Source organism: Parasteatoda tepidariorum, chromosome 1 (assembly GCF_982258835.1).
Source record: "Parasteatoda tepidariorum strain Cologne lab strain chromosome 1, Ptep-v5.0, whole genome shotgun sequence".
In the NCBI taxonomy this organism is placed as follows: domain Eukaryota; kingdom Metazoa; phylum Arthropoda; class Arachnida; order Araneae; family Theridiidae; genus Parasteatoda; species Parasteatoda tepidariorum.
This window is the reverse complement of record NC_141755.1, coordinates 88,907,041-89,147,673: the sequence shown is the minus strand read 5'-3', so window position 1 is coordinate 89,147,673 and position 240,633 is coordinate 88,907,041. Positions and strand designations below refer to the sequence as shown.

The window sequence follows — 240,633 nt, the reverse complement described above, 5'->3', positions numbered from 1 at the left end:
AAATATTTGTTGCTTTTTTCGGTGATTTCACGAACAATCAAGTCTTATAAACTGACATTGATCACCAATACGTAATTATTTACAAAGCTGAAACGCAGATGCCACCACGATTAAAAACGTGAAAAGTTAATTAGTAATTCCCAATATACATTTTTTACAAATATTTGTTGCTTTTTTCGGTGATTTCACGTTATTAGATTAAATAAAACGTATTTTTAGAAGTCCGAGTCATCAAAATAAAGATTAACTATTTTCAAAATTATTCGGCACCGAAAATGATACTATTGCTTGTCCTGGACCAACTCAAATTTGCAAAAATTTGCCGTAGTCACGCAAGTTCCTCCATGATTTTGAATTTATAACTTAATTCTATATTTAAAAATACTGTTAATTTAACTAAGAGCCTTATTAAATTTGTCTTCAAATTTTAGAAATAGACTTTTTTTTTTTTTTTTTTACTTTTATATCATCTATTAATTTGAACCCTCTGAACCCTCAAAGGTGAAAATTTGTATGTTTAAATCATCTAAAAAAATTTATCTTTTCAATATTTTATTTTTCTAATTTTATGTTTTCATTTCAAAGAAGAAGAAAAAAAATTTGTGCTGGACCTCTAGAAACATGATAATTACTTTTCGGTTGATTCTATACATTATTTTCAAGGTCAATGTTTATCGCTTTCACTCCATCTTTGAAAACGTATATAAAATTTAAAATGAGCTCATCTTCTTCCAATGATGCTGCCATCTAGTGACAACAAGGAGAAAAAGTTTTCCAATATTCCATTAAAAAAATAGAATGTTCAAAACTTACTTTTTATGTTATTCACGAGTTATTAAAATTATTTTTCTCTTTTTTTTCATGGAGGAAGAGAGGAAAAGGAGCCCATTTTATAAACACGAAAATTTTATTGTATAGTAAATCGATATCTTTGATAATAAATGAGTTAAAATCTTTATGAAACTATTAACTGAAGTAATTGGTTACCCCATCTGGTGATGCTTATAAAAAGTAAATGTCATTTGCTTTTACGTAGGTACCTACCACTACAACTATTCAATTTCCATTCACTTGTATATAAGACATGATGTAGATGTTAACTTGATTTTAACACTTTCGAAATATGACAGTTGACGTTTCGGTAGCATACAGCCTCAAAATATTCACAGAAATACTTAATGAAAAAGAAAAATATATTAGAAATATTTAATGAAAGCAATATAGTACTTAAATAATGAACTGTGTTAATACGTCATGCGCTAATCTACTATCGATCGATGATTAAATATTATTAACCGTAAAATCATTGTTTTTAAAAAAGTTTCTTTATTATCATATAAAAGTCATTAAATCTTTAGACTTTCGTGTTTTTATTTCTGAAAATTCTTCCGAAATTATAGGATGAGATCTAAGCTTTTCCCATGAATTAATTTTACTTCAAAAAAACATTTATTAAAATATTTTATTTCCAATACTTAAAAAATTTTCAATCTTCATAATACATTCATTTTTTACTCTACTTTTTTAACTTCATTTTATACTATGTTTTTATACTTTTTCATTCAATTAATAGCAAAACATATTACAAAATAGTGACTATTTAGTTACACTAAACATTTGCAACAGAGGTTTTGATAGTGTGCATTATATTTGTTTATTCTGTTAATAGATGGCTGCACCAGTTATTTAAAATTAGGAATAATAGTTGCTTTCTACTCGGTGGAGATGTATATTGTCAGCAAATGGCACTGAGATGTAATGTAATTGAATTTTTTGCGTGGACCATCTGTAAAAAAAATAATCAAATATATAAGGGGTGATGTTATTATTTTCAATAATAAAAGCCCTTACATATATCTTTTGATCAGACTATCTGAGCCTGATCTAGAAATGCGGGGGCCCTAGGCCAGGCACAAAATTGTTAGAAACTTTCATGAAGTGTTCTAAAATTATTTATAATGCATGTAAATTACGATATATTAGTAAATTTGAACTTAAGTATATATATTTATTTAAGTTTTGTTAACTCATAACTCTAATAGACAATTCTTAAGAAAAAACACAAAAAGAAATTTGTAACATTTAGGGGCCCCCTAGGCCAGCGGTCTAAGCGTACACGGGGTCCTTAGATTAAATTTTTTTTCTCGTATATTTTTTATTTATTCAAGTATAAAAGTATTTATACTTCTTTTCATTTAAGAAAGCATATTTAAAATTAAAATAAGTAATAAAGAATTAAATTTTACTTTATTTTATTAAATTAGAACTAAAAAATAATCATAACATTTTGAAAAATCATTGTTTTCTTAATTTATTTTCAAAAAATCCATTTTAAGGGGGCCCCTAATCTTTGGGGGCCACAGGCCATGGCCTAGTCTGGTCTAATGGGGAATCCGGCCTTGGCCTGCTCCTCTCAGGCCTATCGATAAATCAAGCACTGCTTTTCGTTATTAAATTTACAGATAATCTAAAAGATCATTAACTGAAAAATAAACTTTAATTACTCTTTATGTTTCTTTAACTATTATAAATAACATGCATAAGTGTTAATCCATCCGCAGCAAATGTTTGTTTCCCATTAGTATATCCCAAATACTCACCATAGAGAAAAAGTCTTTGTGGAAAACATTTGATATTGTGCGTACTATTTACATCAATTTATTTCTATTTTTTATTATTTTTTTACATACTTTCTGGCCGAAATTCAATGAGTCATAGAAAAATTCCTTGAAATAATTAGAAGTGATGAATAATATTTGTTACGAACATTTCATTTTTGCTTTTTACTATTATAATAATAATGCAATTTAAAAAAAAAAGAAATCAGATTCTGGAACTTTGAATACATTTTTTGAAACTGTTGTACTCTTTGTAACTTTGACAGAAAAATGTTCTTCAAGTTGTAACAAATAAAACTGATCTTATAAAGTTTAATTTATTTATTTATTTTTTTGTTGTTGATAAAATAAATTGCAAACACATATTTAAATTTACTTTCATATTGCTTGAAATATGAATTGTTGAGGAAGACTTGCTGTTTTCCTAATTTCCTAATTAATTCATTATACTTGTGTTGAAAATAAACCAGTTCTTAAAACACAATCTCAGTATACTGGGCGTGGTACACTAGTACCAATATATGCTGGCTCTAGTATGATACCAGCTATTGAAATAAGAGTTTAGGTACTATACCAGAGCCCGTATCCAGCTAGCTTGTGAAACAATTCGGGTTTTGCTTGGTCCGGCATCATACTGGAATCAATTTGATGCCGGCTTATGAATCACCGGTACCGGTATGATACCGGACCCAGTATTATACCGAAATGAGTTTGATACCGGCTTATGAAACACCGATTCCGGTAATTATTTTCAATTGGGAATCCTTCCTCGAGAGAGAGAAATCATAAACCCTTTGTTTCAGAAGAACACCGGTGTCTCTTTTAAATACAGAACACTCCCGATATCTCACACTTCTATATCGCGAAAACCTCGTTTCTGCCAGTCTAATTACAAGTCAAAACATATTTTTGCATTTTTTTAAATATAAAAAAAAAACTCTCTCTCTCTTTCTCTCTCTCTCAACGACGGTTATAAAATAAAATAAAAATATAAAAAACGGTATAGTAATTACTAAAAAAAAATCTGTTAAATTATCGAAATTATATTTGCAGAAAAATAAAAAATTTGAAAAAAAAGTTATTTGATTCACAATTTTTTTTAAATTCATATTCAAAATTTTATCAATGATTAAGCTTGTAAATTTAAGATTAATTAAATTATTGTTTGGAAGTGAGCCATCAATCCATACTTACTAAGGGACGCATGAGTCCCTATCTGGAACCCATCTATTCCTATTTCATATCTATAAATTATTAAAATTCTAAATACAGTACAGAACCCGTTATCCGGAAATCAGAAAACCGAAAAACCGGAACGAAATTCGATAAATTTTCTCGCCATTTTTAAAAATGTTTTTTTTTTTTTCCTCTTAAGATTTTAGGATTTTTCTTTCTTTTTGGAAAGATGTTTACCTAACTATAATTTTGGATACTTCGTTTTTTCTTCTTTTTAAGATTATTTCCAAATATTATTTTTTTTAGTTGGATTTAACAATAAAAAAACGGCTTTTTGTAGCGATTCAGAAAACCGGAAAAATCAGTTATCCGGAATAGCGATAGTCCCGATCGTTCCGGATAATCGGTTCCCTACTGTATAATATTTTTCACTTATTTTGACTTACATTAATACAAAATAATAAAGGGAAGAAAAAAAATACGAAAAATGTGTTTAATATTAAAATTCTTCAAAAGGTAAAACCTCGTCCAAACTTAATATTTTACCATAAAGACATTGGATTTTTTACATCGATCTAGTTCAAATTTTTATAAATTAACCAGTTTAATCTAGTTATATTAATAATAGCCAAATTACTTAAGTTTTTTTTTTTGACCTGATAGTCCCCTGCGGTGGAGAATATAACCCAAGGAATCATTAGCTCCTATGAATTTCTGAATTTCGCTTCTTATCTATTTTGCATTGCCTACGCAAGGAAATAATATTTTTTAAAAGTTCATCAAATTGTTTCATTATCATTCTTATAATAACTTGTTTGTTTACATGTAATTTAAAATTCCTGTAATAAAAATTATATCTCTAATTTGATTATTCGCGATCGCAACGCTCGAGTACGCCGTCTAGCGGGAGCCTGTAAATATCGGACATTAATTTATCACGTTTTCATTTAGTTCCATCAAAGTCATTGACTGAATCAGACGCCATTTTTTAGCAGCAAATAAGAAACAAAATTTCCCTAAGGAAAAGGCCGAAGAACTTGAAAAAAATCTCCAGAATATTAGTAAATCTTTCAGGAACAGAACACGCCAAACATTTGAAGAAAAATTCCTCAATAATTTTTAATTTCTATTATCAACAAACTTGCAACTGATGACTTCCGATTTCGGACACTGTTACAGATGTGTGTATTAAGGTAAAATGCATTTCTTCTGTCTTCAATTCATCACGAATTAAAGTGAAGTCAACATTGCTTTCGTCATTCCAGTGAATAAATATGAATTCAGAACATACAGAATTGTAATAGTTATAGCATATTCTTCTTCGTTATAGAATAGTATATATTTCTGTATCCATATAATTCGGAAAACAACAATAAAAAATTATCCAAGTTACTTGAAATAGTGCCATTTGTGCTGATTCTTAATTAATTTAAATCGTTTTCTTGGTAAGTTTTTTTTAATTTTGAAAGAATAAGTTCAACTAGAATTCAGCTATTCTGTTTTTAGCTACATATTCAAATTCATATCAATTATAAAATTTTGCTGTGTAGTATGTTATCTAAAAGTAATGAAGGTATAAACTATGTATCTATTATTTGAGAATAAAGTTTTCAAACAAGGAACTTATCATTTTGGAATTCTCCGGAAATCATAAATCAGGTAAGTGCAATGATTTTTACAATAAAAAATTCGCTTGTAAATATTTTTTTTTCATTTGATGATGGTTCTCTACAGAATGGTTTTTTACGTCTGATTAAGAACTATAAGAATAATAAAAAAAGAAACAATATGAAAGTTTTTATTTCAATGTTAATAATTCTTAAAATCGTTTTTTTTATCCTAAGAATTCCTTATTTTCCGTTTTTTAGTTTATAATTTTTTGATAAAAATTGTTCTCAAAATACTTTTGAAAAATTAAATGGTATAACATTATGTGTTTATGTATACTTCTTGTATATTCCAATGTTTGAAATAATATGATTCAGAAAAGTATGGAATAAAAATTCGGTACTTACGTATTAACGCCACCGCCGCTACAGATTTGGCGGTTTTTAAGTGCCGCCAATCTACACTTAAAATTTTTGCGACAATTCATAAAATAAAACACTTTATTTAAAATCAAAATAGTTAATAGGATTTCGGTGGAAAATGAGCCGATATAGAGTTTAGCATAGATTCAAAACAATCATATCGCCATATGAACTCTGATAAAATAAGATTCCAAATGAAATAACATTTCCAAAACGTACGTTTACCAAGATAAAGTTTTATGTTGTGGGAATTGGTACATTTTCGTTTTTTCGGTAAAATATTTCCCTCCTGAAAAAATAAAATTGCATCTTGTTTTGTTTTTGGCAAATCCCAAAGACGAATATTCGTAGCACTAAAAATGGCGACAAAAAAGAATTGCTTTTTTTGTTTTTGTTTTTGTTTCGTCAGCATTCTTTATTTTACGTTTCTTAGTTTCTAAATAATGATTTTTATTGAAATTTGAAATTTTTTGATAAAAATTGTTGTCAAAAAACGTTGTTTACAAAATTAAATTTCATAAAATTATGAGGCTTATGTATACTTTTTGTTCATTTTAATTTTTGAACTAATATGATTCTTAAAACTATAGAATGTAAAGTTTAAATGGGCCTTTCATGTTATATCATTAAATTTAGTAATACTATTTCTCGGGCATTAGGTTTTAACTCTTATAAGAATATGCATATTTTTTTCTGTTAATGTACAAATATTTTTCCGATGTGTTTTGGATGTTCCTTCTCTAATAAAAAGAGATACCATTTTGTTTTCGGTTGTACAAGAAAGAAGATCAAGCATTTTTCTTTTTTAAATTTAATAAGCCACATTAAAGAAGGAACGTTGCAATGCTACACGCTATATTAACGACGTCTCCAGAGTAACTGAATGACGGTTCATATAGAAATCGCAGGTATGCGTCTCATACAACAACGCCCCCTATAGTTCATTGCGATCGCGAATAGAACATCAATGTTTATATAATCGAAAAACATTTATTGAAATTGTTTTTAAAAAAAAACTATTTTACTTTAGCTCTTACAATATAGGTGAATAAATACAATATATTACATGAGTTTTATTTAAATTGCTTTGTTTTATGAACGATGTTATTTTTTTTTTATATATATATATATAAATTTTTTTGTTGTAGAAGGAGTTGAGCATCATAAACGCTTCTCGATATTTTAACAGTTAATATTTTGATTCTCAAATTGAAGGAAGAAAAAAAGACATTTAAGTAAGGCGTTTATTTATTTCAGAGTGGTAGTTTATTAAAAAAACAATTTTTTCCCCATCAAAATATGTTACGATTTTATTTCAGCTGTGCAGACGATAGCGTTGCGACTCGCAGGGTATCCAAGCCGGATCGAACGAAGGTGAGGCACCAGACCAAGACGATCCTAGAGAAGTGCGACCACAGTGCTGACGTAAAATATGCTCAGGGATTGATGGATCATGTGTTTCCCCTTGCCGTTGAGCTAACCGTGGAAGGTTTCTTGGTTTTCCTCTCCATGTAACGGAAATGTGGGTTAGTTCCATCAAAAAACTTCTCCTCGAAGGGAAATTTCTCCCAATAATTGATCCTGGAATTCCCTTGTTTTCTAGATTGGGCTCAAAATTAAAAAGCTACGAAGTTGAGCATTTATAGTCGTAAACCTAAAATTGGGTCGACTGTTCAACGACGGTTATATATCTATATATATAACCGCTTCTTATGGATATGACTATGAATTATGGATATGGTGATCATCCTACCGCGTCCGGGATGGCGGCCTTGATGATATTAATGCATTGGCGAAGTCAAGAATAAGGCAGTGAAATTTAAACATCAAACTTGTGATTTAGACAAGCAGGACTCTGGCGAAGGCCAGACTCAGAACACGCAACCTGAGAGGGATTAAAATTATTGTTGTTGTTTCTAATGCAACATGCCACACAAGCAAGCCTACTTGGTGAAACCAAGCAAATTTAAGGCAGAGTGTGCGTTTCTTGTTCTTCAGAGGCGCCATCTATGGCGAAGAATTCGACTTATGCCACATCATACGTCGCACACCATAGTCTGCCATTTATAGGGCGGACCCATTCATACATTCATTCATTCATCCACAGATCGTAATTTTGACCCGAATCAGAGAACGATCAATCTCCAATCCAGTACCCCCAGAGTTATTGATTTGTTATGGGAACATGGAGGACTTTTGCGACTCGGCAGATTTAACATGTATCAGTCACTTTACTACACGGGGAGTCTTCGGCCGGTGGGGTTCGAACCCACGCACTCTCGGACATGGGCCCAGCACCCTACCGGCCAGGCTCTCCCGGCCGATTAAAGATGGTTCTACAAAATACCTGTATTGCCCAAACTGTGGCCCTTACTCAGAACTATCACCTGAACCTGAACATATTTTCTCCTGTCCGGCCATTTTGGCCATCTTATAACAGATTAGTGACTGTCCATAAGATATTTAATCTGACATTTGCCTTGATATAGCTGAAGCAGCGTATAGGACTTTCGGTCCTATATATAGTATCTTATTGATTTATTATCCATGTCCATAGCACGACAACCAACCAAGCAACCATTTTATTTTTTAACTACTTTTATTGTAGAAAATGCTGAAATGATTCTTAACATCATGAATTTTTTTCTCGCTATGTCATCAGTTATGATTCAGATTCGCCGATTACGGTAAAGGTAGGGGAATTAGATGCATTATTTTTATTTATTTTTCAATTTTAGAGGGTTATTTAATATATTTTCATGAAACATTTATTTTAATATTCCTTGCAATTAATAATTTTAATAATAATAACAAATTTTATAAGGATTACTATTTTTAGTTTATGCATTTTTAAGTAATCGTTTTAAATATTCTTTTTTTAAAAAAAATGAATTTTTTTTAAATTTCTTAGCCAAACGCTGTTTAGCGTTTTCAAACACAATATTGAATAATGCGTAAAAGAATTGTAGACTAATTTTTAAATAATATATTAATCTGTTTTCACTGTTTATAATTTTTACCGACAGCGCAGTCACAAGAGGTTCATATATGAAATAGAAAGAAAAAAAATATTTGTATAACCGAATTTTTGGTAACGTTCCCCATTGGTAACATTCCCTCTCTACCAATAGCCTAAAGAAAATAATTTTTGCCATTTCTGAGTACAACGACGCTTTAAAGGCATTAAATTATATGCAAATGACATAAATTTTAAGTGCCACAAAAAGTAACAAAAAATTAAATATCCACCGATGCGGAGAAGAAAATAATAGTTCTTTGAGAAGAAGATGACGTACAATTAATTCCACTTTCTTCGTTCCAAGTGCCGCAGGTTCATGCTCTATCAGCATCTTGCTATCTTACCGTAATTAGTTGAGGGGGGGTTGTATTTCCGGACCCTCCCCCTGCCTTCTGTCGCGTGCCGTCACGTGCACGTATTTGGCTCATGTGTTTTAAAAGGGGGTAAAATGGGAGATTTCCCGATGAAGAAAAAATGACTTCACGGAACATTGAAAGAACAGTTTTGCACTAAAGTGCCAGCGAGATTTTAACTTCAGAAAAGAAATATTTCTACCTTTGCCCCATGATGATTTCCTTAGCACTGAAAAGTAACTGTTTCAAGCTTGATTATGAAGTAAAAAGTAAATTGATCAGCTTGCATCAGTGATGAGCATGATTCACGGAAATTTTATTCATGACTAAATTTAGTCAGAATAGATGTATTCTCAATGATTATTCAAATGCAAATTTAGTCATTATTCATCATTCATTATGCAAACTTTTGAATAATGATTGATGAATAAATTCATTTGCCATGACTAATTTTTCTGATTAAAATTTTGAATAACCAGCAAAAAAGGCAAGTATTATGTTATTTTCATTGCAAGTGGCGCGTCGATTACAGTAAGCAATTATAAATGTTATTAATTATAGATAATGATTGATTAATAATTAACTACTTCAAATGATCATGATTGCAAATAATTACAGTAACAAATAATTATTATTTCTCATTACAAGCGGTTATGATTATTTATAATCACAACAAAAGTGATTACAGATAATCAGAATTCGTATCGACCAGTCATCGCTGGGATTCGAACCCGGTTCACCTCATTGGAGGGCGGACGCTCTATCCCCCTGAGCCATCACTGCTCATACTATTAGATTTGATTTCATAACCGTCATTGAACAGCCGACCCGATTTTTCGGGTTTACGACTACTAATGTTTAACTCTAGCCTTGTAATTTTCAAATCCAATCAAAAGGAATAAGGGAACTCCTGGATCAAGTATTTTGGAGAAATTTGCCTTCGTGGAGGACTTTTTGATTAAATTAACATGTATTTGCGTTACATGAAGGGGAATACCACCAAAACCTCCTACGGTTAGTCAGAAGGCAAGGGGATTCTAACCCATGATCCGTCTACCCATGAAGGTATTATATGTCAGCACTGTGGTCAGTGTGAGCTGGGTGCGGAATTCGTATCGACCAGTCATCGCTGGGATTCGAACCCGGGTCACCTCATTGGAGGGCGGACGCTCTATCCCCCTGAGCTCAGTACTTTTAATCGTTCAAAATGAACCGTTAATTTATCCGTATAAAAATAGCCGATAAAAACATCCGTTGGCCAGTAGCAAAATTTTCGAATTCTGCCTTATAGTTTAAAGTGTAAATAATATATGTTAAAGTAATTATTCCAGAAGGCGAACTCTGGTTCCTTTATCTGTGTCAGACAAATGCCTGTTCAGTTTCTAAATTTCGGTGTTTTAGGTGTTCCACCTGTCCGGGTCGGTCGGTAGCAAAAACAGTCCATAACAGTTTGTTAGCAGAGACCATTCAGGGGATCTTTAGTAGTAACTGTTTTGTGGTGACATGGAACAGCTGCCGAATAAATGCAGCACGCGAACCACACGCTTTCTCTCTCAAACAGGGGAAGGGGGGTTTCTGTCCCACGCACGGCACCCTGCACCCCCCTTTTTTAAGTATATTCCTTTGCCATCGGCGATTTGTTTGAATTTCTTTTCTCACAAACACCCATTTGATCGACTTCTGAATGCGATATTTTTGCTGTTTTGTTATAGGGTTGCTTGTTTTGAAAGTTGAGAAGTGTGGAACATTTGGTTCAATGATCTGAGTGTAATTGATCTTCATAAACATTTCTTTTGAAAAGGATCATTTCTTTTTAAATGTGAGTTAGTTTCAATAAAGTCGTTTATTTTATTTTATGACCGGCATTGAAAAACCGAACCGTTTTTGATTCACGACTATAAATTTTCAACTTTGTAATTTATAACTCAATTCAGAAGACAAGGGAGATCTTGGATCAAGCAATGGAACAAACTAGGACTTTTTTGATGAAACTAACCCGTACATCCAGAAAGAAACGACGAAAAACACCCACGGTTAGACCGACCGCAGAGGGTAATGAAATTAATACCCATAATTCGTCTACCACTGATGATATATGTCTGCACTGCTGTTGGTAAGAGGCGGGAGTAGAGTTCGCTTCGATCAGCCATCGCTGTGATTCGAACCTGGGTTGCATCATTCGGAGGCAAGCGCTCTATTCCCTGAGCCACCACATCCCGTTTAAATTATTGTTATTAATCTATAATTTGATATTTTTAAATTAAGCGCATAAACATATCTGTCTAAGTAATTTTTTACTTCTAAACTGTTAAGAGCATTTCTTGAGTATGTGCACGATGAATTTATTTCCTAATGAGTTCGTAAAAGTTAGTTTTTCTGTCAAAATTTTGTATATCATTCGAAAATATGTCTTTTTCCCCCACTTATTTTCATTGCTCTCATAAATGAAGCTAGCGTTAATCAGTCTCGTTTAAATATATGATTGGTAAACCCTTTCTTTAAAATAAATCTTCCAATAGGAACAGAAAAGTCAGTTTCAGAGAAAAAAAAATCCATTTTGAAAGATCATTTAATAATTTATTTAAATTTATTTAAATAATTAATGATATAAATTAAATAATTCAGGTTCAGCTCTTTTAAAATGCGTTGGTGATAATACGAAGTAAAATCGTCTGGCCTAAAAGCATCAAAAGATGGAAGTAAAAAGCTATAAAATGTCATTATCCTGTCTGCCATTTTCCTAGCACGTTATGCCAATAAATAATTGATATCTGAATAATGTTTGCAAATTTCAGTACTCTAGATAAGGTATTAATGAGGATTACTAAATGATTTTTTTTTAAAAATAAATTATTCTGACGGTTTTAAACTTGAACATTTTTTTCAAAGTCTCATTTTTACTGAGGATTACGGATTAAAGTATGGTCAAAATCAGTGGTCCCCGATATTTGCAATGGAGCACTACATGATTAACCTTCGTTAAGCTCTACCCCAACTTTAAAAATAAAGTAAAAGACAATTGCGAGCGTAATTATCAATAAAAGATATTATTTTAAAAACGCTTAATAAGAGGAATGAAAAATAAACTTAAATTAGTTTTAATGTCTGACAATTAAATTCGAAGTCATGGAGCTGTATCTAGTCTAGTTATAAATTAGTTTTTTGTAGTAACGTATGCTTGCAGCTGAAAATGAATTAAATAAACAGAATTGTGCTTTTTCTTTCAATGAAAACTAATAATAAATGCTATAAACGTTGAAAATCGCAATTAAGAAAATATATTTCTTTATTAACAGATTTAATTGTTTTTACATGAAAAGCTTCTAGGGAAAAAATAATGAATTTTTTTAGAAATGAATGATCTTTTAATAATTTATTTAATATAATATTATTAAAAGAAAAAAAAACATTTTAATTATGACAAAAATATATCTATTTCTTTCCCACCAGTCTTTTACTTTAAATTAGTTCGAAAGGGCAACTGAAATATGAAATAAATAATAGATTACTGATTGTATCTAACTGTAATTAAAGGTAAAAACAAATGTCCTAACTTTCAGAACCCCTTTAACTCATCCACAAAACCATAAGGTTCCGTGGTACACCATTTGGGAACCAGTGGTCTAAATTACGGATAAGTATTCTGAGTTTTTGAAGGATATCTAATATGATTTCGACGAGGTTTTGTTGAAAAAAAGATAGATAAATCAAAACCTCAAATTTTGCCGTTTGATCGGCAGTTTCATTTTCTGAGGTATCAACATGCCTAGGTATACAGCAGAACGAAATTCTAGAGATATAACCATCAAGATATTTTTTAAAAACTTTTATGTAAATAATTCAGATTTTTATTATCTTAATATGTTTATTAGAATAGTATATTTTTATATTATTAGAGTATTTAGTAAAATTATTAGAATATTTCCTTAGGTAAAAGTTTTTTTTTTCTTTTTTGTTAACCTAAATGGATTTTTGAGCAAAAATTAATGTTGCCACCATTTTAAAGAGTTTCTGGAACAAAATACTAACTTAGAATTTTGGAAAATGGGATGAAGAAAATAGTTTTGGAGAATGGAAAACAAATTCTGAAAATATTTGAAAAGCAACCCTAATATTGTGTTACTTTTAATCAAAAGCGAATAGTTTCTGAGAATATTTCGGGGATTATTTTGCCCATAGTTAAAAAAAAACGCAATAAAAATTTGGAGAATGGTAATTAAATGAAGTGCGCCTGGATAGCCTGCTTGATAGGGAACTGGGCCCATGTCCAAGAGGTCGTGGGTTCGATTCCCGCCGGCCGAAGGCTCTATGTGTAGTAAATGGTGACTAATGCACGTTGAATATGTCGAGTCACAAAGTCCTCCATGTTCCCATAACAAATCGTACCTCTGGAGGTTCAGATCCAAGAATTTCCTTGTCATCTGGATTGGTTCAAAATTACAAGGCCACGGTGTTGAACGTTAGTTGTCGTAAGTTCAAAATTGGGTCAGCTGTTCAACGACGGTTATAAAATGAAATAAAAATCAAGTGAAGTGCATAGTTTCTGAGAAAGGATAATAATTTCGGTGAATATCAAGAACATAGTTCACAAATGTACTGAAAATTTAAGTAAATGGAATTCGAGTGAGAGGAATTACTAAGAGAATTACGAAGAATTACGATAGAGAAGAAGTATTAAGAATAGAAGATAATTTCTTAATTATTTAGTATTCATTAATTATTCATAAATTACATAGTATTCTTTTCTTTTTTTGTTTGTTTTCTTTGCCACAAAAATCGCTAATGAAAATATTCTAAATCTAGTCTGCAAACGATAGCTAGGCAATGTTCCAACAATTCTACAAGAAAATGACATAGGATCTTCACTATTTTCAGTAAAATGCATTTAGCAATTCGGTGCACTTTATAAAAAGTATTCCAAAATTTATGCAAGCTTTGATTTTTATGCAATTTATGCAATAAGAGGTTGCCAATGAAGAGAATAGGCCATCGAGACGACCGACAGTTCAGAGTTATTAAAAATGGAGCACATCGTATATGAATAATAAAAATAAAAAAAAATTCTTTTTTTATTTTTATGGTTGAGCATTATTCAGTCACTACACTCAGATCATGCACTTTCACGCGGTAAGACTTTTTTTCTTCTGTAATTCTAAATTTTTTAAATAAAGCAGAACAACGTAAATTAAGTACAAATAATGATGTTTTAGTCATGTTGTTTTGTTTTATTTAATTATATGTATGTCTAATAAATCAATAAGAATCTTACACTTTTAAGTTAAAGACCATCGATTCATACAAAAATAATTTCCTGTGTGAATTTTTTGAAAACATTTAAAACAATAACATACCTCATTATTTTTATGCTTTCATTTTTTACAAATATCCCTTTTAACTCTTTTCTTTCTTTTAACGAAAAATTAAACGTCTTTCAATCTTAATATCATTTAAAAATATTACAGCACAAGCAATGAAGTAATTATCTCGTAGATGATTTTTTAATTGTCTCATTCCGAGAAATCTTAGAACCCTAACTCCTGACTCGGAGTATTGTTTTTTTCTCAGCAATACTCAACAACCAGTGAAAGTTATCTGGCAATAAGAGATGGAGATTAAAGTGTAAATATAGTTGCCCATCTCATATTGGCGACAATTGTAGTTACGCCAGCTGTAACATGGAAGCCTACATTTTGCATCCAATACACTGCCCCATCTGCTGATCTCTTTCGCCATTTGCCCTTGAACCGCTAGTTGACCGCGAGCAGGTGGCCCGAGACAGCTGCCCTCCTCCCCTCTCTCTCACTAGCCTCCCACCATTCACTATTTACCTGTGCGGATACCTGGCTCAGGTCTTTAATCGCCAAATTACCACGTAATGAAGTCGCCAATGATTATTAGAAGCTCTCTCGCAACCTCATGAAAGTTATGAGCTTCATTCTGTCGGAGGGGGAGGGGGAACCGAATCATTGCTGCTTTCGCTTTATGCGCGGTAAATTCGTTAGTTAAGACTATTACCTTGATTATGCGTGCACCTTTCCCTGTTATCTTTGATATGTGGCGGGAATTTTTTTTCTTTCTTTCTTTCTTTTTCATTTTGTTATTTGAACCGGAACTTTTCTTACTTCCTCTTGACGTGCATGAATATTAAGTGTTATTACTTAATGGGAAAATTGCGGGAGTCCCCATTTTTCTTCACTTATGTTTATTTCAGTGGTAATTTGACGCTCAGTAATATTTCATTCTCGGAGATATATGCTAAACTATTTATTTGTTTGTAAAAGGTGTTCCGCAGTGATTGCCTTTGATATATATTTTTAAAATCATTATGAAAAAAAGAATTAAAAAATAAAAGCATACAGATTAGAAATATCGAATTAATATTTCAGCTAGGAAAAAACAAAAGCTTTATCAAGATCTTACGAATCACTATTCAGGAGGGCGTGATGGGGAAAAAAACCATCAAATACAGTTTGATTGCCAGATGAAACTAATAATAGTCTTTCAACTTTTCTCTGTTTCTTTACGGGAATCGAACTGGTACACCCGCTCTCCTCAATAGTGAATTGGCTAATTTCGATATAGTTTTTGTTTTATCCTCACTTAACTTTTTGCAAATCCTAACATGAAAACTTTTTTTTTCTTCAAGAATGCAGAAAATTTATACCAAGAATTTCAGAACATAGTGGCATATAATTTTTTTCCTAACTTAAAAACATTTTGTGATCATTTTTAGAGCTTCATTTCATTCAACCAAATCTCTTTGAACAAGGCGTTTTTTTTTTCTTTTTTTTTTCTCAATCATTTAAACAGATAACGCGAAACCAGTGTTCTATTGCAGCTTTCCGTGGTGTTCCTTACCCGTAATTGCTGGCTACTTCCATGGAAAATTTCTTCACGGTAGCTAGTTGGTCCCAAAGGTTCATCCTGGAGTTCTTTTGTCTTCTGGGTTAATTTCAAAATTACAAGACTACGGAGTTAAGCGTATAGCTGTAGCTAGTCGATACAAATTCCGAACCCAGCTCGCACCGACCACAGTGCTGACGTAAAATATTTTCAGTAGGCAAATCCTGGGTTGAGTCCCTTTGGAACCAGGCTAAATGTGGGAGGCTCTATTACAAGGCTACGGAGTAGAACATTAATAGTCGTAAACACGAAATTGGGTTTGCTGTTCAACGACGGTTATAAAATAAATTAAAAAAATTTCTTCATAATTTTGTAATGAATCATATTTGGTAACTATTGAAAAAAGTCATATATGAATATCTTAAAAAAGTAAAAAGTTTCGAGCAATTTTCTATGTAGCTTTTGAACTTTTTAAAATAGAGCACAAAATGTTTAGGGATTTTCCACAATAATTTTATTTTGCGATATTGCAAATGACACTACCTTATAACCGGACAGCAGGAACAAATGATAATTTGGGAAAGACACCTGATCACTTAGAGCTCTATTTTAAGAAGTACAAAAACTGAATAATTTATGCAATGAGCACGGAAAAGTTTTTGAAATTATATTTATTCTCAACATTGTAAAATTGTAATATATTTTAATTTTATGTTGAATTATCCTAGTTTACGATGCTTTTAATTTCTTTAATATCTTTTAATCATAGCACCAAAACTTTATACTGCACATATTTCAAAAGAATAATGTTTAACGAATGTGTAAATCGAAAGTTACTGTCGACGTTTTTTATTATTCTAATTTTGAAAAGAAAAAAAAAAAGGTTTGATAAAATTCCTAACACAAATATTACCAGAGTTCCAAGAAAAAATTTTAAAATTAGACTTTTAAATTTATAGAATCTTTAGAATTTATAAGAATTTTAAAATGTTAGAAATCAACTCGAAGTCACAGCAAGTGAATTTTGAATCCCACATTTGGATAATAATTTTTCCCTTTGATTTGCTCCAATTTCGCAGTGAATTTTTATTGCTTTTTTAAAAACTGTTTCGTCGATCTACTATGGATTTCGACTTAGTTTTAAAATCCCAATATTTTTAATTCTACTCAATTATGACAAATGAATCTCAAATCGCGCATATGAGCTATCACCTTGCATTGTATTGATTTCCTCGTAAATCCGTATGGTAGTTTTACAGTAATTACTGTTACAGATTTCTGTTTAGTTTTTTGAAATTCCGATAAATTTAATCAGATAATAAAAAACAGGTAATTTTTTGACGGACGCTTTCAATTTGCGCCGATTTCGTCATGAATCCATGTTTTTTCTTCTTTTCTTGATAACTTTTACAGCGGTTTAGCTCATGAATTTCTAAATGTGATTTCCCAATATTTTTAAATCGAAACTAGCACGACGCAAGAATATCGAATCTCGTATAATAGTAATCACTAGAGTTAGTGGAAAAAAATAAAGTACGTTTATTTTAAAATTTTTTTAGAAAACTTAGTAAAATTTGTGAAAAAGCTTGATTTTTTTCAAATTCTCATTAATTACAAGTACAGAAAATATTAACCATTAAAAAAAAATTATGCTGTTTTTATTTTTATTACAATAAGCAATTTTTCAGCACTGAAGCGAAGTACAAAAATTCGAAATTTTATTTTTTCAATATTTTTTTAGTTTCAGTTAATTAATTAGATTTTGTACCGATTTATCGCTAATCCATCTGATTTCCTATTGGATATCGCAGTAATTCTTGGGTAATTCTACATATTTAAGTTACTTTGTATAGATATATATCTATATATTTACAATATTATTGCAAAATCGGAATCAGAAAGTTTGAGGAATACGTGACAGAGCGAACCACCATTCAGTCACCATTCAAAATTAATTGGTCGCCGATGGCGACTGGTGACCAAATTTCCCGAGCTCAGAAATAGCAGAAAGCTAACTGTACTGGATAATTTAATTATAGTATGAAGAGTAATAATAGTATGTAAAGTAATTCTACAAATATTTTTAAAAAAATCAGTTGTTGTTAGGACCTAATATTTTTCTAATAGTTTTAACTAATTTAATTTTTATTAGCAAATGTAACTGAAGTGAAATATATTTAAAAATAATATCGCTAAATTCCAATTTTCTCACCTTTATTCTAAGAAAATGAACCCTAAGAAAGAAAGTAAATTATTATCCCACACAATTAGACAAAAAGTAGTAAGTTTTTCTGAATTAATTCCTGAATTAATGTTTCTATTCTGTTTGTTTTTTGAAGCGTTTGACAGTATAAATTTCCTCAATAGATGGCGTTAAAACACTGCAAATTCGGCAATCATCTTTACTGCTTGTTTCAGATTGCGATTTTATTTGCAGATATTAAGTAAAATCAAAGCTGACTACTATAAAACTTTATTGCATAATATGTAAATAAAGTAAATTGGACATGAAGTGGTCAGAAATACGAAGTTTTTGTTCTCTTTTTATACTGAAAAAAAAAATCATATCTAGCAAATCATTGCGAACGAAAAGATATTAAGATAATTGCGACGAAATAATTCATTTCGTGTTTATAGTTCCTATAAAATAAAATATGATTTGTTTTTTTAAATTGTTTGAATTTGTTTGTGCTTGACGGAAAAGGCCCAATTAGTTGCTTTTCAATTAATCGATTAAGGAAAGATGGATATCGCCAGCAAGTAAACATCTAAACTTTAGAAGCGAATCTGTCAATTAAAATATCGTCAGCGTTCAACTAGAGCTCATAACTATCTATTTTTTTATTATAAAATAATAGCAATTCATGTAAATTTTCTTCTTCACTACACTTAAAAATGTAGTTAATTTCAAAAGTGAGTTTCAGCTTCAGTCTAGATTAAAAAATGTTTTAATCATTGATTAGTAACCATTTTTTTCTAATGTTTACATGTTTGTTGACATTCCACCTGCTATGCATTCCAAAACTATCGGCATTTAATGGAATGTTGACAAATTACACTGCGGATTTAAGTTTTACCCTGAAATAAGTAGTATTTCTGGAAATTAATTTAGTTATTCGTTAGAATTGTAAGTAATTGAAGGCAAAAAATCGTTAGAAAAATATTTAAAAAATAATAAAATGTTCTCATACTATAAATAACCATAAACTTTTTTACATCGTGAATTTTTTATTTACTGTCATTGTGTTTCCTAAGAATTCTTGCTTTTATATGTGAATAATTAGAAAATTAGTGGAATACCTTTTTAATATTTTATAATTATTCTTCCAAGTTTTAAATAATCCACATTGGTTTAGATGAAACACATAAGATATATTTACATATTGCATTTAGATATATAATTTTTAGATATTTTATAAAATCTATATTCAACTGTTTATACATACATGCTTTAGAATTTGTTTAATTTACTAAGTATATTCTGCATGTTGAACGTCTGCAAATATTTGACTTTTTTATGTTTGTGATAGCACTGTTACATTTATAATTTTTGTACTGTGCAATAAGGCTTCAGTTATTTAATTAAGTTAACGTAATTCCAAATGCGCCGTTAATATATTTTAGTTTTTATTATTACAGATTCTTAATCATGCTAAATTAAATGTTATTTATTTAAAAAATTCTGCAATTGTAATTCACTTAAAAAAATTTGTCTCATATTTGTTTTGAGTAAGTATGCTCAACCAATTTTGCATAGTTGTAAATAGGAAGGAGAAAATAAAATTTTGAAAGCTGACATTAACATAAAGCTGTAATCATACAAATGTATTTAAATTTTATTAAACAAGGTGGTTGAATGGTAACTGATTTTGCATAGTCATACATAAGAATGAGGAAATAAAATTTTAGAAGCTAGCATTAACAAAAAGCTATAATCATACAATTGTATTAAAACTTTATTAAGCCAGGTTGTTGAATGGTAGCTGATTTTGCATAGTCTTACAAAAGAATGAGAAAATAAAATGTTATAAGCTAACATTAACATAAAGATGTAATAATAAAAATGTTCTCCAAATTTTATAAAATCAGATAGCTGAATGGTAGCATTTTGCACTCCCATGTCAGAGTTCTATCCTCGGATTTGGTATGGTAGACTCAACCTCTTTAATATTTCGATAATATAAGTGCAAAGCATGCTCGGAGACTAAACACTGGAGGTTCTACGTTCCGCTGACCACCTATCCAGAATATCTGCACTGCGAAAACGAGATGAGCAGAGTAGGCTTTAGCCTTCGAAAGGTTGTAGTGACGCTGAATTTAGTTTATTTAAATTTCAATTGTAAATATTTTAAATTTTTTATACCTGACAGATATGCAAAATGAAGTCTTTCCCATCTGTGTATATATAAGAGTTTATTATGACAAATTTGTTGGTATAACAAATTTGCTTCAAAGATTAACATGCAGGCCATTGGCTATATATTCCTGACTTAACACATTAAGTTTTATTTACTCTATCTCATTGACTATTTGAAAATTATGTTTAGAAGATTTTTTAATCATGCAATTAGGATCTTTAAACTATTAACAAATTATTCCTTCTGTAGCCTAAGCACAAAGTGCTTAAAACTGCTACTCATCATATTGCTTAACAGTTTATATTTGGTGCAGAATTATTTGTGCCTACCTCTCTCCTACAAAAAAAATCAAGGCTAAATTTTGAAAATTTTATATGCTGTCAATAGCTTTTGAATTGTAATTATGTAGGCAATTTTACATGATTTGTTGTTTTTTATTACAACTTTGATTTGGTAAATGAAATAATTGTTCATTAAAAAAATGGTAATGATTTTTCTAAAAGGAGTTGTTTATTTTGATACCTGTAAAACATTTGTTATTTTCACTCGTCTTGTTGCAAAATATTAGCTCTTGGACTCATGTACATTGCAAAAATAAATTTATTTTTTCAAGAAGTTGACCTTCGTGTAAATGTTGGTTTGATAACCTAGAAGAATCCTAGTGGTCCTTCCTGCTTTTGTCTGTTTTCTTTTATTTTAGTATTTGTTTATAAGACCTTTTTGAGCAGGAAGCATGTTCTATTGTTTAAGTTTAGCTTTCTGCTGTATAATATCAGGGGTCTGTCCAGGCCACCGTTCAGCGGTACCTTCACAAATCCAACTTCAGGAGAAACGGTAGTTTCACAAAAAACTTTTTCTTAAAATTTTATTTTTTTATCCCATAAGAAACGATAAATCCATATTTTTGTGTTGATTTCTTATTATAATTTTTAATTTTTCACAAATTATGTCTAAATTTTCACAAAATAGGTACCTCTCAGAAAAAATTAGACAGACCCCTGAATACTTAACATACAATATCATTTAATAAAGAGTGTTAAAATTTTTTAATGATTTTCAGCAGAATTTTATATTGTCTGAATACTTATCTTATTTTGATTGTCTATCTGCTTAACCTTAAATATTTGAGCTACTAGTACATGTTAATAATACAATTTGTAAAACTTTTTCTTTACCAAAAATTTAGAAGCAGAAGTATATTTATTCTTATAAAAGTTAATGTGAAGTTCTCTTCTGTTTTAATTTTTAAAAGTATTCTTTTTTGTTAAATTTTAAATATTTTTATTTTAATCACTAATTAAGTATCATGAAAAATTTAATTGTGTATTTTTCTTTTAAAGGGGAAAGTTCATTCTCTTGTTATGGTGCTCAATTGGTTTCATCCATGTCGTTAAGGTTATCTTTGTAAGTATATTTTAATTTATATATTTATATCAAACTATAATAAATTTATTTACTGAATTTTATTTCTTATATCTTTTTGTTTAATAGACCCTGCAATTCTTTTATATGCTTAAAATTTCATTGCATGCATTTATTTATTATTATTTTATTTTATTATTATTTTATTTTATTATTATTTTATTTTATTATTATTATTTTTTAATAAGGCAATTAAACATCAACTTTCAGTAATAGTTAAATTCTTTCTTTTTTTTTTCCTTAAAAATTTATTAATATATAACAAAAACAAGGGTTTAATACTTTTCAAACATGTTGTGATAACATTTTTCTGCTATATGACAATTTAAATATTTGGCAGGAGCCTACTGCTGCCTTGATTAAGGCTCAGATTTGGTGCAATATTCATTTAGAATAATTTTGTTTCTTTTTATACAAACCTTATTTTATATTTGCATGGGTAATAATGACTAGGGCAAGAAATAATCCTCTCTCATTATTTTCTCAAAATTATTTTGAGTAAATAAAGATAAGATAGAAAAAAGAATTTATTTATTTTAAATAGATTGATCTGAATATTTATTTTTGATAATAATGAAAAAATCTTTATTTTTAAAATGATTAATTATGCTTTTATTTTACAGACTTTATTGATTATCATCAACTACATTGTTTTGATGTAAGTATATTATATTGTATGATGTTTTACTTCTAAAATTAAAAAATTATTATTTTACTTTGGCTTTGTTGTTGATTACATTACTAATGAGCAAAATAAAAAGTGCTAAAACACCTAATCATGATATTGCAATTTTATTTTTGATAACATCAAATAATTGTTGTGAATTATTGTACAAGCATTGGCGTAGTATTGCACAGGGCAATATGGGACATCTGTTTCCAGGTGCAACATTAGAGGAGTTCCAAATTTATGCTAGAAATTAATATATAAAGCGTTTTTTCCCTTTAAATATTCCCAGTTTCATTTGCTAGTTATGGGCTCCATAACATCTTTAAAAAAATTTCAGATTTACCTAAAAATTTTATTGGTTGTCTAATATTAATGTAATTTGCTTTGCACATCGATTTTGTGAATTTTTTTTAACAAATTGGTGGTGTTTTCAATAAAAAATGCCCTACCCAAATAATTTGTTTATAAATGCACATAATTAAATCAATCAAAGACCATAAGCAAACTCAATCAAATCTAAGTACAATCAAAACAAGAATTAACATACAATAAATTTTAAACCAAATGGAATTTTTATGTAGGAAGTTATTGAGTTACATTGTTTTAGAGACATTAAAAATTTCAAAATTTTATTCAATGAAAAATTTAACAATCCAAAACTAAGTGTGGTGAATTTCAGTTTTTACATAACCTAAAACTTAAAATGGTACCAAAAAGCCCCATTAAATCTCCTTTCATCATATTGGAAGGAAGTGCAACATCACAGTTTGTCCCTGATTGTTGTAAACTCTAACTATGCCTTTGCATGTAAAAATATACTTTTATTTTTAAAATTTATGTGTTATTGCCATGTTTAAAAAGTGTTTGATTTGTAAATTACATTTAAAAACATTTTGGGGGGGGGAAAGTTTATTTTGTTAAAACAGATTTTTTTAAATTATAGTTTAATTTTAATAAAAATGATACTATTTGTCAAAAGTTGAGACCCAGATGGTTGTGTGATTAGTTACTGTAAAATGTTGAGAAAGCAAACAAACTTTGGTCTTCTATATATGTTTATAGACTTTAAAATTAAATAAAAATTCTTCAACTGTATTTCTCATAAATTGCTTTTAAAAAATCAGAAGAAAATTTATTTAGCTGTTATTGTGAAAGTATACATTTCCTAAAAATTTTTTTTTGCTAATTTAAAATGATAAATTATTCTTATATTATGCTCAAAAGCATAAAATTTTAGCGTAATATTTTTTTATAAAGAAAATCAGTTTGATTACTATTCAAATGAAAGGCTAAAAATAGTTTGACTTTTTAGTTTTGCAAATCATCTAAGACATTTAGAAGAAAATATTTAATAATTTTCTTTTTTTTCTCGTAAGGATTATACTTGACGTATTGTATGATTAAAAAGTTACTAGCAATTTTACTTTACGCAGTCATGTTGCAGCGTTTAAAAAAATTTCAAATTTCTCAGAAAAAGGGATTTTAAGTTTTGTGCAGTGCTCAAAATAAAAAACGCACCCCCCTTAATAACTTTTGATCTAATGATTGAATCTTCATTTTCTAGGACTTAATCGTAATGGTTCGAGGGGTGACCTCAAATATGCTAATTAATTAGTGCAGGTGATATTTTAAGTTATGAAATCAGACACATAAACATACTTTCTCCGAATAAACATACTTTTTTTTTTGTGGATGAGTTCAGATTTCTGGCCCTCAAATTTATAGGGGGTAGCCGCAATTTGGGAAAAATAGTTCTGTCAGGAGAGTGATCCAAAGTCTGGAGCCTTTCATGTTAATTTTACCTTTTACATATTTTGTCATATGTTGAAAACTTTTTAAGCAAATTAAAAAATTTTTTTACACAATTATAAAATTTGCTCATCTGGAGGGTAATTAATTAGTGCAAATAATTCCAATGCGGAATGCAACTCTTAGTATACATAAATTTTTTTTTATTTAATAATAGTGGAAAAATTTTGAATTATAATGCATATAATTTTTCATATCATTTTAAAGAATTTAATTTTAAATGATAAAATGCAAAATATAAATGAAACTGGACTTATAGTTTCTAAAAAATCGAATTTTGAAAAAGTCTTATTTTTAAGATTTAATTTCTCAGGCAGTATTTGACCGATTTTGCTCAAATTTATGTTTTTCCATGTAAAAATACATTCTTTCAAATAATGTAAATAATTGTATACCTTAAAAATTTTTTTGACTATTAGAATGAAAACTTGTAAAAAATAGTAAATACTCACTAAAAGTTGTTTTTCCATGGAATTATCTTTGGCTAAATGAATTTTAAAATTGCACTCAAATTTTTTTACTTTGCTTAAAAAAACTTTGTGATATGGCGAAGTACGGAAAAAGTTAAATTAACATTAAGGGGTTCAAACTATTGACCACTCTTATCATCAAACTATTTTGACCATATTTCATAGGTTGTGGCTACCCCTTATATTTTGGGTGTAAGAAATCTGAATCCGTCGAAAAAGAGGTATGTTTATTCAGGGAAAGTGAGTTTTTGTGTCTGATTTCGTAACTTGAAATATCGTCTGCACTAGCTAACATATTTGAGGTCACACTTTGAACCTTCAAGATTGAATGCTAGAATAGAAGGATCCTATCATTAGTTCAAAAGTTATTCAGAGTGGTTCGTTTTTTTTTCTTCGCTCTGTACATATTAATATCAGGTTTGTTTTCTTGTTGGAAAGGCAGCAAAACTTGAATTATATATTCAAAACTAAATTTTATTATGAACTATTTCTTCATGTACTTATGAAATAAATGTGTTTTAAGTAAATTTCATTTACACTCAAAATATAAAATTTTTTTTTAATATGTTTGAAAAATTTTAATTTATATGACCATGTTTTAAAATTTTTTTAGAAAATATCATGTTTTTGTGCCTTTTTTTTTACAAAATATTTTTTTCCCTAACTGATTAAAACAAAATATGAAACTACTAGTCTTTGTGTATGTTTATCGTGGCGTGTTGATGAAATATGTATGTGCAGTCAATTGGCATGGTTATATTTAGTTTTCCATTGTTTAACTTTTTTGAAATCGAGAATTTTAAATTAATAATTTTATTCTATAAGTTATTTATTTACTTATATCACCAATTACATACTTAGTAAAAAATAGCTTCTTGAGTTAATGTTTTGTCATTTTAAAAGCACCTAGCTAAAATTATATATTGATAAATATGATTAATTCAAGTAGCCTTATTTTATTGAGGTATTAAGGTAGCTAAGAATATTGAATATTATATTTAACAAAAAAATATTAACTGTGAATTAGTAATAAGTTTATTCTAGCAGAAAATTTTAATATTATTTTACACTTTTTAACACTGTGTTCTAAAATTGAAAACAAATTATTGAGTAATTCAGAAACTTGTTAATTTTCACAGCATTTGTTTTGTAAACTCGAACACAAAAGGACATTTTTGATTACTTTGTATAAATTTATCGACCATGGCAAAAAAAGAGTTATTTATTCCATTTTATTGTGTTTAATTAAAACTTTTTGAGCCCATAAATTGTGGTGATATTTGGGGATCTACTTATATAGCGGTAACATTTTGAACTCCAAGATTATTTTCTTTTCAAAATATATTATGTAATGCTTAACTTAAACTGAATAATGAAACAATAATAAACACTTAAAATAAAAAAAATTGGAGGTTCCTTGTTCTGCTGACCATCAAACCGGAGCATCTGCTCCTGCACCCCTGAGTCCAAGGTCAAGAAAACTGAGATAGGCACAGTAGGCCTTGACCCTCTATGGACTGTCGCGCAACTGAGTTTTAACTTAAATTTACCTGATCTGTTGGGTAAATTTATACTTATCTAAAAGATCAGGTAATTAATTATGAATCTTTTTAGAACCAACCATTCACATTTAATGTTGGTACTATTTATTTGAAAGAATTAGTGTCCCAACTTCATAGGTTTCAGACACTAAGCTTTATATGCAGGAAAATATGGTAATTGGTATGTTTTTCCGTGAGCCCAATTTTTAAAGATCAAGGCAGTTCTTCAATTGTTAAAAAAGTTTTAAATTGCACATATAATTTATAACCTTTTGCTTTAAAGTCTAACAAAAATACCTTACTATTTTTAAGTGTATTTTGGATTTTTTTTTCTGGTAAGGCTTTGTTTAGTTTCTATAATGTTTATAAGTTCTTGTTAATTTAATATTTTAAGTTTAAATACAATATGTTAACTTGTTTTATATGTATTGTTTAAATTTAGCAAGTTGTAATGATATTTTTATGTATTTTGAAAAGGATTTTCTTAAATCTGAATAAAATTCCTTAGTTCTTGCACAGAGCCGGATTATACCTTTCCTAGGCCCTAGGCATAGCCGTTTTTGGGCCCTCCCCTCCATCCCCCACTCCCCCCTCCCTCTTTTCAAAATATATGCTGAAATTTTCTTGCATATTTTTTTTTGCATTTTTATTAATATGGATTTTAATTTACAAATTTGTTTATCGAACTTGCAAAATAATTTATTACCGAAAAATATTATATTTTTATTTGTATCTTCATAATTTTGTGCAAAATACACTTGTTGTTTTTAAAGCTAAATTATTTTGGTCAGCAAATTTTTTTCTCCCAAGTTTTTCGTAGGCCCCTGAATTTCGTAGGCCCTAGGCACATGCCTAGTGTGCCTATAGGTTAATCCGGCCCTGTTCTTGCATAATGAATGCAATATAGGTCTTACTCTCTTATTATAGGTCTCTGGTCTTGAGTATTTTACTATTTTTGATTTCTTTTGATTACTAAGGATTAATAAAGTAGTACTTCTCAGGTTTTCTTTCCTTTGATAAGGAAACACAAGACCTCACTTCTCTAAGGTGTCACAGTGCCCGGCATTTGTATAATCACTGGCTTGTGGAATCAGTCATTTGTCATCAAATTTCCAAGGACAGAATCATTTAAACATATGAACATTAAAATTTCTTCGATAATCAATTAATTTCACGACCAACGTATATCGGAATTTGAGCTTCTTGGTCTCCTATATAGAGCTTTTGAATTCTAGAGCCAGACTGTTTTCTAAGAAATAGTATTTTTTTCCCTCATATTCACTTTAATGACCAATTATTTTTCATCACTCTTTTAGTGAGAGGGGGATTTGTTAGAATGGGGAAGGGTCAGTTACAGATGTGCTAAGGATATTTTCTTGCTACGAAAATATAAATTTAATTATTTCTCTGCAAACAGCAAAAGTTTTTACATTTACTAGCGTTGAGGAATCTGAAGTAAATGGACTTTAATTTGTCAACCTTATATAAGCTTTTAAATCAAATTAAAATAGATAAATCTAATATTTTTAATTTGCAGTTAAATTTTATCAGGTTTCTTAAATTTTGTTTACTCGCAAGGCTAAGAAAATACAATCTCATTTCTAATAGAAAGTAGATATTCGGTTGGTGAGATCAAGAGCTTCAGCTACCAGCAGGAACTGAATATTGATTTTTTTCTTCTTCTCTGTCATTTTGAATCTTTTTGTCTGATTTGGTAATTTACCTATCATTTTGAAGAATCAGGGTTCAAACTTTGGAGGCGATTTGAAGTTCATGAAATTTTGATGTGTAGTTTGATTTGGCGGTTTGAAGTTCATGAAGTTGGTCACGAAATTGTTGAACCTTAACCTTCCACGACCCATACGGAGCACCAATCGAGCTGTTGCGGGTAGGTTTCACTTGTTGGTGCTCATTTATACCTCCCTTACTGTTCTGTTTGGCTCAGTTAGTATATCCAGCTCTTGCTATTGTGCTATTAAACTCTATATTCAAAATAATATGTGGCCATTATGCTTTTCAATTTTTTATTTTGTTTACTTCTTTATTTCCAAACTAAACAAATGTTATCAGTCCCACATGACCACTTTCCCTTTTTAACTTCGTTTTCACTTTCTCTCTCTCTCTCTCTCTTCTTTTTTTGCTTGCGTTGGACCTAGTTACAATTTGCGTCTGTTATTTGCAAATAATGTCTGTTGAGTATGACGTAATTTAGTTGCAACCGGCTTGTGCGCAATTTTACTTTCAACTAATTATCAGTTTTGCGAAATTATCGTTTGCATTAGAAGACAGAAATTCATGTTTGATTTTTTCGTCTTTCCACCTGTGTTTTGAATAGTTACCTTGTCTTCTGAGTTCTGTTAAAATGAAAAGGTTATGGATTATCATATCAGATATGGAAATATTTAAGGCTTAAATAAAACTCAAATATTAATATTAAAATTTAGACTTTATTTGCAGCTATTTATATGAAATTTTTTCTATGAATTAAAATAGCTGATATAATTGAACATACGCACTTATGATGTATAAAGGACTTTGCTTATGGTATCATCTATTAAGAAATTTATTATTTTTTTTATCTTCTTTTTCAGAGTTGAATAATAATGAATACTTTAATGAGCGGAGAATATCCGAAAGTTTTTTCACTCTCAGGATGAGTTGTTTTTTCCTTAGGCCCGTAAAAATCGTCACTGTGAGACAAGGGATTCGTTTCAGATATTGTGCAACTTGCACCGATGAAAGAAGTTTTATCTGAGCAACACTCTCTAGCTATGTCTTTGTTATTTCGTCGGTGGTGTATCGGATTTCGCTGGCCTTAATCCCGGCTTTTGTTGTCAAGACCTTGCTCTCCGACGTCTCGTTTTTGGATTTCGAACTTTCTTGCATAGTTTTTCTTTCTTTCTTGTGACAGACTAGAACTAAATCTGCATACCCACATCTATGCATTTCAATCAAGGTTGGCATTTCTTCTAATAGGACTCTATTTCCTAATGGACGCTTGATAAAAACCGGATAACCGGAACGATAACTAAAAACCGGAGAAGAAAAAAATGGAAAGTCTGGCTGAAAAATCTGACGAAATGGAAGGAAATAAAAAAGATCAATCAACTGTTTTGAAGTATTATAAGAATAGCCTAAATTTATACTACAAAATATATTATTATATATAATATATATAATATAAAATATATATAATATATTTATACTATATTACAAAAAGAAAAAAAAATGAAGAAAGTTAAGAAAAACACTATTGTATTGGTATATTTTGCTTTGGCTAGTTGATACAATATTAGAAAGCACTTCTTTTTACGGATATAATCGTGTGAGCTGATGTAAAGACTATATCCTTTGTTTTCCGTATTTTTATTAATTTTTTTCTTCCTTTTTTCGGATTTTTTCTCTCCGGATTTTTATTATTTTTATTATACTTTTTCCCTTTTTTTATTGTTCTGTAATTTTTTCCATCTTTATATATATATATATCGTCAAGGGATCAGAGTAGCTCTTGCCTCCTCAAAAATTTTTGAAAGCTTCAGATTTTTTAGTTACCTTCAGATTTTTAAGTTAATACCTAAAAAAAAAAAAAAAATTAAGCTAATTTTAATTTAATAGAAAATGTATAACTTAATGTAGATTTTTAAAAACTTAACGAAATGAATCTATATTTATCACTTTTATGTAAGTGGTATCTTAAAAACCATTTAATGAATTTTTTAAAAGTATTTCGATCATTACCAATGATTTTTATGGTGAAATCGATATTAGTAATTATATAGTTTATAATTGTGGTTGTTAGTTATTTAGTTTAATTTATTCACAATTTATTATTATTAACTGCAATAATTTTCTATTAACATCGTGCAATAATTTTTAAAGACACAGTTAGCCATTTTGTAACTCTTGAAAGATTTTAGTATCGTTTTAAGTTATTTTTGTTATAGAGCATTAAAAAGCTTTCAGCTTTTCAGGAACTTCACATTTTTAAGATTTGTCCCAAATATTAATTTTTAGGTAAAACGTGATAAAATACTTATGTTTATTATTCTTATATATTTTAAACCGATAAGTTTCATTTCATACGAAGTATAGTTTTTTCACTTCAATTAATTTTAAATGTAACGCTCCAAATTTTCGGTATGTTTCAATAGAATGTGCTCTAAAATATTTAATTTGATTATAGCATAACTTAAAAAACCATCGCTAAACAAAATGCTTATACGAGCAGCGCAAATTTATTATGTATTCATTTTAAAATGTCTCCATATGATTTATGTAAAAAAATTATTTCAAGATACTTGGAATCATCCGATTTATTAATTTCTATATTATAGTGAATGATCCATTCAAGTTTGAATTCGAATTTTACTTCCTAATTGAGCATTTTTTCACTAATTAATTTTCATAATTTGTGACAATTTCTGAAAAGGGAAAAATTGTTTACAAGTTTTTTCCCCCCTTTTTTTTTCTTAAACTATTTGAAAATTGTGTTTAAATAGTAATGTCTAAATTTTTTTCTTTCTTTTTTGGATGCAGAAATTTTTTTTAAAGATTATTTTTATTACTATTATTTATCTATTCAACTTTCAGTTGATCAAATTTTCCAAAAAATTAGTTTTTCCAAGTCCGATTTCATTCGTCTAAAATATATATATATAAAAAAAAAAGATTTGAAATTAAAAATTTTTTATTAATAGAGGATAATAACTGCCGCCCTAACTTTGCATAAGAGGTGCTAACTAATGCGATTGATTTTTTTTTTAAATTATTTTTTAAACTTTTTTTTTCATGTCACGACTTAAAGATGACATGTAAGTATCAAATTCTCATCATCTGTGTGGTCTTCAAATCAAATGTCTTATTACCGCATCTAATCATAAAAAGACTAAACAAATTAGTGGTCCATTCCATATCGGATTGTCAGTTAGTTAGATTGAATAAGGAGCTTTGTTTTGTCAATCACTGTAATCGCATCATTTGATGGCTGTAACTCGTGAATAAAAAAGAGGTGGTGAACATATTTTGCTATTTGTCTATATCAGAATAACGCACAGTTTGCTAACACGTAAATGAAATTATACTATACTTCGTTAAATTTGGCCATTAATCCACTAAAAGAATTGAGTGCAAAATTATAACTTTTTTCTTCGTTATATGGTGGTAATATGGTTGAGATGCATGGGAGAAAAACGCTATAGATCCGAATGCGCGATATAACGAAGGTCATCGCAAAAGTGAAAAGAAAGAAGAAAAAAATAATTGGAAATAATATTTTCTCTCTCTTATGTCTGTTAAAAATTGTATCCGCCCATTCAGTATTTTTTTTGTACATCATTAGATTCATTTATTAATATTTTCACTTTTTTTAAGTGAGAGCATGTTAAATGTGCTTTTGAAAACATCTCAATATCCAGTTTTAAAGAACATGGTATAATTAATCTTCCTATTGCATCAATTTATATTCTGCCAAATGTTAAGTAAGACTGTGCTCAATAGAAGATGCTTTTGTAACAACCGACACCTTCTAAAAACTGATTTTTATTAAAATTACTAAAACATCTTTGGCTTGCCCTTCCACCACAGCTGCTAGAAGCTTATTTGCTTTCTTCAGGTAAATATGGAACTCACGATCAATTTGAGGTACCGCTGTGATATTTCCTATTTTTTTTCCCGTCACACTTAGTTTATAGGAATGTTTGATGGGCTGTTTTTCGAATGTCGTCACATGAAATAATGTTTTTATACGAATAATATGCTATTTTCATAACTGCTGCGAGGTTTCAACTGTTATGTTTTGCTTATCTTATCCTCTCTGTTAAATTACGCAAAACGTTAATATGAAGGAAAGCTACAGTTTTTAGAAAATGGAAAGAGTTTGTTATTTAATTTTTTGACATTTAAAAAGTTACTGTAGCTCTACGTTATGAGGGTTGATAAAAATTTGCAAAAATTGATAATTATAAATTGATTTTTTTTCCATCTAGGCAGAGAAACCTCTCTAAATTGCCGATTTTTAATAAAATTTTATATTTATTTAAGTTATTTGTTCATTCTAGAGCCCAGACTATTCTTTATGGCAAGGTAATATGGACCATTCTCCTGTAATGTGTGATTTTTCAATTTTCAACTTGTCACCAGAGGTGCAGTTTTTACTTTTTTTTAGAAAAGCGAGATATGTATATTTGTAGAACTATAAATGTTAACAATTTATCTACATTTATTTTGGAGATAATAACGCTTAGTTTTATGAATTTGGCAAAAATTGTCATTATCATCCGTTGCAGTAAATCATGTATAAATTTGACCAATACAGTTTTTGTGAGTTGTTTTAATGTTTATAATGAGGTGACAGTAACTACCTAACAGAAAAATCAAATAAATTGCTTTAAGTTTCTTTTTTTAAATTTTTTTTATATAAATTAAAAAAAAGTTGGAATTTATTCCAATTGAATGTGCAAAAAAGTTTTTAAAATTGTTTTAAAAATTACCAACGTAGTGAGATTTTTCCTATATGAAAATTATCAAAATCAATTTTCGTAACGTAGAAAACAATTTTAAGTAATCAAAAACAAAAGTAAAAGCATATAAAATGCAAAAGTATTAAAAACATTAAAAAATATTTTTAAACATTTTGAATGAATTTTCATTAAATTTTTAGTAAAGTAATTAAATGCAAAAATTATTAAAAAACGAACTGTCAAAATTTGAGCATCGAAAGTATTCTATACACTTCTAAGATAGGTAGGTACTTTATTTACGTTGCAGTAGAGCTGCACAATAGGCTATTGGCGACGGTCTGGGAAACAACCCTGAGGATGATCCGAAGACATGTCATCACAATTTTGACCCTCTTCAGAGGGTATGGCTCTCCTGCTTTGGTAAACCGAGTACCTGCGCACGAAGTCTAGCACTTAACGGTAGAACAATTTAACGAGGACCCATACCGAGCACCCTCGGTCCCTACGCAGGCAGATCGAAGTGATCACCCAACCGCTTACTGACAGCCGCCAGTGATACTTGACTTCAGTGTTCTACTGGGAAACGTGTCTTTACTATCAGTCCGCTGCGGGACATACAATTCTATGCATTAATTGTAGACTTCTATTGTAACGAAATTAATTTAAAGTTGCAGAAAATTGTTCCTTTTCTGAGGATATTCTTCTCCTTTGACTCAATGTGAAGCTCAGTGACCCTAAACTATTGTTTTTTCTTGCAACCCATGTTGCCTTTGTATATTCATAAGCTGACTAACTAAGATAAAGTATCAACATTATCGTGAGTCAGTTTGACATGTGTCTGCAGCTGAACCCTTAATCCATATTAAAGGTAGACAAATGATTTTTTCGGGTTGGGTGTTAACCCTCTTAGTTGGCGCCGCCGTGTTTCTTTTACCACAGTTGATTCCCGTTAAGTTTCCCTTTTTATTACAGTACACATCCGGGGTCAAACGGTTGGGGTTAAACCACCCACCCACAGGCAACCCCTGACTGATTTCTTCTTCAGACTTTATCCACAATTCTCATAATATCTCTTCTAGCTGTTTTATAAATCCAAGTCTCCCGCCGCCCTTAATATGTATAATAGATGTGATAGTGTTCCGTAAATATAGCTTTTTTTGATATCGTCGCAGTGTATGTTGTTTGTAAAAATGCACTATCATATCATAAACAATTTAAATGTTTAATGACTTTAGATTTTTTTTCGCTATTCGAGAGTTATTATTATTTTTTTTAGCTATTCTTATGAAATTTTGACCAGTAAAATCGGAAATAGTCAAATATTAGTGACAGGTTTTTCAGAAAGTGTTTTAAATGTGAAGTCAAAGAGCGTTTTTATGTGGGCTTTTTTTTTGATTTAATCTTTTTTTCCCATTGAGATTCATCATAATTTACACATTGGGCAAAGTACTTGTCAAAATCTTTCCTGGCTATGAACGCGCGAAAAATTAATAAACACGAACTCAACTTATATAAAATTTAATTTTATCGAAAAAAAAATTTTTTTTTTTTGCTTAACAGTTACATTAAATTTAATGTAATACGGTCATACAATTGAAAAAAAAAATTAAGCAAAATTTTTTTTTTCAAGATTAAAAGTTTATTTCATTTTGTTTTATTTATTTTTTTTAATATTTTAATGCATTCATAAATCACGCACATCTAACATATACATATAGTATATAGCATTGCATATATATACATATCTATAGCATATACATATATGTATATAGCATACATATATAGCATCTATAGATACATATAGCATTGCTGGACCAAAATGCTATTAGATTTGCGCAATTTTGTGCGAATAAAATTTCTTTAAAACTAAATAGACCAAAGACTTTAAGTTACATTTTATTATGTATTTACTATTTTTTCACTTTTTTTTTTTTTTTTTTTTTTTTTTTAAGTGAATTCCATTTTAATTTTACTTTTCTAGTAGGCTGGGAAAAGGCTAAAAATTTTTTAAAGTTCATAATTTTGGAAACAAAATTTATTTTTTATATTTCCTCTACAATGTTTTTAAATAATAAACTGGACTATGCACTAGAAATGAAATTATTTTTTAAATAGTTTATGGGCAATGTCACATTGCATTTTGCAAAAATTTATAAAAAAATGCAACTAGTTGATTTTATTTTTTTAAATTGGCTAAAGAATTTAAAAAAAATGTTTGATCAGTTAGTGTGTAGTCTATTTTCTTGGTATATATGTAGAGTGCAAAATTTCAAGTACATAAGATAAACAATTTTTAAGATATACATTTGAAATTAAAGGAAACATGTTTTGTGATATAAGACAAAGCAGGTGACTTTCGAGATGGCTGTCCGTACAGGAGTTGGGCAAAATAAAAGAAATTTACCGGCCAGTCGAAGCATTTTTAGTAGTGGCCACTTCAAAATTAAAAGTTCTAAGCAATTAAAAAAAATATTGGTGTTTATGTAAAAGATTTTTTTTGAAGTATTTTTCGAAATATGGTAAACACAACCGGTTTCATTTCAAAAATGGACGAAAACATTTTCCTCAACTCGCCAAATAGTTATATCTAAAATCTCAGTACTGTACACGTTACCGTTAAAGTGTGAAATCCGTTATTTCATAAAATAACTCGATATTTCACGAAATGACTAGACAAGTTAGTTAAAGTAAATAAAATTAACTAGGTATTCTATAGAATAACGATTACTTGATCGTTAAAGCAAAGAATATACATAGGGGAAGAAGTCTAGCTTTCATTGACATAATGTAAACTAGTCTCTCGAAGGTCAGATGCGATCCCTGTGTATAAAGAAAAAAACAGCAGCGGTTCTTGAAACAGGTTTGAAGAAGAAAATTTTTTTATTTTTTATTATATGGTTTGTTTAGTTTTTTCTGTATCTTGATAAGCAGTACTGTACTGTTTATTACGATATTTCTTTGAGACTACATCCCGCAGTGGACTGATCGTAAAGACATGGTTCATCGAAGTCAAGCATCACTGGCTGCTGTCAGTAAGCGGGGTGGGTGACCACTTTGACCAGCCTGCCCTTCACCAATAGCCCATTGTGCACCTCTAGTGCGACGTAAATAAAGTACCTACCTTCTTTGAGAATATATTTATATCACCTAACATATTTTGGCATAGAAAGAAAGAATAAAATGGCGATTGCCGAGATGCAGCTTATAGTTTGTCTAGATAAAAATTCCCCTGACCAGGAACTCTGAGGCCGTCTGCTGCTATGGAAACAAGAAATAGTGCATGTCAAAGAGGGGAGCTTCTTTCTTCGCTGGTCCCGCAGTGGACTGATCGTTAATACACGGTTCCCAGAAGATCACCGAAGTCAAGCATCACTGACTGCGGTCAGTGTGCCGGTGGGTCACCTCTTGGATCAGTCTGCGTAGGGGCCGAGGGTGTGCGGTATTGGTCCTCGTTATCTGTACCTTAAAGTGCTCGACTTCGCGATCAGGTCGTCGGGCTACCCGAAGCGGGGGTGCCATCCCCTCTGCAGAGGATCAAAATTGTGATGGCATGTCTTCGGACCATCCTCAGGGATGTTTCCCAGACCGTTGCCAATAGCCCATTGTGCAGCTCTAGTGCGACGTAAATGAACTACAGCAACAATCTTTCTTCACTGATTCCCTTTTTCTCTCCGATTCGAGCCAGAACTTGTCTTAAATGATGACCCAACTTGAAGTAGTTAGACCTCGTCACCATAGTCAGCGACACTGCTCCAGACGAATGACTGGGGGAGTTATTTACATAGAAAAACTATACCCATGCATATAGAGTTGTCGACCAACCGGTTCACAGATGATGTACCTCCTGACAATCACTCTGCTTGTTATGCGCATGCGCTGGATCTTAGTTCAAATGGCGCTCTGTTAAATTTGAGTATGTTTCTCACACTGTATTTGGTTTTTCTGGTATAGCGTACCGAATCGAGCAGTTCCGTATTCGAAGAGCTGGACTTTCCTTTTCTATATTCTTTGGTTAAAGTATGAAATACGGAGCTCGAAAGTTCTTGCGCCGGTTCTAGCTACTTTTCGTCAGTTTTGAATAGTTATAACTGCTTTGCAATGACGTATGTATGTGCACGCTCTATTCCTGTCTGTTAAACTAATGTTAGTAACAATAAATTATATCATCTGCTTTTTCCGTATTTTTTTCAATTAATAATTTTTTTTTAATTCTATCATTTTCTACTCTGAAATTTAGAGAATTTTTTAAAGAGCCCGATATCATCAAAAGCATTAAAATTAAGAGGATTAACTGGACTGCTCATATTGCCATAATGGTGCAAAAGATACAGTAAAAAAAATTTTCGTGCCTAAACCTTTCACTAGTCGCAAAAGAGAAAGACCAAAACGACGATTGCACAATTCTGTGAAATCAGATTATAAAGTGATTGGGATATACTCCCAATGTTTCCTTGATATCCAAAGCTCGCTTAGGTGTCAACTTATGGGTTTTCGGAAATGAAAATACTTTCCGTATACTGTGAAACTTTAGCGTCCATTTAACATCATATTTAAAGAGAGATTATTCCATTGTTTTTATAGTGTATTATGAAAAATACTAATAAAATATATATTATGAGAAAAAAAAACTGAAGAGCTTGGAGGTTTTTTAAAATTACCATTAGTTGGGTTTAAAGCGAATTTGGGTCAAGTTATTTGTCCCCCCTCTCCCCGAAAAAAAATTCTATAGTTCGCTACAGTCAGACTTCAATGAAATGAAAAACTTTTTGCAATCACAAAATCTAAATTAAAAATCTTCCTGCATGCATTGAGATTAAAAATTGTCGTTGTGAGATTTTATTTATTTGTTGAAATTGTGTGAATCTCAATGTGCGATTTTTAAATCTCGCGAATACGAATATCGACATTTAATTTTTAAAAAAAACGCGTGAATACGAATCTCGATGTTTAATTTTAAAATCGAATTAATATGAATCTCGATGTTTCATTTTAAAAATGCGTGAATACAAATTCCGATGTATAATTAAGTCACTTGAACACGAATCATAATAGTGTCTTTTAAATCGCGTGAACACGAAATCGTGAAAATACGAAGCGCGATCTTGAATCGCGTAAGCAGAAATTACTATGTGTGATTTTAAATCATGTAAATGTAATTTTAAATCACGTTTGCATTGGTTGGAAAAGGTGTAAAAAGGATTTTTTTTTATTCTCTCGGGAATGCGAAAAAGATAAAACTTTCCTTGAAGAGGCGGATTTTTTTCTTTCTGTTTAGTAAAAGTAAAAAAAAATGTTTCGCTATGGTGACATATTTTTCGCGAACAGCGTTCGCGCTTTCGTGTATATTAAACAGATCTGGCTACAACCGTGTATACCCGTTGATGAGTCTGTTTTTATAGAAGAAAAAATTATCTTCTTATATTTTCATTTCTTTCACACTGAATAATGAGTTTTTCTCACTCGCAAATGAGTTCTGAGCTGAAACTTTTGTGAAGGGCTCAAAAAAAAAAAAAAAAGAGAGAATCTCCATTATTAATGTGTCTGTTCATTTAATGAGGTAAACCTTCTTCAAATGCTTACCACTTGATTTCCTAAACAATCATTAGAACTTAACAAAAATAACGCTCCACAGATTTAGAATAGTTGCTCACATGCACATTCTTTTCGAGCAGGGGGAGCAAGATAAAAAGTTCTATTTTCCTTTCTATTGCTTCTAATAAATGTAAAATTTTAGAGCTACGTCAAAACCAGTTATTTTTCTCTATATTTGTGGGAGCCACTGCTATATATAAACCTTAGTCGGCGGCTAGGGGATTTCAAGAGATTACGCAGACACTTAACTTGCTTTAAAAAAATTTTGGTGCCCCAGTTTTTCTTTTATCTTTTGGATAGGTTTGTTTTTTTTAGGGTATTTACTAAAAACCAAATAGAATAGCTCCCGGTTTCATTGAAGGTTTTGAAAATAGTGAATTTAATAACTAAAAATCGAACGTAATTTTAACCCTATTAGAAAAGTTTTTCTTTGACTCACAGGGTGTCGGTCAGCTGCTGTGTTTCTCTATTTAGGGTATTGGTTGCACTTATTTTTCTTTGCTCATATATTGGTCTCATATCGGATGATATTGTAGTCAGGTTTGATTTGATTTGCTGTGTTAGTTATTTTTTTATTGCGAAACCAAATTTGTCCCTTTAATTGTTTTATTACTGAAATATTTAATTTAAAATGTTGCTTTGATTGTCGAATTAAAATTTCAAATGATACATTGGATTCTGTTTTATGCTAACAATTGCAACTTTTACATATATTTTCATTAAAAATTTTTTTTAAAATTATGAACTCGTCGGTTTAGTATGAATTTTCAATAAATTAAATTAATTAATAATTAATATTTAATTAATATTTAATTAATATTAAATCAATTATAAATTAATTATTAATCATAAATGAATTATTATTCATAAATTAATTATAAATTAATTTTTAATTATAAATTAAGTATAAATTATTTATTAAATTATAAATTATAGTTAAATATTTTTTTCGCAGCGTGTCGAAAAAGTTTTGCCTTTAAAAACGGGAAGCAAACAAGCTTGGAATAACAAACTGGATTTTTATGTTCAAAAGAACGCTATTATGCATGATAATTTATTCAATGCAATTATTAATATTATTATTTGCACTGTAATACCGTAGCATACTTGTTAACTTTTACACTCTTCAAAAAATAGTTTTCCTAATGGTAGGGAAATGCTAATTACATTGGAAATTGTCTTCGAAGTCACATTTAGCCAACACTTCAACACAGTAAGATAACTAACTGGTCTACTGTAAGTATGTTTTGACCAGTGGTCGGAAAAACTACATTTTCTGTGTAGTTACCTACAACTACTTTTTTTTAAATGTAACGACTACAATCTACTTTCGAAATGTAGTACTACATATGAATGTAAATGTAATTCACTACTTTTGGAAGAGAAACTTAACTGGAGAACTTCACCAATATTCAAATTGATGTAGAATAAAAATTGCCTTGGTTAAATATGATAATATTAAGAAGTTTTAATTCATATTTACATGAAATAGTTTTTTTATTCTAAAGCACTTTTTACGAATTTGTCCTTGAACGAAGTGTATGAAGGTTAACTTCAAACTTAATGCTTTTCTCGACAGTGATATAAGAAATTATCAAATATTTGTGATTTAAGTAACCAATACTTTTTTTATTTCCTCCAAGAAATAAAGTATAGTGTGAAAAACAAAAAACGGACCACCCTGAATAACTTTTGATCTAATGATCGAATCTTCACGTTCTAGGACGCAATCTTAATGGCTTGACGGGGTGACCTCAAAAATGCTATTTAAATAATGCAGACGATATTTTAAGTTGCTAAATCAGACACTAAAGCGCACTCAATAGTTACTGTGAAATCGAATTTAAAAAAAGTCAGATATTTAAAATTCGATTTCTCATGAACAATTCGACCGATTACGCAACCGATTTTTCTGAGCATCAGACGCATATCTTGTTAACGTTCTGCCTTAGAGGCATTCTCAATGCATGCGTTGACGGACGCAGAAAGGATTTGAGCCAATCAGATTCGAAAAATATTTTGCGTTTAAAGTAGTTGAATCTCTACAAACTACTGTTTTTTTGTATCGCACTACCCACTACACTACTTCTTTTAAAAAGCAGCACACTACACTACTTCTTTTAAAAGGCAGCACACTACACTACTTCTTTTAAAAAACAGCACACTGCACTACTTCTTTTAAAAAGTAGCCCACTACACTACTTCTTTTAAGAAGCAGCACACTACACTACTTCTTTTAAAAAGCAGTACACTACACTACTTCTTTTAAAAAGCAGCACACTGCACTACTTCTTTTAAAAAGCAGTACACTACACTACTTCTTTTAAAAAGCAGTACACTGCACTACTTCTTTTAAAAAGCAGCACACTGCACTACTTCTTTTAAAAAGTAGCCCACTACACTACTTCTTTTAAGAAGCAGCACACTACACTACTTCTTTTAAAAAGCAGCACACTACACTACTTCTTTTAAAAAGCAGTACACTACACTACTTCTTTTAAAAAGCAGTACACTACACTACTTCTTTTAAAAAGCAGCACACTGCACTACTTCTTTTAAAAAGCAGCACACTACACTACTTCTTTTAAAAAGCAGCGCACTGCACTACTTCTTTTAAAAAGCAGCACACTACACTACTTCTTTTAAAAAGCAGCACACTACACTACTTCTTTTAAAAAATAGCGCACTACACTATAAACTAAGGGAAAAAAGTAGCGACTACAGTAGTTTCTCTACATGTAGCGCGCTTCTTCCGTCCATTGGTTTTAACTATTCAAATTTAATGGTAGTTTAAATAAGGAATCAAGTATAAATGTAGAAATTTCGTTACCGCTTTAAAAATTAAAATATCTTCAGATAAATTCGGCAGAGTTGGCGGATATGTTGTATATATGTTTGATACTTCATCATGATTATATTTTATCTGATTGAGATGATAATAAAATGAATTCATTCTACATAAATGTTGTTTAAATGTGTAAAAAAATATCAACAGGTTCGAAATTATCCTACTCAATTGCATCCACTAAAATTAACTGTTATCTCTCGTATACTAATGAACGTCTTTGGCTGTTTTATTTAGCCTGAGGAAATTTATGGAATTCATTGATGTGACCTTCTGGCTGGCGCAAACAGTTGAAGACTACTTCAACATATATTGAAATAAATCTGGTCTAACGCTACGTAAATAAGTCATTTTGACGTAATTGAACTATTCGAAATGTCATTGTCTAAACTTAAGAATAAATAATGAGCTTTATTTACGCGTTTTCCAGTACAAACAGCGACTAGCCAAAAAGAAGCCGACGTCTCCAATGATGAGAGCTTTTTTGGTTTAAGATGAGTGATTCTTCTTGGCGGAAGCTCGTCTTCTGTTCATTTAAAGGAAGAAAAAAAAAATTGTGATTATTTTTGAAAATTCCCTTCGATCACTGACATTCCCTTTCCATTGTTTATAAGTAATTAAAAAAAAAATATTCAAAAATTTCGAATAAAAACCGGGTTACTTGTCTGGGGAGACAGACGAAAGAAGTTTTTTTTTACGTCCACCCCCTTTCTCTTTCTTCCTTTTGCTTACATAATTTCTGTTGCTATATTTAACACTCTTTATTGTCTACCGTGGCTTCTCCTATTGAGAGGGAAAAAATGCGATTTGCATCAAAAATTCCTCATAGTTTTCTACTTCTATTACGTTTTAAACTCAAAAATAAATTCAAATAAGGATTGCGTATACTTTGTGCTACGTGTAAACGAGTAATGTAACAAAAGAATTTTTTTTAAATTTATTGTAATTATTTAATATAAATTTTTATATTAAATAATTAAAAAACAATTTCTTATATAAAACTAAAATTAACTAATTAAATTTAATTCATGAATTTATACTTGAAAAAACTGTACTAACATCAAGTGTCATTAAAAAATGTATTTGAACTAAAATGGATGAATAAGAAATATTTTACTAACGATTGAAAATTTGAACAAGATATAAATAATATAGGTAGAGTGTGAACTTGAATTGAAAAAAATAAAAGCGCGTGGTATCAGACAACTACAAAAGTATAAATTTGGTGACGTGGACCATACGTGCTACCACATAATGTTCTTTATTGAATTTATCTGACACAGCGAATGTAAAATAATTAAATATTTAAATGTGCGCAATAAACAATTTTTTTGTTCAAATAGAGCTATAAGTTAGAAATTATCACTGATGTTTTCTTTGAAATATGTGAAAAACTGAATCGCTTATAATAAAACTTAAAACAATGAACGCTTAACCAATTAGAAAGTTCCATTTCGTTTTTCGCTCATCCCTACTTAATTAATATTTGAAAAAACTGTATTAACATCAAGTGTCATCCACTACAAATTTCAAAAAATGTATTTGAATTCTCGTGCATGAATAAAACGTATTTAATTAACGATTGAAAATTTGAACAAGATATAGGGAGAGTGAGAACTAATAGTAGGAATTAGAGAAGAAAAAAATACGCAATTTTCTTTGCTAAAACTTTTGTTTTAAATTTTGCGTTATCATTCTCATAAAATTCTTTTGTTTTATTTTATAACCGTCGTTGAACAGCCAAACGAACTTGTCCATTTCTGTACCGTTATTTGTGCTTGTCCATTTTCTGTAAATATATTTGTGTATGTCCATTTCTGTACCTTTATTTGTGTTTGTCCATTTATGTACCGTGTTCAACATAATAAAAAAAACGGACCTCCCAAAATTACTTTTGATCTAATGATCCGATTTTCACGTTCTAGAACTCAGTCTTAAATGCTCGTGGGGATGACTTCAAACATGCTAATTAATAAGTGCAGTCGATATTTTAAGTTACGAAAAAAGAGACAAAAACGAATTTTTTTTGGAATAAAACATACCTTTTTTTAGATGGACTTGGATTTCTGACCCCCAATATATAGGGGACAGCCGCAATCTGGAAATATGGCCATCATAGTTTTGTCAGGAGAGCACTCCAAAGTTTAGACCCCTGAAAGTAAATTTTACTTTTTGCGCATTTCGCTATATGTCGAGGACTTTTTAAGAATTCGTTTATCCAAGGATATGCAAATAATAACTTTTAGGAAATATTTACTATTTTATTAAGAATGGTCAAAAAATATTGCTTAAAACTTAACATTTTTTAATAGCATCTAACAACAATAATTGTTAGATACTTGCTTAGTTAGATGTAAAAGATTAAACAAATATTTAGTAAAGGATATAAAAATATTTAATCTACTGATTTTAAATATTATTTTAACCAAAATGTGGATTGTGACACTTTATTATTACCCCTTCCTTTCCCCTTGTCACAAACTGTGCCAATTTCACGAACACCCACCCTACCCTAGCGTCTACCCTTTACTGCGCTCTACTGAAGAACTCGGAGAAATTTTTTTTATCGAGTTTCAAAATTAGTAAAAATTCCGTGAACAAAAAAAGAAAAAAAAATCACAAAAGAACGTTTTCAAAGTAACCACTAACACATATATATATATTGTATATCTATACAAAATCTCATTTTATTTATAATTCGAAAATGGTCGTATCAGTATGTCAAATTTAAAAACAGTAATTGCATTTTAGCGGACAGTAGATTGGCCCACATGTTTCACTACAATTGTAACTGTTGATAATACTCGAACAAATAATTGAATCTTAATTTTTTTTTTCGATTCAAAGATTAATCGAATTAAATTTTTCTTCACATCTTCGTAATTTCAAGTTTCTAAGTATTCTAGTTAATGCATTGCAAAATAAAATGTAATGTAAGGAAAAAAATTTGCAAAATCAAGTCACTGAAAATTATGATTCTTTCAGCAAGGGAAACTTCAACTCTGTAATTGCATTTCTGTGGCCTATAGAGATACATCCTGTATGGTGTTTTTTCCTACAACTTAAGCAGTTAATATTCTCGAACTAATTTTTGAATGTTAAATTATACTATTTCATCGTTCTCCCAGTACATTTTTTTGCACACCTAAGTAATTTTTAGCTTTTAAATCTAATAGTTTTTGAGCAGAAAAAAAAATTAACGTTATGAACGCCTAGAGATTATTTCCTCTGTTAGGGTACACTAGTATCCGGTAATATAATACATGATCCAGTTTGAATATTATGAGTCAATATTAAGGGAAGATATAGGGCCATGTTGTAATACAGAATATTGACTTCGAATTTCCCCATTTTAACGCTATTCAACATTCTATTATATATATGGGTCATTCTCACGAAAACTGTCATTTTTCAGTTCATAAAATCCTAAAAAAGTAAAGTGAATAAAAAGCTCTGAAACTTTTTATATTAATAGAAATATATAATGGCATTATAAAGAAAGTATACATCCTATAAATTATACTTAATATTTAAATTAATTAATTTTTTAAATAATTAATTTATAGTTAATTAATTTATAATAATGAATAATTAATTAATTAATTTAATAAATAAATAAATTAATTTAATAAATTACTTTATTAATTTTTTAATTTATTTTTCAAATTAATTAATAAGTAAATTAATTATTTTCACTATTTAAAAAGTGAGGGAATGACACTAATAGTGAGGGAATGATATTTTATTTTAATACATGTTGTTATCTAAGTTACATCTACCTAAAGTTTGAAAATGATAACATACTAAAGTATATCTAATATTTATTATAATTTAGTCTTATATATTTAATAGTTTTTACAGGTTTGAGAAATAAAATTGGCTGGCAGGATTGAACAAAAAAAAATTAATATACTCATCTTGAATCATTCCCTCACATCAGCGTCATTCCCTCACTTTATACACTAGTGAGGGAATGACGAATTCAATAAAATTTAAAAATAACAGTTAGGCCTAATTAATTTCTGAAGTCAATCACATACAATTATATTCATACAAGAAAGCAACATATAATTATCCACTTTCTCGATGAAATTGTATTTTATTTTACTCTAAAAAATGACATGAGGGAATGACAAATGTAAAAAATTTTACCTAGTTTGATTCATTCAAATTTATTCTACAAAGCTTCTTTAAGTTGAAGATGAAAACATGTTGCAATTTTGTTCTATGATGCCAGTTGTTAACTTCTAAAGTTTTTATTAAAATATTTTTATTCTAAGAAGATTGCAGGTGATAAGAACGTTGTTGTGAGGGAATGACGCGAAACACTGGGGATTAAGTTTAAAATAGTTCTGTGTTAATATTTTTATCAGAAATTAAATTAAAAATTGATTTTCTGAATTCTATATTTCAGTATTCTGAAATAAAAAACACGAATTAGTAAAAAAAAAAAAAAAATTATTTCTGAAACAATTTTTTTCTTTTTTTAAATCAGCAGTGGGGACAAGTGAGGGAATGACATATTGGTATATTTTAATTACCTAAAATAAATAAAAAATAAATATTGATAATTTTATTTTTATTCTTTTGTTAGCTTGCATTCTGAAGGACACTTTCCCTGAATTTTTTTTTTCGTAAGCTGTAAAACAAACATAAAATATACTGGGGACATGAAAATGACTTTTTTGTGAGAATGACCCATATACATACATGATAACCTATTGGGCGGCATTGTGGGCCCCTTATTAGGCCTATAATTATTTCCTCTGGTAGGGTACACTAATACCCTGTAATGTGATACTTGATCCCAGTGATATAATGAATGAAAGATCTTATCTTTTTAATTTAATTTCTTGTTTAATATATCTAAGATAAATGTAAAATATGATTTTTACGCTGGGTTAGATTTTTCACCAAGTCGATTAACATCATGACCATTTGGTAGCACGGTCCTCCGAAACTGAAGTTGTCTTCAGAAAGTTTTATCAACTAAAATACAGATTAGAATTGTAATACAGTCAAACCTCGATTTAACGTACTTTGATTTAATGAATTTTCTGATTTAACGAGTATTTTCTCTTTCCCTATAAAAAGGGTACTAAAATATTTATTTACCGAATTTTCAGCTTGGATTTAACGAACAACAATTGACTGAAAAATTCGCACATAAAACTAAATTTTTGAATTTTTCGCACTTTAAATTTTGAATATTTTGCACCCAGATCAAAGTGTGCATTATGTATTAAGTTTTAAAATCAAGTAGTGTTAAAGAATTGAGATCATTTTAAAGTTGATTTCGTAACGGATAACTTGTAATTTTTAACTCGTAGTAAACAATAATCACTTTTTTTTCATATCTGTATATCTAAGGGTACTAAGCATTGATAGTTTTATACCATACTAAATTGATATTCGATTTAAATTAAAAACAAAAATTGGTATTCCATTTAACGAATTGCTTCGTTATAACGAACGGATTTGTCAGTCCCGATCAATTTGTTAAATCAAGATTCAACTGCATTATGTATTTATAAATTTATTTGATATTTAAGATATAGTGACACCTGCGACTTTCGCTCTTTGTACCTGACCTTGTTTTTTATAAGAACTTATTTACCCAAGTCAGCAACATAGTTGCGTTTTTTTCCCCATCCACCTATTTTCTTGTAACCCTACCATTAAGATAAGAAAAGATAAATATTTGATGTGTCGGTTTTTATCGCAGGCGTTAATGTTTGTGTACAGATAATTTTGGAATTTGTGAGAGGTGAAAACGTTTCCCCATTATTACCTTACTTTTATCTTTTCTATGAGTCGAGCATTTGAATAAGCAGACCGCAGAAATGAACTAAGCAAGATACTAAAAAATAAATATATTTATTGCATGAAAAAAGAAGATAAAACCTAATGAGCTAATTTCTTAATTTTAACGAAAGAATTAAGCTGTAATGTAAATAAATGTCCCAAAAAAGAATAAATGTCTGTATAGTTTTTTTAATTTTTTATTTTATTTCTCTGTGTAGCATATATTGATTTTTAATACATTCTATGTTTATATGCTATTAAATTTAGTAGTTAAAAAAAATTTTTGCTCCCTCTCTAAACTTGTTTTTCTGTTGTTTTTTTTTAAAATACGATACTAGTACGTACGTAATGTTTTTTTTTTTCATTTAGCCCTGTATGTTGTTGTGTTTCTAATGCCACTTGCCAATACCAGCAAGCCTGCTGGGTGAAACCAAGCGAATTTAAGGCAGATGGTGTGTGTCTTGCTTTTCAGTGGCGCTATCTATGGCCAAGAATACGATTTTAGCCACACACACGTCACTACCCGTTTTCATAGAGTGGACCCATTCATACATTAATATTCATTCATCTACAGATTGTAATTTTGACCTGAACCGGAGAACGAAACAATCAATCTCCAATTCAGTGCCCCCAGTGGTATGCTTTGTTATGGGAACATGGAAGACTTAGTCACCCGACAGATTTAACGTATACCCGTCACCATTTACTACTACACGGGGAGTCTTCGGCCGACGGGGATGGAACTAAGATCTTTTGGCGCCGTATAGCTCTTTCTGTAGAATTCAAAACAACTTACTGCCTATTTAACTATTGAGAAGCTAAAATATGCAGGGTTTGGCTAAGTTGTTTTTGGAGAAGTAAAGGTTAATACTACTCATCCAGGCGAGCAATATTTATCACAGAACACAGCATCAATTTCTACTTGGAGAGGCAGTAAAGTAGCATGGCCTCCTCGCTCGGCGTAGCTCAACTCACTGAACTTCTTACTCTAGGACAGTATTTCCCAAACTTATGTCTTCTGTGTACCCTTTCTAAATGTTTCGTAACGCTGTGTACCACTAATAAAAAAATGAATGTAATTTTTACTGTAAAAAAAAATTGCTCAAAAGTTAAAAATCACAACTGGCTGTTGACACCCCTAATGATTAACTGTTAACTCTGCAAAAAATAGCCGGTAGAAAAATATGTAATCCAAGTTTTCATGGCTAATTTTGTTTTTAAATAAAATTTTGTGAAATTTTCGTATGTTGTAAGATATTTCGTATGAGAACGCGTACCCCCGCTGAACTGTTCCCGTACCCCTGGGGTACGCGTACCACACTTTGGGAAACACTGCTCTAGGAGCAATTGTAATCCTTAGTTTATTGAGTACTCGACTGAAAATTTCATTAAAAGAATCGTTATTGCTGCAGGCAACTAAAGCCATGAAACTTTGATAAAGTTCGCCAGTCACTCGGTGTGAACTTAGCAGTGACACGCGTGGCTGTCAATTGGAGCACTTTTATTCTCTGAGCAGAAATTAAGATAGTACAACTTAAAAAACTTTCTCAACTCAATACGAACCGAACATAAGTTCATATTTAAATTACAATTTTATTCTTTTCTGCCTCTTAGAGTGGTAATTTTCTCTGACCAGAAATTAAGATTGTGCAATTTAAATAACTTTCTCAACTCAACACGAACATAAGTTCATATTTAAATAATAATAATTTTGCTCTTTACTGCCTCTTGGAGTGGTAATTATTGATGTCCTGGATGTTTTATGGTAATTATTACTCGAATAGGTGAATATTATATCTTGTGATTCACCTATTTAAGTATTATTATTCTTGTGTTTCACCTAATTTAGACTCACTTGCAGACCAAAGTCTTATAAGTTTAGTTTTTAAGACATAGATTTATTAAGGCTATGATTTGTTTTTTAGACTGGCTACATTTCCAAAATCATTTGGTAAACTCTTTTAGGATTTGTTTCGTAAATCATTTTTTATAGACCACGACGTCTTCTGTTTGATTTTTATGTCTTTCTCAAGAAACTTGAGTCCAAAAGAGATTTTATGGTAAAGTCCGTGCAATCAACCCTTTTCCAGTGTTTAATTTAGGGCGTTGGCGGGGTTTGATCGTGCACGCCGTCCGTTCTTCCCCTATTGTTGAGAGGTGAGCTTAGCCACAACTCGGTGATCACCGTCTCCACAGTTGGCCACCGGTCGGTGACGGTCTCTGACACTTTGTGGACCATTGAGTCAAAAGGAAAAGTCAATTAACTAGCTATCTTTTTTTGGTGGTCACGCAGAAGTCGTGTGCCTTCATTTCCTCTCTGCTTAATCTTTTTCTTAAGAAGGTGATTGCGAATTAAATCACTTAAACCTTGCTCTCAACTGTTCTTCTTCAGGGACTAATGGGACGGCATTTTCGCTGAGTGTTTGTATTAGAATGTTTACTTCTAAGAGAACTCCATACCGCGGGAGACATTTTTCATTTGAAATTCTGTTTCACATCCATTTTAAGTTTAAGGACAAGTAAGTTCAGCTAAATCTAAAGTAAATCATGAAGTTTAAATTGCTGACAAATTATTCCAAGATTTCTCCCCGCTGCATTATAAGCAATCCTGTTATATTTTGTTGCATTTCAACATTAAAAAAAGAAAAAGAAAAAAAAAACGCATTTGAAATTTTGTATTTTTTTCTGAATTTTCTTTTTTTTCTATACTTTAAATCATAAAATACTAATGTAATTGAAAGAAAATTTGCCATGAAGGGCTTATCCCTCGGTGTAGCGTCCTCTTAAGGGTTTGCTGAATCATACAAACGCTTTCAGAAATATCGGTACAACGTTGAATTTCCATATAAGTGTCATAAACTGTAATAAGGTGCGAAAGTGTTGCAGCCTTAATAAGGTGTTCAATTTTTATTTTATAACCGTCGTTGAACTGCCGACCCAATTTCTTGGGTTTACGACTACTAATGTTCAACTCCGTATCCTTGTAATTTTGAACCCAATCTAGAAGACTAGGGAACTCCTGAATCAAGTAGTGGGAGAAAATTGCCTTAGTCGAGGACTTTTTGATGTAACTACCCCGCATTTGCACTACTTGGAGGGGAAGACCACGAGAACCTCCCACGGTTAACTTACCAGCAAGGGGACTCTAACCCATGATCCATCTACCACTGAGGATATTTCACGTCAGCACTGTGGTCGGCGCAAGTCGGATGCGGAATTCGTATCGACCAGCCATCGCTGGGATTCGAACCCAGTTCACCCCATTGGAAGGCGAACGCTCTATCTACTGAGCCATCGCGGCTCAAAAGGTGTTATATTGAACCATTTTCCGTTACATTGTATTGCGGTCATCAAATTCAAGTACAATAATATGGATCAACTTCGAACTATATTGAAGTTACGGCAAATTTGAGGGATAGCTTTCAGCTTGCTCAAAAATTTTCAACCGTAATATTGGTAATCCTAATAAGAAAGGTTGTATATAAGTGAACTTAAAACATATTCTTGCTTCTTCATTGTTTAAGGGGAATTTCATGCAAGCACGAGTTTAGTCGAGTAAACTTTTAATCCTTTTAGGTCTAGTAAATCCATTTCACCTCGTTTTTAAAAATCGCCACCTAGTCCATTAAGAATTTATTATCCATTAGCTGAATGCCCATTCTCCGTGCCGGGTGAGAAAAAAAAGTAAACAATCAGTAAATCAGTGCTTTTTAATCAGTTGTGCACAAAACTGAAAGACATATATCAACACAATTAATAAAGCTAAAATGATCCAAGTCTAATTAACTCTTAAATGAACAAAGTTTTCATAATTTTTTTGTCCCTGCGATGGTTACATTATTGAACATTATTGAACAAAACACGTTTTTAGTAGTTCATCCCATCAAAATAAAGATTTCCTGCATTCAATATCATTTGGCCGGATGTTATTGCTCGAGGCTAACTGTATCTATATTTAAAACTGCTCAGTTATGATGCAGTACCAAATATACTAATTGTACCAAAAATATTTTATAGGTATGTATTTTATCTAAATTTATAGGTATTAAATATACTAATTGTACCTATATTAGTATATTTGCAATCTCTTAAAACTGCACCAATTACCATAATACAAAATATTATCCAAATTAATCAAGCAACATTGGCATCAATAATAGTATGGCGATTATTTTACGTTTCTTCTAAATAATTAGTACCATTACTCCATTAATTTGGTTTTTTTGTGCATAGCTTATTTTTGTTCTATTGCAATTAGTACCTATTAGGGCCATGGTGGCTCAAGGGATAGATCGCTCGTCTTCCAATGAGGTGAACCGGGTTCGAATCCCAGCTATGGCTGGTCGATACGAATTCAGCACCCGGTTCGCATTGACCAGACTACTTTTGTAAAATATCTTCAGTGGTGGAAGGATCATAGGTTAGAGTCCCCTTGCCATTGTCAGATCATTTCGTTCATGTACACGTTTTCTATTCTTTTTTCTTTTTATTTCTCTTTTTCAATTATTTTATGTACGTGACAAATTTTTTTTCATTTATTGTTCTTTTTACTTATATTTACAAGCAAATGTGATGCACACCTTTGTCATATGCAAGACTTTTCATTGTTGTATCCTAAATTTTATTGTAAAAATTATCGAAAGCAAGCTACTATGTATTATGTAATTTTATTTTAATACCCGCTGATCAGGCTTGATTCCGGGGTTGTGGCGAGATGGACTAGTAGCCAGACGTGGACTATGTGGGTAAGGGTTTTTCAAATATAGGTACGTGTCCACGCCTGGAGGAAAGAGAAAAAAAGTCCCCCTGCCGTCAGGCTAACAGTGTTGGGTTTACCTCTCCATGTAACGCAAATGCGGGTAAGTTCCCTCAAAAAGTCCTTTACAAAGACAATTTTCTCCCAATACGTGATCCATGCGTACGATTTACGTTTAGAGTTTTATAGAAGAATCGGATCTTCCCTTTGAAGCAAATGAGACTCCGGTGTCACTTACATATATATATATATTTTCTGACGCTCTAATTTCAAGTAAAAATATATTTCGTTTTTTATTCAATTATAAAAAAAGTCTAATAGTTACTAAAAAATCTTCTAGATTATCGGAATTATGTTTGTACTAAAATATTAAATGAAAAAGTAGTTGGAAAAATCTTTTTTTTTTTTTCATTAATATTCACAAATTTATCAGTGATTGATTTTGTAAATGTAAGAAATTTCAATGATGAATGACTATTTCTCTCAGATCAAATAACTGCAAATAAAAGAAAATTTGAAAAATTATTGTTTGAAAGTGAGCCTTGTTTGAAGTTTTTCACCTTTAACGCTGAAAAAGTCACCGGTGTTTCATGCTGTATTTCATAACCATAAATTACTGAAATGTTAAATATAATATTTTTCACTTATTTTGACTTAAATTAATACAAAAAGAATGAAAAAAGTTTAAAAAAATATGTTTAATAAAATTTCTGCGTCAAAGGGTTAAACAAGAATTTAACCCAACGAAATAAAGCTGCTACTTTTTATTATCCATATTATATAAACAAATGTTTAACAATAATTGAAATATGTAATAAAAAATATATTTTAAGAAAAGGTTTTCTTTTTTATTATCCCTTTGTGAATTATTGAATAGATTCCATTAATCTCCACTTTCTAAATAGAAAAAAGAAACGGATGAATTCTAGGTTAGCAGAATATTGTCTACGGAGAAAATAAACAATTGTTATAACTTCAAATCGAAATAAATTATTAAACAAGTAATGTAAACAAGGAAATTTTTTATTTTAGTTACTTTTTATTAAATAATTAAAATTTTTCTCTCATATAAAACTAAAATTAATTAATTAAATTTAATTAATGAATTACTATTTGAAAAACTGTTTTAACATCTAGTGTCATCCACTACAAGTTTAAAAAAATGCATTCGAAATTGAGTGGATGAATAAAAAGTATTTTATTAGCGATTAAGAATTTGAACAAAATATTTAAATATGTGTAGGAAGAGTGTGAACTAATAGTAGAAATTAAAAATAAAAAATTTAAAAAAAAGGCGCATAGTATCAGACAACTATAAAAGTATAAATTTGGTGACGTTGACCACACGTGCTACCACGTAATGAATTTATCTGACACAGCTAAAGGCCTGGTTTCTTAGGAAATCAGCGCTAACCTTTGATTGGTCCATTTGTGAGTTTGATAGTATACGTCATCGAACGCTCATCTTGAACTACAATTGCCGTCCAACTCAACTGCAGTTGGATTACAACGTGACGTTAACCACAGAAGCAATGGCGGACAACATCCAACAGTACATTGAAATCAGCCAAGACATTGATTTTGACATTAAACATAGCTTCTTCATTAAACATAGCACTCTTCATTTAGCTCAGTTATAATGTGTTTTTTCTTGGACAAAGTCATTATTTGCTCTCTAAAACACTGGTCGACAATAACAAAATCAATATAAATTCAAAATAAATATTTGTTTACGTTATTAACGCATGCGCAATGAGAGATAATGTCTGCGTTGGACCGACTGCTCACGCTGAGCTAACAAAAAAACATTTTTTTGGCGTCAGCTCTACGTCAACTTTCCGCTGACGCCCAGATAAGGCGCTAGTTCTAAGAAACCAGGCCTTGAGCTAACAAACCAGTATTTTGTTGGCGTCAGCGGGACGTTGACGTCACGCTGACGCCCAGATAAGGCGCTTGTCCTAAGAAACCAGACCTTAAGGCTCCTATACTATCAGAGCTGACCTATCAAGCAATATTGGAGTAAACTAGAGCCCCTGAATTAGACCCTGATAGTATAGGAGCCTTAGAGTAAACAAGTTCGCAAGTTAACGTTATGTTAGTATTAGTTATGTTATGTGCTTATGTTAGCTCTTTGCTCCAAAAATAAATGATAAGTCGGCCTGTCTAATTCAGGGGCTCTAGACACAGCGAATATAAAATATTTAAATGTGCGCAGTAAACTATTTTTTTGTTCAATTAAAGCTATAAGTTAGAAATTATTACTGATGTAATTTCTAAAATTTTTAATGCCTGATTTATACTATTTGCATTAAGAGAAGAACATTTTCTCATTTTTAATGCCTGATTTATACTATTTGCATTAAGAGAAGAACATTTTCTCATTTTTAATGCCTGATTTATACTATTTGCATTAAGAGAAGAACATTTTCTCATTTTTAATGCCTGATTTATACTATTTGCATTAAGAGAAGAACATTTTCTCATTTTTAATGCCTGATTTATACCATTTGCATTAAGAGAAGAACATTTCCTCATTTTTAATGCCTGATTTATACCATTTGCATTAAGAGAAGAACATTTCCTCATTTTTAATGCCTGATTTATACTATTTGCGGGACTAATAAATCTATCAACAGACTAATAGAAATTTAACGGCCGCCTAAGTGCCTCTTTATTTACCTTGTTCTTTCTCAAAAAATCCAAAATTTCGAAAGGGGGGGGGGCCTTCTAGTGAAGACGTGATTTTTTTTATATATTTACGATAAAAAGGGGAGAAAAAGTGGAGAAAAGAGAAGAAGACGGGTGGAGATGGAGCTAACGGTACTGCTGGAAAGGGGCAACCGGGGACGGAAATGACTGATCGTGTGACATCTGCCGGATGCTAGAATGTTCGTCACCCGTTTCTTTCCGATATGACACGCGTTGACCACCCCTTATCCCTCCCCCCTTTTTTTTCAAAGCCATTCTTCTCTGGAGTTTCAAGATGGAAAAAAAATTATATATTTTACTGAGCGACACACTGCGTACAATTTGTTAAAGAAGAAATTGCGGTTCCTATTTTTAGCTTTTTGCAAAAAGTACATTCATTGATAGACATTACGAGTTTAGAGGACTCAAAGGATTTTCAGGAGAGGCCCCCGGTAAAAGGCCCTCGGATTCGAGACTGCCTAAAAATAAAATTTCATAATGGAATGTTTTTTTTGTGATGATGTGATTTTATGTTTTAGTAGTATTTGAAGCAGTGTTGGATAAATTTTTGCCAGGGCAATGGCAAGAGCTAGGCAAAAAGTGGTTAAAAAAAATAAATAAAAAAAATTAGGTTATTTTAAATTATATAAACTTAAACTTCTTATAACTATAAATTGGACCTGAAAGTAACCAGTTGCCACTCGCCATGTGATGCGTTAAAAAAAAAAAGACTTAAATTAAATAAACAACCGGTCACTTTCCCCCATAATTTTTATAAAATAGTTCTATGATAAAAATATATTAATGCTTAATCTGGAAGACAGAATTTTCATTAAAATGTCCGATATTTTTATTTAAAATTTTGATCCTTTAGAATCCATCAATTTAAAAAGGAAAGATTCATGTAGAAGAGTTTGTTAGCAATTCATATAATTCGAAGTAGTAATGTATACATTGCAAACATTTCGTCTCCCCCAAATAATATTCTTTGAAGTCAGTACTTTTAACTAAATTTTGTCACATATTTATATTTTTATTGTTAAATTAAATTTTTATAGCAGTAGATTATTTTCTAATATGAATGTTTTTTTAAAAAATAAATTAATTCAAACAAAAAAAAAAGTTTGCAAAAGGTGGCTATTAAATGAAAACGACCCATCGATATCAATCACCGACTCATTTGTTTTGAGGGAAAAGTGACTACTAAGTTATTCGAGTCTATTGGCCACTGGCTACAAACTGATAATTTAAATTTCCATGTCTACTATAAAGTAACGATGATGAAATCTTTAAGAAATTTCAAACTAATTATGGACTTATATATAAATAATAATTAACTTCTCTCTATATAAAAGTAAAAATATGTCTAAGATGTATGTTTGCTCGAGAACGAATGCATCGAAGATCGTTTTTTTCCCCCCAAATGTTTGCAAATTTTCAAATGGTTTGTAAATATTCACCTCTTTCTGCGTTATGTGGTTCGGGCACAATATCGGAAATGCGAAATTTCATTGATGAAAACCATAGTTACAAACTAAAACGTGCTCTGTCAAGAAAACAACATTTTTACAAAATATCTAAAGAAATAGAAGTAGGCGAAATCATTAGAAAAATTTAAATATCATTAAAGCTTGCTAAACTCATAGACTAGGTGTAGAAGTAAAGCGTTATAGAAGCCAATATGTAGGCTAACATGAGTTATCGACAATTTAAGAAATGTTAACTTTCAACTTTCATAGTCACTGGTAATGCTAAACATAAATATACAAATTCTTATACGTTCAAACGGCATTTCTATTTCAAAGCCTTCAAATTTATTAAATTCTAATGCTAAAACATATTTACACCAACTATTAATAATTATAATTAATAATTTCCATATTTTTTTATCTCGAATTTTTAAATTCTCAAACTTTACGACAATTATCATTTAAAAGATAATATAAACTTTATATAAAAAAAATCAGTACTTATCAGTTATTGAGTTACAAATGAAATTCATTGACTCACATCATTAATCCTTTGCTTACGGTGTACCATGTTCTACCATAACACGTGGTGCACATGTTGTACCAGCCGTTAGGAAAAGGTTAATAATAGCAAATAAGTGCGCCGTTTGATTTTGACAAAGTTGTTAATTTTATTTATTGTCCATCGGAGGCGCCATTGGGATAATTAGCTTTTTTTAATTAATTTAGCATATGTTGTACTAGACATTTTAACAACAAATTTACGATACCACATGAACATGTAAGACACAAAAATTGAATCCACTCTTACTTGAGCTATTTGAGTTTATTATACTTACATGTTGTCTTGATTCTTTACTGTACAACATTAAATCTCAAAATACTAGAAATTCTACTTATTTGAAAAAGTGGTCTAACTGATCACCGTAGGCGTTTAGTACTGAATAAATCACAAAAAAATGCAGTTTGCATCTTTTCAAATTTTACTTAATTCATTCAGCATTATAAATGTTTGTGTTGTTAACATAGTTTCAACACGGCGCAGCAAAATAAGCGCTTTGAAGAAGTTTCCAGAGAAAGTATCAGAATGAATCGAAGAAAAATTAGCACGACACTAACAGCATTTAAGATCTGTCCATCATAAAATTTTTAAGCATCCTATTTCTGATTTAATGACATCATGGTGTATCATAACATATTTTACATTCTAATATAAATTAATATCATAATTATTTACAATAACCTATTGTTTTTGTGGATCCAAAAGATTTTTTTTAATCTACTTATATTTTATTTTATAACTGTTGTTGAACAGCCGACCCTATTTTTGGGTTTACGTCTACTAATGTTGTAATTTTGTAATTTTGAATCCGATCCAGAAGACAAGGAAACTCCTGGATCAAGTATTGGGAAAAATTTGCCTTCTTGATGGAACTAAACAGCATTTGCGTTACATGGAGAGGAAGACCATGAGAACCTTCCATGGTTAGTTTGACGGCAAGGGGATCCATGATCCGTCTATCATTGAGGATATTTCACGTCAGTACTGTAGTCGTTGCAAGCCGGATGCGTGATTTGTATCGACTAGCCATCGCTAGGATTCGAACCCGGTTGACTTAATCTACTTATAAAGCTCTTTCAATAATACAATGGAAAATAGTGACCGTTAGATCTTTTTGAGTATTTTAAAAGCTATATCTATTTTATCAATTTTTGCCAGTGGCAAGATTAGTGACAAAAACTATTTTTGTCAAGCTGATTTTTGCCATGTTTTTTTTTTTTTTTTTGCCCGCCACAGAAATGTGCCAACCCTGGTTTGAGGTATAGGAAACATAATTGAATAACTATATTGATATAATTTGTTTCTTGTGAATCTTCAGATGCATGTTGTGCTCTTACTGAATTCAATTATTTTTAAGATGGAGAAAAGATTTCTTTTTCATAAAAAATCTGCAGTTAAAAAGTGTCTACAAACTCATCAGCATCCATAAAATGTACTGAGACATTTTTTCTCATCCTATTTCAGTGCTGAGTTTTGTTAATTAACTGTAAAAGAGCTTAAATTAATCTTTTACCACTACTAAATTTCATGAAATGAACGTTAATCCTATACTTGTTAAATGCTTATCACAATTAAAGTGTAGTTTCTGTTTGAATTTTACGACCTTTAGTATCCGCAGCCTAAAATATACATTAGCGAAATAGTCATATCCCAAGTCAAAATTCTTGATGGTACCATCAAAACATTTTAATGGTTTACGTCGGTTTCACGATTCATGATGGTCCAGCATCATTTGATGATCACCATCATCAAGGATTTTTCCATTATGCTTTTAATGGTTTTTTTTATGCTTTTCATTGTTCAACATTTTTATACCAGCAAACTTCTATCATTCCATGATGGAAAATGTTTCTTTAATACTATGATGGTTAACGATCAAGAAAAGTTTGATTATGATGGACCAACAATCTATAATAATCGTGATGGTTTAATGGTAATTCTTGCTGGTTCTCAGGAATATACCATCAAAACAAAAACAATCTGTTTTTTTACGTTGGATTATCATAAATCAGTCCGAATTCCTACATTGCGATGGTTGTTCATGATCGTTATAACATTTGATTTCTTAGATATTATGATGGAAATTCGTGATGGTTCATAATGGTACAACAACTCATTTTCATGATGGTTTAATAATAATTGTTGGTTCAGCTGGAATATGCCATCAAAATACGTATATATATATTTTTTTTATGTTTGCCCATCAAAAATCAGTCCGAATTCTTACATTGGGGTGATGGTGGTTCATGATCGTTCCAACATTTGGTTTGTGAGAAACTATGATGGAAATTTCTGATGGTTAGCTACTTATACTGGTTAGGTTACCATAAAAAATATAATGGTTCATGATGGAATTATTGATTACCATCATTACCATTATGTTGCTCCATCAATGGAAAGCCATCAAAAATTTTGACTCGATATATTATATTTTATTTTCAATTAACTTATAATTATGTTGCCCGTTATGACATTTAAAGAGGAAAAAAATATTCATATGAGTGTTCACTTGCTGACACAGCAGATGCCTGGTACATTCCATATGTCCTTAACTTTTCAGCCCTCATCCCATTTTGATCACATGTTACGTGTTTTCGTGATCTTTACGGATCTCTCCAATGGTGCGTTAAGGAAACCCCTTTCAACAGGGTGCCATATTTTTTGTAAGCCATCAAAATGGATCATGATGGAATAGATGGGCGTTAACAAAGTGACGTGGATACAAGAAGTAATTTTTGGCGACATTTTTTTTCTTTTCCATTTTTTCACTTTCTTTGGAATTGTTAAAAACGTCTATTTTTGGCTTGAAAGCATTTGATTTCATTAAAAGCATTAATGCTTGACCTGTATTTAGGGGAATGAATGTATTTAGCATGAAATGTGGCTATTTATTTAAGTAACTGTTTAAAGTACCGTTTAAAGAGAGAGGGACAATTGTTCCTATGTCCTGTTGAAATTCCTTTTTAATTACTTTTTCTTAAATGTAGAAAAGTTTATTTTATGAAATAAATAATGATATAAACCAAAGGAATACGTTAATTTTTAGCAGAAATAAGCAGTATTGAAATAAAAAAGTAAAATCTGGGTATGTTTGTGAAAATAGATACAGTGGAGAGATTAAAGTTTTTTTTTTGCCCTTTGCACTTATCCAAACATATAATCTACGACTAAGGACACTAAAATGTATTAAAATTTTTATTATGAAATGAAATTTTTTTACAAGTTAAAAATTAAGTCAAGTATTTTATGAAGAATAAAATATGATTTTTTGACGTGTTAAATTTAATAATGAAAGTTTTAGATGATCTATGCATTTCAAAAGGAAAAAAAATTGAGACTAAATTCTTGGAAGTAAAAAAATTTTTTTACTTTATAATAATATACACATACCTTGCATCATAATAGAAAATTAAGAAAATCGATTAAAATTTTTTTAATTAAATTGTTTTTTCCTTGCCTTAATTACATTTCTCTTTTCAAAGGCATTTAGCATAACTTCTATTGTTGTCTTGGGCCATTCAAGGCAAGAGGTGCCATTGTTCTTGTTTTCCAGTGGCGCCATCTATCGCCAAGAATCCGACCTCTCCCACACCCATACGTCACACCCGTTTATAGGGCGGACCCATTCATTCATCCACAGATCGTAATTTGGACCTGAACCAGAGAACGATCAGTCACCAATTCAGTACCCTTAGAGGTGTAATTTGTTATGAGAACATAGAGAACTTTGTGCCCTAACAGATTTAACGTGCACTAGCCACCATTTACTACACGCAGGAGTATTCGGCCGGCTGGTTTCGAACTCGCGTTCTCACGACCGAGAGTCCATCGCCTTGCCAACCAGGCTATGTCGGCCCATTGAGGATTGACTTCTAATTGGGGAGTATACTCCAGACATCCAAACGTCTCTGCTCGAATCTGAGATATTGCGAGAAAGGAAGTGCTAATTTATTTATGGAACTTCTAAATCGCAATCACTGATGTAATTACCGAAACTAGCAAAGGGACTTACTGAAACATAAATCAAAAGCATTAATATATTATTGTCCATAACAATTAAATAAAATATTTATCAAAATTTAGTAATAATACTATAAAGTATTGATTATCGATGTTTTGTTTCTATACCCTCGGTGGACATTTTATTGGAGCATTTCTTTTGATGCTTTTTCATCGCTATGTATCGACACTTTCTCCCAATGGGATACCTGCAAGTGACGTATTGCGGGTCTCTCGATCTTGATTGGTTAATGAAACGTGACATTTGTTTACGTTTGCAACTGTTCTTTCCATTCTATTTCGGGTAAACCAAGCCCCTAGTAACAATTCTCTTAAGTGTCACATTCTATATTCTTTCACAAAGATTTAAATTCTTTCATTATCTATTTCTTACTTAACGCAACAACAGGCATGAAGCCACGTATTACATAAACAGGCTAATTATGCACCGAAGTGGGATATTCTTCTCGAAGTGCAAGTAGCCAATTCTATGTCACTACTAAAATTGTATCCTTTCTTTGCATCTATAAAACGTTATTATTTATGACCTTAGGTACGTTTTTATTTGGTTACTATTTATACATTTTTTAATTCTATCATAGTACAGTGTACAGAAAAAAAAATCACCACCTTGAATAACTTTTGATCTAATGATCGAATTTTCTTGTACTGGGACTCAATCTTAACGGTTTGAGGTGGTAAAGTATGCTAATTAATTAGCGCTGACGATATTTGAACTAACAAAATCAGACAGAAAAGCATACTTTCTCTGAATAAACATGAAACATGTCTTTTTTTTTCGAGGATTCGGATTTCTTACCTTCAAAATATAGCAAGTAGCTTCAATCTGGGAAATATGGTCCCACTAGTTTGGTTAGAAAAGCACACAATTGTCCAAGAATAATTCCATGCAAACATTTTTTTTAATAACTGATGATTCTTTATTATTTCATTTAATAGTCGAAAAAATTTTGAATTGTAAGGTATACTATTTTTACATCATTCTAAAGAATGTAATTTTATGAAGCAAACTACTAAATTTAAGCGAAATCGGTGGAATAGTTGCTGAGAAATCGAATTTCAAAGATATTTATCGAATATTAAATATTTAATATTCAATTTCTATTTTTTTTTATAATTGTGTGCAAAATTTTTTAGATTCTCTTAAGAAATTCTCGAGATTCAGCGAGATGCGCAGCAAAGTCTAATTAACATTTAAGAGTAACATAGAAACGCTCGCTCTCTTGATCAAACTATTCGAACCGTATTTCCCAGATTGCTGCTACCCGCTATATTTAGAGGGTAAGGAATCCGAAACCATCGAGAAAAAAAAAAGGTGAGTTTATTCAGAGAAAGTACGTTTTTGTGTCTGATTTTGTATCTTTAAACATCGTCTGCGGCTACCCGCTATATTTTGAGGGTAAAGAATCATCAACTGTCGAAAAAAAAAGGTGAGTTGTTTATTCAGAGAAAGTGCGCGTTTTTGTTTGTTTGACTTTGTATCTTTAAGCATCGTCTGCGCTAATTAGTATATTTGAGTCGTCTACCTCCTCGAATCATTAAGATTTGAGTACGCGAAAATCCGATAATTAAAGCAATTCAGATTGATTCGTTTTTTTTTTTTTTTTTTTTTTTAGTTTTTCTTTTTCTTCGAATTGTGTTTACTATCATATTGCTAGTGACAGGAACTCATTTTTTAAATGTCGGTAAACCTTTAAGCATTCGTTGCCTGCTTAATTAAATATTATTCTTGAACTTAGGCACATATGCAGTCATTTTTCATGACCAGAAAACAGTAGAATGATTCAGCCCATATTTTGAGAATCGCGATACATGTATTTATTAATTGTGAAAAGAAAAGTTGACGGCGGTGCTCAGATATAAACTTGTGACATATTATGCATCTTTCAATTTATCAATGTCAAGCGTAGGCTCCTTCAAACCGCAGAGTGGCCTTTAAGAAATGTTGTAGGTCTGTGAGTGGCGACCTTTCTAGGTCGTTTTGATCAAAGTTAATCACAAATTCCCTGTCACTTAAAGAGTTATTCGAAGATCATTTAAATATAGAAAGACTGGATGGATATTGCTGTAGATGTTGGCTCTATTATAATTCGACCAAGGTCAGACTTTTATATAAGCGGTTAGGTGGCTCATAGTTTAAGAGTGGTGACGCCTGGCTGACCATTGGTGGGTTTGCGGGCTCTTCCTTTCATATAGTGCCCGCCGAGTTTTTTTTTCTATTTGAAAAAAAAAAATTTTTTTTCTTCTTATTTTTGAGAAATTTCTTATGCTTTTCCGTGTATTAAATTTTCAGGCAAGTATGGAGTTTTTTTTTTATTTTTAATTAGTACACTATTTTTTTAATGACCTTGAATAAAATCTCTTTGATACCATGGGAAGATGCCACGTAAAATGACAAAAAATGCTCATTTTAACTTTCAAAGATTTAAGTTCAAAATTAAAAAGTTGGTCATTTACCTTTATTATCACTGTAGATTGATCTATTATCAGTATTTATATCAATGTGAATAAATATACGATTTTGAAATTCGTGTGTGTATTCACACTAAGTGTTTTCGCCTAAGTGCCTCATAGCAACACAGCTTAGATGGATTCTCTTTCTTTCTTTCTTTGAAACACACTTTATTTTTAAAAAGAATATGACAATTAAATATAATGCAGCTTTTCTGTCAACCATCTTATTTTTAATCGTGTTTTCTAGGTTAATTTACTTTAAAAAAAAAAAAAAAAAAAGATCATCTTTTGCGAGAAATAGTCATTTAGAGATTGATTTGTGACAAAGAGGGTTGATTATGGCAAAGGAAAAATTTTTCTTTTCTTATTTCTTTTACTTTCTTCCGTATTTCTTTCTTTTGAATTTTGTACAACGGTAATTTTTTATTTATTTATTTTTTTGATTTATAAAACAATTAGACCCTATCTGAAGAAATCATTCTACCTAGAATTAAAACTCTTATATTTATGAAAGAAATAAGAAAAATCAAAATATATATATATATATTTGCATATTTCAGAAAATAAAAAAAAGTGAAGACACCTGCCTTTTTTTTTTAACTAAAAAAAATTCAAAATTTGTAGGACTGAAACGTCGTAAATTCGGCTGACAATAATAAAAGGAGTTATGAGGGTAGACATAACATCATAAACGATCAACAAAATATTTTTTTGAAATTTTTCAAGTTGTTTATTTTTTATATTTGTTTTTTACTATCTATTATATTTGTTTATTACAATTGTCAATTTTTTTTTTCTGTTCAAATAATGTTTAAAATTTTTTTCTTTTCAGATAATTTATACAAACTGTTTTAAAGGTGCTAGCATCAGAATAATATTATCAGTACCACTATCAGAATGTGTGACCACTCCAAGATGCAAAATTCTCATTCCGAGGTCAGTTTCCTTTTTGATATTATTTCAGAAATTAACAAATAAAAAATAATCAAGTTATAGCAGCTAGCGTATTACTTGAATCAAACACTTATTTGGGAAAACAACAATTTATTAAGAATATTCAATAAATGTGTTAAATAAAATACCTTTTCTTTGTTTCCAATAGAAGTTCCACTCATTTTCACACTAATTCTCCCAAAGCTTTAATAGATGTTAATGATTTATTCATCTTCATAATCAACGAACAAAGCGTCGATGAGTTTTTAAATATGGATATAGATTGAAATGTGTGTTAACGAAAATAGGCAAAGCTTAAACTGCGTGTTTTCTGAAAATAGTCTGAAAACAATATTTATATCCTTTTCTCTAACTTCTTTCATGAGAATTGTTTTCATTTTTATGCAAAGTTAATGTAAGCAAATTTTGAATGTACTCACAAATGTTCGATATTCGCTTCCATTTGTTGTACGGCATACATCATGTCTCAAGCTACTATCAATGTCGACGATGCGAATTTTACGAATCTCCTCAGGAAAAATTTTTATAGAGTGAGATCTGGGGATCATGGTGGTCAGTGCAAGAGTTCATTGTTTGCGTTAGATACAAGACTAATCCAGCGTTATGGTTACTTTTTATTGAAATGGCGTTTTTTATCTTTTTATCTACCTAGATCGATTCTATCTTGAGTTACCTCCTGGTAGTTGAAGGTTGATATTGTTGGTAACTTAGCCCTACAAAGGCTGCTCGTAGGCAGGCTTGTTTCAACAAACACTCTACATAGGTGACTTTCGTACGTGATATGAACACGTGTATCTCAACGGAAACGACCACCTCGATAGGAACACGCGTACTTAGATGGATGGAACACAGTGAACAATTGACTAGCAATTTATGACGGCGACATTGACCTCCTCTTGCTGTTGCTACGTAGTCTAGATCAGACACAACGGGGTCCTTTAGCCGAGCCACACATGGGCGTGATCTGATCACGCGTGCCTCTAACAACAATCTACAAGTCCATATTGGGGTAACTATATTTTGTAATATTGGTCCTAGAATGGCTTTCAATAATGGACCAGTATCATTTTCTATGTAGGTCCTTTATGGATTTATAATGTTGGGTAAACATTGGGATGTCTAGATTTTTCAATATTGATCCTAGTTAGAAATGAATCTTGTTCCAATATTGAAAGTCATTCTTGGACCAATATTGAAAAATCTAGACATCCCAGTATAGGTGCATATTCTTATGGAAGCCATATTAGCCAATTTTGAGTCCAACTGGGGCCGATGTAAAATTGTTACTTGGGTTGTTTTCAAAGAAACGCTAGTGACGATTGTATAATGATTGAACTTACTAATATTGCTTCTAATATTAGTGCATATTTATAATTAATGTGTGTTTTTATATTTTACACCTACGAAATTGGGGGATTTGTTTTGACTTACCTGTATTTAAAGAATTTATGAATTTAAAAATAGGCCATTAGGGCAAGCAACTTTCTCTTAAAAAAGGTTCCATGCCTCGTAGGTGTTACCTACGCAACGGAAGCTACAGTTAAAGTAATATTCATTTATTCATTTTATAGCTTTTTTTTCTCTCTCTATCGTGGGTATGCACGATTGTCTATATGTAGGTTGCTTCATTGGCGTCTGGCCTCGAAAATGAAGGACAATCTTTCAGACAGGGTGGTCACTGCGCATATTCAAAATTTTTACATTTTGTGATTTTCGTCACCTTTACTTTCTCATTATCACTATCTTATAGAAAAATCAGATTTTTACCTTGCATTTCGCCTTAAAATCTGTATTTTTAAAGATCTAGAAACATTCAATATCTTTTCAGCATAATAAATTGCACTTTAAATTTCAAACTGTGATTATAACTAAAGAAAATTAATTCCGTGTTTTCTGTCTTAGAAAAATTTAGAGAAAGTAGTTCTCTTTTTAATTATATATCTTTTTAAGTTCAAAAATAATTAAAATGTTATATTATACATTTTACAGAACTCCTTTTGTGAGCTGTGAAGCCACTTTTCAAACCTACTCCTTGAAAAACTGTAGTAAAAACTATATTTTCATGGTCATTATAGTAGATATTTGTTTGTCATTTTTTAATTCGTTTGAAAATTAAGATATATGAGTTACTACAGCTAATTTTTTTAATCACAGCTATTTTAATAGCTGTAGATAGCTGATAGATAAAAATATCTTTTTGCTTATTTAGAGCAGTTTATTTTATTTATATTACAAAATGATTTTTAAATGGATTTTATTTTTTCAACTTTGATACAATTTTTTGTTGTTGTGAAATTCTATGCTTTGTCTGTCAATTTTGGGGTTTGTTTATGAGCGTGCATAATGTACTTGATAGGTAAAGAGGTAGAGAAGTCATGGGTACTAAAGGTGCATAACTCTAACGGAATCACTGTGGTTGACATATATTATGCTATTTTTGGCATGACATAAATAATGTTTTTTGGTATGGTTGAAAAATTCTTTCCAATATTGCACCTAAAATTTTCAATGTTGCTTGCTCAGAAATTTTTTCCTTTCTAAATTCTCTGCTACCTTCAAATTTAATTATGTTATTATGGTGAATATTGCTTCTCCCCCCCCCCCCAGCCTTAAAACAATGCGGATATCGAATACTCGACGCATTTGAGTCAATTGTTAGTGATCAAGATTTATCACTTTATTAACCGACATTAAAAGCATAAAACGGAAGAAACAAACAGCATGTTACGACAAGGATTGTTTGCCTTTATTCCCACCAAGGCCAACCGAAACAACAATCGAAGAAGAGGTTCCGGTATATGGCGCAATAAGCGCCTTACTGCCATGAGTAAAAGTTGTAGTCTTTTTTTTTTTCAAAAAATTTAATGAAGAGTAAAACGGGAACCAAAACTACCTTCTGGAGAGTGTCTCTTCACGACACAGTGGCATATTTCGAATGGTCTGTAGCATCTATTCCAAAACAATGGCGTTTTTATTTCACGGAGGCTTGCACATCTTGAAGCGGCGGGGAGAAAGCGGTCATTAATGCTGTGTGGATCTTCTTGAAATAATGGGTGGAGTAAGTAACAAGAGGTCAGAGGCCCTTCTTAAATCCACTTGTAAGGCCTGTAGCAGAACATCTAAGTGCGATGTCGACAAGTTCGATCTACGATGGAGAGGCAGTGCCTCGCGGTGTGGAGTTTTGGACTTCTTTTTTTCTTTCTTTATGAATTAGATACATTATTTGAATGTTTGAGAGATAGTTACTGTGGTTGGAATTTTTTTGGATGAAACTATCATCATGGGAATTTTTATTTGTTGTGTTTGATATACAGTCAAACCCCGCTATAGTGAACCTTCAAGGGACTTCACTATATCCGTTCCGCAAACAATTTTAACTAATTGTTCCAAACTCCCCCCTTTTATTACAAATTATTCAAATAAGTAACCAATAAAATGAAATACAAAAATGACATGAATTTTTTATTACTCTTCGTCTTGCGTGCAAAAAAAAAAAAAATTAGTAATCTTTAGCTGATGAGCAATCCTCAACATCAGATATGGAAACACTTTCCGGCTCTCCGATAATTTTTCCTGAATTTATGTTATTCCCCTTTTTTAACCTGTCTAATCAGCCATTTGAGCACATAAAAGTTGGCTCATAAAATCGCTGAGCAAATTCATCGACTTTGACTTGAACCATTTGTCCAGATACTAGAAGATAGTGGCTTCTTTGAATGCTGAACCAATTCAATAATGAAGCAACCAAGAAAAAATGCTTGTTGCAACATTCCATGCTATATATGGTTTTGAAAATCTGTATATGTATTTATTTTGAAGTGGAAATTTCCAAATTATCACAAAAAATCAGGAAAATCAGTCGGAGACAGAAAAAAAAGTTCATTATATCCAACTTCCTTTCTTTTTTTGGTTCACTATGTCCACAAAAAATAACATTATGCGTGTGCAGCAAGGCACGGGAGCGAATGTTTCGTTCACTATAACCAGGAGTTCACTATAGTGGGGTTTGACTGTATAAATGAAGTGTTTAGTGTTTGAGAGTGCCTTACTACAGTGAAACCTGTGCACGGTAATCACTTGTCGTCCATTGTTTTAGTGGTCAGCTTTTAATGGGAGTGAGACAATCATGCATTCAGTCGCGAAATTAGGGAGACTTTCCTAAACCCTGTCCCACAACGTAGTTGTTGCAGAAATGCTATACTTTATTTTTTTCTCTTAATGCAAATGCAAGCGAAAATAATTCTGTGGTAAAAAATTTATTATTTACAACAATATATTCTTAATTTTTTTCCCTTAAATGTTAAAGTATTGGGTGTAGTATTTTTTCGACATAAAAATTTTTTTTAAAATTTGTTTGCAAATAATATTATAGTCTCAAAAAAATTTTCTGTAGCTAGTTTATTTGTTAAATATTTAATCTCACGATAAGAAAGTAGTATAATGGAAATAGTTTTCCATATCTACCTATTCTCTCGGATTTTCCGGAAACTTTTATTAATACTCAAAGTGGTAGCAAACTTTATTGTTTTCTCTTTAATTCTTGGATTTAAAAGTTTACTTTCAAAGGATATCGATCAACAGAACACACAAATAAATTTAATAGTCATATTAATGCAGAAGAATACTACTACCATGTGTTTAAGCTCCTGCATAAAGTAAGAATAATTTTGCTTAAATTTTTTATTCAATTCTCATTTTACTCCAAATGGAAAACATCATCCTCTAAAAAAATGAAAGTTGGCAATTATTAATAAAGTAACAGTTCGCGTAAAAATATTACTATTTGTTCAACTGGTAACTGTGTAAAATAAAACTTTTTTTTTAACGCATTGTTCTATAAATTATTATTGTTATTATTGTTACAGTTGCTTCAGGTAAGAAATCTGCTTTCCATTTTTATCCATTAGAATTAAAACACTTATCGTTCTTAAACGTTTAATGAATTTACTATGCTTTATGTACAATATATATTACTACTCTGTTCGCATTAAGATATACTACTAGTTTTGTTTGTTTTTTTGGTCTTTACATGGGTTGCTTTCGTGTGTGGTGTTATATATTAATACTATAATATTACTAATCAGTACTGGCAAAAATACTGATTTAAAATAAATGAATACAAACTGGATTTTTTTAAAATCATAAATTTTTTTTTTTGCAAACATCTAATAAAATTTATTATTAATGCTTAATGCTATTTGAAAACAGTATTATAACTAAAAGGCTTAATATTTCTAACTAAAATGGTTAAAATCTTATAAGTATTATTAACTAATCACTGAAAAAAAATTCATTGTTATTTTCATTCCAGCCCAATGCTTTCCTTAATTCAAAACAGTATCAGTTAAATATTAAATGAAGAATAAATTAATTTAGATCAGGAGGCATAAAAAATTAATTATTCTGAATTACTCTTAGCTGAACGAGTCTTTCTTTGTTACTTATATACTCCAAATACGTGTTTAGTAAATTGAAAAATAATTTGTATTTATATATACATGAAAATCTCTTATTATTTTTCTGGATATAACTTTTCAGTATCCGTGAAATCAAGACTTTATGATCACAGCCTTTATTTTTAAATTATCCTAAATAAAAAAATATTTTGACTTAAATCAATGATTTTTATTTCTAAAAAAGAGAGTGATTTAAATCCCGAATTAAATCATGATTAAAATCAGCTGATTCCGATCTAATCGTATTAAAACATCCTATTGACAAACCTCGTTTTCTGTATATTTCGTGTCATTTCTTACGTGTTTAATGAATATTTTAACAAAATTCATGTACAAATGTGATTCATGCAAATACACTTTTTTATTCAATAAATTGTACTGGTGCTGACCGGTGTGTCCTGCACGCGATGTTTCTGCATGATCAGGTTGTAAATCTGCTGCTAGGAATGTAGTTGCATGGCCTTCGATGCCAAATTGCCATATTAAGTTGACCGCAAGCCTCCCAAATCAATGTCTGGCCACTTTCAAACTACGTTTACTGTTTTCCGACGAGCACGAGTTCACAATTTCACTTTTAACTTTTTTTTCATGAACTTTATTAAGATTGTTTTATAAAGCATGAAATATTATTTGCTGCTTGTTTTATATTACTTTTTCCATTTTTAGTTTTTAGAAAAATAAAATATATTGAAAAAAAAAAGCATTTCTTTTTCAAAAGTTTTTCTTTTTTTGTAATGAAATTTTTTTTATAATCATTATTATTTTTTTAACTTTTTCAAAATGTCACATTTGTCCTCCTTAATATTTAAAAAATAAACTATGCCATTTTAATCAATATACCTTAATTTGATCAATATTTAAGTGAGGGAATATTTAATCAATATTCATTGAATAACATGCATTCGTATAATTTATATCCAGTTGTAGAAAAATTAGTTTAAGGAAAATTTAAAGTTCATTAGTTCAAACATAAGACCAATTATTAGATACCAATTAATCTGAAACATTGTATAATCTGGAAGTACAATAATGAAAAGGTTTAGGAAGCGAAGCATTGTTTTTATATCATTAATCAATGTGTTAGCTGAATAGCATTTTTTTTGTCAATATAATTTATTTTTATTTAATTATTTAAAATTAGGTGGACATTGGCAAACTCTGAATTTCCTTAAAATGGGCTCATGTATGATAATTTTAGGATAGAACTATACATTGCTGTGACACTGTTAATGACTAAAAATATGAATTTAAAAATTAATAAATATATTTTTCAAAGGTGCTCCACTGTGCCTCGTTTTGCCATTTTTCAAATTTTTTTTACTTCAGGTTACATTATGTTTAAACGAACATACTGAAAATATCCGGTTATGAAATAGCTAAAAAAATAAATCTTTTAAAAAATATTTAAAAAATTAATTATAAATATTTAGTTTATTGAAATGTAGGAGTGTGTTTTATAAAAATATATATTTACGTTTATGATTTCATCTTAACAATGCATTTTTATTTTCGCTAATTTCTCAATTCATTAATGTCTGTTCATGTACATAAAATATTAGTGCATATTTTAATCTTATTGATTCGTTTCTATCTCTGTGTGTTTTTTTCTCTCCTCTCTACTGTTAATATTAAATTTAAATTCGTATCCTGATTTATTATTATTAATTTTAGGTACCCATTAAGTAGGGTTTCTAATTAGGTTGATTTTTTGCAAATATTAATAAAAAAGAAAATGAATAAAAAAATGTAAATGAAGAAAATGAATAAAATGAATAAGGAAAATGAATAAAATGAATAAAGAAAATGAATAAAAAATGAATAAAAAATAAATAAATGTGTATTTTTTAAGAGTGGTCTACCATGCCTCATTTTTTTATTTATGACAGTTTACATAACATGTTTAAACAAACATTCTGAAAATATCAAGTTGTGTGAGCGCAAGAGAAAATAATATTAGCTTTTAAAATAAATAATTTAAAAGAAGTTATTTTCTTATTTTTGTCAATTTTTTAATTTATTAACATCCGTTCGTAAATTATTATTGAAAATTCCATTTTGTCTCCATTTCTGCATCACGTTATTTTTAATATTAAATTAGAATTTGTACCCTAATTTATCATTAACATTTTTATCTGCTTCAGCGCCTTTAATAGGGTTTTCTAAATTAGCATTTTCATTAAATTATCGGCACCATTCTTTTGAAAGGTCAAGCTATAGATCCGACCTCCCAAGTGTGTGTGTGACTAATATCCCGTTGATAGTCCTATTCCCCCTGCCCACGATATTTGATTAAAAAGTTCATTTCGCGTGGGCGGCTGGAAATAGTCCTCCGACGCCTACCTATTTCTAGCGTTATTAACTGCTGTTGCCTTGAAAACCCTCTTCACCGCGCAAAGGATTGTCTTGCGTGTGAAGGAAGTGCGAGTGGACTTCGGACAGCGGCTACGGTTCATTGATCTCTGAATGTTAATCATTGTATCTAAATGAGACGTCTATCTAAAGGTATGTGGATAGTTTGCATACCGTCCTTATTTACTCCAGGCTAATTTTGTGTGATGATTTAAGGCAAACTTCGAAGGTTCCTTTACTTGTCTCGCTTTGAAGAAGTGGTTTAAACTTTCGGTCACCCGTTGATGTCCATAAAGCAATTTTTATTTAGTAATATTAGGTATTAATAATACAAGGTAGAAAATAAGTAAAAAAAAATTTTTTTTAATGGCCATAAAGCAATTTTTCCACAATTTTTGTTTATTAATATTAGGTGTTATGAAAACAAGTTGATAATTACTAAACCAGAAATTTGTATTCTGGCCGTAGAGCAATTTTTCAACAATTATTGTTTATTGATATTAGGTGTCAAGAAAATAAGCTGATAATTACTAAACCAAAGCTTTCTTTTTTTCTCTTTTTTGGTGGTCATAAAGCAATTTTTATTTATTAATATTCGGTGTCAAAATCAAGGTAGAAAATTATTAAAGTAGAAATTTATTCCTTTTTTTTTTGATGTCCGTAAAGCAATTTTTCTACAATTTTTGTTTATTAATATTAGGTGTTATAAAAACAAGTAGATAATTACTAAATTAAAAATTTCTTTTCTTTTCTAGCCATAGAGCAATTTTTCAACAATTTTTGTTTATTGATATTAGGTGTCATTAAATCAAGGTAGAAAATTGCTAAAGTAGAATTTTTTTTAAATGGCTATAAAGCAATTTTTCAACAATTTATGCTAATTAATATTAGTTGTTATGAAAAGAAGTAGATAATTACTAAACGAAAGATTTCTTTTCTTTTGTAGCCATAGAGCAATTTTTCAACAATTTTTGTTTAATGATATTTGGTGTCATGAAAACTAGTAGATAATTACTAAACCAGAATTTACTTCTGTTTTTTTGTGGCCATAAAGAAAATTTTCTTTATTAATATTAGGTGGCATGAAGTCAAAGTAGAAAATTACTAAAATAGAATTTTTTTTAATGGTTATAAAGCAATTTTCCAACAATTTATGCTAATGAATATTAGTTATGCAAACAAGTAGATAATTACTAAGCCAGACATTTCTTTCCTTTCGTGGCCGCAGAGCAATTTTTCAACAATTTTTGTTCATTGATATTAGGCATCATAAAAACAAGTAGAAAATTATTAACTCGAATGTTTTTTTGTTTAAAAGAAAATTAAAAAAAAAAAAAAAACATATGTAGCGCAATATGCAACGTTGATTGTAAAATTTTTGTAAGATTTAAATAAAATGTACTCGTATTTATAAAATACTTATTTACCTCACCTCCGGTAACCAGTTGGTCCACTTTTTTAACTAAGAATTTCAAGTTTTTTGTGAGATTTAAAATTGTATTCTCAAAAATCAAGACAAGTAGTATAATAAACTCAGATTCCTCATCTGAGAGTGGATTTAATTTTTGTTTCTTATATGCTCATATGGCATCGGGACTGTCAGGGGTGAATTTTTTATTAAAATGTTTAGTACAAAGTATGCTACTTCTTTGATGCATAATAAATCAAACTAGCAACTTTATCAAAGCCTAACTACCTAACTGTGTACTTATTTGCTACTATTAATTACGTGCCAATGAATTTCATTTGCAAGGATTTTTTCTCCAAAGCGAAACTAACTTTAATTATTATAAATCTCTTTAATTGAAGGAATACACAGATCTAAAACAACAAACAACACATTTTAAAGCGAAGAATAAACTTGGACCATGTGTTGGCGACTGCTTTTTCTAGTTGCCACCCACACAAACATTGACACCCATGACTAATGAGAACAAGTTTTAATATATGGATGCACTGTCAAAAATTTGTGCTATATTTGCCTAGTTAATCTAATTTCTACATTGGTGTCAGTATTTTGTTACCCATTTGAATTTTAAAATTTTGGAAAAGCGAATCGGTTTCACAGAAATTCCATCTATTAAATGCAACTTTCTTCATAAGTGATGAAAATAAAAAGATAAAACATAATTTTAAAAGAAAATCCAAAAATTTGAGCGATAGACGTCTAAAAAATTTGTTATAGTGAGACAACTTCTGCGTTGTATGGTGAGTATCTTGACTATTGTCTAACGTTCCGATTAAAAATTTCACTATAGGATGGAGTGCGCAATAAGGAAACTTCGTTGTAGGAGAATCGTTCATAAACTGATAAATACTTAATAATTCACTTAACAAAATATGTACTTTTACAATCATCTTTTCCAATGTAGTTTTTTACTGTAGTATGTTAAAAAAAAATATTTTTTTTTTTTAAGATTTTGGATTTGGTGAACTATTGTTTATCGTGAACTTATTGCGGGTTCACTATAGCGGGGTTTAATTGCATATGCTGCATCAAAACGTATAATCTATGTTTTTAAACTATTTTCTTTTTAATTTTCAAGTTATGTAATAATATATCTTGAGCAGGCTCCTTAAATTTTTTAATCCGATTTGTAAAAAAAAGAAAAGAAAAAATGCCGCTGCAGGTTTTTAAACCTGCCAATGTCAGGTCATTTCAAAAAACCTTACTTTATGTTTTGCCCTTTTTCACATTTAAAGTAGTATTTGTAAAATAACTCTTTGTATTTATTGACATTCATTTTTTAAGTAAATTTATTTGCGTCTTCCTGCACTTTGACTTGAAATGTTAATGCTTTCCATTGTACTCGTGTGTGTCATCCTTTTAGTATCTAGTTTGTCCTTGGTTGGATACCTGTGTCGGCGGAAGCGCCCTCTCGTGAGAGGAAATTTCTCTTTTCCTGTGACGTCACAACGGAGAATTGGCACCATCTCTCACCTTATCTTTTTTTCCCCCGCATTTTTTTCCTAATAGAAAAAAAAAGTTTTTAAAGCATTTTGGACATCCTTTTATTTATTTATTGGTACTATTCCTTACGTTTCCGAAATTTTGAAACCCTTAACCGCAAACAAGAATAAGTTTTGTTACCTTTTTTTGTGTGTTTTATTTTGTCCATTGTTTACATGGTTGTAATGAACGTTTTTAGCTGTCACAACCGAACTATTATTTAACTTATGTTATTTCATACGCGCTTATAGTGGACGGTTAAGAAATTGGTAGTTTCTTTATAGTGGGTTAAAATTTTTACCTCAACGTGATAAGTTTAAAAGTATATAATAATGACTTATAATTATAGATAAAGTAATACATATTGTAAAAAAATGTTTGAAATATGTCATTTCTCTGGAATGAATGAAATTAGTATTTCCAAAAATAGGCTCATGGTATTAGTGAATTAGTTGCACGGAAATTGCAATTTTCTTAAAAACTGACTAAAATTAAAAAAAAAAAGCCTAAAAATTCAAAAACTTGCGAAAATTGAAATGATAAACAACTGAAAAATTCGTTACTGGGAGAGAACCACTTCGTTATTTATGGAGAACATTTTGAATGTTACTTAATATTTTGATAAAAATTTCATTATAGGGAGAAATTCGCTTTAAGAAACTTCATTGTAGGTGGACTCTACATGCTTCATTAGTTATTAATTTACACAGCAAAATATGTACTATTACAATCACTATTTCTAACTGTAATATGTTAAAAAATACTAGGGTTCACTATACTATACTGTACTATAGATTAATTAATTTTTTCAGGGGAAAATAAAAGAGGGAAAAATAATTATATACTAAGATTGCGAAAATAAATTGGTTTCCCTATGCAATTTTCTTTATAATGTGTGTACTATTTGTACTGTAATAAATGTGACAAAATATAATATAGCGATTATATGGAACACTTCATTGAATCTTCCTTTTTTCTTTTCTTCTGAAGTATTTCATGATATTGTGTATGAAAATGAATATTCGAATTATGTATAATAACTATATTTATTCTCCTTTTTAATTCCACTATTTTTCCTATTCTTCTTCCTATTTTTTCTCATTAAAGTTGTGAGTTGTTTTAAAGCAATGCCTATTCATTAACGGTAAGAGATTTTATGCAAATTAAATAAAAAGCGTAAAAATTAAGTAGAATAAGTTAACGAAGAAAAAAGAACTTAAAATAAGTCTTTATATTTCGTGATTCGAGGAGCCCAATAAACGCATGTTAATAAAATACAAATAATAAAAAGAATGAGTTGTAAGTTGTTAAAAAAGTTCAGCAAAGTCAATTGATAATATTCATTGAAAAGATGCAAGTAATGTCTTAAGATTTCGCCCATATTTTGATTATTGTTAAAAACAAAGTTTGCCCAGTATATTGTTAAATACAGAATAAGTTTTAATAAACGTTAATTAATTGTATATTATTTAATTTATTAATTAGTGAATGTAACGTTGTAACTAATAAATTTTTATAACAATACTCATCTCCAACTCCCCATTCCTCGTTTTTTTTTTCTTTTTTTTTCTTCCATCTATACACTGCATTAATTTTCAATTGTTCATTAAAAAAAGATTTTTTTTACAAGAAACATGTTAGATTTTTTTTTTACCTATTCATTTTTTAAAAATTTATTTTGAAAATTACATCTTATATATTATTTATTCAATTTTAATCATGATCAATCATTTAATTCACAGTGAAGAAATCTCTGATCATTTAGAAGTAAAATTTCTTTGATGAAAGACAATAAATTTCCAGGCTTGAAAAAAAAGGCTATAAATATCAAAGAAAATTGTCAAGGTGTTAAGAAATGCAAGGCTAAAATACTTATTTTTTAAATTTTTTTTTCTTATTTATTATTTATTCAATTTTAATCATCTTAGTGAATAAATCTCTAATCATTTGGAAGTAAAATTTCTTTGATGAAAGATTTCGAGACTTGGAGAAAAAAAAAGGCTATAAATATCAAAGAGAAATTGTAAAGGTGTTAAGAAACGCAAGGTTAAAATATATACTTGTCAAAACAAGTCGGTTTATTTTCCTCTCAAGTGAACAAAATAATATAAACCGGAAAAAAACGAGAGAGAAAAAATTATCAACATAACACCGATAAAATTCTTTGTTTCCCAGTGATTGCGCAATAATTGCTTTACTCCTTGCTAATTCATGTTTTAACCTGCAGATCGGATGATGAGAAGATGAAGAAAGAAGCCGGAGAAACGACGAATTGTCATTAGTGTCGATTCTTGCATCATTCAGGAAAAAGATGATGTTTACAATTTTACCCGCCAAATCTTCTGCCGGACAGGAACTCGTCGTATGGAACACTTTGGATTTCTTTTCTCTACGTAAGATACGTTTTATCATGTTTACCTTCTTTCTCTCCCCACCCCCTCATATTTATTCAGCCGCCATTCTTAATCTGAGGTGTTCAATTGCTCATAATTGCGGTTTATGTTTTCTTATTCTTTTTTCTTTTCTTTTAATGATTGATGTGTTTCCGTCATTATTACCTTCCCAGCAGTCTTGTTAATAGAATATTATTTAAAACGTGCAGTGTTGTTTTATGGATGCGTCATTTCCCAGTTGAAACTTATTATTACAAAACAAAATATTTTTTTGGTGTAGTAATTTGTTTGCTGAATTGTTCAGGAAAAAATGAAAGGGAAGTTTTTAAGAGAAAGAGTTATTGATTTACTTTTATTTGTGCTTGAATTAAAGAAAAAGAAAAGAAAAAAAAGATCTTACCTATTGAAAGGGAGGAGGGGGTGTTTCCATTTCAAAATCGTTAATGCTCCAAAAGGTTTTTATTTGCAAAAAATTAAAAAAAAAAAAAAAAAAAGAAGGAAAATAGTGGGTTGCTTGGGGTGGCTACGAGTTATACCCTACTAATTTTTCCCCGTCTGGGAAATTTTTTTTAGTTTTTCGCTGGCAGGTTATTTAGGTAATTTGGGTTGTTTGTAGCTGAATTTTGAAGACAATTTTAGAAAAGATAACGATTTGAAAACCTTGAACGCATACAATATAAATATTTCCGCTGTTGTGATTTCTTGCGAAATTCATCTAGTATGTGGATATTATGATCAAATTAATAAATGAATCACTTCGTATTATATAATTTTTGAACTTCGCCGGAAATTTTAAAAGAAACAATGAAAATGATTGTTATCTATTATGATAAAGTTTTTATTATTTCGATGCTGAACTTTCAGCTATATACGTTTCTTTTATTTCTTCTTTTTATTTTGTGATCTGTTTGTTATTATAAAATAATGAAAACTTCTCGTTGGTTATTTCTAAGATGTGTGTGTATGTCGTATTTCATTATATACCTGTTAAAATGTTTTTTTTTTATCTACTTAAATACTTTTTAAGGAAAAAAAAACTTTTTGTCTTCTAAATTACGGAATAATCGTTTTAAAATTCTAAAAAAAGAAAATGACGCAGACTTGAAAGTTCAGAAAATATATACTCAAGAAATATTGTTTGTATGTTGTAAATTAAAAAAAAATTGAAAGGACAGTCATATAATTATTACTACTTTGTTTTATTTTACTGAATTATTAATGGGAGAAAAAAATTAACTACTATTTATTATACCAGTAGCGTGTGCTGATAGCGAAATTCAATTTGTGTTGTGTCTTAAGGGTTGCATCTAACAGATTTGTGAGGTACCATAGTTATGTTATTGATTTTTCCCCCTTTTTTTTAAATAAAAAAAGAAAGAAAAAATGTTATTTTAAACTGTAATAATTTGTTACTTTTAATATTAAGCGTGCATGAAATGCAAGTTTTCTATTCCTATGCGTACCAAAAGTAACAAAACTCCAAAAGTAACGAAATTCCCCCAAACTAACGAAATAAAAACTTTTGTATAGATCAATACGTCTTCGTACCTTAGTAAAATAAATTTTCATGTTCGAAATGTTTTCATTATTCTTTTTTTTTTTTAGTTTAAACCCTATTTCGTGAGTTTAATTAATATTTTAAAGGAAAGGAAATTATTTTTGTTTCGAACTTCTGAAACTTCAAATCGAATAATAATTTAAATTTTAAGATATTTTTGTTGAGTAGGTCAGTGACACCTGGCACCAGATGTCTGCCGTTATTTACTGCTCAAAAGCGTGCCATTCACAAAGGGGGACATTGTCCACTAGCTGATGGTCAACGAGGGGCCGTCTTCGACTTCTTTTCATAAAACTGTGCAGCTTTCAGATGCCCTTCCAAAATTCCGAGAGTGGTTTTATTTTTGTTATTTTTAAGTCTGGTTCATTGATCTTTCATTTTAAAAGAAACTCTTCCAAAATCAACTAGACTGTGTGAGTGCCTCGTCTGTCACACCTTTTGGTCCCCAATTTAATGTTAAATGCTTCTGTATAACACACGGATTTTTAGTGAACTTAAATTTATTATTATTATTTCTGAATTCAAAATTTTTTAACTTCCATTAATCTTTCCGGTTAAAAAATATATTCATACATTATTATGCAATTTGTAATTTTATGCTTAATAAATTAAATTACATAAATTGTAGTAGTAATAATTATTAATTTTTCAGTAAATTCTGCTACCAAGGATAATTATTGAAATTTTTTTTTCATGCATTTGAGCATGAGCCTATTAAATTTTTTTTTTTCTTGAAAGTTTAGCTGACAATTATACATTTTTCAATCTTATTTGCATCATAATAGAATTAATTTATCACTTCTGCTTTTTCATACTCTATTTTTTCATACTCTATTTTTTCATAGCTCCCTGTACTTTGAATTGATTTTTTAAAAAAATATCAACATCTTATGATTATAATTTAACTTTAAAACTTTTAAGGCTATAATATTTTAAATTGTAGAAAAAAAATGATTATACTATAAAATAAGAAAAAAGACCTTAAAATTTTAAATTTTTATAGACATTTTTGATACGCATAATTTAATATTTAAATTCAATATTTTCTAAAATCTTTTGCAGATTTGACTTTTTAATAATTTTTATTGTAGAAGATAATTATTGATTGTCAAACTATCACTTATGTTTAAAATCCTAGATTTAAATTTAATAAATTAAGTTTTTCTGTCTAGAACGAATTTTTCAAAACTTTCGACACTTCGAAGGCAGTAAAGTGAGTAGTTTTAGGGGGTAAAAAAAGCTTGAAATTTCCTGGCTTTATTGATTTCTCGAGTACCCCCTCGAAATCATATCGTCCTGTTTTTCTTTTCCGTAGGTACCTGGTATTGACTGATCCCTTTTCTTTAAGGCAGGTGGGTACATTCTGATTTCGACTCCTTTGTACCCATCTGGAAAGAACTAGAAGGGCATCAATTCGACATTTTCCGACCCAATGAACCCCTATCTGTTCTTCTTACCCTGGTGCAGCAGTTTCCGCTGTTTAAAGGAGCCTGTTTCTCAACAATTATGTAAAAATAATATTACTTCCACTATTAGAATTATCTTTCTTTGTCAGTCGGAGCGACGCTTTTATAACTTTTGTTTTGATGATCGTATTTTTCGCCTACATACTAAAGTCAAAATTTTGGATGGTTTTCCATTGATGGGGCAATAACCATCAATATTGATGATAACCATCAATAATTCCATCATGAATCATTATATTATTTGATGGTAACCAACATAAGTAACCATCACCCCAATGTAGGAATTCGAACTAATATACGATGGTTCAACATAAGAATAGCAACTTGTTTCGATGGTTTGATCAACAGAAATTTCCATCATAGTTCCTTAGAAATCAAATGTTGGAATGATCATGAACAACCACCATCCCAATATAGGAATTCGGTCTGATTTATGATGGGCCAACATAAAAAGAATCTCAAATGGTTTTGATGGTATATTCCTGCTGAACCAACAAGAATTCCCATTAAACAATCATGGAAATGTATAGTTGGAATCATCATGGACCATCACGGTTGATCATGAATTGTTGAATCAAGTGAATCAAATTCTCTTGATGGTTAACCATCATAGTATTAAAGTAGCATTTTCCATCATGGAACGACGGAAATTTATTGGCATATCAAGCACCAAGAGCACAGAATGGAAAATGTTGGATGATGACCATCAAATGATTTTGGACCATCATGAATCGCACTGAAACCAACATTAACCATCAAAATTTTTTGATGGGTCCATCAAGAATTTTGATTTGGGTAAGGACTCAAATTTATTGTTTAAGAACCGAACAGTTAAGTGATTAAGTGCAGCTATATTGTCGGAGTTAACATCTTGAAAGCGTGCTTGATAAATTTATAAGTCTTGGGGGGAGGGGCTCCTTTAAAAAAAATTGAAGGAAAAAAAAGACAGAGAAAATATTTTAAGGCTAAATGGCATTTGAACACTGTATTTACCAATTATAGTACAAAATTATACATTATTTTCTGTAACGTATTTAGATAATTATGTTTTGTTACTACAAAAACAATTCTATAATTTGTTATTGCAAATTTAATTTTCTAAGAACGTTTACCTATTGAATAGGATTAAAAAGGAAGCTTTTTAAAAATGAAGCATAAAATATTTAGCTTGTTTAAAAACGTTTAAAATTTTCAATAAATTACCTAAATCAAGAAACAGAAAATAGAAATAAATTATAATTATTGAACAGAAAATAGTTAATTAAAACCGAAAATAGTCATTTTTTGAAGGTCCCTTATTCAAGTGTCCCTCTCGATCCCACACTTCCAGTCCGACCCTGGAACCGGAACCTTAACTGTTGCAGACTATATTTTAAGTTAGAAATTAGCCTCAAAAACGTATTTGTTTTAAATAAACAAATCTTTTTTTCTCGACGGATTTTGTATTTTTGATTTTCAAATTTAGACCATTAATTGATGAAGGGGGAAAAAAAATATTTTTTCTACCCGTTTTTCGCATTTAAGTCTTTACCTGAGCATTTTTATTAAGTATACGAGGCAGATCACGAAAAGTGACCCTTTACTCATTCGTTCAAATGGCTTAATATCCTGGTGCACATAACTTACTAATTAAAAATTTATGGTTGTAAAATGCTATTAGTTCATTTTTTCTTATTATTATTTTCATGAGTTATTAGGACGTATTGAATCAACAAATATAGACTAATGTTGCTCAATAGTTACAGTTTAGCTTTGTGTACTCTTTATTGCTGGTCTCCGTCAGGTAATGAATTAGAAAGATTTCGCAATACGCAAGCATGTATGTTGTGAAATAACTAAGTAAGCGCAATTTTAGGAGACTGTGGCATGGAAATGCGCTGTTAATTCAGAGTCCCGCACCATCCACGCTGTTAATATGATCCCGCACATTCACGTTCGTATGAGCGTGAATGTGCGGGATGGTACGCAATGAAGATGCTAAATATCTCTTATATAGGTATCTAAGGAAATTTAAAAAAGTAATAATTTAAGGTCAACTTTTATTATTCCCTGTAATCCAATCTAGTAAAATTTAAATTTGATAATTTCGACCTTTTATTATTTTTTTTAAAAATTAAAAATGTTATTTTGATTCTAAATTTAATACCTCCTGAAAATAGCTTTTCTTCTGAAGCACTGTGCCTCTAATTAACGTTTATTTTACGTCTAATTTTACGTTTATTTTAATATAACGTTTCTAAAATACTATAGTACCTGCAAATGATAGTTTATTCGTAGCTACTCCAATTTCAATGACATTAATGTGAAACAAATAATAATAAAAAATTGCACATTCTGTAATTATTAATACTGTCCAATTAAAATTGATACTTTAATTGGCATGCAAATACAATTTACAAAAATAAATAAAATAAAATAAAGAAACCGGTGATATTCATTTTTTAAAGAAGTCTACGTTTTCTACCTTACTCAATATTGATCTATTACAGTCGTTGCGAAACGGTGACTGTTCTTTTTGATTTACTTATTTTCCAGAAATTTTATTGTTGGAAAATCAGTGCACGCGCGATTTCCTTTACCTTCTTGTATAATGTCATCTGGTTTAAGAAGATTTAGAACCTGGTGCACGGGATGCAAGGGGGACTTGGGGGGGGGGGTTAAGAGGAGAAAAATTAACTCCTATTTCCACCTTTTTTTTCCGAAGAAACTCTCGAAATGAGCACGTCACCTGGTGATAACTGTATTTCGAACATCTTGGAATAAAACTTGCACCGCACATTTTTATTCAATAATGCACCGGATAAGAAATCGTCGGGTAATTTTCACCACTCTTGTTCTGGGCAAGGGGAGGTAGCTTGTTGTTCAGCTGTCTGTTGGTGCGGGAGAACCGTCTTCGGTGACTAGGGGCACGTGCCCCGACGGTCCCTTTATTCGAAGAGAGAGAAAGTGACAGACGACACGCGTCTCTGCTTTGCCTTCTCCTCTCCGTTTTCTTTCTTCTCTCCTCATCCCCTTCTTCTTTACGATTTATTTAGTTTTTTTTATTTTCTGCCTATTGTTGGGAGAGAAATTTTTAAAATCTCGGTGGTAAACAGTCGTCTGGTGGCCGACCATATGGTGTTGTATAGCCAAGGAAGGGTCAAGAAGGGTCGCTCGCTGTAAACACTGGAATAATCATTTCGTGGAAGAATAAATATAATGCTTGTTTAAAAGTACCTCATGAATGTTCGTTCTTTTGTCAAGTTCAAGGGTGGCTTAAAATTTTGAAAGGGGCAATTTGTTATCATTTCAATACTATCAACTATCAATAATTTGTTTTGAATTCAACTTTTAAAGTTCGTCTTTATATTTATTTGGTGAAATAATTACCTCGGCATTTATTAAACAACATTATTTATTTTTAATATTTATCTCTTGATGGTATCAGTTGTGAGAGCTTTGGTTTTTGTAATGTAAATTGATGCAATTTACATTTCATTTGGAATTTAACTTTATACTTTAATTATTTGGACTAACCAGAAAAAAAAATTATATATTAACTACCTGTTACAATTGCCATCTTACTAGTTTTAAAGTTTCTCAAAATAATAATAATAAATAAATAGATAAAATAAATAAATAAATGTATTTAATACTTTATTTTAAATATTCAGTTTGAAGCTAAATATATATATTCATTGAATAAATAGAAATATTTATTGCTACTTATCTCTATTTTATTTAAAGTTGGAGTGCGCAACCTGCGGCCTATAGCTGTCGATCTGCGGCCCTCAGTAGTAGCTGAACATAATAATAATAAAGATAATAATTTTTTAAAAAAGGAAAAAAAAATCGGAAATTTTGAACTGCCCATTTAACTTTTTGATACACATAATCTAAATTAAGGTAGTTTTAAAATTCCCAATTTTTTTAATTGGACAGAATTTTGATACTTGAATTTCCAACTTAAGTAATCACTTTTGAAGATATTATTAGTGTCCATTTTATCGTTAATTCGTAACTGTTCGATCGTGTTTACGGCAGTTACTGTCGGATTTCTACGCGTTTTTTTTAAAAATCCCGGAATTTTTTAATACGATATTACAGAGCCTCGCTAGTTCCGAATCGTGCGTTCTAATAGTAATCACTTTTGACGTGCTTTATTTGTGCCGATTTCATCGTCAATCCAAATTATTTTTTGACCATTTTTTTTCCTACTCATTTCCATATTATTATTTTTTTTTGTCTGAAAGAAAAACATTTCGATATTTTTAATACAACATAATTACAGCACGCAAAATTCGAACGTAGATTTTTAAAATGTTTGCTATTTTTTAACTTTCCTTCTAATTCTTTGCAGCTTTTAAAAGTGCCTAAAACCAGCTTGAGGTTTAATATTCTTAAATATAAATGTTCTAAAATTAAAAATAATTTGAACTGATAAACAACTGAATCCCAACTGAATGTTGAATCTTATTTTGAGCTATATTGTGTTTGTTTTATTTTAAATCATTTTGAACCCTATAAGATTTCTTTAATTAAAATATTTTATTTGCGTTTGCATTGCTCAGTAAAGTATTTTTTTAAAATTTGTATTCATTAACATAACAGTTAATTTATTTTAAATTAAACTTTTATTTCACGTGATATGAAAAAAACTTTCCTTTTTCTCCATCTTTATATCTTTTTAATAAAAAGTATCAACTAGGCATTCTTTAGTTTTAAATTAATTTTAATATTTAAAAGAATTTAAATTTATGCAAATATATTACTAACTTGACTGATAAAAAGAATTTTGTCTAAAACATTGTTTATATTAAAGTTATTATAACTTCTATCAACATGTCTAAATACTTGGGCATGTGGGCTTTCAATGGTCAACCTGCTGTACAAATGGCCCTTCATTAAAAATGGTTGTGTGTCTTTGATTTAAAGAATAATTTTATTTAATATTCAATTCATTAAAGGGGTGTTTTCCATTTGTTTTGAAAAATGTTCTTGGGTAAGCGAAATAAACATTAATATATTGCAAAAGTGATTACATTGTAAAGTTTAAAAATATTAAAGAATTTATAAAAGCAGACGATTGTAAAGTCTAAAAATAGTAAAGAAATAATGGGTTTGCAAAATCATAATTAAAATAAAGTAAACGCATAAAGAGATAAACTTAAAATAAAAGCAGACGATTAAATTAGAAGTCAATATTTAGAACGACAGAGTTGTTGATTCTTTTTAGATTAGTTTTATTGTGGAATTTGAGTTTCCTTATATCCCGTTACGGGTTTTCTAGTTGTTTATGATGTTTTCACTATCCCGTTACGGGTATTGCATATTTCTTAATGTTTGTGTTTGTTAATAAAAGTTTTTATTTAAAAGAAAAACTGAATAGTTCTTGATATAGCTTATGATACGTTACAACATATGTAAGCGTCACTCGATCGTTAAAACAAATGATTGAAAAATTCGGCAAATAAACTATTAAGATGTATTTTTGTTTCATAACTGCCATGATTTTCAAATCACATACCATTAAAATATAGTTAATATGAAAATCATTAGAAAAATGTATGTTTAAATGGAATCAAAGTTTTAATATCAGAACAAAGCTGTGAGTTTGGCAAGATTTTGTTTTACATATGTGTCTTACACTAATTCGCTTGTTTATCAATCGCAATCTCTCATATTATTTAAATAAAAGCATAATTATTATTATTTAATAGGAATCGTACGGCTTTACCCTGAAATACAATTTAATTTATTAATAATTTAAAACGGCGTTTCATTTTAAATGAAACCAATGAAATAATTACTACTGTTATAGATCAATGCTTATGCATTTCTATGTTTGTTACTTAATTTTTTTTTAAATATATGTTAGAATATTCTCTTATGCGAATTATAATAAACTAAATTCCAATTCTATCAGAGAAGAAATTTTTTTATTTTTAGCTTTGCTGACCACAATCAAGACCAAAATTGTACTATCTGTTTATTACAATTCATCCAATATTTATTCAACTTTGCTAAAGTATTGCTAGGGTTTAATCTTCGCTGTTGACTATTTGTTAAATCTTTGGGAAGCTACCGTTTGTTATTAACACTAGATTGCCCATAGAAGTCATTTTAACTGCTTTTTAATTTCAATTCGAAAAACAATGATGTATATAATGACGCAATTTCTTAGAATTTTGTGACTTTTTTTACAACATATAACTTTTTTTTTATTGTTAATATTTACTAATAACTTGTTATATAACTGTAAATAATATAAAAAATATTAATAATTAATTTTGAATAAATTTCTTTACACATTGGTTATTCTTTCACAATCCAGTCATTTTGACTGCTTTTGGGTACATAACTAAGTTTCGGTCTTTCTCGTGTCAACCCACATTTTATTAATCTTCTCGAAAAACAATTGTATATCTGCTACGCAAGAAGTTACGGAGAAAAGAAAATAATTAATTTCTTTCGCCCACAATTATTGCAAATAATTTTTTAACCATTTAATTGTATTTTGTTTCTGAAATAAATAAAAAATCTAAACAAAAGTTAGGAAATTGATATTATTTATTAATGGCACCAAAATGAATCGTTTTCAGAAAATTTTTACCAAATCTGCTTTAAAACACCTTATCACTACCATAAGCATTGTCAGTTTTCCTGCTTCATTCATGATGAGCCGAATTGATGAAGGCTTTAGGTGACCTTACAGTGATTTTTTGTAAATTATTTTTAAAGTTGAATCCATTGACGAAAGAGAGCAAAGGTTACTGATAAAGCTTAAAAATCGTCTATATTTCTTGGTCGCCAGCTTCAAATTTGCTAACTTTATATAATAAATCCCTAACATTTATATAAACTATTCGCATCTATCTGGTGCTTTAATTTGCTGCAAAAATAGAACCTTTTTTTAAGTTTACTTCTCGAATGTTTGTTGCCAAATGTACTTGGAACTATCTTCCACTGCGATAATTCTCAAAAATTAACCCTTAATACCTTTATTCTATGAAATCTGCTGAGCTACGAAAACTTAATGAATGATGTATTGTTAAATTGGACCTAAATAAGATCTTTCCTCCAAAAATCTCAATTTTTTTAAAAATCTCACTTAAAACATTCATCCACAATCATGGTAGTTAATTTAGGATTTGATTATCGATTTTTAAATCGACTGGCAATGTTTATAATGGCAATCAGAACTTTCATCCACTAAGCTTTTCATTTATGGCATTTATTTTATGATTTGGTGAGCGGTATTTAAATCGATTGGTAATGTTCACGATGGCACATAGAACCTTCATAAATTTAGATCTTCAATTAGGGCAATTAATTCATGATTTGATGAACGGTATTTAAATCAATAGGCAATGTTTATATCCCAATAGAAACACCGTTAAAGGATTCCAGTGGCAGTTGTTATGTATGGGCGAAGTGTAAGATGTGATATAAAAATAGCTTCTGAGATTTTTGTTGTGTTTTCTTTCTCGGAGTGGCTAATCGAAGAAGGCGATGCATCGCCATTTGTCGATCTTTCTCTTGGTGTTCTTGAGGGAGTTCGTTGTTCTCCTTATTTTGCATCTGCTTCTCTTCCATTGTTGTGCCGTGCGTCCTTTTATATCGGACCCACGACATGCGAAACTCAGCAGAGCCGATCAATTTGCCAGCTTTCTTTAGAAAACTTTGCTACTCAAAAGATGCCAGACAGGTTCTTTTTTATGCCGTCAAGGCATTTGAAATTTCTTAAAGAATAACGTTCAATTTAAGGGAGAAAATTTTTTTTTATAAAAAGGGAGAGAAAAAAACAAACTTGAACGATATTACGCTGTTGGCCGTTATCTGTCATTTTCATATTTAAAATAATGTGTTGAAATTATGTAACTTTTATGTGATTTTAAAGCTTAAGTATAGCTAGAAATTTAAAACTGGAAATTTGCTATTATGATTGTAAGCTAAATACTGAGGTGTCAACTCAATTGTCAACTGAGGTGTCAACTCAATTTCTTCATAATTGGCATTCGATCGTAAAAACGATGTTCCAAATGGTGTCATTGATATTCCGAAATGGTATTTTCAAATGAGTTGGAGTTCCGAATTTGTGGATTCAATCAAATTTTTAAAATTATTTCTTTAAATTCATTGAGATCTCCGACATTGATCTTTCTATACGTCTCCATAATTGACCCGAGTAGCTCCAGTAATATTTTTTCTGATTCATTATTAATAATTTATTGTTATTATTAGAAATAACTTTAAAAAATTGTTCTATATATATTAATAAAATGCACGCAGCATTCTTCCAAGCTATATAATTGAGGCATTATCTTGAAATATTTTTTTTTATATTTATTTATCTTTTTAAGTTTGAAAATAAGCATTTAATATGCATAGTTTAATACAAAATTAAATTTATTTAAATTAAAATATATATCATACAACTATTTTTAAATATTTTGAAACTTATTCTAACTAAAATTTGTATTTTGAAAATTTAAAAATTTTAAGAACTTCTAGCAGCAAAAACAATTTTTTGTTTCAACTTCAAAAAGGTTATTTAATTACTTCGTTTAATTAACTAACTTTATTTAATTAACTAACTTTATTAATTCACTTACATACAATAATAGTTTTTGTAAATAATATTTAAGAATGTGCAGCAATATAATGACAAACCACGTTTTCAAATTGAACGGGAAAGCGTTTGTGATGCAACTCATCATGATTTTATGTAGGCGGTTAGTGTTTATATGCATTGTACTGATATCCACTATAAATTATGAAAACTTACAACTGTTAAGTATTTATCTGGAAACAATACTAAGAACCCGCTAAGTGTAAAAAATATCACATTTGGAATATATGTGGCTTATTATATTGCCACTCGCCCTCTTACAAAAACACTTTTTAGGGCTGCTTTACATAATTTCTGTAATATTTATTCGTATGTTTTGCATTACGTCCCTAAATTTTAAATATGTTTTTAAATGTCTACAAATTGAAAAAAACTAAATGGTAGCATATGTTGTTTTCTGTTTGCTTCATTACTTTTAATATTAAGTGTGTGGAATATTATTGGTAAAATGCTACTGAGTCATTTCTGAGTTATATTTGTTTGAACTAAATGGGCCGCAAATTTAAGATAATCTTTGCATTATTGTCTAAGCATCTTTATCTCATCCAGATTGTCTTCTTACTTTGTGCATTCTATTACAGTTGTGTGAGGTCTGCTTCAAAATGGCCATTTTTGTACACAATCGCCCCAAATCTGTTTGTTATAATAACATTTATTACCTTCATTAAAATGGACACTATTAAATTATTTATGCTGCATTTTATCTCATTTTACACTCCCAGTTAAAGTAAAATAGCTTCATACGGCCTCAAAATTGTGCAACTGCCCCAAGATAGTAAATATTTCTGCTTCAAAATGTCCATTTTTGTATACAATCACACCAAATCTGCTTGTTGTAATAAAATTCATTACCTTCACTAAACTGGACACTACCAAATTATTTATGCTGCATTTTATCAAATAGCTTCAAACGGCCTTAAAGTTCCGCAACTGCCCCAAAGAAAGTAAAAATTTCTCTTTCGAATCGTTCTAAGACTAAGTGCCCTCAAATTATTTCAAAAATATCTCTGAAACAAACACTGTTCCAGTCGAAATTAATTCTGTTATGCCTACTTCGCCAAATTTCTAGTGATCTTCAATAACTTTATTGTTATGCGCCGCTAGAAGCACCTGGCATACCGATTTCTTTTTGTCCTTTCCATAAGCAAGAGGAATAATAATAATAATAAAAAAAAAGAAACTGCTATGGAAGGTGCTGGCGAGCGTATCGCCAAATGCGTTTACCTCCTCACTCTTTTGGCAACCCTGCATACGCTCGTCCTCTTCCAAGCTCCCACTCCATCCAGTCGAGATTCATCCACTCATCGCAATGGATTACATGTTGTCACGCTGTGCAGTGTCATGATGTGCTGTAATTGTTGTGTGAATTAAACAAAAAGTTGTGCGCCGGTATGCCTTGGATTCATGGATTCTTTTGGTGTGTTTATGCATCGAAATGTTCGACGCCGACCGTGATTTAGTCAAGCTCTTTGTGGATTTTATTTTTCAGACGTGGATTGTTTTACTGCTCTCGTTGTTATTATTATTTTGTTTGTGATGGAAAGGCGAAGCGGTGCGGAACGCGATGTACCGCCCTGCCCTTCCGGTCTGCTGCCGGACATGTCAAGTGACGGAAGGACCTGCTGCAACAGTACTTACGACGAAGTGAGGTGGAGATGCCGGACTCTATGTAAGTTTTTTCTCATTTGCAATGTGTGTCTGTACACGATGCTTTGCTAAACGGTCACGATCATGAGATGTTAATAATGGTATTGCGACATTTTCCTGTCCGAACATGAATGGATGGGTTCTGACAAACAAATGACTTAGATTTATTGCACAATGCGGCTTTTTTGTCGCATTGTGTATGACCACATTACCATTTAGACTATGATTATTTCATTTTGTTTGAAATCAATGATTTTTTTTTTGTGTGAAATTCTTGAAATTCAATTTATTTATATTTATAAATAAAACGAATATTTAATTTTTGTATTGTTACCTAACACACTTCTGTTAATGGATTCTGTTAATTAATTTAAAAATATTAACGTAATTAATTGATCAAATTAATTTGAAAATATTTTTAAAGTGTTATCTAGAGAAATTAATTGTGAAATTTTTTAACGTACTTTTATTACGTCTTGCTGTTTTTAATTATATTTACTAAAATTTGATTTTTAGAGAAATACTAATATTCACCATTGGTCTTCTCTAATGTCTTCCTATCGATATATTACATACTTTTTTTTTGTATCTATATTTTCTGAGAAAATTAAAAATAAATTGTTTGTCTTGAATATTTTAATTAATAATTTCAGTCTCTAAAGAATTCTAGGTACATATTAATATAGGGATAAAATATTAATAGGACCTAAACCATTTTGGATAATAGGACACCGGTGTTCCGTTTATATATATTTTTTCTGAAGCTCTTAATTACAAGAAAAAATGTATTTTGCTGTTTCTTAATTATGAAAAAGCAGTCAAATGGTTATTAAAAATATATTTTAAATTATGAAAATTATATTTGTACTAAAATATAAAAATAAACAAAAAAAAGTTGTTGGATTTTTTTTTTTTCATTCACGTGTATGATATTTAAAATATCCCATTTTACATTTAGAACTAAGAAAATGTATGTGTTCAAATTTTCAGAAACATTTTGCTTATTTTAAAATTTGTATTTTTCAACAAAAACTTAAATTAAAATTTATATTATTTGCTTATTCAAATACTTAAATGCATAAAAGTTCGCAGCATTTTGCAAAATTTTCAACCCATGTAACATTAAATAAATAAATAAAAAATTATTCCAGAGGAAGTTAAAACATTTTAATAAGCAATTGTGTTTTGATACAAATCTTTTAAATTCTTATTGCCATTTCATTATGCCCATTTGTTACTGATTTCTACTGATATTTTACAATAAGAAAACTATATATTCCATAGTGTTTCTATGAGAAATAAGTTAAAAAGAACTTTCATTTTCTCACAGCTTGTAAACAGTTGCTGTAGAAAGAATTGTTACCTAAAAAGTGCACTAGTATACATTATTTTGTTTCAAAATCATTGCTAACCATAATATAAGAATAATGAAAGAAAAATGGATTTTTTTCATTGTTAATTAGATTAAAAAATAACTTAATTTTTAAATAAAAATAATTTTTTCTTACTCAAACGACTTTATAAAAAGTGGAATTTTTTAAATCGTTTTATATTAAATACCTATTGCAACCCGGGAAGAAGTGAAGTGATTAGTCTAACCATGTGGTTCGAATTAGTTTTAATTGGATACCTGTAAGCGACGTCGAGCGTATGTGTCTAACCTGATTGGCTTCTGAATCGAGAAATTGACCTACAATAACGTCGCTTGCAGGTATCAAGTTTTGAACTTTGGTTCTTGAATAAAACTAGACAAAAGATAAATTTTTTGCCACCAAATTGTCAACAAGTAATAGTCTGCAAGTTTTGTAAACTTTGAAAATGAGACCCAAATATTCGATTATTAGATTCGCAATTAATTGTCGAATGAAGAGCTTTAGTTGATATGGAGCAACACATAAAACCAAAGAGCCGCTTTAGCATAGTGATTATTTAGAGTACATTATGCTAAATGTAATCATCCGACTGTTTAATATTAACTTGAAATGAAACATTATCGAAGATTATTATCCTGATTTTCATTTGAAAATGAATATTCGAATATTATGGATGTTCGAAGTGTTTAGACTCTTCTTTAAGAATTCCGGAAGTCAATGTCCAAAGAGAATACAAAGGATCATCAATTTTTTGTATAAGAAAAAAAAATCATGTCTTGTGTTAATATTGATAGCGCGTCGTGAACTCAGGGTCCAACCATTGAACCTTATAATCCAGAGCCTCCCGTTTTCTTCTAGGAAAGAAGGAAGAAAGCGATGTTAGAAATCACGTGACTGGGATGATCTCTGCTCCATTGATGCTTGTCTTGTTCCCCTATCAAATCTTCGATTGTTTTCTTTTAAGGTTCTTTTTTCTTTCTTGTCCGATGCCTTTTTTGTTTTTGCTTTTTATGACGATAGCACGTGCTTCTGTTTCAAATAGGTGTGTATCAGGAATAATGATCTCTCTTAAAAAAGTTTTTATTTTTATGTTGCGGAAAGAAAAGGGATTCAAAGTGTCTAATCGATTATTCCGATCTCATTTTTATGTGTCGAACACGTGGAAGGGATTTACCCTTCTCTTTCTCCACACACTCAGTAAAATGTTCAATGAAAACATTGTATCTATTATGTATTTTTTTCCTCACTCCTTTATCTACTCAATAATTTTTAGTTTTTAAATCTTTTGAAATGAATAAGCCTGTTGTTAAAATTTTTGTTGTATTTATACAAATCATATGTAATTTGTGTACAATTATTTCAAATCATAATTTCTTTTTTGTCAAAAAGCTACAGATTTTTTTAAGTGATATTTTTAGTTTAGTTTATTTTTTGTCTGAAGGTGCAAATTTATAAAAAACGCAATATACATTCATATAAACTTGTCTGCTTCTTTCAGAATAACTCTTAAGACCAAATAGTATAAAACCTTAACAATCTCATCATAAACTGAAATGTTATACCTTCTTCCTACCACTCCTCTCGTAGCAGAAAAGTGGGAGTGCTTAGTATTTATTCAAGTGAATTTCAAAAAATCCTGGTTAAGAATATTTTATTCAATTAATTGCATAGAAACTGTGGCTCATGGAGAAAAACCGATTGTAAATTTGAAAACAGGGACTCGAAAATAATTAAGCACCGAACAGGAAAAAAAATTAAAACCAAAATTGTTCCAAAGTTTTTTAAAATCGAATTTACCTTTTTTATGAATTTTCACTGTAAATAAAATGAAATGAAGGGTAAATTCAGTTACACTTTAACATAGGCAAGCGCTTTATAAAGGCATGCAAATTGGGAAAAAATCTTAAAATATTGTTTGTTTTAATTATGAAGTAGCACCAAATGTTGTCCATTATATTCCACGCTGCATCTAACAACATTAATTAAAAGCATAAGTCGAACCATTTTACCATTATGCTATTTTTCAACCAAAAAGAACATTTTAATTTATATTTTATTATAAATTCTACTTTCCTAGTAATTTTTAGCTTAGATGTATTATAAGCGTTAATTTGTTGTCATTTTGTTTAAGCTCTTTCCCTTGCAACAATAAATGCAAGCTAACGGCCGTGAGAAATTTTATCGTGCCTCCTATCTAAAATAAAAGAATTATCAATCTTATTCTCCTGTTTGATTTAGGTTTCATTCTTATCAGTGATAAGAGTTAAAATAAAATGTGGTTCTTTTCTTTTTTTTTAGGACTTATTTTTTTACACGAGAAATTATTTTATGTATCAATTTCAGTTAACGTTATTACAAAATAGCTTTAAGTTGAAAGCTCTAGTTTTAAATTTTTCTTTTGAAATAAAATAATAGTCACTGGTCTATAAGACCAACAACTGAAAGTAATAAATAGACCATACACGTTTTCTCTGGTGCATTTACATGTACGTATTTATGACTTTTTTTTAAAAACATTAATGAAATGAATTTAATGAAAAATTACAATACAAAGAATGCGTAATGTTTACTATTTTCATGAAATATACTATTTTGTGGCAATAACAGACCATCAAAACTCGAAAAGTGTACTATTCCTGTACATTGATTGTTAGACCGGATGACCACCAATGGTAATTTTAAAGTGGTCTGAGGCAAATTTTACAGATCTCGGACCACCGTTAAATTCTAGCTTTACTTATACAGCTGCCTTATAGGTTTTCATTTAATTCAATTAAAAAAAAAATTATGAAATTAAAAAAAAATTATTTTCTCTCCGATTTTGTTTAAAAACGTTACGCATTGTTTAAAATCTGTTCTGATTTTTTCCACCCAAAATTTAGAACTCCAGGTGCTCGCAATCATCGCTACCATTTAATTCCCTCTTTATATAGTGTCGCTGTACATATTACGCTACTTAGGTTAAGGGATGACCTATTTTTTGTGCCTTCATGGCAGCCGGCTTTACACAGCATTCCTCAACCGCCTAGACGCAATTTTTTTTTTCTGGAAAGAATCTCCTCTAAGTGAATCACTCGATTTCGAAATAGAAAGTTTTCAACGTATTACTCTGATATTTTGAACTACGGCGATATTTATTTTTCTCCTCTTTGTCAATTTGAATTTAGGCTCATAGAAAGATTAACTTCTTTTTTTTTTAGCCCTCTGTAAGCCCATCGATAATCATCTTCGGCCTGTGTGATGAAATTGATTTATAGATTGTTCCAGGTGGCTAGGGAACAATTTAAAGGTTCGTTGATCTGCTCTGTTTGTAGTGGATCGATAACTTCCCTGATTGCGCACGCTTTTACTAGGCAATATTGGCACACTTAGGACAAATCTTTAATGTATATAAATGAATGGCCGAAATCGAGAGAATGTCGACTTTCACCGGTGAATGTCAACAATCACATAGTCGCTTTGGTGAAATGTTTGTTATATCTGATTTGATTTTAATTTATTCGTTGATATTATTATATTTATACGATATTTTAATATCTGCTGCAGATAGATTTGGAGAAACATCACTGTTAAGAGTACCGGCCATTGGCACTTAACTAGCATATCTTTCGGACATTTACCAAAGCGAATGTGTGATTGTCAACATTCACCCATGGAAGTCAACAACCACCAATTTCGGTCATTCACAGTAACATATAGACTTGTTTCTAGATGGGAAAATGTCTCTTTTAAATCACCAGTCGATTTTTTTTCTTCTTTTGATGTAAAGAGCCCTATTAACAAATATCTGTAAACTTGCCTTCTCTGCATTGGACATAGGTGATATGAGACCATTAATATATCGCATAAATTTGTTTTTGACCAATTAGTATTGCTTCCTCCCCTTGCCAGCAAATATAAGCAAATTTCTACCCCCATGCTTACGTATGTAATTCTCAACAACCCTCCTTTTGTTTTTTGCTTGAAATTTGAATTTTACTGTAGTGATCTAATTTTAAGATTTTTAGGACTAAATTCAAATATAAGATGTTACTTTGCAAAAATACAAAATTTACGTTTTAGTTCATTCTTTCTTCTTCTTTTTTTTATTTATTTATTTTTAATTTTACACATCTTGAGGGAAAAAAATTTCTTGAAATTTTTTCTAGTGTAATTTTTCTTAACATTTTGTTACATCCTCTTTTCGTGTTTTGTTTTTTAAATTGAAAATAATGGGATCTCAGGGTCTTGCTCATACTTATACCCTCATTTTAAGCCAATCACAAACACCCTCACCCCTTACTGTGTGCTTACGTAATATTGGAACGTCTTCTACGGAATCTATTAGCACTTTTATTGTTTTTTCGTGCTTTAAGTAATTGAACTATTTATGTAAATTTTTAATGCTATAACTTTTTAAAAAATGTTTTAATATTTAAAAATATTCGCTTTTTGTACCGCAATCAGTTTAAAACGGTTACTTGGTCATATTCGTTTTTTAATATGACTTAACTAATTCGTTTTTGCAAAGTTACAGAAATATTACTATGGTTTTTCTTGCATTAATTCTTCAAGTATTTTTTTACCTCTCCCCTCCCCTTTGATATTGCTTCAAATTTTCGAATCACTTTTAGACACTTTTCATCAATCACCACTAGGTTAATTCTTGTACGGTTTCAGTTTACAGCGCTCTCTTGTATCTAATAAACAGTAAATAATATACTACCGTTCTACACAGTTTATTACAACTGAGTCAAGAAGATTTGCATTTGCGCTAGATAAATTTATCGCTGATGAAATCAACCTATGGAAACTATAGGATGTTAGTTTTACTGATATGTGATTGGGAAATATATTCTCCAAGAATTAAAGTGCTTTTTTTTATTTTTTATTTCCTTCCATTCTTACACTTCACCCTTTTTAAATTATCTCAAGAGCAGTCAGTACATGTGAGACGGAATTGTTTAAACAATGTTTCAGGCTATTAATCAAATACCTTCTTGTCGGTTATCTACCTTAACTGTAGTCTTTTTACTCTTTCTCTTTTCTAAGAAAACTACTCCACAACATTTGTATCGTGTCTACCTTTTTATTTTTTTTAAATATTTTTTTTAAATTGGTTATAATTTTTTTTTTTTAAATAATTTATGGATAAATTCTGAAATATTTTTAGGAAAAAAATGGTTTATGTTAGTGGTTATAGTTTATGCCGAGTTGAGTGTTGAAAAATAAGTGATTTGCATAAAATTTCTCGAAATCTGTACCACATTTAAAGAACTTTTGTTAAATATCTTGTTAAATTACGTTGTGAAAGGAACTATCAAATTTCCGGGATTTCGAACATGTAGTCTATTATGCGGATGAAAGAGACTCAGAAAATTAATAAGTTTCCTTTAAGAGTAAACGGTGAACTAATGTGTACATTTTTATTTAAGATTGTGAAATAAAAATTTTATTTCAAAAATTTATATGTGAAAAATTTAAATGTTAACATATAAGTTTTTTTTTCTTCTTTTTTTTCGAAGTTTTTTTTATATTTTTTATTTAAAACCCTGTAACTGAATTTCGATGAAAACAACGTTTGAAATCACAAATGGTAAAAAAATTTTTTTTAAAAATATAATCATTTTGGGGTTAAATTGGTACAATTTTATTAGTAGGATAAATGATTTTATCTGACAGAGATTATGTTATAGGTTAAGGAGATAAATATGCAGTTAAAAGATAAAATGACAGAAGGTAGAAAATTAATGATTTCTCAATATTTGACAAATGGTGTCTTTTTTTTAATAAAAATTTTACCATCTGTGATTTTAAAAGTTGTACTTAATGAAATTTACAAAGGATTACTCTCTTAATTTTACCTTTAACAGAAATTAAACTGAATTAATCGACATTATACTTTAAGTTCAAAATTGAATTTTTAGAAGTTCAAAAACCTTTGTAAAAGTTGGCTGTAAATTTTTAATTTAATAAAAAAATCTCTCTATATATATGAAAATAATTTTTCTTAACTCTCATTAAATAAAATGCATTATTTTACAACTAATGCTCTTAAATATAATGAAAGATAATTTATGTTGTTCAACTTTGGAATCATATTTATTTAATGAATTTCTTTTGTTTTTTTCAATACATTTGTGGAATTTCTAAGGTCATTGTTTGTCTGTTACGAAAGCTTCCTTGTAATCATAATTATTCAAAAAAAATTTTATTAATTATAGAATAATTTGTATGGTTTACAAGGTCATTGTTTGTCTGCTAAGAAAGTTTCTTTGTAATCATAATTATGTCTGAATTTCTTTTGTTAATTAAGTAAACATTTGTTATGGTTTATAGGTCATTGTTTGTCTGTTACGCAAGCTTCCTTTTAATCATAATTATTTAACGAATTTGACTTTTTTATAAATACATTTGTTTTCTAAGTTTTGTCTCTTACTTTATCTTCTTTGTAATTATTCAACGAATTTTTTTTTTTTTTCATTTATCACTTCATTTGTGCAGTATTTGAGGGCTCTCACTAAAAGTAATCATTAATTTTTCTGTGCTTTTTTAACCAAATTACACCATTTTCTCTTCTATATTTGTTAATTTAGTTACGATAGAATTGTTATTTAGTGTTTCACGAAATGTATTAAAATTTTCCTAAATATTCTCTCTTTCCGTTCAGCAACGATCTCTTTTAAATTTCTTCAAGGTTTCGTAAAAGTTGTTTTCCCCAAAAATCGTCTCAATGCCTCTATTTAGTTAGATATATAGTATTTTTCTTCTCGTAAACTAAGAGTCAATGCTAGTTAGTTCTTTTTTTTTCAACTCTCCACTGTTGATGCATTTAGTCTGGATTTAGCTCCTTGGCTGCCACTACTGCTTGGCTTGCTAACTGACATTTTCTTCTTTTTCTTCTAGTTTTTCTTTCTGTCTAGAATTTTTTAGGTCTATCCCGCCGTCTGATAAGGGTGCCACCTTGACTACTTTGTTTCAATATACACACTTTTTTTTTATCTTTTTAATAACGCATTTACTACGTTCTTTAACGGAATTAGTTTTAAAAAAAGGGGAAAAAGAAGCAAAAACAGTGTTTTAATCTTTGATTATTAGTTGAGAATGTAAAATATATAATTGTACTGAGTTAAAATACATTTTAATTACACTTGAGTACATGTGTTCGAACTTAAAATTAGAAGTATTTTCTTAGAGATATGGCAATCGCACTTCATTTAAAGCTTTATGGATGTTAAGTATCAATTTTTATATTCATTTTTTTTTTTTCATTTTAAAAAATTAAGAAATAATAGTAAGTAAAATGACAGGTTTTCAATTTTGAATTTTACAATTGTGAACGATTTTGGCACGTTTTCGTAATTTTTTTTTTTTTTTTTTTTTTAAGTGTTTTGAAAAATAAGTGATTTTGAAATATGAAACTTGAATCATTCGAAAAATTTTAGAGGTAATTATGTTTCATTATAAAGACTACTTAAGATAACTTAATAAAGCTAAGATTTAAGATAACTTAATAAGAAAGATTATAAAGATAACTTAATAAAACTAAGATTTAAATACCTAAAATTTGATATGTATAAGCTATTTCAGCAGATCCTCTGGTTTTAACAAATTAAAACGACAAATCTGGTTGACGACAAATTAAAATAGGCGATATAATTTGATATGGGCGAAATATCTCTGCGTTTGTGGGGATAATTGTAGGTAGTTTTTAGTTCCTTTAAAAAGTCCTCCAAGAAGGCAAATGTCTCCCAATATTTGATCCAGGAGTTCCCTTGTCTTCTGGATTGGGTTCAAAATTACAAGGCTACGGAGTTGAACATTAGTAGTCGTAAGCCCAAAACATTGAGTCGGCTGTTCAACAACGGTTATAAAATAAAAAATTTGTTAAAGCTTTTATTACTAACAAAATGTATTTTTGGAAATTTAGAATGAGTTAATCATTTCTGAGAAATTAGAATATGTTTTGGAATTTTTTTTAATGTTTTATTTAATTATGTGTCATAATTTTTAATTTATTTTTAATGTTATTTTAGGTCAAAAGTGGCTGGAAGAGTCGGCTTTCCGCATTCTAGTTTTAATGCAACACCCTATGTTACTACTGGTGCTATACACTCTTGCTATCTTAAGGATAGCTGGTAAGTTCACATTTGACATTCTTTTTATTTTAAACACAAGAAATTATTTTATAAATAGTTTTTTTATTATAAGGATAGACTATCCTTATCTTGAACTATCCTTAAACTTGAACTATCCTGGATAGTTCAAGTTTACCTGTCATATTCAATTTCATTTAATGTTGTGCTTTGATTTTATGATTTTAATTTTTGTATAGCGGCCGTAAAATTATTTCTCTATCCCTTAAAAATATTTCGCTTATTATAATTTATTCAAAAGTTTCAAATAGGGCTATAGATAATAAGTATTTCGATTTTGCGGTATTTATAAAATGGTTGTTTTAAAATATTATTTTTCTCCCTTTTTTCTTTAAAAAATAATTATAATAATAAAAATAATTATGCTTGATAAAAATTATTATAAATGAAAATTATTATAATAAATATAATATAATATTAAAATGTAATATAATATAAAAATAATAATAAGTAAAGTAAATTTGTTGAGTTAAAATTATTTTACGCCAGTATTTCAAAAGTTTTCAGTGAAAACAAATAAATTTTTGTTTACTTATCTACGTTATTTTTATTTATGTATTTTTGTAAATGAAATCTTTGTCTGTTTTGTAATATTGAATAAGAAATAGGCAATCTTATTTTGAATTAAAGAAGTAGCTGCATAAACATTTAAAAAAAAAAATGGCGAGGGGAAGAGTTTGTCTTGATATAACCTTCTTGGAAGAGGGGTTTTATAAAAGCAAGGTTATGCATTGCTAGAACTCCCCATTTCAAACAGGCATGAAGCATTAATTACCATGTATGAAACTGCTAAAAAAAAAGGACATAGTCCCCCCAAAGGAGAAAAAAAATCTCGGAGTAAATCTTTGCTTGTTTGAACTTGCTGGTAAGAGGGAGACTTTTACTATAAAAAAAGTGTTATAAAAGCTCGCAGCGGCACGCGTAATCCACGCGAGTCTACTTTTTATATTTTACTTCGAAGTTTTATTTCTTTTTTTTTTTTTATTCTTTGAGTGCGGATTTTTTTTCTTTAAAGTCGGGTCGGTCTGCCAGCTGTCGCACGAAAGTCAGTCAGGTAGGAGGCTGCTGATCACGATTATGATGATGATGATGAGTGCAGCCATATGGACTTCGGAGTTCGTCCTTTTGCCCCGTTTTCCTCCTGTTCATTTCGCGTCATTGGGGGGTTGATAGAAAAATAAGTTTTGTCAGACGTTTTTCTTGTGATATTAAGCTGTTGTTTAATTTGCATTGTGTTGAGGTTTAAAAAAAAAAGTTTTGACAAGACGCCGTTACTTAATTGCCGAGCAACATTTATAAGAGTATTCGAATATTACTTTCAAATCTTTAAACCTAACTATATTTTTTCTTCAATTTTTCAGTGGTATGCCGCATGAAAAATGCCATAAATGTGAACTTTGTATTTCTTTCCATGGTTTATCCCCTTTTCTTATGAAGATGAAAGTTTTTTTTTTTTTTTTAAACCTTTAAATAGGCTAAATTCAAATTTTTTACTTCAATCAAAAGAGATTTTAATATGATTTAAATGACATGAGTTTGAAAACCTTTTATTATATTAGGCAACTTCTATTATCCCATGTGGTGATTATTAAACTTTGTATTTATAATATATATTCTTTTTTATAAAAAAAAAAATAAAAAAAAAGCTTATTCTAAATATTGATAGTTTTGGAAACATTTAACTATTTTAGAAATAATACTTTCCAGAAATAGTGTCTTTTTGCCCAATGTTCAAGAGTTTTCAGGGGTCTGTCCAAGCCAAATTTACTACCGTTCAGCGGTACCTTCACAAATTCAACTTCAGGAAAAACGGTACTTTTTCTTCAAAAAAAAATTTTTGAGTCTCGTAAGAAACTATAATTCATATTTTTACCATATTTTTGTGTTGATTTTTCAATATAATTTTTAATTTTCACAAAATAGGTACCTCTCAGAAAAACCTAGACAGACCCCTGGTTTTAATTACTATGGAAGCATAATTTATCTATATGTTTTGCAACCACTTTCATTTATTTATTTAATCCAATAAACAAATTAATTTGCCTAAAAAAGTATGATATAGCTGCTTTTTTGGAGAGGTGGGGGTACAAATATTAATTATATTTTGTGTTTGTATGAAACTAAAAGCCATTCCTATTTTTTCTGTGCCTTTTTTCTCGCACATTTTTTTCTGTGTCAAGTTTTATTACTGTCAGAGGGTTACCCTTCTTTTGAAAAACACTGGTCAAACAGCCAAGATCCGTAATATCGCTTGAACACAGTTTGTTTTCATGTGTGATTAATATTGTTTAATTGTGTGACTGCGCTGTACAACACTTTCTGGCTTTTTTTGCTATTTAACTACACGTTGCATTCATTCATCCGTTTTATAAATTAATAATTTTTGTTTTCTTTTTTTATAAATTTATAAATGAAACTACTAAATTTATTTATTATTTAATTATAGACGGGAACAGAAATGTATATTTTTTTAAACGCATCTTATCAGACTTTATCGAAAGTGAAAATGAAGTAAGTTAGGAGGATAAAGATGAAAGGGGGGATTCGAAATTGGATCCTGACCCTATCATTTTCCTTTTTCCTCTGCAGTCCCCTATCTTTTTTTCTTCTGCTTCTCCTCTCCCTCTTCTCATCTTCTTTTTTCCCCTCTCCCCTTTCCTTATCAAAAAGAAGAAGGAGAAAAAAAAGTGTTACTTCTTAACACTGTTACTTTGCCTCCAGAAAAAAAATATGAACTTCATATTTTTTCTTCTTCTATTAATGCACTATAATAGGAATCTCGAATCTAGAGAGGAGAACGAAAAAAAAAATAGTACTAGGCACTTTAACAGCCGTGACTGCTTTCTATATATATATATATATATATATATATATATATATATATATATATATATATATATATATATATATATATATAAGACACATATAAAGAATAATTTTTATCTTAGGATAATTATTCCTTATTCAGAAATATCGCATTTATAGCAATAGATGTGTCTTGATAACGACTATTTGCTTTTACCATTCTTGTTTCTCTACCATTTAGTATTTTATTTTATTCATGTTAATTTGTATATATATATATATATATATATATATATATATATATATATATATATATATATATATATATATAAGACACATATAAAGAATAATTTTTATCTTAGGATAATTATTCCTTATTCAGAAATATCGCATTTATAGCAATAGATGTGTCTTGATAACGACTATTTGCTTTTACCATTCTTGTTTCTCTACCATTTAGTATTTTATTTTATTCATGTTAATTTGTATATATATATATATATATATATATATATATATATATATATATATATATATATATATATATATATATATATATATAAGACACATATAAAGAATAATTTTTATCTTAGGATAATTATTCCTTATTCAGAAATATCGCATTTATAGCAATAGATGTGTCTTGATAACGACTATTTGCTTTTACCATTCTTGTTTCTCTACCATTTAGTATTTTATTTTATTCATGTTAATTTGTATATATATATATATATATATATATATATATATATATATATATATATATATATATATATATATATATATATATATATATATATACAGCCAAACCCCGATTTAACGAGTTCATAGGGACCGAAAATATTCGCTAAATCGAGGATAATTCGTTATATCGAGGACAAAATAAAAATAAAAAATTTATAAACCTTATGAAATATCCGAACATTTCCAATGAGCAAATACACAAAAAAGTAGAATTCTTATACTTTTTATTCAGGAACTTAAAATGCAGCGAGTGATTACGCGCTGATTAATTTGAAATTTTAGAGCATTTCGTGAGTAAGATTTAATTATTTAAAAAGTTCTTTTACAACGTCATGGAGAGAAGAAAATACTCCTTCATTTACATCTTTGCTGCATTATGTAAGTTTTCACTGTTTCCAGACCGTGCGAGGCATCAGAAAAAGTAACAGTTTTCACTGGAGATTCATATTGACATCGACTTCTGCGTCAAAATCGCTATTCATTGTTTCTTATAAATTTACTTAATTAACTTCATAAAATTCGTTAAATCTCGAAATTCGGTAAATAGGGGTTTGTTATACCGCGGTTTGACTGTATATATGTATAGCACAATAAAGGCAAAAAGGATAAAAGAAGAAAGAAAAAAGACGAAAATTAATAAGTTTTATTTACTGTGCATAAACTGCAATATATAGAACTCATAAAATAAGTTACAAAATATAGAGAAAACATAAAGATTAATGAAATAGAGAAAACATAAAGATTAAGAAGAGAGAAAACATATAGATTAAGAGAAAACATAAAGATTATGAATTAAAAAAAATTAATATAAAATATTTTTTTAAATATTTTTAAAAATTCTTTTTAAATATTTAAAAGAAATATTTTATTTTAATAATTTTTCTTCTTCTTTCTTCACTAATATGTATATTTATTTTCGCTAAGATAATCCCTTTTGAAACTATATTTCATATACATCTATACATGGGCTGAATTTTTGTACGTTGTTATGAACTTTGGTTGAACCTTAATATCGTTTACATTAGTGAATCTTATGCCTCAAATTGCACCATATTTCTTTTTAAACTGAGTCATATAGTATCTTGCAATCAAGTTAATAAATAGTATCATTGAATTTAGCGCCTTATTTCTGTTTAAATTGAGTCATAGTATTGTGTAAACAAGTTTATAAATAATATGACTGAACTTAGTATAATAAGGAAGCAGAATATTTGCTTAGGATTGGAGCTCAAGGTATCGATACATTAGTTAAACATTGATTCCGTATTTTCTTTCGATGAAAAATTTTTTTAAAAGAAAAATTAGTGACTAATTGTTTTCGTTTTATGAACAACTTGTTACTTACAACTAGTACGTAGGACTCAATTAATAATAATTCATGTTTTTTTCGTCCATAAATGGAATTTAACGCTTTTTGAATTACCGTTTATTAGTCTCATGTTATAAATGGGTCATTTAGTTTTAGATCGTTTAGTTAATTTAGATCGTATAGTTTTTCGTTCCACTTTCAATCTAAAATAAACTTACCTAGATATTTGAGTGTAAACGAATGAGTTTTAATTTAAAATTTTTTTTTTTTAATTATCATATAAATGGAAAAAGGTATATTTTAGACTGGACTAATTTTGATACAGAGTTGGTTTTCGTGAAAAGTGTATAGTAATAGGATAGGATTTCATTCAATAACAATAGGATTTCTATTTAATTTGCTATTTATTATCAAAATAAATAAATGCATCTAAACTAGTAAACTCTTAATATTTTTACTTATTGTGTTGATTAGGAGAGTTTCTTTTTCTAGTAACGAATTAACTTATACTTTTTTTTTCTTAAATTTTTAAAAAATTTTTAAAACTTCTTTCTTTAATTTATAAAAGAAAAATAACTGTATTTCCTTTTGCATTTCGGGTTGATGATAAAATTGTTCTTAATTTTTTTTTTTAAATTTCTCAATAAATTTGTAAATTATCAACACGATAACATATTTGATCGACACGACATTATTATCGATAATAACATATTTGATTAATATTGATTTTGTTTGTCATATTATCGCATTCAATATTCGCAATGCTATCCTTGTCGATAGCTATTATATATTCTATATATATCATAATATCATCCCAAGCAGCAATTTTATCTTAGCCACAGTTGAATTCAAAATTGGCTTGATATGGGTTCTTTAAGAATATGCACCGGGGAACCAATATTGGGATGTCTAGATTTTTGTAATATTGGTCCTAGAATGCCCTATATAAGGCCTACATTGGTCAATATAGAACCTACATTGGCTAAATAATGGATATAAAATATCGGGGGACTCTGACCATCCTATATAGGACCGATATTGGTTGTACAGTGGCTGTAAAATATCAGCTGAATCGTGAAATTCTATATAGGGCAAATATCGGTAAAATAAAGTCCCTTAGAACCCTTATTGAGCCACGTTTCAGGAATATTGGACCAATGAGGGCCCAAGTTAGGCCTAGGGATCTTACGATGTAGTTTAAAAAATATCGTTAAAGCGTTGTTTAAAAAATATCGTTATAGCTTTGTTTAAAAAAAATGTTTGACCGGCGCACATGTTTATTAACACTAGATTGCCCAAGGAAGTCATTTTGACTGCTTTTTTAATTCCAATCAGAAAAACAATGATGTATATAATGACACAATTTCTTAGAATTTTGTGACTTTTATAATTATTTTTATTGTTGATATTAACTAATAACTTGTTATTATAACTGAAAATAATATCAAAAATTAATTTTAAACAAATTTCTTTATACATTGGTTATTCTTTTACAATGCAGTGATTTTGTCTGCTTTTGGGCAATATAGGTATTTCAGTCTTTCTAGTGTTAAGCATTGACGGACATGTTTTTTTATTTTTTTATTTTAGGTTGGGGGTTGAGTTTGAAACCATTTCTAATAGACACTAAGAAAGCTTCTTATTCTATTTTATTTTTCTTACTTTTTTAAATAAAAAAAAAATCATTTTTTTTGCGCAACTGAAATCGCAGCTTTTTTTGTAGCTTCAAGAGGGGCATATGCGCCACCAAATGTAATGGATTGCGCAGAGAAATGCCGCTGGAGAGAGATGAATTTCATTTCCTGTGGGGGGCTTACAGATGTCGCGTGCCTCGACATGCACTCCGTCCGGAAGGAAAGAGGGGGGTTCGTATCCCCTCACCTCCAAAACACTAGATTTCCTCCTTTATCCTAACGTCTCCCTAACTCCTTGGAAACCTTGAATAAATTTAATAACGATTGCTAAAAAGTATTGACGTTATCCTTTTCATTACGTCTCCCCCCTTTCTTAGGGGGAGGGGGATATGACATTTGAAGTGATGCCGCTGAAAAATGAAGAGGCAAGTCAGGGGTTTAAAGGGGTGAGAGAGAGAGTCGGTTATTTTATGTGGAAAATGACACAAAAAATATGTTTTTCGAGTAATCTGGAATATATATATGTTTTTTTTTATGCTTTGCAAAATTGTTAAAAACGGTATCACTTCCTATAAATTTGTTTGCTAAACGGAAGTGGTGAGGAGTCTGTTAAAAATTTAAATTTTTTTTGTTGACAAACGTGCTCTTTTTTTTTTAGGAATGAAATTAACGATTTTTAAGTGCCCTCTAAGTTTAGGTTTTAAAAAAAAAGTTTTAGAAAAGTGCGAATTTTTTTATACAAATAACCGATAACTGTGAAAATTGGTTTAATTCGATTTTATCAGTTTGAAATAGCTAAAATGTGGTGTTTAGTTTTTGCTAAAAGTACTTAAAATCTGTTACTGCAGAATAATTTTAAGGTATTAAATATTTAATTTGTGTTATCATAAAAATTTAACGTCTTGTACTCAAGATTTTAGTCAATTCAGAAAAAAGAAAAATATTCGCTCCCAATCGGTTCAAAAACTTTTGAGATATTTGCGTGGAACATTCATATCTTCGACGCATAATTAGCACAGGAATAAATTTTTTATGTACTATATAGTAACTGTATTAATTAGTGTGTGTATAAATAATATTTTTGAAAGATATATACTAGCCTAAACCTTAAAAAAAATTGCGTATTCTAGTCTTAAAAGAATCCCTCAAATGGAATCAATGTGTTCAAAATGTACTGAGAAAATGGTACTTAAAAGTGTACTGAGCTGGCATGTTCAATAAGTATCGAATTAAAAAACAATTCCCGCTATCTAAAGTGGATTCCTTAATATTTTGTTACTCATATACGTCTTATAATTACTTTATTTTTTCAATTATTATTATAAATGATTATTGTTCCACAAAGTTACAGTATATAGATATGTGTTTGTGACATTATCAATTAAAAATAGAGCCGTGTTGAAAATATACGTGCTTAGTTCTTTTAATGATAATAGTATTATTAAATTGTAATGCTAGGTCGTATTACAACGTATATATGTTTTAATTTATCTATGCAAATAAAAATTTCTTCGATAGCATGGAATGAATAATACATAATTGAATATTAATACATAATTGAATATTAATTATCTGTCGTCTTTTTTCTTATTTGCATTTTTTTCACTTTTTGCCAAATTTTTTCTGCAATTATGCATACATGCATAATTTCATCAAAATTCAATTATTAGTTTATTCTAAACAGAGTTTTAATTTCTAGCCTTTACATAATCTAGAACTATAAAAAGAATTCTCCCTCTTTTATTACAATTTTTGTTTTCAATTTTAATTTATTTTTTAGTGCATTTACAGTTTAGTTATAATTTTAGTTACATGGTTATATATTATACAATCAGTATTTAATTTTTTTTTCTTCCGTTCACGGAATAATATCTTCGATTTCTGCCTTATATATACTTAGTCTATTCATATTTTGACACATTTCATTAAAAGTAAAAAATAAAAAATAACTACTTCTAATATATTTCTTTATTTTGTAAACAAGTCCTTACTGTCAACATCCTCTCCTTTATAACGGGTTTCAGCTCTTTGTTATACTCCGGAACTTTGGAATATAAGAAAAATGGGTGGGTCGTTCGAACAGCTGAGATTCCCATGTTTTGCAGCTGTGGGCGGGAGATGTGCGGCTAGTCGGAAGTCGGCAACCCCCGCTCTTGAGCCTCCTCCTCAGCATCCCTGCGGATGGTGTATCGCATTCCTCTCTCTCTCTGAAGGAGATCGGACTGTCTTTTTGTCAGCACTCAGCGCAGCAATCAGCGACATTGTTGAGATGTTACTTCCTTTCCTGCTTATCATTCAAAACTCAAACGATGTCTTCTTCTTTTTCTTTTTCTTTTTTTAAATTATCGTTTTTAATGATTCCAATGGTTAGGAAAATCGTTTGCGGTTTTTCTTTCAACTCTTCGTATTTCGACACCCAAATTGGGACTAATAAGAAATAATGTTTTCTATTTTTATTTAATAATTTTTAAAAAAAAATTTTTTAAGTAAATAAAGGCGTGATTTTACACCTACATTACTTGGGTAATTTGATTTGGAAGTTTGTTAAGGGCTTAAATTATCGTTTTTTTTCCCTTTATTTATTTTGAAGTATATCTCATTAATTTTTTAGCACGTACTTTTTACGAATTCTGAGTATAAACTTTGAAGTGCGATCTGGAATAAAAATTTATTTAAAAAATAAATGGGATAAAAATTTATTAAAAGTTAAAAGAAAAATTTTAAATATCAACTTATTAAATTTATATATTTATATTAGAATAAAAAATTAAATAATTATATAGTTATTGAATGCATTAAATTTATTTGTTTGGTTTGATTAATGGATAAATTGGCCACGTCTCTTTTTCATCTGTTAATTCAAAATCAAAATGAGTTTGTTTTTTCTACTTAAAGCACGCTGTAGCATTTAAACTTTTATCTCTATATTCAAATGCTGCTTAACGTTAGAAATGTAATGGAATTTCTATATTAAAGTTTCTTCAAATATTTTACTATTAAATACAGATTTAATTACTATTTATTCTTAGAATATAGATACATTAAATGTAACATATTCATTAATGAATATATTAATTGCAATGCTTGATTAATAAAAAAATGAATGCTTTTAAATAATAACTAAATTTTGTTGTTTTAAAAGATTAGTTTCTAAATTCGAAATTTCTAGGTTTTATGCTTTCTAGTTTCGTTAAACACTGTTTTGAAAAGCCATGAAACGATGAACGGTTTTAGGTAAACATATATTTCCTTTCTCAAATGTTGCAATGAGTAAAAGATTGAGCTATGCGGATATAGTTTATGACTTTTAGCTGAATCAATATATTCTTGTCCTTCGTTGTAACGTGAATAAATATTGTTCTTTCACTTACTAAGTTTTGTTTCAAGAGTTAATGATAATTATTAATTTTCGGTATAAAATATGCCTTCTAGAAATTGTAATTTTTTTTTCTTTATAAATTAGGTTTTTGCTTGTTTGAATACATTTCACTTTTCTTTTCCCCCAATTCCGTTGCCTAAATAAATACAAAATTTCCTAATCGAAAAAAAAAAAAAAAAAAAAACTGTTTGCTTAATCGAACACAAAATTTCCAATGCAACTTAACAAGAGCCACTTTAGTTGTCTAAATGAAATCCAAATATCCTATACAATAAAAGAATGCATGAGCACAAAATTTACAATGCAGCAAAACAGAGTCCTGGTGACTCGGTGGATAGAGCGTTCGCCTTCCAATGAGGAAAACCGGATTCGAATCCCAGCAATAGCTAATCGATACGAATTCTGCACCCGGCTCGAACCGACCACAGTGCTAGCGTAAAATATCCACAGCGGTAGACGGATCATAGGTTAGAGTCCCTTTGCCGTGAGGCTAACCATGAGAGATTTTCGTGGTTTTCCTCTCCATGGAACTCAACTAAACTAGTTCCATCAAAAAGTCCTCCACGAAGGCGAGTTTCTCCCTTATACTTGATCCAGTAGTTCTCTTGTCTTCTGGATTGGGTTCAAAATTACAAAGCTAAGGAGTTGAACATTGATAGTTGAAACCCAAAATTGGGTCGGCTATTCAACGACGGTTATAAAATAAAAAATGCAGCATAACAGAACTCAATTTTGTCAATTTTTATGCAAAAAAAGGGGAAAAAATCAATATTGTTAACTAAACAAACACAAAAAATTTCTTGTGGAAGAAAACGTAATCCAATTTTGTTACATAAATAAACTCCGAATTTCTTATACAACAAAAAGAAATCCTATATTTTGCATGAATTGATCTCTAAGGGATTCAGTTTTGTTGTTTGATTTAGATCAAAATGCTACTCAATGTATTCAACAATAAACTAAGTTATCATTCAACAAGAAGTAACGAATACTGATATCGTCTTATTCCAAATTTGGATTATTAAGAAAGGGTTTTAATGAAAAGACAAGTAAAGATAGAAGCTATGTGATTAGAAACAGAAGTTTAATGTATGGCATATGTCTGTAAACACTTATAAATGACGCCAACTTCCTACCTATTTTTTTTTTCTGAACAGAAGAAATCAGATTTTGCTTATAACAAATTACTTCCAGTTGGCGGCCATATTTATAACTGTTCCCCCAAAATCCCGTTGTGGGTGGTTAACTTCTTCATCCTTTCTTTGGTTTTAAGATTCTCCTTCAAAATGCAGAAAAATGTCTATATGTTTTTTCCCCTCAACAGGAAGTAAGGGGTAGAAGGTGACTTTCTAATATGAGAGATGAACAAAAAGGAGGGTATCTTGTAAACGCATTAATTAGATACGGAAGTAAAACAGCATCCGAAACCCATCTTCCGTCTCCTATTGCCACACCTGAAAGTAGTCGGCTATATCTTGAGATTTGATATTCTCCTTTTGCTACTCAAAGAATAATTTTGCTTGAAAAAACTGAATGGCTATAATTACCTAAATATAGCAGGTCTTAAGGGAGGAAGTGCGTGGAATTATACCAAAAAAAAAAAAAAAAAAAAAAACTATATATTTTTTAAAAAATTTTATTAATCTTTTGAAAGTTTTTAGTGTAATATTTTGTTAGTTCTTACTTTCGCTATAATTTGAGATCGATCTTCTACGATCGGTACAAAATTTTCATTTTTTTACATTTTTTTTGTGATGAAATTGTCAGTATAAAACTACTCAAGAATATAAATCTTAAATATTGCTCATGTATCTAACAACTAACTAAAGCATAGCAATTTTTTAAGAAAAAATATCGCACCAGCTTTTAGGCGATTTACACTAAATCAAAAATTTTCAAACGGTCGGGACTAATATTAAACTAAAGCTATTCAACGCATTAACTTCCTTTATATTGGAAATTAGAAACTGTTGCCGATAAAGTAATAAAAAAAATTTTTTTATTGTTTTTTAAGGTCAAAATATTTAAAAAAAAATCAAAAATTACACGTTTTTGTTCAAAAGGGGGAAATTTTGTCGAGCAATTTGCTTATAATAATTTTATTTACTGAAAAATTGGACAGCAGACTTTTTTCTTTTTTTCTTGTAGTACTTTGTAATTAAAATAGAAAGAATTATGGCTTATATGGAATTATAAGCTAAAAAAAATCGCGCTATTTTTTTTTTCATTTTTTAATAATATTTAATTGTAATAACTCTTTTTAGATATCCAATAATTTTTAAGGATGATGAATATTCGAATTAAAAATTTTATCATTTCCTTTAGAAAATATGAAAATAAATTTTTTATATAAACGCTACTAGAAATTAATTACTCGCATATAAGCTTGTTTATCGTATCTACTTGGCAGATGTTTTCACTATTTTTTTATTATTAAAGTAACAATAACTTCGTCCGATTGTCAAAAAAGTCAGAAATAGAAACTCCCCACAATATGCCGAATGAAATGTAAATAAAAATTCGAATATTCGATTGTCGGAATGTGTCTACCTCTTGACTTGCCGGACAAAAAGCAAGGACAAATCACACACACACACACCTGCTGCACCCAACTTCTTTTCCCGTCTTCCTTCCTTTCCTTTCTTCCTTTTTTATGTTTACATCCTTACTGATATACAGACAGGTTATGAAAATAATAAATGTGGAAGATAAAAAAAATATATATAAAAAAAAAGTCATGCCCTATGTGTGTAGGCGTCGGCGACAGGGGATTTCATGCCATTGTGCGTAGGATTACGGAGTCTCAGCTGGCTTGCCACAGAGCATGCCGCCACATGTCAAAGATCACCTAATTTTGGGTTTTTGGCTAATATCTATTCATGATTGGCATCCTAACCATCCATTGTCTTTGGCACTTATCTGCTGTCGTAAAGCGGTCGTGGCGAACTCCTGAAGTTCATCGATTTATTTATATTTTGACCGTGCAAAAATACTAGTTTTTAAATATATTGTATAAAATATTTTTTTGTAAAAAAATAATTGTTTTATTTTATTTATTTGTGTGCGCATTCAGAATTTTTTGATGAGTTTTTTTAAACCTGTTTTTAAGCTTTTAGTGCTGGTTATCATCGCGATATATATCATCATGAAATATTGATATTGAATGATACAGGCGATATCTTTACAATTTTACGAATCTTTCTTTACATTGGACAATAATTTTGCCAACTAGATAAAGAAAAAGCCTTTTTTAAAAAAATTTTTTAAAAAAAGTAAGCATAACTGCCACATTTACGGAAACTATCGCAATACATTCGTATTCGAATTACAATATATATTGTGTGTACTTTTAGTGTTGCAATATATTCATTAATTTTATAAACTTAGAATATTTTTCGTTTGTTATTGTAATATTTTTTTCCCTTATGAACTCTTTTTATCGAAATTGTAGTAAGAAAAGAGGAAAATGTTTTCCATGTTGGCATGCTATAGAAATTTATTCAACTATTAATGAATTATTTTATTCTCAATTTGCTTCGTATGACTAAAGTTTAGGCCTCTTAAATATCAATTTTAAGATAAAAAAGTAAATTTGTAACATAATAGAATTGGCACTTAAGTAACATATAATTACTTACTTAGTAGCATATAATTACTTACTGAAAAAAAATCATCACAGCATGGTGGTCAGAGAGCTGACCTCAAGTCAGAAAGGTCCCTCGTTCAAATCCCGGATAAGGAATGGATGTTCTTCTCTGTACCTCTTTTTTGTACTATCTGCCCTTCTTTTTGTGGGTGGACCTACTATGGTGTCCCTAAGAGGGTGGGCATCGGAGGAAAAAAAACTTGTAAAAGTACTGTTGTAAAATTTATTTTATAATTAAATCTGCAGTTATCTAGAAAATAAATATTTTATCATTTAATTATTATTAAATTAATATAATTTAGTATTAAAAAGTAAACGAATATTCCTTTACGATATTTCTTTTCTGTTACAGTATCTTTTTTTTTTTATTTCTGTAAAATGTATAAAGTTTGATTAACACATAAAATATAACAATTTAAAATTTATTTCAGAAGTATGTACATTAAAAATAAAAATTTATTTGAAGCGCTGCAATTCATCTACATTTTTTTAACAGAACAAACCTCCTTATTTGAATTATTTTTATTCGAAATAAATGACTGTATAATCTAGCAGCATCCCATTCTCCCTTCTTACCCCCCTCCCACTTCTTGGTGAGGCAAATCAAAGTTGGTCATATGTTATAGCTAGTAAAGCAAGAAAAGCTTGCCCCCGTGCACCCTATAATATGCATTGTCTCCTCGCCCGCGAAGGAAAAAAAAGTCTCCTTTTTCTTGCTTTTCGGACAGCTGCCGTTGTGTGTGGTGTTCCCCCCTCCCTCTGTGCAACAACTGGCCGTCTTATCTCCATCCCCCACCCCTCTAATAACCAGGTGAGGAAGGGATCTCCTCCAGGTGGTAGCAGCGGTAGTATGGCACGCGTCCTGCATGTTGCACACGCGTATGTACGCACGCAGCATGGATTGGTTGTTGTGTCCTATAGTTTGGCACCCGTTAGTAGCCCCCAGTGATTGTTGTTTGCTCTTTGCACAACTTGGTGATCTCGTTCATCTATCTCCTCCCTAGAAAATTGCTTCATTTGCGATCTATAATTTTTTTTTCCTTCTTTTTTCTTTTACCTCTCTCCCTTCTATCTTTGTCCCGTTTCTGATCATTCAGAGATTTAATAGTAAAATAAAATTGTTAGGAAATTTTATTCGTTCTTAAAAGCTTAAAAGGATGGGTGTACTGCTTCAAAAATCTTTAAAGAAGAAAAAAAAAAGACATTTGAGGTGTAATGCAAGGTATTTTAATACTTTGCATTACATTACTGCATCCTTTTTTTTTTTTACTCGATTTCAATACGCATTTTTTTCCCTTTATTTTTTTAACAATTAGTGTGGATTTCCAACTTTCTCTCCGAAATTAATGCTTAGATTAAGTGAATTGCAGTAAATTAGATGTAATAGGGGAATTAAATTACGAAATTTTATTCGTTCTTGAATTATGTGTTTGTTTTATTAAGTATAAAAAAGGGAGGTATTTTTTATACGTTTGATATAAAATGCAAGTTACCCAAAACCTTTTATTTAACCTTATTTTAGTACACATTCTTTTTATGAAGGTTTTATTTTTTTATCTTGAAATGTAGATTTTTTTAAACCTTATTTCTAAAAATGAGCGATTTTAAGTAAATTAGCATTACAATAGGTATAAAGAATAAGAATTCTTTTTATAATAAAGAATTATTTTAATTATGTCTCGTTGAAACCTATACTCTTTAAAATGAAAATAATCAGGAATGGCAATCGTCAATTTGGTTGACAATAGCTTGAAATCTAATTTTAATGAAATAGAATTGATGATTTACCTTTTATTTACCTACTTTTATTCCATAATAGAACTTGGTGTAATTTTTATACGACATTTCGAAGCTTGTTGATATTTCTCACTAATCATTGAATATTTCTGTGGTCTAAGTAATGTTAAAAAGTTTTGCAATGCAGCATGATTTTATTATTTACATAGACCAACAGGATGGATAGAAATTCGCTTTGAACAAAATTGAGAGGAACCACTTTCTTTTCGGGAACTATCCAGTTATGAATATCCGCCATATGCATTCGATTCGCTTTTGCACCTGCCTTTCTGGATGCATGGTTTCTAGGAATGTGCAAACTTGACTTTTGCATGCTTGCAAATTCTCATTGTTAACGCTTCATGAAACTAAAGAATATTTTAGAGCCAACATATGTTTTTAATTGGTACTCAAATGGAAAAAGTTCTCAGGAATTAAATCTCTTAAGTTTTTCTCACGCCCATGCCAGTTTTTTTTTATTATTACTATAAAAATAATGTCCGTGAAAAGTACGTAGGGATGACCATGATAGGTGCGTGGGCGGTGTTTAGAGACCAAAGGTTACTGACTCAGTCTCAGCTTCAATGGAAAGGAAATGCGGCGTTTCCTATTTCCTCTCTACCTGACGCTATCTACCTACATATATGTGGCGCGGACACCTGCTGACTGTCCACTCTATGAACTGGACATATTAGAGGCTCTCCACAGTCAAGTGAAAATTATAGCCATGTTTTAGTTCTAATTAAATTGCAATAATTCAAAAATCTGCCAATTTAGAATTTTTTTTAGTTTTTTTTTTTAAAAAATTTGTATGCTAAAAAAACTACCAGTCTTGACCAGGCTAACCATCTTGCTTAGAGGGTTAATTAAAATGCTAACGATTTAGTAAGTAGCAGACCAAACTATAAAAACTTATTTATAATTTACTAACAATACTGTTTAACTACATTGGTGCATTTTTAATCTCCAGGCAGGAATTGATTAAAAGATATTTTAAAAGGCAATGCCCATTCGGATCTAAGAAATCGATTTGTAACAAATTAATTTCCTAATATGCGCATGTGTCACATGATTTTAAATACGTTTAAATCTTCAACACACTTGAGTCCATGTTTCATCCTTCATATTATACCTAAAAATTATTATTTAGTTTGTAATATTTACGTCGCACTAAAGGCCTTTGAGTCTGTGCAAGAATCTCGATCTACTTTTGAGACAATTTTATTTTATTTATTTAATTATTTTTTTGTGAAAATTGGAATTCCTTTCTTATGTTACTTACTTTTTGTTCGAATAAAATTCTTCTAAGTTGCATAGCGTGAATTATGTTTGAATTTAATGATTTTGAAATGTACTTTTTTCCTTCTAAATAAATTCAAAATTTGAACTCTAAACTCTGAAGCCTTCGTTCATTAACTCTTATAGATGCATTGCAGATCGTCGTGAATCTGCAATTTCTTGTTATCTCAAAAACTTTTTTTTTCCATAATTTTTTATTACCATCAATAACCGAAGTGCGTTACTAGAAAAAATTTTAACTTATAAAGATATGTGATTAAAAAAATATTCATAGCCATTATGCGTAAAATTAACATTTTAAAAGATGTATTTCGATGTTAGTCTTATAAAAGATATAACTTCTTGTTATTAGGGTATTGGTATTGTAACGGAGCAATCTCTTATTTCGCTAGTATGTTGTTATAAATGATTATATCCATGTACTTTCTGATTGCTTGTGATTTATTAAAACTGTTTCTTCATGTTGTGCATGTCATTTTAAGAGTTTACTTTCTTAAGAGCCAAGTCTTGAACTTTAAAAACTGTTGCCAATAACGAGGTAGGAATCGAGTTAAAACAAGTGTCAAACATTTTCTTAGAAAATTGGTGCTGCATTTTTTTTTAAATTTATTCATTAATTTTTTTGTTACAAGATACATGTATGAAGTCTCACTGTCGAGGTGTTTTTTATAAGGGATATCCCTGCACCAACCATGCAAATAATCAACCTCGGCATGTATCTCAAATTAGCACCTTTCAAATGGGGGGTATTACCCCACAGGCTCCGGATCAATTGACGTCTAATAAGCAGGAAATAGCGCCAAATTGCCAAGCTCCGTATTTCATAACGCCAATTACGCACATTCTTTTGTATTTGATTATTGTCGCGTGCCATTTTATAGCAACGCACATTTCTATATTAACTGCTACGACACCTGACGTTAATGAACAACCTCTTTTTAATAATAACTGAGTTCTTTATGTGAATGAATAAAGACGAAAACTATACCCTTCAGTTATGGAGGGAACAGATGCTGTAAAACTCCTTTGATGCTTCTGGGAACGAGAGAGAATATTAAATTACTGCGGACAAACAAAAAATAAAATTGACTTTTAAAAGACTTTGCTCTTAATAGCTGAGAGGCACGCACTTTGGCCTGGGCCATGATGGCCAGCAAACTGAATCGGTGACTACCCACTTGGAAATCCTCAGTAATTAGTACAGACGTTGCTTTATTTAATAGCCCTTGACCAGCTGTTCTCTTAATATATATATATCGGAATGGCACTTTCTGTATGTCACAGTAGAGACAGGCAGCAAAATAAAACTTGTTTTAAAGCTTTTGGAAAAAATGTTCCCCGTGATCTATCCATCTATTCTAGAGATGTTTTTTTTTTTTTTTTAATATTAGATTGTGTAGTGTGAAAATAAAAACCTGTTAAAGTGCATCAGAGCGTGGACGGGTGTTTTCATTATGATAGATACTTGGAAGTTAATTCAGTTCAGGATGCTGCAACGCTGGTATCTTCCAGACTTGTTGATACAGTTTGGAAATTATTGTCGCGTAGTTTCGCTCTGTGTTTGAAAAATTGTAAGCGCCACCACTGTTTTGGGTGTCCAATTTTAATCTCGTTTGGTTGCAAAAAATTATTAGATTTTGAGACGTAAAATTGCGAAGTTAGGTTGAAAAATGTACTAGGAGCACAATTAAAAGAAGAAAAAAAAGAACATTCGTGAAGTAGTATGGGAATTATTAATTATTAAGCTTGTCATAAAAAATACCACTCTTCAAACCACAGAAATGCAACTATAGAGGAACACGTTTTTTTCCTGCTTTTCTTTTTACATTGCATTTTTTTTCTGTGTTAAAACTCTAAGACTAAAAAAGGGTATTGAAAACTCTAGGGGGTATATTACAACAATAAAAAATTAAGATTCGTTAATTAGTTCGAGGATTATGAACTGTTAAATTTGTACTAAAGAATACCCGGCGAGTGGTGATTAGCGAAGTCTCCTATTATTCTGGAAGATTCAGTACTTTTCAGTTTTTGGAGTTTTAATTTGATAACAATTTTCAGTACGCGCTTTGCATCATAAGTTTGATATATCTGTAAGGTTTGTATGAAGTAAAACCAGCTTTAATTGAAATGAGATTATTGGGCAGAAAATGATTGCACATTCCAGTTTTAGAAATTCTATAGCAGATGTGGAGAAAGAAAAAAAATTATTATCCAAACTTTTTTGCTGATAAACCAAACTTAAAATTTGGTAATTTTTTCCTCTTTGTAATTTAAAAGAATAAAGAATTTTGGTATAAATGCTATGCATTGTTTCAACACGTGAAAAAGAAATCGAGGATAAGGGCTTGCTTGTAATCATTTATTTATAAGTTAATATTCTAAAAACTCGAGGGTATAATGAAGAAAAAAAAACCTTCCCTGGAGCGTAAAATCACGACTCCCGCCCCCTCATATTGAAAGCTGCAATTTCAGAGCTTAAAGCCAAACTTGACTTAGGGGTCAAATCGTTTTAACATCTATAGTTATAACGATCATCACTCTTTTCTGAATTAACTTGGCGATTTAACAAGAGCGTGGGGGCAGAGAGAGAGAATAATCGCATTCTCCAATGATTTTTATACATTAGCTGTACTTTAATGACCTTTTATTTTGGCTGTTTGAGAACAGATGTTCGCCAAGCATAACTAAAATTTTTTATTGCTGCATCCAACCTCATCTATAAGTTTTATGTATTGGCGAATTGTTCTAAATGAGTTTATGAGATCCTGTTTGAGAGTTGATTTATGAAGCGATATTTCCGTAATTATCTGCTGCCAAAAGCACATTTATAATATGCCTGAAAGTTTTGCTACGTAAATTATCTTTATGTCGAAAAGTGTGATTTAAATATTCATTCTTAAATTCATTGATTCCTGTAACATGTTATAGACGGAGTCCAGTTATGCTCAATTGATCGAAAATATGAAGATTTGAAAATTGAACTAAATAAATAAAAAATTATGATACATAATTAAATAAAAAGTTAAAAAATTTTCCAAAACATATTTTAATTTCTCAGAAATTCATACACTCTAAATTTCCAAAAATACATTTTGTTAGTAATAAAAGCTTTAACAAATTTTATATTTTATAACCGTCGTTGAACAGCCGACCTAATTTTTGGGTTTACGACTAGTATTGTTCAACTCCATAGACTTGTAATTTTGAACCCAACTCTAGTCTAGTTACAAATCTAAGTTAATTTAATTAAAAAAATGGGGATTTAAAATTATTCCTAGAATACAGATGTGAAAAAAATCCTCTATTATTCGCTGTATAATTTTGGGACAATGTATTTAAAAGACTGAATAATGTAACAATGTATTTATCTTAACAATGTTATCTTAAAAATGTATTTCTCCGATTTGATTTTGAGGTTTTCATTCAGTAATGGCTGTACGCAAAAAACAGAAGCGATGAAGTGGCCTGAAATTATTCAGGCCAGCCTGATTACATTCATAAATGATAATATTCATATTTTTTTAAAATATAGAAAAAAATTTTTTAATCAAGTATTAGTTTAAATTGTAAAAAGTGATATGTTGAATCTATTTTCAAGCAAACATTTAAAAATTTTATATTCGAGTTATTTTCTATTAATTATTTACTTTTATTATTATTATTATTTGCCGAAATAGGGCACGGAAAGTACTAGGAGGTTTCAGTTTACATATCTGTTATTTTCAAGCTATAAATTATAATTTAATTATTTCTACATTTTTAAAGAAACATTTTGCAGTTTCAAAACTTTTTTCATTATTTAATTGATCCATGTAGTTATTAATATCCTAACAGTAGCTCTGATTGCGAGCTTTTTTAAACGTCTCAATTGTTATTGGTGATTTTTTTTAGTGTTGTCAAAATACTGTTACTTATTTAATCACCAATATTTGGATTTCATAATTTTTTTTTTTGGAAAAAAAAAAGCTCTTTTAGAATGGTATTAGAAAGCAGAAAATTACATAACGAATTATTTTCAATTAATTTTCTGTGTAAAATATTTTATGACTAGATGTGCTAATGAACTTTTAATTAGCGTATTATAATCAGTAATTATACTCCTTTCTACATAAATATTATTTTTTGTGTGGTTACACTTTGCTTTTTTCTCCTAGGTGCTTGTTCATCACGTTCCACGCCAAGGCCCAGACCCCCTCCTCAACCTACGATGAGGCCGAATATTACATTCCAAACCTATGCTTGTCCTGAGGCCTATGCCAAGTGGTATTGCTTAAATGGAGCCACGTGCTTCTCTGTTAAAATAGGAGAATCCATCTTGTACAATTGCGAGTGAGTATATTCAGTAGTGCTTGTTAATTAATCAAGCTTTGTTATTAATGAATACTCTTCAAATAAATAACGTTTTCTTTATGCCTAAATTTCATTTTTACTCTTTTCAGATGTGCAGATGGCTATGTTGGCCAAAGATGTGAATTTAAAGATTTAGAAGGTTCTTATCTAGGTATGTATTTATTCTTAGCATGTAATTTTATTGTAATATATACAATGCAATTTAATGTTATTGCTAAATTTGATTGAAATGGAAGCATTTAGTTATCAGTTATCCGTCACAAATGAAAGTGGATTTTTTAAAAAATATGAAATATATTTTAGTAGTTAAACAGGGTGCGTAGAGTTTTTGAAAGATGCTTATTTTTTATTTACGTTTTAGTAAAAAGTGCTTAATTTTCTATCTTTTAAAAGGATATTTTTTTCTTTGCTGTATCCATTGTCATTCTAAATTACAAAAAATGCATGATTTTCACAATTTTCTCTGCGATATTTATCAGAAACTAGTTATATTATCATGATTATGTAAAGCTTTTGAAAATATTGCTAAATTTTATTGATTTTGTGGTTATAAATTAAGAACTTTAAAGGATAGAAAAAAATAATTTTTATTACCGCACAGATCCTAATTATGATTTTTTTTTTAAAAGTGATTAAAAATATTTTTTGAGTGCTTAAAAAGTACTTTAAAGGTGCTTATTTTTTGTTAAAAAATCTAGCTGCGCTCCCTGTTAAAGTGAATTTTTTTTTCCCCCTCTCTCTCTCTGTAGTATTGGGAGAAAGTTTTTTTTTTTTTTTTTGAAAATGAGTTATGGTCAAACTTGGTACTTTCACACGGTATATTTTATTTATAAAACTGATAAGCATAAATATTATTCATTATACAAATTCCTGGTCTCAACCTGAATTTAAAATGGGGAACAGTTTCATAAAAATTGTCTTTGAAATTACTATAGTTAATTAAAATTCATTATTAAAAAAAATATGGTGCCAAAGTTTTTAAAAAAAAAATGGCTAAGTAGAATGGTTATTAATAAAATAGAAGTGTGCAAATTAGCTAGATCATAGATAGGAAGTTTATCCACCTAAAATTTCGCAATTCAAACTTGGATCAAGAACCATAGGTTGGAAACCTATTGCCTAGGATTTGAAACCATAAGAAATAATTAAGACTTCCCACCAAAAAAAAAAAATTAATTCTTAAATCTCAGCAACTTTTTTTTCCAGCAGAATTGTTTCCTAGAAATTTATTAGGGGGACCGGAAAGTAATGTCGTTTCGGTGCATTTGATATTTGTTATTAAGATTTTATTTTTAATCAATAATATATTTACCCTCGATAGCAACAACCTTAAAATGCCGGATCAGAAAAAAAAAATTAATTGGTTTTCATGACTAACGAATATTTAATGCCTCTGAAATGGCATTACTTTTCTGCTCCTTGAAGGGCTTTATTTTTAGAATGTCCGAATTTTCTGAAATTTAATTGATGAGAATATATATCTTTTTTTTTCAGCATCCAGGCAACAAGTTATGATAGAAACTGCTAGCATCGCTGGTGGAATTACTCTTCTTATAATAATATTAGTGGTTGTCTGTGTTGCAGTATATGTTCATATCAAGTAAGTTCACTAACAATTCTTGAGATATTTTGTATAATATAATCTCAAATTTATTATTCAGAGTATTTTATGTAGTGTCTAACATGTATTTCAGACATTATAAAGCTGCTGTTATTAGTTAAAAATATCAATAGATATATAGTGTGAAATTTTTTTTCAATTTACTTTGAATTTAAATTTTTTCATGAATAGGATTATCGATTTGAATATTGTGTATTAATTAGTAAAATTATTCTAGATGAAAAATTATATAATTCTGAAACATAATTATTTTGTGATATTATAGAGGCGCCATTTAATTGTAAATGGATAGTTATTGTTTGTTTTTTGTATATAGTTATTATGATCATAAATCGATTCTTTCAATTTTAAAATTTCATGGTATTTTTATGAAAGTATTTGTGAAGTTTTGATAACATTTAAAGGTTTTAGTATTTTTTTAAACAACAAATTTTATTTGTTTCCCTTTTAATCAATTCACTTCAAATTTAAGTTGATAGTTATTCTTTCAGTGCAAGAAAAAAATTGGAAAATGAAAATTTAAAAAGAAAAAGAACTTATAAGATATTTTTAATTTTCAATGTTTCCAAAATATAACACTACTTTAGTTCCCGTTCATAAAATCACCAGTAATTTATAGTATATTTTGCATAGATTACATTCTCTGCCTATAATGCCAATGAACTGGGAAATTTATTTTTGATCAATCTCAAATATAGGCAAATCTTTAATTGATAAAAATTTTAATCATAGTCAAATAAAATTAAATTTAAAGATATTCTATCTATATATTTTTTAAAGAGCATTATAGTATTTCTTACCTATTTTTATTCATTTATATACAAAGCAGATTTTACAATTTGTATTTTTTTTTCCCTCCATAGAAAGAAGAGAAAAGAACAAATGCATCCTGTAACTCCAGTCTCCCAAGCATATGAACCTTTTAGTGCCTTTAGAGAGTCTGATAGTCATATTGAAGACAAAACTATAAATTTACACGTATGTCTATATTTATTTTCATTTTGTTACTTAGTTTTTAAATTTGCGTTATAAATATCGATTTTCACCATTTATCATTTGACTCTGAATTCAATTCAGGATAAATCTTGGTAGTTTTCCTTCAAACAGAATTTGTTTATTCCATCCATTGCTTTCCTTTAAAAAATAATTGATTTACTTCATTGGTTTCCTTTAAAAAATAATTGATTTGGTTTTCATTTGCTTTCCTTAAAAAAATAATTGAATTACTCCATCTATTGCTTCCCTTAAAAAAAAGTAATAATTGATTATTGGTTTCCTTAAAAGAGACTTGATTTGGTTTACTCCGTCCCATTGCTTTCCTTAAAAAAATAATTGATTTACTCCATTGGTTTCCTTCAAAGAGACTTGATTTGGTTTACTCCATTACTCCTTAAAAAAAATTTTTTTTTGTTGCTCCATTTGTTTTCTTCAAAGAAAACTGCTTTACTCCATGTTAAATTATGAAACTGGGTTTACAAAAAATTTTTTAGAATAAATTTGTTTAATTGCACAGTAGAAAACTTCAACTTTTTTTTTTACAAATGTTTTAATTGAATCAATTCTCTGGCCATATAAATTATATACTTTGTAGTAAATAAAAACCATTCAGTGATATGTACATAAAGTCAAATCTTCTGTTCTTTATTTTTAAATGAGCAGGATTTGTAGTTGTCCCGATAAAAAATATTCTATCCTTTTTTGGCCTGATGTTTAGTATTTTATCCAAAAATTCCTGATTTTTTTTATAGAACATACCGATTTGAGAAAAGCACTCAATTTTAAACATTTTATTATGTAAATAATATTAATAACTTTAATTTTATACTTAAAATGATATATAATTATTGAATGTTTGTTAAGCCCTATACATTGATTTGTTCTTGAATCAATAAGAAATTCACAAGCACTGTTTTTTATTTGATTATTGCAGTATGTGCATTTGTTAAATTATTACATTTCTTTTCCAGGATCCAGAATGTGGGCACGGAGAAAGGCACCACGTCGGAGCCACAGTTCACTCTGCATCGAGCAGAGCGAGGACTTCACTGTGACAACCTAATAAATAATAATTGTGCGAACTTATTTATGCAAATTCAGTTATAAATTGTGGCAAAGTGTTACGAGAGGTATGTACCGAAATCGAAAAGTATGTTTCTGCCCATTATACATCTTGCCCATTGTGGTTGGAGTCCGATCCAAATGGATGAGCAGCTAGTCCTAAATTGGAAAACTCGTTTCCGAGTGAAACTAACTGAGGAAAGGATGCAGAGCATCTATCAGTCTGTACTTAAACCCCTTCTCTTGACTTGCAAAAAGAGAATTTTCAGGAAAATAATGTTTGTTGTATTGCCTCGGAATTATTCTTCTGCTATAATGAGCTTCTAAACTTTCTGGAATCTATTTTGTGTGATGCTACTGATGCTTTATACATATATTTTGATTGATGTTTGGGATTGCTCTTAACACTATCTTTGGCTTGTTCATTTATTTTTTTCTTTTCAAATATGATTCCATATAAGTGAAGTTTTTTTTAAAAATGATATTTTAAATATTTTATCCTCAAATAGAACTTACAAGTCTCGAATTTTGTCGCTTATTCAGATTCTGCAGTCGTTTTAAGTCTAAACATTTCATGAGAATAGGGTTAATTGAAGAATTATAAATTATTCTTAGTAGCAGATAAATTTGAATTAGTACTTCAAAATGTGCTGTTTTATAATTTAAGACGAAAATAAAATGCCACTTACCTTTTATTAAATGGAAAATAAATTTTACATAAGGGTTTATTTTATAAGACATATAAGAGTTATAATAATACATGGTAGTGGCTCTATTTACAAACCATCGTTAAAAAAATAAATGAACCAAATAAACAGAAAGCATTAAAATAGTACATATTGATGTTTTTTCATCAATTAATAATCTTCTATGTGTAAACTTCACCTAAAGTATATTGAGATTATGCTGGATTTATAGAATACATTGTGGACACACTTTATTTTCTTCTTCAATATTTACAAATTATAATATTACGACTTATATATACCATAAAGTCGCCTGTGATTTTTAATGTATTGTGCATTAATTATATTGTTTATGTGCCTTATAAAGTTTTTGCCAATGCATTTATATCTTTTTTAACTTTTAAAACCATATTAATCTGTTCTAAAGTGTATCAGATTCATGGTATAAACTGAAGTTTCATTTAAAAGAGTTACAAGTTTTGTAAAAATGTTGAATACAATCATCTTCTAATCTAAATATTCTTCATTTGGCAACTATTTAAAAATATACAAGCATGCATTGTGTGGTCTAGATTTTATTTCCTCGCTAAGTTATATGAATTATGCTTGATACCTATTTTTGATGTTTAGTTAGGAAGACAATGGTATTTTTATAAGAAAAAGAATTTATAGATTTTAACAAAATATATATGTAAATTCTACCAGGAGTTTATTAAGAAAAGATTTAAATGTGCAGCTATTCCAATAAATATTTTTTAAGTGTGCAACTTGAGTTTCAATGTGTAGGGTAACATTCCGGAATGCAAAGAATTCCATGAGTTATTACTTTGAATTTCTCTCAGGTATCAGTAATTCCAAATAAGATTAGTAATGTATATTAGCAATTTATCATAATATAATGAATACTATTTCGCTTAAACTTTTTATTGTAATTTATAAGTTGAGAAAAATTAATGCAATTTTAATCAAATTGCTTGATAGCCTAACACTATTATAAATTGGATACTAAGAAATTTATATTCAACTTAGCCTAGTAAGAATAATTATAATGTATAATTATAGTGGTTTTATTAAGAAAAGTACTCAGGAGAAAAAAATTCTAAACATGAAAGTAAATAATTTATGTAAAATTATTTATTTTATTAAGAACTGCACATCTTAAAAAAATATTTTAAAATACATTGAATATTAATTTAGATATGGTGTTACTGTCAAAATAATGGAACATCATTTACATAACTGTAAATTTCTTATTTATAAGTTGCCTATCAATTGCATGAAAGGAAACTTTCTTTTGTCATAGTTTTATTTAAATAAAAAAGAAAGAAATGTTTTGATTTAACTGCAAAATTAAAAGATTACAAAAACAAACAATCAGTTTAATAGTTTATATTTTTGAGAATATCAAAATATTTACATTTTTGAGAAATGATTAGATCTAATATTCTTTTTAACATTTAAAGTTGATCAATAATTTTGGCTTAAATCAATTTAATATTTTTATAGTGTTGATTTTTAATGTAAATATTTTAATTTTTATTAAACAATGCATTTTTCTCTCTTTATAGCAATTTTCATACTGCTATTGCTAAAATAATAATTTTTGAGGGTTGTGATCTATTTTAATTATATTAATAAATTATTTAAAAAAAGTTTCTGGTACTTAGAAAATTGTAACAGAAGTTGTGTTTTATTTAATCTTTTAAAAATAATTATATCATGTTATGGAAACTTTAGCTTTAAATTTGACTGAAACCAAAAGCTGAAAATTATTCGTTAGAAATGTCTAGTTAATTTTATTAAATCAAGAATTTACTTTGATTGTTAGATTCAGTTTTAAATATAATTATTTTACAAGTTCATGAGTATTCGTTCAGTTTGAAAATTTTGTATGTTTATGTACTTTATGATTGACTAGGAGAAACTTATAATAAATAATCCTCTATTTTTTGTAGATATGTACATAAAATATAGAAAAAAAAGTAATGTAGATGATTGTAAAGTTATGAATGGATATTTATTGAAAAAGACTGAGGAAGCATTAATTACTTTTGTTGTATTTAATTCAAATATTTTCTATTTATTGTAAAAAAATCTTTTTACTCAATGTTCATGAAATATTTCTGTTATATATATTTACCAGTTTTTGAAATCGTAAATTTAAATGAACGAAAGAAGAAAAAAAATTATCTAGTTTTTAGTGCTTTCTCACTATTTCAAGTTTTTTTTTTTAAATGTTGTGTTTATAAGGTTAGCACAGTTTCTAAGTAAGTTGTGCTACGATATAAACCTTATTCTAGTTCCTATATCAGTTTGGTTTTTTTTAAATTCAAACTGTAATTTAATGTCAGATATTTTTGATAGGAAGACAAGGGTGAATTAAAAAGTAATTTTCTGTATTTTTTTTTTTTTTAAAGCTTTCTGTAAGTACAGTTCACTGATTTTACTTAAAATAAATTTCTATTTTCTTCTGCAAATGAAATTTTAGCTATTTTTACTTATTTCATTGCGAATATTACTTTTTGATGATAAATTACAAGTTTTAGTAAAGGTTTTATTAAACATCAGTAGTGATTCATTAGAATTTAAGAGCATTTTTATTTATTTCTTCACTTAAATTTTACTGCCGGCTCAGTAAGTAAAGGGTGGATATTACAGAACACCTTGTATAAATAATCTCTCAGTTCAATTATTTTTATTTTATTTTCATTTAAACTAAGAGTAAACTATAATGAAAGCAGCAAATAAATAACAATTCACATTCATTGTGCATGAAACAATATTGATTTGAATACATTTGTTTAATTCCATAAATAATTGCAATTTAATGCAATAAAGTTATTACAGTTAAACTTTAATAATTTTCTAATGCTATTTTTCATTGGACAGGAAAAAAAGATTATTATAACATGCATTTGAGGAAAAGTAAAATCTGTTCTGTGCTTGTATTAAATAGAATATTGTTACTTTTTAATTCACCTTCCCCCCCTAAAATGACTGTTCTTTAAGCTCAGTTGAAATAATCTTTTTATTTGTGTTTTTTTTTTCTTTTTCCTGAATCAAGATGTCTGATTAACTACTAAAAGACTGCATTTTCTTGATACTCATGTGCTGTGGGGAAAAAAATGATCTAGTCGTTTTGCAGTTAGTAGTTCTATTAATGCTTACTTTTTTTCTACTTCCTGTTGCTGCTATTTTATATATGTAAAAAAAAAAAAAATTGTTGAAGTAATTGATTTCAAAACAAGATCAATCCTAGCATTTAAAATTTATAATTTTTTTCTTAATCAATGTAAACCATCTAAATTGTTTTTAAAATTGCATTACATTCTTAATATATTTGATAAATGTTTTTTTTTAAACTTCTTTTTGGTAAATAATATAAAAATAATTAAAAATATATGATTTTCTGAAAAAAATTTCATTTTTATTAACTAATTGTGACATGTTTTTCAATGAAGAAATAATAGGGGAAAAAATTAAAACAATTTTTTTTTTCTTCCGGTAAGCCAGTTGAATTAATTTATTAAAAACTAGTATGAATCATAACTAGCTTGAACAATAATATTTTTTTAGTTTAAGTGGAAATTAAAACGTTCTTGATGAACAAAGCTAGTTAGTTTGATGTCTGAAAATAAACAGGACTGACTTTGAGAAACCAAATGCTTCAAGTTACCGTTTATTTCATTTGGTACATAAGTTAAATGTTATATATATATATAGTGCCTTTTTCTCAGACTATGTCTTCCTTGTGAATATGTACAGTAGCTTCCAAAAAATGAAAACACGGTTCTGTAAATAGCAAATTGAAGGTTGGACTATTTTTTTTTTCTTTGTAATATAAACTTTGAAATACCTCTATGCAAAAGACCAAAGTGTATTTGTATCCTTTAATTTGATGTTTAAGTTATGATTCTTTCTTGAAAATAATTCATTTAATGATTTTTTTTTCCTTTTGGAAAATATTCAATTGTGTGAAAATAAATCATTTCTGAAGTTGTTGATTTGTGTTTGTCTTTTTTTCCCCCTCTATAAGCCATATACATAAAAAAAATAATAAAGTTATCACCTACGAAATAACACTTTTTAGAAAACCTGTTATTTTTACAGTATGTTGCATAGTTTCTGCTATGTTAACATTTTCATAAACAGAGACGAGAATCGCATATCTTATTTAAAATTCTTACAATGATTCCTGTCTGCAGGTATAAATAAGCACATTTTATGAAAAGAAAAATATGTCAATTGTGTTTTGCAAACCAGCAAAAAAAATCTTATTAATAACTGAAATTTTAAAATTTGTTTACAAACAAAACTGAGCAACATCCAGGCGTCTAGAGTAGTTTACAAACTCGTATTTAATAAGATTTGTGGTTTTATAGAATTTTGCAGAAAAAAATTTAGATTGTATTTTTAAACCCTGTATTCATAAAACTCAAAATAAAATTTAATGTCAGATAAGTAAAAAGCACAAGGTATTGTAACTTGTAGTATTGTAACAAGGTACAATCTCTCAGTGACCAATAAAACTTTGATTCTATCAAGATTAAGAAAATTAGTAATAAAAGTTATTTATGTGACAACACAAAAATAAATTAAGTTTTAGAATAACTGCAAATAATTTTTATCATAAACATTCGAAGTAATTAGATTACAAATAAATCCAACAAAATGGTAAACTAAAAAAAACTTACTTATATTATATATATTTGAAACTTTTTTTCATATTGTCGAGTGAAATTAGATGAATTTTATTCATTTTCCTTGTATAGTATTTTGCCGGGAGATCTTATAATGACAATATTTCATAATCGCCCAGTATATTAAGATATAAAATTCTAATCAAATTCTTAATCCTGTCCTGTAATTAAAGCACAGAAAGCATATAAATTATAATGTATTTTTAATATACAATTATAAATACATAAATTTTTTTTATATATAAGAGAATGCATAATTTACAATATAGCCTTAAAATTTAAGACTAGATTTTTTTCTACAGCACTTACAATTGAAGTAAGAGAAGAAAGCTTTAGAGTGTATAAACATCATAAAAAAGTGCTTACTAAAAGATGGCAAATATATTTATATAAAATTATGTACATACATAAGAAAACATCTATTTATATCCATCTAAAACAAAACAAATGAACACAAAGCATTAAAAAAAAAAGCTGTCAGAAGAGGTAATTATCAAAAAGAAGTGTACTCTTTTGTGCTGTTATTAAAATAACATAGGAACGAGGCGGAAAGCACAAGTATAGTAGTTGGCAAGAGAGACGGTCGCTTCAGTACTTCAAGCAAGGACCATCATCAGTACAGAGATACACTCCGTATCTCACAGTACTGATGATGCCTTTTGTTTATAGTACCACAGTGGCTATGTGACTTTCTAATGTATTTATTTATGATTTCTATATTGTTTTTTTGGTATTTTAAAGACATTTTTAAAATAAGCAAGCAATGGCTATTATTACATTTTAACACATTTCGTAAAAATAAAAAAATAGCTGCCAATTTTATAAAAATTTAACACTTAAGAAACAAATTCTATTTAATTCCTTAATTGCTCAATGTCAGTCATGTTTCGTCAATTTTCGTTCTCTTTATTTTTACTTAGTAAATGAAAATTAAAACAATATATAAAGGGCATTGGAGAATATAGTAATTTTCATTGTTGACCTCCAAGGGCTCCTAATTTACATCCTTGCAATTCTCCACTAAGGGTTCTGTAAAGAAGCAAGCATATAAATCTACTAACTCTGCCGGAGTCGTAAAAAAACTGTAAAGGACTCAATATTTAAAAATCATTTTTTGTTTCTTATTCAGGAACTTATAGGGGAACTTTTTAGGGTCAGACAGTTTGAAATATGAAAATTTCTTGAAAACGCCAAAACACTAATGTAAAATTATCCATATAACACAAGACTCAGTATAACACAGTGCCTCATATTTTAAGGTTTGCATTATAACAATCTGGTATATATATTAAAGACTATTTTATTTTATAGAAAACACAAATGTTAATGAAGAGTATGCAAACAGCATTAGGTTTAATTCTATAATAAATTGGAAAGGTAAAAAAAAAATGGCCATTGTTAAAATGAAGTTAAATTTGCAATAAATTGTACCCAATGCAACCTAGCTCTCTTTATAGCTGACAAGTTCGAGTGACATCACAGGAAATTATAGTGAAAGCTCGTAATTTAAAACCACACTTAAGAAACAGTTCTTCATTGTTTATATTGTCATGCAGGGCTGCACATAATTTTAAAAATGAATTATAAATATTAATGAAGAAATCATCAACAAAAACGATGATGCAAATTGTAACGAATACATAAAATTATAATTCAATAAATATCATTATAAAGAAAACAATTCTATAAAAAATATTGAAATAAAAAAAAATATTTTAAAAATAACAAACAATAATTTTGCTGTTATCATTAATGATTATCATGGTTTATAATTAATTAGAAAAATTAATTAAGATATATTAATCATTCAAAATGAATTAATGATAAATAGGAATGGAATAAATTATAATTTGGCTAGATTTAAATCGATTAAAGGGAAAAAGCAGGTTTGAAACACTGATGAAACAATACACTCAGAATTTATCAATAAAATCTCTAAAGCATCAGTGCAAACTCAAAAAAAAATATTTTTTTTTAGACAAAACCTGCATTTTTTAAAATATATGTTTTTAACAAACTAAAAGTTGACTAGAAAATATAAATTTGGTCCATAAAATACGACACAATAAAAAGTACACAACATTCTGACACTCCATTGTGCGATTCAAACATTTTTTGACATTTTATCAAACCACAATGCCATCATACAATAGTTAGACTAAAATATTTAGTTTTAAAAATCACAGGAAGTATTAAAACATAATATATAACACTACAACTAAAAGCTTTTAAATAATTTAAGAACATAAAACTGATCAAGTCTGATAAAAAAAGAAATAAATGCTATTTAACAATTGAAGGGTTTAATTCAATATTTGTCAAGTAAAAGCAAAAGAAGGGAAAGTGAAAAGAAAAAACATCCAAATTAGACTTAAATGTAATTCAGTTCCTGGTTCAAGTTTTAAAAGCGGCTAAAAAAAACATTTATCCATTTCTTTTGCATTTTTGCTGTCTAACTTATTTTTGACGTGTATAAATTACTTATGAGTAGTGTTGCAAGTTAGTCATGATGCAAATTCAATGTTTTTTTTTTCCCTTCGGAATTCCACAAATTTTTAAAAATGCAACGATTCGAGCAAAAATTGCTAAAGTGCAAGAAGTCCCAAACTCTATCAAGTAAGGAGGTCATTTTATCACTTGGAATGTAAATTAATAATGATACTATGCCTTTTTAAGGAGTATTTAATAAAAATACAAAAGAGAAAAAAAAATTAAGTTAGCTATTTCCTAAACTAGAAAACTTATTGAAATGAAGTAATAACACTAGGTATTGTACTAGGCAATGAAATGTTTACATCCCTAGTATTGGAAAAGGTGTTAATGCTAACAAATGAATATTTGATTAACAATGTTATATTCATTTCAATAATTTAACAATACACATAATGATCCGTACTGAAATTCTGTCCCTTTAAATAAAAATAAAAACTAACACTGTATAAACATATAAAATAAAAATTTTCAAATTTTTTTATTCGTGTGTTTTTGTTATTTTTAAAATTGCTTACAAATCTTCAGTGAATTTCAATCCTTTTTAGCACGAAAAACTTGCAACTTCACTTATTAACAAAAAATACCACTTCAAAAAAGTGCACTCGTGTAAATAGTATAACATATTGTGTAAAAATACTATTTTTGAATCTAAGCCCTTCAATATATTTTGGAATAAAAAATTATCACATTAGAAAAAACAATACACTCATGTACACAGTACAATATGTAAAAAACTGCTATTTCTGAATCCAAAACCTTCAATTATACATTTGGAAAAAAATCACACTATGGGAAAAAAGTACACACATGAACAGTACAATATACATAGTTGAGTTGACTAAAATTTTCAATCTTTTAGATACATAATATTCTGTACAAGATAGATTTTCAATTTAACTTTTTTGAAATATTATTAGTTTTCATGAAATTTAGAACATTCTTTGCTTTAAAATGCAGTTGTAAAAAAAAAATTGTTTGCTTTAAAAAAGAATTCTTACAGCATATAATTACATTGTAAACAAATTCAATCTTTTAGATACGTAACATTCTGTACAAGATAGATTTTAAATTAAACTTTCTTGAAATATTAGTTTTCATTAAATTTAGAACATTCTTTGCTTCATTGCATAGCATTCTTCGCTAAACACTCAATGTAGTTAATGAAATTTAGAACATTCTTTACTTACTTTAAGAAGGAAAAAAAAATCCTACAGCATATAATTACATTGTCAACAAATTCAATCTTTTAGATACATAATATTCTGTACAAGATAGATTTTCAATTAAACTTTTTTGAAATATTATTAGTTTACATTAAAATTAGAACATTCATTGCAAAACATTCTTTGCTCAACACTCTATGTGGTTAATGAAATCTAGAACATTCTTTGCTTTAAAATGTAGTTGCAAACAAATCTTTCAAAAAAAAAAAAAATCTTACAGCATGTAATTACATTGTAAATAAATTCAATGATTTAAATGTGATAATTTTTTTAAAAAAAATAAACAAAACAAATATTTCCTTAAAAGCAAATAAAATGAAAAATGAAACACCAATTTATACAAGTTATTATTGCACAAAGATAAACAGAGGGTAATGGTAGGGACACAGATGAATGTAGGAACTCACTATATAAATAAGTTTTTGGCTTAAAAGCTAAAATAATTTGAAGTAAATATATACTATTATGTTTACTATATACACACATACAAGTTAATATAAACAAATAAATGCATAAGGGATGCAAAAGTAGCATTCTACAAATGAATTAAAAATATTCATTACATTACACATATAATTTGTACTAAATGTGTTTAAAAATATACTCAGAATCTGCCATAAATAATAAAACTTACACATTGACGTAACTAGACATTGAAATAGAGTATGTAAAAATATCATTCTAATATTTTACCCTTAGTACAAATCTGCTTCATATTCTGTATGCGTTCCCATTAGAGCAAACAAGTTGGTCTCGTGTTATTATCTAGCAAAACAGTGATTTGTCAATATGCAGATGCACCAAAGGGTTCGAAGTATATAGTAAAACAAGGCTAATGATTATAAAAATGTTAACTTTACTTTTTGTGAAATTGTAAATGAGAGAAAGGAAAATGACAACATGAAGGTAATTTTGGAATGATGATTGATTTTACAGCAGACGTGTCGTTGTCAATCACCATTGCAATAAACAAATAATCTTGTGTGCTAAAACCAGGCACGACAGTGCGAAATAGACTAAAAATCTGAAAATACCTATGAACTGAAATGAAGAAAAGAAAAAAAAGCGTGTGAAACTATTTTGCACGAAAAAAAAAAAACATTTTAATTATTTTTATATTGATTTAAAGCTTTTTCTTTGCTACATGTGTACATTGACAGTTCGACAAACTGTTACGCTTTATATATAAATAATGATTGAAGAAAATAACAAAAAAGTAAATAAAATAACGTAGAAATATTAAGAATTCTTCTAAAGTTTAATAAATTGAAAATTCTGCCAAAAGTCGGAAGAATCTCACGCCTGTAAAAAGTGTTCCGAACAGATCACGTTAATGAGCAATCGATTTTGCTAAATTCATCACAGAAAAAACCCTTTGCAACAAGATGGGAATTGAAGTGGAAGGGATTAGAATCGATTCTTTTTTTCCCTCGCCCCTTCAATTAGAGAGAAAGTATCAAATAAAATTTACTTCGAGCAAGTAAGTTAATATTCATTTTCCTAAAATGCATCTCATTTTACATTTTTGAAGATAATTTTTTTCAATTTCATAGACTCAGACTTTGAATAAATAAATAAAAGGTTTTTCTTATATAAGCTTAAAATTTGGTAACTTCTGATTTTGAGCTTCAAATATTTCCTCTACAGGTAACTTTTTAAAATGAAACTACAAAAAAAGAAGAAAAAACTGCTGGTGAACTTGAACTTTTCACATAAAAAAGCAGTATTTTCAACATCTCGAAAAGAATTTTAATACTTAAACATATTTCTGTCACCAATAACAGTGGAAACAATTATCATTAGTTCCTAAAAGAATATTAATTGAGATATAAGACAGTAATTTTTCTCATAGTAGATAAAATTCAATGTTTTGGTAATATATACTAAAAACGCAAGCAATTTTGCACTCATTTCTAAATAATAAATAGTTTTTTGTTAACCTATGCATAAACTTAAGTTGCAAATTGTTTCCTTTTTTAAAAAGTTTTGTCATCAATTCAACTATATTTTCTTTAAAAATTTGGCAGCAGCTAAGCATCATAGCATCTCATATTAATTTCAAAACATATAGGAAATTAGATACATTTGAACTTCTATGCTAAAATAAGTAAATTTTTATAACTAAAATATAAGAATTCTAATAGAGAATGGAGAACAAGGAGTATTCGTCATTGCATCAACTGGTGAATTCAAAAAAATATTTGACACCAGGCACAAAAACTTTAAAGATGCAAGTTATAAACTTTTGTTCTTTACAGATATTTTTAATGAATGCTTCAGATAATTGTCTATTAACTTCAATACTATGTCACAAAAGCCCCATTTCTCACATTATTTGAGTTTCGAGAACCGCCAACATTGTCCATATCACTCACTTCACCCTGGATATTGTAATACGAGGATTCGATTGGCTGATTCAGTTGGGGTGGTTCCGCTTCAGCTTCGACAATATTGCTTTCGATCGATGCCGTTTCTCGAGCCGGCAGGGCATCTTCGGGTCCCAGACCCGATTGCATGCGTATGCGAACTGTGGCCACTGTATCAAGAAGATTCTTAGCATTAACAGCTATTATATGAGCAGCTGACAGCATATGTTTGCGGTATTCGCCGTCCAGAGTTGTCATTGCGAATCGCTGAGCCTGCTTCATGGCTTGCACTAGATTTACCATGTCTTTGCTAAGAACACTATGAGCCATCTCAATCTGCAAGAAATAAGTATTATTGATTTACAAAGCCAGCAGAAAATACATGATATCAGGCAAAAGAAATATCAGAACAGAAAATACAAGATTAGTTCCAGAAAGCAATCCAACAGAGCAATGTTCTTAAATTGGTGAACTGTACTTCATGTGAGAAATTTTAAACTAAAGTAAACTCAGTGGCGCGACAGTCTATAGAGAGCCAAGGCCTGCCTACTGTGCCCATCTCAGTTTTCTTGACCTTGGGCTCTGGGGAGCTGATTTTGTTCAATTCGTTTGCTTACAGTAAAAAAAAAATTCCAAGGCATAAAAGCCACTAAAATAATAAGAAAACAAATCAATAAATCCAACAAAGCAAATATTTTTTTAAATAAACGACTTTCAAAGAGGACAAGATTTAATTTAATAAAAGCTTTGTAAGAATCTTTAGATAACTTATAGCTTACTTTATTTTAATACAAAACTGCTATCCTTATTTTGCAAACAAAATTATTGTAATAAGAAACTATACACATTCTCAAAAAGGCCTTAATGGCGTTAACATGTAGAAAATTACTTTCAAGTACCTGCATGCTTTACCAACCAATCCCAAACCTTGCTACACAGTCACATAGCTGTTGATAATCTTTTAAGTGTTTTAAAATAGACAGGCAGAAGTATTAAAGTATAATTTTGTTAAATTTTTTGTATGAATCTCAAATCCAAACATTTATGTATGAATCTCAATAATTTTTATTATTTTTTAAAAAAAACTATTGTATAAAAATGAAAAAATAACAACAAATGCAATTTATTTATGCATAATAATACCTGCTTTTTTTGTTAGCTTTTATTTTTTAAAGATTGCCTATGAGTGCTTTTAACAAGTACTTCAAAATTTTAAAATATATTTTCGAAACCACACATTCAAACAATTAACAACAATAACTCCTTATTAGACGACTTAAGATTCCTTTTCAAAAACTTATGTAATAATAACATCAAATACCATTGAAATATTATTGAAATATCATTAAAACAATATCAAATATCATTGTTATGAGTAAGCATTTGAAAATTTCTGAAGGAATCCATAATAAACGGATATTTTTTTTCTCCAATAAAGCACATTTGCTGTATTCATTGAGATGTTGTCTCATGATATAAATTATTTTGATAATTCATTGCTTATTATAAAAATCGAAATCAAACAAACATCACTTTAAAATTCATGGGGTAAAGTGTTCCAAGGAGTGGATTGTTTTGATAAGTGCAGTCCAACTAAAAGCATTTTTTGGATTTGCAAACATTGTAATTGTATACACTTACCTCTTTATGTGACCATGATGGTAAAGTTGGGACTATTTGATCTACCGCAGCTAGAAGATTACGCAGTTCAATTCCAACATTCTAAACAGATAAATTTTTTAAAAAATAACTATAAAGTATTACAAAAAGTAAATACAGTAAGAATATGTCAAGTAAGTAGGACAGTGACCTAAAAATAACTTTCTTTTTTAAATTATATTTATCCCATTAATTTATATTTATATATTTAATTAGTAATATTACCTTAACAAGCTCCAAATAGTCCGAGTGTTGTCCTTTTTGAACACCCTGCAACAACTGCATTACAGAACGAACTACACTGGTAGTACACTCGTATACTGGATCATTTCCAGCACTGGAACTAGAAACGTGTGAAGATGATGATAAGGTTGACGTAGGCGTTACAGGTTTAGTCACTGACTGCAAAAGAATTTTTCTTCTTTTAAATGATGTCAAATCCATAAGAAATAAATTAAATAAAACTTATAGAATGTTATTAAATGTTTATAGAATAAAGTTCACAGAAAAATAAAACTCAATGAATCTACACTCATTGGTTAATCATACACTCATCAGAAAAACTATATTTTCTTTACAGTTAATTATAACTGCTTCGTTACAAATCTTATTAACTACATCTTTTTAGAAATGTAGTAATTATTAATTACCCTCAAAATTTAGTCACTACTTTACTAGTATCAGGAGGATTTTAAAGGATGATTCAATTTACACCTATGACCAAAATTTAAAAAAAAGAAGTTTAAAATAGGAGGGGGGGAAAAGTAAAATTTAATTGAAATAATTATTGGCTTATTTAAAACTTTGACTAGGAACGGGACTCATTTGTCCCAACAAACGTTTAAAAATTACTAATGGACATATGTATCCCACCAATAAGTACGGCTGGGACATATATGTCCCAGCCTCTAAATTGATAATCGCTTGTCAGAAAAATCCCAAATACTAAATTTGCCTAAGCTTCTTATAGCAAAAGATTTTTCTTCAAAATTAAATTTTCTTTTATCAGTTTTTGGAATTCTATTTTAGTGTTCACAACAACAGCAATAGAAAGAAAATAGTTGTTTAGTCAAGTTCCTCGAAATCTACTGCGAGGCACTGAGGTTGTTTTTTCATTTGCACGGCATTACTCACTTCACAACATTTTTTAAAAAAACAGCACATTACTCTATAAAATATGAAAGAAAGAAAAACAGTTGCAGAAATTTTGTTACTTGAAGTGTGTTGGTTCCAACGACTAAGCACATTTTTTACCTGTTAAAAATTTTATCACCCTAGTTTTTTCAAAATTTGTTAGAATCTACGTTGCCTTCAGATACAACACTTAAATCAAAATTAGAAAGAAAAATAAATATTACATTTAAAAAAAAAAAGAAGAAAAATCTACTTACTGCAGATTCAGAATTAATCGGAGATTCATCAAACCCATTAGATAACTTCCTTTCGATGGGATAGGAATCTATGTAATGAAATGAAATGATTTTTCAACAAATAATGATAAAAAAAAGTCCATGAAATTCATTAAATTTTTTTTTTTAATTTATAAATACAGCTGTTGCAAATTCTCTAATAACTTAAACATTGAATACAAATACAAATCAAACTATTTAAATGTAACTTCAATCAAAAATTCTCAGAAACAAATTATAATTATTATTTTTAAAAAAGTACATAGCCTTTCAATTTCATGTTAATGTTAAAAAGTGACCAATTTTATAAACAAGTTATTTCACATTTTTTTTAAACAATTTAAAATTTATGTTAAAATTTTAGAAGTTGCATTTTGCCTAGAAGTTTGTAGAATTATATTTATTTTTGTAAAATATTATAACACAGCGGTTAAAATTAGAAAAGAAAATTTACAGTAATTTTGGAAAATAATACAAGTCTTGAGCTATTGCACAATACAATGAAACCTCTGCCTCTCTATGTTTTCCATATACTTTGCATTGAAGAAAACCTTTAAGAGAGACCATCAAAACCTCTCCCAGCAACAGGGCAAACCTCTGCTTCAAATGCGGAAAAGGTCAAATATGGAAAAATGGAAAAACATCAAAACAAAAAAATATTAACAACACAAATAAGTAGATTGAAATGTATTCAAAATATTCACGTGAGGCTTTTAATACGCGAGCTCATTTCTGACGATCTCTGAAAGAAATCTACAATCTCATATTGCATTCAAAGTGCACCAAAGACGATGAGTTATTTTTAAAATTGAAAGTTAAATTAGGAAAAAAAAAGTTTTTTTGGAAAAAAATTCAGCAACTCAAACAAACTTCTTCTCATTTTTTAAAGCTAACTAATTTTTATGATATAAAACTTTAAATACAAACTTAAACAGATAAACCAAAAGGGTACAATGAAAAAGCATATGAATTAGTTGAATATTTCTGCTGCTAGTAGTACTATGGACAAGAGACTAAATTTTCTTTAACACAGTGTTTTCACTATAGCGCGAGAATTTCGCATATTTTTTTATATTCACGCATTAAAAAATTATAACCGCGAGAAATTCGAGCATTCTATAAACCAATTTCAAAATTCGAGCATTCGCTTCAATTTCAAAATATGTTTTCCATATACTTTGCATTGAAGAAAACCTTTAAGAGAGACCATCAAAACCTCTCCCAGCAACAGGGCAAACCTCTGCTTCAAATGCGGAAAAGGTCAAATATGGAAATAATGGAAAAACATCAAAACAAAAAAATATTAACAACACAAATAAGTAGATTGAAATGTATTCAAAATATTCACGTGAGGCTTTTAATACGCGAGCTCATTTCTGACGATCTCTGAAAGAAATCTACAATCTCATATTGCATTCAAAGTGCACCAAAGACGATGAGTTATTTTTAAAATTGAAAGTTAAATTAGGAAAAAAAAAGTTTTTTTGGAAAAAAATTCAGCAACTCAAACAAACTTCTTCTCATTTTTTAAAGCTAACTAATTTTTATGATATAAAACTTTAAATACAAACTTAAACAGATAAACCAAAAGGGTACAATGAAAAAGCATATGAATTAGTTGAATATTTCTGCTGCTAGTAGTACTATGGACAAGAGACTAAATTTTCTTTAACACAGTGTTTTCACTATAGCGCGAGAATTTCGCATATTTTTTTATATTCTCGCATTAAAAAATTATAACCGCGAGAAATTTGAGCATTCTATAAACCAATTTCAAAATTCGCGAATTTCTCGCATTTTGAAAAAAATTTCTCATTTGCGCCATTTAGAATAAAATCCGTTTCACTTTTCTTCCTGGATCTTTTATTATTTTCAACATCTGTCCCATTATCTAGCTTCCCTTTTTACCAGTATTGTTCAGAGCCTTTTCGAACAACAGAACACCATCCTTCCGAACCACGGAACCTCTTTCAGAACGCATTTCTCTGCAACCACTTGTTTACCGTAGGTAAGGTTTCTTCATGTAAGACGTTAAATTTTTTGCTCGTTAATGTAAGAGGGACAAATACCTTGTAAAGCCAATATCTTCTACTCCGAAACGGACAAATGAAAATGAAACAAATGTGGGTAGAAACGATCAAAACGAAACAAATACGCATTTGAGCAGCCTAATGAGAATAGCTGATGAAAAAGTAGATGTATAACAGTTTCCATATGATGATGCAGCAAAAATATTCAATGCTTTAAAAATTAGAAGATGTTAAAAATGCATTATAATTAAAGAAATGATTTTTTTTTCAACTTCAAGTCTTTGTGTGTTTTTTTTTTTCTTTAATTTTTGAAATCTCACCCTGTTTTTGAGAAAGGGTGAGAAATTCTCACCCATTTTTTTTCTGAGATGAAAACACTGTTAACATCTGTATTCTTCTACTTTTTTCATTTTTTGAAACGAAGGAACTCCTTTCAAATGAACGCTTGGTGTTAATGAATAAAATGAAACAATCACTAGCGAATAAAAGTAAATAAAAATTCCAAAATTTACCTAGGCTCTCGAGCATTTGATCATTTCCAAGAGTTGGAGAACCAGGAACAGTGCTGGCACTTTCAGAGTCAGAACCATGTGAGTGATCACTATAGGATAATCTTTTTCTTGCCTATAAAATATACCATTGAAATAAAACCACATTAATTGAAAATGTTGTAATCAGAATTTTAAAAAAAAAGCTTCATTTACAATACTAATAAACAGTTTTCTTTAAAATATTAAGCTTCCATCTAATTTTCTTGCCTATAAAATTCTTCATTTATTGAAAATGTAGTAATCAAAACTAAGAATTAATTTCTATTAATGAGTTTCATTTTTCTTGCCCATAAGCTTCCATCATTAAAATAAACTTCATTTCTTATAAATATTGCAACGAATAAAAAACTGATGCAAAAATAAAAAAAACACCTTTGTTTATAACATTAAGTTTTCTATCCACTCTTCCAACATGTAACACTTTTATTTATTTACTTAAAATTAATTTTAAAAAAACATAAATAAAATAGATCTAATAGAATATTGACAGTTGACAAAAAATTGACAAACAATTTATACGTAATTTTAAAAATCAGTTACTAAATTTGCTACCCTAACAACTAAAATCAATTTTCATATCAGTATACATTGGAGAAATAAAACAAAGGAGATTTCACAAGCAAAATATTTTGGGCTATGAATTAAGTTTTGATACATCATGCATAATCATGTAAGTCAAAAAGAAATTCAAAATTGGAAATATTAGCAATTACATTTAGTCAAAGTAAAAAATATGTATATAAATCTTATTCTAAAGAAGATTTTTTTAAACCATTATTTATAATTACTTAAACTATAAACACCCAACATACTGCAGTACTGGTAATAGTACCATCTGATGAGGAATAAGAAAAGTATTTTGGCCTTTAGCGGATACTTTATCACCAAAATTTGAGAATATACAGGTGAACAGGAGATAGTCGTAAAATACAGGAGACTTCGTTTAAAAACAAAAGACTTGGAGGGATGAAATTTAAATCAGATATGAAAACTGCTCCTTTTGAACAATGATCACAACGTAAAACACAATTAATTCTTTAAAATTCCTTCTGGTCATAAACTTTCATTAATTTTTCTGGGGGAAAACTAAGGAGTCTGATCAAAACACTGTTTACAGGAAGCCTGCATTGCTACAAAAGCAGGGTGCATAGCCAAATTTTTCTACAAAAAATAAGCACCTTTTAAGAACTTTTCAAGCACTCGAAAAATATTTTTAAGCACTTTGAAAAATATAATTAGACAGGGTTGGCAAGTTTGTGACAATTGATGGTTTTATTTATGGTGATGAACACAATGGCGTAAAAACGACCCGCAAGTATTTCATTGAACATGTAAAGCAATTGGTTTTTTAATACACTACAGACCTGCGGTACACCAAAATAAATTGGGGTTAATTGTGAAAACGTTGAATAGGACAATGTCTTTTTACATAATTTGTGGTGAAAATCAACATGGTTAAGAAAAATATCACATTTCGGAAAAGGGAAATTAAAGCACTTCTTAAAAACATCCATGGAAAAAAGCACCTTTAAGGGCTTTTAAAAAACGAAAATAAGCACCTTTAGGCACTTTTTAAAAATGTTACACACCCTGAAAAGCATTTCTTGTAACTAAAATCAAAATCGTATACTTCAGCTTCATTCATGAAATTCCTACAGCTTTAGCTTTTTTCCTGCTTTTACAACTAATTGTTTCATAATAATTTAATTTGGAGAGTGGATATTCTTTTGCTGGATACCTTGCCGACATAATTCAATCCAGAAATATGGTATTTTTTTAGAGCATTTCAGCATATAATTAAAACAGTGATTACTTTGTAAGTAAGTAAAATGTTAATTTGATCACCTTAATAAATCGACCAGTTTTCTTATGTGACAGCCATTATCAAGTACCTAATGACCGAAAAAAGCAAAATCTCTTTTTTATGAGTTGACCACTTGTGTAAGTTAATCAAAAGTAGTCAACTTACACGTCTTCATGTATAAACAGTAATTTTATTATAGCGATTCCAACATTAGTCTATGAACAGTAATGATAATGAATAGGAAACTATTCAGAATTAATGAACAAAAAAAAAAAAAAAAAAAGAATAACATTATAATAGAAATAATAAGCATATGTATATATATTTAAACTTACAAGTTTGAAATTTTCAAAGGATATAACATAGGTAAATCTAAATTTAAATAATTAAAGAAAACGGAAATTATTGAAACAGTTGTAAATACAGAAGAAAAATTAAATTTAGCACATAATCTAGTTTAGTCCACATTATTTATGAAAGATTAGAACTGCAAATAATTATTAAGGTCTTAGTTGTATAATTATACATTATTTTTACATAATATATTATTAATTTATCTTTAAAATAATTCTAGAAGGTTAAGAGAATCATTTGATAAACAAAAAATAACTTGATTAATTCTCTGGAGATGTAGACTAGAAACTACTTTATGTGAATATATAAAATTGTTTCACAAGAACAAATTGTAAAGAGTATTAACCTGTTCCAAATTTAGTTCTTGACATTTCTGAGCCAGATTTTCAACTTTGGTTTCTAAAATTTGAGCAGTGGAATTCATATCTCCCTAAAAATAATAACAGCAAATAAGACACAGAAAAATTTAGACAATAATTATGTTTCATATATAAATCATTTATTTGGTAACGTTTTAATGACAGTTAATTCACAGTTAAAAAAATTAAGAGAAAAAAAATCTATCAAACCTTTAAAAAGGAATAAAATAAAATTAAACATAACTCTCTTCAAATGAACATTTGATAAAAGGAAAATAGATTTCATAAATAAACTTAATGGGATATAAATAAATTTATTCCAATGAAACCCATAAAAAAACGTGAGAAAATTGATCTTCATAACACACGCTTTAAAATACAAGAACATCTGCATTATGTTCAGCCTACTAAACATCGCAATATATACAGGGCATCTGCTACATTTAAGATTTTCAAACCCATGACTTTTCATGACTAATTCCAAGAATTTTTCATGACTTAACGAAGTTACTATTTTCTCCAACAAAGACACAGCAATAAATTAAAAAAAAGCATTATAATGACATTAATTGAAATGATTGGTATAAACAAAACTGTTATACTCTACATCTTCATGTTTATAGATTTTAAATTTAAAAAATGGAGTAAAGAAAGAGTTGAAGCAATAAAATAGCTGAAAAAAATACAAAAGCAAATATTTTTTTCCCTTTTCTCGTTCATCGAAAAGGAAAGAAATACTCCTAATTTTTTCTGTTCTTTCCGGAATTTTAAAAAAAAAAATTCGCCATTGACTGGCTTGCTTCAGCTAGAATTTAAAATTGATAAAATAAAAATAATAAAAATTCTGAAATCACAAAAGTTTTAAAGATAATTCACTCTAGAAATAATAGTTTTTCTTTCATTTCTTGAAAGAGCACCATAATTTTTGAAGAGCATGAAAAAAACATTTTATATTTTAATAAAATATGACTGTGAGTGGAGATTTTGTTACAAATTCAGATATTCGGAACACTGTGAAATGGGGGAGGGTAAATTCCATTTTAAAAATTTGATTTTTCGGAGACCTAAATCCATGACTTTCCATGATTCTTTTTTAAAAAATAATTAAAATCATGACATTTCATGAAAAATTTTGTTCAATACCGAAATTCATGACTCTCCATGATTTTTCATGACTTTCCAGGTGCGCGGATACCATGTATATATCTAAACAGATCAATATTAATGCTTCAAAATAATTTTTAAATGCAATTTGTTTAAAACACAAAAATATGCACTTAAGTATCGATTATATATATAAAAAATTTTTTTTAATTATTAAGAGCATTGGAACTAAAAATCAACAAATTTATAAAATTTGGTTTGCTTTACTGATTATAAAATATATTTTATGGAGAATTGCAGTTTAATGGAGAATTTTATGGAGAATTGCCCTGATTTAACAAGAACCTGGATTTAATGAAGAAATCGGAAAGAATGGTTGGTATAAAGTTAAGTCTATTACAGTACAGCTCACTTTTAACAAATCCTGGATTTAGTAGTGATATTTTTTTGATTCATAAAATTTATATTTAATTTCTCTTCTTCAGCTAATTCCTTCTTAGAAAAATTCCCTAATGTTTCACAGGTCAACGAATTTAGACCATGCCATATCCAAAAAACATTAGCACAAAAAGGAGACAGTTAAAACAGTTCAAAGCAAATTAAATATCTTCTTTTGCACTGTGCACTAAGAAAAAAAAATGTGTATTATATTTATAATTTAGTAAGTAGGTATGAACATAAGTTTTTTTCATAAATCGGTTTCTGTCAAACACTTATTTGTACCCAGTAAATATTGCAGATCAAATGTAAGTCCCAAACAATTTAGATAGTTGTACACGTAGAAAATAGATAGAAAAATAAGTTTTTTTTCTCAGTACTGAAATAAATAAAATTGATCTACAACATAACATCGATTGCATATCTTTTAATATCCAGAATTTTCTCAAGTAAATCTTTCAATACTTGCAGTAAACTCACTCTTTAATAATAAATATTACAGCAAATTTAATGACGATAATCAATAAAACAAAATGCACCTATGAGTTAAAGAGAAATTAAATATGTACTCAAATTGATTGAGGCATGCAAGGCCCTTATTTTATAAATTTAATGACAATAATGCAAAAAAGTATTCTGATGACAATAAAACAAAATGCACCCATGAGTTAAAGAGAAATTAAATACGTACTTAAATTGATTGAGACATGCAAAATATGAGGCTGCCATTATTAATAAATGCAGCTGCTAAAGTGAAGAAATCAGTTATTTAACAGATTTTCTGGCGGCTGATGTGCAGATTAATTTGGATGATCCAATTAAGTGCCAAAATTTTTTTTCACTTATTGATTTACGTAAATAATTTGCAATCTACATAGATAATGTGCATATTACTAGAACAGAAATTTTATCCAGCTTCGAAAAAAATTGAAGTTATTTTGTTTTAAGAAAAATAGTGACTCGTGATTGTTAACAATGAAGAAGAAAATAAGAATTTGTTATAGTTTGGATAAAATGCCTTAATTATCAATTTTCATGTTTATACATTAATTGATAAAAAAATGGTGAAACTTACAAAGTTAATTGAAAAAATGGTTATAGAAACTGAATAAGTGCAAATCGACATAGATGAAAATGGTGAAATGAAATCACAATAAGTACCAACACTTGCAAAAGAGAAACTTTCTACATTCACACTAAATAATTAGAAGAAAACAGAAATCAGTTAAATGTTGAAAATTTATTTTTGCATTTAGAAGTAAAGAGTGTGGTTAAACTAAAATGTTTATACATTTTAAATAAATGAATGTGCTTATTTATCTTTCTTTTACATAATTATTTATCTTTTACATAATTATCTTTCTTTTACATAAATATTTTAGCATTAGTAAAAACATAATTTTTTCAATTAAATTTTTTTATACTTATAGTTAATTCTCAAATCCATTATTTCTTTATTACTTTACAAATTTTTTTAACGCATTTGCTGCTTTTTTTTTTTTAAAAAAAATTAATGCTCGCAATGACTGCATATTTTAGCATTAGTAAAAACATATTTTCAATTAAATTTTTTTTGTACTTATAGTTAATTCTTAAATCCATTATTTCTTTATTACTTTACATAATTTTTAACCGCATTTGCTGTTTTTTTAAAATTAGTGCTCGCAATGACTGGTTTGATAAAAAACATTCGATTAAGGTTCAACTGCATAAAATTAAATAAAAATTTTATAGCTTTTTCTGTGCAAAACTAGCACAATAAATAAAAGTTGATCATACCGGCTGATTGTATTCAGAATTTCCCTCTTCCCCCTCTCCATATTTTGCTACAGTGAATGTGTTAGCAGGGGATGCAGGTGCAACATAAGCCCATGCAGGTGGTAAACTGTTAGCATTGTCTTGAATTAATTTAGCCAGAACTTCAGGATTAGGAGCCACAATGTAAGTGGTTGGCTCTTCTGGTGGTGCAACTATATCTACTAGCTGCCTAGTAGGCTGCAAAATAAACGTGAATGAAGCAAAATAATTCTGTGATAAGTGATAATTAATTGTACAAAATAGTGATAATTAGGAACAAATTACCTTTGGTGGTGGTTCATCTGATCCTGAAGAGCCTGGAAATAAATACCAATTTAAGAAAGAGGCAAAAGTGTGTGAATATTTTTAGGAAAGTTTACTGCAATAAATATGAGCTGTTGTTTGCTTGCAAAATAATCATCGATAAATTTTTGAATATGAATGAAAAAAAGATTTTTCCAACTCCTTTTTTTAATTTAATATTTTAGTACAAACATAATTCCGATAGTCTAGCAGATTTTTTTAGTAACTATTACAGGGTACATAGTCAAATTTTTCAACAAAAAAAATTTAAAATTTAAAAAAAATTAATTAATTAAAAAAATTTAATTTTAAGCACTCAAAAATAATTTTCAGCACTTTTGAATCATGTAAAACAAATGGAGTTTTCATACGCAATGGACAGGTGGTACGCCAAAATAGATTGGAGTTGAATTAATTATGAAAATGTTGACTTATTTTTGCAAAATTCGTGGCGAAAATCACCATGGTAAAGGAAAAATATCATTTTGGGAAAATGGAAAATTAAGCACTTTTTAAAAACACCCAATGAAAAAAACATCTTTAAAGGCTTTTAAAAATCAAAAATAAGCACCTTTATGAACTTTTTTAAAAAGCTACGCATCCTGTATTAGACTGTTTTTTTTAATATTTAAATAAAAACACAAAATATATTTTTACTTGTAATTAAAGCGTCAGAAAAAAATATATGAGAGGGACACCAGAGTCCCATCAGCGTCAAAGGGTTATTATATCAATATAAAATCCGATTCTTCTATAAGATTCTTTAACGTGAATCAATTTTTCTGAGTTCTTTCGCCAAGGGAAATAGAAAAGTTCAAGTACCTAAGAATTAAGGCAAAGCTTACATTTTTCACTAAACATACCATTTTGTTCCAAGAATTATCTTGGCATTAGATTGCATAAATAACTTTTAAAATATATTTAAAAATTGCCAATTAAGTGAGATTTTCCCCCTAGATGAAAATTATCAAAATCAATGAATTATTCTCAATTTTTGAGCCTATATAACGCAGAGTTGGACTAATATTTTAAATATAAAAAAATTAGATCACACACTTGACATAACTGTTTGCAACAATAAAAAGAGCATATATATATATATATATATATATATATATATATATATATATATATATATATATATATATATATATATATATATATATATATAGACACACAAAGTTAAAAACTATTTTTTTCTTCTTTTTAAAAAAATCTTTATTTTTTTCTCTCCGTATTTTCAAGCCTAATTTAAAATCATACAAGCATGGAAAGATAAGGGAAATAAATACAAATCAGTAGAACTTGATTAGTTTTCAGTAAAAGCAAAATATATAAATTTACCCCAAGACATAGCTTGAACCCTTCGATTTTCTCGTTTTAGGGTATCTTCAACTTGAGTTCGCTCATCTTCCAATATCTCCCTAAAAATAGTATAAGATATGTTAAAATACTTTAAAAAATAATTGCTTTTTAAAAGCATTTCCACCACACATTTAAGTATCCCTAAACGAAACAAAAATTTTATAATGAAAATATTGCAAATTTTTTTAAAAAGTGTCTATTTATCATTTATGTCTTTAAATTACTGCATTAAAAAGCACTAATGCTTTTTTAAAGCAATTTAAAATATAAACCAAAATTTAAACTACACTTGCTTTTACATTTTATTTACACATTTGTATAAGTCTGAAAATATGGTTATTAGCAAAATAATGATTAAACTAAACATAAAAAATGTAAGTTGACAAGTCAAAAATTATCAGTAGTCAATGACACACAAAATAAGTACAATCTTCATTGTAAAAGTGCTTATAGCTTTTTTATAATACAAACTTGTAAGGAAACATGTATATAATTTTAAATGCAACACCATTACCTCAAAACATGCTTCATTTCTTTGAAACTTGGTCTCTTAGATGGCTCATACGACCAACACTGAGACATCAAACTGTAAAGCCGAGGGGGACAATTAGGTGGAAGAGGTAAACGCTCACCATTTTCAATCTTCACAATGACATCATTATTGCGCACACCCTGGAAAGGTTTCACCCCAAACATCAGAATCTCCCACATACACACACCTGCAAAAATTTGTTCATTCTTATTACAAAGAAAAAATAATTTATGAGGCATTAATTATTGAATGCTGCTTCTGCATCTGTTTCCTTAAAAATTTAATAAATCTAAAACACAGACTTAGAACTTTTGAAAACAAAGCAACAACTTATCGTATGAATGTAATAAAAAGCATTTCCTTAAATAATCGGCTGCTAAGGCAGCTGGTGCAGCTTCTCATTAATTGATCTCAAAATGGGGATAGACAAAAATACATAAATATGAATTTGATTTGAAATAATTAATAAAAAAAAATTAAAATAGAATAAATGCAAATTAATTAAACCTGAATTAAAAATCAGACGCAGTAAAACTGGGATGGATGAATTAAAAGAAGCTGCAAAAAACAAATTACTCACTAAAAAGAAAAACTTAAATAATATCAATAACTGATCGCAAAACAGGGTTTGATAAAAATACATGAATATGTATTTAATTTGAAATTATTAAATAAAACAAATATAGTTTAAAACAGAATGCATGCAAATTAACTAAACCTAATATAAAAATCAGAGGTAATAAAACTGGAATTGATAATCGAGTAGATGCTGCAAAAAACAATAAAAAAATTATCTTTAATATTAACATCACATATAGAAAGAATGCAACCTCAGCTTTCAAGAAATATAATCTTCAAAACATTTATGAAATCTATCTGTTCGATTTAGAAAAACAAATTGTTATAATCAATGTTTATAAGAGAAGGGGCAATGAGTTTTAATAATTCACAATTTATTAATACATAAAAAAACTATAATTTATAGTAAATGAAAAAGCTATTCTCTAATAAAAATCCTATCATAATACAGCATATTATTTTTTCTTATAGCCTAGGAAAGACCTTAAAAATATATTGACATAAAAAAGGTTATTAAAATAGAAATAGGTAAACAAGAATTTTAGTCGGAAAATTTATTTATTTCTAATTCGATATTTATTTTCTAAAATTACGTTAAATTGTATTACATATATCAAAAGAAATTGAGATACATTATATTTTCATTCTTAAGTTTAGAAAAAATTTAAACACTAAAAAAAAAACATAGTAACACTTCTCATATAAAGCTAATTTCCATGTAAAGATTTGATATGATTAACATACTGAGAACACCAAGGTATTACGAGTTACTATGTTAAAAATAAAATAATTTTTGAAAAATTAACCTAAAAAATATCATAAAATAGAAAAATATATCTCTAAAATCAAATCTAAAGAAATGTCTAGTAAGGAAAAAAAACTAAAGGCTGTTAAAACGAGTAAGAGAAGAAAAAAATTAGAACAGGATTATTCCAACAATTAAAAGTAACAGGATTCTACTTTTCAAATCCATGCTTTAGTAAATTAGTGAAAAACAGTAAATTAATAATTAAATTTAAAAAAGTCGCTAGACAGACATAACTTAAGATTTTTAAATTTTCATGAAGTTAAATATATTTTGACTTACCAAACATCCAGACGTCACTGGCAGTGGTGAATCTTCGAAAATTGATGGACTCTGGAGCCATCCATTTGATGGGAAGTTTTCCTCTTGATGCCTTGTAATAAGATTGATCTTCTACCCAGCGAGACAAACCAAAATCTGCTAACTTTACACAATCTCTAGCTGATACAAGTACATTTCTTGCCGCAATATCCCTAATTAGTATATCCAATTAGAATGAGGCTTATATAAATTTAAAATATAAAATAATATTAAAAATATCAAATGGCAACTTAAATTTATTTATGAATTAATTTGTAAAAGGAATTAACATGTAAAAACATTCCGACATGTCTAATTATTTAAATGAAAAAAAAATTTACTTTTATAGATTTCCTTTTAAAAAATATTTTTTAATCTTGCATTTTCCTTTCTTTAAGATAAAGAGATGGCTAAAATTTAACACGTTAAATATTTTTAATGCATTACAATATTATTTTTTACTAGTGGGCTGCTCTCCCTGCTCGCTAGCCCCCGAAAATTGCTACGCAATCTTATATGGTTTGCTTCGCGTACCAAGATCGCTTCGCTCGCTACTAACTTAGGTACATTGCAAATGCACAAAATTCTAAGAATTCAAAACAATCATTCAAATCCATGTAAAAAAATTACATCTTTTTAGTAAATACTAAGTCATTAAAATAAATTTGAATTCAAATAAATGACATGCAATTCGTTAAACCTATTAGAAATGTGCTATAGTATAATTCGTGATATAAATCAAAATTCGTCATATATAAATTCGCGAAAAAAAGCGCTTTCGACAAAATACTAAAATAGAGATCTATCCACAAAGACTACTCACTTCTGCCTAGCTTAATAGTATGAGATTGCCGCAGCTGATGCTCTCTGGTTATTTCAGTTTCCGTTTTTAAAAGCGCTATATGTTGAGTCACCTCAGATAGATTTGGCATGTGACATTTTTAGCGGCAATCATGGGTCGATTTGCCGTGTAACAGAAATAGTAACGTAAACAAAACAAAGCAAACATTGCCACCGGCGGAAAAGAAATACAGCCAAAATTTGGGAGCCACGTGAGAGAATTATATATATTAGATATTTAGATCCATTGGTAAAAAGAAGTGATTTTTCTAAGAAATCATTTTTTTAAAATAACATTTATATTGTTATATTGTTGAAACAAATTTGATGAGTTCACATACTTAATTTAATATTTTCGCTTACCAAACGGAAGGATAGATTAACAACTTTTTTGTTGTTGCCTGCATCTCATTGTGCATGTAGCTGATCGTTAAGTTCTAAATCATTTAACAGATCTCTTTAACTGTAATTTATAACAGTGTATTAATGCTATTTGCTCAAAAATAATAATTGTTAGACCACCTTTCTAAATAACTTTATCTTAAAATGTAAGGCAGATTTACATTATAATACTAATAAGAAAACAGCAATTCTCTTAGTTTTAAACTCTTGAATTAAAAGCGTAATAATAGCAGTACAGGAAAATAACTTTAAGTTAGGGATTCAAAAATATTTAAAGAAAAGCATGACTTTTATTAATTTTATGCTGACTACAACCGAAACAATAAGGAGACGAATGAGGAAAAACTGGATCACACCACGTGATTTTCTGGCCAATAAAAATGCACTGACAACAATGGAAAACTGCGACACCATCATTAGAATTTTATATATAGTAAGATTTCCAAAGGTAAAAGTTACGATTCGTTTGCTTCATGGATAGCTTTTTTTCATAAATTTTGTTTTCTTTCTAATCTTTTATTGACGTTACTCAGCAGCACTAAACTATGAAGAACTGAAAAGTCTTAACATGCGTCATCAGAGAATTTGTTACAAAATGTTATACCAAAATTATTTTTCCAAAAGAAAAATTGTGATTCGTTTGTTTTATGGACAGCTTATTTTTATAAATTTTGTTTTCTTTCATTTGAAAACTAGGTAATTTTTGCTGATAAAAAGCACTAATGTTCCTAGTTAAGCATGTTTCGACCCTCCATTTCTGAACATCTTATACCTCAGTTTCTATCAGCTTTTTATGGGCCAAATAAGAAAAGAAAAATTTTTCTATAAATTTGTAATTGCAGAAATTTGTACTGTTTGAGCACTCATGCTTATGACTGTTCAAATACTTAATATTTCAGCATTTTGTTGCCAATGCAAAAAAGAAATTTTACTTGTTTTTAGCAATGTACGCATTGGTGTTTTATATAAAATAGATAACACTAGAAAAGAAAAAAAGCTGTATATAGACATCTTCAGAAAGCCTTTTCATATGCAGGTTTGTTTTTCATTAATTGGGTAATTTATTTAGTATAAAAATGTGTGACAAAATGCAATCAAAGTGTCTGCTTTTTTATCAAAATCTATTTTGTCATTTGAAAAATTAGAAGGGGAAAAAAAATTGTGAAACTAAATTTTTGATTAATTTGTTTTAGCCTGCTTTTGATGATATATTTCGATTTCATTTTCTAAAAATTCTAATCACACACTATAAAACATTTTTTTTACATAATATAAAATTTCATTCATTTATTAATACTAATATTAATTTTATAATATTTCGATTTTAATTGTACTTAAAAATTTAACTAACAATATATAAATTTTTCCAGTCCCCAATCATGAAAAAAAAAAGATTCATTTTCTTTTAAAAAGGTTTTTTTTTTAAAAGTAACTTTTAAATAAAGAGAGATAATGTAAACAAAAATATATAGGGTTACTAACTGAAAAATTAAAATAGTTTTTAAGATCTATTTTGTAAAACTTGCAGACAAACAATAAATTATTCAATGTATACACATACATACCTGTGAACAAATTTTCTACATTCAAGATAAGACAAAGCAGTACTCAACTGGTATGCATACAAAATTAATATACCCAGATCGAGGCGTGACTGATTGTTTTGAAGATATGCTCTCATCTAAAATTTAAAAATGAAATGGGGAAATAAGAAAAAATAAATAATATACACAAGTAACATATAAATCATTAAAGATAAATTGCTATTTGTCCCACCCACCACTAAATTTTGAAATGGCTGGGTGATATAACCTAAAATGTCTAGTTACATAAAGTTACAGAAATATTACTGGCACTAAATCTCATAAAAAAGAATAGCTTGATTTATGGTGATCGCAAAATTTTAATAGGATTGCTGTGACCATTTTAAAATTAAATTATGAACATATTTACAGTCTAACTTCTCAAAGATACTATACAAGGAAATTTTTCAAACAAAATAATAATTTTTTTCAATACAGATTTAAAAATCCAATAGTAGATCTTCACACAAATGATTTAAAAAAAGTTTAGAAATACACTCATTTTTATATTAATGATCATTTTTCATTTTGCACTTATTTAAATAATAATGTGGCTACCCATTTTAAGAAGAAGAAAAAATAGCTGTCTATCAGGTAGCAAGAAGAAAAAAATTCACAACCTCAAAATTTTTGAAGTTCAATCTTTCATGAACTATTCAACCGATTTTGCTCAAATTTTGTATTTTGCCTTGTAAAATGACATTTTTTAAAATGATGCAAAAATTTTAACTATACCTTACAATTCAAAATTTTTTTGACCATTAATCAATAAAATAATGATTATTTTCAAAGGTTATTTTTTTGCATGGAATTATCTTTGGATAAACTAATTTTATAATTGTGTGCAATGATTTTCCAATTCGATTAAAAAGTTCTCGATATATAGCGCAATACACAAAAAGTAAAATTAACCATTAAGCGGTCCAAATTTTGGAGCACTCTCCTGACCAAACTATTGAGACCATATATCCCAGATTGCGGCTACTCTCTACATTTTGAGGGTCAGAAATCTGAATCCGTCAAAAAGAAGATAAAGGTATGTTTATCCAGAGAAAGTAGGTTTTTGTGCCTGATTTTGTAACTTAAAATATCGCCTGTACTTAATTAGCAAATTTGAGGTTAACCCTTTGAGCTATTAAAATTGAGTCCTATCCTAGAGCGTGAAAATCCGATCATCAGATCAGAAGTTAGTTGGGCAATCTGCTTTTTTTTTTTTTTTTTTTTTTTTGACACATTGCACATTTTGTAGACGTGAGAGCCAATGAAGCCTTTAAAAATAGCATTAAGCGGTATGTATTAAGAATGCTCTAAATACGTACATGATAGAAGGATTTTTATAGTTTATTTATTGATAAATAAAATTTTTACTTATTATTAACAAAATCAAGTGTAGTGCAAATCTTAAATACAACATTCTACATTAAAAGTGGCAAATAATAAGCTAAAAATGCACCTGAAATGGCTAAAAAGCATTTCCGTGTCGACAAAAAGATGCTGTTCAGCAACAATTTTTATAATTAAAATGCTATATTAAAATCAATATAAGCTAATTTATACATGGATTTTAACTACTTGTTTTGAAGCTATTATTACATCTGTAATTTTTCTCACAGTTTTTTCTATTAATTACCCGGCACTGTAATATTTTCAACATTCCAGAGAATCATTATATTTCTCCTTTATTTAAGACTTGAATTTCATAATGAGATTGATATAATTAAAGAACATCAGTTTGTAACAGTATTACTTTTATAACTTATTGCCGCCAAATGCAGAGCCAGATTACCCATTAGGCCAGGGTCTGGGGTCCCCAATGATTAGAGGCCCCCTTAAAATAGATTTTTTGAAAATAAATTTTAAAAAATTAAGAAAAACAATGATTTTAAAATTTTTCCAAAATGTTATTATTTTTTTAGTTTTAATTTAATAAAATAAAGTAAAATTAATTTATTATTATTTTTATTTTAAATATGCTTTCTTAAATGAAAAGATAGATAAATACTTTTATATTTGAATAAATAAAAAATATATGAGAAAAAAATTAAATCTAAGGGCCCCAAAAACTTGAATGGCCTAGGGTCCTGCTTCTGCTTAATTCAGCCCTGACTAGCTGCAGGCACAGCTAACAACAATACTACAACAAGTTTAAACTTTTAAACATTCCTCTAAAAAAATCAAGTTTATAAAATAAGTAACTGATAAGAATGTGCACTAAAATAATTTTCAGAAGGGTAAAAGTGTGAACTTTACAGACTGAAATTAAAAAAACTCACCTCGCCATGCTTAGCCAGCTCCATTACTATCCATATGGGAGATTCAGAGCAGATACCAATAAGACGAGTTATATGTGGATGATCAAACTGTTGCATAATATCTACATACATGAGTGAGAAAAAAAAAGGAATTATCACATAAAAATATTTTTTTAAAATATAAATCTTACTTATATATGTAAACATTAAAAATTGTTATTTATTATGATTTACCACAAAAAGACATAATAATAATAGCAAAAGTTCTATCTTTATGCATTTGAACAATTATGATAATATTGTCCATTTAAAAACTTTAAACAAATTTATGTCAATCCTTCTCAATTTTAAAAAAAATAAATAAAAATACCCTGATTTTTTCCAGGTATAACAGATAAATTCCAATGAAAATTCATATCATATTTTATTTGTACCATGCAATGGTAGGCATTGGTCCTCGTTAAATTGTTCTACCCTACCGTAATGTGCTTGACTTCGCGTGCAGGTCGTCGGGCTACCGAAGCGGGGGTGCCATCCACTCTGCAGAGGATCAAAATTCTGATGGCATGTCTTCGGATCATCCTCAGGGATGTTTCCCAGACCGTCGCCAATAGCCCATTGTGCAGCTCTAGTACGACGTAAATGAACAAATCAATCAAACCATGCAATGTTTCATTAAAAAACTGATTTTATAAACATTTATTTACAACAGATAGAGTGTAATTTAACAGACTCTGGAAATGTAAATATATGATTAAGCTGTTTTATGATACCTATTTAAAATTTCTGAAATTTATTAGGAAACTATATATATAATAAAAGAAAAATATCTTACAGGCTTCTTCTAAAAACTTTTCACCTACAGATTCTTCACTTTCTACTTTACAAGTTTTGATAGCAACAGGAATACTTTGTGAATCCTTTGAAAAAAAATATGTTTTTTTATTATCACATAATTCTTCCTTACATGTGCATTTACAAAAAAAATTATAAATTGTCAGTCATAACTAGAGCATGAAATTAATAATAATTATAGTGCAGAAAAGGGCCAGACACTAAATGGTCAGAGGAATATTCATACAATTATAAACTAAATATTAGAGGAGCAATTAGTTTCAATATCAACATAAATAATTTCTCAGAAATTTTAAAGGTGAAAAAAAGTAACACATATCCAAGGGTTATTAGATAAAAGTTTGGCTACGACGATCATCTTAGTTTCCATCTTAAATGGCTTTGATTTTAAACTGTTTGGGTTTATGTAAATTGAAAAAAGAAACTTGTGATTTCTATTAAACTGGTTACGATGAGGTTTTATTTTGATACATTAATTTTGATGAACAAACAACTGATTACTGTACGTCTTTCTTCATGATAGAAAATTGTGTATAGACAGAAAATAAATTAATCTTTTTACATTCATATGATATACAAATTTCTTAAACCAAATGTATTAAAATTATACCATAAAAATTAATAATACAATAAAGATTTATTTTGTGGTTAAAATATTTCAAGCTGGTTTATTATCAAGAAAGAGGGGAATCATCAAGAACCGAAAGGGATTAAGCTGATTTTGAAATTAAATTGCCTTAAAAATATAAAAAACATAATGAAAAAAGAAAAGAAAAATATTGGAATGAAGCCATAAAGATAAGAATAATTTTTACCTTGTATTTATAAGTTCCTCTGTGTACATCTCCAAACTGACCTTCTCCAATAATATCTTCTAAAGTGATATCACCTCTAATCAATTCATAATCTCGAGCTGCAAATTAAATGTACTCATTTAGAAGTTGTTCAAAAGAAGATAGTGAAAAAGAAAGAATTTATTTAAAATATTTCTTACCAACAGGTGTAGAATAATCTCCCTCGTCATCAATCAAATCACTGCTGTCTCCTAAATAAAAGATAAAAATAGTTAGTTATTATGTAATATGCATAAAAAAATAGCTCATAAAACAATTTGAGTTATTCCTTAGAATTTTTAGATAATGTCACAGCACTTTTGGGAAAAGGCTCAAATTTGAGCAGTAACATATTTGTTTTGACTTTTTTTCATAACAGATGGCTCCACTGGATCTTGTAATCAAGAAAGATTTTCTTTTTCCGTCAGATTTGTATTCGCAATGATCGTAAATGAGTAATATGTGCTTTGGCAATATGATCTATGAAAAGTAATTACTCATTTATTATTCAATGAAAAATAGAATCGCAATGTTATGTATAAATCATGCACTGATAATCAATTAATGAAATAAAAAATACATTTCGGTAAGATTTTGAAAACTTACACCGTTGTGCTAAATTGTTATTGTTTCATTTCCCACATTGTATTTGTTTCTTTAATTCCCATGATATTCTACTTAATTTTTATGATTTACCAAGGGTTAATTCCAATAATAAAGTTACAACAACTAATAATATCAATGGATTATAAAATCAGCAGCTTTTTAAAACCAAATTTGCAAAAACAGACTCATTACAATATCAAAATATGCTAAAAGCATCTTTTAATAAAATATTTACTTCTGTTCCGTAAATAAAAATTTTTGTTTGGCATGCCTTAACCCTAGATAACTAAGTCAACTTCCTGCATTTTTATTTCAGCTTAATATTTTGCTTGATTACAGTAAATAATGTCAAATCAACACAAAAAATATTTTTTTTAAAAATTAAACTATAAAAAATATTTATTTAATAAAAATCAAATGTTTCCAATTTTGGGATGTCAGGCACGAAGGGTTACAGGTTTTTCTCCATTTAAAGATGAATCCAAAACATGTTATCAACTGAAACTTAAAAATTCAACAAATTGAGCCCTTTTTAGTAAAATAAGATTTTTTAGTTTCTTTAGAAAAAATTAGATAGTTATTTTGAATAAAAGTATTTTAAACATTTTTAAGTCCGATTTTGCATTTATTGCACTTTCCAGTGACCTTTTTTACCTCAATTCCCACAGTGTAACAATTCCACAGTTATTCACGTAAATAAATAGGTTTATACCACAATATATAATGAAATATTTGAATACTTTGCAACTGTGTGTTTTAGTAATAGGTCTACATGAACCAGGCAAAGTGGTCATTGACATATATATACATTAAACATATATTGTGTTTAAAGTTAAGGGAATCTACAGATTTTATAGAAGAAGGTGGGCACAAACGATATATGTGCCAAGTATTTTGAATTGCACTTTCTGACCCAAATACAAATAATGGTCACCACCACTTCATTATATACAAAAAATGGCCACCACCACTTCATCATATACAAAAAATGACCACCACCACTTCATTATATACAAAAAATGGCCACCACCACTTCATTATATACAAAAAATGGCAACCACCACTTCATAGACGGTATGGTATAATGATATGCTTTTTCCTTTACAGAAAAAATAAAGTCTCAAAAGCCAACATTTAAATCATGTTTTTCAAGTTTCCTACCGTATAACATATTTACATAGAAATGTTTAAGATATTCTCACTTCTTTCATAATAGAAAGTTAAATTTATGAAACTAATATATATAATAAAGAAAATTAAGAATATTAATATTTTATATTAATATTCTTAATTTTCTTTATATATCTACTGAAATTAAGAATATTTATATTTTAATAATCAAATATGCCAGATACATGTTTTAAATAAATTTTTAAAAATATCATTGAGATAAAACAATGTTATAATGCACAGAAAGCGTAGGGAAAAATGTGTTCCCTTTTGTGCCTACCTGTCCAAAATAAGGACAATATATAAATGTTCAAAAAAGCAACTAAAAAGGAAAAAAAATAACAAAAAATGCAAAAATATGTATTTTAAAATTTTATTTTGGCTAATAAATAGTATTAGTAATAAAATGATTTATAACAAAAATAAACACGATATCTTAACTTTTCTTATTGCCATATTTTGTCAGGAAAATCAGCATTTTTGCAGCAAGCAAACATCTATTTCATCATTTTAGTTTTGAAAATGTGCTGCCCTCATTAAATATAGATTAGGAACAATAATTTTAGATATGTATTGTATAATTTTGAAGAGATCTGGCAAATTTTGCAAAATTTTTACAGAAAACCTTTCAAAATCAGTAAGCCATGCACAAATGGGTGAAGTTACAAAAAATGCAACAACCAATAAGCTTAATCAGTAAAATACAGGTGAGGTCGTAAAGAAATACCTAAAATAAAAATTAAAAAAAGAAAGAAAAAGTTGAACATCCATATTCCTGAAAAACTTTGTTAGTTGAATCTTTCAAACACCAGAAATAAATTTATTAAAAGACCGTTTAATTACCTCGAAATACAATTTCTTTCTTGTTATCAGTATCATCGTCAATGTCACTTTGAGGAGAACTGTTATAAAATAAAGAAATATTATACAATTGATGACTAAAATGGACATTAAAACTTTGCATAAAATTTCACCTAATACAACAAGAAAATTTTTTTTTAAAAATTTGTATTGAATAAAACTTAATATTACACATGTAACAAAACCAGTTGATGCAATATTAATTGGAATATTGTTTTTGCAAGTTGTTTGAAACTTTTCAAAAATAAAAATAAATGTATAGATGTTATACCAGAAGATTCCACAAAATAATTTATACTGAATATAAAACCTTTCATGAGACAGAAGAAAATCAAATTCTACTTATGAACCTTCAAGTAGGAATAAACTTAAATCAAGAATATTGATTTCATTATACACACAAAAATGTGTACTTATTGCACATTATTATAAAATGTAACACATTTAAGTTATAAATGATGTTATTAAAAATACAGTAGAACCCTGATTATTTTTAGCCACTAAAATCGAAACTACTTAGAATAATGGGAAGATTTGAAAGAAAAAGATTTATTGCCCGATTAAAAATTTAATTTACTTCAAAAGTGGTACATAAAAAGGAAAAACAGTTTACATGTTTCAAACGCTTCAGAAATAGGTACTCTTTCTCGAGGCTTGGCAGATATAAAAGAGAAGAAACATAAGTGATATGAAATATAAAACGCAAAGTTTCCAATGAAAAATGGGGAAATAAAGATGTGAGACAAGATTAAAAAACACAGAAGCCAAGAGGAAAAAAAGATGAAAACAGAACAAGAAAAAAACACGGTGGCCGAATCAGGTAAAATACATTTCCACACATTATGAAGAAGAACCAATGTCGTTAACAGAAGAATCAGCAATCATATGAATTAAACAAGATTTCAGAACATCAATATGAGCTGATGTGACAGAGATGGAAATAATTTTGGTATTGTCAAAATTGAATTTATGAAAGATATTAGATAATACTGAATTGGGTTTTTCTTTGTTTGATTGATTGTAATAAAGTTTAGATCTGAAAACTCATTTTTGGTGACTTAACCTTCTCATGCATTCAACTTACTTCAGTGATGTCGTAGACTGTGCAGATAGACTGCGTCAATGTTGTATAGTTCTCAATGTCAACCTTTTTCTGTAGTAAGTGAGTACTATTCTTACTTTTTTGTTGTTTTGATACTCTGTTCGTCAGAGTGCAATGTGTCTGAGTATTTCAAGTTAAATATGTTTTTATATAAAAAGTTTACCATGAAACTTTGTTTCTGTTTTAATGAAAGTTAATATTTAGTGACAGTGATAACAGATATATCTATCATGTTTCTTAAGTCTAAATTTTAAATCGCGCCCAGTTTGCCCGATGCAAACATGAACGGATATGATGGTCACATCAAACTAATGTGAAGAGAAAGCGTAGTTCTGTTCTTCATGTCTAAAGTATCTTGAACATGCATCAGATCTCTAATGTTTCCCTATCGATGTTGTTCTTATCATTCAAGACCTTACAGCCCAGAAGATGAAAAATAACTTATTTTTCACACCTACTTTGATGTCTTATGGGGTGTAACAGGATTCACATATAAGGTTAGTAGAGGAATTTTTATTATATATCTGACAAAATATATATAAATGACAGACTTATATAAATGACAAAAAAATTTCTGATTAAATATTATTATCCAAAAAAATAATAAAAGCTTCAGCCCAATGTCAGTGAGCAGAAGTCTGTCCAGTGCAATTTCAACCATTTAGGGGTACCTTCACAAATTCAACTTAAGGTAAAACGGTAGTTTCACAAAATACTTCGAACAAAACAAGTTCTAAGATTCTCCTCTCCATCTCTTAAAATTTTGTTTTTGTATAACCTAGACAAAAATGTTCTCATAATGGAAATAACTTTTAGTGCTAGTACTGTTAAATGCATGTGTTTATTAAATTCAAGTTGAAATTTAACTATGGACAAATGTTTCTAAGGATTTTCAAATTTGGATAAAATTTTAAGACCAAAATTTTACAATAGCAAAATTATTTTTGAATATACGGGGAAAAACATATAGAAACTTACCAGTCATAAATTATTTTTATTTGTATTGACAATTTTTGAAAATATTTTCTTACTTTACCATATCTTATGTGTTAATTTTTTAATATTATTTTTAATTTTCACAAATTATGTCTATATTTTCATAAAATAGGTACCTTTCAAAAAAATCTAGATAGACCTCTGGTGAGTCATCATAGCATATTAGCAAAAGGGGAATGAACATTTTTTGAGCATTTGTGAGGAAAAAAAAAAAAAGAGTTCATAATAAACTTCCATTAACAGATATATTTGGATTAAGAAAAGTTGGTTAATCAAGGTTTAACTATACTTGAAAACTGCAAAATACGTTATAAACTGCATTGAACAAAAAATTTTGCAAAGGAGAAATTCTTACCTCAAATTAGGACACCTTTCATCTAAAAAATAAATAAATAAAATAATTAAAAAAAAACTCAGTTGAATTTTAAAAACTAAATATATCAAGTAAACCAAAGAGGAAACTTACTCTTTCTGTTCCAAAAAGATGTTTGAGTTTTATGGACTAATCGACAATACCCATCAATTAGATCGGCCATACTTTCTGCTATGGCCAGTGTCGGACAAGACACACTTAACATCTAAACAGAAAGATTATTAATTAGATAAATAAAGCTAGAATGATGCTGCAAACATACAGACAGTAAAAAAATTTTTAACAAATTACTGCTTCTAAAACTTTTTCGATTCGTTTACAAATAGATTATTAATTTTTCAAACATAACATAATTAAAATTAAGGAACGTAAAAAATGAATGACAGATTATTAACTTTTAATTAATATGTTGATAATTAATATGACTTGCTTCGTTTATTCTGTTCATTTATTAACAGTAGCCCCTGGGGCAGAATTTTTTCAGGCTTTCTGCGACAAACTTCCCTAGCCCTAATATTTTGCTTTAAGATACTTTTAATTATAATAATAACTAATTTAAAGTAACAGAAACGTTGTGTTGAGAGCAGAAAGTATATAATAAAAATTTTTAATTTAAAGAGTAATATTTTTTCATTCTAACATTGTATTATTCTAACATTATAAATTCTAATAGTATTCTTGCATTTTGCAGGCGGAAAAAAGCATTAATTATTTCCTCTTTCAGATTTTGTAAATCAACACAAAAATTAAAATTCGTAAATAAATTAATTGAAAATAAATTAAAATTTGGACATAAATTATAAATTTTAAAATCCGTTCAGTAACACTCAAAATAAAGATGGACGACGAAATCACGAGAATAGGATTCTTTAAAAAAGAGAATTAATAAGTGTATGTAAAACACTGTGTTCTTCAAAGAAAAAATGAAAGAAAGAACATTATTTCTAGAGTGAAATATATTTTAAACTATTACAATTCCTGAGTTTTTTAGTTTTATATTATTAATTTGAAATTCCAGCTGAAGATAGTCATTACCGATTTTTTAAAAAAAATCTCAAATGAGAAAAAGGAAAAACCAAGATTATTTCTTTCCTCTCTAATGTGCAAGAAAGACATTTTTTTAAAAAAAAATTAAGCAGGGAAAAATAAACATTTTTTGAAAAATTATGCAGAAAAGAAAACCAAAATTTTCCCCTTCCTGAATAAAAATCTTCCTGCAAAATCTCTAACTTTCTGTGACAATGTCGCCACGAGGACAGTAACAATAAATACTATGTAACTAAAACTAACTAAATAAAAAACAGCCATTACAGTTAGCTTACATAGCGTATAATGCTCATTTACTTCCATATCCTATCTCTTCTGATAAACATAGGGTATTAAATCAATAAAATCAAGGAATGGAAAGTTTTTTTTTAAATATTACGTACCTCTGAAGCACCAGATATTTTCAATTGAAGGATGGCTTTGCATCCACTCTCGTACTCAGACTGAATAGTATGTAGCGACTGAACCTGATGAAAACTTGCCATGTGTGTTGGCTAAAAAAAAAAAATCAATATAAATACATTTTCATTTAAAAATCATAAAGGAAGCTATATCTTGCATTTAAAAAATAATGAAGGCAAATATAGGGAAAAAACAATATACAGTAAAAGCTTGAAACAACAAGTAGAGCAATTTCAGGGGTCCCACACTGATGGACCACCAAATTTCAAGCTCTCTCTATATATATAGACATTGAAAAAAAAGCCTGATTGTCTTACTGGCATTTAAAGATACGAATATTAATGATAACTAAATACATGTTTTCTTTTGAACAGTTAAAATATCTAGATAAAAAAATTAATGGTGTTCAAAAAGAAATGAAAAAACAAATACCTGTGTAGCTCGATCTGTTAAGTAGCTGATTCCAAGATCAGGACCAATGACTAGTTCAATTGGAACACTCCAACCACCCTTAGAGAAAAAAGATAAATTAACATAAAATCTGAATTAAATCATTAAATTAAAATATGCATCATTTAAAGTAAAAAGGTAATGCATCGAAATGAAAATATTTAAATAGTGTCCTCCAATTAGAAAAACAGAAAAGTTATAAGTGCAATATGAAAACTAAGCAAGGAAAAATTAAATCTCTTTTTATAAATTTTTTCTAAGCATTAAAGGGTTTAAAAATAAAAAAAGAGAACAATAAGTATAAAATTAATGATAAAAGGGTAGAAACCTCATTAAAAACTCAGGCTATGATGAAATGAGTACATATAGTTTCTGGAAAGGAGTTGAGATTTAAAAATTTAGTTAAGTGAGTTGAGTTATAAATTGAAAATTAAATAGAAGTATTTGAAAAAATTCAAAATAGCAAACATATGCACAATTATATATATATATTAAAAAAAATAACCAAAAGATTTACTTACACCTAGGGCACACTTGAAGATTTCTCTGTCATACAATAGTACAGGGTGGACTAGACGAAGAAATTTGAACATACAATCTACTTCACTGAGGGAGACAAACTTTTTCATATGTGATTGCATCAGCTTCCTCAAAGTTTTTGGCTAAAAAGTAGGATAATAGTAATTACCTTTGAAAACCCAGTAATTAAGAAACAGAAATAAAATAATTGAACATTACATTTTTTAAAAAATAAAGAGAAAAATAAAGCAGGAAAATTCTACTTGTTTACTTTGCCCTGTATTTTGTGTAAAATATTTTCTGTTATAAATAAGTCATTTAATAACAGGAGAAACTGATTTGTCCTGCAGCAAAGTTACCTAGTTTTTAAGCTTTGGGTTAGGCAATCCAGATTTAAACGGTTAAACCACTCACCACTTTTTTTTTTTTTTTATTAAATATTATTCATTTAAAATAACTTTTAGAATACAAAATGAAAGATGTACGTATTAAGATATTTTGAAATCATTTGACAAAACTAAAATACTAAAACTTACTGTTACAGGGTGTAGAGTCAAATTTTTCAACAAAAAATAAGCACCTTTAAAAAATTTTTTAGCACTTAAAAATATTTTAATCATTTTTCTTTTTTTTAAAAAAAATCATAATTAGGATATCCACTGTAAAAATGTTTTTATTTTCTTTCTGCTGTTTAAAGTTCATTTATAAACGTAAAATCAACAAAATGCAAATATATTTTCAATGACTTTACATAATCATGATAAAACTAGTTTCTGATAAATATTGAAAGAAAAATAGAGAAAATTGAATAGAGACCGTAACTTATGACAACACGCGACACAGCAAAGAAAAAATATCATTTTGAAAAAGAAAAAAATTCAGCATTTTTTAAAAACATCCAATTGAAAAAACCACTTTTAAGGGCTTTTAAAAAAGGTAAATCAAAAATAAGCCCCATTAAGCACTTATTAAAATCGCTACGCACCCTGTATTAATTAGAAATAAAACTGGAACATCAAACATATTTCCTCACACTCGCACACAATTTTAAAAATATTTATAAAAGAAAAGGTGCTTACTTTATGTGCAGTAATCACAGCAGCAGGTAAGAATTTGTGCAGGCCAACATCACGTTCCAGATATTCAAAATTTGACTTCTTATCAAGAGCAATATGGGAGAGATCTTTAAAAAATCTCCTGCAATCATGTAAATGATGTTAATAAAATTATTTTTGAATAACAATCAAGCTCATTTTAAAAATATAAACCAGAAATAAACTGAAGTTACCGAATTTCAATGCAGCAAAGTTGAAGAGCCAATTCTTGATCTAGATTACACTTTAACTTCAAATAATCATTCTTCACCTAAAGATGGACACTTTTGTAGTAACATCATTATGAATAGGATAAATTTTACTTAGCCTACTTACTTAGATTGAAATTAAATCCATGAACAAACATTCTGTTTAATGTATGCACATATTGGCATCACTTACACAATTTTAAATTAAAATATATATACATTCACCAGAGATACTATTTTGTAATGTATATTTAACGACTCTTAACATTCTTAAAAGAAACATCACTTATGAAGCGATTATAACTAACATTACTAAATGCTACAAAGATTATCTCTAACAGGATTATAAAAAGTATTTTTTTGTTCTCAAACAAGAATTAAAAAAAAATTTAGAACATTATATTTTTTTAGCAATATTATGTATAAGAAGTTTAATTTTAAACAACAATTATTTAATGTAGCAGCAAAAAGTTTTCTCAATATTAACTTATTTTTAAAAAATATATTTTAATATTTCTCATTTCAGTTTTATACAGAATAATTATATCTATGTATCATATTATTAAAAAGTTGCTTCAGTATTTGTACTTAACAGTATTTGATAATTTGATTACTATTTAAGTATGATAGTATTAATTTGATTTGTAGCAAAATACATGTTTAGCATGTGATTTAATTTGATTATATTTCAATAGTTTTTTACACATTAATGTTTATGAAAATGGCAACACTATGAAGCAATTGTCAGACAGTAATGAAATTTATGCTGCACATTACTGTAACTGAAATCTATACCACATACTATAAATAAACGTTTGCAATAGTTTTACGTGTGCCATTACATTGTAATTCTAATTATTTGAATGTTTTATCTCACTCTTCATGTAAGTTTGGTTCACCTTGCATAATTCTGTTACTGCTGCAATTTTCCAAACACAAATGCATAGTTATAAAATTATGCTTTTCCATACTCCTATGCATGAAATATTGAAAAAAAAAATATATACCAGCTGCTTCAATGTCTTAAAAGAACTTGCTAAAAAAATTTTTCATTTGTTGCTTTTATGCTTACTTATATAAAAATGATGTATTATACAGCTTCAAAATTAACTAAAATCAAACTAAATTGCATAAAAAATATTTATAGATCAGATTTTTTTAAAAAAAAGTTGATTTCATTTCTTTCACTGGGGTTTGAAAAAAATTATTTCATTCAAGGCATTTTTTTCCATAGTTTTCCCAGAGTGTTAAAAAAAATAATAGCAATACTCGATTTATTAATGACATGCCATGCACGGTGTGGTATCAACGATTGCCTCAATGGCTACCCTGCTTTGGGCAGCGTAGTATCAATAAATGCCCCAGCTCATAAAATCAATAAGAAAACATGACTTAATTATGTGCCCCACTACAATGTTAAACACATAGATCTTTAAAATACACCCACTGTGCAAACTATTTATATAAGCAGAAAAGCTGTATCAGTTCTACATTTGTGCTTAACATGTTAATATTTTACAAATATAATAGGTTATTTATGGAGTAATGTTTCTCAAAATAATTACAATAATTTTTTTAACAAATTTATGAGTGACAAAAATCAAGTAAAAATACATTTAAAGTGAAAAAAAAACATCTATATAAAATGTGAGAACGCACCTGTTCGTAAAAATAATGGAATGTCACTTTATCTTTCTCATATAGTTCTCGCAGGTCACTTGGTAAATATCGCACTCGTAATTCATATCTAAATACATTTAAAAAAATTCATTAATAACATCAAAATTTCTCATAAATGAAAAAAGATAAATTATAATCTACATGCACAACTGGCGAGGAGGCCTGGCAAGTGTAACTCAACTATCAAAAGATGTGATCTATTTAATAAAATACTGGAACTTATCAATTTTTGGGATGATAAAAATATATTACCACAATATCTATATATATAGTAAAAACCTCTATTACTACAGTAACAGTAGTTCACATTACCACAATTAACTAAACCTCGTTGGTATCAATAATAGTTTTGAATTTTTTTTATACCCCCTAAAACAGATAACCACCTAAATATTTAGCTCTAATTTCTTAAAATTATGGGCAGAAGGAAAAAAAAAAGATGCATTTAATGCTATAATTCTCATTTTAAGATTCCAATTACATGAGTACTTAATTTAGCAACTTTATATTTTGATTGAAATTCAAAATATAAATCTTTTTAATGAAATGTAAAAAATATTTATCACATCATAAATAAAAATCTCTTGAAAGTAACTTTGAAAATGCAACATTAAAACAATATAGCAAAAACTAAGTAAAACACATTTATTTCCAAGTAAGTTTATGTTTATTTCAATTTTAAGCAGGCTTCTTAAGATAACTTATAAACTTCTTAAAGTTCATTAGTAACTTTATTCAGGTTTTAATCAACATACTTTGTTATTTTTGGTTTATAAATTATTTTGCTTTTCCTGTATTATGTATTAAATGTGAATCTATTTCTGTGATATTTTATGTATTTTTTCCAAAAGGAGACAAATAAAACTTTTGTTTTAATAAACAGAAGCAGTTTTAATAAACAGTATTGTATTCATGTTTCCTTTTTTCTATTTCAATCTAAGTATAATTCATTTTTTTTATAAAAAATTCTTTTCATAACACAATCATATGCAATGTTTCTTCAAAATATAATTTGATTACATGAAACTCTTTAACACATAAAAAAAAAATTATATTATTATATTCAATTTTATCGTTAATCTCATCAAAATATTAATTGCCTAAACTTAGATTTGCTGAACATACTGTAATATTTTAAATGAAATTTATAAATTGGCTAGAAATGTACAGCTATGTTAGAAACCATGCTGTAAATAGCTAGCTATAATTATAAATCAAATTTTATAAATTTAAAATTTCATTTACAAACATCATTAGTAATAAATATTTCTAATAATAATTTCAAAAAATCAAAGGACTATAGTTAATTGGTGAATTAGTAACATTCTAGTTACTTTGGCACCACCAAATTAAGTAAAGAAACTTATACAAGCTTTTGTAACACTTACAAGTTAAATTGATAAACACATTTTCATTTCTAGAATACAAAAGTGCCAACTTCACAAACTAGCTATCAGTAATTAGAAGCACAACAACACGGAAATGTATATAGTTAGTCTGTATATAATTAAAATTATCACAATTTATATAAACTACTTAATTTTATATAAATACATGATAGTAAAAAAATTATCAAAAGCTAGTAAACAGTAACATTAGGATAAAGGCACTAAATTAAGCATTATACAATTCTGAAATTTCATACTTCATTATAAAATGAAATGAAATACTTGAAATCAATATTGTAGTTTTTGGTTAAATAAGAACTAGCCCTCATTGCCTTTTAATCTTAGTTTCAGAACAGCTTGTTGGAAGAGGGAAAGATGAAATTTCTTTTTATTTTTAATTTCATGTTTTTATTAAACCATTTTTGTTTTAAAGTAAAGTGGAAAGTCCCATATTTGGAATCGCTGCGTCTTTTGAAAGTTCAGGAAATTGACTTTTCGGATAATAGGCCTTTAAGGAAACAAATATTCAAACACAATTATTCAATAAAAGCTACAAATAGACGATAATAAACGTCAATCTCAATCAACAAAATTTACATCCATGTGCTTTGTGTAATTGTGCTATTTTTGCAGTCTTCGTAACAGATTTCCACACGGTTTTTTAAAATCTCGATATTTGAATATGCCATTATAACATATTGCACATTCCGAATCATGCATTTCAGTTAGTTATGATGATTTCTTAATGGCGATTCCGCACTGAATCCATGTGGTTTAGTCTATCATTTTTTTGGTAGTTAAAACCGATTTTCACTTAGTTTTTAAAATCTCGATGTTTTAATATGTTATTTTATTCAGTAAACTTCAAATCAAGCATTTTGTACTCAATTATTAATGATTCACCTGCAATCCCACATGGATTTAGATCACATTTTTGTCAGTTTTATTAAGTATTTTCATAGTTTTTATGCTACATTACCATACATCGGAAATTTCATATTGCACATTAGAAGAATTACAACTTGATGCACTCGATTAGTGACGATTTTATTGCCCATATGGTGCTGTTGATCGCATTTTCAACAGTTTGGGATTTCCACATAGTTTTCAAAATTTTGATTTCATATTTAATATAATATTATTACAATACAAGAATTCCAAATCCCGCTTTTATATAATCACTTTATGACCCGCGTAAGATGTGACAATTTAATCTCACATCCGCAATTTTTTCAAAATGTGAAATTTTTACACAGTCTAAAATTGTGAGTGTGTTTCTTGGCAGTAACAATCTTTTTGCGCGAGGTGTAAGAAAAAATACAAAAAAAAAAATTCACGCCGTAGTGAAATAGATTTTGTTTCAGTGATATCTAATTTTTTTTTTTCTTCTCCATATTACAGCGGAAATTGAAAAAAAAATTGAACAAAAAGCATATAGAAGAGGAAAAGCGAAGGATTCTTACACCTGTATACTTTTTTTAGCAAGTCGCAAATGTAAAAAAAAAATTAAATATGTTTATTTTGATTGCTAAAAAGTGTCCGGAAAAAGAGACCCTTCCGATACGGATGTCCGGATACAGAACTTTTTACTGTATTTATTGCTTAAGGAGCAGAAAAGCTGCAAGACATGACAAATTTTCACAACTCTTGATGGCTCAGAGAAGAAAAAAACCTTATTTTAAAAAGATTATTAAAAAAAATTCACAAAATCCATAATTTGTATAACATAACTGTAAGATCAGAATCTTGATTATGAAATCATAATAGTTATGGATAAATTGTGAGATTACTGATATGAAATATAGTCATAAAAACTAACCTCCACTCATCAATGGATAATAATGCCTGGAACTTTTGGACAACTTGAAGTACAACACTTTCCCCATGGATCCAATAAACATCATCAGATAAAGTGTGAGCAAGTCTTATCCCATATAAGCCTTCAAACACTCGAGAACCACAAGCAATTTGACTGCTCACTGCTTGTACTACAGTCTAAAACAAATCATTCAATAGTTTTTATTATATTTTTAAAAAAAAAAATACATGATTTTTATAATAATTAAAATATTACCAAAAGTCATCAGATTTTAGCATTGTGTCAACGGTTTATATTAAAATCATCTGATTTTCTTTTCAATTGAAATTATAAATTTTAATAATTTTTATTTTTCCTTCAATTATATAATTATTTTTAATGCATATTCTAAGGTACTTTCAAAATAATTATTAATAAAATAATTTTCAAAATAATTATAAATAAAATACATACATTTAAAAAAAATCCTATTTTGTCAATTTTATAAAAATAGTAATAATCATTTTTTATACAAACTTTTATTTTCATTGTATTTGCTGAAAAAAATATATCCTCTACCCAGCAGATAATTTTTCCATACAAAATGTTAAATTAGCATGCATTATATTTTATTTCCTTTTAAAAATCTTAGTTATAAACCCCAGAAAATTGTATGCGCATTCATTTCGGCATAATGGAATAAATATAACACAGCTAAAAATCAATAAAACCTTATACATTTCCTTTATAAAATTATTATTGGAATTGATAAAAAAATCATTTCTTATTTTCTTGTCAATTAAGATTAGTTATTTTAATAGCTTTCAATGACTTATAAAATTATACCAATAACAAATTTCACAAAAAAAATTCATTTCTGTATAATAAAATGTTTGCAAAACTGATATAAATCAATGTAGAATATATATAAAAATTTAATTTATTATTAATTTTCAGAATAGTCACATTAATTCTTTTATATTTAACATAAAAGAGTAAATAAGTTTATCCCACATAGCTTGCTTTCAAATAATTTCAGTTAAATTACAATTCAATTAATAAAAATTTAAAGTTAAATTATAATATGCATTCATTTTTGTACACAATAGAATGTAAACATAACACAGATATAAATCAATATGGAATTCTATATAAATTTTATTTACAATTATTTTTTAGTAACATTAAAACACTGGAAAGATAAGGACTCATATTTTAAAATTTTTTAACTTACTTTAACTAAAGTATCGACAGCAAATTTAACTATAACGCAACTTCCGGAATTCAAGTAAACTTTTAGTATAGCTGCTTCCAAAGCTTCAGTGGTAGGGCTATTTAATTTTGACGTCGGTGGGGTGGCTGTTTTGTCTTCAACTTTTTCTGTATCCATCCTTGTGAGGAAAAAAAAAAGTAAATAAATTAATGATGAACGTTAATATAAGATAGATAAGATTATCCGATAATATAAGTATACGATATTACTTATTGGGCAAATAAGATTAAGTTTCAATATAATTACGTTTTACTAAGCACACACACTGAGAGAAAATTTAAATAACATATAAATTTGGTTAAATTTTTTACTTATACATGATCAAAGAAGAAATATGATCACTGTATTTTCACAAATGCATAGTCAGAGTTATTCAAAAACAAGAATTTCCACAAAAGAAATACCTGATATTTTCATAATTTCATGTTGCGGATTTTATAAATCATTATTTGTATTCATGCAGCATCCCTTCTTGACACCGAGAGCAGCAGGAAACCATTTTTATTTTTTATTGTACTTTTCAATATGTTATTTTGTCTCGCTTTACCTAACTTTCCCTATGTATTGTTTAAATCCCTACGATCTATAGTACAGAACTTTCTTGGCAGCCGCTATTCCATTAGAGATCGAAATAGACTACAGATGGCGCAGAGCAGAAGTCTCTACCTATGGCAGCACTTCACATGCTTTCCCCATAGCTTGTGGATAGTCATAGGTCAGATTCGCGGGTCAGATTCATTTACTAAAAAGGTTTCAGACTCGGGGAAGATCGAACTCAAAATAAAATTTTCTTAAACTTTTTATTACTTTTAAGCAACCGTTTGGTTCAGTTTTTTAATATAAAAAGTGTGAAATTTATAAGGTATAAAAATTACAATAATCTGTTCGGTGCCTTTGCTTTGTCTGGCTAACATGAATAGTCAAATGACATTTATTTTTTAAAAAAATTTCTACTTTTCCTTCCTCATATTTTATTATTATTTTTTTTAATCATCTTAGAATTTCAGTCGGCAATATACCGGACGTCGTAGGACATCGCTCCCATCATCGATTTAATCCCCAAGTAGCACTCAATATCGAATGATCTCGAAAAAACTTCGCTTACGACTTCGATCGATGTTGTTCCGAAACATCGATCTATGTAAAAACGTCAGATTTTTTTTATATTGTACGACATTGTGAAATTTGATATAGATCGATATCTCAATAACGCCGTAGAATGTCGAGTTTGAAAAAACCATATTCCACGGCGTTTACGGATACAGTAGAACGTCGATGAATATTTTCATCACGTTATTCGTACAACAGATATTAATAAGCATTTAAAGATGCGGCAGAACACCGATCGATAATTTTGATACGCTATTCAAGAAAAATTTTTCACTGGGTATTGTAGGATATAGGTAAATTTGTGTTAATTATTTTATAAGGTTTTGCACTTTAGATTCTTATTTCGCTAATTGTACTCCAATTTTTCAACAAAAAATAAGCACTCAAAAATATTTTCAATCAGTTTCCAAATATTATATATATATATAATTAGGATTTGCTCAGTAATTAATTTAAAAATCAAGTGTAAAATAGGTGAATAGGAATAAGTGTGAGCACTGTAGATGGGATATAAGAAGTGAATATTAATGTAAGGCATGATAATTATTTTAAGCTCAACTATGATTTATAAATCAAAATCAAAGACTATTTGCTTGTTTTAAAATAACCACATTTTCCACACATGTAAATTAGTTTTCTTATTTTTTAGCATTAGCAATGCACATTTGATCTTCAGACAGGATTCAGTCACTGAAAATTAGTAATTTAATATATTACACAACAGCACTAATAACTCAAAAAGTATTATAATTTCATGAGTTTATTAAAATTTACCCTTCTGATATGAACGTGTTTTTTAATATAGAAGGTGTGAATGCAGAGGAATAAAACAAAAAGTAGCTATGAATATTTTATTTGAATAAACATTAAAAATTTAGTAAAACAAATTGGCCCATTCTTGGGTCTCCAAGTCCAAAGAATTGATCACGTCAATTATCTTAGGTTTTCGTCCTTCCCAATCAGTGGCTGTAGCAGACCTTCCCAAATTTTTCCGCAATCTCTCGGCCTCAAAACGTTTGAGTACTGTAGCTGGAAGTAAAACATTGAGTAATATTAATTACATTTAAAAAATAAAAACTGAAAGACTAACTAACAAAACACAGTTTATTAATGAGTATATAACAAAACTTAGAGAACTAAACTGAATGAAGAGCTTAGAGCAATGTATCTCAACCTTCTTTTTTTTTGTTGCGGCACACTTTTAACGATTTCGGAATTTGACAGCACACAATGAAAAAAAATTAGATGTGTTTAATAGTTGGTGATAATAATATGTACTACAAAAGCACGTTTATTAAGGGATTAATTATTTCTTTCGAATGATTTTTTATAAGTAAGTAACATTTATTTTTTCCTTCTTTTTGCTAGTTATTAATCGTTAACTTGTTTTCTATAGTTATTAACTGTTATTTTTTGTGATTTCTTGTTAACTAGTTTTTTTTGCTAATTAATTTTTAGCTTATTTTTTTGTTAGTTATCCTTTCCTAATTTGTTTATATATTAGGTTTTTTAAAGTTATCCTTTGTTAATTTGTTTATATTGCATAGCTTACTTTAATGATTAACTTATATTTCCACTTGCAAGTTAATATTTAGCTTGCTTTCCTTTGTTAATAAATTATTTTAATAGTCATTAAATTCCCTACTTATTTCAAAATTTTTTTAAAACTGCGTGTCAAAGACACTATTCCATCTTATTTTAAGATTGTCAGAGACAAGGCAATCGCCGACAAAGATGTTCACATGGTTAAAGCATAGAAAAATTATAAAAAGTATATATATACTTTTTATGAACATTTCAAGAACATTTTAAGAATTTGGCAGCACAAAAAAGAGCCGCCGCACTGCGGTTGAGAATCACTGGCTTAGAGAATCGACACACGGACTAAAAAAGGGCATGCTGCATTAGACACTGTTTTGTAAAACTGTCAATATTCAAGTGGCAATGCTGTATATTTGATTAAATAATTAATTCTTTAACAACAAAAAATACTATAAGAAAAAGCTTATCGGTTCAGTTTTAATTGTATTTCTTAATATTCAATTTTACTTCTATGTATTAAAGAACATTCTCTTATACTAATGTGAATACACAAAAAGTATTGAAGTTGAAAATAAGATTTATTTTTAAAATTTAGATCTGATATTGATTACTTATGATTGCATATACTTAGAAGTATAATTAAACAAAAGCTTAAACTTATTATAAAAACACTGCACTCCCAAATGCATTCAATTCTTTAATGTAATCGGTTTTTTTCTTCCTTCTACAAAGTTACTTTTTTTTGTGATCCAAAAACTATTGACTTACAACTGTGTTAGACTTTGAAAATTAAGTTTTTCAAGCCTCTCTCTCCTGCTCACTTTTTTGGTTTGGATTTCTGAAACCTTTTTGCAATATCTGGTTTCCTTTACATGGGAACAAATTTTTATTTTGTATTTTTCAAATAGAGAGAATCTCTTCCTAGAATTATTCTTAAATTAAATTTAATTATAATGCTGCCTTTAACTACAGCTTACAAAGATAAAAATTGACTGATGATATATACTAATACATATTAAAAAATTGTGAATATACACGAAAAATCCTTACTTAAAACTTAGAACTCCCTTAAAATTTAGAAACGTTAAGGATTAACTGCAAATTAATGTTTGTAAAATTTAATACAAAAAGAGAGGAATTCTAAATATTTCGATTTATTATTTGCAATTGGAATTGTTATTCAGATAGTAAACTTCATTTTTTTTTTCCTTAAAGCATTTAAAAACTGGAAGGAAAAAATATCACATATACATATTAATAAAAATAAATAATATTTTAATCAACAATTTTACCCAAATGACATTAGTGATGGCAGGCACTCTTTCAAATGAGGACTTTCTTTTCACCTAAGTTACAATGCCAGCATATGGATTCAAAATACCGAATCTGGAAACAAAAGTTTGTTAATTTATTCAAACAGCTACAAGACAATACAAATTATGTTAAAATTTAATCTAAAAGAGAATTAAAATATTTATATTAGCTAGCCCACTTTCAAGTATTATTTAATATGTACACTTGTTAAAAATAAGTAAAATAGATGCCATCAACAACTCCGCAGCTGATACATCCCCTAAAATGAAAGTAACTATCAATTGCTTAAATCAGATTTCTGATGCATCATCTAAAACCAAAGTCATTATATCGGCCTGCCGATATATGTGTTACGTAGATATTTTGAGATGCATCGATTTATTGCCCGGTCTATATAGAATAATCATTTAAACTCTCCATACACCCTCAAGTACAGAACAAATAAGATGGTGAAATTCTTTTTTGCTTTTTAAGGGAACAACAAGGCTTGAAAAGGTTAAGATTCACTGGTCTATACTTTAGGGCAAAGGTTCTTATACCAAAGGATCCAATGAGCAATTGTAATTTTTTTGATCATAATAATAATAGCTCCATTTTAAATAAAATGCTTTCTATGGAGAAAAAAATTATGGAATGATTACAATACCATTGAATAACTCAATCATAAAAATAATTACAATAAGTTCACTTACAAGCAAACTGTAAATTCTTATCTTCTTTCAACTTTTCCTCTAATTGATTAAGATCACCATCCGAAGAAAACGGGAACTCAATACCTCTTGGTAATTCTAAAAGAACAGATGTTGAATTATCTTTCTCTTTTTCAGAGCCTTCGTTTCTTTAATTTCCTTTCTTAACTATTTAATCTCCTCTTGATTTTCTAACACACAGTTACACATCTTAGTCACTAAAATAACAAATACAAGAGATTAAGTATGTGCAGTTTTATAAATGTGTTCTTAATGCTAATAATATGATTAAGTATTTTATAAAAACACCAAGTTAATTTACAAAAAATGAAAACTATATGCATTTACTAATACATAAACTAAATACACTCTTTTAAATATAATAACATGCAAATTTTTCATGAAAAATAAATGAGGAAAAAATATTCAAAATAAAAATTGTTACTCGAGGCTCCTTAATTTATACTAGTTTTCTCATCTTGCAATTGCTCTGTTCGGTGACAAGAATACAAAATAGTCTGATGTCATAATTTATTTATTTACTTAATAGCTAAAAGGCTGAGTAGAGCGAATTATACACCTATGTTGGTGAAATTGCAACACAATGAAAGAACTGTCTGACATTTATTCATTAAATTACTGATAGTGGTATAAATAAACAAGTGCACTCTTTTTCTAAATAAATTCTAATCATTTACATGAAGGCATTAAGAATAAGATAAAACAGTAACAAATTATCACATCAAAATATAACATTTCTACTTGATATATATTGTAAATAGATATCAGTATAAGATAAGACATTACAAAATTAATTTCTACACATTAATATTTTAGAATGAATCACAGCTAAGTTATAATCTTATTTAATAAGAATCACACATAGACCTGTTATATATATATATATATATATATATATATATATATATATATATATATATATATAAATAAATACCTGGTCTGTCTTGGTTTTTCTGAGGGGTACCTCTTTTGTGAAAAATTGAGATCCTTCATTCTCTGAGATCCTGCAAAATTAATAAATAAAAATATTTATACAGTAAAACTTAAAAGTTTATGAGCACTAAATGAAAAAACCCAATTTCCCCCGGGTTCTTTCAAAGCCTGAAAAACAATAAAATATTTAATTAGAAAAGCTTTGACCAACATTTTCTAATCATAATCTTAGAAACTTATAAGTTTTAGTTGGTGCACTCTTATCCAAATTATACTTCAGTTTTTAAAGTTATTTTAAAGATAAAAAAAAAGTGAACAGCTTTAATATTTTGTATATTAACACATTTTGATATTATTTTTGACATTTAAATTTCCCTTTTTTATCTATAAATTTTTATTATTATTTTCAGCAAACAAAAAATTCTTTAAAGAAGTTTAAATAAACATAAAAATTTCTTTGATTTTGAGCCTTTAGTGTCAAGTTTAATTTTCCTTTAGTATACTCTTGTAACATAAGAAACACATATCATACTTTATACATAGCACATACCTTACTTGATATCCAACACATTTAATAAAAAAAATTGTAGTAGTAACGAATTACAATCATTCTTGTACCATAAACTAAATCTTATATATTAAGAACTTTTATTTAGAGAATAATATTACAAGACTTGATTAAATTTAGGTAAATAGAATATCATTGTTTTCAGAAATTGAAAAGTTTAACTTATTTCTTTTTTTAAAATTGTTTAATATTTTCATATGGCTTATCTTACTTTTAGACATAATTATAAAATCTATATAACCTTTTACTACAATTCACTTACATGAATATTTTGATAAATTATGTATACTTTGAGCACAATTTTGCATGTTTTAAAACGAATTAACTGTTAATAAGCACACAGAATTAACGTTGACAGACTTAATTTTTATGAAAAGTATTTATACACTCATAACTACAATGCTATGAACCTTGTTCACACAATAAATTACATTAGAAACATTTCATCGTATAAAAAATTATTTACGAAGCTAGTGAATTTATTTAATAAAAATTAGATAGATTGTAAAACATAACATTTAACATCCCAGCCAACAAGTAAACGATTCTGAACAAACAACTTTGACAATGAATTTACGTCATTAATTAGAAATTATTCCGATAATATTATTTAAAATTAACGAAAAGTTAAAAACTACTAACTTAATTATAATTCAAAACCAGCTACATAGGATCTTTTATAATGAAATGATTTGATAATGTAGGCTTAACCTAAGTATAAAAGTTAAACATCGCAATTAAAAAATGAAGACCTGACACAATATTAATAGAGTTTATACAAGTAAATAGAAGATGAATAAACTTCGCTTACCTAAATTAAATCAGTAAGGTGACTTTTGACGACATTATTATGCTTTTAGTAGGAGATATAACATACTTAACACATACAAATCGTAAAGCGTGACGTCAGAGCTGAAGATCACGTGACAAGCGTTCATATCGATTAACTTTGTTGATAACAATATAAGTTCGCTTCACCTTCCAATCCCGTTCAATATCGTTTTCACGGAATTCTATTTTTTACTTTCACTAATGTGAGCAAGCATAAAGAAATTTTACTCATTTTTATCTTTCTAACAAATATTTTGAACTTTGGAACTAAAATATATTTAATAAAGAGTGTTTCAAGAAAAATACTTTTAAAGTTTCATTGACGGAATTCATTCAATAACTTGCTCACAGTATCTATATTCCTCCGCTTTCAAAATATTGATAGGAACGGCCACGGTATAGATCGATGTTTCTGTGCTACTTGGGTCGAAATGCAAATATAATTAGTATGGCGGTGTTCTAATGACTCAGTGAAAGATTCGATTAAGTCTGGTAGTGAAAAGTACATCGTGAGCTTTTTATCATCGAGCATTTTCGGGGATTGATAAGCGTCAGCAAGCAAAGGACGGACACCCCCCCCACACACACACAACATATCTTCTTGTCAGTAAAAAATTTTTTTAATGGCAATAGTATTCATTAAAATTATTCATCTGTGCAAGATTCTAAATTTCTAGAATCCACTTCTAAATTTTCTAAATTCCAATCCTAGATTTTTTTTTTTTTTTTTCGCTTTCTGTTTTACAAGTTAGAGAAGGAAAATTTTTTTTTATTGACTGACTTCCTAGCTTAGACATCAAAGACAGAGCTGCGAGACGGCAATATCTAGAATTTATCTGCCGTACAGAGCATAAAATCGTACACGCCTAGAGAAATCAAATTTAAAAAGTATAGTTTTTTTAAAATTCGATTTATCAGACAGATTTCACTCAAATTTTGTATTTTTGCCATATAATGCATTATATTCTTTAAACTAATGTTAAAAATTGTATGCCCCACAATCAAAAAAGATTTTCGACTATTTTCAGATTAAATAATAAAAAATAATAAATATTTACAAAAAATTCATTATATTCGCTTGAAATTATCTTTGGATAAACGAATTTTATTATTGTGTGTGAGCAATTTTTAATTCGTTAAAAAAAATTCTCGAATCTCGAATCTAGGCCCAAAAAATAAAATTAACATTAAGGGGTCGAAACTTCGGTTCGCTCTGGAAACCAAACTATTGGTTACAGATCTCCCCGATTGCAGCTACCCCTTATATTTTGGGGGTCAGAAATCCAAATGGGTCGAACGAAAGGTATGTTTGTTCAGCGAAAGTGCGTTTTTGTGTCTGATTTTGTAACATAAAATATCTACTAATTTTTTAAATTTTTCGGTACAAATTTAATCATTTATATATAGCAATGTCTCGTATAACTTTTTATTTTATTATGTTTATTCATTTTGTTTTTTGTTGGTTTTGACATTAAATCAAGCATAAAGTTTATAAAATTAAATCTCGTAAATGATAAATTTTTCGATAACAACGGATAAATAGTACTTTTTAATGTGAAAAAAGTTTTTGAATAAAGAACTCAAAATTGCATTGACTTTCGCACAATTTAAAATTTCGGAAAAAAAAAAACTTAAATACATAAATTAAAATGGTCCATTCAAAACGTCGATTTCAACTTCATGGTTGCGTTTCGGCAGGCTTTAAGTTGGATAGAATAATACATATAAAAAATTTTATTTGGAGCATTTTGTAAGTTATCTAATTCCGAAAATAGAACTTACATTTTTGTTTCAACTAAACTTAACCTCTTCTTAGGAATAAATTGTGTTTAATTACATCGCTCTCTGAATCTGTGTCAACACTGGATAGTTCCTAATTTTTAACTCAAAACCACAACATTCTAAAAAAAATATATGGCTGAATTATTCCTCTTGGAAGAACGAAACTATCACGCTTGAAAATTATAGCCGGAAAAGAGGAAAGACCAATGTAAGAGAACTTTCTGTTGCGAAAATAATTTTTTATTTTAATCGTCTGCGCTCTTCATTTTAATTTAGCCCATTTCTTAATAGTTTTTTCTCTCATTCTATTATCTGATAGTAATGATCTAATAAGGTTGATAAAGAAAATGTCGTGTGTTAAGTGAAAGTCAGGAAGTGAAAATATGATTAAAAATCTTCTTATGCATAATTTTTGATCAAGCCGCTCTGCATCGAATAAGAAACTATTTCTTGTTTAAAATGCTTAACTTAGTCAGTCTTTTCAAACCGAAGTCTCTAACCTCCGGTCCGCGGACCGGTCCATGGATAAAATGGTACCGGGCCGATTTATCGGCAAGTTTTAAATATATTATTTAAAACATGTAGAAAAATGCAAAATTCTATTTGTTTTCATAATATATTCTTGTAGAGCTTATATCTTATCTTGTTCGATAGAAAATCACATGACTTTTATTTGGATATTGCAGCATTTACACAAAAAGAATATAAAAATCAAATAATTTACTATCGGTCAAGACAATATATAGCTCTTCATGAATATAATATAAAAACAAATCGAATTTTGCATTTTTCTATTTCCGTTAAAGTATGTTTAAAAATTGACGAGAAATCCAATCCACACGCTCAAAATCCTTCTACACATTCTGAAGTTTTAAGGGTTGGTTGAATGCTGCCGGGCTGCCCAAGGTCTGAATCATTTCCATTTTATTTACGCTGGTGTATTTCTCTCAGGTTAATGCGGCTTTCCATGAACGAGAGGTTAAGTGGGAGTTTAAATATAATTAAATTAAAATTATTAAATCAAAATCATGCAAGCAATCAACACCCCCGCCCCTCAGGGAGTCGTGGAAAAATTTACAAGCATTGACCGAGCCGTGGAGATAAAAAGTTTGGGGAGCACTGGTTTAAAATAAAAGGAACATTCAATACAGTTAAAATGAGTTCCCGGGCCTGTTCTCTTAAAATAAACAAATGTAAATTTTTTTGTGCATTTGTTTATTTTAAGAGAACAGGCCCGGGAACTCATTTTAACTCTATAGAATGTTCCTTTTATTTTAAACCAATGCTCCCCAAACTTTTTATCTCCACGGCCCGGTCAATGTTTGTTAAATATTCCACGACTCCATGAGGGGCGGGGGCGTTGTTTGCTTCAGTTACTAAAAATATACAACAAAAAAAATCTAGAAATAAAAAGTTTATAAATCAATAAATTAATAATCTCAATAATACATTTTATTAGATTATTTTTCGATTTAAAAAAAATCTCAGTAATACATACCTTTATTACCTCGAAATATATCCGTTACACCGTTCTTTCAATATTTCAATGAATTTATTGCATTCCATTCCGTACCATACATCCACCCATATTTAACATTTATTCAACAAAACATTGGTTTTCTCAATTTTCTATGAAATTAGGATTGCTTCAGTTTAATCACTCTAAGAGTTTGGTTTGCATAAACGTGATTTTAGTCAATATGAAAGCTAACTTTAGATTACAAATAATGAAATAACTTAAATGTAGGGCGAAAATTATCAATGTGAACCTCGAAGTCCGGAAAAAAAATTTAAAAAGCGTGATAAAATATTTATTTGGTCACTTGATTTGATCATGAAACGCGAAAGCAACTACTGTAAATGGTGAAAAATAATATTGACATAAATTCAGCGGCTTTAAAATTCTAAAGCCAACAAGAATACACTGACCTTGTGTCTCAAATAAGCTTCTTTTTTTTTAAAAAAAAAATATGTACTGATGTAAAGATATTTACCGATAATTTATTTAATTTATAATTTATTTCATAAGCATCTCATTAAAGAGGAATTATCCTACTGCATGAGTTTCATTTTATTCATGTATTGAAAATAATAGCTCTAAACAAGATGGAATTAGTTTTATTCCAATGAGGCAAAAGTTTCAAAGGTTTGTATATTTATTTAAATGAAATCTGAAAAAAAAACTGTTTGAAGAATTGCGTGATAAAATTGTTCTAATGGTATTAAGAAAAAATTACATATCCAGCAAATGCTAAAAAGCATGAAGTATGGAGTCAAACGGGGTTTGAGGAAAATGGAGCCAAGTGGATTCAGTTGCAATTGGCACTACATATTTGACCAACCGCTCATTTGAAATAAGTATTGACTAACAAATTTAATCACTTATACCACATAAAATTAACACCGTTAATAGTACAATTACATGTTTCATAAATAAAGAATTTTAATAATAGAGTCATGCCAGTTCAAATAATCGCCAATTGTTTAGTGCTAATTGCTTTTTTCTTCAATCCATTGCCAATGCCTTTTTCAGTACTTTTGAACATATTTAATACATTTAAATGGCTCTTCTAACAATTTAAAGATAATTAGCAGTCTTTTCAGCTATAAGTCAGCCGATCTGCTAATTTTACTAACATATAGATGGCATGCGAAAACGAAGAAGCATAACTCTAAAATGGTGGTGACTCAATTAAAAATGTTTCAGCTACGACAGAAACTCTTATTTATTAGGTTTTTATATTGTTTTATTAATACTAAATTTATCAAATTTCCACTTTTTCATATAACCTCTTAGCCATTGTGATACAAAAGAATCTTTGCTTATATTGTATTGTATCACAATGTTGCCCAGGGAACGCCAAACGAGGAGGCGAGGCTATTTTATTCTAACTGCTTAAACACTAAAGAATATTTGATGATATACAAAAGATCAATTTTTTTTATATCATGAGCGTCGACCATTATCTGTAAAATCTATCACTTTTGAAGTTCTGTCATAGTCACTGGGTTTTAGAATAATTGTTATTTTAGTGTTTAGCAATCAAAATAGTTCCCCAAGAGGGCTGTCAGACACATTTATAAGTAGCCAGAACAACAACAGCCCCCCGAGGAGTAAAAGAATCGTTGATTCCGTACATTCCATGTAAATATATTCTTGCAGGGTAGATCTATGAATTCTGCCACATTCAAATAACAATGTAAATAAAAATAACAAAATAAATACAGTAGCATAAATAACTACTGAACACATAATTTTGATAACCAGAATGCCAAATGAAACTTAGATATTTTAATGCAAAACAATATGGAGCAAAAGCCAAAATGATGTTAGGGTAAATTTTGCTTAAATACTGAACTTATAATGATAAACTTATCTAGTACTTAAAACTACACATGCATATATGCAAGTTGTTCTTTACAAGAATTTTGAATTCAAAAGAGCCAAAGGAAGAATTGCATAAATAAACTCCGAAGAGACATAAAAACATGGAAATGACAGAATCGCCAATTTTTTCCCATACTCCTCTAAATATTTTTGAAAAGGTGGAATAGTAAAGCAATTGATTTAAATATTAGATTAATATCTATTAATTTAAATATTTGTTTAAGCTAAACTTATTTATTTATTTTACAGAACCCACATTTGATCTTCGAATTAGATCTCTTACTTCATTTTAATTTAAATAAAAAACGTGTACATTTTTTGTAGAATTTGATTAAAAGACATAAACATTTAATTCGTTTACAAATGCGATAAATTCATCATAAAATAGGATGAAGGTATAAAATAAAAAAATGACGAAATTATTTGTATTATAATTTTCGAGAAACGACGTAAGCATGTGAGGTAAACATCTAATGCAAGCCACTTAAAAAATTAAAATTGGGCATTATATTTAATGCATCTTTAAATAAGGTTTTTATAGATAAGAGTACTAAATGTGCCAACAATGATTTTAAATGAAAATCATGCGGTACTACAGAAGTATATAATGCTTTTGGCAAGTTTAGCTACGATATGAACTTTTTGGTTACTAAATAGATTTACCATAAAATGCTCTAGTAATAATTTTAAGTGAGTATAATGTTGTACTACTGTGCCATACAATTCTCTTGGAAAGTTTAGCTAAAATATTAACTTTTTGGTTACTAAGTAGGTTTACCAAAAAGTGTACAAGCAACAAAGTAAATAATTGTATTGAGAATAATGTTGTATTACTGTGGCACACAATCCTTTTGGAAAGTTTAGCTAAGATATGAACTTTTTGGTTACTAAGTAGGCTTACTGAAAAGTGTACAAGCAACAAAGCCAATAAATTTTATTAAAAATAATGTTGTACTACTGCGGAATGCAAACTTTTTGGGGAGTTCAGTGATAATATGAACTATTTGTATATGAACTATTTGAACTATTTATAATATGAACTACTGTAGTGCGCAATATTTTTGGCAAGTTTAACAACGATGTGAAATATTTGGTTACTAAATCAGCCTGTTGTAAAACGTACTATTAATAACTATAAACAATTCTAACTTAATATGGTACTACTATGATATAAAATCTTTTTTGGTGAATTACGATATGAATTTTTCGATTATTAAATCATTTTGCCTTAAAATGCACTATTAATAATTTTAATCTGGTAAAGACTACTTTGGTACGTAATACTTTCATTAAGTTTTAAAACGATAATTGTTTTTTGGTTATGAAGGTTTTGGTTACTTATTGGCTTACCATACAAGGCACATTTTTCAACGAAGACAGATATAAAATTAAGTATAAAAAATATATAGTGAAAATTTTAAATTCTACAATAATAAACTTTAATAAGAACAATACTGTCAAAATTAATCTAATTACTATTAAGCTATTTTAAATATATGAACTCATGTTTAGAATGAAATAAATCTCGAGACTCTATGATTTAATATTTCTTATGAGTTCATTTTATGAATTAATTTTCTAATATTAACATAAGTATGAAAATCTAAAGGGAACTGTATTTTATCTACTGTAGCTTAGATTAAAGTTGTTTACAAATACTATTTATTTATTTTGAGTTTGTTTTTAGTTTCGTCATTCTTTTAGTGGAAAGTTTTAAAGGTACATACCAGTTTATGAATAAAATATTTACTATATGAGTGACTTTACTATTCCAGTTCGAACTAATTTCATTTTAGTTTAAATGTTACCTGAAAAGAAAATACTTATTAAACATACATAATCAGCAAAAACATTAGTTTTTAAAATCTTAAAAAAGAAACTGTTGCAAAATATCGAAAACAAAAAGTACAAGATTCATTTAATTACTGGAAAGCTTATCAACGTTAAAATTAGCTAATCCAATTGATTGGCAACGACTAATGAACAATTCCAAATAATTTAGAATTTGATCAAAATGAAATTCAGTTACCGAAAAAAGAACTAAGGATTTAAAAGAATCCAAATTGGATCTATGATTTGTGAATAGATTTTGTACTAAATGGAAGAAAAGAATTTATTCTGAAGGAGAAATTAGGAAAATGAAAATTTAACATTCATTTAATTGCTTAAAAGTTTACCAACTTTCAAATAAGGAAATCTAATAAATCGGCGAAAGCCAAATTCTAAATATTTTAAGAATTAATAGAAATGATATTGAGCCATCGAAAAACGAATTGAATGTAATAAATTCACATTGAACTAATAGTGTAACAAAACATTGAACAAAAATATCTAAGGAACAAAGTAGGAATAGAAATCCAGAGCAGTGTAGAGTTCATAAAGGGTCATTAAAATGTCCCAAAAACAGGAAACTGAAAAGACTTTGTAAACAAAGTAAAGAAACCAGTAAAAAACCTTCAACTCGTAAAAGACTAAATTCAACCTTTGAAAAAAATCAATCTCGGCTTTAAAACCATTCAACTTCCAAGAGTACTTAGTACCAACATAAATCCAAAAGAAGATATCGTACAAGCATTTCAGCTGAAAGAATGAAACAACGTCACAAAAAGATGAATACACAAAACTGAAGAGGGAGTAAAAGACCATGAAAACAAAGTACAAAACGTTGAAATCCATTGTAAAAATAGCAGTTCTTTTAAAAATAACTTTGAGTCACAATAAAACTTGTTAAGTTTCAATGGCAGTGTCTCAAGTTGAAAAGAAAGATATTTCAGAAAATTATATCGAAAAGAATTTAATCATGTGATGGGTTTTCAATATTTTCACTGGTCAAGGGAAATGATGTGATTTAACAATGTTCTCATTGGTCAAAAAGAATCAGATGATATTTTGAAATAGGCAAAAGGAATATTTAATTACAATTGGCTAGCATAAGCACAAAACTATTAATCTTTTATAAATTGAGTTTTAACTCTGTTGTTCTTATTGTAATGTTAGATTATAGGAAAAAAAACACGAATTATTCTTACATCTATATTTTTTTAGTTTTAGTTAAAACTGAGATTTTATAATACTGCATTGTGGATAAAATAAATGTATTATAATTGCCTCTTACAATAATTTACGTAAAATTATACCCAGTTATTAGTCATCATTAGTGTTAGATAATGTCATAAAATCCTAATTAGGGAAAGATTTGTGAAATGGTTAATTGCATTTAGTCGTATCAAATATTTTTGAAAAGGTGGAATAGTAAAGCAATTGACTTAAATACTAATTTAATATCTATTAATTTAAATATTTGTTCAATCTAAATATATTTATATATTTTTCCGAATGACATTTGATCAACGAATTAAATCTCTTACTTCATTTTAATTTAAATAAAAATCATGTACATTTTTAGTAGAATTTGATTAAAAGACTTAAACATCTAATTCATTAACAAATGCGATAAATTCATCACTTAACAGGATAAGGTATAAAATAAAAAGATGACGAAATTTTTTGTCTTATAATTTAATTTTTGAGCAACTACATAGTCCATACGCTTGTGAAGTAAACATCTAAAACAAGCCACCTTAAAATTAATTTGAGGCATATTTTATTCCGCTTTTAATAGGGCTGCTATAGCTAATGATACAAAATGTACTAGTAATAATTTTGTTTTAAAATAATGTAGTACTACTGTGGCATATAATCCTTTTGGCAAATTTAGCGAAGATATGAACTTTTTGGTTACTTAGTAGGCTCACTGAAAAGTGTACAAGCAGCAAAAGCCAATATTTTTTATTGAAAATAATGTTGTACTGCTGTGGAACGCAAACTTTTTGGCGAGTTTAGTGATAAAATGAACTATGTATTTGGTATCAAAAACGTTTAACGTAAAACGTTCGAGCAATGATTGTAATTGAAAATATGTGGTACTAATGTGATTTGCAATATTTTCGGCAAATTTAACAATGATGTAAATATTTGGGTACTAAATCAGATTGCAGTAAAAAGTACTATTAATTATTGTAATTTAATGTGGTACTACTATATAAAATCCTTTTTGACAAATTTAAATATGATGAATTTTTCGGTTATTAAATAAGCTTGCTTTAAAATGCACTATTAATAATTTTAATTTGGTACTACTACTATGGTACGTAATACTTTCAGTAAGTTTTGAAACGATAATTGTTTTTTGGTTATGAAGGTTTTGGTTACTAAATTGGCTTACCATACAAGACACATTTTTCAACGAAGAGAGATATAAAATAAAGTATAAAAAATATATAATAAAAATTTAAAAATGTACAATATTAAACTACAACAAGAAAAACACTATCAAAATTAAGCTAATAGCTATTTAGCTGTTTTAAATATATAAAATCATGTTCAGAGTAAAATTAATCTCGCGACACTGAGATTTAATCTTTTTAATAAGTTAATAAGTTAATTTTAGTTTCATGATTCGAATAGTGAAAAGTTTTAAAGGTACATACCAATTTATGAATAAAATTTTTACTATATGAGTAACTTTACTATTCCAGTTCGTGATAATTCTCATTTTAATTTATTACCTAGAAAGAAAATACTTATTAAACATACATAGTCAGTAAACACTAGTTTTCAAAATCTTGAAAAAGAAAGAATCTATTCTGTTGGAAAATTGCGAAAACAAAAAATGAAATATTTATTTAATTTCTTGAAAGCTTATCAATGTTAAAATGAGATAATTCAATTTATTGGCAAAGACCAATGAAAGATTCCAAATAATTTAGAACTTAATCAAAATGAAATTCAGTCACCGAAAAATGAAATAATGATTTAAAAGAATTAAAATTGAATCTATGATATGTGAATAGTTTTGCACTGAATGGAAGAAAAGAATTTATTCTGAAGGAGAATTAGGAAAATGAAAATTTAAGATTCATTTAATTGCTTAAAAGTTTACCAACTTTCAAATAAGAAAATCTTATAGCCACGGCAAAATCTAATATATGATTCGAAATATTTTAAGAATAATTAGAAAGGAAATTGAGTTATCGAAACATTAATTGATAATAACAAATTCAAATTGAGTTAATGGTGAAACAAAATATTAAACAAAAATATCTAAGGAACAAAGTAGGAATAAAAATCCAGAGCAGAGTAGAGTTCATAAAAGGATTTTAAAATGTCCCTAAAACAGGAAACTGAGATGACCTTGTAAACAAGGTAAAGGAACCACTAAAAAACTTTTACTGGTTCCTCATTTTAACGACGATAAGCTTTCAAGCAATTAAATGAATCTAGTATTTATCGTTTTTACCATTTTCCAACAGAATACATTATTCCATTAGAATACGTACCACATTACATACATACCATTTTCCAATAGAATACGTACCACATTACATACATACCATTTTACAATAGAATGCGTACCACATTACATACATACCATTTTCCAAGGGAATACGTACCACATTAAAGTTATTAATAGTGGGTTTTAAAGCAAGCTTATTTAATAACCGAAAAATTCATCGTATTTAAATTTGTCAAAAAGGGTTTTATATCATAGTAGTGCCCCATTAAATTACAATTATTAATTGTACATTTTACGGCAATCTAATTTAGTACCCAAATATTTCACATCGTTGTTAAACTTGCCAAAAAATATTGTATATCACATTAGTACCACATATGTTCAATTAAAATCATTGCTAGCACACTTTACGTTAAGCGTTTTTGATACCAAATTGTTCATTTTATCACTAAACTCGCCAAAAAGTTTGTATTCCACAGTAGTACAACGCTTTTTTCAATAAAAAAAATATTCGATTTTATTGCTTGTACACTTTTCAGTAACCCAACTAACTAACTAAAAACTTCATATCTTCGCTAAATTTCTCAAAAGGATAGTATGCCACAGTAGTACAACATTATTTTCAATACAATTATTGGCTTTGTTGCTTGTACACTTTTTGGTAAGCTTACTTAGTATCCAAAAAGTAACCATTATTTTCACATAAAATTGTTACTAGTTCATTTTGTATCATTAGCTATAACAGCCTTATTAAAAGCGGGATAAAATATTCCTCAATTTAATTTTAAAGTGGCTTGCTTTAGATGTTTACTTCACAAGCGTATGGACTATGGAATTGCTCAAAAATTAAATTATAAGACAAAAAATTTCGTCCTCTTTTTACTTTATACCTTATCCTGTTAAGTGATGAATTTATCGCATTTGTTAATGAATTAGATGTTTAAGTCCTACAATCAAATTCTACTAAAAATGTACATGATTACTTGTCCCTTAAATCTTCATCTTCCTAATTTCTTCTTCAGAATAAATTATTTTCTTCTATTTAGTAGAAAACTATCAACACAAATCATAGATACAATTAGGATTCTTTTAAATCATTAATTCTTTTTTCGGTAACTGAATTTCATTTTGATTAAATACTAAATTATTTAGAACAGTTCATTAGTCGTTGCCAATCAATAAGATTAGCTCATGTTAAAGTTGATAAGCTCTTAAGCAATGAATTGAATCTTGTATTTTGTGTTTTCGAAATTTTCCAACAGTTTCTTTTCAAGATTTTCAAAACTAATGCTTTTGCTGATTATGTATGTTTAATACGTATTTTCGTTTCAGGTAACATTTAAACTAAAATGAAAATTAGTTCGAACTGGAATAGTAAAGTCATTCATATAGTAAATATTTTATTCATAAACTGGTATGTACCTTTAAAACTCTCCACTAATCGAATGACGAAACTAAAAACAAACAAACTCAAAATAAATAAATAGTATTTGTAAACAACTTCAATCTGAACTGCAGTAGATAAAATACAGTTTCCTTTAGATTTTCATACTTATGTTAATATTAAAAAATTAATTCATGTAATGAACTTCTAAGGAATATTAAATCTTAGTGTCTCGAGATTTATTTCACTCTAAACATGAGTTCATATATTTAAAATAGCTTAATAGATTACTTTTCACAGTATTGCTCTTATTAAAGTTTATTATTGCAGATTTCTAAATTTTTACTATATATATTTTTTATACATTATTTTATATGTCTTCGTTGAAAAATGTGTCTTGTATGGTAAGCCAATTTAGTAACCCAAAACCTTCATAACCAAAAAACAATTATCGTTTCAAAACTTACTGAAAGTATTACGTACCAAAGTAGTCGTTACCAGATTGAAATTATTAATAGTGCATTTTAAGGCAAAATGATTTAATAATCGAAAAATTCATATCGTAATTCACCAAAAAAGATTTTATATCATAGTAGTACCATATTAATTTAGAATTGTTTATAGTTATTAATAGTACGTTTTACAACAAACTGATTTAGTTACCAAATATTTCCCATCGTTGTTAAACTTGGCAAAAATATTGCCTACTACTGTAGTTCCGCATATTTCCAATTAAAATTATTGCTAGTACACGTTACGTCAAGCGTTTCTGATACCCAATAGTTCATATTATCACTAAACTCCCCAAAAATTTTGCATTCCGCAGTAGTACAACATTATTTTTAATAAAAATTATTGGCTTTGTTGCTTGTACACTTTTCAAGAAGCCTACTTAGTAACCAAAAAGTTCATATCTTAGCTAAACTTTCCAAAAGAATTGTATGCCACAGTAATACAACATTATTTTCAATACAATTATTGACTTCGTTGCTTGTACACTTTTCGGTAAACCTACTTAGTAACCAAAAAGTTAATATTTTAGCTAAACTTTCCAAGAGAATTGTATGGCTCAGTAGTACAACATTATGCTCACTTAAAATTATAACTAGAGCATTTTATGGTAAATCTATTTAGTAACCAAAAAGTTCATATCGTAGCTAAACTTGCCAAAAGTATTATATACTTCTGTAGTACCGCATTATTTTCATTTAAAATAATTGTTGGCACATTTAGTACTCTTATCTATAAAAACCTTATTTAAAGATGTATTAAATATAATGCCCCATTTTAATTTTTTAAGTGGCTTGCATTAGATGTTTACCTCACATGCTTATGACGTTTCTAGAAAATTATAATACAAATAATTTCGTCATTTTTTAATTTTATACCTTCATCCTATTTTATGATGAATTTATCGCATTTGTAAACGAATTAAATGTTTATGTCTTTTAATCAAATTATACAAAAAATGTACATGTTTTTTATTTAAATTAAAATGAAGTAAGAGATCTAATTCGAAGATCAAACGTGCATTCTGAAAAATAAATAAATAAGTTTAGCTTAAACAAATATTTAAATTAATAGATATTAAATTAATATTTAAGTCAAATGTTTTACTATTCCACCCTTTCAAAAATATTTAGAGGAGTATGGGAAAAAATTGGCGATTCTGTCATTTCCATGTCTTTATGTCTCTTCAGAGTTTATTTATGCAATTCTTCCTTTGGCTCTTTTGAATTCAAAATTCTTGTAAAGAACAACTTGCATATATGCATGTTTAGTTTTAAGTACTAGATAAGTTAATCATTATAAGTTTAGTATTGAAGCAAAATTTACCCTAACATCATTTTGGCTTTTGTTCCATATTGTTTTGTATTAAAATATCTAAGTTTCATTTGGCATTCTGGTTATCAAAATTACGTGTTCAGTAGTTATTTATGCTACTGTATTTATTTTACTTTTATTTACGTTGTTACTTGATTGTGGCAGAATTCATAGATCTGCACAGTAAAAATATATTTTCATGGAATGTACGGAATTAACGATTCTTTTAATCCTCGGGGGGCTGTTGCTCATGTTCTGGCTACTTATAATTGTGTCTGACAGCCCTCTTGGGGAACTATTTTGATTGCTAAACACTAAAATAACAACTTCTAAGACCCAGTGACTACTTATCCCAGTGACTATGACAAAACTTCAAAAGTGGTAGATTTTACAGATAGTGGTCGATGCTCATGATATAGAAAAAAATTGACCTTTTGTATATCATCAAATATTCTTCTTAGTGTTTAAGCAGTTAGAATAAAATAGCCTCGCCTCCTCGTTTGGCGTTCCCTGGGCAACATTGTGATACAATACAATATAAGCAAAGATTCTTTTGCATCACAATGGCTAAGAGGTTATATGAAAAAGTGGAAATTTGATAAATTTAGTATTAATAAAACAATATAAAAACCTAATAAATAAGAATTTTTGTTGTAGCTGAAAAATTTTTAATTGAGTCACCACCATTTTAGTGTTATGCTTCTTCGTTTTCACATGCCATCTGTATGTTAGTAAAATTAGCAGATCGGCTGACTTATAGCTGAAAAGACTGCTACTTATCTTTGTTAAATTGTTAGAAGAGCCATTCAAATGTATTAAATCTGTTTAAAAGTACTGAAAAAGGTATTGGCAATGTATTGAAGAATAAAGCAATTAACGCTAAACAATTGGCGATTATTTGAACTGGCATGAATCAAATATTAAAATTCTTTATTTATGAAACATCTAATTGTACTAGTAACAATGTTAATTTTACGTGGTAAATGATTAAACTTGTTAGTCAATACTTATTTCAAATGAGCGGTTGGTTAAATATAAAGTGCCAATAACATTTGTATCCACTTGGCTCCTTCCTCCCCAGACCCCGTTTGACTTCATATTTCTTCCTTTTCAGCTAGAGATGGCTAATATTTTCTTGAGCAGGTACTTTGCACCTGTTATTTAATCACACCTGTTATAAAAATAACAGGTTACTTCCAAAGGCCTGTTCAAAAATACTAGACAAGAATTGTCATTCAATTATCTTGCCAAAAAAATTTTTCGATGCTTTTTTTTTATAATGTTTAAATTGTTTTTAAGTTATCTTAGTACAGTTTAAAAAAAGAAAAGATCAGGTTTTTATTTATGTAATTGATACAGGGCCATCGCCAGACTTTGTAAAGGGCCCTACAAGTTTTCTATTTCTGCAAAATCTCCAAGAATGTTGATAGCTCTGAAACTAGTTAGATTTTTATTTAAATAATTCAAATAGATATATTTTTTCCAATTTATTTCCTAAAAATGGACAAAATAACACTTTTTTTTATTCCATTACTATAATTTTTTAGAGCTGTTTTAAACCTAATAATTTAACGAGTTACTTTGCTAAAATCAAATGCTTTTTCACAGCTTATTTTTTACAAATGTTTTGATATAGCTTATTTTCTCTAGTTCAATAGGTTGCGTTTCTACACAAAGTTTTTATTTATTTATTTTATTTTGCATGGTGCCACTAGAACTGCATTCAAGAACCATGCCTAGACAATCTTGTACATGTTTGGAAAAAAAATTCTACGATAATATTTATAACAAAAACCGCCTATGAAACGTTAAGACACTCCACGAATTTTCCCCTATTCGTGTCTTGAAAACTTTAAAACTCGCCTTTTTTTCGGAAGGGGGAAACGCAATAGTTATTGTTTATTTTAAGATACGCAATATGTTAGATTGTATATTGAACAAATATTTAAATTAATAGATATTAAATTAGTATTTAAGTCAATTGCTTAACTATTCCACATTTTCAAAATTATTTTACGCAACTAAATGCTTTTAACCATTTCACTAATCTTACCCTAATTACGATTTTATGACATTATCCAACACTAATGATGACTTATAACTGGGTATAATTTTACGTACAGTCCGCAAAAAAAAAAAAAAGATATCACCCTGAATAACTTTCGTTCTAATGATCGGATTTTCACGAACTAAGTGTCAATCTTAATGGTTCCGGGGCTGACCTCAAATATGCTAATTAATTAGTGCTAATTATTAATTAAGTTATGAAAACAGACCCAAAAACGTACTTTCTCTGAATAAACATGTATTTTTTTTTACAAATTTGGAATGCAGACACTTGAATTAGGGGGGGTAGACAAAATTTTGAAAAAATTGGGTCTTAAATTGGGTCACAATAAAGGTTTATATATTTGGCGATAGTTCAGAAAACCGCCAGAAAAGTCGCCAAAGCAAATTAATATTTTAAGGTAACCCATTGACTAATTCAAAAGAAGACTTAATTTCACTAGGTTGTTAAGCAACCAATTTCTGACTGTAAAAAAAAAATTTTAAATAATGCTCCGTGATTGCTCAGAGAGGTTTAATAGAAATATTTCAAAGTTAATAGAAAATATCTCAAAGTTTCTGAGATATAGACAATTTTTAAGCTAATTTCTGTGGAAAATCTTTTTTATTTTAATCTCCTTTGAAAAGAAAATTTGAATCGATTTATAAATTATTTATGATTTTCTAAGTTTTTAGAATTTAAATATATGAACTTTTTATCTGATATTATTTGGATTATGTTGTTTTTGTTATAAAAATTTGAGGATTTCATACCAAAATCAAATTAACATAACTTATTATGGCTATATACAAAATTTTAGGGCTAATCATTATTACAGCTTTAATCGAGTGTTCTAGGCAAGAAAGTTTGAAGAAAAAAATGAGCTTGAAAAATAAAATGCATATTGTATAGTAATTCTAATGCGCATTCACAAGGTTTTCTATAATTTACGATATTTCTTTTTTCTATAACTCAAGGAATTGCTGAATGTTTAGTGGTATTTTAAAAACGCTGAAATATGTTATGTTTAAGAATAAGATATTGAAATAATATGTTGCATATTGTAAGATTCATTGCTTAAAAAATCGCTTCATTTTGCTAGATATTTAGGTTACAAGGCTTTCTTTGGATAAAGATGCTTACCAAATACCATCCTCATCTTTCGATACATTCTGAAACTTACATTCGCAAATTCACCATAAAATGTCGCACAGCATATTCTTCAAATACGATTACAGCTACATTTGCCACCAAATACTGCTACTATGATTATTTTTGTTTTCTTATATATGTTACCGGCAAAGTATGAAACGCCGGTATTGAATAGAATGTCTCGGCATTCTAAACAATGCCGGATGTTTTTAGGCAAAGTATGAAATATGAGAGGTATTACATACTTTCCCTAGGCATTCTATAGAATGACAAATGTTATTTAGGCAAAATATGAAAAAAACATGCTGATGAGGTCATTATGTTATATTAATGATGTGCATGTTACTGTGAATGATCGAAATCGGTGGTTGTTGACTTTCACCGGTGAATGTTGACAATCACATAGTCGCTTTGGTGAACGTCCGAAATATTTATTACATCCGATTTGATATTAATTTATTCGTGGAAATAATTACATTTATTCGATATTTTAATACTTACTGACGATAGATTAGAAGAAACAACAGTGCTTGGAGTATCAGGCTAATATATATCGGGCAATGGCACTAAACCTTAAAAAATTATCGGTGTAGGATATACCGGGCGCGTATTGACAAAACATACCGTAGATTGTAAAGGGGTTGGCGAAAATATCTATCGGCGTTGAAGGAGCGTCTCGCAAATCGCCAAACAGCTGTGTGCTTATGTTTTTGTTTTGTTTTCGGTATCACGTATCTATCATTCACCAAGTTATATATGGGTGTCACATTTCAGAGTTTCAAATAAGCTGATCTTCATTAGATTCTTCAGCATTAAATGAAATATAAAGCGTATTTTTTTGTTATAGCTCCGACATAATCGTTTGTATTTGTTAACATAATTGTGTTTATTAGCGTTTTTTAGAAGATCGTAATAAAACTAAGATAAAAAAAATTATATATTATTACCTCCATAGATATTACCTCCACCTTCTGTATTTTCATAACTTTCATTAAATGTATACGCGTATTTCGAGTAGTGAACTTCTTTACCTACTCATCCACTTATTAAAATTAATAATTTCACAATAACCTCTAATCCTTAATAATGAAATGATTATTACAATAAAGTTTGTTTACTTAAAAGATTTAAAAAAAAATTATTGTTCAGCAGTGACTTTGTTACTAATTCTATCTTCATTAATTAAACTTAATGGTTCTGCTCGATAACCATTTACAATTTTTTTTAAATTTTATTTAATTTTCAGTTATTATGGAATTCTTTAAATATTTTTCGACGTAGAGGTTATTTAGCAATAATGCGAAAAGCTGAAATTTATAAATGTATAATATTTATAAATGTTTAAGAGAATTATTAGCAGCTATTTTGTACTAATTATTTTAGTTGAAATGTTCATTATACACAGTTTTATAAAAATAATCGTAAAATTCATTGAACGATGGAGACATTGACATTTTAAAATGCAAGTAGAATTCAATAATCATTTCATTTTATAACTGTAAAACGGTAGATAAGTAACTTCGTTATCAAGTTTTACATGATACGAGAATATTATGTTATTGCTTTATAATGAAAGAACAACATTTTAAGTTCTAAACTTTTTGTGGAAAAGAAAAAAAAAACGAAATTTTTTTCCTGTCATCGGTGTTAGCGATTAGAGAGTGTTTTATCGTATAAATGTTAAGTCAGCACTGTTCCATTTTAAATAAAAATGCATTTTGCTCCGAAAAAAAAATTACTTGAATTTGTCAATAGAAATTCCCTAATTATTGTAGCAAGAACTTTTAAATTTCTAATCAAACTTTCCTCTATTATAATTTTGTGCAAATAATTATTATTAATAATATAAATGACTATTAAAAGGAATTAATTGAGAATGTTCAATTTTAATAAATTAACTGTTTACGCGATCAGATTAATAACTTTTTTCATAATTTACAAATGGAGAAAAAGTCTTTTACAGTTTAAAAGTGAAAAGAAAAATAAAGTTGAGATTAAATTTATAAAGTAAGCATAACTCGAAGGAGGTTGAAGTAAGGGCATTAAAATCAAAATTTCAAAAGAAAAAAAAATCACCTTTTAGTGTACAGTGAGCAATAAACGAAAAATCTAAAACTAACTTTTGATTTAATGATCAGATATTTACGTTCTAGGACTCAAACTTTAGATTTAGAATTTCCTTAATTCCCTACCACTATTGTAGATATTTACTTTTCACCTAACTTGTAAAATTGCAAAGTTTAGAATTTCTTACAGAATCACTCAGACGAAGTGATTGTGTTTTATTTAAATATTATTTAGAAAGAATTTTTCTAAAAGTATTTCTTTTAAAGTTTTTATCAAACTTTTGTTTTTTATTTATCTATAGTTATTGAAAGTTAAGTTGATGATTTTTAAGTTGAAATGAATGCCGCCCTGCTTTGCATATTTCAAATATTATTTCTAAAGAAATGTATAACTTAACATTAAACACACAGGACCTTACAATTGTAAATCAAACAATCACTACATTTATTTATTAAAAAACACTCTTATGACCTGATAATAAATTGATCTAAATCTTAAATGTGAGTTTTATACCATATAATTTATTTAAACTCAGCACATACATCTAACCTCTGTTGTCGCCAATGTCTCAATTTTAAAATATAGTTTTTCTTTTATAAATTTTCTGATATTTTCATATAAAGGATAGTATTAAGTTCGAGAATTAAAAATTTGTGCCCAAAAAAGTTGCTAAAAATTATAATTATTATTAATATATGACAACAGGAAGTTTTAAATTGAAGGTTGAATTTTTTTTTAATTATGTTATTTTTTAATTATATTTTTAATTACCAAACTCATATAACAGTATTTAGGAATCTATAAATTTATGTTACGTATGATAGTTGCATTATAACCTGTACGCAATGCGTGTATATAAAATATATTTTTAAAATTGTGCATTTTCTATTAATTGCATTTATTATTCTTATATTGAAAAGGTATCAAGTTATCTATGACCTCCATAATGAATGAAGTATTTACCGACTTTTATATATATTAAGGAATTGAATCAATTTTTCACAAAGTTTAAAATCTCATCTCATTCCAAAAAAAAAGTTATTTCATAAAATTATGCAAAAAAGTAATTTAATATATATTTTTTTATAATGAATGCTTCTAGTAATGAAACAAACGCTTTCAAACTTTATTTTAAAAATATTGATTATTTCGTTTACAAGAAACTATTACTTTAAAGTGTGATAACATTTTTGAATACTCTATTTTTTTTTCTAGTAAATAATATGTCTTTGTTAATTTCTAAAAAAATAATCTTTATAAAAAAGCTTACATTATTTTTTTATAGAGAATATTGATTTCATAGAAAATATCACTAAAATAAAACAGGTTATGTTTTCTTACAATAAAAGTTAAATAGAATTAATTCTTCAAAATAGCGTTTCAATAAAACATAGTATTAAAATGTTACGTTATTTTTTGTGATTGGTTCATTAATAAATTATTTTTATTTCTTCGCAACACAATTCTTGTAAAAAAAATTAAAAAGTTGAATCTGTTTTATCAAAAAACTAGATCGTTTTATAAAATATAAATTATAGCGCTTAATAAAATATGAATACAGTGTATTTGTAAAGTGATCCTGACAATAAAAAGGTGTTATTTTATTTTTTATTTTCTCTGCTAAAAGGAATTAATGAGTTATTTTTATTCATAATGGCTAGTCGAGGAGAAGAAGAAAATATCGAATTACACTGCTTAGGTTAATGTAATTTCGTTCTCCCACCACATTTACGCGTAATCCATCGCCAACTCCACCTGCAATCGCCACGTTTACAATCTACGGTATGTTTTGTCAATACGCATACCGGGCAGTGCCACTTGACCTTAAAAAAGCATCAGTGTCTGGTATACCAGGCAAATGTATACCGGGCATTGGCAATTAACTAGAACTAGTATGACTAGACCTTTGGTAAAATGTCCGAAATATATACTAGGTCTAGTTAAGTGCCACAGCCCGGTATACATTTGCCCGGTATATCCTACACTGATGTTTTTTTAAGGTCAAGTGCCACTCCCTGGTATGCATTTGCCCGGTATACCCTACAATGATATTTCTTCTAATCTGTCGTCAGTAAGTATTAAAATATTGAATAAATGTAATTATATCAGCGAATAAATTAATATGAAATCGGTTGTAAAAAATATTTCAGACAATCACCAAAGCGACTACGTGATTGTTGACATTCACCGGTGAAAGTCGACATTCTCCAGAATTCAGTCATTCACAGTAACATTCACAGACAGGTGATCACAGACAGGAAACACTCGGTCATTCACAGACAGGTGATTAAAAAATTACTTTTAAGATTAAGACGATATATAAGATGTTGAGAAATTTGCAATGATGTGAGAGATGCTTAAAAATGTTGGTTCTAGGGGTGTTTCACCGAACATACCACCTGTGGTTTTTACCCCCACCCCTACAGAATGAAAGGAACTCTTGAGGTAGGTATACTGACCATAGAGTTGATATAGTAGGTAGAGGAACCAAGTCCGCTTTATTCCTTCCGAAAAGACACGCCACAGATAGCAAGCAAAGAGTTACAATCACGTGATGGAAAGAGTGCAATACTTGGCGCAGTATCACAAATGTTGGCGCACTAAGTTTTTAAACAGCTTTATTTCGATATTACCGATGCGCAAATAATCGGAGCATTTGAAAGAGAGAAAAAAAAATATTTTCGTTAATCATATTTCTTTAATATTATTAAATGGGTTTTTAAAACAGGAGTTTTTTTTCTCTTAACAAATAATTTTTAATTAAAGTACTGCCTTTATTTAAAAAAATTCAGTAGTTCTCGTCTGTACCCTTAACACTATTCCTTAAAATTTATTCATTATATAAAAATAAAAAACGATATTCTGCATCACTTATATTTCTTACTATATTCAGAAATTTTTTTTTAAATGTTTTTATTGCAAAGACCTATTTTTTTAAAAAAAATTACTAATATATATTGTAATAACTATTGTTATTTTTTTTTAAAAAAATAATAACTTCGATACAAAAATCAGGATTTTTTTTAAATCTACCAGGGCTTAAAATGTGAATTTGAAAATGTTGCCCTTCTTTTTTAATGAAACACAAGTTCGTTTAAAAAATTAATTTAATCTTTACGTTTTAAAAGTTTTATCACTGTTAGATAAAACAAATTGTAAAATTAAACAGATTGTCTGAAAAAAGTTCGATGCTTAGAAATAACGTTAATGTTGCAACACTTTTATCATTTTTATTTATGCTCACCAAGAGACTGCTCGAGAGGTAATATCAAATTTCGGGAAAAATAGCTTCGGGGAAAATAAAACCCGTTTTTAGTAGAACAGATTAATTAGAAAACATATTTTTGATTAAATTTAATTACGTTTAGAATTTTATTTATATATTGAATACATTAAATTATTTATACAATAAAGATTATTTACATTATTAATTTAGAATTTTGACTTCTTTTTTTCCTGACACTTAAAATAGATATTTTCAAAAATAAACTGCTGTTGCATTTTAACTTAATACTCAACAATTTGTCTAAATATGAAATAAAATATTTATTCTAATATAAAAGTTTTCAGCTCCGAATAGAGAAAAATATAAGATTAAAAGCATTAAACTAATCAAAGAAAATAATAAAAGAGTTTAATTAGAAATTTTACTTTGTATTTCATGTACAATCTAATTCCATAAATTACTAGGAAGTTTAAATTGTACACACAAAGAGACTAGTAAAAAAGCTTTCGAAATTTAAACAAAAAATACTTAAATAAAAGAGAAAGCAATTAGAATTTTTACTTTGTACTAAATGTAGATTGAAACTAATGACGAACTTATAATTAAAATATCTTACTTTTATTTGTTATAGAAATTGCAATTTATGCAACTTTTTATGAGGTAAATTTATGCAACTATTATAGGTCAATGTATATTTAATAATTTTTATGCAGAAAACCAGTATCTTAAAAAGTAGCAGTTAAAAATATTTTACTTTACAAATAAAAGAACCATAATAATTTTATGGACATTAAGAAAATTACAATGCCCATCCATAAAAAATTTAATTTTCTTAAAAATAGTAAGTGCATTTAAAACTATATCTTTTAGCCAGCTGCAAATTAAATATATACAATCTAGATAAAGGTAAAAACAGTTGAAATTTTACAAGAAAGGTTCACGATGCTAAATCTTTGCACCACAGCCAGCTGTTAGCCTTGGCCGTCTGAGCAGTTTATTCCATACCAATGCATAACATGCGCTAATTTACTGCACTAATTTACTCCTATACAACTTATCCACTTCTATGTTATGTTTTCTAAATTTTTTGCACTAAATCAAACTAATTCTACGCTTTAATATACTAGTAAAATAAAGTATTTCCAATAAAGCAACTATTTTTAAATAAAAAGAAGATAAACAAGTACTTAATGATTATATTAAATATACCTTAATTTATTTTCTAAATAGTACATAATTTGTATTCATTTTATGTATAGTAACAGAATTATATAATTTTATTAAAAATTAACACTAAAACTACTATACACTATTTTATATTTAAATACTAAAAATATTTCATAGAATTTAATTATTCATCAAACATATAAGAATATACAAATAATTTGGTTTTTAAGCATTCCTATGTAATTTAAAAAACACAACTTCTTATGTACCATATTTTTTATTTAAATATATATATTTAAAGGAAACATTTTAGAACAAGATAAATATTGGGTTTTAGTAATCAAGAGGTAAAGATATACAAATTCTTCAGAATATACAGAAATGATATCGACATTTAAAGAGAACTAAAACAAAACCGAAAGTTTACTCAACTGTTCCTTGGCGCTAAAGTATCTCGCCAAGGAAGCCAACAAAGCTTTGCAGCTATTTCAGCTAAAAATAGAATATTATATTGAAATATACTTAAACATTTTAAGTTTAAAGTTTAAGAAACAATAAAAACTTATGTTAAATGCAAAAAAAGTGAGCAAAAACGAGCGTAATTGATTATTAAAGCAAATAAAACATGATTATCAGAGCATGACTGAGTATCGGAAAAATTTTAAAATCAATTTTAAAATAGAAAAAGTGAAAAAAAATGTCGCCCTTTCTTGTAAAAAGTTATCGGACACTCCCTAGAAAACTTCTCCGTGCAGCAAAATGCTGAGGACTTTTGTACCATTCTTATTTCTGAATTAAAAAGACAGACAGTTAATTGCATCAGACGATCGCAATGCTAAACGAATGGACGGGAATCGAAGCGGTCTCAGTGAACGGCAAGTTTGGGCTACAGTCACGTGACTTTATCTTGTCCACGGGTCGGGGGTTATTCTACTCTCTCTACCCAGTATTTCAACTCTATGATACTGACATCGAAAACAAGTACAGGGGATAACATAAGATTGATTTTTGGCATAACAATATGAAGTCAAAAATCTCGCCAGTGATATGTTTGTAAACTACACCTTCCCTCTTACACACGAATTAGCTGCGCATGCTCGACAAATCGAAACCAAAAATCGAAATACTAGATCAGTTGTGACTAGTATTGACAGCACTGATCTAGTAACTAGTTTTACTCTATATCCACGCCCTCGAGTGAGCTGTGGTGCTTCTTTATTGTAATTTATTCCTTTTTTTATAAGTTGTAATGATTAACATTAATTCATAACATTCTGTCTCTTTGCAGAAAAATAGGAAAATTCGCAAATTTTATAACACATTTTTTATCTCGAATTTTTGAAAGATTTATAATTTGTAATCTTTAAAATTAAAAAAAAAGAAACTGATATGTTCTTAAAATTTAATTCTTTACATCATTCTGAAATTCAAATACTTGAAATAAAAAAAAACACAATTTATGTACTTACAAAAAATAAATAAATTAAATGAAATAAATAAAATAAAGAACATTTTAGTGAGCAATCTGAGCTGCCCAAAACATTAAATTTCATATAAAGCACAAGAAATTGGAAAATTATAATAATTGCTGATATATAGTCTAATTATTATCTGTTAGCGTTCAATTAGTTTGTAAATAGCGTTTTTCTGGTTTTCATTTATGCTTAATGGAAATTCTAATTATTTTCATTCAAAAAGTCTTTCAAAATGTGATTTTACTCCTCTATTTCAATTACAAGTTATTTTGATATCTGCGTTGTGTACAAAAAAGTGAAAAAAATACAAAAATAAGAAGAGCATTTCACAACATTTGCTAAGATGATAGACTATATATCTAGGATGATAAAAAAAATATTGATTATTAAAAAATAATTTCATTGCTATAATAAACATTAAGAAGAAATCCTATTATATATAGGTTAATATATAGGTCATAATATATAGGTTACTACAATAGCTTTTATATTACTCTGATACTTAAACTGCAAGTTACTTTGATTTTTGGGTCGTGTTAAAAGTTAAAAATATAAGAAAAGTGTCTCACAACATTCACTAAGATGACAATTTGTCTGTCAAGGATGATTAAAAAAATTAATGGTTAAAAAAATAATTTCATTGCGATAAAGAACATTTAGCTAGAATCTTATTACCGTTCAAGAATCTAAAACACTTTTTTGTGGTTTTTCCTTGCATGTAACGCAAAATTTGATTATTTTTATTTAGTCCTAATTGAAATAAGTTATTCTTATAACTTTAATGATTATGATTGTACTCCAAGTAACTTATGAGTAATTTTGATTTCTGGATTGAATTAAAAATAATGACGTTTCCTTATATTCACAAAGATGATAAACCATCTATCAAGGATGGGAAGAAAAAAAAACTTGATTATTTAAAAATAACTTCTTTTAGATAATGAATATTTGGCTGGAATGCCTATTACCGATAAAAACAATCTGAAAAACATTTTTGTAGTTTTCTTTAGCATGTTAAGCAAAATTTGATAATTTAATTTTATTTAAAATAGGTTGTTTTTATAGCTTTCATAAGTATATAATTGTATTTCGATACTTAAATTGTAGCTTATTTTGTTTTACTAGTTGAGTTAAAACGAAGAGCTTTTCGTTTATATTCAATAAATTGATACATTATCTGTTTCATAATTTTATAACCGTCGTCGAACAGCCTACCTAATTTTATGTTTATTCCTACTGATGTTCAACTCCGTAAATTCAATTTTAAATCTAATCCGGAACACAAGGATAGTCCTGGTCCAGGTATTGAAAGAAATTTGCCTTCGTGGAGGACTTTTTGATAAAACTAACCAGCATTTGCGTTACATGGAGAGGAAAACCACGAAAACCTCCCACGGTTAGCCTGACCTCAAGGAGACTCCTGATCTTCTGAGCCACAACGGCTAGGCCTAAATAATAATAAAAAATGGTTGCCTGTAAAAAATTATTTCATTGAGATAAGGATGAACATTTAGTTGAAATCCTATTACCGCCAAGCAGTCTGAATGATATTTTCGTGGTTTTCCTTTACGTGTAACGCAAAATATGATTGTTTTCCTTTAAAAAAAGACATTTACAGAGACAGAAATGGTTAAATAATTACATAAATTATAAGTTACTTTATATTTTTTCCTTGTTAAAACAAAACGAAATCAAGAGCATTTATTGATTGTGGGCAATTCATTAGCAAGGTAGATAGTCTTACGCGGACTAAATTATTATATATATATATATATATATATATATATATATATATATATATATATATATATATATATATATATATATATATATATATATATATATATATATATATATATATATATATATATATTCATATATATATATGAATATATATATATATATATATATATATATATATATATATATATATATATATATATATATATATATATATATATATATATATATAAATTTATCAAATTTACGGTTGCATGACTTATATTTTGTTTAAAAAATTTGTCCTTAATGTGCATTTTTAATTATAACGATTTTAAAACTAAATGTTTAATTATTCACATCCAGCAGGAAAATTAATTTACGAATTTTATCTATCTTTAATTTAAAATTCTTAAAAGTATCCTTACTATTCGTTACAACGCCATCCTCACTGGATGCACTTTTACACGCGTGCGGCAACGTGATTAGTGAGGATTTCTGTCGCATCCGAAAAAAATCACATTCAGTGCAAACGGTCCTTTAAAAGTCTAAAAAATTCTGTTGTGTTAGTCACGAGCGTAGCCAGTGGAGATCACAGTAGTTATTTTTAAAAAACTGCTCGTCTATTTTAAGTTTTAAGAATATATTTATATTTAAATACATATAAAAATAAATATGCATATGTGCAGTGCATAATAAAACGGACCACCCGGAATTACTTTTGGTCGAATAGTCGGATCTTAATATTTTAAGACTCAACCTAAATGGTTCGGTTGAAGGGTAAGCTCAAATTTGCTAATTAATAAGGGTAGACGATATTTTAAGTTTCTAAACCAAGCACAAAAACTTTTTTTCTCTAAATAAACATACATTTTCTTTGACGGATTTCGATTTTTGATATTCCTAAAAGAAGGAGGTAATCGCTATCTCGTAAATATGGTTGGACTCTTGTACGTACTTTAACTTTATGCGTATTTTAAAATATCTCGAGAACATTTTAAATGAAATAAAAAAAATTGCATTGAATTATTATATTCGTTTATCCAAAAGTTATTTTATGAAGGCTTAAGTAAGTAGTACTAAATATGCTAACATATGTATAAAATATTATACTTATATAATTTAATCATTTAGCACTTTATTAGAGAGTATGATAATTTTTTTTAAAATTTTCTTTTAATATTATTAGTTAATTAAAATATATTATCAAATATCACAATTCTTTTGTTTTTATTTTTAAGAAATTAAACTTTACTTTGTTTTTCGTTCATAATTCGGTCATTATTCAATTTGATTTAATTACTTATGCGAGATAATAATAATAAAAAAATGGTGTTTTAGAAGCGTTTTTTTTAACTTTATTTAGCACTTTGTTTTAAACATACAAATATTTTTTAACGAACTTATTTTTTTTAATTTTCTTTTTATACTGTTGGGTAAATATATTGATAAATTTCAATTTGATTTTTTTTTAAATTAAGAAATCTTTCGTTATTTTCGTGATCATTTTTAGAAAATGTAGCAAAACTTGCGTTTACTTTTTCATTTAGAATTTGAAGATTACGATCGAACTTAATAATTATGTAATTATTTATGCAAAATAGTACAAGGAAACATTGATTTGTAAAAAACGCTTTTTTTAAAAATAAACAAAGTTTTTAACACTTTGTTTTAAGCATATAATGAATTTTTTAACAAGCTTTTTTTTGAAATTTTCTAAATTTTCTTTCAATAATTTTAACTAGATATATTTATAAAATTCCCTTCTTATTTTTAAACTGATAAATCTTTCAAGGAGAGAAAATTTTAAGAAATTATAACAAAACTTATGTTTACTTTTTAGTTTAAAATTCGAACCTTGCTCTAGTAAAACGAACTTAATTATTTATGTGAAATAATAATAGTAAATAAAAATTTGTGATGTTTCAAAAGCGACAGAGAGGGTGTTTGGTACTGGGGGTAATGTTCGAAAAAACAGAGCATCTTTTATCATTTAAACATTCGGAAATGTTGATATATTTTTATTTCAAAATGAAAATTTCATATGAAGTTTCAATTTCGCTCAATTGGCTATGGCTCATTTAGTAAAATTATTTTTTATAGCTTCAAACTTTTTTTTTTCAAAATTTAATTCACTTGAACTAATTGATTTCCGAATAAATTCATAAACCTATCGTTTTATACTTTCTTTGATTTCTAGTTAAAAGCTTAGTAAAGTATCCAACTTAAATTAAGACTGCTTATACCTTATAAACGATAAAGAGGTGCAAATATTGTATCTACACACATTTTTTCAATAAATATTTTAAGCAAGATTTGTACATTGTAGTCAATTTATTTAATATCTTTCTTAAGCAAAACATATATATCTTCAAATTTATAAATTGATTTAAATCAATTTGAGTATGGAGTTATGATAGAAATCTGATTTTCTGTGCCTTACAAGTAAATGAAATTAAATAATACTATATCGCGATACAAAATACAAGAATACTATATCGCGATGCAAAACTGACGATGCATCACGATATATAATTTCTAATATCGCCCAGTCCTAGTCATGACTATTCGTTTTGAGCTCTTTTGGGTAATTTATTATATCGTGAGAATTTTATTTTATTGATTGTTCAGATTGCTTACAGTCAGAAACTAGCAGAACTTAATTATTTTTTATTAGAATTTTATTTTATTGATTGTTCAGATTGCTTACAATCAGAAACTAGCAGAAATTAATTATTTTTTATTAAATATCAGCTTTCTTTATTTTTTAAGAAGGAATAATATTTTATTCTAAATAGACAAATTGTTCTTTCTATTACACTTAAAGTAAGATTTTCATGTGTGGAAAACTTTAAATTGCAACTATGAATAATTAAATCAGTTTTCCATAATTCCTCCTTCACCATTTTAACATAGTTAAATCAATTTCCTTTTTGAGTTATCTGAAGTGAAAGTATTAGAGTCTGATAAAAAATTTTTGTAATTATTTTATATTTCTAACAATAATCAACTGCGACATTGAATACGCTTAAAAGCAATATTATTCAAATAATATTGCTTTTAATTAATATTGCTTAAAATTGCTATAATTTCAAACAAGTCTATTTTTGATGCTTTTTTTTAATGACTAGGCCAAGATGTTTACGCACATTAAACAATATTTCTATTTAGAATCGTATAAAAATAAATCGAATAAAAAATATAGAATACTTTATTTCATAAAGTGTGCTAATTTGGGTTAGGAAGCTCATTACCGGCACAAAATGAAACAGGAGAATAATTATAGTTCTTCAGAAACAAAGATGTCTGCAAAGAAGTTATAAAGTAAATGCTCAGAATATGAGAGTTCTCGAGAATCATATACACATTCTCCTGGTACTTCGACAGCAGACGACTACAAGCAAATATACCGGCTGTGTTTTACGAAAGAGCCATTCCTTCCTATAAACTTACCTCTTTGGCGATCATCATTTGGCATATAATGGGGCGAAAAAGAGTGCCAATCTAGTAGGTAATAAAACCTAGACTTAGTTGAGAGTATTGTGATTGATCATCCCCATGCCCATGAAAAGGGGGAAGCAGAGACATTCGGTGAAACACCCCCGACACGAAAATGGTTCACTACGTATTTTTATTAATATTTATAAAAAATATATTCAAGAAATTTATAAATATTTTATTCCAAATCTATTCATACGTATGTATATTATAGAAATTGTATCAGTTATTGAGAAAAAAAAAACTAAAAAATAAAAAATAATCGCATTAAATAAGCAAAATCTGGTGTATAATCATATTCAATCACAAGCATGCTTTTATAAAACTCGACACTCGTTGATTAAAATGTTTTATTCAAATTTCTTTACTAAATTGGGTATAATATAGCCTACGTCACAGGTTGTGTTGTTCCTACTAAATTTAACCCATGAACGGCATTTTCTGCGAGCCTAACTTCAAGCCACAAATAAACAAACGAAGTGTTCGATCGTTTAAATAGCTGCTCGCCAGATTTTATTGCATTATAAAGAAAAGTTATTGAAACTAAATACAACTAAATAAACAACAACAACTAAAACAAATAACAACAACTACTAATAACAATAACTAAATAAACAACAACTAAATTCCATTCGTTTAGCATTGCGTCATATGTTGTTCCTACTAAATCGAAGTAGTTGTGTTTTTTTCATATTATACCCAATTGCAAATAGAATTTTAGACGACTAAAAAAGAAACATCGTATTTTATAGTTTTAAAAAAATAAAAATAAAAAGTTTAGCAAACGATTATTAGCGAAAAAAATATGAATGAAATTTTACGCCACTCGCGCTAAGTCAAGTTCCTCGTAAGTTTATCAAATTTTAATATTAATCGCCCCATTAAATCATTTCTTCATTGTCGCCAAATTATTTTTTTTAAATAATTAATTTTAAATTTTCTCATCTTCTAATAAATAAAGACAATAGAAACTTTAGATTTTTCAATTGAAAAATATGTAGATTAAAATGGTATAAAAAAATCCCTACCTTATAATTCAAAATTTTTTCATCCTCACATTAATTAAATAATAAAAAATAATAAATAATTATTAAAAATTATTTTTTTCAGGAAATTATCTTTGGGTAAATGAGTTTTATGAGTGGGAGCAATTTTTTTTTGAATTGCTTCATTAGTTTTTAAAATATGACTAAAAACGTAAAAAACGAAATTAACATTAAGGGGTCCAAACTTTGAATCGCTCTCCTGACCAAACTATGGGGACCACATTTCCCAGATTGCGGCTACCCCGTATATTTTGAAGATAAGGAATCCAAATATGCAAAAAAAATTAGATGTTTATTCAGAAAAAGTACGTTATTGTGTCTGATTTCGTAACTTAATTAATAGTTAGCACTAATTAATTAGCATATTTGAGGCCCCCCCCCCCCCCGGAACCATTAAGATTGACACATAGTTTGTGAAAATCCGATCATTAGAACGAAAGTTATTCAGGGTGATATCTTTTTTTTTGCGGACTGTACATTATTGTAAGAGGCAATTATAATACATTTATTTTATCCACATTGCAGCATTATAAAACCTCAGTTTTAACTAAAACTAAGAAAATTATAGATATAAGAAGAAAAAAAAATAGTGCGTGGATATCCTCCGCGCGGAAGAAGTTTAACTTCGTAACCTGCGACGTTAATAGTAGAAGAATCAGTAGTCGTAGAAGGATCACTAGTTCTATTCAACGACTCTTTTTCCTGCTCCGCTCGCTTCCGTGCTCTGTTATAACGGTAATATTGTGCATTTTTCCCTCGTGGATCTCTTGAACCAGTGGAAGTGCTTGTGGTTGCCTCATCGTCTCGCCATGGAAAATATATTTGTATTAATAATGTATGTGAATGCGTCATCGTGTAATTTCAAAAGTTTAATAACAATCAATTGATATTCACAAGAGATGTACTTTGACATAACCTTAAATCCGTCGCATTATCCGTGGGATTGTTTTCATTCATTTTTTACAATTGTTATCCACTATATTGGAAAATAAAAAATACTATCCTATTAAATTATATGCGTATCAAATCAAACTAAAAAAATATTTATAGAAAAACAATACTTTTATTATTTTTATGCTAGTGAGAACCAAAACAATATGGAAATGAATAAGGGAAAACTGGATCCTACCACGTGATTTCCCGGCCAAGAAAAATGTAGCAAGAGAAATGTAAAAATCAATTCAAATTCAAAATAAATGTTTGTTTACGTTATTAACGCATGCGCAATGCGAGATAATGTCTGCGTTGGACCGACTGCTCACGCTGAGCTAACAAAGCAGTATTTTGTTGGCGTCAGCGGTACGCCAACTTAACGCTGACGCCCAGATAAGGTGCTTGTCCTAAGAAACCAGGCCTTAAAAGAAGTACAACTTCAATTATAGATATGAGAAAAATTCATGTTTTTTCCCTATCATCTAACATTAAAATAAGAACAAATGGGGTAAAAACTTAGTTTATAGAGAATTATTAACTTTGTGCTCATGCTAGCCAGTTGTAATTAAATATTTCTTTCGTCTATTTTAAAATATCACCTGATTCCTTTTGACCAATGAGAATATTGTAAAATCACATCATTTACCTAGACCAATGAAAATATTGAAAACCCATCACATGATAAATTCTTTTCGATATAATTTTCTGAAATATCTTTCTTTTCAACTTGAGACACTGCCATTGAAACTTAACAAGTTTTATTGAGACTCAAAGTTATTAAAAAAATTGCCTTTTCTGTGATGGATTTCAACGTTTTGTACTTTGTTTTCATGATTTTTTACTCCCTCTTCAGTTTGGTGTTTTCATCTTTTTGTGACGTTGTTTCATTCTTTCAGCTGAAATGCTTGTACGATCTCTTGTTTTGGATTTATGTTGGTACTAAGTACTCTTGGAAGTTGAATGGCTTTAAAGCCGAGATTGATTTTTTTCAAAGGTTGAATTTAGTCTTTTACGAGTTGAAGGTTCTTTACTGGTTTCTTTACTTTGTTTACAAAGTCTTTTCAGTTTCCTGTTTTTGGGACATTTTAATGACCCTTTATGAACTCTACACTGCTCTGGATTTCTATTCCTACTTTGTTCCTTAGATATATTTGTTCAATGTTTTGTTACAGCATTAGTTCAATGTGAATTTATTATAATCAATTGGTTTTTCGATGGCTCAATATCATTTCTAATAATTCTTAAGATATTTAGAATTGTATATTGGCTTTTGTTCATCAATTAGATTTCCTTACTTGAAAGTTGGTAAACTTTTAAGCAATTAAATGAATCTTGAATTTTCATTTCCCTAATTTCTCCTTCAGAGTAATTTTTTTTCTCCAGTTAGTACAAAATCTATTCACAAATTATAGATCCAATTTGGATTCTTTTGAATCCTTAGTTCATGTTTCGGTGACTGAATTTCATTTTGATTAAATTCTAAATTATTTGGAATTGTTCATTAATCGTTGCCAATCAATTGGATCAGCTAATTTTAACGTTGATAAGCTTTCCAGCAATTAATTGAATCTTGCATTTTTTGCTTTCGAAATTTTCCAACAGTTTCTTCTTCAAGATTTTGAAAACTAATATATTTTTGCTGATTATGTATGTTTAATAAGTATTTTCTTTTCAGGTAACATTTAAACTAAAATGAAATTAGTTCGAACTGGAATAGTAAAGTCACTCATATAGTAAATATTTTATTCATAAACTGGTATGTACCTTTAAAACTTTCCACTAAAAGAATGACGAAACTAAAAACAAACTCAAAATAAATAAATAGTATTTGTAAACAACTTTAATCTAAGCTACAGTAGATAAAATACAGTTCCCTTTAGATTTTCATACTTATGTTAATATTAGAAAATTAATTCATAAAATGAACTCATAAGAAATATTAAATCATAGAGTCTCGAGATTTATTTCATTCTAAACATGAGTTCATATATTTAAAATAGCTTAATAGTAATTAGATTAATTTTGACAGTATTGTTCTTATTAAAGTTTATTATTGTAGAATTTAAAATTTTCACTATATATTTTTTATACTTAATTTTATATCTGTCTTCGTTGAAAAATGTGCCTTGTATGGTAAGCCAATAAGTAACCAAAACCTTCATAACCAAAAAACAATTATCGTTTTAAAACTTAATGAAAGTATTACGTACCAAAGTAGTCTTTACCAGATTAAAATTATTAATAGTGCATTTTAAGGCAAAATGATTTAATAATCGAAAAATTCATATCGTAATTCACCAAAAAAGATTTTATATCATAGTAGTACCATATTAATTTAGAATTGTTTATAGTTATTAATAGTACGTTTTACAACAAGCTGATTTAGTAACCAAATATTTCACATCGTTGTTAAACTTGCCAAAATTATTGCCTACTACAGTAGTTCCGCATATTTTCAATTAAAATTATTACTAGTACACTTTACGTCAAGCGTTTCTGATACCAAATAGTTCATATTATCACTAAACTCCCCAAAAAGTTTACATTTCGCAGTAGTACAACATTATTTTTAATAAAAATTATTGGCTTTGTTGCTTGTACACTTTTCAGTAAGCCTATTTAGTAACCAAAAAGTTCATATCTTAGCTAAACTTTCCAAAAGGATTGTATGCCACAGTAATACAACATTATTTTCAATACAATTATTGACTTTGTTGCTAGTTCACTTTTCGGTAAACCTACTTAGTAACCAAAAAGTTAATATTTTAGCTAAACTTTCCAAGAGAATTGTATGGCTCAGTAGTACAACATTATGCTCACTTAAAATTATTACTAGAGCATTTTATGGTAAATCTATTTAGTAACCAAAAAGTTCATATCGTAGCTAAACTTGCCAAAAGTATTATATACTTCTGTAGTACCGCATTATTTTCATTTAAAATAATTGTTGGCACATTTAGTACTCTTATCTATAAAAACCTTATTTAAAGATGTATTAAATATAATGCCCCATTTTAATTTTTTAAGTGGCTTGCATTAGATGTTTACCTCACATGCTTATGACGTTTCTCGAAAATTATAATACAAATAATTTCGTCATTTTTTAATTTTATACCTTCATCCTATTTTATGACGAATTTATCGCATTTGTAAACGAATTAAATGTTTATGTCTTTTAATCAAAGTCTACAAAAATGTACATGTTTTTTATTTAAATTAAAATGAAGTAAGAGATCTAATTCGAAGATCAAACGTGCATTCTGAAAAATAAATGAGTTTAGCTTAAACAAATATATAAATTAATGGATATTAAATTAATATTTAAGTCAAATGCTTTACTATTCCACCTTTTCAAAAATATTTAGAGGAGTATGGGAAAAAAATTGGCGATTCTGTCATTTCCATGTCTTTATGTCTCTTCGGAGTTTATTTATGCAATTCTTCCTTTGGCCCTCTTGAATTCAAAATTCTTGTAAAGAACACCTTGCATATATGCATGTGTAGTTTTAAGTACTAGATAAGTTTATCATTATAAGTTCAGTATTTAAGCAAAATTTACCCTAACATCATTTTGGCTTTTGTTCCATATTGTTTTGCATTAAAATATCTAAGTTTCATTTGGCATTCTGGTTATCAAAATTATGTGTTCAGTAGTTATTTATGCTACTGTATTTATTTTGTTATTTTTATTTACATTGTTATTTGAATGTGGCAGAACTCATTGATCTACCCTGCAAGAATATATTTACATGGAATGTACGGAATCACCGATTCTTTTACTCCTCGGGGGGCTGTTGTTGTTCTGGCTACTTATAAATGTGTCTGACAGCCCTCTTGGGGAACTATTTTGATTGCTAAACACTAAAATAACAATTATTCTAAAACCCAGTGACTATGACAGAACTTCAAAAGTGATAGATTTTACAGATAATGGTCGATGTTCATGATATAAAAAAAAAATTGATCTTTGTATATCATCAAATATTCTTTAGTGTTTAAGCAATTAAAATAAAATAGCCTCGCCTCCTCGTTTGGCGTTCCCTGGGCAACATTGTGATACAATACAGGAATTATAAGCAAAGAATTATTTGTATCACAATGGCTAAGAGGTTATATGAAAAAGTGGAAATTTTATAAATTTAGTATTAACAAAGCAATCTAAAAAACTAATAAATAAAATTTTTTGTCGTAGCTGAAACATTTTTAATAGAGTCACCACCGTTTTAGAGTTATGCTTGTTCGTTTTCGCATGCCATCTATATGTTAGTAAAATTAGCAGATCGGCTGACTTATAGCTGAAAAGACTGCTAATTATCTTTAAATTGTTAGAAGAGCCATTTAAATGTATTAAATATGTTCAAAAGTACTGAAAAATATATTGGCAATGGACTGAAGAAAAAAGCAATTAACATTAAACAATTGGCGATTATTTGAACTGGCATGACTCTATTATTAAAATTCTTTATTTATGAAACATGTAATTGTACTATTTATGTGGTATAAGTGATTAAATTTGTTAGTCAATGCTTATTTCAAATGAGCGGTTGGTTAAATATGTAGTGCCAATTACAACTAAATCCTTTGACTCCATATTTCATCCTTTTTAGCATTTGCTGGATATGTAATTTTTTCTTAAAACCATTAGAACAATTTTATCACACAATTCTTCAAACAGTTTTTTTTTCAGAGTTCATTTAAATAAATATACAAACCTTTGAAACTTTTGCCTCATGGGAATAAAACTATGTAATTCCATCCTGTTTAGAGCTATTATTTTCAATACAGGAATAAAATGAAACTCAGGCAGTAGGATAATTCATCTTAAATTAGATGCTTACGAACTAAATTATCGGTAAATAACTTTGCATCAGTACATATTTTTTTAAAAACTTATTTGAGACTCAAGGTCAGTGTATTCTTGTTGGCTTTAGATTTAAAGCCGCTAAATTTATGTCTATATTATTTTTCGCCATTTAATCTAGTTGATATCGCGTTTCAAGATCAAATCAAGTTTTAACCATGCTATTCAAAAACATTTTTTTCATGGGTTCTGATGTTCAAATTAATAGTTTTTACCCTTCGTTTAAATTATTTAATTATATGTAATCTAAAGTTAGCTTTCATATTGACTAAAATCACGTTTATGCCACCGAACTCGAAGAGGGATTAAACTGAAGCAATCCTAATTTCATTGAAAATTGAGAAAACCCATGTTTTGTTGAATAAATGTTAAATAACTCACTTATAAACAGAGATTAAAAATTAGCATGCGGATGGAGATTTCAATATGGGATAGTACCTATACCAACTAGCATTATAATCCGTTGGAAGTGTCCCACACGCTACTAACACCTGATTAGTGATTGTACTATAAAGAGTTTACTCTTGTTTTATTTTCATTTCGACTATTTAAAGGTCCACTCATAAGTTGGTTGGTTCATGAGGGTCTCCACACGCAACATACTAGACGATTCAGTCAGAGTACACGTACAAGAATGTAGAGTTATGAGGTTCCCCTCACACAACATTTAACCTATTGGTAAATGGAAGGACTGTTGGTTTATGAAGATACACACACACACATTATGACTGCTGGTTCTTAGAGAATGCACACACAGGTCTGTTAATTCCTAGTGGCTCTTAAATACAACAGGCGTTATGGTTCATGGACACATGTCTCTTATCGAACCCAGTAAGCACACACCTCACGGCAAACGTAAGGCCGTAAGCTGGCATTCTAGGTAGGGTAACGGCAAAAGGCAAGTACAATAGGGTCCTTTATCGTTTGTTTTGAGGCATTTCAGGAAGAGGCGGAATAACTCTTCACCTATACAGGCCCGAAAAATAAAACCGTTGTTTGGCCTCTTACACTTAATTAGTTACTGGACCTTTATTGTATACCGTTGTTTGGCCTCTTACACTTAATTAGTTACAGGACCTTTATTGTATACCGTTAATTAAGTGTAATGTTACAATAGATTAATAATGAATAGATGCAGAGTTGGTAAAAAATGTGCTTTTAACTCAAAAATTTGAAAAAAATCAGGAGAGAATGGAAAAAATCCATAAAACGTTAACCGTATTTTTGAGAGGAAAAAAACAACTTTTATTATTCTTTGAAAACTGCTAATTTTTTACATAGAATATTAAAAACTTGAATTTTATTATTTTACTATAATCTAAATATACTTTATGTGGTATTACCTATTATATTTTTTAAAAAAATAATTTTATTAAAAAATAATCATTTTAAATTTTATTAAAATTTTTAAATAAATATATATAATTATTTATTTTTTCTTTTTGAAATCATTTTCTGAAGTATAATTTTTAACTCGAAATATAATATATTCTTTCTTTCTAGAAAAATTTAATACATATTCCCTTAAAAATAAGAATAAATATTAATACTTTTAACTAGAACAATTCCTTTGTTCATTGAGAAAAAGTTTTTATTTTTTCGATTGTTTATTATAAAATTTTGTTAAATTTATTGTATTAAACATGTACTTAAGAAAGACTTATTGAATTGAATACTTATTGAAGACTTTTTCTTATTGAAGACTTATTATTATTTTTTTATTGAATAAGCGATACATTTATTTTTAACGTTAAAGGATTCAATAAAAAATCCATCATTTTTGTAATTCATGGTTAAAAAAAAAATCTAGTATAATTTATATGATAGCAGTAAAAGGCTAAAGGTCCGTCATTGTCTATTTTTTGTCATTTTAGGAAGAAGCGATATGAAAACTTTTCCCATTGTTTATGTTTTGGTCGCTTGAAAATTATTACTGTAAGCCCCAAATGAAATTAACATAAATTTTTTCCAGACTATGACTCCTTTTTTAAACCTTCTCTAAAACAAAAATGAATAGGTAAGTTTAAAATTCATGTAAATAAAAAAATCTATTTATAGAAAATAAATGAATTAAAAAATATTGTAAATTGCTTAAATCCTCCTAGAAATTATAAATATCTTGAATTTAGAGCAAGGATTTTTAATGAGATGGGCTTTTTTATTACATTAATTTACTAACTTTTATTACAATTTAAGTGTTTTGTAATAATGAATGTATACCATTTATAATAGTAAACGTTTTATTTATATAAATTGTTTTTTATTTTATTTTTATTTTAATGTTCATTTCAAATTTAATATCTTAGTTTAATCACTTACTTCTTAAAAACTGGATTCAAAATAGTTTAAATGGTCTTAAGAATTTTGAATTTTAAAAAAATCGTGTTTAAATTTTCTGACTGTTTATAGCAAATGTCTAGTCTAATAAAGTAAATAACTTTTTTTCCCCTAAACTTTTAAGCAATACTTGAAAATAATAATTGTTTAGGAAATTTTATTCTTAAATATACGTTTTTAAGTAATAAAAATACATTTGGATATTTTTATTAATTAAACTTCAAAATATTAAGCAAATAATTTTTTTTAAAAACTTATAATACAGAATATAAATAAAAATTAAAATTATACTTTCAAAACGTTAATTATATTTATTTTTTATTTGCATTACAAAAATATTTTTTCATGCAGCATTAATTTATTTTTAAAATAGTTTATATACATTAAGGAAAAAAAACTGTTTTGAATGCAATACATAGATGGCGCTGTTTTTTATTTTTTACTTTAGACGTGTTTTCGAGTCCTGCGGATAGATGGCAGAAAATATAAAGTGTAGGGTCTTGTAGGGTTGCCTTTCTTTTAACTTTGATAGAATTTCGCCAATTTACTCAGAATGACAGTCGGTACGGCTTTTGTCCAGGCATAACCAATTGAGGACACTACGGCGACAATATCCCCCCCCCTCTCCCTTCTACTTACTATAGTCAAGCAAATTTATCATTCATGTGTGGCAAGGGTCTGCACTATTTATTCTAGCATAAAATGTGACATAAATAAAAAAATGTTCTACTGCATATTGCCTTAACCAATTAAATAGCGGAGTAGTTATTTAAAACCATAATTGCGTTATTGAGTTTTATTTTGAAACTAAATTCTTTAAATAGCAAATTAGACAAAATTAAACATTAAATTTCTCTGTTTCAATCTTTCTTTACACTACATTCGTCACATACTTCAATTCAAGTGTTAATAAAAATAGCATTGTATTTAAAGCTGGAAAAAATACAAAAGTTACAGCAGGATTGAAAAAAAGTCACCGATTTTTTCTTCTACGAAGTCGATATAAGATTTAAATAAAAATGCATTGTGTGAAAAATTACTCATTTTCCAGTAATGTTCCCTAGTTGTAGAAAAATGAAAGAAACATAACAATACAAAATAATAAACAAACATTTAATCATTTTAAAATGTCATTTGCAAAATGTTTCCTATACATGAATTAAAAACATTGTTTTTTTCTCACAAGGGGTTTTGGGTTAACAAATTTTAAAATTGTGCTATGTTTTAAATCTTAGGAACTAATAACAGAAATATGGCTGAAATATTAAAATAACGGTAAGAGAACCGAAATTTTATCTGTTTGTCCCATTAAACTGTAGGTATAGTTTTAAATTTACGGTAAATTTGCAAATCAATATTTCAGAAAAGGCATAACTATTTAGACGAAACTGAATGATTATGTAATTAGAACTAAGTGGAGCTCTTTTAACCATAAACTGGTGAAAAATGAAATAGTATTTCATGCTGCCGAATCGACTTGGCAATTTTCATAGTACAAAACGAATCCAATGAATCATTTTCATACCTCCTTTTTAAAGAGTGCAGTTCTTTTTGAACTAATTTATTGAAATCCGGTTAAAGTTTGACGTTAATTTAAAAAAAATTCAAAAACAGGTCATAATTCGTAAACATGCTAATATTTAAATATATTAAATGTTTTTCAGATAGTGACGATAATTTATACCTTGACTGCAGCAGATAAATTTTTATCAATTGATCAGCTTCTACAGTCCTTTTTTAGAGACAATTTTAAATATTAATCATACGCTTATTGATAATAGTTGTTCGACACAATTTATTTTTATGTATCCTTGTTTTCTACATGGAGGCACCGTCACCTGTTCGCTACGCTCGATAATCCCTGTAGTTGAATCTCATTCATCAAGTTTGAAATAATTGAAGATCAAGTACAAATTGTTTTCTTCCACTTTTTTAAGTAAAAATTACGATTGGATTGCCAGCAGTTGCATTTTAAGGATTCCTAAGTTTTGACAAATGAAGAAGAAGGAAAAACGGTCTCGCCGAGAGTTATTACGCATTGAAGATGTTCTATGGAAAAAGCAGTTTATGCCCGCGCGCAAATTCGTTTTTTTATTCTCTCAGAACTAGCGGTATTTGGCACAAACTGTTCTTAACAATGTTCTTAAAAGTTTTTTTTTCCTGAAAAGTCGATTAAAAATTATTTGCTTAATGTAAAATTATTATACTATTATTTAAGTTCATTATATTAACTTGTTAATTTTGACAAAATAAAAAGGATAGCTGGATTTGAATGATAAATAACTGCGCTTAAAAAAATTACATTTTAGAAAGGCAGAGTGTGCGACACAATGAAAAGGATTTATAAATTAGAAGTAATTTTTTCTTGTTAACCGATCATATAAGAAACAATTCTTATTTCTCTTTATTCTACACATATTTTCAAATGTCGGTATAAAATGTCGAAGTTTTATATTTGGCAACACCTAGCCTTTTTCTATATAATATTTTTTTCTTTATTTTCATTATTTTTAATATTAAGTCAAGAGGGATATTATGAAAATCGCGTAAATGAAAACTTTTTCCACAACAATCAATAAATAATTATTAGTTAAAGAAAAAATGAAAAAAAAACTTTTGAATTGTAATAACTTTCAAACAAATAAGAGTTTCTAAAAGGAAATAAAGACTCTATGTTACGGTTAAAAACAAATTTGGCTCTTTCAGCATACCAAATTTAACTTCCGCAGCTGAATTCTTGCGGTCACAGAGCGGCCCGCATGTTATTTTTCTAACAAGTATAAGAGTAAAAATAATCTTGACTTAATTTTAGAATTATTTTTTAATTCCATTGTAATCTCCGTTCAATTTCCTACATATTAACGTAATTTGAAGTTTCTAAATCAAACAGTGTTTGATAAAATGTAACGTTAAGTTGAAAACCCCAAAACAGTGGCGGTATCAGTGACCTTTTCAGTTTTCTGACAGAGAAGGAAATTTATTCAGTTTTCTGACAGAGAAGGAAATTTATTCAGTTTTCTGACAGAGAAGGAAATTTATTAATATCTGCTCGTTTCACGTTAATTTAACAATGCAGTTTATTTTTCCAACTTCATATAAAAAGAATTTTCAGGAATGGTCAGTGTTAATGCTATTATTCTAGGTTCTCATGCGTTCGCACTTTTCGATTAGACCAATTTAATCGATTAGATTAACTTCAACACTATTATCTTAAGTAAAGAATTCTAAGAGTCATGAAAAAAATCATGATAGCATCTCGAAAATCAAAAAGCATCTCGAAATGATATAATTAAAAATAAAGAAGATAATTTTTGAAATTCTTGGAATTCATTGTTTTACAGACTGACCTTTTTCTTTTTACTTTCACCAGAGGGTAATTTTAATAGTGTTACATTAAATTACTTTAAAGCAATTTTATATTCGTTTTATAATTAACTTATACACAACTATTGTTCTTCTTTTTGGCAGCAATTATTATATAAATATTAATACTGAAGAAAGAAAAGAATTTTCTGCGAAACGTATATTGGCTGGAATTAAAAATCAATTTAGCCCATTGACTGACAAAAGGACAAAAATTAATTTAGACACCTTCTGTAATTAATGACGACCTTAAAAAAAATCTATCCAAGAAAAACAAATGATTAATGGGTATCCAGTGATTGGAATAGTGCAATTACAATTCTCTCATGTTATTAAACAAATAGTATTCTGTAACTTCCATTAATCATTTTATTAACGAATAAAATTGTAATTGTATAGTATATTTCTTTCTCTTAATAACACATACTTTTTTTTAATTTTTTATTTTAGTAATCTTTTTTTGAATTGATTCTGTTTTTAGAAAACAGTTCAAACCAATCTTTCAATAAAATTTTATATAAATAATATCTGATATCTAGTAACTTATTCTTAGTTTATTTACAGTTAAATATAATAAATTTCGCAATTATAGTAAGAATAAAGAAGTTTAACAAATACGACATAGTTAAGTTAAATTTTTACTCTTTATTTTGTAAAAAAAAAAAAAATTATTTGATATGCATATTTTTTGTAGAATATTTATTTTGAAGAACTTGTAATTCAACATAACGTTGAGTAATTTACGCTGCGTAATTCTTTTGCCGCATTAACTTATTTATTCTTTATTTGACTTAGCTCAAATAAATATCCCCATAAAATCAATTTAGAGCAGTTCAGTATACATATCTTAATAGAAAATTAAAGGAGTTTAGTTTCCTACTCAGAATTTTAACACTTTAATCTTTACGCTACTATGACAGATATTAAATGAAAATATTATTTTGAATTATTTTCGTAAAAACAAAGTTTACTCACTGTCCCTTCTTTACACGACCCATCATGATAATTAATTCCTCGAATTAGTGCTGTTTTAAATAGTTTTCGATAAAATTATAATAATTTGTATTATTGGTAATTATTGTACTAAAATTAGTAGTTTGTAATGCAAGCGCTTTTGTACGTGGTAAGAACTAGCGATTTTTTACTGTATATATTAAATGTAAAGTCTATATCAAAAAGAGAATCATAAGAATTTTAATGGTCAATTAATTTTATGCAATAGAATTTCAGGAATAAAAAGGAGTTTGTAAGTGTATTTGTGTGCCCTTCATGATATTAAAATATTTGTTGCAAAAAGAAGTAAAGACCTTTATTTTAGAATTAGTTACAGTTTGCTTTGAGGGGGACGAGTATTTCCTCTCTTTGTTAGTGTATGGTAAATTGAGAAGTTAACGACGTCCGGTTATGCGCTTCTCGCATCCCACCCTGTTGGGGGTCAGAGTTCTTGAGGAACTTTAGACTTTTCCAATTTTTTTTTTTTCTTCACTAAAATTTCAGTTTTTATTTATTTCCTTATATTGCTGATGATTATTATTATTTAACATTTTCATAAAACCAATTTTGTTTTCAATTGTTTGCAATAAGCTTTTAATTGAACTATTTATTTTTTCTAAAAAAATAAATAAGCAAATGTATAACAGAAAAACGCAAAATTCTCATATTTCATAGATTGCGAAAAGCAATACACAGTAAAAATCTTTTACAGATCAAAATTCTATTTCTTATGCATCTAACAAAAATCTTTCAACCGGATATGGGAAATTGTAAAAGTAAATAAAAAATAAATACATAAATAAACTCTAACTTTTTAAAAATATTTTTTGATTCAATATTAAAGTCTTATTTGATTAGTAATATAACTTGTTAAAAATGGAGAGAGTCTCGCTTTTTATGATTTATGGGTACAACTAAGCATCATAATTTTTTGCACTTTTTTGGATTTTTAAACCCCTTGTATCTGAACAGTCAAGAGTTTGTAAATGATTCAAATAAATCAAATTCATTCTCATTCATGTGTTTTAAAATTATAAGCAGATATATTTGTTTGTAGGAAAAAAAAACATTATAAAGCGAGAAATCAGTTTCAACCTTCCTTAATTTTAACAATTGATATAATAAATCGGTAGCTTACTTAATTAGCTATATCTCGTGGTTCGTGCACTAATAAAGAAAGCTAAAATATAAAAAGAAAACTATAAACGAAAAATTAACGGTAACGAAATTGTTAAATCTTCTTATTTCGCATCTTCATAAATTAGTAAAATCAAATTTTTCTCTCATCTGGACACAAATGCAATAAAAGTTAGATCTTTTGTAATTCATACATTTTAATTTTTTAATGTCCTAATTTTTATGAGTTAAGGTGGAAACTTCTAACCGTATTTCATTTATTAAATTGGCTAAAATGTTCAGACTACACAACATCATTTTTCGTTCTTTTCTTTATCTTTCATCTCTTTATCTAAGCAGTCGAAAGTTTGTAAATTATTTAAATCATGGTGAACGACTATTTGAGTCTTTCACAACTATTGAGATAATATAGTACGTTTATAGTACGCCATGATACAAATTAATCAAGTTTCTTTAAATGCTTCAAATATAAACACATATATATTTTTGTGCAGGTAAAAAAAGAACATTAAAAAACAAGAAATTAGATTCTTTGAACCCTCAAAAATTTGAGTAATTTATCTGATAAATTTGTAATAAGCTTCGTGTTCATGCATCACTGCGATATTTCTTGAATATCTTGATTTTTTTACAACGTAAGCACATTATATTTCTTAAACAAATGCGCAAACAGAAGTTTAACTGTTATGAAACTCTGAAGAAGCATCATAGTATTTTTTTCCCCATTATAGTAATAACTTTTAAGTAGGATTATTTTAAAATTTCTTGTTAGAATTTGTTTTACTAATTAAAGAAATGTTTAATATTTTTTTTTCAAGCACAAGTTAGACACTGTTAATAAATTATTAAAAAAAGGAAGAAAATTAATGGTAATAAAATTGTTAAGTCTTCTTATTTCGCAACTTCAAAAATTAGTACTATTCAACTAGACACAAATGCGTAAAATGTTGGATCTTTTATAATTCATGCACTTAAATGTCTATTTTTTAGTATATTTACTTTGAGGAGTTAACTCAGATACTTCTAAACTGGATTTCATCTTTTTAATTAGAAAAATATTCTGCAAAAAATTATCAATATATTGTATTTTTATTTAATTTTTATATGAAAAAATTCATAAACAGTGGCAGGAAAACTACTAAATTATTGAGCCGAATCCTGAAAGAAATATTTACTATAATACATTTCCCTCTGAATAAAAAAGTCCTAAGGAGCGAAGTCCCCTCCGCTATTTTTGGGTGTTTATTTTAACTTTACATTTTGCTTTGCTGTACAAAAAGTATAAGATTTAGAAGTTTCAAATTACGAAGGATAAGCGGTGGAGGCTCAGGGGAAGGAACGCTAGCCAACTAATGAGTTTTGAGGATTTGAATCTTAAGAATTGCTGGTTGATACGAATTTCGTACCCGGCTGACATAAAATATTCCAAGTGATAGACGCATCGTGGATTATTAGAGTCCCATCTTCGTCTTGCTAATCACGGGAGGTTTTCGTGGTTTATCTCACCATGAAAAAGTTCTCCACGAAGGCAATTCGTTCCCGATACTTTTGTACAGGAGTTCTCTTATTTCTTGGTTTAGATTCAAAATTACAATGATATAAAGTTGAACACTGGTAACCATGAGATCAAATTCGGGTTGGCTGTTCAACAACAGTTATAAAATAAAATTACAAAGGATTACAGAAAAATGAACAGAGAGTGCGATGAAAATGAAAATGACTATTCTATAATTAGTTTGGAAATTGTTATCTGCAAAATCTGGTGTAAAAAAATACTGTACTGGCTGCTTTGTAGAACACAGAAATGCAAATACTAATTAGAAATTTTGCGCTCTGTAAAGGCTAATTTTGATCTTGAAATTAATACCGGTATTCAAATATGTTCGAAAATTAATTGCAATTTTATTATTGCCTTTTACGCACCTTTTTTCTTCTTCTTTTTCTTTTCACGTGATTGTTCTCATGATGAGTTGTAGAGAAAATTTCGATTTTGATTGTTAACTTAAAAATCACTAATTGTTAATAAAAAAATACTGCGATTGGTTGATATGTTTGCTAGAAAAGAAAATTTAATCAAAACTACCAAAATATTGTAAAACTTACTTTATTTCCGGCTATAGGGAAAAACCAAAAAGCTCAGTATTTTTTAACGAAGTGGTTTAGTAATGTTTTCGGTAAAGTAATAAAAAATTTAGATTTTATAATATGAGTTGAAATGCGAAAAACGTGGTAAAATTTTATAATTTTACCATGATAGTTTAGAGCACTGTATAAAAACCATTTGTTCAGAAAAATTTACTATTCAGTTTTATATTTTTTACTAAATGTGAGGTTAAAAGCATTTCGATGCATGTTTTGAAATATAAACTGCGTGTATATAAGTGTGTTTCAAAGTATAAATTTAAAATATAAACTAAATAAAACTGTTTGAAAACTAATAATGGATTTCTAAAATCAATGTTGTTGCTTAAACGTAAATAAAATAAAGTTTTAAAGTTAAAGTTACGATTTTTATGTTAAAGAATTTAAAAATCCTGAATTTTAATGCCACAGAAAGTATAAATATGCATAGCTAAATAGAATTTCATCGTATGAATATCATCTGTAAGAAAGTTAAAAGAACATCATTATCCTTATAAAGATAGTTAAAAGAAGTAAGTATTTAGTAGAAAAATAAAGTAACCTCAAATTTTTGCTTTAAGTATCCAAGGTAATGAATTTGTTGCAGTTGGTTATTTAGGATTTTAAATCTTTCTGATCATTAGCTTTCAACCAAAAATATAATTATTTTTTAGTAATGTAATTGAATGATATAAAAAAAACCAGTCGTCATGCATTCATTCATAAACAAAAACAAAAAAATTCTTAACTCGGGGAGTGATTTATAAAGACTTTTAGACGAAAATATATATATATTTTTTTAAAAATTTATAATTTTGTAGTGCTAATATTATATTTTACACAGCCAGTTTGCTAATGTAAATAAATTTGCCCAATTAAAGTTATTTAATTATTTATAAAAAATATTTCATAAAAGTAGAACGTGTTTTTATGTACTAAAATTGTTAAAAAGCTGATGAAACCTAAAAAATGGTTTATTTACTTAAACGTCCTTAATTATGGAATCTTTACTGTTCATTATAAAGAAACGATATTCTAATTTACTACTCCGCAAATCAAAATATATATGTAAGCATTATTTCCGAGTTTATATGTATTAAAAATTTTTCTTACGAAAAGTACTCAAATGAATTTTGACTTCAATAATTTTTTAATTTAGTAAGCTTGCTTATCGCTAATAGTTAATAAAATATTTTAGTGCAGATTAATTTTTTATTATGAGGACCAGAAATTGTCTTTAAGAATTCAAAATAGATATTCATTACTGTTTGAAATCACCAGATAAGTATGTTTGAAGTCCTTGAACTAAAAAGAATGTGGGGAAGCACATTTTGTCCCCTACCCCCAATTCTAAGAAACATTCCTTTCAAGTACGGAAAAGCTGCTCAGTAGGTGGTCGTTGATTACTTGTATAGAACAAGCTAAAAGATTCATTTGGCGAAAAGGGTGTAAAAAGAAGGAGATAAACGTAGCCCCTAGTTTTCTTCTTTCTTCGAAAAATAGAAGTGGCGCCACTTGAGAGCAAGTAAGTAACAAGTTTTTTCTCTTTAGTTCATGTAATTTAAAAAATTTTTTAACTTATTTATTAAATAGCTTTTTAAAATTAGTTTAATTCGCTTTGATTTTATTTGCTAAGTTTTTAGAAATTATGTTTTATAACTATAATACTTCAGTTGGCTATTTTATCTTATGCTTTCCTGTTGTTTAGTTTAAGCTGCTAGTTTAGTTTTAAAATGAATTAGACGATTTTTTTAATAAATAAAAGTTCAATTAACTCTATCTAATAAAAGAAAAATTTATGATTTCTTATGCATTAATTAAAAATGCTTCTTTCATTTTTCGGAAGCATTGATTAATTTAATAATTTACTTCATTTCGGTAGCCATATTTTTTCTCTGAAGGATTGTTAAAAAACATTATTTGAATTATCTAAACCGCGGGTGTCACTTATTGTTTCAAATAATAATTTTGATTAGATATAAGAAGAAATATTTTTTGAACCACCATAAAATAAATAAATAAATAGTAAGAGTTTAAATTTTCTCATCTCTAATTAGTTACTTTATATTTAAATTATACTTTAATTTTGATATTTTTCTGCTTTGACTTTTTTAAATTAAAAAAAATAATAATAACGTTGGTAAACATGTAAAAATTGTTCCACTAAACACTTCCACTTTTAAAGTTTTTTTGAGTATTTTCAGAATATATTTTTAAACAATTTAAATATTTGTTTTGATACTCAATATAATATATTCTTTGTTCTAAATAAATAAATAACAAAATGACATATTAAATAGAAGGACAGTATTTCTAATTTTTATTTTGTTGTTTTTATACTTCTTTTGCAATTAATGAATTGCTGTAGAGGTATAAGAACATTTCAAATCTTTATATTAAGTTTAATTTTACGATTAAATTTGTTTTAAAATGAATTAATTCGTTATAAAATTATTATGTTGTAAAACTGAATTTGTTATAAAGCAAATTTAATTTAAAATTACGTTCAATTTTTTTGAATAGAAATTAGAATATTATTTCATGGTTATTATTTTTAAAATTTATTCATAAGTATAATAATATTTTCTGTATAATATTTTTTTTCATGAAATAAAGCTTTTTGTATTAAATATTGTTGGTCCTCAATGCTATAAAGACGATTACTAATTCTTTTTTTCCAGTTATTGTGCAAAATCTATAATTTATCTCATGTAATTTATCTTCTTCTTAATTTACTATTTTGAGTTTTTAAATGGTTGTTAATTCTAAAATATACCTGTTCAGCCTTCACCTTTGACAATTTTGTGTTTAAGAAAGTGTATACATTTTCTACAAAAAAGAATTTTTATTAACTGTTTAATTAAAATTTATGATGATAACTGTGTAGTGGAAATATATAATCTAAAAATTGTTGGAAACTATTCCTCAAAAATTCAGGAAATTTTATTTTTAAAATTGAGAGGGAGCCCTAACTAACAAAAGCTTTATTTAGAATTTGTCTATTTATTTTAATTCTAATTTATCTATTTATTTTAATTCTAATTGGCTAATAGACTAGTTCTTTTTCTAAATTAGAATCAAAAAAATTTTAAGAGAAAATTTGGTAAGGTAAAATTTGGTAAACATTCAACTTATCGTCAGTTACCAAAAATATAAATATTCGCTGTAATTTTAATATATGATCCTTCTCTTTCCTTTAAATCAAAATTAATTTCATTTAAATCAAAAAATTGTTTTTAACAAAAATTATAAAATATAATTAGTTAGAAACAGTTTTGATTTTGTTGATTTTTAACTGTTTTTATGACGATCATACTCTAATTTATTCCTTTTCTTTTATGGAAAGACAGGGCGAACGATCCAAGAAATGCTAATCCAGCCATCAACAGCAAAATAAGGTAAGAACATAGTGAAACATTAAATATTAATATTTTTTTCAATTAAATCACATATTTTTGATTTGCAAAAGAATTTTGATTTTTTTAATTAATAATTATTGTGCTTATCAAAATTAAGTTCACTTTATGTATTTCTCTAACACAGTCTTTATTAATAACAAGTGTTTTTATTACTCATATAAGCTTTTATATTTATATTTTTGCAATATTCTTATTTAATAATTTCTTAATAAGGTTTCGTAATAAATGAAAAATGCACTTTATGAATGTATAAATTAGGTGAAAAGATGTGCTGACAATTTTATATCATTACGATATTTTAGTATTTGTTTTCTCTGTTTTCATGCCTGTTATAACATTTTTTTATCATTCTATTTTTTTAATTAGTTAGAAAACAAAATTTTAAAAGAAATTATTTTTACTGTTAAAATAACTACGTAAAGTTATGAATGAATAACGAAATATTTTTCATTATTTTATTTGAAATGATAATATTATATAATATTTCATTTTTCCATAAGTTTCACCAGCATATAATATTCGTATTAAAGCAATTATTTTAGCAAATATTTTTTACTTAAAAAAATACATGAAAAAAATTAAAAACTTTGTCCACATTAAATTTGGGCTGAAAGGCTGAAAGTATTCCCCTACAAGCTCGTGCTAAGTTTTATTGAATTTACCAATTCACATTTAGTTCCCCTAACACACCACATGCTTAGAGTATAAACAAGATAAATGATAAACAATGAACTTATTGTCATATTCCATAACTGAAATAAAAATATTTACATTAATCTTCATACATGATTTTAGAAACAGTTTTTTTTTTTTAATGTTTCGATTTTGTTGTTTTTGTTTTAACTAATTTTACAACTATCATATTCTAATTATAGTTTTTTTTTTCTTTCATAGAGAGTCAGGATGGAAGATCAACAATGAAGATAAAACTCAAAATTTAAAAATCAACAAAAAGGATGGTAAGAAATAAATTTATATTTTACCTTAGGTTACCATATGGTTGAAAAGAAACCAGTTTTTTTTGTTTAAAGTGGGGGTTTTGTGTTTTTTTAAAACAATTTGTGGGACATTAATTTAAGCCAATTGAAATTAACCGAGCCAATTCAAGGTCTTTCATAGCAATTAACTATTCCTTTAACTATTAATTAATATTTTCAATAAACAACTAAAAATATCCACTCTTTTCTTTAAATATATTAACAAAATATCTAATAAAAAAGGAAAGAACTAAATATTTAAGTATGCAGCTTTATTTAGCAAGCAAAATAAACATTCAGCATTTAAATTTGATTTTAGTGATACCATAAAGAATGATTCTCTACCTTGCTTGCCCGTAATATAGAAATGCTATATTTCAATATTGTTTAATTAATGTTATTATTTAGATGTGTATAATTTATGATATTAGTATGTAATTAAATTTCATGGAACATAATTATTTTTTAATCCATTAATATAATATAAATTTTTATATATTTAAGGCAATATATCATATATATTTTATATGAATGATAATTAAAAAGTGTTTTCTTATATGGTGCATTATAATTATTTGATAAAAAAGATACAAAATTTATAAGGAAAGATATAATAAAAGTAAGTTTTTATACTAATAGTTTAATAATAAAGTATAAATTTTCTCTCCATTTATTTTAGCATAATAGTTTATTTAATAAGTTAAATAATATCCGAGTTCATAGTCCTGAAATTTCTGAATTCCTGATAAAGAAAAAAAAAACAACTTTATTCTCATGTTTTTTTAGCTTTTTGCTCTGATTTCTGACAATGTCTGTGTTCAGAACATCACATATTCTACAAATACTAATGCAGTTCCTAAATCTATCAGTTTGAATAATCAAAAGATTTGTATTTCTGATGTAATATATATGTATACATATACATATATATATATATATATAAATGCCAAGACACAATATTTACTTTGCCTTCCTTTCAAAATAATTGAAACTCCACTTAAAAGTAATTTATTAAGGATGTCACGAATTTAATTGCAGATTTTAAATAAATATTGGTATGAAATAATATTAAATAATTGATACTGGTTACAGAAGTACTATTAACATTTCCTAATTATCAATCTCAAACTGTTACGAATCGCTCATTAATAGAATTAAAAAAATTATTCAAGCTTTGTTTCTGGAATTAAAAAATTTATATTTAGAGCAAATTATACTTTTTTGTTAATTTTTTTTACAGTTAACTGATAAATGTATAATGTACCAGCAATTTGGTTATTAATATAATGTCGCATTAAATAAAATTAAATATAACATGAATATTGTTAATAAATTGTTGGGTTTAAGAAAATCATTTAAAAAAATTTTTTTTTTTCTACGTTTACCATTCAAAACATTGAATGAATTGTTTTCATAACACTTAACATTACTTTAAAATATTATTATAGCTACAATAGTTAACATTTCTAACTAAGATGGTTAAAATTATTTAATTATTACAAAACTAATTGAATAAATAGAATTATAATTATGTTTTTCATTCTCAATTTGCTAATGAATGTTAAAGTTTGTGATACTATTTTTCAATTAGATATCTAAAGCAGATTAAATTAGTTTAGATCAGATTGCATTGCTGAAAAAACTTTTTTAAATTACTTTGGGTAGAATAAGTCTTGATATCTATGAGCTACATATATATGAACTGCATTTAAATAATTAAAAAATGAAATGTGAATAATTTTAATATGTTTGGCAGTTGATCTATTTTAAAAAATAATAATTTGCTTGCATATCCCTTTCACCATTTCTTAGTAAATAACCTTATTAATGGAGAAAAAAAAAGACTTGAATTAAACATACTATAAATAATGTTTTTATTAGTTACATAGTATAAAAAGTATTTATAATTATAATAGTTAAATGATAAGTTTATTTAAGTAATTGATTTTTTCCAAATCTATTTCTTTAAATCAATACTTTTCTTAAGTATAATCATTAAAGGGATGTATGACTATAATAATTTACATACATATCTCTTTTATTATTTCTTAGTGAAATACTATCATTATCTCTGAAATCAGATCTTAGTTGTTTTTTTAAATGCAACCTAAAGAATGCATATTTATTAACTAAATTCAATATCATATTTTTATAATTAAATTAATAATTTTTTGTAAAAATAATCAGCTTGTCTTAATCCATGGCTTTTAAAAAATCAGTTGATTTAAATCAATGATATTTTTTTTTCTGTGAACATTTAATATATCTATAGTAAAATAAATTGCTTTATTTTTTGCAGGAAAAAGGCTCATTGAAATAAAGCTTCTGGAATGGGATAAAGAAAATATATTTGTCCATATGTAAATAGTGTATACAGATGTATTGATTTGTTACAAGGAAATAAAACTCCTTCATGGTTTATTTTAAGCTTTATTGTTGTTAAAATTCCTGCTTTTATATATTTAAAATTACTAAAATGGTGTATTATTTACTAGTACAAAATATTTTTTTTTGAAAAAACTATTTATGATATATACTGTTTATCTAATATTTAATAAAATTAATGACTTGATGAATATACACAAAATTATAGGATAAATAAACTTTTATGTGTAAGTTTCTATCAATAAAAGCTAGATGTAGGTTTTAAATATATAAGCATTATTTTAAAAACTTAAATAACTTATTTATTGAGTTGCATTGTGTTTTATTTTAGAATAAAAATTTGTACTTAATTTCCTCTATCTCAAAATGCTTAAAAAATTTAAATACTCAATTCAAAAAGATTTTTTTTTATATGCTTCTACTTTAAATGATAGCGCTTATAATTGTTTAAAATGAAATAAAAAAAAGTCTATTTTATTGTACGAAGATTCATTGGACATTTGGTTATAAATTAAATAATTGTTTTACACCATTTTGTTTTTTATATTTTCATAAAACAGTATGCATGTAATGACAGTTGTTGTTATATTACAATATAAAAAGCTAAGAATCAATAAATTACTATCACTGATATCAGCCGAGTAGAACAAACACTCGTGACAATTTATGTTCCCTAAATAAGAATTGTAACAAAATGCAGCAAGAAGCCTTTGAAATTAAAAGCTAAGTTCTAATAATAAAAAATAAAAAAAATGCCGAGACACCTAAAATAAAGGTGTGATACCGGCAAGGACGGCATTAAAGTTTTCTATTGAACCAAGTGGGAGGTGAGTTAAGGGTGGTTTATTAGCAAATAAGGCAAAGAAGTTCGCCTAAGCATCTGAAATAAAGGTGTGATACCGGCAAGGACGCCATTAAAACTCTATTGAACCGAGTTTGAGGTGAGTTAAGGGTGGTGCATTGGTAAATAAGGCAAAGAAGTTCGCCTAAACACCTGAAATAAAGGTGCGATATGGGCGAAAACGGCATAGACGTTTTCTAATCAGTCTACAGTTAAGGTGCCTTAACGGCAAGCGAGGCAACGACGTATGCCAGTGAACGTATTCAGCTTTTGATAAAAAGGCAAAAAAGACATCATAAAGGTTCAATAAAAGCCTTTACGGCAATTTTCTTTTTATTCTGTGAAAATTTTTTTTTTCCCCGGTATTTAAAAGGCAAAAATGGCAAAGCAATCCAGAGGCAACAAAATAGTCCCGGTCCTTCAACGATTGCCAGAAGTTTGCCTGAAATGCCATGCACTGGCCCTCATTCTGGCCCAGATTTCACTTTATTAACGGAACCGATACGGCAATGAAAAGCCCGCCGTAATGGCACTTTAGGTGAGCCGGCATTGTCCCTTCACTAGCCCAAAAGTTGTGTGCTTGTTGGGAAGGTACCCAAAATCAGCCTCTTGGATCAGAAGGGCACCAAACTATTATTCACATTTTAAACGATTCACACACCTCCGACCACCATCGAGAGAGAAGAAGAACTCGATTGATGAGCATTTCGTTGGAGAATGTATTTCACCAACCAAGTTCTCATTCGGCAGCAATCAGAGGTGCGAGAATCTAAAGCAGTTAAAACAGCCCTTCATCTTATTTCATGCTTGTATACTTCAATGAACTCATCGTAAAGACACGGCCACTTCAGTAGAACACCAAATTCAAGCACAACTGGTTGCGCTCAGTTGGCGAATGGGTGACGACTATGACCAGCCCGCGTAGGAATCGAGGGTTCGTGATATCGGCTCACGTGAAACTGTTCCAGTGTAAAATGCTGGACTTCGCGTGCAGGTGGCAGCTAAGCGGGGAGTCATTCTATTGCAGAGGGTCAAAATTGTGATGGACTTTCTTCAATCATCCTCAGGATTGTCAGCAGACCGTCGCCAATAGTCCATTGTATAGCTGTTAGCTAAGTGAAGAATAGTTTTAAAAAAAATAAGAAAGGAAAGCTTAATGAAGTAAAAAAATTTATCATAAAAAAATGATTAAAGAAATTGTACTGTGTTTTCTTTTTCTGGCAAATCAACTTTTTGATTTAAAATAAAAAAAAGTTAATTTTCATTATTCAATTCGAGATCGCAACGAACTATAGGGGACGTTGTTGTATGAGACGTATACCTGCGATTTCTATATGAACAGTACTCTGGTGACGTCTTTAATGTAGCGTGTAGCATTGTAACGTTCCTTCTTTATTGTGGCTTATTAAATTTAAAAAAGAAAAATGTTTGATATCCTTTCTTATGCAACCGAAAACAAGATGGTATCTCTTTTTTTTAAAGATGGAACATCCAAAACCCATCTGAAAAATGTTTGTAAATAAACAGAAAAAATATGTACCTTCTTATTAGAGTTAAAACCTAATGCCTGAGAATTAGTTTTACTAAATTTAATAATATAATCTGAAAGGCCTATTTAAACTTTACATTCCATAGTTTTAAGAATCCTATTACTTTAAACATTAAAATAAGCAAAAAGTATACATAAGCTTAATAATTTTATATAATTTAATTTTGTAAAAAAAGATTTTTGACAACTATTTTTATCAAAAAATTTTAAGTTTTAATAAAAATCATTAGTTAGAAACTAAAAAACGTAAAATAAAGAATGCTTACGATACAAAAGCAGAAAAGAAAAAACCAATTCTAAAAATTCCTTACCTTAAAATAAACAACTTTCATGTTTTTTCTTTTTTGATTCATAATCGGACGTAGAAAACCATTCTATAGAAAACTATCATCAAATTATTTAGAAGTAAAATTAGAAGAAAAAAATTCTTTAGAAGTAAAATTTTTTATTTTATAAAAATTAACACTTACCCGCTTTATAAATCAGAAGAATTCCAAAATGATTTGTACTTGTTACGAAAATGCGTCTTTGGGATTTGCCAAAAATAGAACAAGATGCAATTTTATTTTTTCAGAAGCGAAATATTTTGCCCATTTTCCACCGAAATCCGATAAACTACTTTGATTTTAAATAAAGTGTTTTATTTTATGATTTGTCGCAAAAACTTTAGGTGCAGATTGGTGGCACTTAAAAACCGCCAAATCTGTCAATATGCAAGAAGTATACATAAACACATAATGTTATACCATTTAAAAAAAAAGTATTTATGAGCAAATTTTTTATTGTAAAAATCATTACACTTACCTGATTTATAAAGCCGTAGAATTCCGAAATGATATGTTCTTTGTTTGAAAACTTTATTCTCAAATAATAGATACATAGTTTATACCTTCATTACTTTTAGATAACATACTACACAGTAAAATTTTATAATTGTAAGATCTTGATTTGAATTTGAATATGGAGCTAGAAACAGAATAGCTGAATTCTAGTTGAAATTATTCTTTCAAAATTAAGAAATACTTACCAAGAAAATGATAAAAATTAATTAAGAATCAGCACAAATGGCACTATTTCAAGTAATTTGGATAATTTTTTATTGTTGTTTTCCGAATTATATGGATTCAGATACATATACTATTCTAAAACGAAGAAGAATATTCTATAACTATTACAGTTTTGTACTTTCTGAATTCACATTTGCTCATTGGAATGACTAAAGCAATGTTGACTTCACTTTAATTTGTAATGAATTGAAGACAGAAGAAATGCAGTTTATCTTAATATACACATCTGTAACAGCGAAATTGGAAGTTATCAGTTGCAAGTTTGTTGATAATAGAAGTTGAAAATTATTGATAAATTTTTCTTCAAATGTTCGCCGTGTTCTGGGTCTGAAAGATATCCTAATATTCTGGAGAATTTTTTCAAGTTCTACGGCTTTTCCTTAGGGAAATTTTGATTTTTATTTGCTGCTAAGAAAATGGCGTCTGATTCGGCCAATGATTTTGTTGTTGTTGTTGTTAATTTACGTCGCACTAGAGCTGCACAATGGGCTATTGGCGACGGTCTGGGAAACATCCCGGAGGATGATCCGAAGACATGTCATCGCAATTTTGATCCTCTGCGGAGGGGATGGCTCCCCCGCTTCGGTAGCCCGACGACCTGCACGCGAAGTCGAGCACTTTACGATAGCACAGTTTAACGAGGACCAATACCGCACACCCTCGGTCCCTACGCAGACTGATCCAAGTGGTCACCCACCCACACACTGACCGCAGTCAGTGATGCTTGACTTCGGTGATCTGCTGGGAACCGTGTCTTAACGATCAGTCCACTGCGGGACTCCAATGATTTTTATGGAACTATATGAAAACGTGATAAATTAATGTCTGATATTTTCAGGTTCCCGCTAAAGGGCGTACTCGAGCGTTGCGATCGCGAATTGCGAAAAAAAATTTCACTAGTAATTATTGGTTTTTCATTATTTTCTTCTTCATTTTCCTATAACATGGAAAATTTTGAAATCAGCTCACATATTCCTTTCAAATAATGCAAATGCCACCAAAATATACGATTAATTCAATGATTTTATATAAAATTTTATTACATTACATTAAAAACAATTGATACCCAACTAATGTAATAAAATTTTATATAAAATCATTGAATTAATCGTATATTTTGGTGGATATATTTACTAAACGTTTTTTTTGTTAATTTTTATGATTTTCCCATGTGCAAATCCATTTCAGGCCAAAATTCATTGCCAAAATTATTTACTAAATAATTTCTTTGTTAATTTATATAATTTTTCCATGTGCAAATCCATTTCGGGCAAATCCGTGGTTAGAATTATTTACTAAAAATTCCTTTACTAAATAATTTCCCTTGTTAATCTATACAGTTTTTCCATGTGCAAATCCATTTCGGGCAAATCCGTGGATAAAATTGTTTGCTAAAAATTTCTTTATTAATTTATACAATTTTCCATGTGCAAATCCATTTCGGGCAAATCCGTGATTAAAATTATCTGCAAAAATTTTTTCTTTGTTAATTTTTCAATGTGCAAATCCATTTCGGGCAAATCCGTGTTAAAATTATCTATTAAAATTTTTTCTTTGATAATTTAAATAATTTTTCTATGTACTAATCCATATCGTGCAAATCCGCGGCTAAAATTATTTGCAAAGCAGGCAATTTATGTTTCTCTTTTCTATTTTTTCTTAAATAAACATCTATCTTCTAAAACTATTTATGATCATTATGATCAATTTTTAAAATTATCCAGTATAATATTACCTTGCGCACATCCATTTCGGGCCCATCCTTGGTAACTAACAAATCAAAACTCATAATAGCAAATCACTTCAGCAGTGTAGTAAGAATGACACTTTAAAACCCTCTTGTTACACTCAATTTGCGCTTTTGTTTTCATATTTTGTAATCTGGCAATCTTTCTGCGAAAACATTTTTAAATCATTTTTGAAAAATATCCGTCCATGTAAGTTGTTATGATTTTGCTACTCGCTTTATAGTCCCCCCTTTTTAATGTTTTTTCTTTTTATTTTATTTTATTATCTGTTTTTACATGCTATTTTTACTTATCATGATATATTTTATTTGTAGTTATTTTATAAAAAAAATTTTTGAGTGCTCCTCACACTATTGTATTAATATATTTTGCTTTGGCTTTATTGATACAATATCAGAAAGCACTCTGTTTTGCGGATATAATCGTGTGGGCTGAAGAAAAGATTATATCTTTTTTTTCCGGTTTTTTAATTAACATTTCATATTATTTTTTTTTAATAAAATGTTGTTTGTTATTTTTTACTTATTATTTCCCACCCCCCTTTTTTTCATATGTCTATAATTTTTCTTTGTTTTATTCTTCCTTTTGAACTTATATCTATATATATATATATTCAGATGCTTTTGCGGGTCGCAATTTGAGCCAAATATTAATTATTACCTATTAAAAAATTAATATCCTTTTTTAAATGAATTTGCTTAATTACTAATAATTTTTCTATTTCTATTAAAATATATAATAAGTTGATAACTCTTCGCCCAGCTTAATTTCAATTACGAAACTTTTAAGGAATTTTAAAAATATCAAAGCATGCTTTTCAATTCAAAAATATTTTTATACTATCCCTCTTTATATTAATATGTTGCACAATTATAAATTTTCCAACCATAAAAAAATGGATACAAAATATCATTTTTACACATTTTTTTAGAAAATTTACTGAATCGAAATAAATTTGTAAATGTCTTCATTTTTGTGGGGTCCTTTAGGCCAGCTGGAGAGAAAAAAAAAAGCATTCCTGAAATAGCCTGTAATGGGAGCCAGGTGTAACAAAGAGGTTAAGGGCAAGATAATGAAGTCAGTACGGATATTTTTTTATAACCGTCGTTGAACAGCTGACCTAATTTTATGAGTTAACGATTATGTTCAATTCCGTAAGCCTTGTAATTTTGAACCCATTCCAGAAAACAAGGGAACTCCTGGATCATGCATTGAGAGAAATTTGCCTTCGTGGAGGACTTTCTGATGGAACTAACCCGCATTTGCATTACATGGAGAGGAAGACCACGAGAACCTCCCACGGTTAGCCTGACGGCAAGGGTACTCAAACCCATGATCCTCCTACCGCTGAGGATATTTCACGTCAGCACTGTGGTCGGTGCAAGCCGGATGCGGAATTCGTATCGACTGGAAGGTGAACGCTCCATCCCCTGAGCCATCGCGACTCAATACGGATGGGTTTTATTTTATTTTATAACCATCGTTGAACAGCCCAATTTTTGGGTTTACGTCTACTTATGTTCAACTCCGTAGCCTTGTAATTTTGAACCCAATCCAGAAGACAAGGGAACTCCTGGATCATGCATTGAGAGAAATTTGCCTTCGTGGAGGACTTTCTGATGGAACTAACCCGCATTTGCATTACATGGAGAGGAAGACCACGAGAACCTCCCACGGTTAGCCTGACGGCAAGGGTACTCAAACCCATGATCCGCCTACCGCTGAGGATATTTCACGTCAGCACTGTGGTCGGTGCAAGCCG

General features: G+C 28.4%; 2 protein-coding genes and 2 long non-coding RNA genes across 7 annotated transcripts; 2 read left to right on the top strand and 2 right to left on the bottom strand.

Annotated features, from left to right (window-relative positions):
- Window positions 1–18,455: 18,455 nt before the first annotated feature.
- LOC107447537 (uncharacterized) lies at window positions 18,456–126,757 on the top strand. Of its 4 annotated transcripts, none has more exons than XM_016062466.4 (11): window positions 18,456–18,952; window positions 21,738–21,801; window positions 22,443–22,477; window positions 63,791–63,894; window positions 76,895–77,060; window positions 99,731–99,832; window positions 120,597–120,771; window positions 120,882–120,943; window positions 122,287–122,392; window positions 123,277–123,391; window positions 124,381–126,757. In XM_016062466.4, exons 5-11 carry the CDS (start codon window positions 76,979–76,981, stop codon window positions 124,462–124,464), a joined length of 726 nt encoding a protein of 241 aa, XP_015917952.1. In that variant the 5' UTR covers window positions 18,456–18,952; window positions 21,738–21,801; window positions 22,443–22,477; window positions 63,791–63,894; window positions 76,895–76,978; the 3' UTR covers window positions 124,465–126,757. The 4 variants fall into 4 exon arrangements, with proteins under 4 accessions (XP_015917952.1, XP_087024775.1, XP_042908179.1 ...); XM_087168649.1 differs by lacking the exon at window positions 18,456–18,952 and adding an exon at window positions 18,962–19,166; XM_043052245.3 differs by lacking the exons at window positions 18,456–18,952; window positions 21,738–21,801; window positions 22,443–22,477; window positions 63,791–63,894 and adding an exon at window positions 71,852–71,870.
- A 7,423-nt stretch (window positions 126,758–134,180) lies between these two features.
- On the bottom strand, window positions 134,181–173,605 carry Fak (protein tyrosine kinase 2 Fak). The gene is made up of 28 exons (XM_016062467.5): window positions 173,466–173,605; window positions 173,023–173,179; window positions 171,810–171,985; window positions 168,582–168,669; window positions 166,908–166,984; window positions 166,699–166,816; window positions 165,622–165,762; window positions 165,083–165,160; window positions 164,632–164,742; window positions 163,295–163,406; window positions 163,184–163,205; window positions 160,713–160,771; window positions 158,255–158,305; window positions 158,076–158,173; window positions 157,241–157,325; window positions 156,427–156,527; window positions 154,136–154,251; window positions 151,311–151,501; window positions 149,627–149,831; window positions 149,092–149,171; window positions 147,730–147,761; window positions 147,427–147,642; window positions 144,093–144,176; window positions 141,550–141,661; window positions 138,990–139,057; window positions 137,824–138,000; window positions 137,581–137,661; window positions 134,181–136,275 (listed from the first exon to the last, which is right to left on the bottom strand). The coding sequence occupies exons 2-28, from the start codon at window positions 173,176–173,178 to the stop codon at window positions 135,877–135,879; spliced, it is 3,234 nt and encodes a 1,077-aa protein (XP_015917953.1). The 5' UTR covers window position 173,179; window positions 173,466–173,605; the 3' UTR covers window positions 134,181–135,876.
- A 1,403-nt stretch (window positions 173,606–175,008) lies between these two features.
- LOC147816604 (uncharacterized) lies at window positions 175,009–180,191 on the bottom strand. Its single transcript, XR_015435742.1, has 5 exons — window positions 180,050–180,191; window positions 178,672–178,741; window positions 177,720–177,934; window positions 177,006–177,099; window positions 175,009–175,200 (listed from the first exon to the last, which is right to left on the bottom strand). It is a non-coding gene; the product is annotated as an uncharacterized LOC147816604 (long non-coding RNA).
- Window positions 180,192–201,436: 21,245 nt separating this feature from the next.
- Window positions 201,437–233,702, top strand: LOC147816603 (uncharacterized). The gene is made up of 5 exons (XR_015431303.1): window positions 201,437–201,454; window positions 228,358–228,410; window positions 230,236–230,283; window positions 231,199–231,263; window positions 233,581–233,702. It is a non-coding gene; the product is annotated as an uncharacterized LOC147816603 (long non-coding RNA).
- The last annotated feature ends 6,931 nt before the right edge of the window (window positions 233,703–240,633 follow it).

Coding starts and splice junctions, on each gene's coding strand:
- LOC107447537 (XM_071179480.2), top strand. CDS start 90,232: ATGGAAAGGCGAAGCGGTGCGGAACGCGATGTACCGCCCTGCCCTTCC. Junction 90,365..99,730: donor GTGGAGATGCCGGACTCTAT/GTAAGTTTTTTC, acceptor ATGTTATTTTAG/GTCAAAAGTGGCTGGAAGAG. Junction 122,393..123,276: donor GCAGTATATGTTCATATCAA/GTAAGTTCACTA, acceptor TTCCCTCCATAG/AAAGAAGAGAAAAGAACAAA.
- Fak (XM_016062467.5), bottom strand. CDS start 173,178: ATGGATACAGAAAAAGTTGAAGACAAAACAGCCACCCCACCGACGTCA. Junction 158,306..160,712: donor GAAAGAAATTGTATTTCGAG/GTAATTAAACGG, acceptor TCTTTTATTTAG/GAGACAGCAGTGATTTGATT. Junction 136,276..137,580: donor CATCATGGTCACATAAAGAG/GTAAGTGTATAC, acceptor TATTTCTTGCAG/ATTGAGATGGCTCATAGTGT.